General features: G+C 39.1%; 4 protein-coding genes and 1 non-coding gene across 6 annotated transcripts; 2 read left to right on the forward strand and 3 right to left on the reverse strand.

Moving 5' to 3' along the window:
- Positions 1 to 61,848: 61,848 nt before the first annotated feature.
- WRN (WRN RecQ like helicase) lies at positions 61,849 to 196,111 on the reverse strand. The gene is made up of 35 exons (XM_060136512.1): positions 195,974 to 196,111; positions 155,781 to 155,882; positions 155,012 to 155,124; positions 151,292 to 151,437; positions 150,678 to 150,826; positions 149,672 to 149,821; positions 148,388 to 148,457; positions 143,380 to 143,494; positions 141,026 to 141,449; positions 138,894 to 138,959; positions 136,819 to 136,960; positions 135,510 to 135,585; positions 134,011 to 134,078; positions 133,615 to 133,723; positions 132,972 to 133,040; positions 128,331 to 128,413; positions 123,847 to 123,953; positions 116,500 to 116,687; positions 107,582 to 107,756; positions 103,606 to 103,787; positions 99,683 to 99,784; positions 99,305 to 99,397; positions 94,310 to 94,451; positions 86,336 to 86,506; positions 86,162 to 86,259; positions 85,081 to 85,150; positions 84,175 to 84,251; positions 78,297 to 78,372; positions 77,956 to 78,068; positions 75,737 to 75,851; positions 74,668 to 74,799; positions 72,099 to 72,261; positions 68,628 to 68,842; positions 65,224 to 65,355; positions 61,849 to 62,618 (listed from the first exon to the last, which is right to left on the reverse strand). The coding sequence occupies exons 2-35, from the start codon at positions 155,868 to 155,870 to the stop codon at positions 62,499 to 62,501; spliced, it is 4,341 nt and encodes a 1,446-aa protein (XP_059992495.1). The 5' UTR covers positions 155,871 to 155,882; positions 195,974 to 196,111; the 3' UTR covers positions 61,849 to 62,498.
- LOC132512795 (syncytin-1-like) lies at positions 156,980 to 158,477 on the reverse strand. Its single transcript, XM_060136712.1, has one exon. The coding sequence runs from the start codon at positions 158,475 to 158,477 to the stop codon at positions 157,362 to 157,364; it is 1,116 nt and encodes a 371-aa protein (XP_059992695.1). The 3' UTR covers positions 156,980 to 157,361.
- Positions 158,779 to 191,405, reverse strand: LOC132512796 (uncharacterized). The gene is given in 4 exon segments (XM_060136713.1): positions 158,779 to 159,354; positions 163,193 to 163,237; positions 163,240 to 163,725; positions 191,357 to 191,405. Coding segments are annotated over 4 exon segments (1,014 nt in total). The 3' UTR covers positions 158,779 to 158,920.
- A 648-nt stretch (positions 196,112 to 196,759) lies between the features above and the next one.
- On the forward strand, positions 196,760 to 232,277 carry PURG (purine rich element binding protein G). 2 transcript variants are annotated; one of them, XM_060136350.1, is made up of 3 exons: positions 196,760 to 196,843; positions 197,185 to 198,063; positions 231,381 to 232,277. In XM_060136350.1, the coding sequence occupies exons 2-3, from the start codon at positions 197,191 to 197,193 to the stop codon at positions 231,483 to 231,485; spliced, it is 978 nt and encodes a 325-aa protein (XP_059992333.1). In that variant the 5' UTR covers positions 196,760 to 196,843; positions 197,185 to 197,190; the 3' UTR covers positions 231,486 to 232,277. The 2 variants fall into 2 exon arrangements, with proteins under 2 accessions (XP_059992333.1, XP_059992332.1); XM_060136349.1 differs by lacking the exon at positions 231,381 to 232,277 and having other exon boundaries at positions 197,185 to 198,243.
- A 42,796-nt stretch (positions 232,278 to 275,073) lies between these two features.
- TRNAG-UCC (transfer RNA glycine (anticodon UCC)) lies at positions 275,074 to 275,146 on the forward strand. The gene has a single exon. It is a non-coding gene; the product is annotated as a tRNA-Gly (tRNA).
- Positions 275,147 to 288,358: the final 13,212 nt, after the last annotated feature.

Raw genomic sequence — 288,358 nt, forward strand, 5'->3', positions numbered from 1 at the left:
TCTTAAAAGTGAAGAACAGAAAACATCACTACTGATCCTTTGGTCCAAGTAGAGATGGAAGACGGATTCAAAGAAATAGCACTTAACAAAAATGAGTCAAAGAAATAGCACTTAGCATAAGCAAACCAGGTCCTGTGAGAAATGATGGTTACAATTTTCTACTGAGGCTCTCGTCTTTCTTTGGACTCCTCCAAAGTAACTATCTGTTTTATTCCTGAATGATGTTGGGATTCCACTGAGAAAGTACCAACATAAATTAAGAGTGATAGACCACTAAGGAAAAACCTAATTGATATTTTAACTTTGAAACAGTAGACTCTTGAAATTCTAAAACTTAAAAGTTTCCTGAAGCACAAACTGGTATCGCACGCTTTGTAAAGCTGCTGAATGGAATAAGTCATTGAAGTAATGAGTGAGCACAACTGACAGCCCAGCTCCCACATCTCACAATAGCTTTATAGTTCTCCATTCACCTTCCAGATAAAGCAACACTGCTGAAGTGATTATAAAGATGGTGCCCCCAAGGAAAACTACCTGCTAGTGCTCATAAAAGAAGAGAAAAAAGTAAAGAAGGCTCAGGAAATGATGGTTCTAAAGCCACAAAAATAGAAGGCTTCTATGAATACGTGCTGTATAGTGATAGTCATGAATGTGAGCTTTCTAAAGCTCTACTGGGTCTACTCCATGCTCATGCCCAGAGACGGAGAAGGACAGGATGCGTATAAAGACAGAAGAAATCTAGTTATGGTCCTGTGCATTCTGGGACTTGAAGGGTATCATGTATACACTGGTTCAACATATCAAAGAACTGGGCAGCGGGCTACAGATGCCTCCGTGGTAGAGAAGAACATATATGTGAATATGTCAGATCCCAGAGGGAAATTAACTGTAAATCAAGTGCAGGGAGTAGGGGCAAATGCAATCTCTACAAACTGTATGTTGACATACAGTGAAATGGAAAGGACTCAGCACATATGACAGTCAACAAAAAGAAAAAGTAGCATGGAGGCTATGGGGAAAAACAGAGCAAGGCAGTGAAAGAAACTGTCATGAAGGTCAAATGAAGAATAAATATCCAGAAGTTATTCACTCCAGGATCCAGCAGGAGACTTCGGATAACTACTTGGCACTCTCAATAAAATATAAACCATGAGAGTACTGCTATATGGAGACAACAGGTTCAAATAAGAAATTTAAAAGAATGGATATATGTATAACTGGATCACTTTGCAGTACATCTGAAACTAACACAACATTGTAAATCAACTCTACTCCAATATAAAATAAAAATTAAATTAAGAAAAAACTAGAGAGGAAAAAATGTGATGAAAATGTAATGGGACGAGATGGGGAAGAGGGATCAGAGGGGGTGCAGGATCCCACTCTGAGCATTCGCTGGGATATTAATTACCTGCTCACCAGCTTTCTTAATTTTTATTGTTTATTTTTATTACTATTACTTTCCTGTCTTCTGATGAAAACATGTAGGCATTCTGGGAGTATACACCAACCACTGGGTCCTAGGATATGTGCATATTCAATGTTAGTAGATACTGTCAAATAATTTCCAAAGTGGTCATGCCAGTTTACACTCGCATCAGCAGTGTGTGAGAATTCCAACTGCTGCCCTGCCCGCGCCCACCCCGCCCCGTCCACTTGACCTTTACAGCCGTTTTCAATTTAGCTATTCTGTACGTGTATATGTATGTATCGCCTTGTGATTTAAATTTGGATTTCCCTAGAAAAATAAATAAGGAAACAAATTTGGATTTCCCTGATGGCTAGTGAATTTGACTACTATTTCATATGTTTCTTACCATTTGGATATGCTTTTTTAGGTTTGCATATTTCACCTGTTTTCTACTGGTCATTCTGCCTTTTTCTTATTAATCTGAAGGCATTATTATATTTTATGGATACAAGTCTCAAGTGAGGCTTGCCCTTTCACTATCAATCATTTTTGAACACATTTTTAATTTTAATATGGTCCAATTTATATACAATGTTTCATTTACGACTGGCCCTTTTGTGTAGTATTTTGTATACCATTAAGAAACCTGTCCTCGATGGATCTAGAGACTGTCATACAGAGAGAAGTAAGTCAGAAAGAGAAAAACAAATATCATATATTAACGCATATATGTGGAACCTAGAAAAATGGTACAGATGAACCGGTTTGCAAGGCAGAAATAGAGACACCGATGTAGAGAACAAATGTATGGACACCAAGGGGGGAAGCTGGCGGCGGGTGGGGATGGTGGTATGATGAATTGGGAGATTGGGATTGACATGTATACACTAATATGTATAAAATGGATGACTAATAAGAACCTGCTGTATAAAAAAATAAATTAAATAAAATTCAAAAAAACATAACACCAAAAGCACAATCCATGAAAGGAAAAAATTTTAAAAAAAGAAATCTGTCCTAGACTGCCTCTTCCCAGATTATAAAAATAGTCTGGGGAGTATATGATAAAGACAGATAAAAGAAATCACTACCATGACCCTTGAACTGGAGGGTTAGGGACACTGACGGGGCAGTCAGAAGTCCACATATAACTTACAGTCAGCCCTCCGTATCCAAGTACCCATATACAGGGATCCACAACCATGAATTCAACCAACCGTGGTCATGTAGTACTACAGTATTTACTATTGAAAAAAATATGCGTATAAGTGGACCCTCACAGTTCAAACCCGTGTTATTCCAGGGTCACACACAATGTATGTCCCTTAAAGCAGACCCTCTCCATTTTAAATTCTCTGGAGTTTATCAGGCCTGGCTCTTCCGGTTGGGGAAGGGATGTGGTCAAACTGTATACCACAGAAACCTTCAGGTAACCCTCCCTCCCTGTGTTTAGCCCCTTGACTCAATCTCATCCTCGTGGTACCTGTCTCCGGCAAATCCTGAGCAGGTCTAAATTCTCATCAGCAGCATTTGGTTTCCATCTTCCTCTGTTCTGCTTTCAATCTATCAAAAATGTGTTGACATCTCTCCTGTCCATTGCTGGCTCTTCTCCCATTCTCTAAAATCCTACGGTTTCACTTATTTTACTATCAATTTAGTGGGAATCGGGAGGGGCAGACAGACAATGTCTTCAATCCATCATTCAACAGCACTTTTATCCTTACCTTTTTTTTTGAATAATTTCTTTTTTTTATTGGGGTATAGTTGCTTTACAATGTTGTTAGTTTCTGCTGTACGATGAAGTGAATCAGCTGTCTGTATACATATATTCCCCTCCCTCTTGGATCTCCCTCCCTCCCTCCACCCCCGATCCAACCCATCTAGGTCATCACAGAGCACCAAGCTGAGCTCCCTGTGCTGTACAGCAGGTTCCCCCAAGCTATCTATTTTACATATGGTAGTGTATTTATGCCAGTCCCAATCTCCCAATTCATCCCACCCTCTTTCCCCCACTCCATGTCCACATATCCACATCTCCTTCTACAAAGGTACTTATTTTCCCAGCTGCCCATATTCCTACGTGTTCCCTTTTAGCCCATGTGGTCAACTCCCCATTCTTCCCTCATCCTGCCCATCTTGATCTCCTGTTAACCTCTTTCTGTGGAGAAAGTCCTGGACATCGGATTCAGATTAAGAATAGACTAGACAAAGAAACATTAAGCATACTTTGAATTTGGTGGGTTTTTTCTGAGAAGCCATCTGACTCCTTCCTTGAGGAGAGGCTGCCTAGGGAGCAAGTCTGCTCTGGGGGCCAGCCCATCCCTCATGCAGGTTTCCCAGGTCACAGTTAGGTCCAGTCAGTTTATCATTCCTGGAATGTTGAGGTCTCCATGGTAACTATTTCCATGGATTCTCAGTTTTTCCATTTTTAATAAGTGTATGGAAGCCTGCAAACTTTTCTGTAATTCTCTCTGAAATTTCTTTCTGCTTTAGGACATTATACTAATCCCATCATATATCAAACCTGAATTCCTGAAAGGTTCTTTGGACATGCACACTACCTAGTACCTACATATACACATACCTTCTCTAGCTACACTCTCGTCCCAGGTGCTCTCATCTAGTTTACGGCTTTAAATACCATCTCTGTGCTGCTGGCTCACACATTTAAAGTTCTGGCCTCAAGACATGTATACAACTGTCTACTACACATAGCTACTTGGTTGTCTAATCCAGCCAAAACCAAGCCCTCAATTCCAACACACTTCCTCCAACCTGTTCCTCTCGTAATCATCCCATCTAAGTAAATGGCAACTCCATCTTTCCAGTTGCCCAAGCCAACTAAATATCTTGGAGTCAAATGGATAAAGAAAATGTTTGTGTGTGTATATATATATATATATATATATATATATATACACACACACATATACACACACACACACATTGACAGATATACATAATGGAATACTATTCAGCCATAAAAAAAGAAGGAAATCCTGCCAGTTGTGACAACACAGATGGAAATTTAAGGGCATTATGCTACGTGAAATAAACCAGATTGAGAAAGACAAATACTGTATGATCTCACTTACATATGGAATTTTTAAAAACCAAACTCACAGAAACAGAGATCAGATTGGTGGTTGCAGAGGAGGGGGAATTGCACAAAGGTGGTCAAAAGGTACAAACCTCCAGTTATAAGATAAATAAGTTCTGGAGATGTAATGTACAGCATGATGACTGTGGTTAACTGCACTGCATTGTATATTTGAAAGTTGCTAAGAGAGTAGACCTTAAAAGTTCCCAGCGCAAAGGGAAAAAAAAAAGTGTAATTATGTGAGGTGATGGATGTTAACTGAACTTATCATGGTAATCATTTCACAATACATAAATATATCAAATCATATGTTTTACACCTTCAACTTATACATTATATGTCAATTGTATCTCAATAAAACTGGGAAAAAATAAATTTTTAAAAATATCTTGGAGTCAATCTGGATTCCTCTCTTTCTCCCACACACCATAATTAATATACTAGCAAATTCTGTTGGTTCTATCTCAAATATATCCACTTCTGCCCCCTTCCACCCTATCATTCTATCCCAAGTCACCATCATCTCTCCCCTGAAATAGGTTGAAAGCCTCCTAACTGATCCCCTTGCCTTCCATCCCTCCCTTCATGTAGTCTAGTCTCAACAGAGAAGCCAGAACAATCCTTCCAAGATTTAAGTCAGATCATGTCAGTCACCTGCTCAAAACCTTCCACTGGATCCCCATCTTACTCGGAGTAAAAGCCTACAAGCCACAGGTACCCTGGATCCCATATCCTACCACCCTCCTGGCTGCCTATTCCCCCCCAGCCGGGCCTTCTGCCATTTGTTAAGCACACCAAGTGCTTAACGAGCCTCAGGGTCTTTGCACTTGTTAAACCCTCTACCCGGAATGCTCTTCCTCCAGACAGTCACAAGGATAACTTTGTCCTTGAAATTTCTGTTCTAGTTTTTTCTTATTAGTATGCATTATTAGTAAGCCAATTTATATAATTTAGCAAACATTCCCCAATTCTCTGCCAGGGCACAGACACACACACACACACACACCCCTTGCCTAATTTTTCTCTGTAACATCTATCACCATCTAATATGCTACATGCTTACTGTGTATCTCCCCCCATCCGAATAGAAGACCCACATGATTATTTTGTCCACTGCTCTATTCCTAGCATCCATTCTAGAACAATGCTAGGCATAGAGAAGTCATTCAACAAATACCTATGGAGCGAATGCATGAATGCATGCTAGTATATGTATAGATTCTTTCTGAGAACATACAGAAGAAAAGCCTAAGTGATAACCTTAAGAGAAGGAGAAAGAGAGAGATGGAGGGTAAAGTGGGAAGGGACGTTTTGTTCCTCTTTCATGCGTTAATATATTCTTTGAATTATCTGCATTATGTCATACAGTAAACTGTACTATATTTTATAATTATATTACATTTTGTTTTGGTGTTGTAATTCTGTACACTAAAAATAATAAATGATTTTTAACAATAAGACAGATACTTGCAATGACGCTGTTTCCCCTACTTAAGTGGCCCAGCCTTTCCACCCGCCACCACCCCACTGCCCACCAGTCTTCTCCCTCCAGGAGCCCACTCTACGGCAGCCATGACCCACTCTAAAGGATCTGCAATAATTATAAGAACACAAAGTCAGAAGAGTGCCCTTATTACCAACAAGCATCACTGCCATGAACTCTGGGATGGCCCCAGCCTAAAAACATTTGAGTCCACCTCTATTTCCCAGCATAATATTCCACCCATGAGTTATAGTACCTTCTTACTGTATGGTTCCCATATATGACAGCTTCCCTTTTATGTCCACCTCCTTCCCCTGGGATCCTTCATCTCTAAGGTGCTGAGGGCCAGCACAGCACAGGTGGGCCGAAGACCTTACCCCTCCTCCTTCCAACCCCTCCACTTCTCCCCTAGGTGTACTTCTTACTGATCTATTTTGCCTCCTTTATTAGGTATTAAATCTTATTTATATTGTTACTTTTCTGAATTATCGATTTATTCACTTATCTGCCAGTACTGTGCAGATATAAATGTTATAGCTTTATAATAAGTGATAATGAACATTTTAAATAGAATCCAGCAGCCGCATAGCGCAGGGAGATCAGCTTGGTGCTTTGTGTCCACCTAGAGGGTGGGATGGGGAGGGTGGGAGGGAGACGCAAGAGAGGAGATATGGGGATATATGTATATGTATAGCTGATTCACTTTGTTATAAAGCAGAAACCAACTCACCATTGTAAAGTACTTATACTCCTATAAAGATGTTTAAAAAAAGAATAGGAAAACAGACAATCCAATTAAAAATGGGCAAAATATGTGAATAAACATCTTACCAAAGGAAAAGAAAAAAAAGAATCCAGTATGATGGGTTCTGCCACATTATATTTCTTTTTCAGCATTTTTTCAGTGCTGTTTTTAGTGCTTCATTCTCCAGTGGAGGACAGGGTTTATCTCCACTCTGGAACTCATGTGTCATCCATATATTTGCTATTTATTTCTCATTATGTTTAATTAACATGATCTCAGCATTTTTTAGTGTGTCATAGGCACCTGTTTATTCCTCTAAGTGATGTTAAAAAGTATTTTGGTCTGAAACACAAATCTCTCGATATCAACAACACTCAAAAAACAAACCATCAAGGTCTCTATATAAACCCTAAATGTTCAACAGAAGAGTTTTAATCACTGGGGGACATGTAGGTGTTTCCTAATAGCCATTCTTCTTTGGTCATAACGGGTTTGGCTGGAGCAAGCAGAACAAAGGGAAAGATGAGAGGGTGGCAGCCTGGGAAAAAGAGGCGAAGTGCTGAGGTAAGAATATGAGGTTCCTGACATTGTGTACTTTCCAATGTGATAAGATAAACCCATATCACCGGAGTCTGTGGGACTGAGGTAATCAAAATTATGCTATGGCTTATGCATAGAATGATGAATGGATGTCTTCCATCTCCTCTGAGGAGCCAGCAAGTAGGAAAGGAAACACACTGCAGCATGAAGTATGTAACAGTGTTTCTGCAACTTTAATGTGTATCAGCATCACCTACCGAATCAGGATCTCTCAAGGGGAGGGAAGAATTTGCATTCTTAGCCAGCACCACAGGTGACTCACATAGAGGAGGCCAATGGACCACATTTACATAAACCACGTGCATAAGTGAACCAGAAGGAAGAACTTCCTAGAAGTTGGAAATTAAATCTCTGGAGTAAGATGGTGGGAATTCCTAAAGAAGTAGAACAGGGATCCTGCTTTCCTAGTGACCTGTGCAATAGCTCTGGGATTTTGAGACAAAAATGTTCTTTTTTTTTTTTTTTTTTCAGAATAAAACCTCATTGGCTGCATCGGCAGGAGGTCAAGAAGTAAAAACCAGAGTGGAAAGAGGTCTAGACACGTCTGTATGACATAATCCTACTCCCTCACTTTACTGAAACTCTCAAGTTTAAAGACATAATGTGCACTACCTGGCCTGTAATATTCAAATTGGTGGTAAAGTCAAGCCTGAGTTTAATGCTTTTTGCAGTCAGCATGTGTAGTAAAATGTAGTTCTCTCCCTGAACCTTTCCTACCCACTCAGCATTATGTGACTATCCTGCAGTAGTTGAAGAACTGGATTAAGCCACTTCCAGGGTTGGGACCTGATTGTTTTAACCTAATCGGGGTGGTTAAGGTGAACCAGACCTTAGCCACGGTGTAAATAGCATTCCTCAGGTCAAAGCGATTGATTCAGAAACCAGCATCTGACCCAATTCAGGCCATTTAGCTTTGGGGGGAACATTACTACAAATGAAGTTCCCTCAGTCTTCTGAGAGCCCATCTTCACAAAGATTGATGCTAAGCTTTGAAACATCTCAGCATCTGATTGAACTGAGGTAATCAGTCCCTGACCTGACTGCCTTCCAGAAGCAAAAGTGTATCATCACTGGAGAAAAATAACAGTGTCCAGAGCCTCAACTTCTCATTATAATTTTTCATGCACTATGTAGAGCATACAATCTAAAAGTATCAGGACCAAAAAGATAAGAATTGTCTGAAAATTAAGAAAAAAACATAAGACAGAAACAGACCCATAGGAAATCCAGATATTGAATTTGTCAGACATGAAATTTAAAATAACCTTGAGTGACATATTTAACTTAAGCAAGATGGGAAACTTCAAAACTGTAAACTTTTGGGAATTCCCTGGCAGTCCAGTGGTTAGGACTTGGTGCTTTCTCTGCCAGGGCCCAGGTTCGATCCCAGATTGGGGAACTAAGATAAGATCCCAGAAGCTGCGTGGTGCAGCCAAAAAAAAAAAAAAAAATTGTCAATTCAAAGAAAACTCAAATAGAAATTCTGGACCTGAAAAACATAATTACTAACATTAATCACTGAAAACAGATTTAATGACAGGAGGATATAGTCGTCCCTTGGTATCCACAGAGGGACTGGTTCCAGGACCCCATGAAGATACCAAATTCCACAGATGTTCAAGTCCCTTATATAAAATGGCGTAGTATTTGCATACAACCTAGAAACATCCTCCTGTATACTTTAAATCATCTCTGGATTATTTATAATATCTAATACAATGTAAACTCTATGCAAATAGTTATAAATACAACATAAATGCTATGTAAATAGTTGCTGGTGTACAGTAAATTCAAGTTTTGCTTTCTGGAACTTTCTGAAATTTTTTTTCTGAATATTTTCAATCTGCCATTGGTTGAGTGCATACATGCAGAACCCACAGTATGGTGGACTGACTGTAATTCAGAAGAAAGTATCAAGTGGATAGGAAGACTCAATATTATTAGGATGTCTGTTCTTCCCAACTGGAACTAGAGATTCAATGTGATCCCAATCAATATCCCGGCAAGTTATTTTGTGGATACCAACAAACTCATTCTAAAGTTTACATGGAGAGGCAAAAGACCCAGAAAAGTCAACACAATATTGAAGGAGAAGAACAAAGCTGGAACACTGATATTACCAAATGTCAAGACTTACTTTTAGCTACAGTAATCAAGGAAGTGTGGCACTGGCAAAAAAAACAGACTAACAGATCAGTGGAAGAGTACAGAGCCCAGAAGTAGACCCACATAAATATAATCAACTGATCTTTGACAAAGTAGTAGAGGCAATGCAAAAGAGAAAAGATTGTCTTTTCGACAAATGGTAAAAGAACAACTAGACATCCACATGCAAATAAATAAACCTAGATACAAACTTTATACCCTTCACAAAAAAAAACTCAAAATGGATCAGAGACCTAAATGTAAAATTCAAAACTATAAAACTCCTAGAAGATAACATAGGATAAAGCCTAGATGACCTTAAGTATGAGGATGACTTTTTACATATAACATCAAAGGTATGATCTAAGAAGAAATAACAGATGAGCTGAGAGAAAATATGTGCAAAAGACACATCTGAGAAAGGACTGTATCCAAAATAAGCAAAGAATTCTTAAAAGTCAACAATAAAAAAACAAACAACTTGATTAAAAAGTGGACCAAAAGTCTTAAAAGGTACTTCACCAAACAAGATATACAGATGGCAAATAAGCATATGTAAAGATACTCCACAACATATGACATCAGGGAAATATAAATTAAAACAATGAAATATCACTACATACCTATTAAGAATGGCCAAAATCTGGAACACCGACAACTTCAAATGCTAGTGAGGATGTAGAGAAACCGGAACAGTCATTATTGATGGTGGGAATGCACAATGGTGCAGCCACTGTGGAAGACGGTTTGGCAGCTTCTTAAAGAACTAAACATACTCATACCGTACAATCCAGCAATTGCATTACTTGGTATTTACCCAAAGGAGCTGAAAACTTATGCCCAGATAAAAACCTACACATGGATGTTTATAGCAGCTCTCTTCATAATTGCCAAAATTTGGAAGCAACCAATGATCTCCACTATGTGAGAAAATAGGAAAACTGTGAAATATTGTTCAGTGCTAAAAAGAAATGAGTTATCAAGCCATGAAAAGACACGGAGAAAACTTAAATATATATTACTAAGTGAATAAAGCCAATATGAAAAGGCCTACATACTGTATGATTCCAACCATATGACATTCTAGAAAAGGCAAAAGCATGGAGACAGTAAAAAAGATCAGTGGTTGCCAGAGGATGGGGTGGGGGTGAGGGGAAAGGATGAATAAATGGAACACAGAGGATATGGGGGAGCAGTGAAAATACTCTGTGTGATGGTATAATGATGGATACATGTCATCATACATTTGTCCAAACCCACAGAATGTACAACACCAAGGGTGAACCCTACCGTAAACTATGGACTTTGGATGATTAAGCTGAGTCAATGTAGGCTCGTCAATTGTAACAAATGTACCACTGTGGCAGGGGATACTGATAATGATGGAGGCTAAGCATGCATAGAGGTAAGGAGCATATAGGAAATCTCTGTACCTTCCACTCAATTTTGCTATGAGCCTAAAATTGCTCCCCAAAAGTCTTTTTAAAAAAAGAAAATATCCAGAGTGAATCAGAGAGAGAAAAAATTTGAAAATATAAAAATTTGAGACCAAAGGAATATAATAAAAATATATAACACATGTAATCAGGCTCCCAGAAGAAGAGATAGAGAATGGGAATAAAGACATATCTGGAGTAATAATGCTACAAATAACGAAAGACATAAATCCACAGATTCAAAAAGCACTACAAACCCCAAGCAAGATAAATACAAAGAAAATCATACCTAAGTACATCAGAGTAAGATGTACCTAGTTTATTTACAGAGCTAAAACTGCTGAAAAACAAAGGTAAAGAGAAATTTTTTTAAAAAAAAGATTACCTTCAAAGGAGAAACAATAAGATATAGGACAACTTTTCAAAAGAAATAATGAAAGCCAGAAGATGATGAAATAATATCTTCAAAGTGTTTTAACCTAAAATTCTATACACAGTAAAAATACTTTTCAAAAGTGAAAATTCAATAAGCTCATTGTCAGACTAAAACTGGAAGCATTTATCACCAGGAGACCTAAAAAAGAGAATAAGAGAGAGACAGCAAGAGTGAAAGCGAGAGGCCTGAGCAGAAGAGAGCTACTGCAGCCTCCATCTACAGTTTCCTCCCCCAGGGCCAAATGAGGTGACCAAGCCTAATGAGTGGACAGGATCAGCTGCCGGTTATCGAGCTTCTATAAAGTAGCCCTCACTATACACAGAGCTTGAGGCATGTTATCTTATCCTCACAAAAGGAGGTAAATATGACCTTCAGCTTGCAGATGAGGAAATTTGTAAAGCAAATTGTTCTAACAGCCTAGCTAATAAGTGGCCAAGCTGGATTTAAGCCAAAAAGTCTGACCCCAAAGGCTATACTCTTAACTATGATGCTAACCCCTCACCAAACAATCCCAAGCACCAATGCTGTGCCACACAAGGCTAGAGGCTTTGTAGGCATCATCTCATTTTCGCCTCCAGACAACTCCACGAGTAGGCATTAGCTCTGTTTTACAGATCAGGAAAAGGCATCAGAAAGCACCTTGCCCAAAGGCATAAATGTCAGCACTGGACTTCAGATTCTGATCTAAAGTTAAAAGTCTGGATTATTTCAATGTTTAAGTGTATGCCTTTTGTAAGTGAGCAAAAAACAACAAAATCTCGAGGCTACTGAGCAGATCTGGGCCTTGCTAATTCTGAACGAGATAGCTTGTCTTCTTATCTCCCCTGGTTCTCTATACCTTTCCTCACCTTTCCCCTTCTTTTATTACCACTTCTCTACTCTACTTCCTCGAAGCAGCTACATGTAAAGGAATCCATGTTTTACACCTTGGGATGAATATAAGACAATACGTTAACCTTCTGGGGACATGCACTTTTTTTTTTTTTTTTTAAACATCTTTATTGGAGTATAATTGCTTTACAATGGTATGTTAGCTTCAGCTTCACAACAAAATGAATCAGTTATATACATACGTATATTCCCATATCTCTTCCCGCTTGCGTCTCCCTCCCTCCCCCCCTCCCTATCCCACCCCTCCAGGCGGTCACAAAGCACCGAGCTGATCTCCCTGTGCTATGCGGCTGCTTCCCACTAGCTATTTACCTTACGTTTGGACATGCACTTTTAAGTCTCATTACAAATTGCAGAATCAAGGGCCTTGTCCCCAGTTAAAGAATTTTTATTTTTAGCAAACGGGAAAATTGGCAGGAGAGATTCTAGAAGTTTTGCCACAGATTATCAGCTTTCTTCTGGCTCTGTGCAATTGGGTATCTGATAATTTCCTAAACAAAAAATTTATATATACTATATAAAATATACATATATGACAAGTTTTAGGGATTTTCGTTTTGTTTAAGACAGTTGGGGATAATGAGAAAAATATTCTACTGTTCTTCTGTCTTAGGGTTTCTTCAACTCCCCAGTACTTATCATTAAGATAATCCTGAAATGTTAAATCGTCTTAAGGCCACCAATCAAACAGGATTAGGAGCCCTACCCTTACGACCTCATGTAACCATAATTACCACCTAAAAGTCATATCTCCAAATACAGTCACATGGCGGGGGGGGGGGGGGGGGGGGGGGGGGGGGGCGGGGAACAATTCAGTCCACAGGAAGGACTAAGGGGTGCATTAGAGAGGTGAGGTCTGGGAATAAAAAGCAGCTTGTCTGGTTAAGGAACAGAATTTGATCACTATGCGATTGTGGCACCTGGCTGTCTGAACTAATCTTTATTGATTGCTTTCTCAAATTCAGCGTCCTGGAGGAACAGGGAATAAAAAAGCAATACGTTAGGGCTTCCCTGGTGGCGCAGTCGTTGAGAGTCTGCCTGCCAATGCAGGGGACACGGGTTCGTGCCCCGGTCCGGGAAGATCCCACATGCCGTGGAGTGGCTGGGCCCGTGAGCCATGGCCGCTGGGCCTGCGCGTCCAGAGCCTGTGCTCCGCAACGAGAGAGGCAACAACAGTGAGAGGCCCGCGTACCGCAAAAAAAAAAAAAAAAAAAAAAAAAAGCAATACGTTAAAAATGTTAAAAAAAAAAAAAGTTTAAAAAAAAAGTTTAAAAAAAGCAATACACTTTTTTTTTAATTTTTATTTATTTTATTTATTTTGGCTGCGTTGGGTCTTTGTTGCTGCGCGTGGGCTTTCTCTAGTTGTAGTGAGCAGGGGCTACTCTTGGTTGTGGTGCGCGGGCTTTCTCATTGAGGTGGCTTCTCTTGTTGTGGAGCACGGGCTCTAGGCACGTGGGCTTCACTGGTTGTGGCACACGGGCTTCAGTAGTTGTGGCACATGGGCTTAGTTGCTCCGCGGCATGTGGGATCATCCCAGACCAGGGCTCGAACCCTTAGTCCCCTGCCTTGGCAGGCAGATTCTTAACCACTGTGCCACCACGGAAGCCCCTAAAAGCAATACACTTTTGTAAGGCACATAATCAAGCAGTAAATGCTCAAATGGATTATTCAATAAAAGGGTAATTTTTTTTTTAAGTTTATATCCTCTCCTTTCTACAAAGCAGCCAATCTTGGCTTCTATTAACGGTCTTCCTTTTGTCGACAGTGTTAGCAAAAGAAACTTCTGCGGAGCTGATTGTTTTGTTTCTGTGAACTGAGCCCGCCACCCAGTGGCTAACATGGAAATTGCAGAGACATGCGCCGCATAGAGTACTTTGGGCAAAGGATGGTCTTTCATTGAACAGCGTAACATAGTCACTGCTAATTACAGCTTCCACCTCCAAGACAAGAAACCCCTTCTGTAAACAGTTTAATCCTAAAATGGGTTTGTCTTGGCCTTTCTAGATTGAGATGAGGATAGAAAACAGGTGGATAGTGGGGTTTGTGGGTAGAATTATAGGTGGAGAGAGGGTCGGCACTCAGCTTTAACTTCCCTCCCTGCTGTACCCCTCACCCCTCTCCTGATGTCCCACCACCAAGGGTTTCAGCAGACGCCTGCCCATCCAAAGCCTCCCATCTTTGCCAACCTCCACCCACCACTGCCGCTGCCAGGCCTGCCCAGTCTTTTTTACTCCCTCCAGGCATTTCCCATTCCTCTTAAGCAGACATAACTAAAATCTCTCAGTCTCCTTTTCTTTCCTCCAAAACTTGCTCCTTCACTGGTATTTGCGTTCTCAGTGCTACCACCACCATCTGGTCATCCCCATGGTCCAGGCACCTGGGCCCTCCCATCCCACACGCTCACATCCCACGGTCTCTGAGTCAGGCCCAGGCTACCACTTGACTGTGTTTGCAGCCTCTCTTTTCCTCTCTGTTGTGACTATCACTATAGCCCGAACTGATTTTTCTGTCCCATTCATATTCCATCTGCATCCCTGCAACCCATTCTCCATATTGCTGCAAAAAAACTCTATACAAAATTGTACTCCTTGGACTTCCCTGGTGGCACAGTGGTTAAGAATCCGCCTGCCAATGCAGGGGACACGGGTTCAAGTCCTGGTCCGGGAAGCCCATGTGCCACAACTACTGAGCCTGCGCTCTAGAGCCCGTGAGCCACAACTACCGAGCCCACATGCCACAACTACTGAAGCCCACACGCCTAGAGCCTGTGCTCCACAACAAAAGAAACAACCACAGTGAGAAGCCCGTGCACCGCAACGAAGAGTAGCCCCTGCTCCACAGCTAGAGAAAGCCCGCATGAGGCAAAAAAGACCCAATGCAGCCAAAAAATAAATAAATTTATTTAAAAAAAAAACAAACTGTACTCCTTGCATACTTTTTTGGAGCAGTATATTAGATAATGCAGCTAGGCATAATTTGAGAAGAATACTCCTTACAATAAATATAAGCTAAACCAAAGAACAAAATGAATTGAGATGATAAATGTGAGTATGAATGATACATATGTAGGTATATACATGTACAATGCATAAATACATACAGAGACACACATAGATATATCAAAGAGGAAAAAGCCTTTCTAAAAATAATACAAAATCCAGAAGCCATAAGGAAAAGATTTGACTACAGACAAGTTTAAAATTTTGATAAAGAAAAATAATGTAATAAATGTTTGGGGGCTTTCTTGACCAAAGGTCAGGGAACATGCCCTTTCCTTTGGCATATTTTAAATAAATACAAATATAAACGGTAATGAAAAAATTCAGAATTCAAAAAGACAGCTATCAGTCAGAATCTACTGCTCAAATGATTAATATCTACTCAAATTATTAAGTAATCATCAAGTATCACGAGAGCTGCCTTCTCAAACCACTGCTGGTAGGGGTTCTTTCTTTTTGTTCAAATGTCTAAATGGTGTAGACCTCCTTTCACCCATTTTAGGAACGACCAGCTGAGAGGTCTGTCCACGATCAAGCCCCAATTATGAGAATTGCTTCCTCTTACCCAGGAGTGAAGCTGCCTGACTCCCTTTCACATCCAAGTTGATGAGAGTGATGAGATGAAATTATAACTTTTCTTATTTGGGTCACTTTCTCAAAGAGCAAAAGACATAAGGAATTTAGAGTATGTTTCATTCTTCTGTTCCTTTCTCTTCTTGCAACTTGTATTAATTCACTTTTTGTAATGAAACTCCTCAGGCCTTGCTCTGAAAACAAAAGTGGCAGCCCATCAAGCCCCTGTCTCTCCAGGTGAAAGAAAGAGTGTCAGACTTAAAAGGTAGAGCAAGAGTCTTCACCTGGACATGCAGGATTTTTCCAGAAAAGTCTCCTGACACAGGTACCAAAATATCAGCTTTAATAATCTCCTCCCCACAATGCCTGATGGCCCCAGCACGGGTCTGCCCTGACGCAGCTACCTACTGACTTAACATGGAGAAGTCAGAAAACTGGGGAAGCCCAGAGCAAGGAAACCTACTAGATGAAGGCGAGGAGCACAATGCCTGATGGGAAAATCTTACAGGAAGCAGGACAAGGAACCAGGTGGTGCAGGAGCAGTGACCTCTGGCAGATTTAACCCAGTCCTGAGAGAAGCGCAGGATCCAACCGACAGATTCGCCCCTCCCTGGAAGCCGGAATCGTGGGGGAGAAAGTCCCCTCACAAGAGGCAAAAATAATAAGAGAAAAGCCTTTTCTTCATCACCACCACCACTAACACCTCCCCACTCACTCACTCACTCACACACACACACACACACACACACACACACACACACACACACACACACACACACACACACACACACACAGCCTTTACTCTCTTAGCTCAGTGCTGGAACAACCAGGTCCACAATGAACTGGGAACAGGGCTCACACTCCCTCTCTCAGGAAGAAAGTCTGCAGCGTATCAGAGCAGTTTTGCTTCCACTTTCACAACACCTCTCTGTCTACACCTATTGCCGCTCTTTATCTTCCTTGGGTTCTCATGGAGAGGATTTTTGTACCTAAAGGCTCTGAAATGGCCAAAAGGGAGCATTTATTGAATTAATTTCAAGGCCGAACTGTATCCCCAAGCCTAAATTCACTTCCTACCTATTTCCCATCTCAAATGATGCCCAGCTGCACTGTAACACAGCTGCCCAAGACATGTGCAAGAAGCAAAAAGGACATGCTTTTTCAGCAGCGATACAAACATGCACCAAATTTAGCCAGTATGAATCCCCTCGAACCGTAAGTGTCGAGAAAGAAACTGGACTCCAGAAATAAAATCCTTTCATATATTATAGCTGAGAAAAATCTGTCCCCAAATTTGTCCCCCTCCCAAATTCTATTCTGCGTTGCCTTAGAGAATCTCACCTCCATGCCTGGGTGGAGTCAGGCCCCAGCTTCAGTAGCTACAGCCTAACTTTTACAGAATCGATTCCTTCATAACCTCCAAATTGAATTAACCAAACTCAAATCTCTCCCTTAAATCTCTTGTCCAAAGAGTCAGAGTAAATAGGAAAAATGAGACACCAAGCATCAGCACCCCAGGCGCAAAATGTAGAAGACACAAAACCAGCTCCTACCATGCATGCTCCAAACAAAATAATCTTCTCAAAATGCAGTATTTTAAAAATCCAGACTCACGTTAGGAGAAATGTACCATCAAGAAGAAACTGGGATATTATGCATCCCCTTTCCTAGGAAAAAGAATTCCCCTAAACATACTGCACACTCCCCAGAATGGCACATAAGACACTTCTGTCTTCCAACATCCTGGGTCACAACCTCAGGAGCTTCCTGGGTGAAATCTGAAATTGGCCCCCGAACACGGAAGGCAGGAAAGATGGAAGAAAGAGGCAGACCACTCCAGATTGGTGGGTGGCAGGTTTAATAAGCAAGAGAACTTACGTACAAGGTTTGTCTTGGCAGCCCAAAGTCGACTAGATCTCTGCACCCACTGCCAGAATGTTAAGTTTATGTAGAGGCTCAAAGGGGGTTCAGTCACGTACACCATCCAGGTGGTCTCAACAACACATTGCTCTCTCAAGGCTGCATCCTTGAAAATGGGTCCCACTGTGGGCACAGTGGGCAGAGCATACCTTCCAAGGGCAGGGGAGGGGCAAGGAGCCTCCGATTGCCTGGGTTCAGCTTGTGGGTCATCCTCGGTCACCTCTTCTCCACAATCTCCCCTCACGTAGCGAAATGGAGAAATTTGCAAGGTGGTCCCTCCAAGTCTCCAGGATTTACCTGAGATTCCCTTCTCTAGCCCCAGCATGCATTCCACATATTTTCAAGCCTTTTAATGTCCAGTTTCTCTTTGAGCCTTGTGTTCCTGGCATCTTCAGACTTAACTGGTTCAGAATCCAGATAGGAAAGAATGATATTATAAACTGATGCTCCTCAAAACACTCAACAATCTATTAACAATCGTAAGATCCCTGCTTCTCAAGCCCAATTCCAAAAGGAACACAGATCTGACATATTTCATATTTGTCTGACCTGACCTCTAAGATCTCAGTCTTTCTCCTAAGGAAATTCTTTTCTTCCTTCATCTCAATTAACAACCTTTTCTTCACTCTCCTTTTACTTCCCAAGTATTCCTATTCTGAAGTCAGGCCTAAAATCTGATTTTACCAATTCTATTCTTCCTTGAGTTTTGGGACAAACCTGATTCGTAGGGGTATTTGTATTCCAGACACAGGCTCTTCAATTTTCTTCTAAGTTTCAGAGTTTAGAGTAATTCAAATGAATTAATTCTCAACCTCAGCAAAAAAAAAAGATGAGATAACAAGCATACTTTGATGACCCTTGAATTTATAAGATTCAACACTAAATAGTGGTAAAATGCAGAGGTAACAGAGATTAATACGGTTTGTATGTTTTTCGGAGGTAGTTCTTTGCTCCACACGTCAGAACAGGTATATCCCTCAGGACTGTGATTTATCTCTTAGGCACATTTGTACTGTCTCTCCCCTAAGTCAGTATATCTTCCTCCAGATTTGACCACAGCATCCTGCATGTGGAAAGGGCTTGGTGATTTAGGAAGCTCCTATATGCCTTTGAACAACAAACACAAAAATCCCACCATTGTACACTGTGACTCTGATTCTCACCACACATGACAGAGTCAAGAGGCCAGGGTCTAATTTCTGCCCCGACACCAGTAAGTTGTGTGACTCTGCAGGGTGGCTTCACTTCAGGGCAGCCTCTCCCGCCTCCGTTACAAAACGAGAGGACTGGACTTTAAGCCATCTCCAACATCCCTTCCAGCTCCACGTTGCCATCAAGATTACTCACAAGTAGACGTAGAGAACAGACTTGAGGACGCGGCAGGGAAGGGTAAGCTGGGACGAAGTGAGAGAGTGGCGTGGACATATATACACTACCAAATGTAAAATAGCTAGCTAGTGGGAAGCAGCCACATAGCACAGGGAGATCAGCTCGGTGCTCTGTGACCACCTAGAGGGGTGGCATAGGGAGGGTGGGAGGGAGGCTCAAGAGGGAAGAAATATGGGGATATATGAATGTGTATAGCTGATTCACTCTGTTATACAGCAGAAACTAACACAACATTGTAAAGCAATTATAATCCAATAAAGATATTTTAAAAAAAAGGTTACTCGCAAGTCTTTTTCGGATGAAGTGTGCATTTTGACTGTGTTAAGATATTGTACTTATGGAAAGAATGTAAATAACTAGGTAATTAAAATATAAGAAAAATTAACTTACTGATTGTCCCATCACAGAGCAGTTAGCAGAACTTCAAAATACATATGTTATTAGATGGGTGAATTTTGAGTCTGAAGTAGGAAATATGGGAGCATGAGTCTTGTCCCGACACTGGTCCACATCAATGGAACCCCGGGTATCCAGCAGGCAGACTGAGGCCTTGGTGCTTGAGAAGAGCTCTCCAAAGACACGGGAGGCTCTCAGAGGACAGGGACATGGGGACCTGGCCCATCATCCTCCCCATCACAAGTCTGCCACGGGACAACCTTGGTCCTGCAGGAAGTATAGAGCTGAACTGACAGTTATGTCCAGCATGACCCAGGGAACCACCGATTGCAGATTCTTTTCCTTTTTTGTCTAGGTAGGTCAATAATTCTTTTGAAACTGTGCTTTTCTCTCTTAGGTTCCTGCACATATTGGGTCCGACTGCTGGCTTTGGTCCCATCACTACTGTCAACACGTCAGCCCACAGTTGGTGCCCTGGTGCGGCTGGATTTCTTCCACGTGGACTATGCTAAGCGCAGAACCAGGCCAACCTGGCCCTTCCTGTTTCTAGCAAGATACTGTACTGGGTCATCTTTCAGAGACAAAAGAACAAAACGCAAGTCATGCAGCTGAAGCATGTGCAGAGGAGAAAACTCTGATCTCAAACAACAGCCGGAATCAAACCTCCCCAGCCCCGCACCTCACCTCTCACAGAATGAAAGGACACAGACATGACCAGAACCTGAATGCCAGAGCCCTTTGGGGCACGAAGGGTCCGTTGTCCGTGAAGATGCAGTACGAAGCCGCTTTACCGCGTCTTAGCATAAACACCAAGCTCCAAAGCCCTCCCATAGAAACCTACCCCCCCAGCACTTCCGCATCCAATCCTCCTCCCCTAACTCATCGAAGTTTGACAGAAGCCCAGCCTGGGGAGACACATCTGAGCTTTGCCTCCTGTCTCCTTTCTTGGCCATCCTGCAATAAAGGCTCTTCTCTCTGCAAAGGACCATTGCGTCCCGTGGTATCTGGTCCTCTCCTTGCGGGTAACACCATAAATGAACACACTAATTCTATGGGGCTCCTCAGACTGTACTCGGCTTCCTTTGACTTTCAAACACCCTGACCTTGGTGAGAATGCTCTGACACCCCTACCGGTCCCTGAGACCTCAAGGATCCTTGCCTTGATTTACCTCTGCGTTTGTTTCAAAAGTACCTGGTATTTGACAGAGATGTTTTGCATCTGTGCTTTGAGAGATATGCAATGGCCAACCACCCTGCACTGGCTCGGACTTGACCACAGAAACGCGCCTTTGCAGACGAGACCTGGAGGCATCCACAGTTACCTCTGCTTCCTTACCATGCTAAGTTCTCTGCCCCAGGTGAGGATTTGTACTCTGAGAGGCACAATTAGTGCCCTGTGCAAAGAAACCTGGAAGACTGCACATGTCCCAGCTGCCCACAGCCCCACCCCTGGAAATCTTCGCCCCTTTCCTAGAGCCTTGACGACATGCCTGCCTCCTAAACCTTAAAATTACCCTCCTCCCCTCCCTTCAGAGGGAAGGTGCGTTTAGAGCAGGAGCTCTCCCTTCTCCATTCATTGATCAATGAATAAAGTTTCTACTCAGCTTTATCGAACCTGGTTTCCTTTGATTGGCATTTGCAATTCCAGGGAAAGGACCCACTGAGGGGTCACTGACCCATTGGGGATAGATAACAACTCTCTGCTTCAATAACTGACCCGATATCACTACATTTCAGAATGTGAGTCCTGAACACACACAGCACACTGTGAGTTCAGGACATCAAAGGAGCAGTTAGGGAGAAAAGCTGTTAGGGGCTGCTGGTGGGCCTGACTCTATAAAACAGGAGGGTTAACAGCACATTTATCCAACAGCTAAGATCAGGAATTAAACCTTAATTCTCTATAAGAATAGCAAGTAGAAACTGGATCACGTTTAAAGAAAAGTGGGTATCACCACTGAAAAGTGAAAAATAAATCAATTCTTCAATCACATCGGCAAAGTTTCCTGGGGAGAAAATCCAGTGGCGTTTTATTTTTTTCTTAACCTATAGCCTCAAACTCTACCCACCCGACTCATCATGTACAATCACACACACAGACATGCATGCACACACGCACACACACTCACGTACGTGCACACTGCTGCAAAATATTTAAACCCCACCACCAGCTTCAGTTGTATCGTTACACTGTGCCTATCAACATTTTAGCTTCTGACAAATGCAAAACATTTTCGGATGTTATTTATTCTATTTCTTCTTCCAATACTGAGTGCAATGAATATTATTTTTTACCTCACTCAATACTCATTATAGTTCTCTCTTCTTCATCAATAAATCAGACTTTTTTTTTCCATGTAAGCAATGTCTCTTCAACTCATTGTCCTAGATAACTTATCATAACCAAAACTTCTCAAGAGAAGAGATCTGCATTAGCTTTAGACCCCTTTCAGAGTTTTTCTAGGACTCTAATGGAAACTCCAAGGCAAATATAAAAAGTCTCCCTTCATGTGGCAGATGAAGTCATTTCTAAGGGACATATATTAGAAGGGAGTCTTCTCGTGGGAGCCTGTCCTGTGAGACAGGAATAAAGATACTCTGACAGCCCCTCCGAACAACAAACCTTCTGTGCATCAAGTCACATGACCATGTGGACATAGCCTAAATAGACACAGGAATAATCCTCTACCAACTCTTATCAACTAGCAGGTACATCCACAAACTCAACACTTTCCTTATTTCCCATTTAGTTGCAAAGAAGTATCTGTCATAAGACGATCATGATCTTTGTTCTGCTGGGTGTCTTCACATAGCTGGGTTCTTCCCACCTGTTCCATGAATGGACACACAGACAGTTACTTACAGGCAACCCTCTCACCTACCGCAGATCAGTGCAAATACATTCAGTATTTGGCTTCAGCTCCTTCCTAGTAAGTCAGTCATACACTGGAAATAGGACCTTTAAGCCTGCCAATGAAGAAAACACCACAGTTTGAACTATGACTGTTGAAGGAACCTAGGAAAAGTAATTTTATTTACAACCTGTTAGCTAGTTAACATAAAACTTATGTTTTAGACATCAGAGGACTGGGCATAAAATAATGAAGTTACTGTTTCAATACTGATGCCCTCACAATCAGCGAATAGTTAGACAACGTTTTTGTTTTTTGGCTTAAAAGTATATACTTTATTCTTTTACAAGATGAGTATCAAAATCGAAATAACTCCTTGTCTGTATTCAAATAATTAAGCCATTTTAGGGGATCTCACAAGAGAAACTTTTTTTTTAAACAAAGACCTATAAATTGTGATATAGTCATGCCCCTAATTTACACCATTGGTAAATTTCCATGTTTACTTGTTAAGATATTTTACTAAAGTCAAGCCTTCTTGTATTACCTAAAAAGGTAGTGACTAATCATGAACCAGAGCTTCTGACAACAAAGGAAAATCCACCTCTATCATCCTCCAGTGCTTGCTGTCGCCTCAGAGAAAATGTTGATGGATTTGGGGTATAAGAAAATATAGGAAACTCTACTTCTTGTAACTAAAGATACAACAGGAGCTCCCCTGGAAAGCCCATCATAGTAACACTCCTAGCCTTTCTTAGCCACAGGGAAAGGCCTGAAGGATAGATCACCATCTCCTTGCTACAACAAGCTAAAATAAGGAAGGTTCTGGATTCCCCACTCCCTCATTTCTTTCTGTGGCCTCTTTGAAAGAAGCGCCTTAGAAGTGGATATATGTATATGTATGGCTGATTCACTTTGCTGTAGAGCAGAAACTAACAACATTGTAAACCAACTATACTCCAGTAAAACAACTAATTAAAAAAATAAAATTTGTAAAAAGGAAGCTCCTTAGGAAGTCTGTCCAACTGAAGCCTTTTTCATTGTCAATGTTATTGAAAGCTATTATCGATCACGGCCCTAAGGAACAAAGCTATTGTTTTCTCTGCTTGCTGCTCTCAAACAACAAGGTGACCTCAAGCCCTGTATTGTGAGAGATCACAAATTCCGGTTCTGTAAGGCGTAGAGCACATGAAACCTTAAAGCAGATGGCCTGAGCAGCATCACAGCCGGTAAAGGCTCTTCTCGGAAATCAGCTCACAGACCGAAGCATGCATCCCAGGAGAGATAAGTCCCAAAGCCCTTCTGGGGACCCTGAGTGGAAAGTGAAATGGATGTTTGTTCTGCAGATGGATTCTCTTCTCATTCTGTTCCCGACGAATTTAAGGTTCATTCTTCATCGCGAAAGAATGCACAGACGAAGTGACAGGTAAGAATCAGATTTATTTAGAGAGGAACACACTCCACAGACAGAGTGTGGGCCACCTCGGAAGGCAAGAGGCAAGATGCTTCAAAATACGGTGTGGTGAGTTTTTATGGGCTGGGTAATTTCATAGGCTAAGGAGTGGGAGTATTATTCCAACTATTTTGGGGAAGAGGCAGGGACTTCCAGGAATTGGGCCACCACCCACTTTCTGGCCTTTTATGGTTAGCCTCAGAACTGTCATGGTGCTGGTGGGTGTGTCACTTAGATGCTAATGTATTACAATGAGCATATAATGAGGCTCAAGGTCTACTGGAAGTCAAGTCTTCCGCCATCTTGGACCTAGTTGTTTCTCACGAGTCTTTGTCATGTACTATGGCTATGCCATTCTTTTAAAGGCTGTGCCCTGCCCCCTTCCCTCCTGTTTCAATTCCATTCCCTGTGGCCATTACCCTGGGAACGTTTGGAGGTTGGGTTGATATAAACAGGCTACTAAACAATTGGTGGGTTTGAAAGATGTGGATTCTGGCTACTTACCAAGATCTGAGAGAACCTTAGCTTATGCTGCCGTCAGAGCCCTAACAAATAGAAGAAATCCATACAGGGCCCCCAAAAAACAAGCATCAAATAGGCAAAGGGCTGTTTCTCCCCAGGAAATGGGAACTAGTTTGAAAGGAGTAATTCAGAAATAAAGATGAATTTCAGATGGAGCCTGAAGGGGTTCCCTTGGGAACCATTTAGGAAAGCTTGAGTTCTTTAAGAGCAGCCCGGGAAAGGGGAGTGAGTTGCCCTTTTCTCTCACAAATTAAGTACAAGCCTCCTAGATTCCAGGCACTGGCAGGCACCATTTAACATGACAAAAGGCAGAAAAGCCTCAGCTACTTACAGTCCCAGGAGGGAGGCAGGTGGCCAGCACTTTCTGGTCTCCACACCCTGTCACAGAAAATGAGTCACAGTGAACCTAGTTCGGAGCCCCGTGAAACTACATTTATTCGGGAACCACTGTGTGGGGCAGCCCAAGACAAAGCTGTGAACCAGGTGAGGGTGGCCAGGTATCCTCCCAACGTACACTTTTCCAGCCCCTGTTGGCTCCTGAGCACAAGTGGAATGTTATCTCCTCTCCCCTGAGATACATGATTTTTCTGGTTTGTCATATCGCTAGGATGTTTCAAAGAGAATTAGCATCAGGACCACCTCTATCCAAGTCACAGAAACACCTCCAAGCCCAGGACGCAAATCTGCATCCCCAGGTTGGAACTCTCTCCTTAATTCCCATAGCCTGTCTCCTTTGTATTTTTACCTGCATGTCTCAGAAGTACCTCCGAACTCAGCCTAGACACAGCTGAGTAGTTCCCCAATCCAATCCTACAACACCTCCAGGATTCCCTGCCTTGGTTAAAACACCACCAGCCAGAGAATTCCCTGCTGGTCCAGAGGTTAGGACTTGCTTCCACTGCAGGGGGCCTGGGTTCGATCCCTGGTCAGGGAACTAGGATCTCACAAGCAGCTCGGCCAAAAAAAACCACCACCATCCAACAATTCACCGAAGGGAGAGTTCCTCCTGTAGGGAAGCAAAATTTGCCACCCCAAAATCTGTCTCTTTGGCATGAGGATTATTGTAGGCTTGTTGTTTAAAAAAAAAAGAAAAGGTTCAGGAATAACTTTTACCTCTTCCCTCTTAACTGCCTAAAAGAATTTAGATAGGGGACCCATCCCAGGCAGAGAGCCATCTGTAGTATAATAGGAAATAGCTGTGGTAGACACAGAAGAACCTAGCAAACTGCGCGTGTTACAATTTTTCTCTGTGTCCCATTGTTTCTACATGGCCCAGCAAACGTGTGTTTACCAAACATTTGCTCTTTTTTCATCTTCCTGTGACTTGCCTTTCTTCCTTTTGAAGTCCCATACCCCTGTCCCCTTCTCCTTAGTCCAGAATGACATACACTAAGTCCCCTACATACGAACCTTCAAGTTGTGAACTTTCAAAGATGCAAATGTGCCCCTGAATGCCAGCTGTTGTACTGTACTACTGTACTTTTCAAGGTATTGTAAGATTAAAAATGTTTTATTTTTTGTGCTTGTTTTTTATGTATTATTTGTGTGAAAAGTATTATAAACCTGTTATAGTACAATACTATATAGCCAATTATATTAGTTGGGTACCTTTGTTGGACTTACAAACAAATGGGACTTATGAACATGCTCTCAGAACGGAACTCATTCGTATGTAGGGGACTTACTATATATACCTCATTTTGCCTGACTGTTTTTGGAATCTCCCATGTTTGCGCAGATTCTCCATACATACATAATTAAATCTGATTTTCTCCTGTTAACTTGTCTCAAGTCAATTTAATTCATACACCAGCCAGAAGAACCCAGAAAGGGTAGAGGGAAATTGTTTCCTTCCCCAACACTCCCCTCAATCCAGTCTCCAAAGCCTAACAATCTTCTTATCTTTAAAATGTGTCTCAGACTTCCCTGGTGGTGCAGTGGTTAAGAATCTGCCTTCCAATGCAGGGGACATGGGTTCAATCCCTGGTCCAGGACGATCCCATATGCCGTGGAGCAACTAAGCGCGTGCACCACAACTACTGAGCCTGTGCTCTAGAGCCCATGAGCCACAACTACTGAGCCTGCGTGCTGCAACTGCTGAAGCCCACACGCCCAGAGCCCGTGCTCTGCAACAAAGAGAAGCCACCACAATGAGAAGCCCGCACACCACAGTGAAGAGTAGCCCCGCTCGCCGCAATTAGAGAAAAGTCCACACGCAGCAACGAAGACCCAGTGCAGCCAAAAATAAATGAATAAATTTATATTTTTTAAAAAAAGCATCTCTTCTCTCTAACCCCATCACCTCATTACTGAGAACCTTCCAGGTTACAAAATTGAAGTAATTCCTTTTAGTTGTGATTATTACTATTATCATTTTTGGTTTTTGCTATTTGGAAGAATCAAAGATTAATTATTTTTATTTTGGAAGTTAATTATTTCTCTAATAAAAGTGGAATAAGTGAGGCTTTATCTGGAACTCCTGAGAAATAAGACCACTACTTTCTTACAGAACTTTCTTCAAGGGACATATATCAACTGAAACAGAAAATGACTCATAAGTTTATGTACATTCACTAAACCAGACAGCACAGAATGGCACATATATATCATAAACCCAGGAGAACGCTCACAATGATTTCTGCCAGGCAGGCCAGTATTTTAGACCATGTGATGCTGGCTATCTTCTATGTGTGCTCTTATATTGACTCTCAACCTTTCTCCACCCCAATGTGGGCCCCAGGTGTTCGGCTGGAAGAGACTGCATTAGTGATTGCCTTCTCGCTTCTGGTAGGATTTAGCCAACAGAAGCATCGGGCTGAAATCAGAGGAGAGAAGAAGTGAAGTCTCTCCCGTCCCCCTCAACTCCCTCCCTTCCCAGTTGCTCTGACGGGCTGCCTCATCCTCTCCCAAAGGGGGAGCTCTACCTGGCAGCCTTCTCCCCAGAGCCTCCCTCTCTGCATTCCAGTAACCACCTCTTCCCTGTGCCTCTTCAGGCCACGATGGCATCAGCTCCCCACAATTACTAACCCACAGTACTACATTATCCTCTCTCAGTTCCCTTAAACCTCATCTACACCTGGGCAAACAATCCATTATTAAACCCTCCTGAAAATGACTAGTTTGAGGTACCATTTGTCTTCTCACAGGATCCTGACTGATAAAGTAATTGTTGCCTGGAGCGGTCCTAGGAAAAAGACTGTAAAGTAGAATTCTGGGATTTGAAAAGTTCACAGATAGCTTGTTAAGAGAAAATGGGATTCAAGTCACGCATGGCAAGTGTTGGCATCACAGTTACTGAAATTATCACAGGGCATGGGATGCCCTACAGGTTGGCAAGTTGTTGAGAAGGAAACTGTCTGGGACTTATCACTGCTATGGTAACAATCATGCTCATAAAATTAATGGGATTGATGATAAAGATAAAGTGGGGTCAGCTGGCTTCTGATGGCCCTAGAGCGCGCACACAGAGAAAAGAAGAAACTGGAGTTTGTGATAATCCAACTCCAAACACAAGTGGAAAAACAGAGAGATTCTATGGCAGGATTTATAGAGTGTCTTATCCTACGCAGTCACAGAGAAGATACGGCTGGGTACCGCAAGCCTGATCTTAGGAGACGTCAGTTATAAAACCTAGAAGTCTCAGCCCCACCATGTCTCTGCACCAAGATACGGTTATCAGCTGGTGGAGAAGGAGTGGGAACCTGAGGTACGGGAGGGGGTCACCTGAGCAGTCAGAAATGAGGCTGAGAATGTTGAACCTTCCTTAAGAGTGGAGTCAACCCCTTCCGAGGGAGAAAATAAATTCAGTGACTGTTCCTGTACCTGCTTTAAAAATAAATGCTTCTGGGGCTTCCCTAGTGGCGCAGTGGTTGGGAGTCCGCCTGCCGATGCAGGGGACACGGGTTCGTGCCCCGATCCGGGAAGATCCCACATGCCACGGAGCTGCTGGGCCCGTGAGCCATGGCTGCTGAGCCTGCGCATCCGGAGCCTGTGCTCCGCAACGGGAGAGGCCACAGCAGTGAGAGGCCCGCGTACCGCAAAAATAAATAAATAAATAAATGCTTCTTCTCCTCAGGACCCAGCCCTACAAACGTTTCTTGCCTTCACATTCATAACGGGAGTTCACCACTAACAGAACCCAGACAAAGCACAGTGTCTGCTCCAGGATTCTGAATAGCACAAATGCAAGTGATCTGAAGAGTGTGACACCAGGAGAACTGAAATATAAAGCTTGACTGGACTGCATTTACTGACAAGGGTACACTTCCCCAGGAATTAGAATTTCATGAATTGGCTTCAGCGCCCGGGAATAGTGTTAACAATCTACTGGACTGGTTAATTGAAGCCTGGACTCAACAGTGACAAGTAGTCAATGAGGTTAAAATGCCAAAAATTCTCTGGTTTACTGCAGAAGGAATCCAAAGCCTCAATGAGATGGAAACGTGGGACCGGATCTATTAGGACCAACCTACTCAGCCACCCCTATCCTAATCTTAGCCTCTAAAAGGACCAGAGGACACACTCTTCACCAAGACATTAGGAAATTAAGACAGTCATTGATGAGATGGGAAGATATTTATTGGTGGGGAAGCGGGTACCCAGCGTATCTGAGAAGCTCTGTGGTAGCTATCCTCTATACGCCACTGGAAATCGGGGGAGATGCCACAATGGAACTGTGCTCGCTGGTTTCAGTGGAAATGATGGGATCCCTGAATAGTAGAAGACAGATGGCAGCCTTTGCCAGCACAGACAAGGTGAGCACAATTACCACAAGAAGCCACAAAGGCCAAGTTGTTATCAGAGGGGTTAGATTCACAGGACTCTGGAGGATCATCTAATTGATCATGAAATCCCCAGAATATAAAGGATGCTGCTTTGCATTTATAGGTAGAAAAATTCTAGGTCTGCTGGGAAGACACCTAACTCAAGTTGTTGTAATGAGGAGTTAACAGCCTCTTAAATAGTTCCCACACCTAAATAAGTTCAAAGACCCAGAATTCCTTGGCTAATAAGCAAGAACTTTGGGGAAGGATCCCGTAATGCTGTCACAGATATGCACCATAAATCATCCTTCCAGGATTCCCTAGAGGTGCCTACAGCCATTTAAGAGAATAACTGGACATTGGGAAAGGTAAAATACCAAATCTTCTGGAGTTACTAGATATGGGCTCTGAAGTGACCCTATTCTCCAGAGATCCAAGATTCCACTGTGGTCCACCAGGCAGAGTACAGGCTTAAAGAGATCCTGGGGTAAATGGAGTCTTGGCCCAAATGGACTGTCCAATGCGACCAGAGACCCATTCTATCTATGGTTATTTCCCTAATCCCAGAATGCAGAGTGGGAATAGATATATGTAGTAACCAGCAGAATCTCCACTTGGGTTCCCTGGCCTGTGAAGTACAGGTTATTTGGATAGGAAGGGCAGAATTGAAGCTTTTCCAAGATAGTAAACCAAACACCATATCACGTCCCTGGTGTAACTGCAGCAATTTGTTCCAAAATCAAGCATGTGAGAGATGGTAAGAGATGTAAGAGATGGTATTCTTTTTTTTTAATTGTTTAAAAACTTATGGTAAAAACCACATAACATACAATTAACCATCTTACCCACTTTTTTTTAAAGATATTTTTGTTTGTTTTTGCAGTACGCAGACCTCTCACTGCTGCGGCCTCCCCCATTGCGGAGCACAGGCTCCGGACGCGCAGGCCCAGCGGCCATGGCTCGCAGGCCCAGCCACTCCGTGGCACGCGGGATCCTCCCGGACCCGGGCACGAACCCGCGTCCCCTGCATCGGCAGGCGGACTCCCAACCACTGCGCCACCAGGGAAGCCCCCATCTCACCCACTTTTAAGTGTACAGTTCAGTAGTGTTAAGTATATTCACATTATTGTATAACAAATCTCCAGTACTTTTTCATCTTGCAAAACTGAAGTGACACCCACTAAACAACTCCCCATCCCCCCCAACCCTCACAACCACTACTCTACTTTGTTTTTATGAATTTGACTACTTTCGAAACCAGGGATGGTATTTGTAATACAACACAATTTAACACTTGCAGTTTTTGCCCAGTGGAAAAGCCAGAGAGGGCGCAAAGAGGACTCTAGACTATCACACACAGGAGCAGTTAGTGATGGCGATCACTGCTGCAATTCCGATGTGGCGTCATATCACTGGAGTAACTAGCACAGCCCCTGGTGATGAGTGAGCACACAGCAATTGTTTTTCATTCTTATTCCAAGTATAGTCAGAGGTAGTTGCCTTCATGTAGTAGGAAGAACAGTACAGCTATCATGCTTTGCCTCAGAGCTGTACCTACAAAAACCAAAATACAACAAGACAGATTGGGAAGACAAAGAAATGATATGGGAAATAAAGCTTAGTAAAAAAACTAACATCTCAGATCAGGATATTTATATCAGAAAAATAGGACCTCTTTAAAAAAGAAGAAAGAGAGAGGGAATTATCTAAGAGAAAAAATGTTAATATCCCTGAAGATATTAAACTGAAGAATATGAATTTCTCAAATGAAAATGTCCATAAAGTACCCAACAGAAGTGAATGAGAAAACACACTAAAGCACATCATCATGAAATTTCAGAAGCCTGGGGATGAGATCTTGAAAGCATCCAGAAAGACAAAACACTTCAATACAAAGGTTCAGTAATGGGGACGATTTCAGACATCTCAACAGCACTGAAAACTAGAAGATAATGGAGAACTGCCTTCAAAATTCCAAGGAAAAATATTTCTAACGTAGGAAAACACATGTACATATGTTATGAGCTGAATGTTTTTGTCCCCCCAAAATTCATATGCTGAAGCTCTATTCCCTAATGTGACTATATTTAGAGACAGAGCCTCTAAGGAAGTAAGTAAGGGTAAATGTGGTCATAAGGGTCGGACCTGATCCCATAGGATCAGTGTCCTTCTAAGAAGAGACCTAGAGAGCTCGCTGGCTCTCTTTCTGCACCAAGAAAAGTCCATATGAGGACACATCAAGGAGGCAGCTGTCTGCACCCAGGAAGACTTCTCACCAGAAGCAGAAGCAACTGGAACCTTGATCTCAGACTTCTAGCCTCCAGAACCAGAGGAAATACACATCTGTTGTTTGAGCCACCCAGTCTGCGGTGTTCTGTTACCGCCTCCTGAGCAGACTAATATATAGTTGAAACCATTCAAGTAAAACGGTAGAATGAAAACATGTTCAAACACACAAAATCTAAAAAAATTAACTGACATGTATCCTTTTTCTAGAAGTTTCTGGAGGATGCACTTGACCAAGTATGGGAGTAAACTGAGAAAGAAGAAGGCATGGAATCCAACACAGGAAAGAGGCAAAAAGAACTTCGAGGATGATAATAAAAGGAAAACGAGCATTCGGAAACCATTTTGGAGAGAATCTATCCAGATTGGGGCAGGAGAACTCAGGGCTACAGAAAGTAAGTCACCAAAGGGAAAGAGAAAGAGAGAGAGAACACAAGGGGGGGAGGAGGAAGGAAGGGAGGGAGGGAGGGAGGAGAAAGGAGAAAAAAGAAAAGAGGAAAGAAAAGAAAAGAAGACCCTATGTATTTGAATGTATTGTGATGAAATTTATATATCTGACAGATGCAGTTTGGGACTAAATTAAATATATCAATAGATCTGCAATATTCAGTTAAACCCAAAAATCTTCTCAATTGTCATTTTGGAGGGATCTAGGATAAGCTTGGATAGCCTTTAGTCTATGAGGAGAGAGTACTTTTCCCTCTTTAGAGAGGTTAATGCCCTAAATAATGAAATGTATTCTGACAAAATTGTAATTTATCTTTTGAAACTTTTTGTCCCTTTCTGCTAAGGCTGACAACAAGTAAATGGAATTCTTTTCATAGGCTTCCTTGTTCTCTGAACAAAGTAGAAAATCATCTACATATTATATCAAAACAGAATCACAAGAGAAATTAGATCTTTTACATTTTGATTGAGGGTCTGGGAAAAGTAGGAGTGAACCCTTGGGGCATGACTGTCCAGCTATATTGTCCTCTCCAGGTGAGGGCAAAAAGGAGTTGACTCTCCTGGGTAGAGGCACACTGAGAAAGGCCGAGCAAATATCCCCCACAGGGAAGCACGTGGCTTCAGGAGGAGTTGAGCACAGGATGATGTTTGGGTTAGGTACCACCAAGAAGTTACAGAAAACAATTTTGACAGAACCGAGACCTTGTACAAATCAATATGCTTTTGGTGTCTTACAGAGCATTATGGTCAGGAATGTTACAAGGGCTAGTGCAGAGCATGAGAAGACCTTTGGATATAAAGCATTCAACTGTACGTTTGCTCTGTCCTTTGCTTCTGGTTTCAAGGGATATTGAGGAGGTTTTAGGTAACAGTTTGGTAGCATCTATCTGAACTTTTAGAGGTCCTGATCCTATTATTTTGCCAATGTCAGTGTAATGTTTAGCCCATAGAGCGTCAGGTACAGCAGTGAGTTCCTTATCTGGGGCGTAGGTTAAATATAATGGAGGACGCAAAGGTATATCCAGAGCAGTCCCAACTGGATTGTGAATAGAAGAACCTCTGGAACTTCAAGAAATAGTCCCTTTGGTGTGCACTTAATATTATTTTATTTTCTGGGTAAATCTCCCCTTATTAAATTTTCAGAGGTGGTATCACAGAGCAGGAAAAGATGTTTTTCAATCAAAGGCCCAAGTGTTACAGTTGAGGGATGGGAGAGAGGGAAAATCTGTGAGGGATTTGAAATATCCACCACTGTATGCTATGTTCACTCTGAAGAAAAGGTTTAGCTAAAATGTAAAACCACAAAGAAATGGACAAACTCTTGGAAAGGTACAGTTTTGCAAGATTGAACCAGAAAGAATTAGAAAATATAAACAAACCTATCACAAGTAATGAAATTGAAACTGTAATTAAAAGTCTTCCAAAAAACAAAAGTCCAGGACCAAATGGCTTCACAGGCGAATTCTATCGAACATTTACAGAAGAACGGACACCCATCCTTCTCAAACTCTTCCAAAATATAGCAGAGGGAGGAACACTTCCAAACTCATTCTACTAAGCCACCATCACCCTGACACCAAAACCAGACAAAGATATCTGAAAAAAAGAAAATTACAGACCAATATCACTGATGAACACAGATGCAAAAATCCTCAACAAAATACCAGCTAACAGAATCCAACAACACATTAAAAGGATCATACACCATGATCAAGTGGGATTTATCCCAGGGATGCAAGGATTCTTCAATATATGCAAATCAATCAATGTGATACACCACATTAACAAATTAAGGAATAAAAACCATATGATCATCTCAATAGATGCAGAAAAAGCTTTTGACAAAACTCAACATCGATTTATGATTAAAAACTCTCCAGAAAATGGGCATAGAGGGAACCTATCTCAACACAATAAAGGCCATATATGACAAACCCACAGCAAACATCATACTCAATGGTAAAAAACTGAAAGCGTTTCCGCTAAGATTAGGAACAAGACAAGGTTGTCCACTCTCGCCACTCTTATTCAACACAGTTTTGGAAGTCCTAGCCACAACAATCAGAGAAGAAAAAGAAATAAAAGGAATACAAATTGGAAAATAAGAAGTAAAACTGTCACTGTTTGCAGATGACATGATACTATACATAGACAATCCTAAAGATGCCACCAGAAATCTACTAGAACTAAGTAATGAATTTGGTAAGGTTGCAGGATACAAAATTAAGGCACAGAAATCTCTGGCATTCCTATACACAAACAATGAAAAGTCAGAAAGAGAAATTAAGGAAACACCTCCATTTACCACTGCAACAAAAAGAATAAAATACCTAGGAATAAACCTACCTAAGGAAGCAAAAGACTTGTACTCAGAAAACTATAAAACCCTGATGAAAGAAATCAAAGATGACATAAACAGATGGAGAAATATACCATGTTCTTGGATTGGAAGAATCAATATTGTGAAAATGACTACACTACCTGAAGCAATCTACAGATTCAATGCAATCCCTATCAAACTACCAATGGCATTCTTCACAGAATTAGAACAAAAAATTTTACAATTTGTATGGAAACACAAAAGACCCCAAATAGCCAGAGCAATCTTGAGAAAGAAAAACGGAGCTGGAGGAATCAGGCTCCCAGACTTCAAACTATACTACAAAGCTACAGTAATCAAGACAGTATGGTACTGGCACAAAAACAGAAATATAGATCAATGGTACAGGATAGAAAGCCCAGAGATACACCCACGCACCTATGGTCACCTAATTTATGACAAAGGAGGCAAGAACATACAATGAAGAAAAGAAAGCCTCTTCAATAAGTGTTGCTGGGAAAACTGGACAGCTAGCTACATGTGAAAGAATGAAATTAGAACACTCCCTAACACCATACACAAAAATATACTCCAAATGGATTAAAGACCTAAATGTGGGCTTCCCTGGTGGCGCAGTGGTTGAGAGTCCACCTGCCGATGCAGGGGACACCAGTTTGTGCCCTGGTCCAGGAGGATCCCGCATGCCGCGGAGCGGTTGGGCCCGTGAGCCATGGCTGCTGAGCCTGCGCATCCGGAGCCTGTGCTCCGCAACGGGAGGGGCCACAGCAGTGAGAAGTCCGCGTACCACAAAAAAAAAAAAAAAAAAAGACCTAAATGTAAGACTGGACACTATAAAACTCTTAGAGGAAGATGTAGGAAAAACACTCTTTGACATAAACCACAGCAAGATCTTTTTTGACCCACCTCCTAAAGTAATGGAAATAAAAACAAAATAAACAAATGGGACCTAATGAAACTTAAAAGCTTTTGCACAGCAAAGGAAACCATAAACAAGATAAAAAGACAACCCTCAGAATGGGAGAAAATATTTGCAAATGAAGCAACGGACAAAGGATTAATCTCCAAAATACACAAACAGCTCATGGAGCTCAATATTAAAAAAACAAACAACCCAATTAACAAATGGGCAGAAGACCTAAACAGACATTTCACCAAAGAAGACACCAAGAGGCACATAAAAACATGCTCAACATCACTAATTATTAGAGACATGCAAATCAAAAAACTACAATGAGGTATCACCTCACACCGGTCAGAATGGCCATCATCAAAAAATCTACAAACAATAAATGCTGCAGACGGTGTGGAGAAAAGGGAACCCTTTTGCACTGTTGGTGGGAATGTAAATTGATACAGCCACTATGGAGAACAGTATGGAGGTTCCTTAAAAAACTAAAAATAGAACTACCATATGACCCAGCAATCCCACTACTGGGCATATACCCTGAGAAAACAATAATTCAAAGGGACACATGTACCCCAATGTTCACTGTAGCACTATTTACAATAGCTAGGACATGGAAACAACCTAAATGTCCAACAACAGATGAATGGATAAAGAAGATGTGATACATATATACAATGGAATATTAGCCATAAAAAGGAACAAAACTGGGTCATTTGTAGAGATGTGGATGGACCTAGAGACTGTCATACAGAGTGAAGTAAGCCAGGAAGAGAAAAACAAATATTGTATATTAATGCATATATGTGGAATCTAGAAAAATGGTACAGATGAACCTGTTTGTAGGGCAGGAATAAAGACGTAGGCATAGAGAATGGACATGTGAGCACGGAGGGGAAGGGGAGGGTGGAACAAATTGGGAGATTAGGTTTGACATAAATGCACTACCATGTGTAAAACAGATAGCTAGTGTGAACCTGCTGTATAGCACAGGGAGCTTGGTGCTCTGTGACAACCTAGATGGGTGGGATGGGGGGGTTGGGAGGGAGGTCCAAGAGGGAGGGGATATAGGTATACATATAGCTGATTCACTTCATTGTATAGCAGAAACTAACACAACATTGTAAAGCAATTTTACACCAGTAGAAATAAATTTAAAAAATAAAATTTTAAAAAAAGGGTTAGCAAAGGGTTACAGGTCTTAATACAGAAAGAGTAGCACCCATACTACCAGGAATAGATGAGAAATCAATCTACGTCCACCAGGAATCAATAAGGGTGCTTTTTCCATTCATAGAGCACCTTCATTGATGCGAATTGAGGGATTTTTCTTTGTCTTGGTTTTTCTTTCATAGGATGGAACAATTTTTTTCCCAGTGTCCTTTCTGTTCACACTATCTACAAATGTTTTTGTCAGTAGGTGATTGGCTGGGGAGTGGGACCACCAAGCTGTTTAATCTGCAGTGCCACAAGTTTGTGTCTCATTTTTGTTCTAAAGCCCTTTTGGAATATTCTGTCAGGTGGTGTTGTTCAGCTAAAGGAGATATTTCCCATTCTGTATTAGACAGGGTTCTCCAGAGAAACAGAACCAACAGATATAAAGATATTTATCAATATCTTTATCTATACATCTACATATCTGTATCATATATATGAGGAGAGAGAGAGAGAGAAAGATTGTAACGAATTGGCACATGTGATTATGGAGGCTGACAAGTCCCCAGACCTGCTGTCAGTACGCTGAAGACCCAGGAGAGCTGATGACATGGTTCCAATTCAAATGCCAGCAAGCTCAAAACCCCAAAAGAAACAGTGTTTCAGTTCAAGTCCAAAGACAGGAAAGAAACGGCTGTCCCACCTCGAAGGCAGTCAGGCAGGAGCCATTCCCTCCTACAGGAGGGAGTCTTTTTGTTCTATTCAGGCTCTTAACTGGATGAGGCCCACTCACACTAGGAGGACCGCCTGCTTTACTTAGTCTATCGATTCCAATGTTCGTCTCATCTGGAAACACCCTTACAGACACACCCAGAACAATGACCGACATCTGAGCACCCCATGGCCCAGTCACGCTGACACACAAAATCAACCATCACATTTTCTAATTTCTGCCTTTAAGTTAAGTCTCCAATTCTAGGTTCATCTCCTAACAAAATGAGATGCAAGGATGCTGTTCCATCAGCACCTTCTTTAACGTTCAAATGCTGTTGGAAGGTCTTTTCTAGTCTATCCCAAAACTCTTCTACAGTTTCATCTTTTTGTTTGCCTGACTGACTTGCGGTTCAATCAGTTTTTATTGGAAATGTCTCAGGTATGGGTTTAAGAGACTTTGACCTAATTTTCTAGCCCTTTTTGGACCTTGAGGTTTATTGTGAAAAGAGGGACCCCACAGATCCCAACAGGACCCGGGGTTCTGAGTTAGTCCAATCAGCTTTAGCCATTCAGAATTTAGCATCTGAGGCTCCACCTAACATGTGTACAAGCTGATGCAAGTCAGATAACCCTGGGTCCTATGCACCCAAAAGAATTCTAAATTCTTCTGTGAATATTTTCTAGTCATGTTTGGGTTTAGCGAAATCTTTCAGCATAGCTCTTAATGTAACTCAGATCCAAAGCTGACATTCTACAGTTGCTTTCATACCTGGCTCATGGGAAGGATGGATCTTCAGAAGCAACTGACATTTGGGGTTTTTAGGAGCACTGCTGGAAAAAGGTAGAATCTGGACATGGGCAAGAGGAGAGAGGTCAGAAGGTTAAGGGGCAAGAGGGCTGGAGGATACAGGGAGGAAAACAAGAGTGGGTGGGTTACCAGGGGAGTAAGTCTAGTTGTTTTGCTTACGTTTGTCCAATTGCTCTATAGCCTTGGCCAAAGAATCTTTTAATGAAGCAGTTTTTTACTCAGAATATTTCTGGGGAGGCCTCTGCATACCAATCCAAACAACGCAGCCCACTGGGCCTTTGAAACCTTTTCCCTTTTCTTTTCTAAAGCACCTCTTCAATGAACAATTTTGTTCAAATCAAACGTTCCCTGAGTGGCCACCAAAGGCCCAAATAAACCCCGGTAAAGTTATGCCATTTAGAAAGAGAAGCATAAGAATTATTATTTTGATAAGAGCACATAGAAGATGTAGGAGTTTTTCCTGGCAAAGCAGAGGATTTAGACTTAGACAACCCCATGGAATGTGGCGACGGTCGGCACGAACATACGATAGTCCCCCCTTATCTGCAGGTACAAGACTCCCGTGGATGCCTGAAACCATGGATAGTACTAAACCCTACACATACTACGTTTTTCCCTGAACGTACATACCTATGATAAAGTTTAATTTATAGATTAGGCACAATAAGACTAACAACAATAACTAATAATAAAATAGGACAATTATAACGATATACTGTAATAAAAAGTTATGTAAATACGGTCTCTCTCAAAATATCTTATTGTACAAATTTATGCCTTTTCCATCTTGAACTAAGATAATTTTAACTGGTCTTTAACTGCGACCATAACTTTTGTACTCTGAGGTGCAACAGTAAATCTAACATGAATTTCTTTTTCCTTTCACAATGTCACAGAGAGAAGATTCGTTCTTACCGTAGATCTCAGCAACCTCAGCATATGATTTTCTTTCCTTCTTTGGCAGAGAACGTTCATCTTTTCACTTCAAGGAAGCACTTTACAGCTTCTCTTTGGCATATCCGAATTGCCAGTGTCACTACTCTGGCGCTTTGAGGCCATTATTAAGTAAAATCAGGGTCACTTGAACATAAGCACTACAATACCGTGACGCGCTCAGGGACGAACGGCAGGACGCGCTGGGCAAAGGGATGACTTCCGTCTGGGCGGGACCAAGTGGGATCCCGCGAGATTTCATCACGCTTCTCAGAACCGCGCTCGATTTAAAACTGGGGGGGGGGGGGGTTCCCTGGTGGCGCAGTGGTTGGGAGTCCGCCTACCGACGCAGGAGACGCGGGTTCGTGCCCCGGTCCGGGAGGATCCCACATGCCGCGGAGAGGCTGGGCCCGTGAGCCATGGCCGCTGAGCCTGCGCGTCCGGAGCCTGTGCTCCGCAATGGGAGAGGCCGCAACAGTGAGAGGCCCGCGTACCGCAAAAAAAAAAAAAAAAGTGGAATTTTCCCTTTGATATGGATATTTTCAGACCACGGTTGACCCCAAGTAACTGAAACCACAGCAAAGTGAAAACGTAGACCTGACAATTTGTACCCCTAACCCCCGACCGCAGACGGATAAACCAGAGCATGCTCTCTCTGCATGAAAGCCAAGCTCTCTGGACCCAAAATGGACGTGGAAAGCAAAACCTCAGCTGATTTTATTGGTGATTCACAGCAAAGTTTGTCCAAAGAGATGCCAGTCCAGTGAGATCTGCAAAGTCTGTGTGGTAGGTTCAAACAGCAGGTTTATGTGTTCTGTGTGTTCTACGGTGATTCTCCTTAGGACAAACACTTTGAGACACCACAACACAAAACAGCAACACGAAAGACAGCTAGGTGTGATGAAAAGGAACGGCCTGACACCGCCAAGGATGCTAAACAAATGGGAACCGATAATGAAACCCGGTACCAACCTGAGAATAAATAGTCAAGAAACAACGCGTGGAGAGCGGAGTTCAGACCCAGTCCTGACTGACCATGTCCTCCCGGACTCGACAAGCCTCCAGCAGAAGGGACGGGGGTCTCTGTGGGTGCTACTGACCCTGGGTGAAGGCTGGGGTCTGCAGTGACAGTACAAATCAGGTTTCTGCGGGACCTCAGGATAACTGTGAAATAAACCAAGACCACCAAAATGAGAGCAAGCAGCGGCTATTTATCCGGAGCCTGCTGGAGCAAAGCAGGCAGCCACCATCACTTGCGTTTGGCAGAGACTCGAAGGCAGGCAGAGGAGGGGGAAAGCTTTACAGCGGACAAAGGAACGAATTCAAGTACGCCCTGACTGGAGGCTGCTGGCAGGCGGAATCTGCAGAAAGACTAAGTCGGAGGGGGGCATCCTAGGTGATTGGCGAGGGGGCGTGTTTGGTTTTCTCTAATTGGTCCTAAGTTGGAAGCAGGGACAAAAATTAGGTTAGCAATCAAGTCCTGGTTGTTTGGGGCCAACCGTTACAGGGTTTATTGTTTGGCTTCCTGGATTGTTGGCTAGAAAACAGCAGTCTGATACCCACAAGCCTGACTTGCAGATTGTACACTGGCTTCCGGTAGGTAATGGGTTGGTTTCCTGGACCAGCTGCTGTGGATTGTGGGTCAGAGTTCTGTTTTTACATATGGTCTGGCCACTGTTTGTGTGTTCAGTATCTCCCAACCTTATAGGGGAGGTACTATTATTCTCATTTTTGCAAATGAGGAGAGTGTGACACAGTGCCACAGTTCATGGTAGAGCAAGAATTCAAACTAAGGCACTCTGTCTACAGTCTGTGCCCTCAGCCCCGCAGGCAGCTGCCTCCAGTGTTCCCGTCTTGGTGGTGGGTCCATTCTAGAAATTTCTTTCCTGCAAAAAAGTTTAAATCTCTGTTCTTCTCCCCAGTTGTTTGGAGTCCTACCCACCTTTTTTTTTTTTTTTTTTCTGGCCGCACTGCACAGCTTGTGGGATCTTAGTTCCCAAGACCAGGGATTGAACCCGGGCCCTAGGCAGTGAGAAAGCAGAGTCCTAACCACTGGACTGCCAGGAAATTGCCTCTTTTTTTCTTTTCTCCCACGCATTTTTGCAGCTCAACCAAAGAAGACGAGAGCTTGACTTTGGCATGCTAAAGCACAAGGCCATGTAGTGTATTGTTACATTAGTAACTAATGAAATCATTTTTTTTTGTTTTTTAGTTTTGTTTGTGATTGTCTTCCCTGATAAGACTAAGAAAGGAGAATTTTTATGATCAGGTTCCCTGGAAGCAGACCCTGAAACAGAGATTAGTATGCAGTAAGTGTATTAGAGAAAGGTCTTGGACACAACCCCTGTGTGAGGCAGAGGGGGGAAAGCAGAATGAGGAGGGAATGGGAGAGAAGCTGAGCTACAATGTGGCCTTGACAAAGGCCTCGGGCCCCCCCACCGGCCCCCTGGGGCACAAGGAAGCTGCGATGGCCCTTCCGAGTTGGCCTGCACTACAGCAAGGGCGTCTGGCCTTCTATTCCTCCAGAAACTGGTCAATAGATCAGGCTGCCCCCGGAACAACAGCTGTGGGCAATTTCCAGAGGGAGCCAAAGGCTGCAGGCTTTTCTGGCCGCGCTCCCAGAAGCTGGGAGAATATAGGGGAATCAGTGTCATAGTATCAATGACAGAAAATATGTGTGAAGCAGAAAATATCTTTAAGAAAGCAGAAACTCTAAGAAATTATTCCTCAGAAACTTCTAACGATTTTCAAAAGGTCTTTAGAGTGCTAATTGCTGGTGGTGTCATAGTTGGCTGCACTTAAGATGCAAGCAGTGGAGCCCAAAAGGAACAACCCCTGAATGCAGATGTGACAGCCGTCTGGGTAAGTGAACTAAGAGAAATATGTACCCTGAAATGTCAGGGGTGGTGGTTTATTGCCCTAGTTTGTTCTGAAGATATCTTGGGTCCCAGCTTGATCCTCATTCACGCCGCAAACTTTACGGTTTCCTTAGGACACCAGTATAAGTGCATGAGATTTGGTTCCTGAACTGGAGTTAGACCAGAGCATGGGTAGGTCAGTGAGTCCTTTGGATTTAAGAGTGGCTTCTCTACCTACTCGAGGTGTAAGTTTTGTGATCCCTGAGCCAGGGACGTCTCCCTCGAACTCTGGGTAACTCAGCTGTGATCTGGAAAGAGACAGAAAGCTCCTTGAGGAGGGGGCGGGGCAACAGAATGGAAGAAGAAAAGGGAGTGGGGCAGGGTTACAGGGAAGAGAAAGGGAGAAGGGAGAAAAAAGAAGTAAAATAAGACTAAAAAGAGGGAGGCTGCTTACAGTGTCCTACCTGAACACCAGGGACAGATTAGAAAACATTCCACGATTCTTTCTTCCTCATGGCTCTAAGATTAAGTTGGCTTTGCAAGTAATTTCCTGGTAGAGATCATATGCCCCTCTCCCCACCTACCAAGGCTGGTTTTATTTGGGGAGAATAAAACATTATTCTACCGACCAGCATTTTCCTAGGGGAGAAAGCAGGAAACCTTTATAACATTTCCTACCCGTCACTTTTAGCAAATAATCTACAGAAAGACACAAATCATGCAACCAAACCCTCCCCACTTATAATAAAGAAAATGGGTGAGAGACAAAGCCAGGAAGAGTAACACCCCATAATAACTCAGTAGGGAAAGCTAAAAGCAATCTTTTCGATTCACACTAAAAGTAAGGCTATGAAAAGGAATCATCTATTTTTCAAGTGACTTGCTCTTTATAACAAAGTGTTCAATGCAGGGGAAAAAACGCTTAACAGTTCAGAAAATAACTTTGAAAGTTCATATACGAGAGCATTTTCTCAAAATGCTTCACCTACCAAAAAACCTATACCATCTGTGGGAGAAAATGGAGTTTTTCAAATGTTGAAGAGCCCAATAAATGCATCTTTTAGATTTTCTAAATATCTTAATAGAAAATCATTCTCTTTATGACACTGAAAGATCCCTTCAGAATATTAAGCATACATTTCTTCCAAAAGTGCAGTAGTTTGCGATTTGGATTTTTCTACTTTTTCACAGGTCTCTTAGAAAAATATTTAGCTTCTCCTGGCCTCCTGCTCAGACAGCTGAAGTCCTTATAGTTTCAGGCAGGTTTTGGAAACTTGCTTTTTTTTTTTTTTTTTTTTGCGGTACTCGGGCCTCTCACTGTTGTGGCCTCTCCCGTTGCGGAGCACAGGCTCCGGACGCGCAGGCTCAGCGGCCATGGCTCACGGGCCTAGCCGCTCCGCGGCATGTAGGATCTTCCCAGACTGGGGCACGAAGCCGTGTCCCCTGCATCGGCAGGCGGACTCTCAACCACTGCGCCACCAGGGAAGCCCGGAAACTTGCTTTTTTGACTTACAACTACTTCTCGTATCGTTTTCTACAAAGTCATTCTTACACAGACTTAGCTAAAACTCAGGTAATCTGAGGCACACTCATATTGGAAGGATGTTAGAAAGTATAACCCTTGTGCTATGTAACAGGATTATTTCTTCCTCTTAGTTTTATTGTTTGGAGTTCAACTTATAAAAGCTTAGAATATATGAGGGATCCTTATAATGATTAAAGGTTACTAAGACAGGTCATAGGTATTTGGGAGCCAGTTAAATATTGGTTATTTGCACAAAGTTGTTCTTTGTGGTCACTTCTGAAGAGGTTTTTGTTTCATTTTGTTTCTCTTTATTTTGATATTAGAAGAGCCTCCTTCCTTGGTGCAGGGAAACTTTCACTTTTGTATTAAGCCATCAAAGTTTTTTTTCTTTTTTTTTTTTTTTTACATACTTAAACTGGAAATTTTATTGAAGCAATTCATAAGGTTGAACCATTTAGCCAAGAATTTGCTGTAAATTTTCACGGTAGGGGGTAGGGGCAGGGAGACAGTTTCTAATTCCCTTTCCTTCTTACCAAACTCTGCTTCTAACACCATCACCAAGTCTGCCTCCCCTGGCGATGACGGTGTCATCTCTAAATGTGGCAGATCTTACTTCTTTATTTAGTGTTAGGTGGCAGTACTGTTACTATTTTCACAGATATAAAATAAATGGGTTCATGTAGGCAGACATTCCCCAGTGACCATAAAATATTATACAAAGTAAAACCCCAGTTTCATTGACATTCTGGGACTCTGGAATTTCACAGTCACGGTGTCTCTAATTTAGCGACTTCTCCACCTCAACAAGGTCCTGAAATTTTATATGACCTATTTCTATAACTCGTTCCATATTGTGCAGTATTATGTATCCCCTGGCAGACATCACTTGGAAGGAAGGGACTCTCGGCATAGAGCAAAGTACCATATCACAAAGAAGGCAAAATGCCCACAGAAAATGCAGGGATACATTGATGTAGGCAGTCTGTCCCAGGCAGGGAGGGTAAATAAAAACTGATCACTTCAGCTGTGCTCCTGTTTCCTAAACGCTAGTCTTGTAAAGTGCGGACCCTTGCTGGGCTGGTGAAGGTGATGGTTCACGATTTCATCGGCCTCAGGGCTAAGAATTTAATTTGCTTTTCCATCAAGTTTTGAAGTGATACTGCTCTCCTTTTCCCATGAGCACAGAGAGACCGACATCAATGCAAAAGAGAGAACTGGTTTGTTTCAGTGTTAGCAAATCGCCCCAGTTGTGCTTAGTATAGATTTTGGTGAAATTCTATGGTCTGTTTTGTACTAAGCCAAGAAAATAACTAAGGTGCTCAGAGAGTTTAGAGGAGTCAGAAGTTTTCATTTCAGTAGATCCCTCAAGGTTTCACAAGGGAGGTGACACTGGAACTGGGCTTTGAAGGGAGAGCAGGGTTTCAATTGACAGAGAGCATTCTAGAAAGACAGAGCAGCATAAAAGTGCCGGGCACCATGGCAAACGTGGTTGGGTACAGGTGCACAGACTTTTCTTTTTTTTTTTAAACATCTTTATTGGAGTATAATTGCTTTACAATGGTGTGTTAGTTTCTGTTCTATAACAAAGTGAATCAGCTATACATATACATATATCCCTATATCCCCTCCCTCTTGTGTCTCCCTCCCACCCTCCCTATCCCACCCCTCTAGGTGGTCACAGAGCACCGAGCTGATCTCCCTGTGCCATGCAGCTGCTTCCCACTAGCTATCTACTTTACATTTGGTAGTGTATATATGTCCATGCCACTCTCTCACTTCATCTCAACTTACCCTTCCCCCTCCCCGTGTCCTCAAGTCCATTCTCTACATCTGCATCTTTATTCCTGTCCTGCCCCTAGGTTCTTCAGAACCTTTTTTTTTTTTTAGATTCCATATATATGTGTTAGCATATGGTATTTGTTTTTCTCTTTCTAACTTACTTCACTCTGTATAAGAGTCTCTAGGTCCATCTACTTCACTACAAATAACTCAATTTCCTTTCTTTTTATGGTTGAGTAATATTCTATTGTATATATGTGCCACATCTTCTTTATCCATTCATCTGTTGATGGACACTTAGGTTGCTTCCATGTCCTGGCTATTGTAAATAGAGCTGCACTGAACACTGTGGTACATGACTCTTTTTGAATTACGGTTTTCTCAATGTATATGCCCAGTAGTGGGATTGCTGGGTCATATGGTAGTTCTATTTTTAGTTTTTTAAGGAACCTCCATACTGTTCTCCATAGTGGCTGTATCAATCTACATTCCCACCAACAGTGCAGGAGCGTTCCCCTTTCTCCACACCCTCTCCAGCACTTATTGTTTGTAGACTTTTGGACGATGGTCATTCTGACCAGTGTGAAGTGATACCTCATTGTAGTTTTGATTTGCATTTCTCTAATGATTAGTGATTTTGAGCATCCTTTCATGTGTTTGTTGGCAATCTGTATATCTTCTTGGGAGAAATGACTATTTAGATCTTCTACCCATATTTGCATTAGGTTGTTTGTTTTTTTTGATATTGAGCTGCTTGTATATTTTGGAGATTAATCCTTTGTCGTTTGCAAACATTTTCTCCCATTCTGAGGGGTGTCTTTTTGTCTTGTTTATGGTTTCCTTTGCTGTGCAAAAGCTTTTAAGTTTCATTAGGTCCCATTTGTTTATTTTTGTTTTTATTTCCATTTCTCTAGGAGGTGGGTCAAAAAGGATCTTGCTGTGATTTATGTCAAAGAGTGTTCTGCCTATGTTTTCCTCTAAGAGTTTTAGAGTGTCTGGCCTTACATTTAGGTCTTTATAATCTATTTTGAGTTTATTTTTGTGTATGGTGTTAAGGAGTGTTCTAATTTCATTCTTTTACATGTAGCTGTGCAGTTTTCCCAGCACCACTTATTGAAGAGGCTGTCTTTTCTCTATAGTATATTCTTGCCTCCTTTATCAAAGATAAGGTGACCATATGTGTATGGGTTTACCTCTGGGCTTTCTATCCTGTTCCATTGATCTATATTTCTGTTTTTGTGCCAGTCCCATACTGTCTTGATTACTGTAGCTTTGTAGTATAGTCTGAAGGCAGGGAGCCTGACTCCTCCAGCTCCGTTTTTCTTTCTCAAGATTGCTTTGGCTATTCGGGGTCTTTTGTGTTTCCATACAAATTGTGAAATTTTTTCTTCCAGTTCTGTGAAAAATGCCAGTGGTAGTTTGATAGGGATTGCATTGAATCTGTAGATTGCATTGGGTAGTAGAGTCATTTTCACAATGTTGATTCTTCCAATCCAAGAACATGGTATATCTCTCTGTCTGTATTATCTTTAACTTCTTTCATCAGTGTCTTATAGTTTTCTGCATACAAGTCTTTTGTCTCCTTATGCAGGTTTATTCCTAGGTATTTTATTCTTTTTGTTGCAATGGTAAACGGGAGTGTTTCCTTAATTTCTCTTTCAGATTTTTCATCATTAGTGTATAGGAATGCTAGAGATTTCTGTGCATTAATTTTATATCCTGCTACTTTACCAAATTCACTGATTAGCTCTAGTAGTTTTCTGGTAGCATCTTTGGGATTCTCTATATATAGTATCATGTCATCTGCAAACAGTGACAGTTTTACTTCTTCTTTTCTGATTTGGATTCCTTTTATTTCTTTTTCTTCTTTGACTGCTGTAGCTAAAACTTCCAAAACTATGTTGAATAATAGTGGTGAGAGTGGACAACCTTGTCTTGTTCCTGATCTTAGTGGAAATGGTTTCAGTTTTTCACCATTGAGAATCATGTTGGCTGTGGGTTTGTCATATATGGCCTTTATTATGTTGAGGTAAGTTCCCTCTATGCCTACTTTCTGGAGAGTTTTATCATAAATGGGTGTTGAATTTTGTTGAAAGCATTCTGCATCCGTTGAGATGATCATATGGTTTTTCTCCTTCAATTTGTTACTGTAGTTTATCACATTGATTGATTTGCGTATATTGAAGAATCCTTGCATTCCTGGGATAAACCCCACTTGATCATGGTGTATGATCCTTTCAGTGTGCTGTTGGATTCTGTTTGCTAGTATTTTGTTGAGGATTTTTGCATCTATGTTCATCAGTGATATTGGCCTGTAGTTTTCCTTCTTTGTGACATCTTTTTCTGGTTTTGGTATCAGGGTGATGGTGGCCTCACAGAATGAGTTGGGAAGTGTTCCTCCCTCTGGAAGATTTTGAGAAGGATAGGTGTTAGCTCTTCTCTAAGTGGTTGATAGAATTCGCCTGTGAAGCCATCTGGTCCTGGGCTTTTGTTTGTTGGAAGATTTTTGATCACAGTGTCAATTTCAGTGCTTGTGATTGGTCTTTTTATATTTTCTATTTCTTCCTGGTTCAGTCTCGGGAAGTTGTGCTTTTATAATAATTTGTCCATTTCTTCCAGACTGTCCATTTTATTGGCATATAGTTGCTTGTAGTAATCTCGCATGATCTTTTGTATCTCTGCAGTGTCAGTTGTTACTTCTCCTTTTTCATTTCTAATTCTATTGATTTGAGTCTTCTCCCTTTTTTTCTTGATGAGTCTGGCTAGTGGTTTATCAATTTTGTTTATCTTCTCAAAAAAACAGCTTTTAGTTTTATTGATCTTAACTATTGTTTCCTTCATTTCTTTTTCATTTATTTCTGATCTGATCTTTATGATTTCTTTCCTTCTGCTAACTTTGGGCTTTTTTTTTTTGTTCTTCTTTCTCTAATTGCTTTAGGTGTAAAGTTAGGTTGTTTATTTGAGATGTTTCTTGTTTCTTGAGGTAGGTTTGTATTGCTGTAAACTTCCCTCTTAGAACTGCTTTTGCTGCATCCCATAGGTTTTGGGTCATCGTGTTTTCCATGTCATTTGTTTCTAGGTATTTTTTGATCTCCTCTTTGATTTCTTCAGTGATCTCTTGGTTATTTAGTAGTGTATTCTTTAGCCTCCATGTGTTTGTATGTTTTACAGATTTTTTCCCGTAATTGATATCTAGTCTCATAGAATTATGGTCAGAAAAGATACTTGATACGATTTCAATTTTCTTAAATTTACCAAGGCTTGATTTGTGACCCAAGATATGATCTATCCTGGAGAATGTTCCATGAGCACTTGAGAAGAGAGTGTATTCTGTTGTTTTTGCATGGAATGTCCTACAAATATCAATTAAGTCCATATTGTTTAATGTATCATTTAAAGCTTGTGTTTCCTTATTTATTTTCATTTTGGATGATCTATCCATTGGTGAAAGTGGGGTGTTAAAGTCCCCTACTATGATTGTGTTACTGTCGATTTCCCCTTTTATGGCTGTTAGCATTTGCCTTATGTATTGAGTTGCTCCTATGTTGGGTGCATAAATATTTACAATTGTTATATCTTCTTCTTGGATTGATCCCTTGTTCATTATGTAGTGTCCTTCTTTGTCTTTTGTAATAGTCTTTATTTTAAAGTCTATTTTGTCTGATATGAGAATTGCTACTCCAGCTTTCTTTTGATTTCCATTTGCATGGAATATCTTTTTCCATCCCCTCACTTTCAGTCTGTATGTGTCCTCAGGTCTGAAGTGGGTCTCTCGTAGACAGCATATATACAGGTCTTGTTTTTGTATCCATTCAGCCAGCGTATGTCTTTTGGTTGGAGCATTTAATCCATTTACATTTAAGGTAGTTATCGATATGTGTGTTCCTATTACCATTTTCTTAATTGTTTTGGGTTTGTTATTGTAGGTCTTTTCCTTCTCTTGTGTTTCCTGCCTAGAGAAGTTTCTTTAGGATTTGTTGTAAAGCTGGTTTGGTGGTGCTGAATTCTTTTAGCTTTTGCTTGTCTGTAAAGGTTTTAATTTCTCCATCAAATCTGAATGAGATCCTTGCTGGGTAGAGTTAGCTTGGTTGTAGGTTTTTCTCTTTCATCACTTTAAATATGCCCTGCCACTCCCTTCTGGCTTGCAGAGTTTCTGCTGAGAGATCAGCTGTTAACCTTATGGGGATTCCCTCGTATGTTATTTGTTGCTTTTCCCTTGCTGTTTTTAATATTTTTTCTTTGTATTTAATTTTTGATAGTTTGAGTTACATGTGTCTGGGCATGTTTCTCCTTGGATTTATCCTGTATGGGACTCGCTGTGCTTCCTGGACTTGATTGACTATTTCCTTTCCCATATTAGGGAAGTTTTCAACTATAATCTCTTCAAATATTTTCTCAGTCCCTTTCTTTTTCTCTTCTTCTTCTGGGACCCCTATAATTCGAATGTTTGTGCGTTTAATATTGTCCCAGAGGTCTCTGAGACTGTCCTCAATTCTTTTCATTCTTTTTTCTTTATTCTGCTCTGCAGTAGTTATTTCCACTATTTTATCTTCCAGGTCACTTATGTGTTCTTCTGCCTCAGCTTTTTTGCTACTGATTCCTTCTAGAGAATTTTTAATTTCATTTATTGTGTTGTTCATCATTGTTTGTTTGCTCTTTAGTTCTTCGAGGTCCTTGTTAAACGTTTCTTGTATTTTCTCCATTCTATTTCCGGGATTTGGGGTCATCTTTACTATCATTACTCTGAATTCTTTTTTAGGTAGACTGCGTATTTCCTCTTCATTTGTTTGGTCTGGTGGGTTTTTACCTTGCTCCTTCATCTGCTGTGTATTTCTCTGTCTTCTCATTTTGCCTAACTTACTGTGTTTGGGGTCTCCTTTCAGCAGGCTGCAGGTTCGTACTTCCTGTTGCTTTTAATGTCTGCCCCAGGTGGCTAAGGTTGGTTCAGTGGGTTGTGTAGGCTTCCTGGTGGAGGGGACTGGTGCCTGTGTTCTGGTGGATGAGGCTGGATCTTGTCTTTCTGGTGGGCAGGACTGTGTCCGGTAGTGTGTTTTGGGGTATCTGTGAACTTATTATGATTTTAGGCAGCCTCTCTGCTAATGGGTGGGGTTGTGTTCCTGTCTTGCTAGTTGTTTGGCATGGGGCATCCAGCACTGGAGCTTGCTGGTCATTGAGTGGAGCTGGGTCTTAGAGTAGAGATGGAGATCTCTGAGAGAGCTTTCGCCATTTGATATTACCTGGGGCCGGGAGGTCTCTGGTGGACCAATGTCCTGAACTCGGCTCTCCCACCTCAGAAGCTCAGGGCTGACACCCGGCTGGAGCACCAAGACTCTGTCAGCCACCCAGCCAGGTATGTGGCGAGTTTCTTGCCTTTTGAGAAGTCTGAGGTCTTCTGCCAGCATTCAGTAGGTGTTGTGTAGGAGTTCCACATGTAGATGTATTTTTGATGTATTTGTGGGGAGGAAGGTGATCTCCACATCTTATTCCTCCGCCATCTTGAAGCTATCAACTTTTCTGAACTCCTGACAGATAATAAAATATCCTTCAGTTACTTTTAGTCATAAAAATAGCTTCAATTCAAAAGTTAAAATACCTAGTCGCATATTAACAGTGAAAGTCCCAGAACTTGACTTAGCCATACATTTTCTCCCTCCTTCACATTTTGCTGCCTTCAGATCAGAAGTGGGGAAGCGGGTGTGTGTTTCTTGTGCCCTTTACTGTCTCCTAACTACTTCCTCTCCTATGGGGAAGCTACAGTCTAACCCCTCCGGGGCCAAAAGTGGGTGGCAGTCAAGCGAGGTTCTTGCTTGACTCATATTTCCAGAGGGGTCTGGCTGTTAATTACACATGGATTGTGGTGGTACTTTCCATGGGCTCATCAGAAGGTCCCTGAATTTCCCATGACCCCAGAAAGCTCCCTGGCAACACCTTCAACCCTTGGGCATCCAGAGGTGCACTACCAGCCTCCTCGTGCTGCGTTTTCCTCACTCTGTCAGTCCACCCTACACCACAGGCCCCCAAAAGACCCCACACCAGGCATCTCTCCCGCTTGGTCCACAGGAAACAATCACACATCCTTTAGTCAAACTCTAGGGGAGAAGGCTGCTCCCAGTACAGCAAGCACCTCTCCCAGCTCTGACACCAGAGCAGCTTTGAGTCCTTCTCCCACCTTCTGGAATTCCCATGCAGCTGTCAGACCCCAGTCCTCTGTGTCTCCCAGGTGTGGGGAACACATTTCAAAGCTGTCCAGTTGGCTCCATGGAAACCCTTGCAAATAAAGAGTTAGAAAAGAAGACTGTCACCTCTTTCCCAAAGGGGACAATTGTCTGTGCATACGTATCCATCACTGGAAAGATAGAATAAATGACATTTATTTAAATGGGATCACACCACTTTTTAAAAATGTATTGAATTTAATTTCACTTGAATTCAACGGACAGAAAATTGTGAAATCAAGTCAGTGTTCTTTCTTCTCAAGAGATACTGTTTCTTAAAATATCCTTCTAAGGATAAGAAAAAAGATTGAGGAAAACTTAGTTTTCAGTCATTCTTTCTTCTTTCTTGTATTTTAAAATTTTAGACATAATTGACTAACTCTCTGCTATGGAAGAAGAAGTTTTCACATATCCCTTCTTCCAACTGCTTGATTTTTCTTAGTTATATTATTGTTTTACATTGTTCAGATTTATATCATTTACTTTGTATTCTGTAACCAGATTCTTACGGGTTTTAGTGTGAGATCTATATTTAAATGGATTCAAGATACTACCAGTGATTTTATCACAAGGTCTCTATTCTTATGTCCTTTATTTTGATTCAACTCTTATTTTTCTAGATTCATTGATAAAGAAATTTTCTTGAGTATTGCATGTCTTGCATGCTTTATGTTAGGCAATGCCTGCCAGAAGTCTTTATTTGAAGGACATCTTCATTGGCTATAATATTCTTTGGTCAAAATTTCTTCCCTTCAGAATTTTATGGATATTATTCTATTGTCTTCTGGCACTAAATATTGGGGAGGTGGGGGAGGTAAAAGGAGAAGAGAAAGAAAATGAAAAGGAAATACATTTAAAATCAAACTAGGACCTTTTTTGTTTGTTTGTTTAAAATTGGTTTGGCTTAGGGTTTAAGAAATTGTTACGAAGGTGCAATTCAATTCATTATTCTGGAAATTAACCTGACTGGTTCAAGTTTGGCATTCATGGTTGGTTCACTGTGTCTCAAGATTTTGATTTATAGGAAATTGTATAGTCATGTGCATGAAAACACACACAGACACACATACACACACACCCAGTAAGCACTGGATCCCAGCAAAAATGATAAAGATGACTTGACTTCTGTTTCTCATCGCAAATCATTTACCTGACTTAAAAAATGCCCATAAAGGAATTCCCTGGTGGCACAGTGGTTAAGAATCCACCTGCCAATGCAGGGGACATGGGTTCAGTTCCTGGTCCAGGAAGATCCCACGTGCCATGGAGCAACTAAACCCATGTGCCACAACTACTGAGCTTGCACTCTAGAGCCCACAAACCACAACTACTGAGCCTGCATGCCACAACTACTGAAACCTGCACACCTAGATCCCGTGCTCCGCAGCAAGAGAAGCCACCGCAATGAGAAGCCCAGGCACCACAACGAAGAGTAGCCCCCATTTGATGCAACTAGAGAAAGCCCACGCACAGCAACGAAGACCCCGATACAGCCAAAGATACATAAATAAATAAATTTATTTTTTTTTAATGCCCATAAAACTGGTGGCTTCTGGTGTGGTACATATATACAATGGAATATTACTCAGCCATAAAAAGGAATGAAATAGGGTCATTTGTAGAGATGTCGATGGACCTAGAGACTGTCATACAGAGTAAAGTAAGAAAGAGAAAAACAAATATCGTATATTAACGCATATATGTGGAATCTAGAAAAATGGTACAGATGAACCAGTTTGCAAGGCAGAAATAGAGCCACTGATGTAGAGAACAAACGTATGGACACCAAGAGGGGGAAACAGGAGGGGTGGGATGAATTGGGAGATTGGGATTGACATATATACACTAATATGTATAAAATAGATAACTAATGAGAACCTGCTGTATAGCACAGGGAACTCTTCTTCACTGTACAGGTGAAACTAACTCAACATTGTAAAACAACTATACCCCAATTAAAAAAAAAAAAACTAGTAGCTTCTGAATAGGGCATTTCATCACCAAAATCAGGGTTAGAGCTATCTGAATTAAATATGTTCTTCCCCATTAGGGAAATTGAAATTTTGGAAGCAGGCTAACTGGTAGGTTCTGAAATCACATATCTCTAAATGCAAGGCAATTTTCTTTATTATGTTATATTGAATTAGCACACTTGAAAAATTAGTTACCTTTTTCATATCGTTAAAGCCAGGCAACACATTATTTTATTTATAATTCAATACCTCAGTTCACTTGACAGAACTCTGAGCAGACTTACTGAATGATCAGCAGGCAGGGATCCTGGCATATGAATTATGGAGGAGACCTGCCAAGGTACATAGCAAGATTAGGTAGTAAGGATATAACAATCTGGTTGTAACATTTTTGAAGGGCAGAGTTCATCTGATTAATTACAAAGTTACAGTGGAAACCCAGAGCATTTTTGGGAATTGATGGTCATCTGGGAATTTCGGACTTTGTTCACCCCCATTATGCCCAGCCGCTCACTAATCCCTCTGGAATTCCATGTTGCTGATCTTACTGTACTGTTGGAATCACTTCCGCAGTCGTCCTCCAGCCCTTCCACCACCACGACCACCATCACCTTGCCATTTGAAATTAATCTAGAGTTCTTGAAAGAGAATGGCTCGGTGATGCAGTTCCTGGTGTTGGTAGGAGAGAGGAGACGGAAATGATACGTACCCTAGGCTTCAAAGATGCTCTCTACGAGAGTGCAATTCTACCTTCAAGACCTAGAATCTGTGTGGAGACTAGACATAATCATGAGATTCATGAAGTGATGACTAAGCATTGCTCTCATTCTGTATAGGAGGCTGTGGGTTGAGTTCTCTGTGGTGGGGAGGGCCGGGGTAGATGAGAAAAGAAAGTTTAAGAAGCTCCTTTCTAGACTGTGGGGAGCCACACACTTTTTTCAATACAGGTCAAAGGAAGATTTCCACTTGAGATCAGGTAAGTAAATCTCATGCCCTGCAGGTAGGAACTAATGAACAGACTTAGATTCAAATTCTGGCTGCTCTATAAGTGACTAAACAGATCCCAGTTTTTCTGTGGCTTATAAAAACTGGCTCAGAGTAAACAACTCTCCCTTTCCCTCCAAATCTTGACACATTAGCCGAGCACCACGTGAAGAGAAAACCGAAGCAAATTATATCTGATTTTCCTGTGTACCGTATCACCTGACATTTCCAAACGTGAGCACTAGATGGTGCTCTTGAACCACTGAGGTCAATGTTCCTTTAGTTACTCTCCGTGCGAAAATGATGAGACAAAGGTTCAAAAAGAAAGGAACGGATGGGGTTCTTGGTGCTTAAAACTGTATAAGTCAAAGGAGTCTATAAAAATAATGAACTGACCCTATTAGGGACTAAGATGAAGGGGGTTTAGGGGCCTTGCCAAGTCCCACATCTCCTCTAAGGCTTAGCCCCCTTTTTTCTTTGTTCCTCAGTCTTCTGGGTACACTGCACTCCCCAGCTTAAATATCCCTACCCTTAATCAGCTGCAATAAACCTCTGAGGAAATTTAAAAGTTTATATTCAGAAATGTTAAGACCGTGCCTTGGATAACCGATTCATGAACCAGGGTATTTCATCAACTTCCAAATATTTTATTATTCCAATTATTTTCTTAAAAGTTTCTGGAATACCCACCCTTTTGTATCTTTTGTTAAATGAAAATACTTACTCTGGTACAATCTATCCAGTGCCCTTAAATATTAAAATTACCTAACTCCCCTTTCTTTGACCAAACCACTAGGTAGCTTCTGATTATATGTAATGTGGCTTCCCCTGTAGCCTTCCTATAGGCAAAGAATGAGAACAGCTAATGTTTATTATTCCTACAGCATGCTTAGAACTATGATAAAGGTTGTACTTCATTTAATTCTCCAATCACTCTTCCTCTTCTGTAAAATAACGTTGATAAATGAGGCTTAGAGAGGATTGATCTGCTCAAGGTCGCAGTTACAAGTTGTCAAACCCAGGCTAATTCCAAAGCTCAGCAAGGCCTTCCCTGACCCCGTTTGAAACACCATCTACCCCTTCCAAGCTGCTTTGCTCTCCTATCACGTATCACCATCCAAGACACAACGTTTTACTTGTTTCCTTTGTCACTGTTATATCCCCAGCACCTAGAACTGTGCCAGGAACATAGGAGGTACTCGATAAATATTTGCGGAATATTTACTTCCATCTCTGTCAACTTGGATGAGAGGCTGAATCTGCCATTGAAAGAAGGAGCCACTTTGGGGCGTTGACACCCCAGATTTCTGAGCAAACACAGTAAGGGGGCACATGCTAGACAACAGTGATTTCTGCAAGTAGTGTCCACCAACTATATAGGAGGTAGACTGCCTTCCTCTGGACACCCAGCCACTAACTGAGTAATGAGGAATGTTTGTCTACAACTTCAGACTCCTACAAACATATATCGAATGGATATGTTGGGGTATAAACATCAACTTTTACTTCTTCTAACTTCTACCAAGTATCAAATCGCTTTTCCCCTTGGGTGGTGGCCCCCTTTATATCTCAGCCCAATCTCAGAATTTTCTAACATTTGGGGACATTAGAAAAGTGTCAGTTCAGTTTTTGAGTCTTCAATCGCTTGTCTGCTTCCAAGTTCTCGTCACATCCGCCTCCAACTAGACAGGTGGTTCCAGTTGTCTCCTTCACACCCCTTCCCTCTTCCATGCACTTACCTTTTGGAGTTAAAGTGGGGAGAAAGGGAAGAAAAACAAAAGCATGTCACTGACCAGCGGGATTGCTTATTCCCTTTCTTTTGGTTGCGGTTCCTTCTCTGGCTAATTGACTAGAGGTTGCTCAGTCTGTTGGCAGGTTATCCAAATGTCGGCTCTCTTTGGGGTTTATTCGTTGGTCCTCCCAAGGGTTCAAGGGGGTTCACCCCTCTCCAAACCCCTGCCAAGTGTGTTCTTGCTGCTGGGATGCACGCACTCCTCAGGTCGCCTTCTTCTGAGGGGACCATAAGGATGGCCTTTAAACCCAGCTCCTTCCAAGTTTCCCTCGGGAAACACACATTCTTGCTGTGTCATGTGGTGGAGGGCAGGCTGTCCCGCTGGCCCTTGTATTCTCAGCCCCACCGTATTTCGGGGCCCCAGGAGCATCAGGTACTCCACTGGACCAGCAGGTCAGAGCTTCCAGAAAGAGACCGTCACACTCCTTAATCTAGCGCCTGGTTCCAACACCTTCAGTCTTCTAGAAATAAGGATGGGAGGCCCAAGTGAAAAGCCTCCTTCCTCACAGTAAAGAAAGGATGAAAGGTTTGTTGCCCTCTGTTCCCTTGCAAAGCAAGTTCTCTCTCTCACCCAATACTGTTCTTTTGCAAAGTGCAAATGAGGGAGAAGTGATGGTGCTAGTTTTGCTAAAAAGACACTATAATTCGATTAGCTAGAAGGGCTCTGAATTTAGAATTTGGAGCATTTAGTATCTTTTGTTATCAATTCTAGGTTTAGTCAAAAGTCAGGAAAAAAAAAAATGAAAGTTCCACTTGAAAAAAGGCAAAGTCCCACTTGAGCTCTAACCCCACCTGGTTATATATCATGAACTGTGATCTCCTTCCTGACATGTATATTATGTGTACACAAACAGGCCAGTACATGACTCCAACTCTACATGTTATCCTGAAGGTCAACTGCACAGGTTGTGACACACAGCAAATGCTAAATAAATTATTAGTTATGATTGCTATCATTATGATCCCTTCCTATGATCTTTTTTTTTTCCTTTACAGAGAAAAATGTCTTTCACACATTTCTTCTTATATCTTACTGAGTATGTGAAATAAATATTTTCTTTAAAAATGTTGTGTTTCCAGGGAAGTTTCCCTGGCGGTCCAGTGGTTAAGTGGACTGCAGGGGCATGGGTTGGATCCCTGGTTGGGGAACTAAGATCCTGCATGCCATACTGCACAGCCAAAAATTAAAAAAAAAAAAACATGTTGGTTCCTGTAAGAAAATACTTTTGTGAGATGCTCTTCTATTAATTCTTCACAGAGTAAACCTTCTCTTCTCTGAAGCATGGGAACCATATTGCTGCTGCTTCTCCTATTTGTTCCATCTTTTATGAAGTCAGCATATTGTCTTGAAAACTATAAATGCAAATATTTATTGACTGAAACATAATGAGTACATACTTCTCAATAACCTTTTTAAATTGAGTTAGAAAATGAAGCTGGACATGAGGCTGAAGTTCTATTAATTTTTCTGAAAAACAATGAAAGCTCTGGGTTTAATGAATAGATATTAATATTAACCTTAGTATTACTAGTAAGTATAATATTAGATTTTTTTTCTTTCTCTTATAAGGGAAATTTGTTGACGATACTATTTCTATGCAATAACAAATTTTAAAACTCCTATTAAATATCCCAATAATGTTTCAAACGGTAGGATTTCAACTTAAAAATAACAAGCATATATTACTAATTTTTCAATGATACGTTTTAAATGGGTCACAAGAATAATCTGTTATTCTAATAAGCTAAAATATCTCAAGCATTACAAATGCTTACAATATCAAATATGTACTTATCATTCCTTAACCCTAAAATATTACAACCAAAGGTTTAATTTACTCTGTATTCTACTTATTTCTCATCTTTTCTGAGGTTTAAACATGCTTATTACCCAGTAAGGAAGTTAACTATGTTATCCCAATGATTTTTGGATTGCCTTCCCAAGCAAAATGATGGGGACATCTTCTCAGATAGCTGAGACGACTTCAGTTTGCAGCTCCCATCAAGACTGTAGCTAACTTTCTTACAGTGTTTTTGTTGGTTTTGCATTTGCTTGCTCCCCATAAGATAGATGAATGTCTAGTTAGCTCTAAAATGATTTTAAGGTCATTCCACTGGATCTTTCATGCTCTCAGTTAATTCTAAAGCAACCTCTTTGAATAGGAAGAATCCTCTATTCTTTTCTCCTTCTAACTATCTAGACCACAGTTTTCTGAATTCTAAATAAATGTCAGGGATTTGTCTGACTCTGTTATCATGGTCCTATGGTCCAATGACAAATAACACAGAAGAGAAAGTAATTAATATTTTTGGAGGAGACAGCATAAGAATAGTACTCTAAAAGAAATTCCTTGGGGATTTCCCTGGCGGTCCAGAGGTTGGGACTCAGGGCTTACACTGCCTTGGCCCGGGTTCAATCCCTGGTTAGGGAACTAAGACCCCGCAAGTCGCGACCCGGCCAATAAATAAATAAGTAAAATTCCTTGTTTTTAAGAATGAACCCGGCCAATAAATAAATAAATAAAATTCCTCGTTTTTAAGAAAGAACCCGGGAAAGAAGGAAGGAAGGAAGGGAGGAAGGAAGAAAATTCCTTGTTTTTAAGAATGAACCCGGCCAATCAATCAATCAATAAAAGAAATTCCTTGTTTTTAAGAATGAACCTGAGGCAAACTTGAGGCCTGAGGCTGCTGAAGAAAGATGCTTCATCCACGAAATTAAAGTTTAGTCCATATATTCTTATGGTAAATACTCTGTAATGTTCTGAGGTCATTCTGTACCAGTTATTTGCACCTGGTGATGAGGCAGATATATATGACACAGCTTCCAAAACACACTCTGGTGGGAGGGCGTCAGGCAAGGGGAGGAGGGAGGCAGGGAGGATAAAAAAAAAAAAAACCCAGAAGGAGCTCATGGAAAATGGAGAAGTTGGGGATCTAGGAAGCCTATGCCTCCGCCTAGGAGCAATAACCAATCATATTTTCTATCAGTCATTCTTGTCAGTAAAAACGATATTCCACAGGAAAAAAGCAACTAGTTCAATTCACAACTCAAACAATAAAACAAGTGCTTTTCTAGAAGACAACCATCATACTTTGGTATATAGCACAGATGCTTTATGTGTATTTGCCATTTTATCACAATGAATATTGAAAAAATGTGTTTAAGAAATGAGAATTAATAAAATCAATAATTTGCTGCCACTGCCTTGATTTGCACTAAATTGCTAGTGGTTTTACTCACCACATCTATGCACCCTCAATGCAAATCTCAACATAGTACAAAAGGCAAATGTTATATCATCTTGGTATTATAAAAATAGTTTTGCCTCTGCAGATCCCCTGAAGGGTCTCAGGGACTCCTAATGGACTGCAGACCACACTTGGAGAATCACTGCACTATAGAAAAGCCCCCCAAAAGATTCTGTGAAAGTCTATTTAATGACATGGAAAAACATGTTCATAATATATTCAAGTGAAATGTAAGTAACAAATAATATGTTTGTGCTTAATTCTTCTAACTGTACTTCTAGAAACAATCTGAAATACAGAAAAATGACAAAACCACCAATAGGAAGTGATTATATAAATTATAGTATATTCACCAAATAGCATAGTAAATAGCTATAAAAAACAACTAGAGGGCTTCCCTGGTGGTGCAGTCGTTGAGAGTCCACCTGCTGATGCAGGGGACACGGGTTCGTGCCCCGGTCCGGGAAGATCCCACATGCCGCGGAGTGGCTGGGCCCGTGAGCCATGGCCGCTGAGCCTACGCGTCCAGAGCCTGTGCTCTGCAACGGGAGAGGCCACGGCGGTGAGAGGCCTGCGTACCACAAAAAAAAACAAAAAAAACAAAAAAAAAAACAACTAGACCGATATATATACTGACATGCAAAGATCTTCATCACAGATTAAATAGAAAAAGGTTGTTGCAGAAAATTAAATACAGCATGATCTCATTTGTGCAAAAAAAAAAAAAAAAAAAGATTTATGTCAAAGAGTGTTCTGCCTGTGTTTTCTTCTAAGAGTTTCATGGATCCTGGTCTTACAATTAGGTCTTTACTCCATTTTGAGTTTATTTTTATGTATGCTGTGAGAAAATGTTTTAATTTCACTCTTTTATATGTAGCTGTCCAGTTTTCCCAGCACTACTTATTGAAGAGACTATATTTTCCTCATTGTATATTCTTGCCTCCTTTGTTGCAGAGTAATTGACCATAGAGCATGGGTTTATTCCTGGGCTCTCCATTCTGTTCCATTGATCTATGTGTCTGTTTTTGTGCTAGTACAGCACTGTTTTGATGACTGTAGCTTTGTAGTATAGTCTGAAGTCAGGGAGTATGATACCTCCAGCTTTGTTCTTTTTTCTCAGGATTGCTTTGGTTATTCAGAATCTTTTGTGGTTCCATGTAAATTTTAGGATTATTTGTCCTAGTTCTGAGAAAAATGTCATGGGTATTTTGATAGGGATTACATTAAATCTGTAGATTGCTTTGGGTAGTATGGACATTTTAACATTCTAATCCAGGAACATAAGATATCTTTCCATTTTTGGTAACATCTTCAATTTCCTTCATCAATGTTTTCTAGGTTTCAGAGTATAGGTCTTTCACCTCCTTGGTTAAGTTTATTCCTAGTTATTTTATTCTAGGCAACTTTAAAACTTTTGTTTTCTTACTTTCTTTTTCTGATAGCTCCTGATTAGTGTATAGAAAAGCAGCAGATTTCTATATATTAATCTTGTATCCGGCAAATTTACTGAATTCATTTATCAGTTTCAACAGTTTTTTGGTGGAGGCTTTGGCATTTTCTATATATAAATATCATGTCATCTGCAGAGAGTGACATTGGAATATTACTCAGCCATAAAAAAGAATGATATTCTGCCATTTGCAACAATATGGACAGACCTGGAGGGTAATATGTTCAGTGAAGTAAGACACGCAGAGGAAGACAAACATTGTATGTTATCACTTATATGTAGAAAAAACAACAATAAAAAAGAATGAATATAAAAAACAGAAAGAGACTCACACATATACAGAAGCTAGTGGTTACCAGAGAGAAGATAATGGGGAGGGGAGATATGGGGGTAGGGAATTAAAAGGTACAAACTACTGTATATAAAATAAATAAGCTACAAGAACATATTGTACAGTACAACAAATATAGCCAATATGTTATAATTTTAAATGGAGTATAATCTACAAAAATATTGAATCACTATGTTGTATACCTGAAATGATTATAGTATTTTAAATCAACTATACTTCAATATTAAAATTAAAAACACCAAGAATGTATGTGCAGCTACACATGCAGAGGCACGTAAATGCAGAAGAAATGACTAGAGGACGATACGTCACATATTCAATAGGAGTTACCTTCTGGAAAGGGGCTGGTAATGGGATGTGGGGAAACGGGAATATGGGGGACTTTAATGTTTTAAGTATAGCTTGAATGCTTTACAAAGAATATTCATTCACGTATTATTCATAACAAACTAAGAAAAGAAGTAAATATAAAAAGGCTTGGCAGGGGACTTCCCTGACGGTCCAGTGGTTAAGACTCCGCACTTCCACTGCAGGGGGCATGGGTTTGATCCCTGGTCAGGGAACTAAGATCCTCCATGCCGCACAGTGCGGCCAAAATCAATCAATCAATAAATAAAAGGCTTGGCAGGATACATGAAAGGGGTTAACTGATTACCTACCAGTGGAACTTTTGTGATTTTTTTTTTCACTTTTCTGGATTTTCTAATTCTTCTACGGCAAACATATATTTCTTCTTTATTCATGACAATTATTTTTATTTATAAAAAAGTCAATTAAATGCCATATGGTGAACTGCTTAAAGTTATATCAACTATGATTTACCCAATTCAGTGTCAGTATGTGTTTTGTATATTTCAGTTACATGTGCTACATAAAAAGGTATTAGAATCAAATTCTGACATCATCAAAAATTAAAGGTGCTCAAAGTAATTCAGTATATGAAAGTTTAAAATACATATCTTTATAATATTCAGTACTAAGGACTTTTTATTATTATTTGAAAAATAATAGAAATCGTATATAACATACAAAGTGCATAGTTGTCTAGCGTAATTGGTCTCCTTTGTTTTATTCTTTCCTCTACACAGAACCCGAAATGTTTCATTTTCACTGGTCTGGTCCACTAATATCATTTTAAAATGTGTATAAGAGTTTCTTCTAACAATAGAAAAAACAATTTGTAAAATAACTATGCGTTCTTCATTTATAAGACAGAATTTTGGTAATACAGGAATATTACATATCACACACATGATCACTTACAACTGATAATCTGTTATCTATATTAAATCACCGCACATTACATATTCCAAACATACTGCTGAAGTAAGTAAAGAGATTAGAAAACAGGGCAGTAACATGATTTCTTAAAGCAATCTCGTAGGAAACTAAGATTCTGTTCTATGAGGTACTCACTCAGGCTCTCAGAAGACTCAACTTTATGTGAATTGCAAAAGGCTGTTTTAAGACACCAGCTGTTCAATAAATAGATGAGTTTTACTTTGAGATTAGAATAATTTTTAAACAAAAATATTACTCCCCACTGTTTTCAGAAATGAAATACAGCTTCCCTGTTATAACACAGCAAGACACACATAATTCCTCTGGCAGTTGCCAGTTTAACTAAAAAGACCCTTCTTTTTAGTTTTGGCCGTTGATTTCTTGCTGGCATCAGGTAAGGTCTCATTTCTTTTGGCAAACCACTCAGGTAATTTTCTCTTTGAGGTTTCAGACGAAGTCTATAGGAAAGAAAGAGAGAGAAAAAAAATATATATATATATATATTTGTACTGCTGAAAATGTGTCTCAGTTGCAAAGTAACATAGGTTATTGAATATACACCCACAAGCCTTCCCTTTCCAAATAAAACAAAATAATGAGATCTACAGAATTTATTTCTGGATCCAAAAATAAACACATGAGAGACAAAATCAACTATATCATTTTTTTAGGCAATTACCTGCCATCCTGTTAACCTATTTTTAGACACTCAAGTGTAGACTCTCATTTGGAAAGGAAAGAACTGGATATTATTTCAGATCTATGTCCCATGGTGTATTTGCTTTAGCTTGGCCAAAATGGTGAATTTAATGTTCCAAGAAAGGCATCTGCCTAAGCATGTGTACACACACACACACACAGAGTTATATTAGGCATTTAAAAAAGCATACAACTTGTACATCTACAGTGGTAGACAGACTAGGAGAGTGGTTCAAGCATCATCAGGACCTTGCAGAGTTGCTGAGACATAACAGGTACTCAAAAAACATTTGCTGAATAAATGGAAAAAAAAAAAAAGGGTTCTGTTTCATAGACTCTTTTGAGAATCAGCTAAAAACTAGAGGTCCACTTATGAGAAAAAAAGACAAACGTACACATGCACGATATTTTGCCTAATTTTAGGGGACCTGTGCACCAAATGAAGCTTCAGAACCCTAGTTAAAGGTCCCTGAAAACAAAATTAAACCCAAAGGCAGTGGTTGTGTACTTATATTATCTGTACATTAAATTTTAATAGGTAACTTAATACCTATTAAAACTTTTAATAGGTAAGTTCTATAAGCTCAAAATGGTATTAATTTGTGTCATCTCAGCTTGAACTCTAGCTCCTTAAACCAACATGATGGAGAAATCATTCTAACATGACTATACTTTGGAATCTGGGAGAGTTAATTTATTTATTGGAACTATTTGAGGGCTTTAAGGTAAGGTGGTCTCATCTAAGTTACAATGTGTCTGTTAGCCTAAGGTATACCAGTATAATTTATTCCATTTCAAGAATGAAGACTACATCTATGAATTGTTCGTTAACTGCTTGCTATGTTTTATTATGTTTTCTGTGTTTAACAGTGGCTTCAAAATATTTAAAGGTGGGAAAAAAAATAAAAACTCCTTGACAAAAAACTGTGTGACCTTATATTTTTAAAAGGTAAAAGCTGTTAGCTATTCCAACTTAAATAAATCCAGTGCCAAAGAAAGGGCTATTCACACTTTAGCAAAAGCTAAAGAAAAAAACCAGCCAAGATAGCAACTTTTCTCCCAGGCACCTATTTCCTCACAGGGAAGAGAAGACCAAGAGAACAGATGAGATTTATACACACTGTATGATACTACAATGTTTGACTTAGAAATAATAAGTATTAGGGATATAAAGTGGCACGGATAAAAGGCATTTGGGTAGAGATGAAATTGGCCCAGAAATACTCTTCCCCCCAGAATTTTATTATCAAAATTCCTTGCAGCCACAGACAACTATCATTGCTTGCAATTAGAGTTTAAGGGCAACTGGAGGAAGGAAACCAGTTAAAATTATAACAAAGCCAAAAAGTAAAACAGAGTACAAGATCCGAACAATAACAGAGCCAAGGAAAAAACCTGAAGTCCTGTTGTAGCCGTAGCCGAATACTATGGAATAAGCAGGGACTTTAAAACCAGACAGGCTCTGTGATGACCTAGATGGGTGGAATGGGGGAGGAGGGGTGGGAGGGAGGTCCAAGAGGGAGGGGATATATGTACACATATAGCTGATTGACTTCGTTGTACAGCAGAAAGTAACACAACATTGTGAAGCAACTATACTCCAATTAAAAATAAATATAAATAAATAAAATAAGCCTAAGTAACTTAAAAAAAAACAGAACTAGGTTTGAGCTCTAACTGAGTCACTTGCTACATGTATGACCTTATGAATGTTATTAAAGCCTTGATTTCTTCACACAGAAAAAGAGAATAATAGTATATAATACTGGATCACTGGATTATTTGGAGAGTTACAAAATATCAAAACACATCCTGATTTATTCTTGGTATTCATTAATTGGTAGCTAATATCATTTCAGGTCTTTTATCTCCTATAACATTTTTATATTGATAGAATATGATATTCAGCATTTATCCTATCATTATAAAAATGAGCTTATTTCATTGAGAAAGGGGTAAAACACTTGCTTACACTGAATGTATCTTTTGAGTCTCAACAATAAGTATCTGGAGGACTTTAATTATGAGGTCTAATAACAGAAACAACGCTTTTCAGTGACTATTTCCTTCATTAGTAGAAGGCTAAAATTCCCAGCAATCATAATAAAAATTTAAGTAAGTATTTACTTAAATTTAAGTAAGTACTTACTTGGTACTCCAAGTTCTATTAATAAGCCACTATCATTAAGTTGAGAATATAAAACGTTAACTCATTTGCTGATTATATGTACCCATATATATGTAAGCAAATACGTACATTATATTTGCATTTAATTTCATCTAAAAACTAAGATAAATCTAGGTATATTAGTTATCAAGCATAATATATTTGTCATGAAAACTATTTTATTAAATCAATTTTACCTGTAAGTGAGAATCTACAAAGAAATCTTCAATTTTGGGATCGCTGAATGGCTGATTCCAGGAAGTTAGTTTTAGTGAATTTCTGTGACTCTCATCTTCCTGTGAAGAATCACAAGAATGTTTTCCATCAACCTTTAAAATTTGGGGGGAATACGAAATAGTTACTACATGCACTATTTCCTTAGGAGAAAAACAAACTATGCCTAAAAAAGCAAAGCTTAAGAAAATTCATATTATTCTGAGGTACTCAATTTTAACAATGATTATAATAATATTACCCCCCCAGCATTTTTCCTGAGTATCTTAAAGTAGTTTATAAAAATGCTGTTTGTTTTAATTTATAATGAAACTCAGTGGCAGGGCATGAGACCTCTCTCTCTCTCTCTCTCTCTCAGGCAGTCAAGAAAAATAAGATGGAAAAAAGTGACATATGAGGAGAGGGTTCTGGGAAGATGGTGGCAGCAGCAGCATAGTTTTTTAATCTCTCTGAATCCCAGCATTAAAACAGATAGAATTAGGGAGCAAAACCAAAAATTCATCATCTACATTTACAAAGAAACTAAGTTTATTAAAGGTATCCTCAGGAAACTGAAACTACAAGCATGTGAGGAAAAACCACCAACAGCCCTAAGACCTGCATGGTACAGCATCTGTGTGGGACAAAGCAGAGGCAGGCAGTGAGGTGCCTGAGAACAGGAGAACCGAACAGCCCACAGGTATACGCTGGAAAGGTTTCTTTGAGAACAGCATCTGAAAAGTGGGAGTGCCTTTGCCCAGCCCAACAGCAGGAGATGGAAAAGGGTCCACAGCAGTGTCTTAAGTGACTAGAGAGCTGGCACCTATGAACTCCCAGGTGAAGGCCTGACACTGAGAACTGCTGGGGTTAAATCAAAATCAAGCAGGACGGGTATAATAGAGGCAAAGGGAAGAGAAAGCCCAAGTAAAAGCAGAACGGGGTATGTCATAAACCAAGTTTCCCTATTTTGAATGCTACACAAAAACAACAGGAGAGCTCTGGGAACTTGGAAAAACTATCCTGAAGCATGCCATCTTTTGAAAGTGCAGGAAAACTAATGTCACACAAAAAGGAGCAACAGGAAGTTATGAGGTCAAATCTGACACCGACTTGCTAAGATATAGAAAACTGTAACCTCCTAAAATGAGCTGGAAAACATTAAGAAAATAATTCAAAACAAACATCATAAATTAAAATCAGAAAAATTGAAAAGTGAGGGGAAAAGCTCTGGAAAGAATTAGAAATAAAAGAAAAAATTATACAAGTGAATATTAAACTATAAAGAACATAGCAATAAATACAACAGATTGTGTCCAAACAGAAATAGAAGGTGAAAAAGAAGAAAAGTTTAATTTAAAGAGAAATGAAAAGCCAAAAAGAATTCATGAGAAGTGACAGATATTGTAGCTCAGTAAAGAAAGAAGATCCAACATATAGAGAGCAGAAATCCGTTAAGAAGAACTACAAAGCAATGGGACAAAAATACTGAAAAGTAAAATTTTAAAAAACTTCCTGAAATAAACAAAAATTTTAAATCTACAATTTAAGAAAACTTTCCAGAAATAAAAAAAAACTACACATTTAAAGAATCCACTGTGTACCTTCGTATATTGAATCAGAACTACCATTATCAAGACATAATCTTCCTCCAGTAAACATAGGCATGACTGAGCTTCTATCTTAACCTCAGTCACAATAGATGTAAACCTAACAATGCATCAACTAATAAGAAGAATTTGTTTTGACATTATTTTTTATCAGAAGCCTCATAATCATAAGATGAAATAGACTAAGGGATACAATCCAGGTCAGTAGAGAAGATGAAGGTTAACACATGAAGGATCCTGAAACCAGGCCTCCAACAGACTCTACAGTGTTCAGAGTAGCTTTCTATACTGCAAGGCAGACGAAAGAAAAACACTTTGGCTGGCTCACTCACCCCTTAATCTACTTCCTAGCCCCCATATTCTTGTTCCCCTAAATGGGGAAAAAGAAAAGGCTGAATCCGGTAGGCTTAATTTCCACCCACCCCCCACAAAATACCCCCACTCTTTTTTCAGAATATGATGTTATTTCAATAGGAGGAAAGCAATAATATTAATGTGTGGTTATAACAGTATTTCACTATAAATGTGCTTCAATATTCAGGAAAAATAACAAGTTACACCTTTTCCTATTGACATATACAGTTGGGAAAAAAATAAGGTCTTAGGCACCTGGTATAGATTTCAGAAATAAAAGGCTGGGAATAGCAGCCAAATTTCACTACCACCTGCCCAACGTGTACCTCCTTTAATGCCCTTTTTTTTTAACAACTTTATTGGAGTATAATTGCTTTACAGTGGTGTGTTAGTAATGCCCTTCTTAGAGCTAATTCAATTGCCAAAATAATGTAAAGAATTCCAGTTAATAAAATTTCATTAGGTTATCTAGTACATGACTATATACAAATCTAACTGAAGGACAGAATTTTAAAACATCAGTTCCTCTTACTTTTTAAGCTATTGAGAAAAGGAGGTTAACTGTTGGAAATCCTATAAAGATTACTTAGAACTGAAATAAAGTCCCTAATTCTCTAATATAAATAGTAGCAACCACCTGCCACCATGCTGAATTTATCATCTAGGAACTAAAGTAATTTTTGAGTTAATTATAATTTTCACAAACTTTTATCATGGAACTATAGACCTGGAAGATATTAAAGGTCAAATTTTCAAGTCTTTGCAATCATTTAGTAGAGTCACAATGTCAAAGAATAGTTATTCTCTGATGACTATTTATTTATCTCATATAACACACAGAGCAATAATATTCAAAGCATTTGATTTTAATAAAATATACCGTGTAAAAATAATACTAAACTCATGGTCTTTCTCTGATCATGCAAAAGTGCACTGGGATATGGCCAGGACCATGAGCAACAATTATCCTTGTACCTGAGAGATTCACTATAACAGGAACAGAGCCTGAGGAGTAACAGAATGACAGACAAATTCCAATATCTGGGGAGGTATATATCATAGAATTTGGTCTTATTTTCATTAACCACATAAACTACCATATGCTTACAGCCAATATTAAATAGGTATCTATAAAAGAAAGAGAATTTCCAGACTATATAGTCAATATAAGGTAGAGGTAAAATTTAAGCTGACATTCCCATACAATAAGCTAAATAGATGGACTATATTCCTCTTTTCCCGGTGTTTAAAAAATCTCTTTTCTCAGATCGGATTTATGAAAAGCAACGGAAATACAGCACCGAGATTTTCTAAAAAGTAACCTTCTATCAGAATTTATAACAGTTCAAAAAATACAGCATTCTGGTATTAAGATATGCAAATTGAACGATCTGACACTACATGAAAATTCTACATATAATTAACACCTTGGTATTAGTGCCCACTTCTTCCTTCTTTCTCTTAGAATTTGAACAGCTCTCTTCAGAGTTGGGGAAACATCTCTTTTTGCTGGAATCACATGAAGACTGGCATAGCATCCTGTTTTCGCAGCCTTTTTCCAGGATCTCAGTTGCCATGTAGATAAGGTAGGTGTCAATGTTTTCAGGAACATACATTCTAATTAGTTTAATTTTATTTGTATCTGTAAAGGATGAAAAAAAAAGATTTAAAAATAAATTACACAGAACACTGCAGAAAACCTATGAGCTGGAAATAGTGACATGTTTTGTAGAAAGGAAGGAGGAAGGTGGCCAAAGAAAATGTTCCTCTTTCAAACGCCTATCCCCTTACAGAACAGAAATGGAGTAAAACATGTCCCCTCACTCCTGCACCACCTGCACCCCTGCTTCCAAGACCCAGAGTCAGGTCAGGCTATCGACTCTGCTTAACTTTTGTTTCAAACCGTCTTTTGAGGGCTGCCCTGAGAATCAAAACCACCATCCACAGAAATTCCAAATATCAATTATAAGTTAATTTTTTGAAAATAATTTAGCCTTAAAATAGAAGCTAATCATACTTGTAAATAAGATGCTAATAAAAAGGATTCTTTCAATGGCTATCGAAGCATAACAAAACACATCAACTATTTAAAATGCCTATTATTTAAATAAGTTTTCTGGGAAAGATATTTTATTTTCAGATCTTATTTGCCCTAACTTTCCACACAAGTAAGTGCTGAAAATATCTATTGGAGAGTGAAATAATGAGCACCGCCTGCATTCTTTCAGTGCTTAGAAGAGATCATATTACCCCTGCTTTTGTGGCAGGTCCCTTGGAAGCCACCCTTAATTTTCTAGTTACATGCACATAAATAATGAAAGAACAAAATTATTAAAAATACTTTCCAGGTACCTCATTAAATACTTTGCTTCATTTATTATTAAGCATAGTTAGAATCTCAACTCCATAAAAAAAGCAGCTTAAAGTCATGTAAACATGGAAGAAGCTAAAAGAATAAAAAGGTACAGAATTCCTTAAAATATTGTTACAAGGACAAAACCTACTTAGCAAATAAGATAGCATGAAAATAATAGATATAATTTCTCAATTCACAAATACTCTATTTTTAAGATTAAGATTATGCCATAATAAAATATAGAAAATTCTCAATTCAAGATTGTGCAAAATTTAAATGCCAACAAACTTGTTCATTAAAACACCAAATTACGTGATATGGCTACAGTTAAGTAAAAGGTGAAATATCATATCTGAATCATTAGTATGGCATAGATATCTTCATTTCTTATTATAATTTATAACTCAACAATGTTTCCTCCAGTAAGAGAACAAATAGTTTTTTATTAAGGAAAAATACAAATTCAAAAATACAATTTCACATCAATAAATGATATATTACAGACTATAACCATACAATCAAAACAAATAAAGTTTAGAGCTCATGATACTTATCTTTCTCAATTTTGGCTTTGGAAGTAAATTACAATAATATATTTTTTCGTATTATTTGTACAACCTATATACAGTGTATTGACAGATAAAATAAGTGTTTAATAAGTATAATTTAAATTCCATTGTTCTCTGGAATTTCAATTTAATATTTAACTGAATGAAAATTTATTTGCTATACTCAGTGTATAATAGTAAAGACAATAGGGAAAAGGGAAAAAAAGTGCACAAACTCAGAGAATACTGCATACTATCAAACAGCTCATCAAAGATATATCTTTCTCTAAATCCTGAGAGACAATACATACATAAAGGAAAAAATAATTCTAGGGTATTAAAATCAAGAAGGCATCTGAGTCTTTGACTTTCTCTAAAATACTATTTCATTCTGCATTGGAGAAAGAGAGGTTTTATACAATCCCAATTCTAACCCTGCAATTAATTACTGTTGTCCTTCCTCTTCCTTAATTTCTAGCAAAATGGTTGCTGAAGTTAGAAAAACTGGAGAATGACCAGGAGAGCTTGCTGGCTTCCTCACAAGATGACTCACAGCTAAGTGACCCTGGATATTTTATCGCAGTACAGGATTTGGCCCTCACGTTTTCAGATTTACAAACCTACTTTAACCTTAATAGAGCCACATTAACCAAGCTCACAAAATGCCAATTCATTAATTTCCAATTATGAATTCACAACTATCATATAGACAAGTACCCAGAATAGCAAGACTAGAGCATATTTTCCCTATAGACAGACCTACACGGGAAATCAAATCATAACCAGAAAGCTGTGATACAGAAGCAGAATTAGTTGTTAAGGTATCTCCCTCAAATAAGATCTTGACATAAGCTATCAACAGGCCCTAAAAACACTTGGAAGTCTCATTGACCAGGATTAGAAATTGCATATTTCTTTCCTTTAAATAGTTGGCAGTACAACTTTAACATGGTACAGTAAAAAGAGAAACTTCGGTTTCCTGGAACTAACTTAGAGGACCACTGCCCAAACTTGCCTCTGTCTCTCTCCTTGCCTCCAAGGTTGAGCAATGGAAGGAGAGATGGAGGTATCCTTCAGTCGAGTCTTGCTCAAGCCTAGAACAAATGCCGCCTTCGAAGGTGACTTAAATACCTTTGTTCTGATCAGTTAAGTATAGTATTAATTGTGATCTGTTTTCCCTTACTTCTAAATCTGGGGGGAGAACTGTATACTCGTTTCTGAGTGGGAAAGAATTTGAGGTAATAAGTTTAACTATTTGCACTGCCGCTTTGGAGATAAGGCTTTTTGTACGTCCACTGCTCTGTCCCAACAGTCAAAAAAAACATCAGATTTACTGAATTATAACACACCTAGTTTACATTTGTACATTAGGGTGTGAAAGTCCTTCTAATCCACCTCATCTTTACTTTTGTAAAAAAGGGATCATAACTTTAAAATAGGCATATTTTTAAATTTTCTGCAAGGCAAACAAAGGGGCTTGATCTCCTTGAGCACAGTTGAGGTTCTGTAGCAAAGTGACAGGAGAAAACCCTTCTACAAGGGGCCCAAGAGAACTCAGTCCATCCCTTCAATGCCACAGTGCCTGACACTATTGACTGTATTGATGAGAAAGGCTACTTAGGTAAAACCAGTGACAGGGAATCAGAAAAAAACTAAGTCAGTGAGCTATGGGGAATGAATGTGTTTTTTTCAAGTGATGAAGTAGAAATTAGAAAAGGATGAAAGAGCACTGTTTGGGGGATGGGTGTGGAAGTTGTAACCTGAAGCTGAAAAAAAAAGCCAGAATTTCTCAGACTCAGACTTCTCTCTGAGTGATAATGGGAAGAAAGGTTGTTTTTCTAAAACAATAAAAAGCATTACAAAAGTAAAGTTTTCATAGTAGCATAAAGGGTTAATGCGATCAGAGTGAAAAATATTAGTGGATTGCTTGTTTACTTCATCTGGGTTCAATGACTCAAGTCATTAAGGCTGCAGACCAAGGTCATGGTTATCACCTGAGTTGATGGGAGGGTTTCGGATAACATCAGCAATAATCTTCTGAATCTCTGGAGTCAGACCTGCTCGCTCCATATCGAGTGGGTAGCCAGCTTGCACCGCTTGGGACAAGTGCATGCCAACTGCTGCGAGAGGCAGAATCCTGTTCTCAGCTACACTCTTCTAGAGAAATAGCAGCAAAACAACCAGTGAGTTTTTTTTAAGTTTCCACTGTACTGTATAGAAATACAAGGTTCAAAACCTTCAGGTAGTAAATGTTCACTGAGAAATAAACAGTGGACTAAACCTTCATTTAAATTTCTCATTTTAACTAATTCTTTAAAATGACTCACATGCTAGAACTCCACAGTTGCTACTTTTTATACTTATTATATTGAATAAAGCAAAATCACCCAGGTTTAGCTAAGAAATCAATCCTCATCCCTCTGTAATTATTCACCTTAAAAACCTATTAGTGACAGAGAGTAGTCATTCTACGTAAGTCTAATAGCTGCCACAACCTTTTAAAAATACAGTAAACTGAAACCCAATAATGTATATACTTGAAATAACACACGGTACTTCAGTTACATGAATTTCCAGGAAGACAAATCATAAAATGCTTAGCAATAACATAAGGCTCCAAATGTACTCTAGAAAAGGTTCTCAAGAAGAGTTTAAAAAGTGCTTTAAATTGGCTCTATTCATAAAATAATAATAACCACAATTTACAAGTGGCTGTCATCATTTGCCTAGCATTGAATTTAACATGAATTGTGCTAAATTAAGGACACTGTTACATATTTATGTAGCTTTTAAACAAATGTAGCTCCAAATCCATTTAAGATGTCTGTTAGATAAAACATTCTTTTAAACATTCAGAAAGTTTAGTCACTCAGCTCAAAATTATTTCATGACACTCTTTTTTAACACACCTTGAAAGTCTGAATTTGGACTGTATTTGTATGAATGCTGATATTTTCACAAAATAGAGCATTTAAAGCAATATTTTCATCCTTCAAAGGAAGGTTTTAAGTTACTTTCACTAAATGTCTACACTTTTTCTACTAGAAGATGTGTACCATGTGTGCATAATGTCAGGGTTATTTGATACCAGGCATCGTATTACCTAATTGTATTATTCCTCCTGATTAATTAGTCCTTAGGCATGTTTAATTTTGTGGGTAACTGGCAAGACCCCCTCAGACTCCTAGGATGTACAGATAATTACACCACAATATTTCACAATAATATACAACCAAATAATAGCAAAAGACACAAATGAAGATATACCACTCCTCACATTTTTAACCATGAATATGTAATATAATACATGAAACTTCATATCCTGGCTAAGTATGAGAATACAATTTATTTTAAAAATTTGGAGGCTATTCCATATTTTCTTAGTAATTATATACAGTTATACCATACATATTTGGTCAAATTGTGTTTATACAAGCATGTTTTACATGTACATGTAAGTTACTGTTTAAATAAGAGAATGAACTTAAAATTCCTATTTACCATGTAATATGTTTCAAAAATAGTTCAATGGAATTATTTGGTTCTTTGTGTAATGGCTTTTGTACTTTTAATTAAGGAGTTTGGCTATGTAAGTAGAACATATATTAAGTGACTACAATAAGCTATGGACTGTTTATTCTTATTTATATTGGATATTAACCAGAATAGAAAGTGTGTAACACAGCCTAGTGGATGGAGACACAGAACAGGAAAAGCAGGCCCTGGACCATACAGCCTAATCTAAACCAATTTAACATCAGAGAGGACAGGAATGCAAATTAGTGAAACTTAGCTGGAAGCCTCATTCTGTCCCTATTCCACTAAGATATCCTCTTCATTTTGTATATTTAAAAACTCTCAACAGCCTTAAGGACTTATGCCAAAACAATGAAGAAACATTAAGCATGGCCATTTTTCACAGTAATCAGATTTTTTTCAAAGAGCATCAAGCAGACATGGTTAAAAAAAAAACAGAACATTACACTAGAGGAGATAGAGTGAAAAGCAAGTTTGTTATTTTTTTTAACTTATTTCTAGCTTCTTCGACATCCTTCAGAGATATTCTATGCACTTTTGTATACATACCCAAGGATATGTGAATATATAAGCATGCAAATACATATACATACACATTTATGTATGTTTTTCACAGTGCTATGCATCTTCCTTTTTTTACTTAACAATGTATCTTGGAGATTATCTCTTATCAGTACATACAGTAATCGTTTTTTAACTATTAATCCCATTAAAAAAAATGGAGTCTTAAAATATGGCTGCTCCAATATCCCTAAGCTATAAATGCGTTTATCAGTACCTCTGATACAACCTCTATAAGATAATCATGGTCAAACTATACTTGCTGTTTTTACTTAATTAACAGAAAAGGGCTTAGCAGAAAAAGCAAATGACATTTTGTTCTAAAATTAATTATAAAATGAAACCACATAAAATATTCTAGGATTAGAAGAAATGTATCCCAAGTCTCAACTTTGATATTGAAAAGCTGATAAAACACGTTTAGATAAACTTAAAACTTCCCTCTAACTTGAAAGTAACACTTACCAAACACATTTTCTTTTCTTGGAATAAAGAATATGTGATGGCTGCAGACTGTGAAAGTGAGTTTGCTTTATTTTTCACCACCAGACTTTTCTTCTGTTCTTCTTGTGGTTTTGTACTTGAAAAGAGGTCTGTCTACAAAATTTTAAATGTAGCACAAATGATCAAAAATAATATCAATATAATGATTGATAGAATATCAACATGATCATTAGCTATTAGCGAAAAAAATAACATAAATAAAACCTCTAAGGAACAGCTCCAAATTCCCTTTTTATGAGGAGCTCAAAAAGTTTTTTTAATTTTTTACATATTGATTTTAAAAGGTAAAATAAGGCTAGAGGGAATAAGTTTTGAATAAAATATTTGTAATTACAAACATGGTTGTAAAACTAGAAATTCCTAGTCTTCCCTTTAAGCCAATAAGAGGGACTAAAAATGAACTATAATGTGGACCACTCTGCCTCTAAATTAGTCCCCTAATCCCCCAGAAGTGAATAGTGAATGAATGAATGAAGCTTTTATTTCTATCTACATTTGAAAGTAAAATAATTTCTTAGTCTAAAATACAGTACTTATTCAGATTTAAAAACGAAACCTCTCAACAAAATAAACCAACATAAGCAGGTTTGACAACTATTACTTCAGAATCATCTTAAAAATTAGGTAACTAGTGGTTATCAGTGGGGAGAGAGGTGGAGGAAGGGGCAAGATAGGGGAAGGGAGTTAAGAGGTACAAACTACTGGGTATAAAACAAATAAGTTACAAGGATGTAATGTACAGCACAGGGCATATAGCCAATATTTTATAATAACTTTAGAGTATAATATATAAAAATATTGAATCACTATGTTGTACATCTGAAACTAATATAATATTGTAAGTCAACTATACTTCAATTTAAAAAAATAGGTAATTAACATGTTTTTATAACGGATTTACTACAGAAACTATCTGATTCATTTTCTAAGTGTCCAGCATAGAAATGAAAAATGCTGCTTTTGAAGGGTGTTTTGTAATTGTCAAAAAAAGTTTATTCTCTCAGAGCTCCTGCAAACCATAGTATTTTACCTGAAGACTATTTATTTGACAGAAATGTTTGATGACTTCCAACAGAGGGGCCAACATTCTGGCTTTGCCTTCAGAAACACCATCGATCCTTTTCACATTTTGAACTGTAGTAGGTCTGTCGTTTAAAAAAATTAAAGTCAAGAAACCACTGAAACGTTACCACTCCAGCAACACAGCTAATAGATATTTAGCTTCAATACTAACACTCAATAAACATGGATTTTTTTCCAGCAACCAAAAACAGTGTATAAAACAAGTAATTGTGTTTTATGATTCTTAGAGGACAACTAAGAGGCTAAGAAACTCAGAAGAAAATCTTTCATTATTTACAAAGTTTTTACCTGTAACAATAAACTAGCTAACTAACTACTTCAGGCTTTTAATAGTTCTTATTGTATCCAATATGAAGAGAATGTCTGATGTCTTCTTTCTAAAAATCTGCCAATCTAATGATTACTCCTTTTCCTTTAAATATCTTCACTGAATATTAAAATGTGGTCTTTGGATATTTATTTATTTGTTTATTTATTTATTTATTTATTTATTTTTTTTTTTAATCAATTAGTTTATTTATTTTTGGCCGTGTTGGGTCTTCGTTGCTGCACGCCGGCTTTCTTTAATTGTGGTGAGTGGGGGCTACTCTTCATTGCTGTGCATGGGCTTCTCATTGCAGTGGCTTCTCTTGTTGCGGAGCACGGGCTCTAGGCACGCAGGCTTCAATAGTTGTGGCACGCGGGCTCAATAGTTGTGGCTCACGGGCTCTAGAGCGCAGGCTCAGTAGTTGTGGCACACAGGCTTAGTTGCCCCACAGCATGCGGGATCTTCCCGGACCAGGGCTCGAACTCATGTCCCCTGCATTGGCAGGCGGATTCTTAACCACTGCGCCACCAGGGAAGTCCCTGGATATTTATTTTTAATGAAATAATTATTATAAGGTATATGCACTATGTAACATTATTAGAAAATTCTTCTCTAAAGTAACATCTCTTGAATGAAATTTAGCAACAGAAACAATTTTTGAAAAGGAAGTATACAAGATGAGTACAATCACCAAGCAACAATTCTTTGGAAATAATTTCTTCGAAATATTTATTGACCACCTAGTGATTATTAGGCATTGTGCTAGGTACTTTGGAAAACACAAAAAGATGAGGAATATAACATCTTCATCACAGAGTTTAAAATCTAGAAGACACATATACATGAATACCAATAATAACAAAAAAATAAAGCATTATGTAATAAGTGCCATAGAATCATCTTTTAAATTTACATTTCAAAGTCCTTTATGAATTCCACAGAGGAATCACTTTGCTGATAAGAACATGGAAGGCTTCATGGAGCAAATAACAATAAAGCCAGATCTTAAAGGATTTCCTAATAGGAGTTTTGGGAAATCAAGGAAACTACAAGTCAGAAGCAACATTGTAAATAAGTATATTGAAGTTGAAAAGGAGACAAACAAATGGTAAACCATCTAGGTAAGATTAAGCATTAAAATTCTGTGACTCAGATGGAAAAGAAGGTTTAAGTCCATAAATGGAAGGCCTTGAATTGTGGGCTAAATAAGTTAAGACAGTGGGAAACTAGTTAAGCAGAAGTACAACATGATAAAGATTAATTTGGTATTCATATATCAGAGGTATTTGGTATTCATATATCATATTCATATATCAGAGAGAGAGAGAGGCTGAAGAAAGAAAGAGTAACTAGTTAGAGGCTTTTGCAACAGTAAAAGGATAATGGTCTGAACTACCATGGTGTCACTAAAAAAAGAAAAGCATAGACAGACACAGAAGAAACACTGAAATGAAAAAGTCTAAAAACTATATAATAAGAGAAAGATGGGAATATATGTTAGAAGAGTAACAGTAACATCAGAGGTATTAAACAGGCGTGACTAGGAACATGATAGTATGACTAACAAAAATAAGGAATTCAGAAGGAAGAGTTTTGGCATTTGCATGAAATGCATGTACGGAGGGTTGGTGGGTAGTGAGTTAGATTTTATATACACTGGATCTGATTGCTGAAAACAGTTGGTTTCATGTGGGACTAAAGCTCAGTGAAGAAACAGACCATTGGCAGCAACATGGGAGATTTAGGAACCACCTCCTGGATGTGACTGCTGGAGCCATAGTCATATTATCGCTAAATGATGTATTTTACAAATCTATTATGTTAGAAGAAAATAAGTTAGAAATATGTAAATAGTTTACCTCATTTGGGCCATATCCACCAGTATCTTATTTGTTGCCAGAATAGCTGGAGGAACATTCATTTTATTGGCATGTTTCTGCCTAGCTTCCACCAATTTGCCATATAATGTAGTCTGAACGAAAAGCAAAGAAACAACATTTGTTTAAATGTACTTAGAAAAATCCAGCCCTTTATTTTTAGAGCTTCAGATATTACATTTCCCCCTTAGGATGAAAAATGAACTGTATCTTAGACTCTTAGCTAAAGAACAATTTTTTAAATACTGGCAAGAGAATTTTAAGCATGCATAGACTCATAACTATCTTCTCAAAAACGAACTGCCGTTTTACAAAAGCCATACCTGAGTCTCCTGCTCTTTGGCTGAAATAACAGGTTCTGAGGACTTGTAATATTTTCCTGGTGATGGCACCATGATGCTAAAACATTTAAAAGAAAAGAAATAATAAAAGCTTTTCTTTCTCCAAGTTCACTTTTTATTTTGCCCCCAGAATGAGAATATCTTTCCAAATCAATATTAACATTTATTTGTCACAATACCAGTAAGGCAACTATTACTTAAATGACAGCCTAGATTTTAAACATTTTGTATCAAATACATTCATTATAGAGGTAAAGTTAAAACTATGATTTGAGTCAATCACAAAATTGGTGCAATTAAGAACAGCATTTGCCTCCTCCTCCTCAATCAAATACTTTGAAAGAAAATACTCCTTATCTATACCAAAGTAAAATTTTTTCTAACCAAGAATGATACAATCTATAATTCTTCTCGTGATAGCACTATTTTTTGGCTGTTGAAGAACATTAGCATGGAATTAATCAAATTATTCACATTTTTCTTCAGAATCAAACTAAAAAAAAATAAGCCAAAAGGAGTAATTTTGCCTTTGACGCCTCGAAAGAAGAATTTAAAACACCCAATTAGTAATTAACATGGTATGAAAGGCGCAAGACAGCAAACTAGATAGAAAACCAGGTTTTACAAGAGGCAACTTCACGGATAAATTAATTATAAAGAGGAAAAGTTACAAAAATGAAATTGTATAGAATAGCCTATGTAAAAGGTGTCAAATTTAAATAAATTTCTGCTTTTGGGGGGGAAAGAGAAGAACATGTTTGATATTTAAGAAATGTTTATAAATTTCCCTGTTTCAAGAATTAAAAATTTACAGTGTAAAGTAAGACTTCATTTTTACAATTATCAGATTTTATCACTAGAATAAAGAGATTTGAACATGAGGAAAGAAAACTCCAGTTCAAAGAATTAGTCATAGCAGGTGACTCAAGACAACTATAAATTTGTTTTAAATAATAAGATATTTACCTTTATCTTAGTATTTATGGAAATCTTTATACTAATGGACTATTTGCAAATTGGTATGTTAAATTATTTCACAAAAAATTTTATTATCATATATACTGGCAAAATTCTGTGTAACATATCCCTGAAGCAGAAAAATATGTGGAAAATGTTTGCTAGAAAATGTTTTGCCTATGAATGCTATTACAAGTGCACAGAAGAAAAGTACAAAATATATAATAAGGGACTTCCTGGTGGTGCAGTGGTTAAGAATCTGCCTGCCAATGCAGGGGACACGGGTTCGAGCCCTGGTTCGGGAAGATCCCACATGCTGCGAAGCAACTAAGCCCCTGCGCCACAACTACTGAGCCTGTGCTCTAGAGCCCGTGAGCCACAACTACTGAGCCCACGTGCCACAACTACTGAAGCCCACTCGCCTAGAGCCCGTGCTCTGCAACAAGAGAAGCCACCGCAATGAGAAGCCCATGCACCGCAATGAAGGGTAGCCCCCGCTCGCTGCAACTAGAGAAAGCCCATGTGCAGCAATGAAGACCCAATGCAGCCAAAAATAAATAAGAATAAATAAATTTATTTTAATAAAAAGGAATCTCAGTAAGTCTGGAATAAATTATGATAGAAAAATCATGAAAATCTTTAAACAAACCCCAAAATATATAATGAATATCATTGAAGAGATAAGTGGAAATCTTGTAACCATGAATCAAGAAAAGACTGCTATACATGATTAAAGAAAGAGAATAAGAACAAATAGTTCTTAGAAATTAAAAATTTGATATCTAAAATTAAAATGTCAACAGATGGGAGGGGATATAAAGTCAAGGAACTCTCCAAGAGAGTAAACAAATAAAAACAGATTGAAAATAGGAGAAACTAAAAATTAATAATAGCTTACTCAGCCATTAAAAACAACGAAATAATGCCATTTGCAGCAACATGGATGGACCTGGAAATTTTCACACTAAGTGAAGTAAGTCAGACAGAGAAAGACCAATAGCATTATGATATCGCTTATAAGTGGAATCTAAAAAAAAAAAAAGTGATACAAATGAACTTGTTTACAAAACAGAAACAGACTCACAGACTTAGAGAATGAATTTATGGTTACCAGGGAGGAAGGGTTGGGGAGAGGGGTAGATTCAGAATTTGGGACTGACATGTACACACTGCTATATTTTAAAAAGATAACCAACGAGGACCTACTATAAAAAAAAATTAGTAATTGGAACACTAAACAAGTAAAGAAAATAAAAAAGAGAATTATTAACATCAAGGAAAATTAAGAGTGGTGACCATAATAACACAGATTGCCTTAGTGTTATATAATATTTGAGTAGATACAATAATGTAAAAACAAATTATTAATTTGACCAAAAACTGAAATATAATTTTGTTCTAAGGCAGGCGGGGGTGACATTGATGGAGAAGAAATGAAGGGAAGGGGATACGGGAGACAAGCCCTAATTTACCATTATAGGATATCAACAGAAAATTTCTAAAACTGGTAAGTCAAAAAAATAGTAATTTAAGCATGTCACTTAGAAATACGGAGGCAACCTCATACCTGTCAGAATGGCTACCATCAAAGAGTCTACAAATAACAAATGCTGGAGAGGGTGTGGAGAAAAGGGAACCCTCCTACACTGTTGGTGGGAATGTAAATTGAGGCAACCACCATGGACAACAGTATGGAGGTTCCTCAAAACACTAAAAATAGAGCTACCATACGATCCAGCAATCCACTCCTAGGTACACAGCCAGAAAAAACAAAAACACTAATACAAAAAGATACATGCACCTCAATGTTCACTATTTACAACAGTCAAGATACGGAAGCAACCCAAATGCCCATCAACAGACAAATGGATAAAAAAGATATGGTGTAGATACATACAATGGAATATTACTCAGCCATAAAAAGAATGAAATTCTGCTATTTACAACAACATGGATGGACCTAGAGAATATTATGCGTAGTGAAATAAGTCAGGAAGAGAAAGGCAAATACTGTATGATATCACTTGTATGTGGAATCTAAAAAATAATACAAATGACTGTATATGCAAAACTCACAGGTTTTGCACCAAAGGGAAGAGGGAAGAGGGGAGGGGCTAATTAGGGGTATGGGATTGAAAGATACAAACTACTATATATAAAATATATAAGCAACAAGGGTGTATTTTATAGTACAAGGAATTGCAGCCATTATCTTGTAATAACTTTTAACGGAGTATAATCTGTAAGAATACTGAATCACCTGAAACTATATTGTAAATCAACTATACTTCAATTTTAAAAAAAAGCAAAGATGAGGTATTGTCAACAATAGCCCTCTTTCTTAGCCTTTTCTCCACTTTTTTTCAGCCTTTCAAGGAGAAATGTACAATAAATATTAATAAAATATATGCTGAAAAGGTGTTTGTTTTTTTGGCCGCACTGCACAGCAGGTGGGATCTTAACTCCCCCAGACCAGGGATCGAACCCACGCCTGCTGCATTGGAAGCGCAGAGTCTTAACCACTGGACTGCCAGGGAAGTCCCAAAAAGGTGTTTTTAAAAAAAGAAATGTGGAGGCCAATACCATAGAAACTGGTCAGAAGATCTGAGGGTGATTGCTTCTATAGAACACAACAAAATGGGTTTGAGAAGGGTGTGAACTGGTGTGCTTTGTTATATGCCTTTAAGTCTCAACTGACTTTTAAAAACATTCACACGTATTATTTTGATGAAAATTCAAATGAAATTTAAAATAATAGTTATGGATATGTAAGCATCCTTTTCACTTCTGTACACTAAGCCCATATATTAAAATTAACTTCTGGACCACTCGACAGTTGTCTCAAACTTAGTATGTCTATCACTAAACTAATTTAACCTCATCCCCTAAACATGCAGCCCTTCAAACCTGTCTTCCTCTTACATAGCCCAGTGAAGGAAATGGCAGCACTCACCCACCATCAAAGACAAAAACCCAAGCTTCACAGTCAAGTTCTCCATCTTCCTTAACCTGCCTATCTTTTCAATCACCGAGTCCTAGCAATTCCATCTCCTAAATATCTTACAAATCTCTCTCTCCCCACCCACTGCCACTTCCCTTGACTAATCTACCATAGCCTCTTGCAAACAACACAACAACAGCCTCCCTATTTGTGTCTCTACAACTATGATCCCCCTGCAGTCCATTCCCTCCACAGACAGAGTCATCTACCACGGGTCGGCATGCTAGGGATGCACAGGCCAAACCTGTCTGTTCTGGTAAGGCTTGTAGTTAAGAATGGCTTCTTCTACATTTTTTAATAGTTAAAAAAATCAAGAGGAAAACATTTTGTGGCATGTGAAAATTATATGAAAATTATATGAAAATCAAATTTCAGTGTCCCTAAATAAAGTTTTATTGGAACACAGCCATACTCATTCATTTACATATCATCCATGGCTGCTTTGAGGCCACAACGGCAAAGCTGTGTAGTTGAGACGGAGACCACATGGCCCTCAAAGCCTAAATTATTTCCTATCTGATCCTTCATGTTTGTCAATCCCTGTTCTCAACCATAAATTTGATCATGTCACTGTTCTGCCTAAAACCTTTCCTTAGTGCCCAACTGCTTTTATGATCAAATCGAGTGCTTGAAAGGAACTGGATATTTGAGACCCTGTTCAACTCTCCAGTCTTAAATTTTCCCACTCCCTTGCTTCCCTCTATCAAGGAATTGCTAGCAAACTGCTGAACCCCTCAATCATGTCATACCCTCTCTTGCTTTCAGGTTTTAGTACGTGGGCCATTCCTCTGCTTAGAAAACATCCTTTCACTTCACCCAACTGCTACTTAAGCCTCAAGTGTCACTTCCAAAGTGTTTCCAAAGTGTTACACCCTGGATTGTAATTTTCTGTTCCCTTACGTGTATATCCCACTAGAATATAAACTCTGGGAGGGCCAGTGACTATGTCTCTATTATTCCAGTGCCTAGAATAGTACATGGCACAAAGAAGATGCCACAGGGAATGTTTAAATGAAGAAATGCTTCAGCATATTGAACAGGTATATTGTTTTGCACACTTCTTAAACCTTTTGTTTACATTAAACACAGTATATATATCCAAACAAAAAGAAATTATTTGGGGTGGAAGACTGGTATTATGGTAAATGTTTCTATCAGATCCAAAGTAGTATTACCTATCTAAGTGAGCAAACTGTTAAAGAACAAACCATTTTCTTTCACCTGCTATGTATGTAAGTGTAGTCCACTTAATCTGTGCATATGTCCTAACAAGTTCTTTAAGTTCTCCATTTTCAGACCTTCTGTAATTCTGTACATTCTCTACACTTTTAAGTCAGAAAGTCATTAAGCTTGAAAGCACAATAGATGCATTACCTTTATTCTCTACCAACCCCAATATCTACCATTTTATGTTCCCATAAGATCTTTTTTTTTAAATGGAGTGGGAAGATATATATTTCATACAAATATTATATAATAATAGTGTTTAGATGCTAGAGATTGACAAATATTGTTCTGAAAGTCAGCTCTCTTGTTAGATGGATGCTCCTAACAAGTTAGTTAACTTCTTAACCTTTAGTCTCTTCAACTGTAAAATGGGGATAAATAATAGTAGCTAACTCACAGGTTACTGTAAGAATTAAATGAGATATTACTTATAAAATGCTTAGCATTTAGCACAGAGTCTGGCAAATAATAATGTCCAGAAGTGTCAGCTATTAAATTAATATTAAAACTATCATTTTATAAGTCTGCTTTAATAATTATAATACTAGAGGCTTATGTTTTAACTTCCTTCTGCCAATGAAATAGCCCAACATCTGACAGACCTTTCTCTCTAGGAAAGAATGAGAAAAAGTGCAAATAAAGTGAGCATAGAAAATAAAAATGTGAATTCTGTACCTTTTTTCAGGAATGTTACTCCCAGAAGAAATTTTATCACGTGCTTTGTAAGAATACATCTTATACAAGCTGGGCTGCTTTTAAACATATAAAGGTCCATTCAAAAAGAAAAAAGAGAGAAGTTTCAAAAAACTTTTTAAAATGAAGAAAATAAGATATAAAATATTACAATGATTTTTCCTTTTACTAACCAACTCATCAAATAAATCATCTGAAAATAAGCTCATGAATTATCAACTTCTAGGGCTCTAAAGGCAGTTAGAAATGCAATGTAATATCCCATTCCTCCCAAATCTATAGAGAATATATGATCAAAAGAATTCTTAGAGACATAGCAAGAGCCAAAGTCACAAAAATGATTCAATTACATTGTGTATACTTTAATAAAGCAGAGAAAGTTCACCAGAAAATTTAATTCAGCACATTTATCCATCACCCCATCACCCTAGTATCCTCATTAGTGGAAGTCAGCCTGTGGATAAGTATTTAATCTGTAATTACCTAAGATCCAAAACAAAGCAAGAAAAGGTGTGTATGTGTATGTGTCTATGTAATTGTAATGAGAACATTTAGGAATCAGGCTTATTTTTCCATCAACTAAAAGTATTATAATATCCAAAAAAAGATATTATAAGAAGTGTTATAATATCCAAGCCAAATTAGTTATAAAAGAGGCTTAAAAGAAAAAAAATAAACATTACTTTCTCAGATACTTCTGTTTTATTAACCCCAGAAATCATATATTGCATATTTTATTCTGTTCATATCATTTCTCTTTCCACATTTTATATCTTGTTATATATGGCATTTTCCTCTTTGAGTGGAAATAAAACAGAAAAATTTTAAACAGGAGTTGCATCAATAAAGAATGAAATAATATGAACCATCTCTTTAATAAAAACAAACCTCTGAAGTTAATTCAATTGGTACTTGATTAGAGGAATGTTGCTCAGTGCCGGAAGATACAGCTTTAGAACTGAAAAATAATAAAATTAAATTATCTCAAATGTTAAAATGTAATTTTCTAATACATGAATCATCACACCTCCACTCTTAGAAAGGCAGATAAGGTTATATTACTCTTTTAGAACTGATGCTTTTTTAAATTGATTTTTCCCCTCCAAAGAGCTTAAGCTCTTCAAAGTCTAGATTTAAAACTCTTTAAAGTTTTTTAAGTTTAAAAGTAAAACTGATAATCTAAAGTACAACATAATGGTTATAGTCAATAATACTGTATTATAAACTTCAAAGTTGCTCAGAGACTAGGTCTTATTTGTTCTCTACACAAAAAAGAAGTGCTATTCAAGTGATGTGATAAAAGTGTTATCTAACACTATTGCCATAATCACAATGCAATATATAAATGTATCAAACCAACACTTGTACACTTCAAACTTACACAATGTTAAATGTCAATTATATTTCAATTTAAAAAAAAATTGAAAAATGATCGATAACATGTAAAGGTACTAAAAAGTAGGCAACATGTGTATTCCCTCCCTGTCCTCTATACATAAGAAGGAAATATGGTATATAGATTCTTCAACATTTACCTCAATGTTGCTTCTTTATTTTATTTATTTATTTATTTTAATTGAAGCATAGTCGATTTACAATATTGTATTAGTTTCAGGTGTACAGCAAAGTTACTTGGTTATACATATACGTATCTATATTCTTTTTTTTCCTGATTCTTTTCCAGTATAGTTTATTACAAGATACTGAATATAGTTCCCTGTGCTATACACTTCTTTAATCAACAGGAGCAGCTTTCTAAGTACTATAGTCATCTACTTCCTATTCACCAAGACAGTGTTCTATGATTTATCATTATCCCTACTGACTCCCACACCAAATTGACTCAAAGAGGTATGCAAAAATGATTATCTTTACTCATTTTACTTTGTGTGGTACCTGTAAATTGGTACAAAATGAATCATTTAAATAACAGAAAACCCAGAAGTTAAAAAAAAACTGAAAAATGAACCTTGGTAGAAAAAGCTCCTTTGGACACAATTCTTCATTAGCTTGAAGGATAAGGCTCTGAGGAGATTCTGTTTTGGCTTTAGCAAGCCAATTTCTACCCTATTGAACACAAGAAGAATCGTTTAATGCACAGTGAGAAAATTCAATCAAACAGGCAGACTTCTACATTGTTTACCTTTTCTGTAAGGATGCAAATCTTTACAAATTTGCTTTGCCCAGGAACTTCTACCAAGAATCCCTCAGTTATGAGCTGATGGGAAAAAACCTTCCACCAATTCTCTGTGTGATCCTTGCCAGTGCCAAAGAAATTGTGACTGCGATATTTATCTTCAAGACGCTGGGAATTCTGAAATTAGGCATAAAATCAATTTCTTAAAATGTTTATTTAATTAAACAGGAGATGTAAAAACACGAAATCGTCTACTGATTCTTTGGCTTTAACACTAAATTTCAGCTTTAAAAACCTACGGAATTTTTATACCCCTCCTGCTTGCTCTGATTACTTAAGTCACAAATAAATACACTCAAAATAGTGTTCCTTTTCTGTTTTAAATAATGGCAGGAAATTTTATATATAAATCACATGCATTTCCCAATGCATAGGTTTGGATATATTTGGAATATTTAACCTTTGCTATTTAGACCTTTTATTAACATACTCACATTGTTTGAAAACGGTGATCATAAATCTACAGCTCAAGACTTGAAGCATGGGTGTTAAAGGCAGTGTGACCCATAGCTGGTAATCAGTGAGTGCAGTGCCAAGACTCAGGTTTCCACTGCGTTGTTGTCATTACTGTGCTTTTTGTCCGTGATGTTTCAGCAAAGTTTACTTAATCATTTCTGATTTAGCTGCTTCACTGAGATACATGAGAAAAAGCAGGTGCATGCTAGACAGTTGATGCTTTTGAGATATTCTTCCCTAAGTGACCAGAGGATTCCGATCGGAGACTCTTCATAGCCATCAAGGTCTAGAAATATTGGGGAAGCTAGCCCATCATATGCAATTCTCTTGTCCTCTAATGGAAATGACTCCCTCCACCTTCACTCTCCACAGAGAACTTTTTCTATTCACTTGGCCCTCTGATTACCCCTTTTATAAAATTTTATTTATTTATTTATTTTTGGATGCATTGGGTCTTCGTTGCTGCCCACAGGCTTTCACTAGTTGCGGCGAGCGGGGGCTGCTCTTCGTTGCGGTGCACGGGCTTCTCATTGCAGTGGCTTCTCTTGTTGTGGAGCACAGGCTCTAGGCACACGGGCTTCAGTAGCGGTGGCACGCGGGCTCAGTAGTTGTGGCTCGTGGTCTCTAGAGCGTAGGCTCGGTAGTTGTGGCGCACGGGCTTAGCTGCTCTGAGGCATGTGGGATCTTCCCAGATCAGGGCTCGAACCCATGTCCCCTGCATTGGCAGGCAGATTCTTAACCACTGTGTCACCAGGGAAGTCCCTGATTACCTCCTTCATCCATCCTACACATCTAAATACTACTTTTAAATGTGTATGGTACTATATAAACATAGGGCTCTCTGGAGAATTGCTTCTATCTAATGTATTTGCGGTGAATACAACAGATTGTAATTCGAGGGTCATTCTGCCCTTCCTCCACTGTGACTTCTACCACAGAATCTGGGAAGTTGCAAACACTATTTCTCAAACTTTCTTTCAACTAGGCTTCTGGATGTGATTTAAGTTCCACTAAACAAAGGTATTTTTGCATGACATCTACACGCAGGAAGTGAGGCAAAGGGGTCTACTTTGCTGTATTTGCAGGTATGCATGACTGTGGAGGGGTTTGCTTTTTATGAGAAAGTGTTAGCAAAGAACCTAGCATACAGCTTCTAGCTTCCTAAGTAACAGGAGACATTCATTTTGTTGATACAGATTATAGAAGGCAGCTCCCAGATCAAGCAGAAGTAGAACCTTCCTGATTGTTACAGCTCCCTATTCAGCATAGTTTGGGGTCAGGCACTGACAGATAACTTCTTAACCACAGAAGAGGCAACTGCTTCCATGGAAGATTATTTTGCAGTATAATCTTATCAACAATACTCTAAGCCACTTAACACCCAGTAATAAATACCTTTCTGTTTAAATTCGCTAGACTGATCATGTGCTTCATAACAAATACTGTATTTTAGGTTATATTCATGTTTCAAAAACATTCACTCCTTGAGTATGTCAAGAAGTTCCTGTATTCTAAAATTTTCAATATGAAATGCAATCTAAAATTTGAGAAATAGGTACATCCTGTCACTCAACATTTTTATATTTCATCTATACTCTAATGATGGTTTAACAATCAGTGCATATTCAAATCCAGGGATCAAAATGGAAAGAATATACAGAATGAGTTCCAGCAGACATAACTCAAGCACTAGAAGCCTCACTATATTAAAAATGTATTGGTTTTGTTCAACTGATGAAAACGTTACGGTTACAAGTTTATCATTTTGGAATGTTAAAAATGTGAATACAAGTGAAATAACCTAAAAAGACTGATCCCTCACATAAAGAAATCTAGGCTGAAATTAGATTAGATTAGGAAAGTTCCCATCAGAGACACATCAGTGCCCAGATACACTGAGCTTTTTTAAAACACAGGCTTCTTATAGGTTTAATTAACAGGGTCTGTAACGTGCATTCTAAAAATTGAAATTGAAATTGAATTTTGTATTAAAATAGCTAAGTAATAAAGCTTTAGTATCATGGTGATTATATTTACAAAAACTGTACTAGAACAAGATTCAGAGAAACAGAAACACCCACGTACAACGTAGCACCTTTTTCCACAACAACCTCTACTACCTATACTAACTGACTTTGGTTTGATTTGTGTAGAATGTTTAAAATCAAACATCACAGAATTTCAGATCTGGAAGGAACACTGGAGCTCATTGATCTATCAAGTCATTTTTACTCAGATACAATCAGAGGCTCAAAGATGTTAAGTGGTAGCCTAAGGTCACAGAGGTAAGACTAGGACACAGTCCTCCAGACCACTACACCAGGGATATATATACATACAGACACACAGACACCAATATACATACATATACATATATACTGATTGTAGTTAGTGCAACTAGACCACCTGGGTTCAAGTCACAGCTCCAGTACTTACTAGCTTTTGAATTTTGGGCAAGTCAGTTACTTAACTTACCTGTGTTTCTATTTCCTCAGCTGCTATACAAGTATAATAATACTTCTTATCCTTTAACTTAGCCTGCCTTCCTTAACATAAAAGCAAAAGCCCTGACTCAGTATTAAGTCAGTTTTCCCAGAACATTTGTAATGGCATTCTACACCTGCTGGGGGCTTACCTTTATAGTAGGAGAATCTATTGCTTGCAAACTAATAACACCAAAGATATTAAGTTGCCTAACTAGTACTTATTAGCAATCTGGACACTAGAAATTATTCCTCTAGCCTTCCCTTTCGTAAGCAGAAAACAACCTGAAGTGAATGAACACATTTGCTGATATGAAGAAATGAGATGTTCTTCTAATTGGTAGGGGTAACTGTCCCTTCCCCTCATGATCAATAATCATTGTGAATACTGTGTACTGTGTGAATAAATTTACACTGTCATGTTTCCATGGCAATCACCATACATAAAACGAAATATTTCTGCTCTTCGACACAGATCATTTTGTTTTAAGGAAATCATATTCCCTTTTCAACGAGAAATCCAAATTTACCCAAGTAACATTTCTGAAAAAACAGAATAAGGATTTTCAACAACAAATGTCTTAAAAAAAAAAAAAAAAAACCACAGATGTCTAACAATTTCTTACTCTGAGCGAGGCATCTTCCATTAATTACTTATATGTTCTAGTTAACTTAATTTTCCAGGTTAACCCACTGACGAAGTAAAACTGCTAAGGATGAGGAAGCTGCCATAGCGGATATAGGGATTTGGGCACTGATTTCAAGGAGTGCACAATTATACATGCACATATCCCTTACCAATCATAAATCTTCATTCTAGTATCTCTAGATCATTCAACCTAAAAATACAAATTTAAAACTGCATGTGAACAGCATAATAAAACAGACACAGCGACAGAACGTTAGTTAGGAAAGCTGCCGCTCACCCTGCTTCTGGCACAAAGTAATGACCTGACATGACACAGGCCATTTAACTTTCTGGGACTTAGTATTAACCACTGTATAATAAGGTGGTAGAGTTAAATAATCTTTTTGCTCTAAGAGTCTCTACTTCTATGGGACAAAGTCTCAAAAATGGAAGTTATCAACCCACTCTTCTCCTTTAAAAAGCAGGCTGGAAAAATTAGGGTACCAAACGGATGCATCAGGGAATTTGGAAACCTATGAACAGATCGATGTGTGTTAGAATAAAGGGGGCCGACTGGCCAGAGCACAAGTCCCAAAGGATCACTTTCTAATAAAAGCCAAATCTTCCGCACCATTATCTGATAGAGAAAACAAACAAACTTGCCACTTCTCTACATTAGCTTCTTTAAAAATGACGATTGCTTGTTGTGGTAGTTCTTTCAGCTGGGAATGCCACATTCCTCTCCACCTTCTTCCCTCGGGTTGGCTCTCAATGCCCAAATCTACTCTTATCATCCACAGAACAGAAAAGCGCCAGTGATACCATAACAAAGACTTCTCTAGTTTCACAGCCATTAACAAGCACTCTCTCTTCAGAACTTAAATAATACTTTATATCTATTCATATGTCCCCGATCTCTTTTTATGCTGCGATATACTTATTTATTCTCAAGTAACACACCTTCCATATTAGATGATGTCTCATCTAATTCCACTTTGAATTCCCCACAAAACAGAGTACAGTAGCTCACACAAAAATAGATGTTTTGGGAATTCCCTGGCAGTCCAGTGGTCAGGAGTCCATGCTTCCACTGCAAGGGGCACGGGTTAGATCCCTGGTTGGGGAACTAAGATCCCGCATGCCATGCAGCGCAGCGCAAAAAAAAAAAAAAAAAAAGTTTAATAACTAGCAGAAAAAAGTAGTTATAAACTCTTAAGAAGTTTTAGATTCCTGTGTTCTTAAAGTACAAAATAAGTCCATAGTTTCTGTCTACATTTTAACTAATTTTTTTTTCTTTTGCCTCTTTCCCACTTCCTACAGGCCAAGGAAGTTCACAGCTGCCGCTTCAGGGCTTAAAAAGGTCATTTCTGGGACTGTTATTCTATGTGAACAATAAAGCCAAAATATAAAGTTACAATAATTATCTCTAGGAATATATTTCAACCTGATGAAATAGCTTGTCCGAAAAATTAAACAGATAACCCTCTCCTGTTAGAAAGTTTGAAAATTATAAAGGGTAATTAAAACTAACAATAGTTTCCCAATGGCTGCCTATAGTCAAAGCATCTTTTATCAAAAGTGTTCTCTAATTCTGGAGCACTTTGATAACATGATCAGGAAAGAGGTTTCACTTAATCTCCTGATTATGCAAATTAATGACTGTGTCTGTTTTCTAATCTGTAAAATTAAGATAACTGCATATCTTAATACTTAATTCACAAAGGTGTTTAAAGATTTTTATGTGGGGCTTCCCTGGTGGCGCAGTGGTTGAGAGTTCGCCTGCCGATGCAGGGGACACGGGTTCATGCCCCAGTCCGGGAAGATCCCGGGAGAGGCCACAACAGTGAGAGGCCCGCGTACTGCAAAAAAATAAAAAAAGATTTCTATGTGGTGAGCTATTTAGACCCCTAAAACAAAGTTCCTTAGGCAATATTTCTACTATTTAATTTCCAGCAAAACTTATGCTTTAAAAACAAAATTTTAAACTCCATTCACAAACACCTGAATGGCCTGAATAATCATTTATACTATTTTTATACTATTTTTAAACATCCTATGTAAGAGAGGAGAATCATGTGCTGCTGAAATATTTGTTTCATATGTACAAATATTATCTCTTTAAATGAACTCCAAGAGTTTCAAGTTTAAGATACTTAATCATCTTACAAATGAAAATTATCTGTAAAGATATTAATTTTTCCTAAATTAGTTAAGGTAGACGATTCACTAAATTCTCAAAGGAAATACAATTATAATTTAAAAAATGATATCCCAGTAGATACCAAGATCACTGAAATTGGGGGAAAAAAACTTGCCTTATTTTCACTGTATTTAATGTCTACAAATTTTCGTTAAGTGGCTTTTTTTTTTTTTTTTTTTGCAGTACGCGGGCCGCTCACTGTTGTGGCCTCTCCCGCTGCGGAGCACAGGCTCCGAACGTGCAGGCTCAGCGGCCATGGCTCACAGGCTTCTCCGCAGCATGTGCGATCTTCCCCGACCGGGGCACAAACCTGTGTCCCCTGCACCGGCAGGCGGACTCTCAACCACTGCGCCACCAGGGAAGCCCGTTAAGTGGCTTTTTAAAAAAGTTTTACACCTTTATCTAGCAAGGGTAATATAAAATTTCACAAAGAATAAACTTCTTAATTTGCAGACTCCCAGAAGAGACTGTTGGTATAAGCAGTCTGACTTGGTTTTCAAATAATAGGTGAAATCTGATCCGTCTTGTGACCAGTTCAAGTTTGTCTAGGAGCCCACTTCCACTTATCTGTTGATACTGGATACTGCTGGATTACACCAAATTAAAACAAGGATAATTTTTATAAATTATACATTCAGCTGGGATACACAGGTTTTAAAGATGACAGAGACAAGAAATTTTCATAGATTTCAATTACATTAAATCTATCCCTTGCAACTTAAATTCTTTTTTAAAAAAGAATAGCACTCATATCAGCTAAACCAAGTTCCTTAGGCAACACTTCTACCGTTAAATTTCTAACCAAACTTGAGATTTAAGAACAAAATTTTAAACTCCATAATCTAAAAACATCAGTACCTGAAGTTAACATATTTTTAGCATTTCATTAGTATTTCACAACTGGCTAACTTAATAAGTCCCTTTCAAAACAAAACAAAAACTCAGAAAGTAAATATTTACACAAAGTATTTGAGAAGTTAAGAAATGAATGCTGACCTAAATTATTTTTAAAATTCTACATCCAGCGCTTCCTTGGTGGCGCAGTGGTTAAGAATCCGCCTGCCAATACAGGGGACACGGGTTCAAGTCCTGGTCCGGGAGGATCCCACATTAGTTGCTGTGGAGCAACTAAGCCTCTGAGCCACAACTGCTGAGCCTGCATCTAGAGCCCGCGAGCCACAGCTACTGAAGCCAGGGCACCTGGAGCCCGTGCTCCGCAACAAGAGAAACCACCGCAATGAGAAACCTGCACACCGCAACAAAGAGTAGCCCCCGCTCACCGCAACTAGAGAAAAGCCCACACACAGCAACAAAGACCCAACACAGCCAAAAATAAATAAGTAAAATAGATAAAGAAAGAAAGAAAACAAAACTTAAAAAAAAATTCTACAAAGTGAGAATTTTAATCTCCACTTTTAGTATATTTTTAATAAATATATGTAGTTGCAAAGGATTCTATCTCCCATTTTTGGTTTATTCAACTAACGTCAATATATACTACTTAACTTTACAGACTTCTAAATCAGGAATAAAATCATATAAACAAAAGGACTACAGAAAAAGCTCTTTGGCTGTAAGGGTCATGACCTTCTCATATTTGTGCCTGCAACTGTTAGCATAAGCTGGCACGCTAATCCCTCAAACAAAAAAAGCAACAGAATTAACTACTCATTCGTGAAGAAAAAGAACTTTCTTAGAATTTTAAATACTTCTGATTAGAAATAAAATAGAAGGAAAGAAAAAATATACTACCAAATATTATTATTGAACTTAGACATTTACAAATAATCACTGAAACTTAAATTTTGCTCAAAAAATTTACTACTTCACAGGGCACCGAGATACAAATTTGTTCTACCTGTCCCTTGACACAATGAAAGTAAACTTTTCTTAATTATCCTATAAAAGACCAGTCTAGGGACTCATCTAACTGCAATGTAATAAACTGAAACAGACAGCCTGGAAGCATTGCCTTAATGATACACACAGGTTTTGTCAAAGGTAATGAATGCAGTGCTTAAATGGAACTTAATATGACTCTCTGAGTTCTGATAACTAAAGTCAAAGCTATAATTGTAAAACAGCAAACCTCTGAAGAAAAGTGTAATAGGAGTAAAAGAAGAACTCTGAAGGTGACTCACAGACATACTTACAGATCCTCGGAGAAATAGAATTGGAACCCCAATTCCAAACTTTTCGCCTAAGATGGTCACGGCAGATAAGAGCTGGAATGCTTGTGGACCAAAGTCCTGTGACATATCATCTGAGTCATCAATGGAAAAGCAGCGATCCAATCTAAGTAAAAACAATATGTAAAGAAAGCTTAGCCAAGGCATGTACCTTTAGAAATAAAAAGATTTAGTGTAACAGTTAGCCCAGTAAAAAAATATCTCAAATGTGCCAACTGCTTCAGAAGCTAAAAATAAAGTTCAATACAGCTGAGAGCATGTAAAGTATGTAAAACATGAAATATAAACGATAATATAGCATCACAGGTATGTTATATTAATGGTTCTCGACACTAGTGCCCTAGGATCCAAGTTTCACAGGAGGTATCTTGGGCCATAGAAAGAAACAGGTTCAAGCAAGCAGAACGCAGGATTACAGCTCAAATAGCTCCACTTGATCTACTGCATAAATACTGGACTTTTGTGTTAGGTTTTGATGGAAGAAAAGGTTTATTGCCTACCCCCACCCCTGTCGCAAAACTTCTGAACTGAAAAAACACATCTCCTTTGCAAGAAGTTGTTAAAGTCATACTTTAAAATATGACCAAAGATTATAAGCTTTTCATGTAAGTCCATTTAGAAGTTAAATTCCTAAGCCATCCTTCAGGTAGAAATTATCATTAACACAAATTAATGAAATTCTCATTTGTATTAATTCTCATTAATACAAATGAGAATTCTTTACGGCATGTTGAGAACAAAAGGACTCAGAAAACATCAACTAATATAGTTCAACTACCTAATTCAGTTGCTTTCTTTATAATAAATATCTTTGAAATAGCAATAAGAATATAGTCAGGGAAACATATATATGTTTAGGGAAAAAAAGGCTATGTTTAGGTTTATTCTCTATTTTAACTTCTTTAATAGGATACTTAGTTCATTAATTTTCTTTTCTAATACGAGTATTTAAAGCTATCGAATTCCCACCAAGTATCACCTATGCTGCAGCATACAAGTTTTAATGTATATTACTGTAATTATCACTAAGTTCTAAAAATGTGTTAATTTCCAGTTTGAGTTTTTTCCTTGATTGACGAGTTACTTTAGAGCATTATTTTAAATTTCCAAATGAATGAGAATTTCCCTTTTTATTCTCTTGTTTACTTCTAATTCTGTTGCATTCTGGCCAGATAATGTGGTGTGTTTGAAACCAATACACTGAAAACTTGAGACAGGTTACAGTCTAGTACAGAGGTCAGAAAACTCTTCCTATAAAGGGCCAGACAGTAAACAGCTTAGGCTTTGTGGGCCAGACAAGCTCTGTGTCACAACTACTTAGCTCAACTCTGCAAAAACAGCCATAGATAATATATAAACAAAAGGGCATGGCTGTATTACAAAAAAACTTTATTTACAAAAATAGGCAGTGAGTGGATTTGGTCCATGGGCCATAGTTTGCCACCCACTGCTTTAATATATAGTACATTTTAAAATTTTTATTTATTTATTTTTGGCTGTGTTGGGTCTTCATTGCTGTGCACGGGCTTTCTCTAGTTGTGGCGAGCAGGGGCTACTCTTCGTTGCGGTGCGCAGGCTTCTCATTGCAGTGGCTTCTCTTGCTGTGGAGCACGGGCTCTAGGCGCACGGGCTTCAGTAGTCGTGGCTCACGGGCTCAGTAGTGGTAGCTCACGGGCTCTTGAGCGCAGGCTCAGTAGTTGTGGCGCACGGACTTAGTTGCTCTGTGGCATGTGGGATCTTCCCGGACCAGGGCTCGAACCCGTGTCCCCTGCATTGGCAGGAGGATTCTTAACCACTGCGCCACGAGGGAAGTCCCTATAGTTCATTTTTATAAATATGCCATCTATGTTTGAGAAGTATAGTCTCTAATTCCGCGCTTCCCAGCCCGTGTGCTACAAATGGATTATAGGTGTGCTGAAGGTTAATCCCTTGAGACCTTAGGGTTCTGAACAGAACCTAGACTCAATTAGCCATTAACTATGTGGGTCACGAAGTAAAAATGTTTGAGACACATTACTCTAATTGCTTGGTAAAGGCTTCTACATACTGCATGTCCAATAAATCAGACTTGTTACCATATTGACCAGATTTTCTACTGCTTCCTAATTTTTTGATTGCTTAACCTACCAATAACTAAAAATTATAATCAACCTCTCCTACTTTGATGGTGGAATTGTTGATTTCTTCCAGCTTTTCTGTCAGTCTGTGCTTTACATAGTTGTAGGGTTTTTAAGGTGCACAGAACAATTCTGTGCTCTTGGTGGAGGAACCATTTATCACTGCATAGAGACCATCTCCACCCCTAATAAAACTCCTTCTGTCTAACAGAATACAGCTGCCACATCTAGTATACGGTTCGCTCAACTACATACACCATTTGTATTTTATTTTTTCAATTAATATACAGTTAAATTGATTGTATGTCTGTGTGTGTGTGTTAAGGTCTACAAATTTAAACACATTCGTAGATTCTTCTAACCATCACCACAATCAGAACATGCAACAAATCCATCACTGCAAAATACTCCCTTATGCTATTCCTTTGTAATCACAACCTTGACCCCATCCCTCTAATCTCTGGCAACCACTAATCTTTTCTTCATCTCTACAGTGCAGTTTTATGTTTGAGAGAATATCACATAAATAGTAGAACTGGCATTATTTCTTCTTTTGGGGGGGGCAGAATTTGCCACTGAAATCACTTGGGCTAGGGAATTTTATTTTTGGAAGTTTTTAACAAGGATCCAATTTCTTCAACAGTGGTAGGATTATTCAGGTTATGTACTTCATTGTGAGTGAGGGGTTTTTTTTGTTTGTTTTTTTGTGTGTGTGTGTGAGTGAGTTTTATTAGTCTGAGGTTTTCAAGGAATTGGTCCATTTCACCTAAATTACTGAATGTATGTGCACTGAGTTATTCATAGTATTTCCTCATTATCCTTTTAATGTCTGTTGTGGCTAGAGTGAAATTCCCTCTCTCAGTTCTGATATTGGTAATCTGTGTCTCCTCGTCTTCTTTTTTTTTTTTCTTTTTAGAACTTTCTATCAGTTTTATTGACCTTTTCAAAGAATGAGCTTTTGAGTTCATTGGTTTTCTCCAATTGTTTTTGTTTTCTATTGATTTATGCTCTTATCTTTATTCTTTCCTTCCTTCTGCTTCCTTTTAGTTTTCTTTACCCCTATTTGCTAGTTTAAGGTGGAAGCTTAATTACTAATTTGAAACCCTTCTACTGTAAGTATTTAATGCTCTAATCTTCCCTGTCAGTATCACTTTAGCTGTACCCCATACATTTTGTATTTTCATTTCACTCAGTTCAAAATATTTTCTGATTTACCTTGAGACTTCCTCTTTGACTAATGGATTATTTAGTAGTGTGTTACTTAATTTCCAAGTGTTTGGAGACTTTCCTGTTATCTTTCTGCTGTTGATTTCTAGTTTCATTCCATTTTAGTTAGAAAATGTATTCTGTATAAATACAAATCTTTTAAATGTGTTAAGGTTTGTTTTATGATCCAGAATACAGTCTATTTTCATGAACATTCCATCTGCACCTGAAAAGAACGTGTATCTGCTGTTGTTAGGTGGAATGTTCTATAAAAGTCAATTAGACAGTCTGCTGACAGTCCTGTTCCATTTCTTCTATTTTCTTACTGATTTTCTGTCTACCAGCTCTATTAATTACTGAGAGATGCTGAAGTCACCAACTCTACTTACAGATTTCTCTATTTCTCCTTTCAATTCGGTCAGTTCTTTTCAAAGTATATACACATTTAGGATTAGGTGTTCTTGGATATAATGGTTATCTTTGTGTGTCAGCTTATGGTACCCAGTCATTTGGTCAAACACTAACCTAGATGTTGCTATAAAGGTATTTTGTAGATGGGATTAACATTTACAATCAGTTAACTTTAGGTAAAGGAGCTGACCCTTGATAATGTGAGTAGGTCTCATTCAATCAGATGAAGGCCTTAAAGAGCAAAGACTGAGGTTGGCTGGAGAACAAGGAATTGTGACTCAAAACTGTAATGTAGAAACCCTGCCCAACTTTCCAGCCTGCTAGGCTGCCTACAGATTTCAGACTTGCCAACCCCTACAACTGCATGAGCCAATACCTTAAAATTAACCTCTCTCCCTCTCTCATTATCTCTCTGTCTGTGTGTGTGCGTGTGCGTGTGTGTGTGTACACATATGTGCATGTATTGCTCTGGAGAACCCTGACTGATACATTGGTAAACTGACTCTTTTATCATCATGTAATGTCCTTCTTTATCCCTGCTAATATTCTTCCTCCAAAGTCTCCATTATCTGACATTAAAAGTAACAACTCCAGCTTTCTTTTGATTAATGTTTTCATGGTATACAGTTTTTATCTTTTTATTTTTAATCTACCTATATAATTATACCTATAGTGGATTTCTTGTGGACAGCATTTGGTTGGGTCATATTTTTAAACCAATTCTAACAACTTTTGCCTTTAAATGTTATTTTTTTTTTTTTTTTTTTTTTTTGCGGTACGCGGGCTTCTCACTGTTGTGGCCTCTCCCATTGCGGAGCACAGGCTCCGGACACACAGGCTCAGCGGCCATGGCTCACCGGCCCAGCCACTCCACGGCATGTGGGATCTTCCCAGACCAGGGCACGAACCCGTGTCCCCTGCATCAGCAGGGTCCTCAACCACTGCGCCACCAGGGAAGCCCTAAATGGTATTTTTAGATCATTTACATTTAATATAACTATTGATATGTTTAGATTTAGGTCTACCATTAATTGGTTTATCTATTTATAAAAGTAAAAGATTGTAATACTGTTTGCTTTGTCCTCTTTTTTAATAAATAAATTCATTATTTTGTTTTTAAAAAACTGCAATACATATCACTCAACAAAAATTCAATTAAAAATTATTTGCAAAGGAAGAGAAACAAAGACTTTTAGAATGTCCATCTAGAAGAAGGAAATGTTACCTGGACCTGCAATTATCACAGCAATTTTCAGTTCCCATAATTCCCACGGAGGCCTTTCGTAGCTGTTTGTCTTCAAAATGAGACAAGATGAGTCTACCCAAGAGAAAATTTTAAAATTAAATAAAAGAACAAAAACATACATGTTAAATTCATTGTTGAAAATAATGAGGTGAAATCAACATTAATTGATTCAGCTGAGACCTCATTATTTGGCTTCAGTTTACTGAGGCACAAAGCAGGTTGCCTTAAAAATTCAGCACATATGTTAACACCATCAAATATCTTTTAAATACTTCTAATTACTTTGCAAAACTTTTTCCTTAAGAATATTATCTATAAATCCTTGTTATTAACTGATATAAAGTAAATAATACTTACTGTCGCCTACACATTCTGGAATTAAGATATTTATCCATCTTTGCCATCATCTTTAATTTGTATAATCGAAACTTTTCATTGCATATTTCACTAAGGAGGCGCCTGTCAATTAAAAGTACCACAGTACTATTAAAATTGTATTAGTTTTATTTCATTTATTTATTCCTGTTTATTTTTCATAGTCTATAACATCCACAGTGCTAACAAGATAAAGAACATTTCTATCATCTCAGCAAGTTATTGTGTCCCTTCCCAGTCAATGCCCCCATAAGAGGCAAGCATTTTTCTGATTTTTATGAAAATTACTTTTGAAAGAATTCTACCCATGTCCAAGCATCAATTTTTTAGCTGCCTATGAAAAACTGTTAAAACCCTAAAGTTCTTCATTTTGACTTATATGCTACTTGCTTTTTTGGCAATATTTCTACTATACGTGAATTTTTACCTTTTCCCAGTAAAAGGTTATTCTTTAAGTTATTTTATATGAGAAACTAAAGGCATCTAATCTATATAAGGAATACTGAAAAAGACTCATGATCTAAATATGAACCTTCATCACTTTAGCTCTTCAGAGAACTTCTCAGCCCTCTAAAAACTACCTCTTTGTATTATGGGGCATTATAGGACACTAATAAAATATCAGAATTAAGTTCCTTCCTCAAACAATTCTAACCATTTTTTCCCCCATAATACTGAATTTATATAAACTTTTTAAATAACACTAAATACATGGTTTTTTTTTTTAAGTTAATGCTGCTATACCTCATCCTGACTGTTAATTCTACTCTCCTGTTAAGAAATTCCATGACTATCATACATCAGATGATGATAATGTTCCAAATAGTCTTTGTATATCTTTCTGAGAATAAAGAAAAATCTGAGTTGAATAGGTTTCAAATATTTCAAAAGAAAATAATTTATCCACAAGATCTAAGTGATAATACTGATCCTCATCACTCATGTTTTGACTGTACAGCTTTCTAACTGATAAAAATACCTCTGTACAATTCTCAAGGATGACACCCACAGGGAATCCAGTTAAGTGAGCTCTGGAAAGTCTGGACACACAAATGATCTCTTATTCAAAAACATTCTTATCATTTGACACCACCAACCACCATGCCTTTCCATGTAATTTCCCTAAAAAGTCTCTTCCAACGATTGACTCTAGTTCCTAGGTCAACCATCTAACCTCATAATTCCTAGCTCATGGGCTAAATATTAGTTCCTTTTTTTGCTCTGTTTTGTTTGTTTAGCTCACCTCTTTCTCCTCAGATAGAAAGAACAAAGGAAACAATGCCCACACTCTGAGAGCTAGAGCTTCCCTTATGTTTGGTTCCCACGATCTACATTTAACTAATCTCATCAGTTTCAGTAACAAATTGAAGAAAATAAAGTAACAAGTCTCTAACAACAAATCAAATGAATATTTATTCTTCTTTTAGGACCATCAAAATCATTACAGTATAATATTCCACAGAATAAAAACAAGTTGAAAAAGAAGAAATATTCTAAAAACAATACCATAAATAGAAATCAGGTGGAGCCAGTGGAAGATTTGTTAAACTGAGATTAATTTGCAAATTATTCCCTTTAAACAAAGATTACAGTAACTATTGGGTTTGACTGTTTTAAATAATGGCAGGTGCAGACATTGAGACTTTGCCAATAAAAAATATAAAATTGCATATTTACGCTGATGATTGGACAAGTTTCTTCTCTCAGTCACAGGATTCTAGCATAAGACAGACTAAAAATTTTGTGAATTACAGTGATCTTTTGTGAATTACAGTGATCTTTTCATTTGAAAACCAGCTATTCCATTTATTCTAAAACTTTGTTTTTTCTAATAGAAGAGGTTTGTCACAAGGATGGCAGAGATCTGGGCCTCGATCCTTGCTGAAATTTTTTTTAATGCTGATTAGCCCTATAGTTTTATTTCCTTTAATATGGATGCAAAGAACAACCTGTCTGTACTAAAGATTCAAGAGTGGATTTCCTGGCACCACTATTTGATTACTAATCACTGTTACTCCCTGTTAAATCTTAATGAGATAACCATTTAAAATATCTTTTGAGACTCAGATACACAGGAACTATATCTATTGATGAACCTGCCAAGCCACAATATAAAACTTGGGCTGTCAAGTCTTCAGCATCTTTAACACAATGCACAAATAAAATCAGAACTGGTAGGAATCAACTTATGTTTGATGCAATCCCAAATTTAATTGTAGCATGCAGAGCTGTGTTCTATCCCAATTATTTAAAATTAGTTTATAAAAAGCTTCACATAGACACCAGTGTCAAAAGGAAAATAATAATTGTTCTTCTTAAGAAGATGGTTTATTGACTGTATGTTAAGAAACAAAAGTTAGTGACTACTCTTAAAAGAAGCTTAAAATATATAGCAAACATTGTTACCTAATTAATCCCTATTCTTCTTTCATATCTCAAGTTAACCCATTACTTCCTCAAGGAAGCCTTATCTGACCTTTATAACTTGGTAAAACACACACCCATAATATACTCACTACTCAATGCAATTTCCTTCATAGCACTTAACACAGTTTTAATTTTATACAAATTTGCATGATCCTTTTCAAAAAATCGTTTGGTTATTCAAATTTTCAAACACAAAAGAGCAGTAAAATGAACACTATGTATCCACGGTTGTATGATTCTGTGACTAAGACCTGCTATTCCCATTATACAGTAAACTCTATAAAAACAGGTACTATATCTGCTTTTATTTACCATTGGATCCCCGGCACAAAGCATAATGCTTGGAACATAGTGAGTACTCCAAAAAAAATTGTTGAGTAATAAATAAAAACAAAAACTGTATTAGATAGCCACTTTCATCATTTTAATAAGATGGGCTAATAGGTCCATCCAAGAGCTCAACTTATGTAGCTATATGGAGGTGCATTCTGAAAACACCTCATCTCGGCAGGCCCATCAGTTACCACGTATAGGTTTTTTTTTCTTCAATTTTTTATTCTTATGGATGAAGAAAGAAGTTGGTAAACCTGCCCCTAAAACTTTGCAAGATGAAGTTTTCCTTTCAATATCAATCTCACAGAACGTAAGTGCCAACAAGATACCTGTTTAGTACTTAAGTGGAATGGTTTTCCTGTATCTAGACACTAAGTACAATATTTTTTTCCATGGCAGTCAGTCAGTACAGGGCAACATGATCATTCACACACTGCCAAGGAGAGCTGGCATGCTCTCCTAGAACTAACAAAGGAAATAAAAATGGTAATTAGAGACAAACTGGGATTGATAGAAGTCATTTAGAATAAGCACCATGGCAGCATGAGAAGAAAAAAATAAAAACAAAATAAATGGTATCTAAAGTAACTATGGCTGAAGACATATCAAAACTTGAGAGAACCTGAGGAGAAAAACAGCTCATCGATGAACAATATTAAAAAGTGTTCCACAGGGCTTCCCTGGTGGCGCAGTGGTTGAGAGTCCGCCTGCCGATGCAGGGGACACGGGTTCGTGCCCCGGTCCGGGAAGATCCCACATGCCGCGGAGCAGCTGGGCCCGTGAGCCATGGCCGCCGAGCCTGTGCGTCCGGAGCCTGTGCTCCGCAACGGGAGAGGCCACAGCAGTGAGAGGCCCACGTACCGCGAAAAAAAGAAGAAAAAAAGTGTTCCATAAGATCTACGTTACATTCCCAGTATAGTGCTGTTTTAGTTAACTCTTCACACTAAATGAGGTATAGAAGAAATTAGGTCATCTCCTCTGGGTAGCAACACACCACAAAGTTCTTCTTAGACGTCTTCTGTTTTCTTTTGGTTTTAAAGGCACTTATACATATTACTTTAAATTTTGAATGTTGTCTCAAATACTTTCGAAGCTTATGTGGAAAGAAAGAAATCTGCAAGGGTGAAAGCAATAAATGTTTTTACCTATTTGTGTTAAGGTCTCCTGGAGCCCAAAGTACATGACAAGAACTTTGAAGTCCATCACGGCCAGCTCTACCGATCTCCTGGTAATATGATTCCATTTCCTTAGGAGCACCGTAATGAATGACTTGGCGAATGTCAGCTTTATTAATGCCCATTCCAAAAGCTATGGTAGCTATTACACACTGAGAATAAAATAACAACATAGTTTGACAATCATTTAGCAGAACTAAAACCTTACATGTTTACCTTTTGGTAAGAATAATTAGTTCATTAACTAATTAACTAAAGTCATGGCACGAAACTGAATTTAATATAATTTCAACCAATTGCTTATAGATTAAAAGATTATCTGCCCAATTTACAGGTTAAGGAATGGTGACCATAAAATAGGATTTGTTCCCTCTCTATTAAAAGAAGCAAATAAAGTGGTTTCTCTGAATGCACATGAGTACAAGACAGAAAAGAGGCTCTTAAACTATTTATTATATTAAATGAGCCTTTGGGATAATATTATGAAGTTTCAAGACTGCATAGTATCTTAATATTTTCTAGCATTATTCTAAGGTAGAAGGAAGCTTCTCATTAAAGATGGCAGAATGAATCATGAATTTATCTCTGCATATTTAAAAGGATAAAATTGGTAGAATATCTAATATGAATGAGTATACCAAGATCGGATTTACATGACTAGGGGAAATCTTAGGGAAAAATTAGTGGTAAGCACCAAAAAAACTACACAAATTTTTTTTAAAGTATTAATAATAAGAATACAAAATATGTACAAGTAACTGTAAATATACTACATGTCTTACAGATAAAAAGCATTTATAGAGAATACATAAATATATAATATTTGAATATATATACTGATCTAACCAAAATTATGGTATTAATATTGGAAGTGAAGGGGGTAGAAACTTCTGGATGGGGTGAGAAGGGCAGGAAGGGATGTGAAAGAGCTACACCTTCATCTTTCATAGCAGGGAAACAGAGATAATGCCTAAATCTCATAAGCAAATAAATAAATAAACTAAGTAGCAGCAGTATAAGCAAATTATTGTAAGATACAGCGGCAAACACCAAAAGACTAAGCTAAAAGAGATGAGAGTAGGAAAAAGAAGCAGGGAAAGAATGAGGGGCTGACGCTTTTCATTGTAAGCACTGGAGAACGATTTGGTTTGTTAAACTATGTGTGTGTATAACTGATAAATATTAAAGTGCCATTTTTAAAAATGTGTTAAGATGCACCAAGAGTAGAAAAAAGAGGAAGGGAGGGAGGGAGGACAAATAAAGGGAAGTATGAGAAAGATGAAAGAAAAATAAATCTAGGGATGGAAATAATATTAAAAAAAAAGCTCTGAGTGAATAAAACTAGACAGTTTTGCTGTATTTAAGAGTAAATAAGCAATATAATAATGCCAACTTTTCTTTTTTAAAATGTTATTTCTTATTCAATTTTTTCCAGCTTTATTGAGATATAACTGAAATATAACACTATGTAAGTTTAAAATATATAACATGATGATTTGATGTACGTATATACTGCGACATGATTACCTCAGTAAAGTTACTTAACACCTCCATCACCTCACATGATTACTGTGTGTGTATGTATCTGTGTCTGTGTGTATATGTGTATTTGTATGATGAGAACTTTTAAGATCTAATTTTCATCATATGATACTTTTAGATGAGATCAACCTATTCTGCAGACATGATTTTCAAAATATCCTCATAGACGCTCAGGTGTAAATGAAGATATTTTATCCAATAATTTATTCATAACCTCATTCCAGACAGGAAAGGAATTCAGGCCATCTTGAAAAGGCAAATAAAATACAAAAGGACATAAAACTAAAAGTCAGGATTAAAAGAATGAATGGTCACAAACTCAAAATGCAAATCTACATCCAAATGTGGTTAGATTTGGTTATGAATAATAGGAAAGAAAAAAAATCTTGTCTCCCTCATATCTTTGGGAGATGTTTCTATCTAAATGAATAATTAGTAATACACCAAGATAGAAGAAACAACTGGTCAATTATTGGCTCTCGATTGTTAAGATTCAATAAGCAGCAGCTAATAAATTTTATCTGATACTTTTCAAGCTCCAGAGATAACAGAATAAACATGTAAGCATTTAAGAATTTGGATAAAATCTCTACTCCAGGCAGTTGTGATAGCTGTTCCTAACTTTGGAAAGAAGAGGAAGAAAGAGAACAGATGCCTTCAGGCAGGTATGCATTGCATCATGACAATGCACAGTGAACTGCATAGACAGAGATCTAGATACAGAGGAAACTGATGACCTATTTGACAGAAAATGCAAAGCAGAAGTTAAGTTCTTCTCAATTTGAGATGACTAGTCCAGGCTTATAGCGACAGGGTGTGGAAATGATGTTGATGGTGTTGATTTAAACCTGCTCACATGGCTTGAATTTAAATCTTCCCAAATAATCTGTATGACACCCACTGAAACAGGATTCCAGTCATTTTATGAATCTCAGCCGTAACACTTTACAATAATTTCATCAATACCCTTCCTTTCTTCAGTTTTTCTCCTTCAGATCAGTCCTACTTGGTGCTCCCAGTCTAATGTTTCTATAATACTATTACCTTGCTCAAAAATATAGAGTAGTCTGTCACAGTGGTTTCCAAATTCTGTTCTGCAGAACTTTGAGGATTCTAAAATACCCCCAGGGACTGACTTGGAGATAGGGAAGCTCTTGGACCCCTTCATCCGTCACATCAACTTCAACAAGAATGATTCCACTTTAATCTGTTTTACCTATTAGATAAAATTTCATTTAAATAAAGAATTCTACGGCTAAAGTAGTCTGGAAAAACTAGAGAAACTTCACACCAATCCCAGCTTGCCTCTTTGCAAGTTTTAAGACCCTCTACAACCTGGCCAAACAACCCATTCAACTCTTTTCCTACGAGTCTCCACCATTCCTCCCTGCCTTCTTACCTATACTTTGTGCCCTTCCTACTCCATACTCCCTTCTTCTCCAACCATTGCAAACTACTCACCATTTCCTGAACCCAGTACGCTCTCTCATATCACAGTGCCTTTGCACATGCCAGTCCTTCTTCCTGGAATTCTATAACCTATTCCTTTTCCCTCATCACCTCCTGGCCTTGCATACTTGACAAACTGTTATTCACTTGTTCAGATTCTATTCGGATTGCTTCTTCCTGGGTGAACCAACCCCATTACACGACCTAACTTAACAGCCAGCATTCCCTCCCCTGTGCACCTCAACACTATTCTATGTACAGGCTGCCATTTACACTAGCCTGCAATAGTTTTCTTACATATCTATCTCCCACATTATATACTGATTCTATCAGAGTGACTGCTTTATGCTCATCAGAAAGAAGGTATTCAAATGTATATGTATGAATAAATCACTTGGCTGTACACCTGAAATGTTTTTATATACCATTTTGTTTTTTGATTTTTTTAAACGAAAAATGAATATTTTTCACGATTAGACTTAAATTATGAAATTCAATTCCAACTTTAAAGAAATTTTTTCATTAATTTTTTTATTGGAGTATAGTTGACTTACAATTTTGTGTTAGTTTCTGCTGTACAGCAAAGTGAGTCAGTTATACATATATGTATATCCACTCTTTTTTAGATTCTATTCCCATATAGGTCATTACAGAGTATTGAATAGAGTTCCCTGTGCTACACAGTAGGTTCTTATTAGTTATCTATTTTATATATAGTATGAAATTAACAACACTGTAAATCAACTATACTCTAATATAAAATAAAATTTAAATTAAAAAAATTTAAAACATTTTTAACTAAAAAAAAAAATAAAAAAAAAAAAGTTGATTGTCCCTCCTGGAAAGAAAAGGAGAAGAAGAAGAAGGTATTCAATAAAGATCTTGTAAATAAATATTAGAGAAATATCTGTTTCCACTATGGGGAACAGACAGTAATGATGATCCATCTTCACACCTGAATTTCATCTCTCATGAACCTATGATGAACTTGTCTCCTTAAGTTAATACTCAGTCCTGCATGGTATGTTCCACAGGCTAACTTCAGTTTCTTAAGTTCAGCTGTAACTCGTTCTGTCATTCTTCTAGAAGGACAGTAGATGATAGCTGGACCTTCAAATTCCCAAGCAGAACTAAAGAAAAAGAAGAGCAAAAGGACAAACATATACATATAGGCTTCAGACCAGTTTGAGTTTTACCTAATTTAATTTTCCCTTTCTTTTTAAAATTTTAATATAATTTCATTTTAATTTAGTTTTTAAACTTTAATTTTCCTTTCAGTAAAAAACTAAAAGGAGAAAGCATATAAAAAACAATGACATATTTAACAGATACCTGAAACATTTTAGACACTCAAACGTGGAAATAAATTATATTAAACCCAAACACCTCTGACTTCACTTTTTTGTTCAAATTAAAACCAGAGACAAGTTTATTTATTGAAGCAGAAGTCTTGCTAAAAACCTGTAAACTAATGGAAACGCAATTACTGTCCTTTGGAATTGTAAAGCACTAGATTAACAATCAGTCTTCATTTATATAAGAAATGTAATGTTTACATAGGAGAAGGAATAAAATTTATATTATTCTTATGCCCTCTTATGATCGTAAAATTGAATTTCTAAATCTGTTTACTAAAAAAGCAAGAACTTTCATGCAATAGTAAAAGATCATTTTTATAGTTCAAGGAAGTATTTACTAGTAACTTGAGACTATATGACCATAACAGAAAATAACATCTGTTATAAAGCCTGTTTTAGAAATTTGCGCTTACTTATTAAAAGTATAAATAATGATTTCCATAGAACATTTATTTAATTCCTCAACATATTCATTTATGTAAATACATTCATTTATGCTGACCTAACCAATATAAAAAGAATATACTATTTAGATTTAGGAGAAGTTATTTTATTTAATTTTTAATGTGCATAACCTGTGATACAATTTTAGGAATCTATTTTACAAACACACACATCTGCTAAAAGATACATATACACAAATATTCACAACTATAATAGTGAAAAATAATCTAAATGTTCATGATCATATACATTCATACTACAAAATGTGAAGTAAATATTTAAAAATTAAATGTATATAAAACCTTTAAGAAGGACTATGGTAAAAGCCACTGAGAACTTAGAGGGGAAAAATGAGACAGTAATTTTACTCTACGAGTCTTACTGAATAATCTACTCAAAGCAATTTTTGAGAGTGACCAAATGGACTTCCATGTCAAAAATTCATAGTAGATAACTCCATAGAGTGAAAAAAAATGCAAATTATCTTTTTAATGTATAAGAATCTCATTTAAAAAACATTTTTCAAAGAAGGAAAAATTGTGCACCAAAATGTGAATACTGTATAACATCCTAAACATTAAACATAATATATAGAAAGATAGCAGCAATACTTTATATAACAGGAGAAAATTGCAGAAAAGACTGACATACTATAGCAAACTAACAACAATAACAACAACAACTGGGAACACATATTTGCTCAGTACAAAGAACAGACACCTAAAACGCTAAATGCAAAAATACCAACAGTAATAATAACTGAGGAATGGGACTGGAAAAAAAATCTACGTACTCTTCAATTTACATGCATCTGTATTGTTCAAATTGATACAAACAATATGGATCACTTTTTACATTAAAAAAAGCAGAAAATACAAAAATCTGAACTTATAGAGCAGAAAAATCAAAGCAGTAAAAATTCCTATTGATTACAGCAGTGAAATGGCTGGTAAAAGGACTTTGCTCCTTGTCTTCTTTGAAGAAAGAATTCAGCAAAGAGACCAAGATTGTGAAGCAGATACAGCATTTATGAGAAGCAAAGTATATGCAGAAGAGCACATGGGCGAACTCGCACAGTTAGCTGCACCCAATAGGGGTGGCTTAGATCGCGTATATGGGGCAGTCTTCCAGGTTTTCCCTAGCCAATCATCTTGCTTGTGCCCATATTTGGCCTGACTCAGGTTCCTTCCTGGTCAGCTCGAAGGTTTCTGGGAGGTTGGCAGGACATATTATGGGGCTGGTGTCTCTTCCCTCCTTTGGCCCCTCCCCTAGAGTTGTGTTATCTGGAATTCCTTAGGGGACAACTGAGGACCTTCTCTACACATGTGATGGGCTGAGAAATCCCCTTGACCACAAGAATGAGGAAACTGTGGTCTCAGGGCCCAATGCTCCTCCTGGCATCTTATCTCAAAGTGACAGCAGAAGACTGGCTGCAGCTGCTCAGCCTGGGGCCCATCTATCGCCTACCTCAAATCCCGTCTGAGAGGTGTGGACCCCAAGGAATCTTTACTGGGAAGATGAAGGGGGATGGTCCTTCTGTAGTTTCTTCAGGCTGCCATTGGGCTCATGGACCCTACCTAACTGGTGCCGTGGAACTCTCACTCTGCCTTGTCAAGGGACCCCAGAAAGGCTTCTGCTGTTATCCCAGCAGGATCTCTTTCAGGGAGTGGCTGGAATCCCTGCATCACCATCATCTTGACATGGAATTGCTGCAAGCTGGAAGAAACAAACTTAACAAGCAGATTAAAAAGGCAGGGGCCAAAGATCAGTAAAAGGACTATTGCAACTAGAGGCCCAAATAGGGGTAAGAACAAGGTTACACTTGGTAACACTCCTCTGACTGCATCCAGATAGAGTCAGTGCTTGGGTATCTCTGTCCGAAGGAATGAAGCCATCTGGCATGGTCATATATTTTCTTGATGTCCTCTTCTACTAGCTCAGTGGTGTTGATGTGGGTACATCATGTCTTACTAATAACTGCAAATACCCCTCTCTGTTCAGCCAGAACAAAGTCCAAAACCAGTCTGTTATCCATCAGTACATCAGCTGAGGAACTAACAGACAACGAAAGTTTGGAAAGTGCATTCCCTGTGGACCTACTCAGAGCTGACAAGGTTATCCAAAAGTCTGCGGAGCACTGCTTCATGGTAAGCAAAGCCTTCCCAAGGGGACGCCAACCCAATAGCAGCTCCAGTCCCTGCCAAAATGAGGCCAATTGCCCTTTTGCCCCAGGGGTGGGTGATATTATGGAAGATAATACCTAGGTTCCTTTGATTACTCAGTTGGCCTAACATACACTGTCCCGTAAACAGAGCACTGTCCATACAAGGAAAGGCTACAGCTAATCCCGGGAAAGGGAAAGAGGGATTGGGGTTGTTCTGATGAGGCAATGGGTTTATGTCTAGACCACAAAGGAACAGATATCCAGAAGGGGCACATGCCTGACGCACTGTTGTAGAATTAAACCAATTCTCTAGAGAGCCTGCCCAAGAGGGGATCCCGTTACAGCTTGGGGAGGGAGGCCCACCATTATATGAGGGGGCATGAGGGGTGGGGACCCTTCCGTAGGCCTTGGGTTGGGGGGGGGGGCCTACATTACGCTCCAGACACTTGGTGTTTTTCCTGCCCAGTAAGTACATATCCCATCTGGGCTTTGTCCTTGTTTTTTAGTCTTTGATTGTATTTGTGGTGAGGGCACCAATGGGTGAGATTTCCACCTGTATATTTTTCAGGGCAGGTGAGAACAATTAAATTGTGGAGTAACAGAAGCTTTGATCAGATTCTGAAGGTTCTCCACTGCAAGTTTTCATGCTGGTTGCATAGGGGCAGTGGCAGCAAGACAAGCTAGTCTTATTGCAATTTAAAATAAGTGTGTGGTTCTCATCAGATATATTGACGCGAGGGGTTAAGGTCTAAGCATGGAAGCTGCGCTAGGGACAGAATACGAACTTTAAGAGTAGGGTTAGAAGGACTCTCAGTAAGGTAAGGTCGTCACTGCTAGGTGTAAAGATTAGCTTGTTTTTAACCCATAGGCATCACTCTGAGGATGGAGATGACAGATCCAGCACTGGGGTAGATTTTATCCCTGAGCTATAATTCTTGAGAGATTTACTACTGCTTTGGATTCCCATTCCCCTGATGTGGATCCCCAAAAGAGGGAGAGAAAAGTTAGGGTGATTGATAACTTCATAATGGCATCAATCAGCGTTTTAATTTCGGAAGTAACCAGATAGCAAATAGCAAAGAAACATCAAAAGAAATCATATAGTAAACGAAAGCCCACTAGCAATTATGGAGTCCCAGCCTACCATCACTTATCTTGTTTCTGTCACCCGGAGAGTCCCAAAGGAATCAATGTCAAAGCGAGAGTTTACTTATCAATGCGGTTGTCATTGGCTCGGGGATCACCTCCTAGAAGGGGTATTTGAGGGTTTTGGGTAGGTTCACAGGGATAGCTGGGATATATGTCTTCGGGTTCCTGTAACATATCAGTGGAGGCAGGTTTAATCCTGGACAGACGGACCCAACTCGTGAGTCCCTGGAGCTTAACTGCTGTAGGGGTGCTCAGCAGGACTTGTTAAGGACCCTTCCACTTTGGGAGTAGCTGGGCGCCGGGGGACTCATTCTTTCAGGTCTTTAAAAGCACCCAGTCCCCAGATTTACAATGGAGTGACTGGGGCTGTTATCTGGGAGAGCTGGGTTCTGTTTCCATGTTCTTTTATGGCCATTTGGACCTGGCCCAGGTTTATAATGTATTTAAGATGGGCTTGGTTTCTGGGTCAGTTAGCATGTCCAGGGTGAGGAGTGGCCTTCCATGTGTCATTTCAAAGGGACTCAACTTAATAGCTGTTTTAGGGGTTGCCCTGACCCTTAGGAGAGCTATTGGCAGCAGGCAGTACCACGGTTCTGGTGTTTCCTGACAGAGTTTGCCCACGGTTTTCTTTAGGGTATGACTGGCCTGCTCTGCCTTCCCTGAGGATGGAGGTCTCCAGGATGAATGCAGGTGGGATCTGATTCCTAAGGCCTGTGAGAGCTGCTGGGTAACCCTGGCTTTGAATGAGGATCCACTGTCACTCTGGAGGTGGCGGGGTAACCTGAACCTAGGAGTGATTTCTTTTATTGATAGAAGTGTTCTAGCCACTTTGGTTGCCTTTTCCGTCCTACTGGGGAAGGCCTCTGCCCATCCGGTGAAAGTGTCTTTAAATACTAATAAGTATTTGAAGCCTTGGAAAGAGGGCACCCGACTGAAACCCATTTGCCAGTCCTCTCCTGGGTAAGTCCCACGTCACTGGGCTGGGCTAACAAGAGGGGGAGGGGGTGCGGCTTGAGGCTGCCTCCGGATTATGGGTGGTACAGAGGGCGCAGGCTCCAGTAACCCTTCTGATTGTCCCTGGGAGCCCTTTCCTGTAAAAAGCTGGAAAGCCACAGCAGACATGGCATCCCTCCCCAGATGGAGGAATCATGTGGCCCTTTAATAATTTTCCATTGGTCAGAAAGAGGTACGAGCAATTTTTGATCTATGTGCCACCAGCCATCTATTCCCTTAGTTCCCCCTTGGTCTCGTGGCCAGGTCTCTTCGGAAGTTGAGTATCTGGGTACAATGTTAGAAGGGGCAAGGGATGGGATCAATGCCATTTCTGTTGTGGGTATCAGGGCTGCTTTCTTGGCTTCCCGATCTGCCCTGTTGTTCCCTTGGGTAATTTGAGAAATTCCATTTTCGTGTCCGCGGCAGTAAATGACTGCTACTTGTCTGGGTTTTTGAACCGCTTCTATGAGATGTAGGCTCTCAATCCCATATTTTATAGGGGAATTTTTGGCCTTCAAAAGTCCTCTTTTGGGCTTCCCTGGTGGTGCAGTGGTTGGGAGTCCGTCTGACGATGCAGGGGACGCGGGTTCGTGCCCCAGTCTGGGAGGATCCCACGTGCCAAGAAGAGGCTAGGCCCGTGAGCCATGGCCGCTGAGCCTGCGCGTCTGGAGCCTGTGCTCCGCAAGGGGAGAGGCCACAGCAGTGAGAGGCCCGCGTACCAAAAAAAAAAAAAAAAGTCCTCTTTCCTTCCAGATAGCTATGTGGGCATGCAGAACAGGTAAGGCATATTTTGAGTCTGTGTATATATTTACAATTTTTCCTTCCCCTAGGGTTAAGGCTCGGGTTAGAGCTATCAGTTCAGCCTTCTGGGCTGAAGTGTTGGGTGGCAAAGGTTTCACTTCTGTGACACTGTGAGCGCTCATGATAGCATACCCTGCCCTCCTGACCCCGTCCTTAATAAAGCTACTGCTGTCAGTAAACCATTCTTCCTCAGGGTTTTCTATGGCTTGATCTGTTAGATTAAACCTACAGGCATAGACCTGGTCAAGGGTTTCGAGGCAGGAATATATTAGCTCTGGGCTGTCAGCAGGCATCCGTGTAGCTGGGTTGAGGGTGCAGCAAGTTTTGAGGGTTACCTCTGGGGAGTCGAGGAACAAAGGCTGGTACTTAGTAAAGCAGCCTCCAGTTAGCCAATGGTGGCCTTTGATCTCCAGGATCCCTTGTACTTGATGGGAGGTCTGGACTTCCAGTGGCTGTCCAAAGGTAAGCTTGTTAGCTTCTTCCTATAGAGCAGAGGCAGCTACTACCCGAAGGCAGCCAGGCCAACTTCTAGTTGTTGAAAAAATAGCTTATAAGCTGAGGAACTTCTCCAACTTCTGTTATTAGGACCCCCAGGGCTGAACCCTGCTTTTCAGCCACATTCAAGATGAATGGCTTTTTTCAACTGGGAAGACCCAGAGCAGGAGCTTTCGTGAGGGCCTGTTTGATACTATTAAAAGTTTTTTCCTGTTCCCCAGTCCAAAGTAATGGTTCTGTATCTGGGCCTTTAGTAGCTTCACACAGGGGCTTAGCCATTAGCCCAAATCCTGGGATCCAGATTCTGTAAAATCCTGCCATGCCTAAAAAGGTACAGAGATGTTTCTTTTGTCTTTGGAGCACTTAGGCCTAATATAGCTCGTTTTCTGTCTGGAGATAGTTGTCTACTTCCAAGGTTTATAATGTATCCCAGGTATTTAACTTCTTGCTTTGAGATTTGTGCCTTTTTCTGGGGACCTTGTAACCCCGGGTCCCAGGGAAATGAAGAATTTCAGTGGTGTTCTGATCTGAGGCCTCCACGGAGGGACTACATGTTAATATATCACCATCTACATACTGTAGAATAGCCCCTTCTTTTAGGTGTTATCTCCCTTAGTTCCTTTCCTAGGGCCTGGCGAACAAGTGTGGGCTGTCCCGAAGCCCCTGAGGCAGTACTGTCCAGGTGTGTTGCATCTGGCCCAAGTGGGAGTTAGTCCACTAGAAGGCAAACAGATATTGTGATGAGGGATGAACTAGGATGCAAAAGAAGGCATCCTTGAGGTTGAGCACAGTAAACCATTTGGCATCCTCAGGGACCTGGACTAATACGTTACAAGGATTGGCCATAAGGGGTTGTACACGAACCACAGCATCATTTACTGCTCTGAGGTCATGCACTATCCTATGTTCTCCATTTGGCTCAACAACTGGCATGATAGGGGTGTTACATAGAGACTGGCAGGGTACCAAGAGGCCATGTTTTAAGAAGTTATCTATGAGGACTTGTAACCCTTTTTTTGCTTCCAATCTTATGGGGTACTGTCTCTTGTTAGGGTAAGTGGCTTCTGGCTTAAAGCTAATTTTTACAGGTTGGGTGTTTCTGGCCCTCCCAGGGACTCCTTTGTCCCAAACTGGTTCACTGGTTGGAGAATATGGCTGGGAACAGGCCCTTGCTCTTCTTGTTGATCTGCCTTAGTCAGGGTCAAGATAAGGGGCTGCTTGGGGCCTCCTAACCGTAATATGGCCCCAAGGGAGCCCAGAAGGTCTCTCTCCAGTAGTGGCATAGGATACTTAGGGACAACCAAAAAGGCATGTGAGATCAAACACTGTTCAAATTGCCAAGTGAGAGCCCTAGTGAAGTAATGGGTGCGAGGCTTTCCGTCGACACCAGTCACTGTGCAGCTTTTAGAGGAAAGGGGTCCAGCGTGAGAATCAGGCCAGAGTATGTGGCTCTGATATCAATTTAAAAATTGATCTTCTTACCTGCCACATCAAGAACGACCCAGGGCTCCTTGATGGAGACAGATATCTCATGGGGGAGAGCTGCCAGAATCCCAGGGCCACCTCAGTTGCCCAGCACGGCCATCTCAGGAGTGGGGGCCCCTCTTCCCTGTCGGGACCAAAGGCAGTCCCATCTCCAATGACCAGTCTGCTTGCAGACTGGGCATGGCCTGGGGGGCTCCTCTGGCATTCACGGGCCCAGGGGCCGGTTGACTTGCATTTGAAGCATTCCCCCTTGTTGGTCTTACCTCCAGACTGATGGTTGAACCTTCTTGGCCCCTTTGGGTTGCCCTGAAGTTGCAAGGTAATTTCAACTTCAGCGGTGTGTCTGACAGCAAGGGCTATCAGTTTACCTTGCTTGAGCCTTGGCCTGCCTCAACTCACGCCAAGTTCTTTCCTCCTCCTCAGTTTGATCTCGATTATTAAATACCCCAAAGGCTACCTCTAGGAGTTTGGGCATAAGGGTTTGTGGGCCTAATTGTAACTTTTGGAGTTTTCACCTAATATCAGGGGCAGACTGTGTGATAAAATGTTGTCCTAGCAGGGACTGACCCTCGGGAATGGAGGGGTCTATGTTAGTAAATTTTCTAAAACCCTCCACAAGCCGTCCCTGAAAGAAGGTTGGGTTTTCTTCTTTCTCTTGGTTCACTTCCATGACCTTATCATAGTTGACTGGTTTTCTAATGCATTTTCTTATTCCTTCTAACAGGCATTGAACCACGTGGTTCCTGGCCCTCGTTCCCGCCAGGGACTTATAATCCCAAGGGGGATCCTGATTTGGGACTGCATCCCCACCCATATCATAAATGTTGGGTTGGTCCCTGGAGAGCTGGTCAGTGTGCCCCTGGGCTGCTGTCCAAATCCTTTGCTTCTTTCTCCTCATGGGTACAGCAGATAGATAGTACTATTTGGACATTTTTTAGAAAGAAGAAAATAGTTACTAAAATATATCAACCATGAAATTCTCACCTTGTCTTCTGGACAAGAAATTGCTTCAGATCCTGGAGGATGTTTCCTGTTTTTCGTCCAACTTCTAAATACAAGTTTGGTCGATCAAAACCAGTACAGGTAACGTGAGGATCCGTCAGTTTTAAGCAACGTACAATGTCTTCTCGGATTGAAGAACTTGCAGTAGCAGTCAGTGCAACAATTGGAACCTGAAATAAGTAAAAGTGATTTTTAACCAAGGGAAGAGCTCAATAATTCCCAACATCTACTGCCTCTTAGAAAGAGACTGGAAGACAATTACAGGAGGAACAGAGGAACAGGGTTAAAAATGCAACTCTAAAATTATTCTCTTTCAAAGAAGAGAAGAACACTTCTTTCATACTTGTTTCTCAGCCTTCTGAGAAATCATTCAAATAAAACACTAAATTCATAAGATTTCTAAATGCAATCTACCTTATTAAATTAAGTCCATTGATTAACTATCTACCTCTCCATTTATTATTTTTACATTTATATTAGTGCTGGTACAAATGAGGGGTATGTTATGTCTTATTTTTCATTAATCTATCATTCACAAGTTATAAACCCTTCATTCACTGAAAATCTACCTATACAAAGCCCAAGTCTTTTTTGTCTCCTATATTAAATATATTGGTCGATGGCTTTTCAGATCCATTGTAAAAGAAAAGGTCTCAGTGATCTGGATAACCTCTCACCAGTTTTAGTGGGTTAACCATGGCATAATATGTAAAAGAAAAAAGGAGAGAATGAAACATCTATTATTAACTGATTCCTTGAGCAACCGAGCCATGTTCTATTTTCAGTCTAGCGAAGACTTCTTGACTGCCTTAGCAGCCAAAGCAGGAGGCACAGCAGGTACCAGGAAAAACATGAGTGTGTGATCTTTCAGAAATTCTAAAGTGGGGTAACAACACACCTCCCATGAAACTAGATTTAATATTTCTGTCACTATTATCATAGGGAGTTCTAATCAACTATGCTATTATTTCATAATCAGAAAAATTGTTCCTATATCATTAGCTGCTCGATTTCCAAGATTACAACTTTCTTAATACTCTTTTTAGCTTATTACAAATGCAGTAAATAATATCCTCATAACATAGCTCTTCAGGTACATCTACCTCACAAATCAGTTTAAGCAATTATCGTACATACATGAAAATTTAAGTGCAATTTGTAAAAAAGCAATTACAGAATTTGAAAAACAAGATACAATTTATTAAAAACTATTTTTACAATCAATATAGCTTTGCTGAATTAAAAATTATCTCAAAGCTCATGTAAAAAAAATCAATTAAGTTTGGGAGTAATTTTTAAATGGGAAAAAATAATATCAAAATCAATGTGACCAGGTAATTGGCATTTTTGTATTCTCTATCTTTAAATTCTGTGAAATTATTTTAAAAATACCCCAAATTAACTTAATTGATTTTTGGCTTACAATCAGACTGTTCTCTGAATTTAGAGAGTGTCTGCCTAACAACTTATATATGAATATGCCAATTTATAAAGAAGTTAGTTTCTCTAATCGAGGCTTAATATATATGTATATAGCTGCTTTATGGCAAATAAAAATATCTATAGCAAATATATGGCTGAGAATAAGGAAAGTTTAAACACTGAAGTTCTTAGGACATGCATATTCTCACCCTCATAACAACAAAGACTTCCATCAATGTAAGTGCGTTACTCAAACAATTTACAAATGCACTAAAAAATGCTTGTTGTTTAACTGCATATACACATAAAGAAAGAAGTTTTCAGGATAGAGACTATAAGAAAAGAGGGCCTGGTTTGTTTCTAAGCAATATAATGTATGAGTGGATGAGCAATGCTTTTGTGAAAAGAAGGAAATAAGCACAAACCATAACACAGTTTGAACTAGTAGAAAAAAGCAGCACAGTGGTGTAAAAATCTCGTTTAGAATCAATTGTCTGAGTTCAAAGCCTGCCTTTGCCATTAACTAGATGTGAGATTTTGAGCTGTTTATTTTTTTTACACATATATATTTTTTTGGCCACACCGCACGGCTTGCAGGATCTTAGTTCCCTGACCAGGAATCGAACCCGTGCCCCCTTTGGTGGAAGCGCAGAGTCCTAACCAGTGGACTGCCAGGGAAGTCCCTTGAGCTGTTTATTTCACCCTCTGAACTTTGGTATCCTCATCTATAAGATGGCTGTAATAACAGCAGCAACCTCATAAAGTCACTGTGAAGACCAAATGGGATAAAAGGTCTAGTGTGCTGAACACAAAGGTCTAGTGTCTAGTAAGCACTCAAGATGTGTCAGCTATCACTGATATTACTGCAACAACTGAAAAGAATTCTACAAAAGAACTGCAGAGACATGGCCACTACTCCCAGACTTGCCACTGACTTTGGAAAGGGCTAACTTCTCTTGGCCTCAGTTTTTTCATCAAAATATGAGATGGAGAGGGCTACAGGATGTTAACCTCTCTTCTAACTTAAAAATTCTCACTTTGCCACTAGAAACTCCTTATTCTAGTGACCTACTAACAGGAAAAATCAATATAAATTCCCTCCTTTGCCAACGTTCTAGAAAGTCACAGTTAAGAATGTTGCTTCCACAACTTAGAAAAATAGAATAAAGTAATGGAATGTATTAAACTTAATGGAACAATATTTACTTTCACTTCAGAAATGAACAGAATATTCTCCCTTAGAATCTTTGGTGCTTAAAAGTTATAAACTACAGGGCTTCCCTGGTGGCACAGTGGTTGAGAGTCCATCTGCCGATGCGGGGGATGCGGGTTCGTGCCCCGGTCCGGGAGGATCCCACGTGCCACGGAGCGGCTGGGCCCATGAGCCATGGCCGCTGGGCCTGCGCGTCCAGAGCCTGTGCTCCGCAGCGGGAGAGGCCACAGCGATGAGAGGCCCGCGTACCGCAAAAAAAAAAAAGTTATAAACTACAGTGAAGTGTAAAAATAACACACAGGCTGGTTAGGAGAAAGGTGTCCATACAGCCTGGTTTGCTGGGATACTCTCAGTTTATTCTGTCATTACAGCATAGTTATTAATAGCTTGCACCTTTTCATTTTCAAAAGCAAACTGGTGTGGGTGATAAATTACCCTGTCACTCAGTTATATCAAGTTCTTAACTCATGAAACTTGATCTTTCAGTTGGCAAATCTTGGTTTCTTTGGTAATAAGTACCAAGTTTTGTTAAAACAAGCAACAAAATGTAAATTAATCTTGTGACTATAAATTTAGGAATGCCTTAGACATACACTTCAATGGTGTCACATCTACGAATTCCAAGAACTATATCTGCTTCTAATATAGTTAGAAGTTAATCTATGTACTCTAATCTATGTATAGTTAATCTATGTACTCTATAATATCATGCTTCATTCCTTCATTCACTAACTCCAGATAGTTCCTGAGTGTCTACTATGTGCTGATCTTTGTGAAAGGGCTGGGGAGAAACTAATGGGAAGATCCAACATGTCTCACGTTTCTCACAGTTCCTCTTATTTGAATTTCAGAATTTTGAGGCTGATGTAAAGCTTTCTACCTGGCTGCTCTTTCTTGGGACTCATTTTGTCAGATTCTCTCCAAATGGGAATCTTTATGCACAATGAGTTAATGATTTTTTGCTATTTTTGAACTTACTGAAATAATATGGTGTGAAGCACTGTGGGTTTATGCCAGTTGTCCCAGGGTGATTGTGATTAGAAGAAAAAAAGCACGGAGAACAGTGAGGAAAATGAGAGTCCTACAACCACCAGGTGGCATTTCTCATCACTTAGCTAATAAAGAGAATTCATGAAAACACTAGGGGAAAAAGGTTTTCTCAGCCGTTGCTTGACGAACAACCTGTGCTACAGTGAATCATCCCAAGAAATGAAAAGAATCGAATGGAGTCCACAGCCTGACATAATAAAAGACTTAATTCCACACTGAAAAGTGTTTCAGAACTGCATAAAACATTTAAAACTCCTCTAACACAATCCTTCTAGAATCAAACGCCCAGGAAAGGATTCAAGAAAGCAATCTTCCTAGTTTCTAAAAGCTTACTTTAAACCGTTCTAAATTAATAGAAAGCAGTCCTCAAGGAACCTGAGCCTAGTGACTTTCGCCATGCAAATATCTTCTTTCTCTATACAGGTACTATTAATCTTTCTATATTATTCATACTGCTCCATACACCATTTATTGTTTGGTACTATTGCTTCTACTTTTATAGGTAAATATGAATCTAAACTCCTTTACTGGACTATGTGCTACTTTAGGGCAGAAACTATTTTAAACTTCTTTTAAGTCATTTGCTTTAGAAACCAGCATAGTGTCCTACTGTGGAGCACTGCCCGGCCCTACCACTCACTGCCTGTGTGGGAAAGTTACTTCTCACATTCTCAGCTTTCTCATCGAAATTCATTTATTCATTTACCCCATTACTTATGGAACACTCACTATGTGCCAGGTACTGTTGTAGATTTTATAAACCAAATCAGCAAAGAATATTCTAGTGGGGACCCACAGGCAATAGACAAAGTGTATTCTTAATACGTTAAGTTAAACAGAGATAAGTGCTATTTTAAAAACAGGAAAGGAATATGAGGAAAGCTGAGAGCTGGGGGAGAGAAGTTAATTTGAAATTTTGAATATGGTGGCCCAGGAGGCCTAAAAAAAAAGCTAATATTTCAGCAGACTTGAGAAAAGTGAGGGATACACCATGTGAACTACCCAGGGGAAAATTATTCAGGGAGAGCGAAGAGTGGGAACAAAGCCCTAAAGTAGGAGCACGGTTGGCACCTTTGAAGAATATCAATGAAAACAAACAGTACGGCTAGAAGCCAGTGAATGAGGAGACAAGTAGCAGAGGATGAGGTCAAAGAGAAAATAAAGGCCAGATCATTTAAGATATGTAGTGTCTGTCTTTATTTAGAGTGAAATGGTCTGCAACCGGAGGGTTCTGAGCAGGAGACATGATCTGTCTGACTTAACATTTTTGAAATACCACTCTGGATGCTGTATTGAAATAGACTAAGGAGGGTAAGAGTGAAAACAGACCAACCAGGAGACTGCTGTAATAGCCAGGTGAAAGGAGACGGTGGCTTGTACCAGGGTGGTAGCAGAGATCAAGAGAGAAGTGATCAGATTCTGTACATATTCTGAAGACCTCATGAGATTTCTTTACTGTTTAAATGTGGGGTAGACTGTAAGAGAAAAAGAAGGGTGGAAGAAAATTCCAAAAATCTTGGCCTGAGCACCAGAAGGATGCAGCTGCTACTAAATGAGATGGGGGAGATTGAGGGAAGAGCTGTTCTGGGGTGGAGAGAATATCAGGAAGTTAAGAATAGGTTACGTTCCAGATGCCTGTCAGGCATCGAAGTAGAGAGATGTTGAATAGGCAGCTAACGTTTATGTAAGAGAGAGAGAGAGAGAGAGAGAGAGAGAGAGAGAGTGTGTGTGTGTGTGTGTGTGTGTGTGTGTGTACATATATTAATCCATAAAACGATTAAAATAAAAAATAGTAATAGTAACAGCAAATGCTAAAAAGGAGGGAGAGAAACTGAACCACTCATACATTGCTGGTATCAATTCAGGGTGAGGATATAAATTTGGGAGTTGTCAGCATATAGATTTTAGTTAAAACCATATGTTGGTTGAAATGACCAAGGAAGTAAGTACAGAGAGGAAAGAGAACAGGTCCAAAGACTAAGGTTTTAGGCATGCCAACGTTAAAAGGGCAGGGAGATGAAAAGAAATAAGCAGAGGAAACTGAGAAAGAAGAGATAATAAGGAAGGAAGAGAACCAGGGAGTGTGCTATCCTACTGGTATGAGAAGAACTGTTTCAAGAGGAAGGTAATGAAACTAGTGGGCAGTGGGGAGGGGCGACACAGGGGTAGGGGAGTGGGAGGTACAAACTACTGGGTGTTAAGACAGGCTCAAGGATGTATTGTACAACACAGGGAATAGAGCCAATATTTTGTAATAACTGTAAATAGAATGTAACCTTTAAAAATTATATTAAGAAAATTTTTTTAGAAGAAGAAAGTAATGAAGATATTTATGTTGCTGGATTGTTATGAGGGTTAACCAAGATAAAAACACTGACCCGGGCCTTCCCTGGTGGCGCAGTGGTTAAGAGTCCGCCTGCCGATGCAGGGGACACGGGTTCGTGCCCCGGTCCAGGAAGATCCCACATACCGTGGAGTGGCTGGGCCCGTGAGCCATGGCCGCTGAGCCGGTGCGTCCGGAGCCTGTGCTCCGCAACGGGAGAGGCCACAACAGTGAGAGGCCCACGTACCGCAGAAAAAAACAAAACAAAACACTGACCCAAGGCCAGTCCCATAGTTGGAGCTCAATTCACATTACTTTGATTCTCTTCCAATATATCCTTGCTAAGTGTTACATTCAAGTTTTTTGTTCTTTTGTTTTGTTTTATTGTAATGTCTGCTCCAATCAAATCTTTATGAGAAGAGCTAAGAAAAAAGAAACTATATTTAAGATAGCTCTCAATAAGCACGCTTAATAAGAAATGAGGTTGAACTAGATAATCTATCAAAAGAATAACAAATAATTTCTAACACTTTTTTTTTTTTTGGTTTACTCACATAAGCCAGTTCCAATAGGTGACGAACCATACAATTCAATTTATTTAACATTGTTGAAATAACAAAATTATACAAATGGAGACCAGATTAGTGGTCACCAGGGGTTAGGGTTAGGGGTGATGGGAATGGTGGGTATGCCTGTAAAAGGACAGCTCCAGGGAGCCTATGGTAATGGAGTAGTTCTGTATCTTTATTGCAATGGAAGTTATACAAACATACATATGAGATAAAACTGTATAGGAAAATATACATACATACCCATACACACTTATAAAACTAGTGAACTAAGAATAAACTGTAGCAATGTCATATACCTACTTGATACTATACTACAGTTATTCAAGATATTACCACTGGGGAAACAGTACATAGGACATCCCTGTACATTTTTTTTTACAATTGCCTGTGAATCCATAATTTTTAAAAATAAAATGGTTGCCAATATTTTAAGTTTTTAAGCTCTTCGTATAAAATATGCCATTCATATAGAACACTCATGTAAAACTTTCCTGTTCTTTATAATTAGGAAACAAAGTGTGAGAACCAGAAAAAGTTTGCCAAGTCCTGCTCTATAGTATTCCTCAATAAATTACATGCCAAGCTTAGAAGGAAGTCAAGGTTAGAATTTTTTAAAAAAATCTTTCCCCTGCTTACATCATCCATTTGCCCTTTCATAGAGGAATCTTCAGCTTTTTGGCCATTCCCCAATCCTGGACTCTCCCTTGGTAAGAAAGTCATTTCAAGACATTGCACTTGGCAAAGCTTACCGATGGGAGTACTTCCTTTATGGAGCCCAAAGTTCTGAATGAACTTCTAAAATCATGTCCCCACTCAGAAATACAGTGAGCCTCATCCACAGCAATAAGTGTGATCCCTATAAAAAAAGAAAACTATGTAAACGGAGAAAATAGAGTTCAAAAAAAGTAATAAACGCATCTAAATCGTTACCACCATCTTCATTAGAATATATAAATATTACAGAAAGTAGTATAAATAATTCAAATCAAAGTATTTGGGTCATATAAAAATATAAGCATAAATAACATCAGATAACACCAAAAATCATTATTGAAAATAGGCAAAGGGAGATATATGGATAAAAGGCATATGGATAAAAGAGAGATATATATTTTTCAAACAACGTATTTATTGAATTTTAACTTTCATCATTATTTCTCAGAGAAATTACTTACTATTACTTTGTCCTCAAAGCTATCACTCATTTGCAACGATAATGCCCTAAAAAAAAGAGCTGTTCCCTTTCTCTTTGGTAATACTTTCAATTTTATCTCATGGATTAGCTATCAAAAGAGATAGAGAGGCTTCCCTGGTGGCTCAGTAGTTAAGAAGCCTCCTGACAATAGAGGACACGGGTTCGAGCCCTGGTCTGGGAAGATCCCATATTCCGTGGAGCAACTAAGCCTGTACACCACAACTACTGAGCCTGCACTCTAGAGCCTGTGAGCCACAACTACAACTACTAAGCCCGTGTGCCACAACTACTGAAGCCCGCGCACCTAGAGCCCGTGCTCCGTAACAAGAAGCCACTGCAATGAGAAGCCCGCGAACCGCAACAAAGAGTAGCCCCCGCTCACCACAACTAGAGAAAGCCCGTGCGCAGCAACGAAGACCCAACGCAGCCAAAAATAAATAAATACAGTAAAAACAACCAAAAAAAGAGAGATAGAAAGACTCAGCGTATTTCATACTAAGATTAAATGCATCACTGTCCGTGACTGATCACATATTACACTGCAGAGTTCCTCTGTAATGCCAGTTCTGGAAAACGGATGACATCCACGTTTTCTAATATAAAATGGTAAGGGAAGAACTAAATCTCATTATGTACAAAGTAGGTAAGAAGGAATGTACTTTGTTCTCTTCCCGAGCAACGCCTCTACTCTGCCCTCACACCACACACCCACACTGAAACAGAATCAACAGTGTGTAGTAACGCATTTCAGAAAAGGGCTTTATTTTATAATCATTCACTAAAACGTCTTCAGATATTTCAAAGTAGTGACAGCAGTGCTTTTGCCCTCGATCACCAAATTAATACTTAAGACAAAAATAATATTTCCCTTCAATGGGGATGATCACTACTTGATGCTTATCTGAGAATTTATAATGTTTTGCCACTAGTGAGATGATTAAAAACATGTGCTCTAGAGTTAGACTACCTAGATGCATAACCTGGCTTACTATTTATATTATCTTAAGCATGTTACTTAAGCTTTCAAGTGTCAGTTTCCCACAAGCATAAGGTAGGTAATAAAAGTACCTAACATTTTTTAGTTATTCTGAAGATTAAATTAGATCATTCATGTAAAATGCTAAGATAGGGGCTGGCATAAAAGACAGCTCAATAAAAAAATAAGCTATTATTATTATAGTTATTAAATTCCCACTATGTTCCAAACACTCTTCTAGGTATAAAATGATTAGTAAAATGCAATCCATGATTTTGAGGAGCTCATAATTCTAAAAGAGGAGGCAGACAGACAAGCAAATAATTACAATTCATTGAGATTACCAAGTACAATGAGTTGGAGAAGAAAAAGAAATAAAGAAAGAAAAAAAAGAAACCTACTAAATATGAACAAATACAGGTTGATCACATCAAATTTCTATTTCCTGAGTGGCTGGGACAAATTCAATGTTACCACTATACTTATTTGGGTTTAGAAACTACATGACCCAGATTTTAAATTAAATAAATTAAAACTAAGATGACAGCTCCTCCTTTATTTTAAAACCTTCCTTATAATTATAGGTTTGACTAGCTAATTTAAGAAGAATTTTTATTTATTTATCTATTTTTATTATTTTATGTATTTATTTATTTTTGGCTGCATTGGGTCTTCGTTGCTGCATGTGGGCTTTCTCTAGTTGCAGCGAGCGGGGGCTACTCTTAGTTGTGGTGCGCCGGCTTCTCACTGCGGTGGCTTCTCCTGTTGTGGAGCACGGGCTGTAGGCATGCGGGCTTCAGTAGTTGTGGTACATGCACTCAGAGTTGTGGCTCGCGGGCTCTAGAGTGCAGGCTCAGTAGTTGTGGCACACGGGGTTAGTTGCTCTGTGGCATGTGGAATCTTCCCGGACCAGGACTCGAACTTGTGTCCCCTGCATTGGCAGGTGGATTCTTAACCACTGCGCAACCAGGGAAGTCCAACTAACTAGCTTTTAATCGAGTTAAACTTTGCCATTCACAAGCAGCTGAGGCAAGCTTCTGCCAACTTCCACATTAAACGTACAAGTCCAAGTCTCTGCCCAGGTCCAGGACATATTTCATTTTGGCACACCTGTCATTCAAGGCTACTTCCAAAGTTACAAGACAATTACTGGTGTGTTTGCTTTTAAGGTGTCTCTATGTAAAATTCTGTTTGCTGCTTCTGTTATAAACCCATATTACTTAAATAATAACACATCATAAAAATCATAAATCTGAATAGCTAAATGTCAAACTACTGTACAAATAAAATTCTGAGTATATTCCCTGCTGCAAGCGTTTTACAAATTCCTGCAAATAAAAGTTAAATAAAAGTATTTCAAAAAGAATTTATTCTATTTTGTTCAACATTGACAGTCAACCAAAAAGAGCATTTTCATCCATTTTATGCAGAGTACGCAGCTCTAATAACTGCAGTGTTCATAATTTAATCCTTTAGAAAAAAATTAAAATAGAGAAATAGAACTACCTGTCAAAAGGATCTAAGTAAATACTGGATTAACTCCACCACAGAAACAAAACAAATACTAAAATGGAGCAAAACATATTCAGACCACTATGGACATAGACCCTAACTTTTGCAGTAAAACCATGGAATTTATATACCTAGGGTTGTTGGGTTTAATCTAAAGTGAAATATTCATAAGAACTTCATACAACCTAATAGGACACACATCAAATTTGTTTTCCATTTAAGGCAAAAATATAACATGGCAACAGGGGAGTTTAACAGCTGATGGATGCAATTTTTGATAATATATTTAATCAAATGCTAATTTCTGTCCTCATTCTTTTGTTGATATTTAACACATATTAAAAGGTATTTGTTTTCACTATATTGTTAGAACAACTGTTAAATGCTTTCCTAGAGTTATATGCAAGTAACCATTAAATGAGACACTGCAGTGTTAAAAAACTACCTGTTAGGAATTATTTTAATAGATAATTATAAAATGAGATCATATTACATTAGAAAGCAAAGATTGTTTGGTTCAGCTGAATGTTTGAAATATGCGCAATTACAATAGAAGCCATGACTGCAACTCTTGGATAGCTGAGCCTAACCATCAAGAAGCAAAAAACCAGGCTTCCCTGGTGGCGCAGTGGCTGAGAGTCCGCCTGCCGATGCAGGGGATGCAGGTTCGTGCCCCGGTCCGGGAGGATCCCACATGCCGCGGAGCGGCTGGGCCCGTGAGCCATGGCCGCTGAGCCTGCACGTCCGGAGCCTGTGCTCCGCAACGGGAGAAGCCACAACAGTGAGAGGCCCGCGTAATGCAAAAAAAAAAAGCAAAAAACTGACAGAAATGTTTTAATCACAAAAGAAAAAAAAAATGATACCAGCTTTTAACTAATTCTATATTTACATTTTCTAGGACACAGGCTCTGACTATCTAATTTTTTAAATTAATCATACTCACTGATAGCAAATAATCAAAGGTACTGTGGTTTCTAACCTGACTACACATCAGAATAACCTGTGAAAAAAACTACAGATGCCACAGCCTCGAGCCAGGTGCATTAAATCACAATTTTCAAGATTTGAGGATCTGACATTTTTCTAAAGTTTGAAAGGTGATTCTCATGAACAACAAGGGTAGAGAACCACTACACTGACTTAATTTAGATTCAGAATATGAAAAAGAGGAAATGATAATTTCACAGAATCTAAGATTCAATATTTATTCAACAATACATTTAAATGCCTACTATGTGCCAGGCACTGCACTCGGGAAATATAAAGAAATAACAATGGCATTTTTCTCTGAAAAGCTTACAGTCTAGCAGAAGAAAACAGATATATAGACAGGTCATTACAATGCAGGACCCTAACTTCTATGGCAGAGCGAATTACAGGATACTTTGGGAAAGGACAGGAGAGACACCACGTTGAAGAGGCAGAAATTTCCTGGAGGAGATAAGGTTTGAAATAAACTTTAAGTAACATCCGGTATCCATTCATAAGCTTAACTTTAAAGAATATCTCAATTTAATAAATACTTATAAAGATTCTATCATACCACTTACCAATATTAGCCTGCAGTTGCTGGAGTAGGTCCAAGTTACTTGAACAGAATTCTGGAGTTATGTACACAATCCGGTATTTGCCTCTGTAAAAACAAACAAAGAAACAGGAAAGGAAATATAAAAACAATCACCCAATGAATACAACTGAAAACCGTAACACCTGATAATTTTTTAAATAGTATATTATGCCACTTATTAAAAACAAAATGAATGTTATATGTGTGTAGAGATGCACATCTTCTGGTTCTTTGATTTCACTTCAATGCATCAAAACAAACGTGGGCAATACCAGCCAGGAAGTACTCAGCATAAGGTGCCATTAGAAGCCAGATTCTGATTTCCAGCAGTCTAGCCCCAAAACTACAGTGGCTTGAGTTAAATGATCAAGCCTAGAGTAAACCTTTTTTATGTGTTAGCAATCCACCCATTATCCTACCCTTGACCCCCATATCCATGATTAAATCTATAGCACCCATGTTTCTCCTGTGTACTCTGCTGTCTTGCCTACATCTTCTCGGGCCAGGGACAGACAGCATATGAAAATCAAGTCAGTTAGGCTCTGTCCTAGAATTTGGGGGTCTAACCAAGAAACAACCACTCAGTCTCCAAGTGTCAAGACCTGTAACGTGTTAAAAGAAACAAAAAGAAGCTGCAGAGCAATCTATTTTGTAACTAGAAAAGCAGAGAATGCTCACCTCCTCAGAGAGAAGAATGAGGAATACACACAGAGGCTATGGATAAAAAGAAAGCCCTACTGTATTTTTAATACCCATTCCAGTCTCTTCCTGAGGGCTGGCTAATTTCTTTTCAGAGGGATCCACAAGACATTCCTGTATCCTTAATATAAAATTCAGTATTTGCTTAAACTAGTGTGACTGATTTCCATTCTGGGCAGATAGAATCCTAATTAAGACAATGTCTGCAATAAAGGTTAGGGCTAGGGCAAAATATGTATAGTCTCTTTTCCATTCTACCAAATGAAGACATAGACCAAATTAAATAAAATGAAACAATGTTCTATATGAAAAGTCTATGAAATATTTAATCTACTGTGTGCTAGGCATGGTGCTTTCACTAGGAATTGGAACAAAACAATTAAGAACAGAACAGATATGCTTTTAATCTCATGAAATTAACTCAGTCTAGTTAACACAGGAAACCGTATAAATAATTAGTTCTGACGCCAGACTATTCAGGTTTGAATCTCAGTTCTACCTCTTACAAGCTAAGTGATCTTAGACAAGTACTTAACTTCACTGTGCCTCAGTTTCTTCAGTGTGCCTCAGTTTCTTCAGTGTAAAACATTGATAAGAATTATAAAGACAGCTAATTCTTAGATATCTAGATTCAAGGTAAACCCAATCAAATCCCAGCTGGCATTTTAGTTGAAAAGGTGATATTGAAATACTTATGGAAATACAAAGAACCCAGAATAGACCAAAAACAAAAAAAAATTCTGAAAGAACAAACGTGGAAGACTTGTACTACCTATTTCAAGGCTTATTACAAAGCTATAGTACTCAAGACACCAATCCAGGCAAACAGATTGATAGAAAATAAAGAGTGTAGCAATAAACCGACATATATTTAGTCAATTTATTTTTCACAAAGGTGCAAAAGAAATACAGTGCAGAAAGGACAGTCTTTTCAACAAATGGAGCTGGAAGAAGTGGATATGCCTATGCAAAAAAAAAAAAGAATTGTAATCAATACCTGGTACAATATACAAAATGTACACAAAATGGGTCATAGATCTAAATGTAAAACATAAAACTGGGCTTCCCTGGTGGTGCAGTGGTTGAGAGTCCGCCTGCCGATGCAGGGGACACGGGCTCGTGCACCGGTCGGGGAAGATCCCACATGCCACGGAGCGGCTGGGCCCGTAAGCCATGGCCGCTGAGCCTGCGCGTCCGGAGCCTGTGCTCCGCAACGGGAGAGGCCACAGCAGTGAGAGGCCCACGTATCGCAAAAAATAAAAATAAAAAAAATAAAACTATAACATTTTTAGAAGGAAATAAAAAAGAAAATATTTGTGATCATGAGTGAGGCACCAAAAAGCAAAAGCAAAATCCATAAAACAACAAATTGACAAACTGGACGTTATAAAAATGAAAAAGTGATGCTCTTTAAAGGAACTGTTAAGAGAATGAAAAGAGAAATCATAAACTAAGAGATGTTTGACAACCATATACCAAATGAAGGATTTATATTCAGAAGATATAAATGACTATCAAAATTCATAAGAAAAAAACAAAAATAAGGAATAGGCAAAAAGATGTAAATAAACACTTCCTCAAAGAAATAAGTATATGAAAAGATGCTCAACATCATTAGTCATTAAGGAAATGCAAATTAAAAACACACTGACATCCTACTGGAATGGCTAAAATTAAAGAATGGCCATATCAAGTGATGGCAGAGATGAGGAGGAATTGGAACTCTAAGACACTGCTGGTGGGAATGTGAAACAGTACAACCACTCTCAAAAACATCTGGCAGTTTCTCAAAAAGTTAACACAGAAGTATCATATGACTCAGCAATCCTACTCCTAGGCATGTACACAGAAGAACTGAAAACACATGTTCCCATAAAAACTTACACATAAATATTCATAGTACCATTATTCATAACAGCCAAAAAGTAGAAACAACCTAAATGTCCAGCACTGATGAATGAATATATAAAATATGAAATGTCTATACAATGGAATATTATTCATCCACAAAAAGAAATGAAGTACTGATAACATTACACTAAGTGAAAGAAGCCAGACACATTAAGGCCACATCCTGTATGAGCCCATTTATATGAAATGTCCAAAACAGGCAAATCATTGAGACAGAAAGATTAGTGACGGAAAGGAAGTGAAGGAGGGGACAATAGGGAGTGACTCCTTCATGACATGGAGGTTTTGGGGGTGGGTTCTGAAAATGTTCTGGAATTAGATAGTGGTGATGGTTGTACAACACTGTGAATGTATTAAAAGCCACTGAACTGTACACTTTGAAAATAATTAAAATGGTGAATATTATATTATGTAAATTTACCTCAATTAGAATAAAAAGGTTAAACATATATCCACTACGTGACCCAGTCATTCCACTCCTTGGTTTATACCGATGACATGAGAATATATGTCCGTACAAAAATTTGTATACACTGGGACTTCCCTGGTGGCACAGTGGTTAAAAATCCGTCTGCCAATGCAGGGGGCACGGGTTTGAGCCCTGGTCCGAGAAGATCCCACATGCCACGGAGCAACTAAGTCCGTGCGCCACAACTGCTGAGCCTGAGCTCTAGAGCCCGCGAGCCACAACTACTGAAGCCCATGCACCTAGAGCCTGTGCTTCTCAACAAGAGAAGCCACCACAATGAGAAGCCCGCGCACCAAAACGAAGAGTAGCCCCCGCTCACCAAAACTAGAGAAAGCCCGTGCACAGCAACAAAGACCCAAAGCAGCCAAAAATAAAATTAAAAATAAAAAGAAAGAAATAAAATAAGGGCTTCCCTGGTGGCGCAGTGGTTGAGAGTCCGCCTGCCGACGCAGGGGACGCAGGTCTGGGAAGTCATGCCCCGGTCTGGGAAGATCCCACATGCCGTGGAGCGGCTGGGCCCGTGAGCCATGGCCACTGAGCCTGCTCGTCCGGAGCCTGTGCTCCGCAACGGGAGAGGCCAGAGCAGTGAGAGGCCCACGTACCGCAAAAAAAAAAGAAATAAAATAAAAAGATATATAGGAATGTTCATAGCAGATTTATTAGTAATTTTCCAAAATTAGAAGCAGCTTAAGTGTCCATCAATAAGGAAATGAAAACACAACTGTGGTAATTTCATATAATAAAATACCACTGATTTTTTTTTTAACTACTGATACATGCAAGAACATGGGGAACTGTCAAAACATGATGCTGAAGGAAAGAAATCTTAAAAGAGTTCCCATTGTATGATTTCATTTATATGAAGTTCTATAACAGACAAAACAAAAGCATTGTAGAAAAACTTAAAACACTGGTTCACTTTAGGATGGTGAATAGAAGGACAGACTGGGATGGAACATGAAGGAACTCTCTGGAGTAACAGTAATATTCTACATCTGGCTAAAAGTTTAGGTTACATATTTGTATGCATTTATTAAAACTCAGTAAATGTATGTGAATGTGTATTAATATATATGCATATACATGTTAATACATATATACACACACTTCTATGTGCCTGAGACATTATTCTTGTTAGGAATTATGTCATGACAGGATTGGTGGGGTAAGAGACCTAGAAACCAGTCCCCACTCAGCCATTAATTCATTAGGTGACTTTGGGCAAATTCTTTTCTCTGGGCCTCAGTTTCCTCATATGTGAAATGAGACAATACTAGATACTCTCCAAGTTCTCTTCCAAAACAAAATTTTACAATTCTATCATAATAATGCTAGCCTTCCAGTCCAAGAACTGAACATAACAGATTTCTCTGAGTTTGAAAGATTTTAAAATTAACAGTTCCATAAATATACTATAAAAAGGAAGTATATTTTTAAATTATAGATATTTTGCCCATGCATTAAATAAAAATTTTTTGTGTACAAAATTTTCCCACATACCACAGACACTTGACCACACGATCAGAAATCATATAAATTACTTACAATTTAATATCGTCTAGAACATTTTTTGACTGTGCTGATCCAAGAAAGCAAGCTGGAATGTTGGACATTCTGTAAGAAGAAAAACAAATATTCTGGGACCATGTGCACACTACAAATATCAACTTCATGTTTAAGTGAGAAAGAACAAAGAAATATAATGATGTACATCCTTCTTCTTTGCAATCTCTTTTTGTAACTCACTAATTCGATAAATAAATTCCTTCAAAGGCTGTATTAGAAGACAGGCTGTTAAGGTGGGTTTCCCAAAAAGATTGCAGGCTCAGATGAAAGAAATTTAAAATTTTTCACAACTAAAAACTACACTTCCATGTATATACTTCACACTAGGCTAAAGAAGGGTAACCAAAAGAGAAAAGAATTTTGTGATATGTAGTGTAAACTGGCATAAAATTTGCTTTTTAAAAATTTTTTTCGGGGCCATCTGGCAGCCTTGGATTACAGAGAACTCAAGAAAGTATACAAGCTCTTCCACTAAAGTGTCATTTATTACTAATAAAGACAAAGCAACACTTTTAGCAATGTGTTACTGCGAACTAGATTTTAACATACATGATAAATCAAATATTTCCTTCACAGGAAGAAAAAAAAAGGGTGGTAATGTGGCAATGAAAGCATTACTCACTCAAGCTGGAGCACCTGGTCTTCCATCAAAGAAATAAGGGGAGAGATGACAAGGCCAATCCCGCCTACATAAACAGGTGGATACTGGAAGCACAAACTCTTTCCATACCCTTAAAATAAAAATAATACATTCAGACAAATAAAACTAAATCCTTAGTACTTTGATTTCTTTTTACGATATACTTGTATGAGATGAACAGTCACTACTAATGTGCTACCTTCCTAAGAGTTAATTCATGCATAAATTTGAGCATCTACCCTCAGCTCACTCTCTTCTACATTTCACACCATTTGTATACATATTTGTATTCTGAGAGTTTGTGGAAAGACTAAGCATGTCAAAATCTTGAAGTTTTATTTTTTAAAGGATTAGATTATTTGCTTAAGTACAACTTACCAGTTGCCATGACAACAACATTATCTCTTCTTTCTTCCAATACAGAATGAATCACTTTCCACTGAACCCTGGAGGATGAAAAGCAAAAAGCTGCTCTGTTTTACTAACAAGAAACCCAAGGGACAAGTTGAAATCCATTTAATTTTTTCACTTCCTCCAGAATTTTGTTTACATTTTTGAGCTTCAATAAAAATATAAGAACCCTGGAACTGGAAAACAAAAGCCCCATTTGACCAACCTCCCATTCAAGCTGACTGAACAACTAGGACTTCTGTTCATATGTGTATTAAATTTTATTACATATAGCTAAAGTATAACATAAATTCCAGCTTCATCCTAGATATCCAACAGAGTCACTGATTTAAAATAAATAAGAGAAATGCTCTAGGTGAAAAGCTTGACTAAGAAGGGAAATGAGGGAACTTTCTGGAGTGATTGTAATGTTCCATATTTTTAAAAGGGTTTAGGTTACATGTACACTTAAGATTTGCAAATGTTAAACACCTAAGGTTTAACCATTTCTTTGTATGTAAATTTTAGCTCAGAAGTTTAAAAATTAAATAAATATTTAACCATAGTTAATGATTTACATGCTAAAGTAATTAGGGGGAAGTGTAAGGATGTCTACAGTTTACCTTGAGATGCATTTTAAAAATTGAATGGATTAAAAAGTGGAGAGAAAATCAATATATAATAAAGCAAGTATAATAAAATGTTAACAGTGAATTAATGGTGAATATACAGGCATTCATAGTAAAAAAAAAACCAACTCTAACCTATCTTTGAAATTTCTTTTAATAAAATGTTGAGGGAAAAATCAACTGGAAAGGTGATCTTAAATTCACTGATATGTACACTTATGTGCATTTTTCTATGTGTAGGACATAGTTTAATTTTTTTTTTATGTTTTAAGATCAAAAGGAAAAATGAAAGAAATGCTTCCATGGATTAAATTTTAAATTCCCAAAATAGAAAAAATACAGTCTAGAGTTTTACATTCTTATTAGTTTTATTCAACTTTACTTGTTCTTCATCTCATTTGTATTCCTCTCATTTTAATACTTATAAATGTGCCCCCTTGGATGTAAATACCTTTGAATATGTTAAAACTGATATGATTATCACTGTTTTTCAAACTATTGTCTAACGAATTTCTATTACAACAACATGCTTTGGACAATGAGATGCACAGACAGGCACACAGATACATATATAATAAAATACAAGTCAGCATTAAATTAATTTATTAATGTCTCTACCCAGAACTCTCTATAGTAAGGAAAACCATTTTCCCCACTTATAAAAACAATCTGCAGATATGAATTTTACATAAATATTACTTCAAAATAATTCTGTAGTCACTTAGAAAAAATACAGTATGGCATGTATAAACTATAATGAAGTTGTGCTTTTACTGTTAAATGGATGGATTATTTGCCTTTTTTCCTTTGTGAAGAAAACAGTAAATATGCAACTTAATTAACTGAGATTATACTCACGGCTTAAAACTAGAATGGCCAAAGTAGGTCTTGAGGCAATTAATTTGCTTTGCAGTAGGTCCTGGTAACCAACAGTCTTAAAATAAAACGGACATTTACATTAAAATAGAAGTACACAAAGTGAGAGGGAGTAAGTTTTATTTCGCTGACTTCTTTTAAAGAATATAGTGGTAGGTACCAAAGGTCACTGTTGTCTTTTAAATCCACCCAATTTTGTCCTCTGGGTACCAGTCATGACTCCAGGTAAACCCTTTGATTAGTTACCTAATACTAAGGATTAGAACTTTGTTGTGATTCAGTTTGCCAGCCCCGTAAAAAAACAATGTTTTGGAATTTGCTATACTTTCAAAAACTAACATTTAGAGCCAACAAGGGCAAGTAAAACGCCAATCCAAATTTTATAATATAACCAACTTCCAATCAATAGTAAGCAGAAATCACATTACTGTCACAAATAAAATCTATAGATAAAACAAGATCTTCATTTTAATTACCATTCCACCAAATCTTTGACCAAAATTCCAACTGCATAGCAGAATGGAATGACATTAATTTCACCCCACTGATTTTCATTTTTTCCTCAGGTTGAAGGGTTCATGGGGGCCGAGAAAGAGCAAAGCAAAGAGTCAAGATAATTCATTTCTAAACAAATGAATATTTGTCCATATTTAATACAAGAAAACATAGGAAAAAAACTTTTTTAACATTTTCATGTATTTCCATCTACAAAATTATTTTAAATTTTCCACATTTTAACATTGATGAAATCTAGCTCTAAGGAGTTCTACTCTATGAGAAGACACCCACACCTTGTCATAATGAGTATCATATCACTTAAATGACAGAAGATTCACTTAGTGGATTCTTTACTAGAGTTTGCATATACAAGATGAAAATTAGTCCATTTTGCTATTTGACACTGTGTCATTTATTTTAAGTAATAAGCTCCTGAAGGACAGACACTGTGTACCTATGCCATTTACAATAATGTTTAATATAATTAATTTACGATTTCTTATTAATGATTTTTTATGATTTTGACAAACAAAATATAAAATTTAGGATGAAAAGTTTCACATCACCATGTTCACCAAATGACACAACACTTCTATTACTTTACTCTTCTAAATAGTAACATTGTGCTTTATGAAGACCAAAGCACTAAGGGATTTAATGACAAGTTTCTAGGACCTAATTAACTACATGCCACAAAATCATTGACCTCCAAAATGTTTAAAACCTGGACCCTAAATTAAAATCAGTGGTAGGTATCAGAGATGAGTCGTTTCAAACATATTACAGTGCTTACCTTCATCAACAACTTCTTCCTCTTCAATGGCTTCATTCTCATCTTCATCATCTTCTTCAGAAGGAAGACCCAGATTTCTTTCCATTTCTATGCATTTTGAATGATTTGGATCTACTGTGCTACTATTTAGGTTTTCTAAAGACTGAACGTTTAAAAGAATTTTTAAAAGCAAAATCATTGACAGTGTTGTATCTTTTTCAGCGAACACAAAAGGAGTATTATTAACAGAGCCTACAATTTAGTTCAAAGCTGGCAGATGTGCAAGCAATACCACAAAAGAACATGTGTGCTCCAGTTTAAATATGTGCTCAAGAATGGTTTCTAAGGCACAAGGCCAAAGAGGAATACTGCCAGCATAAACAGGGTTCATTAATACCATATAATGAACTGCCCCCAGGGAAAGTTACCATAAATTTTGAATTTAGATTATTTAAAACATTTTTTTCTTTATCATATTTCAATGCTTTCAATTCTGAAGTGGTAAATGTGGGTTTTAATGTTATTTTTGTAATGAGTTTCTCTATATCATGTGTCAGTCACATTCTTTTTGAGTAAGCGTAAGGTTTAAACTATAAGCAAACAATAAATGTGTTTTTGGAGTTGTCAAAACAACAACAAAAGACAGATAATTTTAGGAAAGGAATATTACAAATGTGAAATGAAGTTTATTTGTTTTCATTTTGGCTTGATATTTGATTTCCTCCCCTAAATCAAGGTTATCTATTTAACGAACCTAAGGATATTTCAAAATTGTTTCATCTGTAAAATTTCTAACTGAGAAATGACAGGAAGAATTATTAAACCACAGTTCTCATTTTCTCTTTATATTAAACCTTCCATTTAGTAAGTTTGACTTTAAAGGTTTTTTTAAAATTGTATTCATTTCAGGCCTACAAAAGGAAAAACAAATGATTTTCTTCCTGATTTTTTATTCAAGTCAACAAACAGACTTAGAAAAGCATTTTGGAAATAAAGTTCTCTCATATGGGCACCCAGGGTGCCTTCTAAGAGGTTCAATATATAATATAAAGTTGTGAAAGTCCACAACTATCCTATAAATGCACTACTTTAACAGCACTCCTCGGAGAAATGGCTCATCACTAAAGGAACATGGTTTAGTATGTACACTCTTTTATTATTGTTAGCTAATGTTTATTATAAACACTTAGGAAATGCCAGGCTCTTTAGTAAACTCTTCAAAAAGTAACACCTTAATAATAAATACGACTGTTAACTGAGTATCAAAAAGCTAAGAAACTCGCCCAAAGTCACACAGCTGATAAAGGGAGAAGCTAGAATTTGAACCCACATTTACATTCAGAATCCACATTCCTATCACTACCCACTACACTGTCTCAAAATTAAAGAATCAGGAACTTAATCTCATTTCATAAAAAGAAAAATCACATCAACCTAAAGATGAGGACTAACAAGTATGCATAATGGTGAACTTCTGTGTTTTTCTTCATTTTTCACTTTATTTAGCAAAATTTAGGCTTTTCTTTCTAATTTTCCATCCTTGATTCATAAGACCTGACAAAGAAACCCGAGGTCAGGTGAAGTAGAAAATACATAAATTATTAAATGATATTTTCAACTTTGATAACAAAATAGGGGAAAACTGAACCATTTAAAACATTAGAAAATTATATATAATAGAAAACAGCAAATAAAATCAAAGGAAGTAAAGAAGAATATGGAATGTATAAAAACAGAACCTCCAAATAAAAGTGGATATACATGGATGGGAAGAAAGAGAAACCTATTTCAATACTGGAGAGCTGAATCACTACCCATGTTCCAGGAAAAGATTAAAAGTAAGTGACCTAAGAGGGAAGAGAAAACATACTACTGTTTTCTACTATGTAAAAATTAGTATACTACTCCTACTACTACTACATTATTCATAGACCATACCAAGATATAAAGAAATATGAAATGGAAAACAAAATCTAATGTTACATAAGTGATAGCAATCTCATTGTGGTGGGACCAGTTTAGAATTAGGCAATATTTTACTTACTTAATGTCCCTTGGAAAGAACTGGAAGTAATTTTCCATAATGTTGAACATACCTTAAGCATCTCCATTTCTAAATCTTCATCACTCTCAATTACATAAGATATATCCTCTTCGTTATCCTTGGAAGACAAAAAAAAAAAAATTTCAAACATTAATTTCCAGCATAATTGACTCCATACTCTCTTTTCCACAAAATAAAGTTCCTGTATGCTAAATAACTTTAGACTACTTCCTATTCTTCTCTAATAAATAAATTTATAATATATATTTATATGTTTATATGACAGGTAGATAAAAAGGAAGAGAGAGACAATGGTAGGGAGGAATAAACATAGAAACAAAGAAAGAAACAAAGAACCAAGTTAAAAGAGAAAAAAGAAATATAATTGGAAAGATAAACAAGATAGACAAACAGACATGAAATAAAGCCCACACTCTCTAAATGAGAGTACAGAGTGACAAGCTCACCTATGGTTAAAAAAATCTCAAACTGTGTTTCCCAAACTTTTTGATTACAAGAACCTGTTTGCAATCTTGAAAAATTCTGTACAAAGCCAGGAACTACAGTTGTTCTCTTACAGCCACTGATTTTTAAAAGATAAAAAAAAGCTACTATGATTGTAATAATACCTTTAAATATTGTTATTTTGCAAATAGCCATCTACAGATGTTTGAAAAACAGGGTCAGATAAGTTATTTATTCAGCTATTGCCAATACCTGGTTATGACGAAACTACAATAACATGGCAATCCCCGCGAAGCAGGTGTCCAAGGATAGAAACCTGTACAAAAGAAACCCACAAAAGAAATACAGAAGGACCCTCAAAGAAGGCTAATCTTTAAACTGGAAGTAGGAAAAGGAAGTACAGCCTTAATTAACCTGCAAAAATTAAGCTTTAAAGAAGATTTTAAAGTAAGTTTTATACAAGGAAAGAAAAAATCTTTTATTTTTTAAATCATTATTTATTTGCTGTGTGGGTCTTTAATGAATTTTTTAAATGCTAATAATTATTACACAATAAAAAATGGCAATAATTGGAGTAAAAGATGTGAGTCAGATCATGAAATCCTGATCACAATTCTATGCCACTGTATGAAACGTATCACTTTAAAGTGAATAACTAATACAAAATTTCTAGAAAATCAAAAGGTAATGCAGATGTTAGCAAAAGATATTCCCCAAAAGAAGAATCTGCTTTACAAATGGTTGGTATGAAAACAATGTTAAAATAAAGTGCATTCATATACTGACAGAAGTGATTACTAATATAGTTACCAAACACAGAGAAGTACTGAGACTCTGTCATTAGAAAACTGAGGAAATAATCCTATTAAATGACTTTCAAATCTAATTTTAAAAACTTAAAACTTAGTTATTATAAAAGAAAATGTATAAAATTCTACCAAACATAAGCAACAAAGGTAATTTTTTAATTAATGAAAAACAAATGAAGTAAAAATTATACAGCTATATGTCTCTTTTGTCTTTACAATAAAAGAAACACAACGATTCCTCCAATACAACTTCACTATTTCAAAAAATATGCTTGTTAGCCAACAGAAAAACATAATCTCACAAATTAAACTAATCAAATCAGAACATAATAATTAGAAACCTAAACATGAACTTGAGAGAAAATATAGAATGCTTAACAATAATCTATCAAGAAAAAAATGTAGGTTTCTGACTCTAGATGACAGTAAAGGTTAGTGTCAAGCAAAAACATCAGTTTATTAGAAACCCTCTCAGACTATCAAGTGAAGAAAACCCATATGAAGAAATAAAACTACTCTCAAAAATCAAGTTTGGAAGAGAATCCCTAGTAGATATGTAGGGAATCCACAAAAAGAAGAGGTATATATTAGGTAGGAGAAATGCTTAGCAAATTATAACAAATGTGTATTGACACTAAAAATCTTTCCACTATAAAATGCTGCTTATTATAGTAAGTCAGGAGTAGCAAACCCAGTCCACTTTTTGCTTTTGTAAATAAAGTTTTACTGAAATGCAGACAGGCTATTTGTCTATAGCTGCTTTCACACTGAATTGGCAGAACTGGGCAGTTAACAACAGAAACTGTGTGGTCTGCAAAGCCTAAAATATTTACTATCTGCCCCTCTACAGAAAAAATCAGCCAACCACTACCATGAATGAAAATTGTTTTCTCTTTACTGTATTTAGTACCTCAGGAGATTTGCAAGTCACATCACCAAGATGTTTTTCCTGATCCTGTTGTTCCAAACGTTGGAGTTCATCTTCTGTAATATCTAATGACATGATACAAACTCTTTCTGGAGTCTCTTCCAACTTATTATCTTCTAGTTCATCTTCAAATCCATCTTCTTCTTGTTTTACTTCGTTTGCAAGTACATTTTCTCCATCATGTTTAATTAAATTATCAGGTGTTGTGTCCCATGCTTCATCTGTAACTTCAGTAAAAATTTTATGTTCTCTAATTCGTTTCTGTTGTACTTCACCAGCAGTGGGCTCTTCCAACGGTAATAAGTGAAAATTACTGCTGGGCCTCAGTTCATTCTCAGTAGAACCAAGTATCATCTTCCTCAATGAATACAGATTTTCTGAAATATCCTTCAATAGTACAGAAACCCTAAAAAAAAATTTAAGAAAGGTGAGTTCAACTTTAATTGGGTTAACTCTAAGGACAAGTTTTAATGCTTTTTAAAAGAAGAAGATCTTCACTTAAAGGACACACTGGATTAAAGATGCTCTTCATACCCTAATACCCACTATATGCTTATAGCTTCTGGGCTACTCTTTAGTACAGCAAGGTACTTCTACATTCAACGGCTGACTTGCGTGCTTACTAAAGTGTCAGTAGTGTTTTGTCCCAAACTAATTGTTTATGGTGTCATTCCTTATCCATACCTGATTTTCATGTTAAGCAGATATCCAAGCCTGTCAAACTGTATTTATAAATGAAAAGCAAATATGCTCTGAATGTGGCCTCACGCAGTCCACTGGAAGTGCAGTTAAGTGAACTTGAATTCATGTTTATGGCATGTATTTTGGCTGTTCAGAGGCCTTTTTTGTTCTCCCCTGGTTTAGAAGTGTAATCTACATAAGTGAAGTAATACCGGAGACTTTTACAAAAAACCTGAAATAAGAGATTTAACTAGTTTTTGTTTTGACACTAAAACTTTACAAGATATACCTTTATTAAAAATGAATCCAGGGACTTCCCTGGTGGTCCAGTGGTAAGGAATACACCTTCCAAAAGCGGGTGATGCAGGTTCGATTCCTGGTCAGGGAACTAAGATCTCACATGCTGTGGGGCAGCTGGGCCCGTGCATTACCACTACTGAGCTCCTGCGCCTCAACTAGAGAGAAGCTCGTGCACCACAGCAAAGAGCCCACAGGCCGCAACTAAGACCCGACACAGCCAAATATAAATAAATAAATAATAAATCTTTTTTTAAAAAAATGAATCCAGTATTCCCCATTCTCAAATTTTAAGAAAACTACTTAGCGTTGATATTACAAAGCAAAGCATTAAGCACATGTAATTTACATTCAATAGATATTCTAATTCCTAGAAAAAATCTGAAATGCATGTGAACAGTAATTTTTCATGTAAATGGTGATTTTTCTTCTTCCATGGAGGGAAAAATGTAAAAATGAATATGAAATAGCGTTATTAGTACCTTTCCCCAGTTGACAGTTATTTCTTTCAGAAATTCTCAAAGTTACATAAAAACTACTGAAACAAATTGCTAGGGGGAAAATCACTTTGAAAAAGATCTGAATTTCTACCTAATACTTTGAAATCCATCAAAATCTACCACAAATCTCATCCAAAAAAGAATACATTAACATTGCATTTTGTCAGTCAGAATTCTATTTCAACTAACTACTTCACATTCATACAAAGGATTTTGGCCTCAAAATTTTATTACCACATTATAATCAATCACTGTTCAAGAGCACTCCTGCTTTTAGAGGTTTAACAAGGGAGTCATTCAGCAATTAAGGACAGAGCCAGGCCTGATTCCAAGAAGAATCAGCTGCTGGGCACCAGTAGTCCAATGTCTGTTAATCCAAATATCTCAAGTTATCTAATGCTTCAGCTATAAAATAGTCTTTAAAATCTAAATGCCTCTTGTTTTAACTGTCTGCTGATGAGGTAGACTTCTTTATATAATAATCACTTAATAGCCAGAAAAATGAAGCTACTAAAAGTTGCTTTTATTTATAGATTTCAAGTAACCAAACTATAAATATAATTAAATGAAAAATGAGCATAAACAGAAAGAGACAACTTCGAATCTTCAATATTTTCTTTCATGTGAACTTAGGAGTTTTATTTTGCTTTGCTTCATAAAACATCCTACAAAGCAGACAGAAAAGCCTCAAACTTTTTGTGCACAATTTAACAATTGGAAAGATATTTCTCAGATTTATACATCAGTCTGCGTGCATGTATGCAAGCATGAGCCTACCCTAATGAACAGTAATTCTTCACTATATATAGGAAAATGCAATAAGAACAAACAGAATTGATAAAAACAGAAATATTTAACCTCTGTGGATCTTCCAGTTTTTCGAAAGTATCAGGAAGATGCTTAGCCAGATCTATCATCTCCTCAGAGACTGAAGTCAATTGTTTCTTCACGTCACTAGGTAGTACTTCTTCCTCTGGAAAAAAAGAATCAGTACTAATTTTCAAACTACAAAGCAGAGATATTTATTTAAACAGTATTATGGCTTAAATTTTCATTTTGTTTCTTTAAATGAATTCCAACAAAAAGACTTCCTTAACCTATCTCCAAATCACCTCAGTCACTTTATTTCCCTTCCAAATTTTTGCTCTTTAAAATTTTAGACTAAATTCTAAGTGATCTTCATTCATACATATTACAACCCAGTGGTTATCAACCTAGGCAGAAGGTGAAGGCAGAAATGAGAATCGGAACCCATCTGCACTATTTCAAAATCAGAAATCAATAAAACACCACATGGGAGGCTACGTACTAAATACAGTTTGGTAAACATAACCTTACCCAGCAGCCATTTCTCACTGCCCTCATTACCAGTCATCACAAAATAAAATGCAAGCCTTTCTAATCAGTGATCATCTTCCAAACTCGCAGCTTCATTCTCTCTGATGGGTCTCCATCAACACCACAAAACCTGCCCACCTTTCCCAAACCCTTCCCCTGCTTAGAATTTCTTACTCTTCATCACCACTTCTTGTGTCCTTTACAAGTCCACCCGGCTCCTCTGAAGCACTGGACATAGGATACACCATTAGCTATTCCTGCTTGCTGCAGTTATCCTGTGATCTCAAAATTACATAATTCATTGAAGATTTCGGCACCTGGTTCACTGTCTCTTCCTTCCCTACTACTCCTGTGATAATTCCTGGTAACTTCAACATTCACAGGTAACTTGATAATTCCTGGCCACCTAAGAGTATGGTGTTTTCAGTTCCTCATTCCCTCCATTTCCAACCATCTTTTCCTCAACTGACCTCAGCCACTCCTTCCCATAACCATACCCTTGATTTTACAATTGCCAGTAAAGTCACCATTTCCAAACTTCAATTACAAGCATTCCATCCTCTGAACACCTGCATGCTATCTTTCTTTGCAACACGCTTTCCCCAATACAACAATTCTTTCACACTTTCAGAACCAAGTCCATTGATCTACCGCCTTTTCCTTACCCATTACCCTTGTCACTCCCCCCATCACCCATGTCTTACGGTCCTTCCTTACCCATATTAATCATTCCTTCCTGTGGACTGAACTCTTTTGCTCCTTCCTTCTTCTATGGCAAAACACTACTCTAATTAAACCCACTTTTTTAACCTAGTTGATGCCTATACCGAAACAGCTGAATATAGTTGAAAATAAAACACAGTTATGATTATGATACTTTGCTTTAAATTCATGCACAGATCTCGACGAACCCTCAGTAATGACTGTTAATTATTCTACATTTCCCACTCTCCCACTCTCAAGATGACTATTTCATACCTCATTCTCTCTCTTCAAGCCCCCAACACCTGCCTGTCCCTCCTTTTACTCAGAGAACAATTTCACTTCTTACTTCATTAAGAAAACAGAAACAACGAGAATTATCTCGTCTTCCCCCACCAATCTGCTGATTAGTCTGTATTCATATCACTACTCCCATTTACAGCAAAATTCCTTGAAAGAAAGAATTGTCCATACTCACTGTCTTCAAATTTTCTAATTCAATTTTCTCCTAAACTGACTCCCACTAAGCTTCTTCCAAAAGCTGCTTTTAGGAAGGTTACTGACGGCCTCCACACAGTCAAATATAACGGTTAATCTTAGCTGCTCATCTCACTCAAATTCTCAGAGGCACTGAAAACAGATGACTTACTCGGACTCACAAGATTTTCTTCACTGGCTTCTGAACACCACCCTCCTGTGCTTCCTCCTCCATCACTGCCCCTTCACAGGCCTCTTTGCTGCACGCGCCTCATCTTCCTGAGCGCTAGAGGTTGGTGTGCCCTTGACGTCAATACTTGGGGGCCTCTTCTGTTCTTTATTCCACTCGCTCCCTATTTTATCTTCTCTGGTTTAACTACCATCTGTATGCTGACGACCGCCAAGTTATATCTCCAACCAACTGAATGCACTCCAGAATCATGTTTCCAACTAAGATATCTCCTTGGATATGAATAAGCCTCTAAAACTTAGCATGGCCAAAACTGAAATCTAGATTTTTCTCACTCAAATCTGCTCTCCTCATAATCTTTCCACTGTGACTGACCCTCCCATTCACTCAGTGGATCCAACCAAAATACCCAGATTGTTCTCTCACTCTCTACATCTCACCGCCCACAGAGAATTCATCAGCAAATACATACACCCTCTACGGCTTCTCACCCCTCTGCTGCTACCAGCCTAATTCACACAATCATCATCTCCTGTCTGGACTATTACAATAGCCTCCAAACCAACTTCCCTGCCTAAACACTTGCCCTCCTACAGCATCCAGAAAAATACTTTCAAGATAAAAATTTAATCATATCATTCTGCTGCTCCAAACCCTATAAGGATTTCGCATCACTCATCATGGTATTTATTTTAATTAATAAATTATGAAGTCAGATTCACAGCCTATATGGCCCTAAATGCTCTGGCCCAAGCTACTTTTCTGGCATCATTTCCTATTCCTCTCACTCTTACTCATTTCACATCAGTCACACTCACTGTCCCTCAGACACTCTGCTCTCTCTTCCCCTCACGCCTTCCATGTTCTCCCCTTGGGCATCATTCCCTCACTCAGACAAATGAAGTAAAGAGGTTTGGTCTGCTTTGGTTCAGTGCAATTTCGTCAGCAAGTGGTACACTGCCTGACCCACAATAAACACCCAACAAATATGGTATATGAATAAATGAATAAATATTCCCTTTCCAAACCAAGCTTCTTAAAAAAAAAAAAAGTTACTTACACAAGCTTTCTCACGTTCCTTACATCTTAGTCCTCTATTCACGCAAACGTGATTTCTCCCACATCATTCCACTCTTGCTTCGGTTACAGGACCTTCATGGTACCCAAGCCTGTGACCCTTTCTTGTGCCCCCATGACCACTCTCTCCTCGATATACCCTTTTGTCACCCAGTACACCAAAGCTGCTGCAGTAAAAGATTACAAATGATTGCCACATTGCCAAATCCAAGGACTAATTCTGAGTCCTCAGCTTCTCAGACTCTCAGGAAAATTTGAAACAGTTGATAACACCCTCCTACAGAAAACATGCTCTTTACTTGGCCTGCTGCACACCCCGCCTCCTCATTTCCTTCTATGCCCATGGCAGCTCCTCTGGTGTCCCCCTCCTCCACGCAAACATTAAATACTAAGAGTTCCTCACGACTCTCAGCCCCACTTCTTTATCTCAAACTCCTCATTCTTTACCTTGAATTCAAACTGTCCCCTGAGTTTCAGGCTGGGTATCTAAGTGCCTGCAGGCCACCACCTCCATTTCGCTAGCTCGCAGGCTTCCTTCCTTTAACATGCCTAAAATCAACTGTATGACTCCTCGACCCCAAACCCTGCTCCTCCTCTTCAACGTTTCTCACCACTGTTGCTCATGCCAGCAGCACAGGACTGATCCTTGGCACGTGGCTCACACCATCACATTAAATTCTTTTCATTCTACTGCCCTATTAAGTGTCTTTTGCATCTATCCACTTCTCTCCATCCTCAATACAACCAACCAAGCCAGGTCACCATCACCTCTCACTTGGATTATGGGCACAGCCTCCTAACAGGTCTTTCCACTGTGACCCTTGCCCTCCAGAACCCATTTTCTGCTCTACAGTCCAAGTTTGTATTTTTTAATGTAATTCACGTCACTCCTGTGCTTAAAACCCTCAAGAGCTCTTAGGAGGAAATGTAAACCCCTAACATGGCCTATCTGCTTTCCTTTTTCTGCTTCTCCTACACCCCCCACCCTGTCATATTCAATAGCTTACCGTGCTTTACTGCTTTCAGTTGCCTATAGATACCACTTACCTCTGAAACTTGGCCCCTGCTATTTCCTGTGCCTTTGACACTTCTCCTCTGCTCTTCAGCTAGCTGACTCCTGCTCATATTTCAGGTCTTGCCGTAAACATCACTTTCTCCATAAAATATTCTCTAATACCTCCAGATATGCATGGATACCTCTCCTATATGCTAACCGTAACACCTTTTTTTCCCACATCATAAGCCTCATCTTCCTACACTGCCTTTTTTTGGTTCATCTATATCCCCCATAAAGTTGTAGGTTTCCCTCTCAGGAAACAGATCGTGCCTGTCTTGTTCCCTGCTGGATCTCCATTCATAAAGGGCTGAATAATATTTAATAAATGAATAAAAATATATTTAACTACTGTATCAGTTAGTGTTTATTAGCTACCATCTTGGGAATAAGCTAGTATTTTAAGTGAGAAACAATGTGCAAATATCTTTTTATTTTCTGATGTTCTAATCTTCCTGTATCCTTTAATAAAAGAAAAAACACAAACTTATAATACAAACCAAAAGTGGTCATTTGAAAATACCGTCTGTATGTACACGGGGAAAATTTGAGAAAGGTGAGGTTGACACTGCTGGAAGGAAAGGAGGGAGGGAGGGAGGGAGGGAGGAAGTGGCCATTCTGTTTGGAGAAAAACAGCAGAGTTATCGTATCCTGGAGAAAATTTAGAAATTTAAACCAGGGCACTATAAAGCATCTTATATACTTTAAATATTTATAGCAAAGATGTATAATCTCCAGACTGAGAGGTGGGTGGTTGTATCACTGATGTTATTAAGACCCAACTCTAGAAGCCTAGTGAACAGCAATGCTACAAAGGAAAACTAGTTAAGTCCTGCTTTGCTACAACCAACATGCCTGAAGCCCTAAGCTTCGGCCAAGTAGACCTCATCGTAATGTCAACACTGCTCAGACAATCAAGGAGTTGTAATAATACTAAATATTTTGCACATGTGTGAATACTTTTTGGAGATAAACCTCACAAATGAGCAAATTCAAATCTTACCTTTTATTTTCAGACCATAACATACCTTCATGTATAGCAAATATCTGTACAGCGTCTCCCGAATTTTCTAATTTTTGATAAATGATGAAACCAGCCTACAGGAAAACCAAAAAATGAAAACAGTATACTAAAGATCACCAAATAAAATTTCATGTCCCATCTTTACAAAAATCTAAAACAATGATTCCCAAGGCACCCAAAAAGCTGAATTCAACCTATTAAGTTATGCAAAGGTCTAAATGTCTTTATTTATTCACCACACCAATTGTGAGAATGCAGAAAGTAGCTGTCTACACCTTAAAATAAAAATTTTAACATTTTAACGTCCAATATTATAAGCAGGTAACGAAATCAAATAACTTATAAATGGAATCTAACAAAATACAATCAAGTAAGAGAAAACTGTTTGACTACAGATATCCATTCCCCATTATCTCATTATTAGCTGTTAGTCAGTGTATATACAGTCCTCCTTCTAGCTACTGTTAATAGGAACAATCAAGTCACACGAATTTCTCATGAATAAAAATGCTACAGAACTTGTACTAGTTCTCAACAAGTTTTCTGATTTTTTTAAACAGAACATAAAGGAAAATTATCTATTTCCCCACAAAATTGAATTTTTTCTGTTTATAAATAAAAGGAGCTTCCATTCATAAAAACAGATGCAAAAAAGTAAACAATAAGATATTCATCTACAAATAAAAGTATAAGGGGAAAAAAAGTCCATTGGAACATAAAATACATTTCTTGGAAACAAACAAACAATAGTGCTATATATATAGATAAGGCCAGATTTCATTATGTACGAATATGTAAATATGAAAATACATCTGACTAACAGCAGTAGAAAGCTAATTGTGGAGGCAATTTTTCTAAATTTTTACCACATTTTAAATATAAACATAAGAAATAAGGGCAGTTTCAATATAGAAACTGTATTGTAGTTCTTTTTATTCTGTAGTGGCCTATAATAAAATACATCATCAATACCATTTGTTCTTGCTCAGTCTAAGCTTATTCGCCTTGCATGTTTTCAGAGAACTCACATTTTTTACATATAAATTGGACATTATTTTGGCTTCATGACAATAAAAATAATTAGTATTAAACAATCTATTGATTGGTACTTGCTAATTAATACTCAGAATTACAAGTTTCACTAAATTTCTTCCTAAGCATTTTTAATGCCAAACTGATTTAAAAGATTTTAGTTAAGTTTGTGCCACTACCACAATAAAACTTTTATAAAGTAATTTATTATAAAGTTTAACAAACAGATCATAGTCTAAAGATGTCTGGTACATACATAAGCATCAGTGGCTGCATATAGTTTCTGGTCCTCAGTGAGGGGAAACTTACTCCAGTTGCTGCAGCGGATAGACTTGTCTTTCAGAAGCTGTTTACCAAAGAGGTGTTTAACCAAACCACTGAGGCTCCAGGTCTCTGTACATTTCAACTAAAAGCAATGAAAAATCAACTCAGCAAAAATTATTTCCTTCTATTTTCAGATATTCCTAATTATCTGATACCAAATGAACATGTCACACATAAAGCTGGAAATGTTACACCAAAATATAAGGCAGAGATAGTCCTTAATAGATTTTCTGTCACTCAAAACCTCATTTGCAGTTTACATTATAAGAATTTAATTCTGGAATTTCCCCAATGTAGGTATTAAAATTCTTGGACTGTCGAAGCATCATTCATAGACAAAAGTTGAATAGGTTGGTAGGTTTTCTACTTCTCAGCCAAATGAATAGTTGGCTAATATGAGAATTTAACTTAATGACTACATGAATAAAATAGGGGAAATATGGGTGATGGAAGGGATGGTCAAACTTCCACTAAGAGCATCATACCACAAAAGCTGCATTATGCTCTTTAAAAAAAAAAGATATTCAAGAGGGAAGAGATATGGGAACATATGTATATGTGTAACTGATTCACTTTGTTATAAAGCAGAAACTAACACACCATTGTAAAGCAATTATACCCCAATAAAGATGTTAAAAGAAAGATATTGATATAGATGGATTAAAGAGATAAAATACAATATTTAAATTTACATATATATGAAACAAAGTGAAATAATACTAAATATGGGAGAGGGTGCTTGCTTAAAGAAACTGTTTGCTAAGGCAATGGATTAGAACTGAAGGTTTTCATTATGGAACACTCACTGGGGACTTCTTTTTTACAAAAACATTATATAGCCTACATTATTTCTTCAAAAAAATCTAAAACAGATAGAAGGGACATTCTGTGAAACATAAATTTCTTGTTTGTGACAATAATATACATATTATATCTACCTTTTCATTGGCAACATCTGTCAGCTCCACAAAACTCTTCAATTTGATGTCAAAGTCACGTAGAAGTTTCCACTGATCTCCTTCAATTCCTACACCTGCCTTTCTAATTGCTTCATTTTCAAGCAACATTTTTAATCCCTGAGGGAAAACTGTAACATTTTTTTATTATTTCCATAGGTTCTATCAAATTTGATAGATTTATTTTCTACTCCTTACACATTCTATGTTTATACTTAAACTTCTGTTTAAGTTTAAATTCAGAAACACACTTAACTTGAGTGTTGCTTTTCTTGCCTAAAGCAAAAAGTCCTGATTGATAAATGACAGAAAAACAACTAACATAAACGCTACCTCTGTTATCACTAAAATTTAGCCCCTCTATACTTCAGTTCTCTACTCTCTAAAACAGGAATAATATTAACGTTTGACAGAGACGATGTAAAAATTAAATAAAACAGGGATATGAGTGAATCAGGTAGAACATAAATACTTAAATAAACATAAGGTGATGAGAGAAGCACCAGTTAATTCAAGAGTTTAATTTTATATGGATAAAGTTGACATAATACAATTATCAACCATATAAAAATGAAACAAATAAAAGAGATACCAACCTGACATAGAAGAAATATGAAACAAGTAACATTTGCTCTCTGACACACACAGCTGAATTAGTGCAACTCTGCTCAGTTTCCCTTTACTGTATATTGGTGGCCATTCCATGTCAAATCCTACCACATCTCCATCAGACACACTCATGCTAAATGGGGAAAAACAGTGTAAATTAATTACATTAAAATTTTAATTTCTACATAACTAAAGACATCATTCAAAATGTTAAAAGACAAGCCATAGACAGGAGACGATATCTGTAATACATATAACTGATAATGAATAGTCAGAAAATATTAAAAATTCCTTGAAAAGTCAGTATGAAAAAGAGAAATAATCCAGTGGGGGCAAAAAAAAAAAGGGAGGGAAATAGGAACAGGCAATTCCCCAAAGGATACCCAAATGGCCAATAAATTCAAATGCATATATGAAGATACAAAATCTCAATAGAACTCAGAGGAATGTAAATTGAACCTATACAATTTCACATCTACCTGACTGACAAAGCTTCACAATATTAAATGCTGAGAAGGGTATCTACCAGTGGGACCACTCACATACTGGTGAATGTTTAAACTGATAAAATCCTCTTGGAAAAAACATACAACATCTAGCTAAAGATGTGTAAACAGCATGAATTGACAAGTCTTTCTCATAAATATATGAAACTCTCATATGTGCCCAGATAGAAATGTTTAAGAATGTTCATTGCAATACTGTTCCATCTGGCAAAAACGGACACACTACATTTCCATCAACAAAAGACTGAACAAATTGTAACATACTGAAACAATGTAACACTATATAAAAGTTTAAATAGAACTTCATATACCAAACCAAAAAGAAAAATTCTCAAGAATATAAAACGTTGGGGCTTCCCTGGTGGCACAGTGGTTGAGAGTCTGCCTGCCGATGCAGGGGACACAGGTTCGTGCCCCGGTCCGGGAGGATCCCACATGCCGCGGAGCGGCTGGGCCCATGAGCCATGTCCGCTGAGCCTGCGCGTCCGGAGCCTGTGCTCCGCAACGGGAGAGGCCACAACAGTGAGAGGCCCGCATACCGCCAAAAAAAAAAAAAAAAAGAATATAAAATGTTGAGTGAAAAAGACAAGTGGCAGAATATAAACAGTGTTTGATAGCATTAATTTTAAAGATTCTAAATGGGCAAAGTAACAGTATATGATATTTGGGGATATAAAATTATGAAAATTATAGAAAATATGAGGGAATGCTAAACACTGAACTCGTGACAGAGTTCTCTCAGAGGACTGCAGAGGAGAGAATCAGAAAGGGCATACACGGGCTTCAGTTGTATTTTATTGTTTCATGTCTTAATAAAGATTTGAAGAAAATTAAGATTTGATAAAGCTAGTGGAAGGAATATGGGTGCTTGTTATATTATTGTTTATATATGCCTATTTCACAATTTTTAAAAGTGAAAAATGTACTTTAAAAATTTTTTTAAACTCAACCTCTGCTTTGGGCTAAGATGAAATAACACTGATCAGTCATAACTTTCCTTCATGAACAAATAGAAAACTGGACAAAATATATAAACAACAGTTTTCAGACACTAGACAATGGGCAGTACAGGACTATGCTCTCTGAGGGAAGGAAATAAATGGTAAGGCCTACTGCTGCCCCAGCTTTCTGCCTGGAACATTCCAGATAACAGAACAGGGAGGAGAGTCCAAAGCAGAGCACTGAATTGGGAGACAGAGCTCGGAGCCAGAGAAGAGGAGGCAGCTAGAGGTTGTGGGTAGAGTCCTGGGGAGGAGGGAGCTAGGCAGGAAAAGACGTGCAAGCGTGCAGTGACACTGCGAGGCTAGACAAAGAAAAACCAGGGAACTGTAAGCTGGACAGCTCCTAGGGCTTACATAGAGGTAAGAGGCATTAAAGTTCTGAAAAGTTGGAGTAGATTCTTTTTGATCACCTGGGGCAGTCAACAAAGACTCCAGCCAGAAAGGTCACACCCATTACAGGGCTAAATCATGTCCAGAATAAAGGCTACCGTAGATATGCCCTAAAAAAGCTTAAAAATAAGCCTCAAAATGTTAAGTCTGATCTTCAGGTAACTTAACTGCCTGACAGAGCAAAGCTCCTTTCCTTCAAGGAAGACAATAAAATCTAACATTCAACAAGGTAAAATCATAGCATCCAATCAAAAACTGTCAGCTATGAAAAAAAAACTGGAAAACATGACTCATAAGCAGGATAAAAATCATTTAACAGAAAAAATAACTAGTATAGTGGAATTAACAGAAGAGGATATTAAAACAGCTATTATAAACATGTTGAACATGTTCAAAGATTTAAAAGAAAACATGAATATGATAAGAGCCAAAATAGAAGATATTTTTTAAAAGAAACAAATGGAACTTCTAGAGATGAAAAATACAACAAAATTTAAAATTCACAGGATGGGATAACAGCAGAACAGACACTACAGAATAAAAAAATAAATAAGTGAACTTGCATACAGAGCCAAAGAAACTATTCAAACTGAAGCACAGAGAGAAAAAAGAATGAAAGAAGAAAGTTTAAACACTGAAAGAGCCTCGTGACCAACAACACAGTATCAAGCAATCTAACCTATCTGCATTGAGAGTGGCAAAAGAGAATAACAGGATGTGAGAAAAAACACATTTGAAGAAATTATTCAAATATGATGAAACTATAAACCCACAGATCCAAAAAGCTCACTGAACCCCCAAGCAAGATAAACACAAACCACACTACACAAAGGCACATCATAATCTAATTGCTGAAAACCTGGAATAGCAAAAATCTTTAAAGTAACCAAAGGAGGTGAAAATAAAAAAACTTGCCTGCCTTCCATAAAACATACAATTCATCAGAACTACACTCTTCAAAACACGCTTATTGCCTTCAGACAGGACATACTATAGCATTGTCAAAGGTAAGATGGTAGAGTTAATACATAATCATAAATAACAGATTTTACCTTCTCTGTGAGACAATTTAGTTCTATTTAATGAGTCCCAAATGTAGCCAGATAACTATAGTGGGAGTGAGGACACCTGAATGCTATTTCTAGAATACATTTACCAGGAGACCATTAATAAATAGCTTAATTTACCTCTGCTTCTTCTATGGCAATGTATAACAGTTTAAAAAAAAAAAAAAGGACAGGTATAATAACTTCAAAGATCTGAATGAATTCCCTATTTCTCCTTGTAAAATGCTTCAAGAGCCTTAGACTGCATTATTGCAGAGTACTAATTTAATTAGACAATTTAAAAAATACTAAGTCATTTTTAATGTTCTTTTTAAGGATCATTTGCTATAATTGTTGCTAACTAAATGCAACAGAGACAATCACAATCACTATTCAGTATTACTATGTTGGTATTTTCAATGAAATAGAAAGGGGCGTTTTAGAGGTTGAATAATTTTTGCATGTTTTTCCTAAACTGGTGTGTTCTATATATAACATCTTAAGTACTGAAAAGTTAAAAAATTAGCTAGACTAATAGAAAGGCTTATGAATGAACAAACAGGTACATTACAAATTTAATTCAGTGATTTTAAGTTTTTATTTAAAAAGCAGAATTAGAACTTATCAGTGATATTTTACATGTATAAGTAATTATGTACTGAACACACCTCAACTATAAAACTCAATATACATACAAATATTACCATAATAGTTATATTCTAAGGGTCCAAATTAAACTGAAAGTAGGAAATTTAAATCTTTACCTAATATCTTCTGATAGGAAAGAACAATCATTAGCTTCATAACTGTACACAATGGATCCACTGAATTCTAAGAAGGGGAGATCATCTTCCAAAACACTCTTCTGAATAGATGCCTTGAGTTAAACAAAATTCCGAAAAGGCACAAATAAAATTCACATTAAATAATAAATGTTCACTGAAATAATAAAGTTCACTGAAGCATTCAAATTATAGTCCTAAGTTTTATCAACTAATGCTTTATAGATTAATGAAGTCATACGGACAATTTAACAAAGATAAAGCTACCCACTGTAAAATTATTTTTCTAACAAATTTATTTGCAAACTTCTAATCCTATTTTCATAAAAGCATTTATTTTATTAGATTTTTTCTTCAATTATATTAGTATTCTACATGCAATAATGTTGCCATAAAATGCTGAAGACTGGTTGATGGAGCTTAAATCGATGAAGACTTAAAACTCACTTAACCATAAAAATTCACCAAAATAAATGCTGTCTAAATTATTATATGAATTGGAACAAACTGGCAAGGTCAACAATGTAAACTAGATAAAAAGGGAAAGTATAGAGTAAGAATTCTCATTTTTGTAAACCCAGTTAAAATTTAATCCCATTCATCCATTCAATGACTAGATTCTGGTTCATTCACACAACAGCAACTCTAAATGTAAACAATGGCTTGAAGTTTACAAGTTAGGATTGACTCATTTTACAGTCAAATGCACATTAAATTTTCCATCTGAAAGAATAATCAATGAACGGCATACCTTTCTTTCTTCTACAGAATATGTCTTCTGCGTAGACATCCATTCAGGAAGTTTCCGCTGCTGTGTTGTTTCCAATGTTTGTTCATTCATCTTTAAAAGGTTCTAGTTGCAAAATCCAAAAAACAAGTACTTTGTGAATAAATACAGTCTTCGTAAGAAAACTCAGAGACAGACCTACCAATATGATTGAAGATCCAAATATACATGTTTAAATTAAGTTATGGCATCTAGGCCCAAATATAGGTTATAAGAGCTGGAATCGCAAAAGAAAAAGAAACATACAACATGCTAGCTCTAATGACCATACATTTAGTATTTCCTCTTTTCAAAATAAGTGAGCCAGTTTAATTGAGTTCTAAGGTTCTAGCAGTTTCAAAATTTTATTATTCTCTGACTTTGATCCTTTTAAAAAATAATCTTTATCTTATTTACAATGAGAATATCTGGGTGTATAAACTGCTATAAATTTTTGACAACTTTAATTTTCTTATCATCTTTCCTAAGATTTAAGTAAACTCATCAAACTGTTAAACTGTTCACAAGTCTACCTGAAGAGAATTTTGAGACAGATAAGCTTTTCTATATTAAGGGTTTTTAATTATACTCTTGGCCTAACAAGTGAATTTTTTAAAAATCTGTTACAAGCTTTGAGGGCTCTACTCAATATAAACCACACTTCAAGAATGGTTGTAGAAAATACAATTAATAGGAAAACCATGACATACTCTTTCTTTTAAAGAAAACAGATCCATAACCTCATGTGACTTAATACACTAAACTGAAGTGGCCTTAGGTTCTTAATAAAATTCTTCAAACCCCAACCTTAGTTCCTGTTATCTCAAATTTCTAGTAAAGGCATGAAATGCCCAAGGTCGCGAGGCCCCTCCACAAGACCACCAGAGTCGAGAGTCAAAGCCAAACGGCAAGGTTCGAACCTGGACCTCCGCGCACTCGGGGGCTTTCCAGGGGTGGGGAGTACTGATTGGTTGATTTTTGAACAAAGACACTAGTCGCCGTCTGATTGGTTGGACGGTTGCAGGTTGACTTTTGAACAAAGACACTAGTCGCCGTCTGATTGGTTGGACGATTGCGGGGGGGGGGGGGGGTCAGCAAGCGTAATTACAGAAGTGAGAGCCGCTAGTTAAGTTTCGGTTTCCTGAGGTTTCGTTTCTCAATTGGAAATACTTAAGACGGGGCCATGGTCACAAAAAGAAATAGTGCAAACAGGAAGACTGATGCAACCCTAGCAGTGCTGCGGCCTCCACCAGCCCAACGGCAGGGCGGCGGGAGGCTGTGCGCCCAACTTCAGGCGGCGCTCCCAAATGTGGCAAGCCCAGCGCCGCGCCCTGGAATGGCCCTTTTTCGGCCCTTCTCCTCCGGGAGGAACAGAAAAGAAACTCCAGGAAAGGCACAAATTGAATGCAGGGCGTCAACTCAGTCCTATTCCCACCAAAGTAGAACATAGCCCCCTCATTCCCCCCTTTCTCATGAACCAGAGGAGCCAATCTTGGGTCCTCAAGGCTCAGTTTCTTCAATTTCTGAGGCCTCGCAAGGCTGATATTGTGTTCTTAATATCATTAGCTAGACTGTATTTATTCTTTCGCGAACAAAATCGATGACTTTACTGAGTATACAGGGGCCTATAGTGAGGAGGAGAAGGAGGCATAGTAGAGGGCCCAGGATGGGGAGGAGGAAGGGGAGCATCCCATGAAATCCTGACCAAAGGGGATTATCCGCTAATTCTTGCCGGCGGCGAGCTAGGTCTTCCTGGAGCTGGTGGATCTTGATTCTTACAATGCCTGATTTATTTGCATAGAAACAACATTTTTCTTTTAGGGCGAGGCATATCCCACCCTGTTCAGCTGTCAGCAAGTCTAAGCCCCTCCTATTCTGTAGGACCACCTCGGCCAGCGAATCTAATTGGTCCTGTAAGTCCTGAATGGTCCCAGAGAGAGTTTCTACATCATCTTCTATTAATTGCCTAGACAGCTGACTATAGGAGTGAAGGGAGACCCCAAGACCTGTACTCCCTGTGGCCACAGCTCCTGTAATTCCTAATCCTACCAGGAGGGGTAGGACTGTAATGGCTCGTTTGGTTCTCCCTGCCCAGAGGTCAAAGCTGGGAATGGGCAATGGGGTGTCTCCCGAGATCAGGTCTACATTGGGGAGGAGGGTGGCTAGGGTGCAGACCTCTGTCCAGTTCGGGGGTAAATAGGTGTATGCTAGGTTATTTCCACAGACAAAGACAGTGGTATTAGGACTACAGAGGGAGGAGTTCACGGGGATATATTGACTACATCCAGTGGATGAAAGGATTCCCCAGTCAATACTGGCGTTAGAGAGGGAATCGTTCTTGACAAAGCATGAGGTATTAAAGGTGGTTGAAAATTTTGAAAATTGTATGGGGAACGGCTCGGGGAGTGAAGTAGGGTTACATCGTTCGTTGATGTCTAAATTGGCGAAGGTGGGGATGGCTATAGGGCGGGGCGGTCCTTGAGGAAGGCAGAGCCAGCAATCCTGTGCTAAGTTGGGGTTGGTGGTATTCAAAAGCGCAAAAGTAGCTTCTAGTATGGACATGGTCTGGGGGTCCAGTTCAGAGGGATTGACCTTAGGGAGAATTAGGGGGTGGTAGCTGAGCTGTGGGTATAGATGCCGATAGGCCTCTTCTATTTGTCTTTGGGTCTTTACCTGGCGCATCATATCTTGTGGCCCCCCTCCATCTGACGTGTATAGGGGCCCTGGTATTCCAGCATCCCGGCGTCCCGGGGGTGCCAGTGCATCCAGCCTGAAGGTGTTTATTACCCTCACTAATGGTGGGGCTTTTATTATTCTGTAGTATGGCTGTGAAATAAGTCTTGTTATTGGCCCCTATACATTGCTGGTAAGAGGAATAGCACATGCTATGCATTGATTCCTGGAAGGTAGAACAGGGGCAAGTAGCTCGAGGGGGGAGTGGCTTAGGCTTATGGTAGCATTGCCAGCTTTGAGAGGCCCCGGTAACCCTATATGCCTGAACAAGATATGCAGTTATGCCCCCGCAGTCCTGCATATGAGTATACCCTCGGGGAACAACAGGAGCCTCCATAGTACCTCCCCTGCACTCGCACGGTGCACCATATAGTTGTTGTATTAAAGTATTCTTATCGGGGGGAGGGCTGAGTCCTCCCCTCGTGGCCCGAGGATTGAGGGTTAGGACTATCATTAGGGCTATCAGCAGTACCTTGGTCATCCTGGGGGAGGGTACGGCGCAAGGTCAGTTTGAGGGGATTGTCCTTACTCCGGTCAACCATCCAGGTGACGTCAGCTTTAGTGGACTTGATGAGGTCAGAAAATGGGTCCACCGGCTTGACGTGGGTGTAATGGATCCAGGCAGCTATGCTGTCCACCTTGATGGCCGTCGGCGTTGTCAGGATGATCTGGTAAGGTCCTTTCCACCTGGGTTCTAGGGTCTCTTGTCGATGGCGTTTGACAAGGACCCAGTCACCTGGCCGGAGCTGGTGTGGAGTAGGCGGGGGTCCTGTTGCATATAGCTCTTTTAGTTTGGGCCAGATTGTCTCGTGTGTCCGCTGTAAGGCTTGGAGGGAAGACAGGAGATTATTTTCTGGGTCCAATTGGATAAGGTTAGTCTTTAGGTTAGGGATGATAGGAGGAGGCCTACCATGCATTATTTCGTAGGGAGTAAATCCTAGCTTATAGGGGGAATTTCGCACCCTAAACAGAGCGTAGGGGAGTAGGACTACCCAGTTAGCGCCAGTCTCCATGGTCAATTTAGTCAAGGTCTCTTTTAGAGTTCTATTCATCCTTTCTACCTGTCCTGAACTCTGGGGGCGGTATGCACAATGTAATTTCCAATTAGCCCCAAGTATGGAAGCCAGATCCTGACTTACCTTAGAAACGAAGGCTGGCCCGTTGTCGGACCCTATCATAACTGGAAAGCCATACCTGGGCAGGATCTCTTCTAGTAGCTTCTTAGCTACTATTTGTGCAGTCTCATTCTTGGTTGGGAATGCCTCAGTCCAACCTGAAAAGGTATCTATAAACACCAGTAAATATTTAGACCCATATTTGCCAGGCTTTACCTCCATGAAGTCCACTTCCCAGTAGGCTCCGGGCTGGTTTCCTCTCTCCCGGATGCCAGTGGTTGATGGGTGGGTGCTGGCATTATGGAGTTGGCAGACTGCACAGTCAGCAACCAGTCGTTCAGCCTTCTCGGAGACATTTTTAATTTTAAGTCCAGTCTGCCTGATGAGATCCTGTAGCTGTCGGGCGCCCAAGTGGGTGCTACGGTGGATCCGTTCAAGGACCAGGGTTCCTAGTTTCTCAGGAAGGAGGATATTGTTCTTAGCGTCCCGCCACCATCCGTCTCTAACCTGGGTTAGAGGGAGCTTGCTCATCCATCTGATGTCATCCTCCGAGTAGTCGGGTTGGGGCGGTAGTTCCCGGGGCCCTGGATCCGGCAGTTGCAGGGGAAGTAATGGTATTGGAATGTGTGCCGCCTTTCGAGCCGTCTGGTCTGCCAAATTGTTGCCTCGGGCGACTGGATTCGTGGGTTTTTGATGCCCCGGGCAGTGTACAATGGCTAGCTTTTTGGGTTCCCATATGGCCGCTAGCAAGGCCAGGATTTCCTCTTTGTTCTTGATGTCTTTGCCCTCTGCTGTGAGTAGTCCCCGCTCTTGGTATATTGCCCCATGTATATGTGCGGTAGCGAAAGCATACCGGCTGTCTGTGTATATGGTGGCTTTTTGGCCTTTGCTCATCTTGAGAGCTTGGGTCAGGGCAATTAATTCAGCTTTTTGGGCTGAGGTCCCTGGGGGGAGAGTCTCTGCCCATATCACTTCAGTTTCTGATGTTACCGCTGCCCCTGCATACCTCTGACCTTGCTGGACAAAGCTGCTGCCGTCAGTGAACCATGTGACTTGTGCATCCGGTAGGGGTTGGTCACGTAGGTCTTCCCGTACCCCATGGATCTGGGCCAGTACCTCTGCACAGTCATGGAGTGGGGAGTCCAAATCTGGGTCAGGTAATAGGGAGGCAGGGTTTAATGCCCGCGGCGGAGTGTAGCTGATTCTGAGGGGATTTAACAGTAGACCCTGGTAGTGGACCAGTCTCGAGCATTGCTCATCCATCGGTCAGGAGGCTGTTTGAGAACCCCGTTGATGGCGTGGGGGGTAGTGACATGCAACTCCTGTCCCATAGTTAGTTTGCCAGCATCCTTTACCATTAGGGCCATGGCAGCGATCATCCAGAGGCAAGGAGGCCAGCCGGCAGCCACCGGGTCCAATTTTTTTGATAGGTAAGCAACAGGCCTGGGCCAAGGACTGAGGGGCTGGGTCAACACGGCCTTAGCTATGCCTTTGCTTTCATCCACAAAGAGGTGGAAGGGTTTGGAGACATCAGGGAGACCCAGGGCGGGTGCGGATAGCAAGGCAGTTTTGATCTGCTGAAATGACTGCTCAGCCTCCTCTGTCCATTCAAAGGGCGTCTGCTCTTTGGTGGCTAAGTATAGCAGTTTGGCCATTTCAGCAAATTTGGGTATCCATAAACGGCAGAACCCCGCTGACCCCAAAAATTTCCTCACCTGTCGAGGCGTGGTGGGTCTGGGGATGCGGAGGACGGTTTCCTTCCGTGCATCTGTGAGCCATCGTTGCCCCCCTTTCAATAGGTACCCCAGGTAAGTTACCTCAGGCCTGCAGATCTTGCTTTCTTGGCAGAGGCCCGGTATCCCAGGATGCCGAGAGTCCGTAGGAGGTTTCTGGTTCCCTGCAGGCAGGCTTCAGCGGTCTCAGCAGCTATTAAGAGATCATCAACATACTGCAGGAGGGTTACATCGGGGTTTTGTCTCCGGTACTCACTGAGATCCTCGTGTAGGGCCTCATCAAACAAGGTAGGCGAGTTTTTGAATCCTTGGGGAAGTCTGGTCCAGGTGAGTTGTCCGTTTATACCTCTCTCGGGATCTGACCATTTGAAGGCAAAGAGTTCTTGACTTTTGGGCGCCAAGAGTAAACTAAAAAAGGCATCTTTGAGGTCCAGCACAGTATACCATTGTTTTTCTGGACAAAGGGCGCTCAAAAGACTATATGGATTGGGCACAGTAGGATGGATGTCTATGACCCGTCTGTTAACTTCCCTCAGGTCCTGCACTGGGCGGTAGTCTTTACTGTTAGGTTTGCGGACTGGCAGCAGGGGTGTATTCCAGGCCGACTGGCAGGGACGCAGTATCCCCAGGTCAAGAAGCCGGCGAATATGAGGAGTGATACCAGTCTTGGCCTCTATGGGCATGGGATACTGTCGGACACGTGCAGGATCTGCCCCTGGTTTGATCTCTATGAATAGGGCTGGGTGATGTTTGGCTAGTCCCATCCCCCCTGTTTCTGCCCATGCTTCGGGGAACTGCTGAAGCCATGACTCTATATCTTGATTTTGGGAGGGTGGTTCCTGGTGAAGTCGGTACTCATCTTCCAAGTTCAGGGTGAGCACAGATATGGGTTGGTCGTGAGGGTCTGTTACGATTGGCCCCTCTGGCCGAAAATGAATTTGTGCTCCCATTTTAGTGAGTAAGTCTCTCCCCAGTAAGGGGCAAGGGCTATCGGGAATGACGAGAAAGGTATGGGTTACCCTTCCCGTGCCCAAGTCCACAGTTCTCTGAGTGGTCCAAAGGTAACGTTTGACTCCCGTAGCTCCCTGGACCCAGGAGGATTTGTTAGAAACTTTCCCGTGGGGCTTAACCAAGACCGAATGCTGTGCCCCTGTATCCACCAGGAATTGGACTGGTTTCCCCTACACTTGTAGGGTTACCCTGGGTTCGGGGAGGGGGTCCGAACCCCGTCCCCCCTACTCTGCATCATGTGTAAATAGGACTGGGGTGGCCTTCGGTTGCCATTGCCTCTGGTTGGGGCGCGGCTGCCTTTTCTTGGGGCATTCCCGAGCCCAGTGGCCCTTTTCCTTGCAATAGGCACATTGATCTCTGTCCAATGGTCGCCTGGGAGGTTGAGTGGCTGAGGGGCCCTCTTGGTCTTTCTGAACAATGGCGGCCAGGACCTTAGTCATTTTCTCAGTGGCTTTAAGTTGTTTATCCTCTGGGGCGTCTCGGTTATTAAAGACGCGCTGGGCGATACGGAGTAGGTCCTGTATCTGTTTGCCCTCCAGATCTTCTAACTTCTGGAGTTTCTTTTTAATATCAGGGGCTGCCTGGTTAACGAAGGACATTACAACGGCAGCCTGATTTTCGGGGGCCTCTGGATCCATAGGGGTATACTGCCTAAAGGCTTCCATTAATCTTTCTAAGTAAGAGGAGGGACTTTCTGTTTTACCTTGTATAATTGAATATACCTTGGCCAAATTAGTGGGCTTGCGTGCGGCAGCCCGGAGACCTGCCATTAGAGTCTGGCGATAAATGAGCAGTCGTCCCCTACCTTCTCCGGTGTTATAGTCCCATTCATCCTGCGGGGGGCGAGTTAAGGGAAGGCTGCATTGATGAGGTCAGGGTTAGCGGTGGGTTGACCATCATCTCCAGGAACCAGTTTTCTCGCCTCCAGCTGGATTCGCTCTCGTTCTTCGGTAGTGAATAGGATCCGGAGGAGCTGTTGGCAGTCACCCCAGGTGGGCTGATGAGTGAACATAACGCTATCTAGAAGAGCTATCAAGTCTTTAGGATTATCAGAAAAGCGGGCATTCTGGGTTTTCCAATTATATAAGTCACTGGTAGAGAATGGCCAATACTGGAGTCGGGGGTTCCCTATCTCATCGGGAGGGCCTATTTCTCGCAGGGGTAGGGCTATGGTGGAATCAGGATGGCGGAGCCCTGGGTCGCACTGAGTGCATCCACGAGTGCGCCCAGCCGGCCCATGGGAATTATTTTCATTGGGCAGGAGGACCGGTAGTGCCTCTGCCTCTCGGTCCTCCGGTTCTAGCCTGGGTGGCCCTTCGGGAGGGGCCGCAGGAGGTTCTACCAAGGGGAGAGGAGCAGGGCCAGGAGCAGGAAGGGGGACCGGTTGTGGGGCCAAAGGAGGAGGTTGATATGGGGGGGGGGTCTAGGAGAAGGAGGTCTTGGCTATCAGAGAGTATGGGTGCAGTTGCGGTCTGAGGCTTGGGGGGGTTTAGTTGGTCGGGCCGCAAGGATCTTACATGACCCTGATGACAAAAAGGGGGTCATCCAGGGAGGAGGGTTTTCTACCAGGTCCTGCCATACCAGGATGTAGGGGATCTGGTCCGGATGGCCTTCTTTTCCTGGCAAGAAAACTCTAGATTTAACTTTTAGGATTATAGGAAGACAAAAGGTACCCTCGGTGGGCCAGCCAACCCCGAAAGTTGGCCATTCAGAGCGGCAGAAGGTAATTAGTTTTCTTCTCCAGATGTCCAGACTGAAGTTGTGTCCTCGGGACTTTACATCCCCGAAATTAGCGAGAAGGAGGGAGAGGGGGGTACTCTGTGCTTGGCCCATGTCTAGGTCCTGGAAGAGATTGGTTAGAAAAGGTTACTCTGAAAACAAAAGTGATTAAGAGCAGTCCCAATAGCGGAGCCTGTAAAAGGAGGAAGGGGAGGTTATCGCGTGCGCGCTTCAGATGGGCTATCAGCCCCAGATGGGTCGTGGTGGACGTCTCCAACCACACCCGACTAGGTGTCCTATAGCGCGTCCGCCAGGACCGTCCTAGTCCCCAAAACAGAAGGTACCCTGAGCCGGCTTACTTACCGATCAGTTGTCAGCGATGACCCGTTGACCTGATGTCTGGTGGGCTTGGGAGCATCCCGGACGAGCCCCCAAATGAAATGCCCAAGGTCGCGAGGCCCCTCCACAAGACCACCAGAGTCGAGAGTCAAAGCCAAACAGCAAGGGTCATTTATTGCAGGTTCGAACCTGGACCTCCGCGCACTCGTTGCCAGTGACGCTAAGAGGTCCTGGCGGAGTTTAGTACAGCTCTTTTATAGACAGGTACAAACAAGTTCGGGACGTTCTGCGGGGCTTTCCAGGGGTGGGGAGTACTGATTGGTTGATTTTTGAACAAAGACACTAGTCGCCGTCTGATTGGTTGGACGGTTGCAGGTTGACTTTTGAACAAAGACACTAGTCGCCGTCTGATTGGTTGGACGGTTGCAGGGGGGGTGGTCAGCAAGCGTAATTACAGAGGTGAGAGCGGCTAGTTAAGTTTCGGTTTCCTGAGGTTTCGTTTCTCAATTGGAAATACTTAAGACGGGGCCATGGTCACAAAAAGAAATAGTGCAAACAGGAAGACTGATGCAACCCTAGCAGTGCTGCGGCCTCCACCAGCCCAACGGCAGGGCGGCGGGAGGCTGTGCGCCCAACTTCAGGCGGCGCTCCCAAATGTGGCAAGCCCAGCGCCGCGCCCTGGAATGGCCCTTTTTCGGCCCTTCTCCTCCGGGAGGAACAGAAAAGAAACTCCAGGAAAGGCACAAATTGAATGCAGGGCGTCAACTCAGTCCTATTCCCACCAAAGTAGAACATAGCCCCCTCAGGCACAGCAGTTTTTAGTATACACCTGAAGATTCTTATGATGAAACAATGTCAATATGAAATAATCAAAGCAACTATTTATGATTATGGGATAGCCTGTTATCCCTACTGATATTTAGCAATACAAATTCTGAAAAAATTAAACAATATCCAGCAAGTATCCATTTAAGTGCTCATTTTCCCAAGCATAAACCCCCAAAACTGAGAACACTAATAATGTATGAAAGAAAATTTTTAAAGATTACTTTGGCAAACAAATTTTCCATACAGAACAAACTCCATCATTCTTATGCACTGGGAAGGAAAGGATTAACAGCAGGAAAGGGGAACTCACTGGCCCCACTGGGGAAGAAGGAATGAAAGACCTCAACCACCAAATGTGCTAATGACCTCAAACTGGATGGTAGCCTTGTAAATCTATCAGTGGTATACACTAGCAGAAAAATACCAGAGTATCTATCCAGAAAATGTTAGCCAGATATAACTAACCTATCTAGGCTGCTCATCATAAATAAGCCTGGAATTCTGGCTTTATTAATTATGTCTGGAAAATGGGGGGTAGTCAGTATAGACTTAAAAAAAATGCAAAACATGTGACAGAAATCTCAAGGTATTTGGGGGACCCTGAAAAGGGAGGAATTCACCTAGATCTGTTAAGCGAAATCTGTGGTAAGCCATTGTCATGACTTCCCTAGCCCTGAGAGGTCTTTTAAAAGTTCAGTTTGAGACTCCTTATAAAAGTTTCATCAAAGCAAAACAGCCTATATGATCAATTATAGTTATATTAATCATCAAGCCAAGTTTATTGAGGCCAGACTTATTTTGCAAACAAATTGGTCTTAATTTGGTTATATTTGAAAGAAATGAGGATAAATTTAGAGAGAAAAAAGATTATGTTTCAATGAATATTAAATCCCAGAAATCCCAGTTTTGTTAATGGAGGTCTCTATTTACTAAGACTCACTTCCTAGATAGTTCCTTGCTATTAGGTTATATTAATGCAAAGTTTAATTAAATTATTAAAAGGACACTCTGAGTTTGTTTTTGAAGCTTATCTCAGTAATCTTTTAGATGAAGATCAGATGCCCCACGACCTGCAACCAGGGGATTACGCATACTGGAAAAGACATAATGTAAAGGACTATCTCCAACCTAGACAGAAGGACTCTTATCAGGGACTCTTAACTAGCTCATGCATACTGAAACTGAAGAGAACTGATTCGGATTAATTTGCACTTACAAAGGGTCCCTACACTGGACTGGCCTATAGAGATTATGGCTGAACTCAAAATCACCTTAAAACAATGCTCAGAGGAGAAACTACACTCACACTAGGATGAGAGGAAGAAGACATCAGAAGTAGACAGCTAGCCCAAGATCCTGGACCCGGCTTGTATGATCCTTTATAACATTTTCTTGACTTCTTGGACCTTTGCATATGAATCAAATGTTTTCCTATCATGGGCATGATCCTATCCTAATTTTAAAAATCAATCCAGGGGCTTCCCTGGTGGCGCAGTGGTTAAGAAACCACCTGCCAACGCAGGGACACGGGTTCAAGCCCCGGTCCGGGAAGATCCCACGTGCCGCAGAGCAACTAAGCCCGTGGGCCACAACTACTGAGCCTGTGCACTAGAGCCTGCAAGCCGCAGCTACTGAGCCTGCGCTCTAGAGCCCGTGTGGCACAACTACTGAAGCCCGTGCGCCTAGAGCTAGTGCTCCGCATCGAGAGAAGCCACCGCAATGAGAAGCCACCCCCCACCCCCGCGCACCGCAACTAGAGAAAGCCCGCGCGCTGCAATGAAGACCCAACGCAACCAAAAATAAACTAATTAATTAATTTAAAAAAAATTCTTACGGGGCTTCCCTGGTGGCACAGTGGTTGAGAATCTGACTGCTAATACAGGGGACACGGGTTCGAGCCCTGGTCTGGGAGGATCCCACGGGCCGCGGAGCAACTAGGCCTGTGAGCCACAACTACTGAGCCTGCGCATCTGGAGCCTGTGCTCCGCGACAAAAGAGGCCGCCATAGTGAGAGGCCCGCGCACCACGATGAAGAGTGGCCCCCGCTTGCCGCAACTAGAGAAAGCCCTCGCACAGAAACGAAGACCGAACACAGCAAAAATTAATTAATTAATTAATAAAAAAAAATTCTTACTTATGACTTTAATAATACTGCTAGCTATGTTATTTGTATTTTGCCTGTTTTACAAGATTGTTGTTTCTTGCATTACCAAATGTGTGACTGAGCCTCCAACAAAAATACATAGTTTTATATGAATCAATAATTGTAATAGTGCAACTCTAGATATGTGAAGATGGATGCAACAAGGCGGAACTTTTTCTGGACCGTAACAGACTAGTAGGACAGGTGGTCCTTTGACTATTGTTAATAAGACCTAGTCCAGTAATAGCACACTGAGTGGACTATCAGCGAAATTTTCGCCAGAACTAGGAATCAGCCTTCCTAGCACCACAGGACGAAATGGTCATGAAATGCCTCCCAAATCATGGTCCAATTTATGACCATGAGGGGGCCCTGTCAATTACAATTGGCCCTTGCCATTGGCACTTGCCAACTACCTCTACAAGGATTAAACCATGTGCTGCTGCAACTGCTGACTTTCAACGCCCCCTGAAAGGACTTCAGCGTGGAGAGCAGGAATGAGGCCCTCTGCGCTCTGGGAAAAACTGGCAGAACAGGTCTTCAGAGAGTTCAATATTTTCAGGAGACAATTTTATGAGCCCAACTCCTGTATCTCCTCATATCTGGAAAAGCACTAAAATCCTTCATGGTGACAACTGCTCCTCGTGGCTACCAAAAACCTTGTGCAAAAAATATGTGCTTGATTGCCTGTACTTCCCCTTCACCAAAATCACATATATACTGACCTTCCCCCTTAGCTCTTTGGAGCAGTTTCTCAGTTATCTGAAATGCTGTCTCCCAGGCTATAGTCCTCATTTTGCCCCAAATAAAACTTAACTCACAACTCTCACGTTGTACATATTTTTTAAGTCAACATCAGTAAGCTGTGTAATTTAGAAAACATAAAACGGAGGAGTTTCAAAATGAAAACTTCCTTTGCGCAGTTTTTTTTTGCACACATTGCTCAAAACTATTCTGTTAATCCAAAACCATAACATGTACTAATGCAGGAGAAAAGGACATTTTTGGAATCTGTGTGTGAGTTTGGGGTTCCTCCAAAAAAAAAAAAGAAAGAATATTCCATCTGCACTTGGTGCTCTTTGCGTCATTAGCAAAGTTTGGCATTGGGGAAGATCTATGATTCAGTGAACCAGAACTGACAACACAAATGTTAGTGCTACCACCTGCATTATATGTAATAAGATAAAATATATAAACTATATATGCTTTATTCATTGTAAGGCATTTTACAAATGTTAGTGGTTATTAATAAGCTTATATTTTGCCACAAATCCAAAACCCTTGACAGGACAGTCAAAAGTTGATCCCAAGGTATGTGTATGTGTATGTGTATATAGACACACACACACAGGAAAGGAGAGTCTATTCTTAACCTTAAAATACATTTTTATTAAACTGGAAAACAAGCTTTTGCTAAATGCAGAGTAGATCATTTGCAAAACTGCCAGAAAATTGAGTTTTCTGAAAATAATAAACAATTCTATAATAACAACTCTAAAATCTTGGAATTCTGTAAGTAATTCATTCATACTGCCAAAACAGAAATAAACTTCAATAACTCTTCCCTGCAGCCACCTATAACGCTAAAATTATTTTAATTTAAAATGTCTTAATTTTTAGATGTAAATACCTTTTTGCATACAAAATTCTGTCTAGATGCCTCCAGGCAAAGAATTTGAAAGTAAAATTGCTTACAAACTTAACATTTGTGTCAAATTTACTTCGATCTTGGGACAGATAAAAAGCATACAGAAAAGTATAGTTGTAGAATAATTTGCAGTAGGGAAATTCTTCAGCATACATGAGGATTTTTTTTAAGCTTTTTCTTTTTTTTACGATTTTTTTTTTGATGTGGACCATTTTAAAGTCTTATTGAATTTCTTACAATATTGCTTCTGTTTTATGTTTTGGTTTTTTTGGCCCCGAGGCATGTGGGATCTTAGCTCCCCAACCAGGGATCAAACCTGCACCCCCTGCATTGGAAGGTGAAGTCTTAACCACTGGACCACCAGGGAAGTCCCTACATGAGGATTTTAATCATTGATCAGATAAAGGTTATTCTTGGGAGGGATCCAAGTCACTGAATAATAGAATTTTTAAATTATGTATTTAGTTGTTACGTTGTTGAGTATGAACAACGTTGAAACATCTTTTTCTAAAATCAAGTCTTATCATTTCATAATGCTTCACTTTGAGTCATTAAAGGATAATAAGCTCCTCTTTGAAATAAATAATATATTTTTATTTGTATTGGTTTGGACTTCCCTGGAATAATCTCATGTATCTATCCACCACTACCTGCTACTTTTCAACTTCTATCACTTTTTTAAAGGCTGGCTTTAAATAACATACACCTGGGATTTTTGTTGTGGTTTATTTTTCTGGTTTTGGTTTTGAACAGCCCAATTTGAACACATCTGTCTTTCAATAAGGAGATTCATCTCATTCACAGTTAGTGTAAGAACTTGAGTTTTCAGGACTTCCCTGGTGGCGCAGTGGTTGGGAATCCGCCTGCCAATTCAGGGGACACGGGTTCGAGCCCTGGTCCGGGAGGATCCCACGTACCATGGAGGAACTGGGCCCGTGCGCCACAACTGCTGAGCCTGTGCTCTGGAGCCCGCGAGCCACAACTACTGAGCCTGTACGCCACAACTACTGAAGCACGCGTGCCTGGAGCCCGTGCTCCGCAACAAGAGAAGCCACTGCAGTGGGAGGCCCGCGCACCGCAACGAAGAGTAGCCCCCACTCGCCGCAACTAGAGAAAAGCCCGCGTGCAGCAACGAAGACCCAATGCAGCCAAAAATAAATAAAATAAAAAATAATAATAATAAAAAAAAAGAACTTGAGTTTTCCCTTTCATTTACTTTAATATTTACCTTCCTTTCTTCAGTTTCCTCTTATTCTTTGTCCACTTTTTCCAACTGTGTGAAATTACCATTGATACTCTTTTTATCATTGCCAGTGTTAAAATTTCACTTTTTTTCCATCCTATTACTCTACTATCTCAGCAAAATAGTAAAACTATATCCCTTCCCCACCAAGACCTGACGTTTGCACTGTCCCTCTACCCACCAAGGCAAACTCTTAGAATGTATTGACTTCCCCACCCTTCTAACTACTGTTTTTTTGCTGATACGGTTTTGGCTACAGACTGTTAGTTTTCTAGTATTGCTCTTCTTTTTCAAGAATCCTTACTATTTTCTAAACATTTATGTTACCAATTTCATCATCCATTTTAATATGTTTATATAAATTTAAATATACATGTAAATGTATATATTGCTTACTATAGTTTCCTCCTCCCTTAATCTTATCAATCTTTTTTTTGTTTTTTCTGTTTTTTTTTTTTTTGCAATACGCGGGCCTCTCCCTGTTGTGGCCTCTCCCGTTGTGGAGCACAGGCTCCAGACGCGCAGGCTCAGCGGCCATGGCTCACGGACCCAGCCGCTCCGCGGCATGTGGGATCTTCCCACCAGGGCACGAACCCGTGTCCCCTGCATCAGCAGGTGGACTCTCAACCACTGCGCCACCAGGGAAGCCCCAATCTTGTCAATCTTGAATCTCCGTTCTGATTCAATTGTTTGTTCAGAGGTTTTTGTCAAGTATTTTCCTCAAGTAGAATATGTAGGTGATTAAGCACTGATCCCCTGCATATGTGAACATCTATTTTTCAAACAGGTAAGAGAATGACGTGTTGGCTGAACATAACAGTCTCTCAGCAGTTTGTAGATGTTCTCTTACAGTGTTCTGCCTTTTAATGTCACAAGTAAGAAGTCCATTGTTTTTCTGATGCTTTCTTCAATTGTGAGTAATATTTTTCCCATCTGGGAGCATTAAAGATGTTTAAGGATTTTCATATTTTTAAGAGCCTAAGTGTACACTCTTTACTCTCCTTGGAATCAGTGAGTCCTTGGAAAAGACTGCTTTCCAAGTCTTTACTTAAGATAAGAAAATTTTCCCCTTGTTATAGGCTGAATTGTATCTCTCCCCAGTACAAGATAGGTTGGAGTCCTAATCTTTGGAGATAGAGTCATTACAGAGGTAACAAAATCTCAATGAAGTCATTAGGGTCGTCCCTAATCCAAAATGAGCGGTGTCTTTATAAAAAGGAGAAATTTGAACACAAGAGACAAGACATGCGTAGGTGGAGAATGATGTGAAGAAACACGTGGAAAAGAGTCATCTACAAGCCACGAAGGCAGGCCAGAAACAGGCCCTTCCCTCACAGCCCTCAGAAAAAAAACTACTGCCAACAATCTGATTTCGGACTTCTAGCCTCCACAACTGTAGAACAATAAATTTCTGTTGAGTCTTCTAGTTTGTGGTACTTAATTATGGCAGCTGTAGCAAACTAATATACCCCTGTTACTAGTTTAGTTATTAATTGCCATAATCTATTCCTTTTTTCCTTCTACAGCATTTATTCACATTCCAGTGAATTTCTTGCCCGAATTCCTTCTGCTGGTGTCTATTTTTTCCTACCTGATGACGTCCTCCTTAATTTTGTTCTGTATTTCAAAGAGACTTCTTCCACTTGATTTCCAAGATGCTAATTTCATTCTCAACATTCTCAACTTCATTTTCATAGTCCTTTTTCAATTTGCCTCCTGAATTTTTATAATGTTGAGATCTCAATTGTTAGTTTCAGAAAGTCTCTTTGTACTCTAGTTGAGTCTCCCTAAATGTGCTTATAATTTCTTTCTTTCGTAAAAGTTATAGTCTAACTATTTCAAAGATCTGTGTCAATGGGAGCTTCCTATTTTGGATGTTCTGTTGGTCTTCTTTCCCCTGATGCTGGATTCCTTGGGTGGATTGCTATTTTACTTTACACGTATAACTCTATTTACCATCAGCAGCCTCAGCTCTTAGGGTCCCTCAGGAAGCTGCAAACTGAGGGCAAAGAGACTGTAAGTCTTCCACTGAAGCACTAGGAGGCAATATCTCTATTCACAGGCCCCCCAAGTTGTAATCTCAAGGTCTAGCCCACCAACACACTGAGCCCATCAGTATAACTCCTCTGGAAGTCCTCTAAGACAGGAAAGATCAAGTAGGCTTCCTAAGACCAATGAGTTGTTCAGTGCATTCAACAAATACCGATTTAATTTTCAACCATATTTGTTCTACCACAGTAATTCTATTGAGTATTTTATTTAGGAAATAACGTTTTAGTTCCTTTCTTACCCTCCAATTTTCCTTTTCCACCGTTTTCAGTTCTTTGATTAATATATTTCCTATTGAATCCATTGATAATACTTACAGGGACTTTAAGTTCTTTTTTGTGTAGAAATTCTTTTTTATCAAGGTTGTCAACTATTCAGCTTAGTAAGCTTGATATCTGTTGATTTTACTCAAATACATGATGACTCTCAATTGCCTGCTTCATTTAAAAATGAAGTTTTACATGGAAGTTGACAACATTTTCAAGTTCATGGCACATTCAGAAAACGAAAGTATTTTTATGGCATGCTGGGAAGGGGTTTTGGGAGTGTGAATATGAAATTTTGGGAAAATTTTATCTTCTTTATAAAATTAAATTTTTCAAACTTTTTAAAAACAAACTTGAGGGCTTCCCTGGTGGCGCAGTGGTTGAGAGTCCGCCTGCCGATGCAGGGGACACGGGTTCGTGCCCCAGTCCGGAAAGATCCCACATGCCGCGGAGCGGCTAGGCCCGTGAGCCATGGCCGCTGAGCCTGCGCGTCCGGAGCCTGTGCTCCGCAACGGGAGAGGCCACAACAGTGAGAGGCCCGCGTGCTGGGGGAAAAAAAAAAAAAAAAAAAAAAAAAAAAACCTTGAAATCATTTAGATGGAATAACTTTTTTTTTTTTTTTTTTGGCTGCATTTGGTCTTCGTTGCTGCTCATGGGCTTTCTCTAGTTGCAGCGCGCGGGGGCTACTCTTCGTTGCGGTGCTCGGGCTTCTCATTGCAGCGGCTTCTCTTGTTGCGGAGCACAGGCTCTAGGCGCACAGGCTTCAGTAGTTGTGGCTTGTGGCTCTAGAGCGCAGCCTCAGTAGTTGCAGCACACGGGCTTAGTTGCTCTGCAGCATGTGGGATCTTTCCGGACCAGGGCTCGAACCCATATCCCCTGCATTAGCAGGCGGATTGTTAACCACTGCACCACCGGGGAAGTCCTAGATGAAATAACTTTTGTATGTTATGCTTTATGCTTAAAATGGTTGCGCACAATTCCTGATTAAGACCTTTTAACAACACATTCTTAATATTCTTGTAGAGCAACCATCACAAAGAAGCTTTGTTAGCACAAGTGGTAGCAAATGGTAAAAGAGGAGGCTTTGCTCCAATATACTAAAGACTCCTTTTTCACTGTTAACCAGCATTCCAACAATTCGATCCTTTAAACTGCACTTCAAGGATGCTGAAAGTCTTTAAATCTAATGCTTCTCCTTTTCTTCTACTGAGAAATACATTAATTTCTTCTGATGATGTAAATAAGCTTCAAAAATCAATGTTTTTATATCAAGTATTTCAATATAATGCTAAAAAGCTCTGTCTCAGGTACACACTGGCTTTGCTCTAAAAATATTATTAATCCTTCTTTAGGATTCAAATAACACCAATTAAACAATCACTTCTAAAATTATTTTAACTTCACTCTGGCAAAGCTGAATTTTTACTCTGGATCCATAAATTTTGTCAGTATATGTGAATATATTAATATTTTCCACATGATCACTGCACTTTTTTTTTTGCAGTATGCGGGCCTCTCACTGTTGTGGCCTCTCCCGTTGCGGAGCACCCGCTCCGGAGGCGCAGGCTCCATGGCCATGGCTCACCAGCCCAGCCGCTCCGCGGCATGTGTGATCCTCCCGGACCAGGGCACGAACCCGTGTCCCCTGCATCGGCAGGCGGACTCTCAACCACTGCGCCGCCAGGGAAACCCGATCACTGACTGCACTTTTGATTAAGTTAATTCAAGTGCTCAAAATGTCAGTTAAGGATACCATTTTTTGAAGCCAATTATTATACTTCAACAAATCTGCAAAGTAAGAGTCATTCACATAGAATAATTTGAAATTTTCCCTTTAGCTTATAAATCTTCCTTTGGACTGTCAACACACTTCAGTAATGAAATAGCTAATCAGATTTCTTCACCTAAAGCTGAAAAGAAGGTACTGTAGCAGCTTGGATTTCATTAGATTCACCATTTTTATGACATCATTTAATGTAGAATTCAGAACTACAGGCAAATTTTAATATACAAGAGCTTCTCTGTGAGTAAGGCAACATATTACTTAGAATATCAGGTTTTTTACCTTGAAACTTAACATAAAGCCTTCATACCTTCCTGTTATTACCAGTCCCAAATTTCCACTGTTTCCATAATATTTCATATGTTTCAAAATATTCATTTTTCACTTCATTTTTCATCCCCGGTTGGTTTTGGAACTTCTTTACCAAGCAAATAATGTCCTTCCAGGCATTTTTCAAGGATTCTATACAGCCTTCTAACTGAGGTCCATTGCCAATATTTATGAATTCATAACTGTGATGAACACTTTTTTCATTAATCTTCTGGATTAATGTTGTCTTTGTGTCCTTGACAAATCTCCAACATACCTTCTAATAGAATAATTGAAAAATGGCAACTCTTCCACTTCCTTTCCCCACTGGTCCAAACATAGTGTTCTGCACAGGCAGGGGGAACAAAAGCAGATTTAGCAAACTAGTGAGGTAATCTGAGCTTTATTCATTGTGCAATCCTGTAACTAGCTTCTTGAGCTCAATCTGATTATTTCCTTTATCAATCTCTTAAATTCGTTCTTATTTTTTGCTCAAAGACGCTTTCAAAAGTTCAGATCTTTTGTTTAGTAAAAAAGATGTTTTATGAAAAGGTACCAGAGTATTTTGTTTGACATCCCTACCTCATTTGATTTAGGCTGAAAGTGAAGAATTATGGGAACACCAGCTTCCCTAGTGGCACAGTGGTTGGGAGTCCACCTGCCAATGCAGGGGACGTGGGTTCGTGCCCTGGTCTGGGAGGATCCCGCATGCCGTGGAGCGGCTGGGCCCGTGAGCCATGGCCACTGGGCCTGCGCATCCGGAGCCTGTGCTCCACAACGGGAGAGGCCGCGGCAGTGAGAGGCCCGCATACCACAAAAAAAAGAATTATGGGAACACCAAATCCAATTCTGAAATAATCCTTTACTGCCTAATTATTGATTAAATACTTAACTGTTATGTTCAACTCATGAATCGGATGATTTTCCAGCTTTAATCACAATCTTAGACATCACAGTGGGAAAGCAGGTATCTACAGAAATTAAATCTATTTGAATATAAAGTACTTAAAATACTACAGGTCTTTAATGCCTTGGGAAAAGTTTTTTGTCAATTGTTTAGCCTGTCTGTATCAGGAATATTTCTAAACAAATCCTATCCAAAACAAATTTTTTTAATTAAGGAGACTAAACAAAAACCAAGTGTACTGAAATAACTTATTTTCATTTAATTTAATAATCAAAAATTTTAAAGTACACAAAATATACTTCAGGGTAATCAAATATATTTTTAAATGAGTTTCTGAAGTTACAAAGCCTTATATTTCCTTATTGAATCAAATGAGTTGCATGTGTTCAATTAATCATTTTTAGACATAAACACTAGTTCTTTAAATTCTAAAAACAAACATTATGAAATTCTACCAAAATCAGGGTTTGCCATATTGTCACATCAAAAGCCCATAATAAATAATTAAAAATTAAATAATAAGAAAATTAATAAAATTAATTGTAATCTATTAGAGAACACTAAATATCATACAATATTAGCTAACAATCCTGCTCTTTTCTATGCTAGTAGTAAAATAATGAAAATTAAGACAAATAAAATTTAAAGAACGCCCATAACTTTCCCAATGATTAAGTAACACACACGTAGCCAATTAAAGTGATTAATAGATAGGAAATTATTTAACAGGAAAGTCAGAAGGAAGTACTACATGATACATCCACGACACAACTCTTTTTGACCATGTTTACTATGCATAACCGTACATGTTATTGAACTCAAGTAGCTAACAAAAGGATCTACATAAAGAATGTTCAGGACTTCCCTGGTTGCACAGTGTTTAAGAATCCACCTGCCAATGCAGGGGACACAGGTTTGATCCCTGGTCCAGGAAGATCCCACATGCCGCGGAGCAACTAAGCCCGTGCGCCTAGAGCCAGTGCTCCGCAACAAGGGAAGCCATGGCAATGAGAAGTCCACACACCACAACAAAGAGTAGCCCCCGCTCGCCACAACTAGAGAAAGCCCAAGCGCCACAACAAAGACCCAATGCAGCCAAAAATAAATAAATGTATTTTTTTTTAAAAAAAGTGTTCAAATATAATTTCACCTAGTATAAATCTTTGAATGTTTGCCTTATAAAGTGATTTGATGCTTGAAAATTATAAAAAATATGCAACCATCAAAATCTTGCATTACCTATAACCCATTATCACTATGCTGCAGCACAAATTGGAAGGCACTAACTTTGCTCCAGTTAACTCTTGCCAACAGTCAGTGTGGACCCAGTGTTGCCAGACCTTCCAATTTTTCAAAAGAACTGGATGTTACTATGCAATCTTCCATCTGATATCAATTTCCAAGACCCAGTTTCCTGCAGGGCTCTTAATTCTAACCTCTGCTGTAGACAGATCAATACTAGCAGCTGATGTGAGTATCCCTAGAAATTTTAAGAGTCAATACCCCTTCATGAATCATCCTTTGAGTGAAATACTTGGGTACATTTTTGTAGGTGCACTACTGAATGAGTGGTTGAGAAAGAGTAGGAATATGCCAACAAATGGATTTTCCTTCAAGAGGCCCACAGGAAACAGGGTGGTAGTCTGGAGCATCTACTTAATTAGTGGAGTAGGAAGTGAATTATCCTAAGACTGGAGCACATCTCCTTTTTCTCCCCACTTCTGAGTCTACTGTGTCAACTCATACTGGCCTGGAGCATTACTCCACTCTATGGCCTTCGCAATGATGCTAGGAATGCTCACACAGCAAATCATTTACCTTCCCATCTGTAGAATTTTGAGTAAAAACTATGAACCCAGGGCTTCCCTGGTGGCGCAGTGGTTGAGAATCTGCCTGCCAATGCAAGGAACACGGGTTCGAGCCCTGGTCTGGGAAGATCCCACATGCCACGGAGCAACTAGGCCTGTGAGCCACAACTACTGAGCCTGCGCTCCGCAACAAGAGAGGCCACGATAGTGAGAGGCCCACGCACCGCGATGAAGAGTGGCCCCTGCTTGCCGCAACTAGAGAAAGTCCTCTCACAGAAATGAAGACCCAACACAGCCAAAAATAATAAATTAATTAATTAAAAAAAAAAAAACTATGAACCCAAAGTGGGGCACTGGCCCGGTTCTTCCAGTCCATCAACTATCAGCATCAATCAAATGCTTTAACAGTCAAATTATTAAAAGGACTAGTTTGATGGTCTAGTGTGAAAATTAGTATGTCTAAACAGAACCTAGGGTAAATGGAAGATAAGCCATCTTCATGAAGGCAGGCCAAGGGAGTTTCTTCACACAATACCAAAATATCCCTTCAAAATACTTCTCTAGTTTTCACACCATTTTACCTATAGTTACATTTTTAAGAATTAAGCTTACAAAAATAACCGGCATTCCCCAGAAAGATTTATATACAAGGATAGTCATCCTTGTTATACACAATATTTAGAATACATATATTATATATATAATATAGTGCAATATATAATATTTATAATAATAAAAGTTGAAATCAGACTATACATCCAACAATGGAAAAATGGTTAAATAATAAATAATGGTACATCCATAAAACAGAGCATTACGCAGTCATTAAAAAGATGTTCTTATAATTTATCAAGTGAAAAAAGCAAGTTAGACTCTAATTTCAGAAAATAAAGATGTATGTGTATTTGTCTATATGTATATATTAACATATTATATATATACACACACAAAAAAACACATTTTTCTTTTAAGATTTTTTTGATGTGGACTATTTTTAAAATCTTTATTGAATTTGTTACAATATTGCTTCTTTTTATGTTTTGGTTTTTTGGCCGCAAGGCATGTGGGATCTTAGCTCCCCGACCAGGGATCAAACCCGCACAACACTGCATTGGAAGGTGAAGTCTCAACCACAGGACCACCAGGGAAGTCCCCACAAACACATTTTTAAAGGTCTTTGGCAATGTATACCAAAATATAAGTGGTTATCCCACAAATGCAGATAGCTTTTAATTCTCTTCTTTATGCTTTTCTATATGTTCGAAATTTTCTATAAGAACATGTGTTACCTTTTTGCAATCGGGGGAAACGTATGCCAATAAAAGTGGGAAAGATTTTTTTTGTTTGTTTAATGAACAATCAAGGTTACATTTTTTTATACTATAGAACAAGAGTCAGCAAACTTTTCCTCTAAAAGATCAGATAGTAAATATTCCAGGCAGACTGTTGCTGTCACCAACTATTCGAGTTTGCCACTATAGAACAAAAGCTATAAACAATACTTAAGAAATAGGCATGGTTATGTTCTAATAAAACTTTATTTATACACAGTAAAACCTGGATTTACACAAATTTCATGAAATACTGTTCTTTTTATTTTTTTTTCAGCCACTTAAAAACGTAGAAACCATTAGGCTCATATTCAGTACAAGCAGCAAGTAAGATGTGACCTACTAGCCAGTTTGCCAACTGCTGCTATAGAACACAGACAAAATGCTCTAAGACTAGAAAATATCCAATGCTGCTGTGATTAACAACCCACTATAGCTATTTTTTTTAAATCACAATACATTCATAAAATACCTAATAAGAATGCAACTTCTTGGGGCTTCCCTGGTGGCGCAGTGGTTGAGAGTCCGCCTGCCGATGCAGGGGACACGGGTTCGTGCCCCGGTCCGGGAGGATCACACATGCCGCAGAGCGGCTGGGCCGGTGAGCCATGGCCATGGAGCCTGTGCGTCCAGAGCCTGTGCTCTGCAACGGGAGAGGCCACAACAGTGAGAGGCCCGCGTACCGCAAAAAAAAAAAAAATAATGCAACTTCTTGGAAAAGAAAAGCTTTTTGATAAATCAGTTGCAAAATGAACCTCATTATAGTTGAATGAGTGAGCTTACTATAGGGTTAGTAATATTAGCCAATTAAATGTTAAGAGATTATCTGCCAAAATTACAAATTATGTTTTTGGTTTTTTTTTTTGTGGTACGTGGGCCTCTCACTGTTGTGGCCTCTCCCGTTGAGGAACACAGGCTCTGGACACGCAGGCTCAGCAGCCATGGCTCACGGGCCCAGCCGCTCCGCGGCACGTGGGATCTTCCCAGACCGGGGCACGAACCCATGTCCCCTGCATCAGCAGGAGGACTTTCAACCACTGCACCACCAGGGAAGCCCACAAATTATGTTTTGAAAGAAGTCATCTTAGGTGATTTTATTTGACAGCAATTAGATAGTAGGATAAGCTATCCACTCAAGCCACTTCTAGTTCATGTCAACAGAAATCACACCAATAAGATTTAAGATTTAAATTAGTAACAGATTTAGAAAATTTAAGACCAATCACAGTTCCAAATTAGCTAAGAAGGGATAACTTTTTCACCACCTAGCTTTTAAACCATACTATACACTTCTCTCTGGCAGAGTAGAAATTCATCTCAAAAGCACATTTTTCCCTTAGAATGGTGTCATCTTCTAGAGAACGGACAGACTTCACACCAGTCTCAAGAGAAAGTTGGGTTTCAGTGGATTAGCTCAGAGATTTCTTTGTTCCTAAAACCTCTAAAAGTAAGGAAATTAATGCCTACTGTTACCACAGTAACTGACTTGCCTAATTGCTTGAGGGCTAATAAAGAATCCCAACCTTTTTGAAATGCATCCCCCAAAAGACAAAAAAACACTACACTGTTAAGTTAAATGGCACATACAGATAACCATTTCAAGTCCAGGAAAAAATTATCAGTAAGTATTTCAATGCCTCACTCTGAGAGACAATTATATTGTTTAATGTGGACAAATTTTCAGTTACTACCTAAAATGGTTCAATTCTGTTTTGTTCAAAATATATGAAGGCTAACCTGATGAAATACACTGTTTTATAAACCTGATTATTTAATCAAAAATGCAAGAATTTTAGAATTATTCTAAAATTTTCTAACGAAATGTCACAAAAGAGAAGTCACGGTAAACAAGCTAAAATTTCAATTTCTCACTTTGGGCATTGATGCAAATTTTACAAATATCCATTGAGTTTCACAAAGCTTCTCTAAGGAACAAAGCTGTATCACCATCACTACGCACAAAGGAAAACTAATAACAAAGGCTAGCTGATTTTGCAAAGGTCAGCAGAGTGCTCTAGCATTAAAAATTATACTATGAAGAAGCAGGGAAGTACAATGGAAAGAAATCTACACTTGGAGTCAGAAAACCTAGGCTCCAATGTTGCGCTGTATCAAGAAAAATTATCCAAAAGTTATAAGTAAGACAAAAAGAAGGCAATACGTCCTTTCAGTGTCACAGGAGCACAAGCCCACCCAATGATTATTTCATATGGAATATACATTTATTTAACTCATTATTTACTATTGATTAAAAACTCAGACTCTATGAAGTTACATGTTAACTTGTAAAATTTTATCTAGTAAAAATGCAACTGAATTCTGTCCAGCAGAAAAGATAATCTCAAAGCCTATGGTTTTTACTGCCCTGTAGGACAGCCCTGTACCTAAGCTAGCAATTGTTTCAAAGTTCTTTCTCCAATGTCTTTATGTGATGGTAAATTTACTGTATCAACTTGACTGCGCTAAGGGTTACCAGCCCAGAGCTGGTAAAACAGTTATTTCTGGGTGTGTCTGGGAGGGTATTTCCAGAGATTAGCATTTGAATAGGTAAACAGAGTAAAGAAGACTGCCCTCACCAATGGTGGGCATCATCCAATCTGGTGTGAACCTCAATAGAACAAAAAGGCAGAGGAAGGGGAAATTTGCTCTTTGCTTGGGCTGAGATGTCCATTTTCTCCTGCCCTTGCACATCAGCACTCCTGGTTCTCAGGCCTCTGGACTCTAAGCAGGTCTGACACCATTGGCTCCTCTGGTTCTCAGGCCCTCAAATTTGGTCTAGAATGACACCACTGGCTTTCCTGGGCCTCCAGCTCGCTGATAGCAGATTGTGGAAATTCTAAGCCTCCACAATCGCATGAGGCAGTCCCTCACAGTAAATATCTTTCTCTATATCTATATATATATCCTATTGGTTCTATTTTTCTGGAGAACCCTATTACCTATATAATCTTTGCTCCACTTTGAACCAATTTGATCTCCTGTTGGTTCCCTCATTATTGAATTAAACAAATGTGATGTGCTCATTGTATATTTGTATGAGAATTGGTCTTTAGTTTTTTTAGAAAAATATGCTGTGACACTTGGCCACTTAGTATCCACGTGATCTTGCACAAGGCACTACTTTTCTAAATTTTCATTTCTTCATCTGTAAAATGGGATTAAATTGCCATTATATTACTTGCCTTATTATAGTACATTATTATTATATATTACTTGCCCTACTGACCACGGGGTTGATGTCAAGATAAACAGTGATAAACCTGATGTGACATCTCTTAAACTGCAGCTATACATGAGTTGGCATACTGATAGGAGTAGTGACAGATCTTTTACTGCTATTATACCTCACTCTCTTTAGTATACTGAGAAGGATCAAGAACCTATGGGTACAGAAAGAGATATCAAATCCATACAAATTAGACTAAGTATATAAATTTATCAAAAGTTAATTAAACACTGAAGTGCTTCATAGGCAGAATGTTCTTTTAAATGATAAATCCAAATAGAGAAAAGAAAATGGATTCATTTATCCAAAAAGATTTCATTCTTACGCATCAGATCTGATCCAAGGAGTACTAAATTTCAACATGCATCTATTTTATTTCTCTGTATATTACACAAATTATATTTAGGAGGTTTCCAACTACAATCCAAGTTACAACAGTAATATACATACACTCATCTAACTTTTTATGTGTGTAGATGAGAATATAGAAAAAAATAAATTTTAAAAACTGATAAGTTATAAGATTGGATTAGTTAGTGTTTTCAAATAACCTAACAAAAAGCTTATAAGACTAAAGCAGCTTAAATGATTCAGCAATTCACTTTGGTTATCAATGTCCTAAATTTGGTTAGACACTTTGGGTTTCACCTATACAATTATGTTATTTTTACTAAAAGAGGCAGTTTCCAGTCAAAAAGTCTTTCAAATGTTAACAATGCAACAAACTTTAAAAATTCTGGGTTTGAGTTCTTTTATTATATTACATAGTTTCTGAAAATGTAACCTTGCCCTATTATTTTATCTATACTTAACCAATATACTAGCAACTACTTTATATATATATATACATATTCTATATGGACACATATACATGCACATATACACATGCATGTATAATCTGTAATTTATTGTAGAAGATATAATTTATAAGGTATTCTCTTGTATTGTTTTTGAGAATTCCTTTCTACTTTTCAATGCACTAATAGGAATAGGAGGGGGCAGAGTAAAAAAATTAGGACCAAAGAATCTACGACAAAACCCTCATTAAATTCCCTAATTAAAGAGGATTTAATTAATCTATTGCTCAATTTTGGCTAATCTTAATTTCGCTCCAAATAACCCAAGCAAGCAAACAAGAAAAGCTAAATAAAACCACCATTAGCATTTGGTCCAGCTACAGTAAATCACAGCAATTTTAAAAGTAGTGGGATATTTTTTTTTTGAGAGACTTATTTCTTTATAGGCATCTACCAAATTTTCATAACTGTCAAGTATCATGTAATATATAATTTATAATAACAAAATATAAATTAAAATTTTTATTAATAGTCAACTGAAATAAAATACAAATAGAAACAAATAAATACAATAAAATGCTATTAAAATGCTAGCAACAGGGAAAAATATAAAAGCCTCTCTCTATGCTGTGTCATTGTGAGAAGCCGCACTGCCCATAAACCAGGAACATGACTTTACCTGAACTGAATCTATGGCACAGTGAAGTGCTTTATAACTGAATTTCACTATCCAACTGAATAATTCATTATTTTTAATGAATTTTCTCTGTTCTGTAAGTAGCAATAGCCAGTCAGCTAAAATCAACCACTATAAACTGGGAAACTGCAGAGGAAGTTTTCAAGTAAGTCAATTTAAAACTTGCTTAGGCTGTCTATTTTTCCTTTTTATTTTTTACTCTTACTTCATATGGCCTGAGATGAAATTTTATAGGACTCATTATCAAGAGGACATTGACGGTTGCCTACCCAGCATCCATTCCACCCTGTACCCTTTGTACAGTACCATAAATTTAATTGAGATAATGACCAGTTACTCACAAAGCCAATGTGCTTCAAGACAGCGGCCCTTAGTACCAGCTCCCATGGAAAATCCAACTGATCTGAAAGTAATCCCATTCCCCTCGCCACAATGATGATTCAGAAACTCAGGCCTAAATTCAAGGCATTCCCTTGAATTGGGGGTAAGAATAAAACCTATGATCTAATTCAGGCCAATGAGATACAAGAGAAGGTGTTTAGGGGGTTTCTGAGAATAACACGTCTTGCACTTGTAAGAAAGTACCAGAAGAGATGCCCTATATTTGAGAATGGGAAGCCTGGGCCTTCTACAGCCAGTTTGCCATTATGATGGAAGCCAGCTTGAGGACGAAGCCAACACACAGAAGACAGCAAAGATGAGAAACGGAGCTATAATAGATGGACTAAACCAGTCTTAAAGTCAGCCCTACCTCAGCCTTCAAGTTTCATTTTAATAATAAATTTCCTTATTTGTTAAGCCTGTTTGAATCAAGTTTTCTGTGCTTGCGTTCTAATACACAAATATAATTGAAAATAAAAGTATGTGGCCAATTCTTTTCTTTCTTTAACCCCTTATCTTAAAAAAAATAAATTATAACAATAAAAAACTAGCCACACAAAGGATACAATATCAAAAGTTTCATAACTTCATAGAGTTTCAAATCTTTTTAAATCAAAATAAGAATAAAATAACCTTAAATAGCAATGTAACAGAAAATTATAACTGTTGGGGAAGCTAGTAAAGTAGTCTTGTTCAGGCTTCAGAGGCGGCACTAGGCTTCTCTGACCAGGCAACAACCCTAAAAACTGGCTAAGTGCCAAACTGCTGAGCTACATACAGGCCAGCAGGGGTGACACCAGCATACCTTGTAAATCATTAGATAAGACAGGGAGTAAATCTGGGGGCTTGAACCTTGAGGGCCTGGCCAGCCCCCGGGGATTAGAGAACATTCCAAGACTTTCAAGTTAAGACCAAGACATTTATGACAATACCAGGGCTGCAAATTTGCACGCAGGCTGATTATTATCAGTGCTTATAGTGGGACTCCTTCGTGTAGCAAACTGAAGTCTCACCCGTGGGGTGGACGCACTGCCTGGAGCCTTTTCACAATTGGGACTCCAGATTGCTGTACCAGGGACTTCCCAGCGCTGCTTGAATATGGATGTAGGTGCTTCCCCAATTCGGTGACATATAAACCTCTGTCTTTACTATTCTTTCTTAATTAGTTATACTATTCTTTTCTTAATTAATATACTGTATTCTCGTGTTAATTCAATAAACTCTTTAAATTTTTGCTTAACTTAGTGCAGAGTGGTTATTTTGCCAGCGAATCCTACGAACCTTGAAACCAAAAGTAAGGTTTTCGGCAAAACAATAACTTAAATAAATGGGAGTGATATTTAACTTTAGGATGCAAAGCTCTGTATTGAGCAGAAATTCAGCATTGTCAGGTAGAAAGAAAAATGCAGTATTTTACAATAAGACCAATTTAAGTGTGGGAGGAACAGCAAAAGATAAAAATAGACACAGAGTGAAAAAGAAACTGGAAAATTAATATACAATTCTGAAAGCAACCATAAGTTTACCCAACGCAAATCTTTCATAAGAACTTCAAATTAGCCTCTTCAGACAGGGCAAGTTTACGTGAAATGAGTAAAAGGAAAAATCAGCAATCTTGTGATTGTACACCTCCCAGAAGGCAAAAGTTATCTTCCAGTCCAATTATCTTACCACCACATTCCAGTGCCTTCATTTCATGAATGAACAGCAAAAGCAGATCAGGTTCCTACTGCCAGGCATGGAAACATTCATTATTCAACAGCAGACTTCCCTGACACTGATGATCTATCACATGGATAGGGTCCACTGTGAAATACGGTGACATATGTTCAAACATTGCTCATCTGTCCTAGTCACTTTTACTAACCCGGTGTTCTAGCCCAATAATGATTGATGGGTATTCCTTTTGACTTTGCCATATAGTTCTAATGGTTCTATAAAGAAATACCATGGGCCTGTGCATTATCATTTTCAAAAAAAAAAAAAAAGATCAGGTGCCAATAGGTGATGTCTCATGCTACACATCAAAATTTCCAGAAGCAACAAACCTTTGATATTTTTTCCAACGGCTCCTCTTATTCCTACCATACACTAGGAAGATCCCACATCTCTACCTTCTCAGCCTCAGAGAGACCTAGAGAGAGGGTGAATCTCTGCCCTGCCCTGAAGAGCTAGCCTATCAGACTACAGGTGGAAGATCATAAAATGCAGGGACAAGAACACTGGACTCAGAAAGAAGCAAAGCCTTAAAGAAGGGAAGGGAGGGAAGGTCACTGGTTCCAATTATTTTAGGGAGAATGTGAAACTATTCTAATTGCTTATTTCCCAATGAAGAAATTATTCAAAAACCATCCTCTTGGGCTTCCCTGGTGGCGCAGTGGTTGAGAGTCCGCCTGCCGGTGCAGGGGACACGGGTTCGTGCCCCGGTCTGGGAAGATCCCACATGCGGCAGAGCGGCTCGGCCCGTGAGCCCTGGCCACTGAGCCTGCGCTCCGCAACGGGAGAGGTCACAACAGTGAGAAGCCCGCATACCGCAAAAAAAAAAAAAAAAAAAAAAAACCATCCTCTTTCTTAATCCTCCCACATATAAGGCATTTATCAAAAAAGAAAATCACCTTTAAAAGAGGCTGACTGCTCTGCCGTGAGGGAGGACACAAACTGATAAACCTCTATGATCCCCAAGGACAGTACTGCAGAATAATGATGGTGTTGATGATAACAATAAAAATGGTGATAATGATAAATTAAAAGAATAAAAGAGGCTGACTGCTATGACTAACCAGCTTTAACATGAGGTAAGCTTAACTCTTATCAAAGAGCTAAAGCCTCCAAAATACTTTTCCCCCAGTATCACTTTGAGGTGATTTGATTTTATCAAATTTTATCAATTGGACTACAAGGTTCAAATACTCCTGAGATGACCAGATTCAAGATAAGCATATACAAATTAAGGTACTTTTCTATATGTGAGCAAGAATCAGGTAAAAAATGTAATTTATATCTAAATTCAAGAACAGCAAAAATGACAATCTACTGAGGAATAAACCTAATATAAAATGCATGAGACCCATTTTAAAGACAACTAAAGAAGTTTACTAAGACATCAAAAAAGGGCTAGAGAAGACACACTGAGTTTCTGGATAGTCAGTCTCAAAACTTTAAATGTATTAATTAAATCAATACACTCAAGAATCAATACCAAGAAAAGACGTCGGCAGGATTTTTCATCGAACCACAAGTTTAAAGTTCACTAAGAAAAGAAATAGGTCAAGAGCAGTAAATATTTTTTTGGAAAATAAGAACAATAAGGAAAAGCTCACTCTATTAAACATAAGCAGTACACAAAAGCAGTAATTAAAATAGTGTGGAGTTGGTATAAAAATAGATACAAATCAATGGAATAAAACATACCACGTTCAGAAACAGAGCCATGTAAATATAGAAATTTGACATATGCTAAAGGAGGCACTTCTAATCTTTAAGAAAGAACAAAGTACTCAATAAACGAGGTCAACAAAACTGTCTAAAATTCTGGTATACCATTATCAGCAAAAATTCAAAAGATTAATCACATACAACATTTGCAAGAGAACAGAAACTGGCCTCATCATTTTCAAAGACATTTTGTAGAACTTATCAACACTTTATATTTCCATACTCTTCACCACATGCACATATAAACACAAAGATGTATGCAAAGGATGTTCATTTTATCAGTCTGTAATAGCAAACATACTAAAAGCAATCAGTAGGGTAAATTAATAGTTAGATAATCAATGACATATCCATATATGGCATAATAAGCATTCAGTAAAAGAATAAAACAGAACTATATGTATTAAGATGACAAGTTCTGTAACATCGGTGCCAAGTGAAACAGGAAAAACTAAGTGTCAGTAGTAGTTACCATTTAAATTTGAAAATACAAAATGATAATACGTGTATTATGTAAATGCAAAGAACAATCCAGGAGGATAAGTATCAGTTAATAGGGGCCTCTACAGGGAACAGAATGGAACTGAGGTCAAGTATGTGAAAGGAGAGTTTTAATATGCTATAGTTTGTTTTTCAACAAGCATATCTCTCTCTCTCCCATCCTCACTCCCTCAGTCCCTCTCTCCTATCCACCTCTTTCTTGAAATCTGAGAGTAACATGAAGGGCCCCTGCAAATAATGAAGTCAACAGTGATTTATATTTTTCTAACATGAGATCCTGAGGATAAACACAGTTTCATGATTTTAGTAAAATCAAGAATGAGAGGAGCGAAATGTTGATTACCTTAATACAAGTAGGAAAGATGAGGGTAACAAACACATTCAGCCTTCCCCATCCCACCCCCATGTATAACAGCAAAGTTTCTGGAATGGGACTGACCTCATTACCAGTACCAGGAATGAAATCCAATTGTTTTAAAGCCAATATGGAAATCCCACTCCCCTTGCCACGCAACTGATTCAGGGACAGGAACTATAACCCAGGTCTCAATTCTCTGGTCTCCATTCCTGTCCATAATTACTAGGTCCAAGGTGGTCCAATTGTAACAAAGATCAGGATTCTCCTTCCATGCTATGGGAAGGGATGATTTTCCACCTTCTAGATGTGAAGAAAGAAATACATAGCCATAGTTGATGCACACAGTCATCCTACAACCATATAAGACATCACCCTGAAGGTAAAGCATCTTCATGCCTTCTTCATGGAAGAGGAACAAATACAGGGCCAGAAAAAATAGGCAGTGCTCTGACTGAACATGCCTGAAGGCCACTCTATCTCAGGATGTGTCCACTAAATAGGTTAATAAATAACCTTTTAAAGCTGAAGTCACTTTGATTTGGATTTTCCATTAGTTGCAACTAAAAGCATCCCTGTTGATGGGATGGGATAAGTAAAACCTAACACCACCTCTTGATCCTATTTTTTAAAGACTATATAGAATTCCATTTTCTTTATCTATCATAATTTATTTAACTATTCCCTATAGATGACAGTTAGGTTGCTTGCAAATTTCATCACAAACAATGTTCAAAGAATACCCTTGTGTGTATGTATGTATCTTTAGGCATTCATATTACTATTTCCATAGGACAGATTCTTAGACATGAAATTACTAGGTCACAGAGCACTCCTATTTCTCTGCCTGTCTTCTTAACAATAAATTTTTCACAACCCTGGGAGACAAGCCAAAGAAGCTATACAGAAAGCTAAGAAAAACTTCTACAGAAGTTTGGTGAAGGATTTCACCAAATCGTGTGGTGAAGGATTTCGAACTGAAAACTAAAAAAAGATGTCTTACATCACCTGCCACTCCTACAAGAACACTTTGGTCAAAGAACAGACGTCCATGAAGGCTTATGGTTGACTATGAGTTGCAATACAACCATATATAACTCAATACCTAATTTTCCAGTGTTAGATATAGATCAGGTTGATGGTATTTGAGATGGATATTAACGGATCATTATCACCATCAGCACTGTAGCTGTTTATATCTATAGCCTACCTCTTTCCCCCATACTTGCCCAGTGGCTTACACTCTTCAATGTATAATATCTGGGGAATATAGTGTGTCTCAGTTTTCTGACTAGCTCTCCCCCAATAATTTTGCCCACACCCTGCTCTACCCATTTGTTCACATGAGAATACCATGTTATTACCAATAACTGAATCCTTCCATAATCTCAATTCCAAGCATCTCACTCTCAAATTAACATCTCCTATTTTTGAAGCTCATTCCCTCTGGAAACTCAATCTTTTGATCCACCTGGGGCCTATAATCCAATGGTCCTACTACCTTTGCACTCTCCTCACCCCCAGGCAGTCCTTACTTCCTCCTTGGCCAGTTTAATTGCAAAATTATAACCACTTCCTTGCCTACTTCCCCAATTTCATTGCCCATCTCTGGTTTCATTATTCTCTCCTGGCAAAACTCTAACCCTGAACACAACAAATTCTCTGCCTACTCTGTGCCTATACCTATGTAGCTGAATGAATGTAGCAGGTGAAAAACACAATCTTGTTGACTGATGTGTTTAAATTTGTGACCACCAACTTCAAGTGAACTCTTAGTCTTCCTAGCATTCTACAACTTTTCCCTAATCTATTTACTATCCTCTCTTTCTAAGCTAACTATTTATACCTTCTCTTGTCTACCTAAACCTATCATATTTCCTCCCATTATCCCTCCCAGCTGACAACCATGCTTCAGACTTCACTTAAGCAATCAAAAAAGAATGTCCACAAGCTCCTACCCTGAAATTTATTCACATAATTGTATCTATGCCCATATACTCTATTGTGATGGTTAATTTTACTGTGTCAATTTGAATGGGCCACAGGGTGCCCAAATATTTAAACATTATTCTGGGCATTTCTGTGAGGGTGTTTCTGGATGAGACTAACATTTGAATCAGCAGACTGAGTAAAGCAGACTGCCCTCCCCAATGTGGGTGGGCTTCATCCAATCTGTTGACGGCCTGACTATAACAAAAAGGCTGAGTAAGGGGGAATTCACTCTTTCTGTCTGCCTTTAAGCTAGGACTTTAGTCTCCTGCCTTCAGACTCACACTTGGACTGAAACAAATAGTGTCTGCTCTCCTGGTTCTCAGGCCAGACTTAGAGTGGAACTATACCACTGGCTCTCCCAGGTCTCCAGCTTGCCATCTCTATACTAGATAGACAGATAGATAGATAGATATTACATATATAGACAGATATAGGTTTAGATATAAAAATTGGGAATTGGCCCATGCTATTATGGAGGTATGAAGGTAGGTAGATAGGTAGATAGATAGATATCCCCCATGACTTATCTGTGCTCCTAAATCCAGCTCCTCCTTGTGTGAACTAGATTCCATATCCTCTCATCTAGTCAAGGGCATTTTTCACCTCTCTTCTGCATCATCAATTTCTCCCTCTCTACTAGTCTACCAGAAAAGTCCCAAAGTCCCATCAGTATATAAGCATATGCAATTTCTCCCATCATTAAAAAAAAATCAAACAAATTTGACTTCGCTAACTGCTCCATTCTTCTCCCCTAAAAACTACTCAAAAGACTCATCTATACTAGCATCTCCATTTCCATTCCTTCCATTATCTCTTCCCAGTGTTTAAAAGACACTCCACCCTTGGGCTTCCCTGGTGGCGCAGTGGTTGAGAGTCCGCCTGCTAATGCAGGGGACACAGGTTCGTGCCCCGATCCGGAAAGATCCCACATGCCGCGGAGCGGCTGGGCCCGTGAGCCATGGCCGCTGAGCCTGCGCGTCTGGAGCCTGTGCTCGGCAAGGGGAGAGGCCACAACAGTGAGACGCCCGTGTACGGGGCGGGGGGGGTACGGGGGGGGGTACGGGGGGGGGTGGAGAAGAAAAGACACTCCACCCCACCAAAAGGGCTCACTCCTTTCAAGGTTACCAATGACCTTCATGCTGCCAAATCTTACAGTCAGTCCTCATCTGGCTCAACACACCAGCAGCATATGACCCAATTAATCACACTCACCTTCTTGAAACACCTTATTAGGCTTCTGTGACAACTTTTGATTCTCCATCTACATCAGTCAGCATTCCTTCTCAGTACCCTTTGCCCATCCCTCCTTACCTCCCCAATCTCCAAACATAACAGAAGATTCAGGTCACAGACCTGGTTGTTCTCTTCTCCATCTACATTCACTCCCTTGGAGATCACATCCAGCCTGATGACTTTAAAATTAACTACAGCACACTGGTGACTTCCAAATTTATATAAACAGCCTAGAGCACTCCTCTGAACTTCAAACTTGTATACCCAATTATTTACTAGATACTTGAATGTCTAATGCACATATTGTACTCAATAGGTATAAAATTTCCCCAAACTGCTCCTTCCATAAATTACAATTTTCAGTAGGTACACCTCCATCCTTCTGATTGCTCATGCCAAAAACCTTAGAATCATCCTTGACTCCTCTCCTCCTTTCACACCTCACATCCAATCTATCAGCAAATACTGTTAGTTTTACCTTCAAAATAAAGCTGAAATCCTACCTCCTATCACCACCGCCACAGCTAAAACCTTGGTTCAAGCCACATTATCTCTTATCTGCTTGCCTCCATAGTCTAGTCTCAAAACAGTAGTCAGAGTGATTCTGTTAAAAGAAATGTCAATTTAAAGGATTATATACCATAACCAAGTGAGATTTATCCCAGGAATGCAAAGGTGGCTCAATATAAGAAAATCAATGTAATATGTCACTTTAATAGAATGAAGGAAAAACACCACATGATCATTTCAACTGACACAGGCATCTGATAAAAATCAAATATTCTTTCATGATATAAAAACTCAAAAAACTAGGGACAGAAGAGAATTTCCTCAACACAATAAAGGGGTTTATGAGAAACCCACAGTTAACATCATACTCAGTGGTGAAAGACTGAAAACTTTCCCCCTAAGATCAAGAGCAAGACAGATACTCACTTCCACCAATGCTATTCAACATAGTATTGAAAGTTCTAGCCAGAGAAATTAGATATAAACAAGAAATAAAAGGCATTCAAATTGGAAAGGAAGAGTAAGACTACCTCTACTCACAGATGACATGATCCTGTATATTAAAAAAAAAACCCAAAGAATCCACAAGAAACTACTAGATTTTTTTTTGGGGGGGGGTGCTGTGTTGGGTATTTGTTGCTGTGTGCAGGCTTTCTCTAGTTGTAGCGAGCGGGGGCTACCCTCCGTTGTGGTGCACGGGCTTCTCATTGCAGTGACTTCTCTTGCTGCGGATCACAGGCTCTAGGCGTGTGGGCTTCAGTAGTTGTGGCACATGGGCTCAGTAGTTGTGGCGTGCAAGCTCTAGAGCACAGGCTCAGTAGTTGTGGTGCACAGGCTTAGTTGCTACGCGGCATGTGGGATCTTCCCGGACCAGGGCTCGAACCCGTGTCCCCTGCATTGGCAGGTGGATTCTTAACCACTGCGCCACCAGGGAAGTCCTACCAATTCCAAGAAACCTACTAGATTTAATAAGCAAATCCAGCAAAGTTGCAAGGTACATGATCAACACACAAAAATAAGCTGTGTTTCTAGACAACAGCAACAAACAATCTGAAAGGAAATTAAGAAAGCAATCCCATTTACAATGGCATCTAAAAGAATAAAATAAAATATCTAGGAGGTGAAAAACTTGTACACCAAAACCTACAAAACACTGCTGCCAATTAAAGAAGATATTTCATTCATAAAGAAGACAAGTTCGTCACTTGTCTCCATAACATGAGCCTGTACTCCACAATGAGAAGCCACCACAATGAGAAGCCCACACACTGCAACAAAGAGTAGCCCCCACTCGCCGCAACTAGAGAAAGCCTGCGCACAGCAGTGAAGACCCAACACAGCCAAAAATAAATTAATTAATTAATTTTTAAAAAAGAAGACAAGTTTCATTGCAACAAATGGAACACCTATGTTCATGGATAGAAATACTTAATATTGTTAAGATGTCACACTACCCAAAGCTACCTACAGATTCAACACAATCTCTACCAAAATTCCAAAAGCTTTTTTTCAGAAATGGAAAAGCCAATCCTCAGATTCATATGGAATTGGGAGTTCCCTGGCGGTCCAGTGGTTAGGACTTGGCACTTTCACTGCCGTGGCCTGGGTTCAATCCTTGGCCAGGGATCTAAGATCCCGCAAGCCACCTGGTGCTGCAAAAAAAAAAAAAAAAAAAAAAAATCATATGGAATTGCAAGGGGCCCTGGATAGCCAAAACAGTCTTCAAAAAGAACAAAGTTGGAGACTCAGACTTCCCAGTTTCAAAATGTACTACAAAGCTATGATAAGGGTTTAGTAAGAATACACAAAAATCTCCTACAACTCAACAACAAAAAGACAAACAACTCAATTTAACAACACACAAAGGACTAGAATAGACATTTCTCCAAAGAAGATATACCGATGGCCAATAAGCATGTGAAAAGATGTTCAACGTCTTTAGTCATTAAGGAAATGCAAATCAAAACCACAACAAGATACCACATCACATCACCACCTAAGATGGCTATAATAGAAAGAAAAAGGAAAGCAGAAAGATGAGAAGAAAGGAAAACAAAAGAGAAAAGGAAAAGAAAAAAAGAAAAGACAAAAGAAAAGAAAAAGGAACAGAAAATAACAAGTTTTTGAGAGGATTTGGAGAAATTGGAACCCTTATAACATTACTAGTTGAATGTAAAATGGTTCCACCACCGTGAAAAACAGTTCTGCAGTTCCTCAAAAAGCTAAACATAGGGACTTCCCTGGTGACGCAGTGGTTAAGAATCCGCCTGCCAATGCAGGGGACATGGGTTTGAGCCCTGGTCCAGTGCGGAGCAACTGAGCCCGTGCGCCACAACTACTGAGCCCGTGCGCCACAACTACTGAGCCTGCGTGCCTAGAGCCCGTGCTCTGCAACAAGAGAAGCCACCACAGTGAGCAGCCTGCGCACCACAACGAAGAGTAGCCCCCGCTCCCCGCCACTAGAGAAAGCCTGTGCGCAGCAATGAAGACCCAACGCAGCCAAAAATAAATAAAATAAATTTTAAAAATTAAAAAAAAAAAGAACTAAACACAGAATTATCATATGATCCAGCAAGTCCACTCTAGGTACAGACCAAAAAAGAATTGGAAAAAGGGACTCAAGCAGATCCTTGTAAGCCAATGTTCAGTGCACCATTATTCACAATAACCAAAAGGGGGAAAAAACCCAACTGTCTGTCAAAAGATGAATGGATACACAAAATATAGTATATACACACAACGGAACAGTATTCAGCTATAAAAGGAAATTAAGTGCTAATACATGGTACAACATGGATGAACCTTGAGAGCATTATGCTGAGTGAAATAAGTCCGATGCAAAAGGACCAATATTATGATTCCACTTGTATATACTACCTAGAATAAGCAAATTCATAGAGAGTATACCAGAGGTTACCAGGGGCTGGGCAGAGGGAGCAATGGGGAGTTATTGCTTAATTAACCAGTTACAGAGTTTGCCTGGGGTGATACAGAAGTTTTAGAAATAATGGTGATGGTTGTGTAACAGTGAGTGTAATTAATGTCACTGAATCGTACACTTAAAAAATAGATAAATTAGCAAACTTTGTTATATACATTTTACAATTTTTTTTTAAAGATCATTCAGATCATGGTGTTTCCCTGACAAACCTCTCCAGTAGCTTCCCACCTCCCTCAGAATGAAAACCCAAATTTTCAAAATTGCCTACAAGGTCCTACACAATCTGTCTGACTTTATCTTCTACAATTCTCTATCTCACCCTGCTCTAACTTACTGGCCTCCTAGGCTGCTCTGCGGACACACCATGCAGGCTCCCTCAGAGCCTTTGCACTTTCCTTTCCCTCAGATAGCCACAGGACTAGCTCTCTCACTTCCTTCAGGTCTTTACTCAAAAATTACCTTCTCAGCCAGGCCTTCCCTGACCACCCTGACCACCTACTGTAAAACTGCAGCTCCCTACCCCCACTGACACTCTTCACCTTCTGATATACCAGGCTTTTGACTCATTGCCTATCTCTCTCCAAAATGCAAACTCCAAAAACGAGCGATTTGTGTTTTTGTTCATTGATGGTATCCCCAGTACCTAGAGCAGCGCTCAATAAATATCTGTTGAATTAACAAAGGGAGACCACTGTTCAATGGCATGAAAATCTAAATGCCCTACCCACACCGACCTTCAGCTCCCTAAAAGTTAACGCACCGAACTATACAAAATCCTTAGTACTCTGACTTAAAGACCACTAAATTAACATCCTAAGGATTCTAATATCCTCTTCCATAGGGAGAATTTTTACATACTCAAACATATCCAGAAAACAACTCAAATTAAACCAGGGAAAACAAAACAAACCTTAAGGATTCAATGCTTTGAACTCAAAAAATCCAACATAACTTGTTACACTACACAAAATGGGCTGGGTGCCTGGGAGGTGGAAAGGGAGAAGGAAGATGTCCGTCTCTAAGGAATATCCCACACACAGCCCAGAGGCCTGCTCTGCCGGACTGAGCACCGCCAGTGTCGGAGAAGGCTAGAATGATACCTCAAGGGTCTGGAGGTGGAAGCAGGGTTGGGGAGGACACGTTACCGTGAGAAGAGTCAGTTCAATGGGACTTCTCCTTCAGCTGGACGACTTGTGCAGCGTCCCAACGGCATTGCCTGGAACCCAGTCACTCATGCTGGACACCAATTCAATCGACCTTATTCCCGCGGGTCAGAGTCCACGCCGGAGCGTCACGGCGCACACAGCATACGTCACTTCTAGGACACGGACCTTCCCACCCCTCCCTCCGGGGTCCGTCGGCCCCCAGTCCACCACTCCCAGAGCGCCGCGCTGCAGCCCCTCCCACCCTAGCCCGGCGGGCTACGCGAAACGCATGCGCGGAGGACTCCCGCCGCCGCTGAGCACTCAGGGAAGTGTAGTCTCCTTGTGGGTGCCCGTGGGCCGCCAGAGCCCTACGTCCCGGCGGAACCTGGAGAAGTCAGAACACTCTCGCCACCCGGGTTCTTATCCCCACCTTCACACCTGTCCGGTCACCTCACGCTCACGGTCCGATCCCACGCGCTGGGCTTCCGTCAGGGCGGACCCCAGGGGAGAGCGGATACCCGGTCTTCCCTTCAGCGGGCTGTGCTGGAGGAGGCGGGGCCCACTGCCCGCCTCCCACCGCCCCCCTCCCCGCCCCCCTCCCCGCCCCCCTGTCTCCCGCGGGCCGCGGGCCGGTGCCCGAACAGAGGCGGCGGCCCCCGCAGCAGCCGCAGGAGGGGCGGCGGCGGTGGGCGCCGCAGGCGATGCCCCTGCCCGGCTGCTCCGGCGTGGGGCAGTGCGAGCGGCGGCGGGGGAGCAGGCAGGGGGCGGCGGCTGCGGCGGCTGCAACAGAGGGGCCGAGAGCTGGAGGCGGCGGCGGCGGCGGCGGCCTCGAAGGGCATCGGCGGAGGCGGTGATGGCACCAGTGGTGATGTGAGTGTGTGCTGGCTGGGGCCCCGGGGGCTGTCCAGCCCGAGGCGGGCGGCCCGGCGGCGAGCGGGAGCGGGAGGCCAGGGGCGGCGGAGGGATGCTGTGTGCCCGGTGCGGAGCCGGGAGACGCCGCCCGCCGCCCGCCGCCCGCCGCCGCCGCCGCCGCCGCCGCCGCCGCCGCCGCCGCGGACCGTCCTGGCGCTGCGGCGGCCGGCGCCGCGCAAAGAGCGGCCAGGTGTGGGGTTCCCGGGCAGAGGCTGGGGCAGCGCAGGCCGAGGGGCGTCTGCGATTGTTCTCAACACTCCTCCCCCACCCCACCCCGTGTGTCTGTTTGTCACTTGCAGCTGAAGATGGAAAGAGCCAGGCGAAGGGGAGGCGGCGGCGGCGGCGGCGGCCGTGGCCGCGGCGGCAAGAATGTAGGGGGCTCTGGCCTCAGCAAGAGTAGATTCTATCCCCAGGCCCAGCACTCCCACTACCCCCACTACGCGGCTTCAGCCACCCCTAACCAGGCTGGGGGCGCAGCCGAAATCCAGGAGCTGGCCTCCAAAAGGGTGGACATCCAGAAAAAGAGGTTTTACCTAGATGTGAAGCAAAGCTCCCGGGGCCGGTTCCTAAAGATAGCCGAAGTCTGGATAGGGAGAGGCCGGCAAGACAATATCAGAAAGAGTAAACTGACCCTCTCCCTGTCTGTGGCCGCGGAGCTGAAGGACTGTCTAGGGGACTTCATCGAGCACTATGCCCACCTGGGCCTGAAAGGCCACCGACAAGAGCATGGTCACGGCAAAGAGCAAAGCTCCAGGAGGAGACAGAAGCACGCAGCACCCTCCCCACCAGTCTCTGTGGGGTCCGAAGAGCACCCTCACAGTGTCCTCAAAACAGACTACATAGAGAGGGACAATAGGAAATACTATCTAGACCTAAAGGAAAATCAACGGGGTCGCTTCCTAAGGATAAGACAAACCATGATCCGGGGAACTGGCATGATAGGTTATTTTGGCCACACTTTGGGCCAAGAGCAGACTATCGTCCTCCCAGCACAAGGGATGATTGAGTTTCGGGACGCCTTGGTTCAGCTCATTGAAGACTATGGCGAAGGGGACATAGAAGAACGCAGAGGTGGAGACGATGACCCAGTCGAACTCCCAGAGGGGACTTCTTTCAGAGTGGACAATAAAAGGTTCTACTTTGATGTGGGCTCTAATAAATATGGAATTTTCCTGAAGGTAAGTGAGGTGAGGCCACCTTACCGTAATACTATTACTGTTCCATTCAAAGCTTGGACAAGGTTTGGGGAGAATTTTATCAAGTACGAAGAAGAGATGAGGAAAATTTTCAACAGCCATAAAGAAAAGAGGATGGATGGCAGAAGGGCCAGTGGTGAAGAGCAAGAATGCCTCGACTAGAATGAAATTGAACTCCATCAGGCAAAAGTTAAAATCATAAATTGGCTAAAAGTACTGATCCATAATCATTTGAAGAAATTTTTCCTCTTTTTTTGGCCCTTTGTTATGAGTAGTACCTCTAGTAGTTATACTTCAAGGAGTCTGATTCTCATGTTATGTTATCCATAAAACACTATAATTCTTATGGGAATTTCAGCCTTCCCAGAGCTAAATAGTTTAGCTGCTTCAGCTGCTCCAGACTATTGAAGTATGCAAATCAGCACAGTGTGACATTCTGACCTTCTAGATACCATAACTAAGATTAACATTGCACTATGACATAAGCTTAAAAAAAGATACATATACCTAATATGTAAGTGTGAATTTCTATTTAACAAGTTCCCCAAAAAAAGTATTCCATTCCTACTTCATTAAAAGCTGCTAGGATTACCTGTAGGACAGTTACCACAGAAACAGAAACTGACTTCTATTATAAATATATTTATTTACAAAAGTACGAGTAGAAATATATTAAATGTCCATTGGATAACTGAATATTAAACAGTACCATTAAAGAATCGAATCTTAGAGTTACTATAGTATTCTATAATTTCAAATTTTGTGGTGACCCTACAGTTTATACTTGCCATATCAATGCCATGAGAGAGTTTTAATTGGTTATTCTAAGCTAGTTATAATCCCATCTTCACCTCTGATTATTGTACCATATATTATTATTGACTTTCCAAAGTTTCAGGAATTACTTTTATGTCACTGTTGCGTGGGAGGCTTTGCTATGGAAATCTTGATATTTTAGCTTTTCATGCTAATTTGAAGGTTGTGAGAGGTTCTTTCCCAAAATACATCATGGACTCAAGGTGTTATATTTTATGCTGCTGCTTTAGCACTGTTTCAGAAGGGTTGGTGCACCAGTTACCTGATATAAAAATAATCTGTAGTAATATATTTTAGTAGCACTTTTGCAGTTGCTGCCCTGAAGTCCATTTCAACACTTACAGTATAAACCTGACTTTTAAAGGTGTTTTAATTCCAGGAAAAAAAAAAGTTTTTTTCTAAAAAGCATTTAGAATAAATATACAATTTCAGCCTGGAAAAATATAATTTGAAGATTGGTTGTAAACATATTTGAAAGAATAATTCAGGCATTTTTCCAAGGTGCTCTTTATGATACTTTACACAAGGTTTACTTTACACAAGACTCACCCACTTACTGGTATTAAAAATTACTTTCCAGGAAGTGCCACAGCAATTTTTCAACACCCAAGCAATTTTTTAAACAAGTGGATATAATGTATATGTGTACCAACCCACCCTGTATTAACTGACTGAAATTTTATCTGTTGAGCTGCATTTTATCTGAATGAAATTACTGTCTTTTATCTTGGCTTTATTCACCTCCCACACAATGAGTCCATATAATCATGTTTAGAAGCCAGACACTGATTTCAGCCCCCAAATATAGCTCTCATTGATGAGAGCTGGCTGCATGGATTGAGTTCAGAATGTAGCTCTTCTTTTATATGCTATAAGTAATTCACAATTATTTTAACAGTTGATTTCCCTCCAGAGGTTTGTCCCCAAATACACTTAAGTAAGGTCACTAAGAAAACTTTATGATATGAATTAAGAAAATTAATTTCACAGATTTACATTACTTAAGAACAAGCAATCAGTAACCTAGACATACATACTGGTGTTGGCTTACTGATTGTATTTCCAGTTTCCTCAAAGTATAAAGGAATCTCCCCAGTTCATTATAATTGTGGGCCATCTGGATCACTATGGACCAGCTGAAGGTTAGAAGATGGTGTTAGGACTAGAGTTAATAGCTCATGGCGGGTGTTGAGACTCTAAAAGTAGCAAGGATCTTTAAACAGTCCTCACTGTAAAATAACTATTCTAGGCTTGATAAAAAGTAGTTTTGGGGTATGTGAAGGAGTGGTGTACACTTGAATTACTGTACTACTGATTGCTTTGCTGCCCATCATAGTGCCTATTAATAATAATCAACCTGTCAGATTTTGGCAAACTGGAGCTGTGAATATTCCAGTATTTGAGTGTTCCTATCACTATTGCTGTGACTGTATACTCTCTCTTAAAACCTTCCCTTCCAAAATATTTATATCTGTTAAATCTAAATAATTTCCTTCTTGGTTTTTAGTCTGGTAAGGTTTGAGTGTGTGTGTGTGTGTGTGTGTGTGTATATATATATATGTATATATATATACACACACACACACACATCTATGTGTGTGTATATATGTGTTATATATATACATACACATGATACAATGCCAGACTTAAATATCTTTAACTCATTGTATATAAATATTATTAGTTTAATTTTGCATTAATAATTTAAGTGAAAAATTGGTTAGGCAGCCAAATTTTCTACATTGTATGTATACTTCAGAGTTTTTACCATCTCAAAGCTACAAACTGGATAGATGCATATGTACCGGCAGTTGAATATACTTTAGAATCATTAAGCCTTCTGCCAGTCCTTTTGTTTCTTTTTCTTCAAAGTTAATGTTCACTGAAAAATGAAATGATGCTATGATTTTTTTTGATACTTAAAATTTCCAGTCATTCATTAGCCATAATCAAATAAGATCCAATCCAAAACTCTGGTATTAGGACACGTACTGAGATGTATCTTATAAAATACGCTACTATTCTTATCTGTGCAATATACATTTTATTTATTGTCATTTGTAACATAAATGGAGCTGCAAGTGTACATGGTACTCTTCAAAATAATAGGATCCCTGCCTTGAAGACATAAAACTCTTAAGGCAACTGGATGTTAGAATTCAAAAAGTGAGCATTAAAAGTTAGTAACCAAAATTACTAGTTCACTATATAATTCTAAAACACTGATGATGTTTGCACATAATAATTCAAGCATAATGTGGTACAGACTCAAAACTGTAATAATATAAGCTGATAGTATGAAATTTGGAAACGGGTCCCTCATAATCGTTGGCAGTGTGCTCCTACCAATTGAAAGCAGCACTAATCTGTTGCTTATATGCAAAAGGTGCAATGTATTATAAAAGTATTAAACTTCTGCCACATTTTATAATTTTCCTTGTTAAAGCCCCAAACTGCCATGTCCCTTAAACTTGAGTCAAACACAAGCTTATTTGCACTAAAGAGCATGGCCAAAAAATAAATGACAGGGTGGAAAAGCTAATTGGAACCTCTTGAAATAATTGGTTCTAATGGGAGAATTTCACATTTGTCTATTTGAAAGCTATATGGTCCAGGCAGACAATCTGTCAGTTCACTAATTTAATAATGCACTTTACCTTTTGTATATAAAAGATGTACATTTATGCCACTTGACCGGTGGGATGTGTTTCAATAACTATGTAGTTAGAATCTGTAGGGTGAGCTCTTGCATGCATATGTTTGTGTTGGAACTGCCGTAGTAACAAGTTTCCATTAAATCAGTGTAATGGAGAAGGGTAGAAAATGTTTCTGCAGCAAATCCCAATACATTTAACAAAGAATTTTAAAGTAGAGTTCATATTTGTATTCTTCAGGACTAGAATCAATAAAAAACTATTTCTAGCCCAGGTTAGTATTACAGTTGAGATTATATCTAATTGAGATTCCCCATAATACCCTGAAAATGAATTTTGGGAATTTGTGCAGACAAAAAAATTTTTAACAATTCTGTTTCATTGTTGATGTGTGTTTAAATTAGTAATGAAAAGACAGTACATGATACTATATTAGAATTAAAAGTATGATTGGCTGTTATGGCATCGTTAAGAAAACACCCAGACTAAAGAAAGTTCAAATTAAGGAAATGCAAAGAGCCTAAGAACAATTGCTAAAATAAATATGATATTATTTCAAAACTTGCAGAAGAACTAACTTTCACCAACCAAAAAGGGTATTAGGGGCCTTAGTGTATCCTTCCATCCTGAAAACTTCCTAAGATATACATTTGAAAACTAGATAATTGTTGCTTAATAATAGTTTGTATGTACTTTACTAACAACACTGTGTACTAACAATTCATCAAGAGTATACTATATTTACTGCATTCATTTTATATTTGTGGATAAGAATACATTATATATAGTGAACCTATCTTAATATAATCTTGTATTTATATTGTAATTTTGCAAATATTTTCAGTAAAATAAACATTTATCTGAGCTGCACAATTTGAAGAGGATGAAATTGGAATACACCCTCAGACGCTCAGTTTTAATAAGCAGCTACCATTGAAAGTTGATGTATGTACTATCATTCCTTTAGAATTTGTTTTATGGTTTATTTTAATACTTAAGTAAATAGGACTTAACTGCAAATTTGAAATAGTGTCCTGGAAATAATTTTTTCATAAGTGTGAGATTTTCTTTTTTCCTGCTTATTTCCAAATGTCTTTCACTGGAACTATTTGTAAAATCTTATTCCAAGCTTTATGTAAGAGCTTTGCTTAGTCATCACATAGTTTGAAGTTTCTCTTTTACCAAAACACCAAACATCTTTGGCAGGATAAAATCTAAAGTAAACCACAAAGAATTTAAAGTTGATTCTATGCCAACAGAATAATACAGGTACAATATTTATCACTGCCAAATAAGATTCTTAAAATCTTTCTGGAGTTTCCTTAAAGATTTCTTGAATTTCATAGAGAAATATTGGCTTGTGGCTAGCCCATTAGAGGAAGAGAGTAGGGATGTTGGTATGCTGTTGAGACAATCTGTAGTCCACAATACTGTAGCAGTGAGGTACAGGGAAAATGTGTTTTTCCCAATTTCACGTCTTGTGAAAATTGAGTTTTGGGGGTTTTTTTGGGTTTTTTTTTTTGCGATACGCGGGCCTCTCACTGTTGTGGCCTCTCCCGTTGCGGAGCACAGGCTCCGGACGCGCAGGCTCAGCGGCAATGGCTCACGGGCCCAGCCACTCCGCGGCATGTGGGATCTTCCCGGACCGGGGTACGAACCCGTGTCCCCTGCATCGGCAGGCGGACTCTCAACCACTGCGCCACCAGGGAAGCCCACAAATTGAGTTTTTAGATCACAGTTACTCTGTCATACCCAAATTTATGTAGAAAAACAGTTTATGTGCTAGTATATTTTCTTGTATAATGTTAAAAAATTAATCTTTTTTTTCCTTAATTTGACATGATTTTTTAAGTAATTTAAATTTATTTAGTCAATATTTTTGAATAAGGAAAACATGCATATAGTACAAAATTTAAATGGGCCAGATGGGTAGACACTGAAATGTAGCAACCAGTGTTACCAATTTCTTGGGTCTCCTTCTAGAGTTACTCTGCATATACAAACATATGTATTATATATACAGATATTCTTCTTAAACATACAGTTGGAAACATATCGTATACACTCTCCTGTACCCAGTAGTATCAATTTTAGATCTGTCATTATAAGTGAATTTTTTCCCCTTTTACCTAGATACCATACTTGGTCTAGTTACCATAGATCAATTAAATGCATAGATAGTTAAATTTAATTTGAACTATTTATGACACCAAGGGAACCTCAAGGAAATTTCAAATGATTCCCATTGGAATTTACTCAAAATGCAAATATATGTATATATCAATTTTTAAATGTATAAATATTCAGTTTCCCGTCCCTATTTGAAACCACTTTGCCCTCCTAGCTCCCCCCTTCCTTCCCTCAAAAAAGTATTGGTCTTTTTCCTGAGGCAATACAGTTCAGGATGTTAAATGATTTACCCAAAGTTTATTTTAGATTAACTGTGTCCTCTAATGAAAAACACCCATGTTTAAAAGCTTTAATAAATTATCACAGTTAGTCAGTTTTTACTATTTCTGTTACTATTATTTTTATCCAAAGACCTTGCCATTGTAAGAGTAAATCAGCACTAGAACCATAGCAAAAGGTTATGATCCTGCTGAAATCTTTTGATTTATTAACATGAGTGTTTATAATGAGAAAAAGTATAGTTATTAATGAATAATTCATTTAGCATTTAGTCAAATCCAAGACTAAACAAAGGGATAATGCTACTTCTGATTATTTAAAGCATTGATTCCCCATTGAGGGACCCAGAGTCCGTGAGATTTCCTTGGGACCAAAAGGTACCAAGATGATTTGGGAAAAGATTAAAAACGTAAGGGCTATGAGGTTACAAGTACAACTAAACCATCTCTATTTTCCGCTGTAAGAATATAAAATAGCAAATATAATTGTTTGAAAATGAAATTAGCATAATTACTATTACTGAAAATATGAACAAAGTTGCTTCAATAGTTCCCCAACCCCTCCCCCTCAAAAGTCACAGTTCTCTTTTTATTCACATCAAGGAGGCACTTTAAGGTCACTTTTCTAATAACCACCAAGAAAAAATTATCTGAAAAATTAAAGGTCCCATACTTGAACCCTGAAGGATCCTATATAGTTATGAATTAAAGCAACCAATTAAGAGTATGTGGGTTGAGAAAGAATTTCTCAAAGAGTATGTGGGTTGGTGTGTGTAAACTCTATGAAAATGTTAAAAGGTTTAAAAATTAAAGCATTGGTTTCAACTTTAGAATAATATCTTCATAAGTGATGGAATGATTTTCTGTTTGTAACATGGAAAAAGTGTTGTTAGAAACCAAGATTCTCTTAAACATTTATTTTTAAAGCATAAAAGAGTTTGCTTCTTTTATTTTAGTGATGAATAACTCATTATCCTTTGCAGAATCTGTAACATTGGTAAAGTTCACCAGGTATTTACTTGTTGAAGCTTAAAATGGTTTATAGGTATTGTTCCTTATTTAAAGAGAGGGATCAAAAGGAAGGTAATTCACCTTCGGGAAGAGTTTTGCTTAAGTTTAGGCTAAAAAATATTAATAATTTTCCATCCTTAATCAAGGAGTTTCCCATCTTGGCGCTTTCTGGTAAATTGTTTTCCAAACTTTACCTTCTTTGGAATATCCCTTGTGAGAAATTGCATAGTCTTACTGAGGCCAGTGGCATCTACCAATAAATAAAAGCTTATTGGTAATGAATTAGTGCTGCTACGGTGAGGTTAGTTTGTAATGTGAATATGAAGAAAATACTCATTTAAGTAGAATATACAGTGCCTCCTTTAGTGTTGACTTTTTTCTAAGATTGAATAGGCATTGTCCTTTCATTTTACCCCTTTATACTTAGTTTCTGTGTTATTCTATTCCAAGTATTCATTGTTCCCAGGAAATATTAGGAGTAAAGAAAAGAGAAAGTAATCCCTAAGAAAAGTGTTCATAGTATTTAAAAACTAGAGTCGCTCAAAGTGTAAAATTGGAGGGAAAGTGCTTTTGTTGGTTTTAGTCTTTATCAGAATAACGGTATAAATCTGATTACTTTATTTGATCTGATTAGAGGCCAAATGTCTTTATCTGAGACTCCTGTATTTGGAAATATTCAGTATTTTATTTTTCTTAGAACAAATGATTCTGTAGGATAATACTCTTCTTCAGGATTTTATTTATGATTTGTTGTGGATTTGATGAAGTTGTTGCCTAGAGGCAGCAAATATAAAAGAAGAAATAGAGAAGAGAAAGGTGGTGGCTGATTATTTTGCTTGCTTATAACAAAAGAAATCAATCTAATAGAAATGAGATAAATAAGTCATTCTCAAAACTAAATCCCTGTTTATTTAACCTTTAAAAGAGCCTCTGAGAAAGAATAATAAGACCTAATTCTGCCAGTGTATGGCCTGACCCTGAGCAAATCATTTCACTTTTGTTGGGTGGTTTCCTTATATGAAACAAGAACAAGATTGTACTAGAAGCTAGGGTTTCCTCCTACTCTAAACTTCTTAAATTCTGTATTAACAGAATGTGAAAGAAAAAGTAGAAGAATAATACCCGGATTAGAAAGTATGAGTAAGAGATTCTCTCTTTATATTAAAAACAACTATAATAATGCACCAACCTGTGATGACGCCCAAAAGAACATGCAGAAGTGCCAGTTTTATAACACATATGTATCTCTCTAGCCACACAATAAAATTTTGTTCCTAGTCCTAAGACCAAATTGTTATATACTTACTATATAATTATCCTATGCTTTAATTTTTTTTTTACTTTTATTTATTTATTTATTTTTTTTTTGCGGTACGCGGGCCTCTCACTGTTGTGGCCTCTCCCGCGTCCCCTGCATCGGCAGGCGGACTCTCAACCACTGCGCCACCAGGGAAGCCCTATGCTTTAATTTTTTTGAGAAATATTTTTATTATCTATATGAAGTGTCATTTTTTCGAAGTAGCATCACTTGTTTTATACATACTGTAATCATTTTCTATATTGCACGTGACAAAAGAATTTTTAAAGTTAACATCACTTTCTGAAATGCCATTGTTCCTGAAATAACCATAAATTACATTGCTAAACAATACACTGCAACTGTCATTGCATTGGTCCCCGAGAATCAGGTCCTTCCTTTGACCCCAATTTCCTTGGTCCTATTGAAGATCCTATGTTACAAATCACGACATTTAACAAATGTTAAATGTCAAGAACGCTGAACTTCGAACAATATAGTTTTGCTATAGAGGACCCTACTAGGGTATGCAAAGATAAAACATAATGAGTTTGTTTATTTGTTTGTTTTTAGCCTTGAGAAACTATAGAGGTTGATGATTAGAGGGGAGGAAAAGCATCACACGGGTTTTTGTCTCAGAGGCATTTATTTAGGCATCCCAGTCCTCCAGTCATTGGTGCCACCACCACTGTCAACAGGGGACTTTAAAAGAGTGACACCTTTCTCCCTAAACCTGTCTTTTGGATGCCTATTTCTTTATCAAAGACAGTGTTTACGGGCAAGGAAAGCATATTTTGAAGTGCATGTATACGTGTGTGTTTTGTCAATTTCAAAAATAATAATAATATCTGTGCACATAAAATTTGATTGCAGAAACGTTTAATAAAACAGTCTTTAGCCTGGTGGTGGTTCACACTAGCCATCTGATCAACAAATTCTATAGAGTGAATTGGCTGTTGTAGAAGTTTTTTCCCTCTCTTCTCTTTCTCCTCAAATAGCAGATCGATTTTAGGTTCTTCATTGCTTCTTCTTCAGTGTAGTTTGAAATCTAAGTGGGATGGGAGGGAATAATTTAGTTTGGCAGTTCTTTACCCTGGCCATTTTGTAGAAATTTTCCTCAGTTTCCCATTTCAAACACTCCAAGCAACCTTACCAAAAGAACACACCTAAGTGACAAAATTACCCAGCAAATAAAACAACAGAATCATGAGATAATGACTTAGGAATACAAGACACCTAGTGTGTACACACCTAGTGTGTATCACATCTAGTGTGATAACTTTATCATTTGCTAATTTACTTCAGAAACTGTATTTTATTTCTAGGTCCTTCAGACTAGCAGTGTGATTTATACCAATGATTGTCAGTCTAGAAATTTCAATAGGGTAAAAGAGTCTGAAGGTTCAGTTGAGTTATTATGGGATTTTATCTATCACTGTTGAGTAAATTCCCCCAAAAAGGTAAACCGTGATATCATCAGGGGTAAAAATAGAATTCTAAAACTCCATCACTCATAAATAACCTCCATCCCTGTTTTTTCCTCCCTTCTGTACACTGTACCCTGTTGAAAGTGGTTGAGAACACTAATTTCGCCCACTACTACTGTAGCCCCACTCCATCCTATTTATTTGTTCAGATGACTATTGAAACACTATAAAGAAAGATTAAAGCTGATCTTTGAAAATTTATAAATTGCTCTATGAACTACACTTTGGACTCTTAAGAAAGGGCTCCTGCTTCACTTTACTTAACTAATTTCAACACTCTTAACTGTACTTCTGTATAACAGTTTAAGATGAGTAGAAAACATTTCGCTTAGGATGATAGGGCCTAAAAGGGCAGTTACTCCTACTTTTCAGTACATAGTAGGTCTTCAGAAAATATTTTGACTAGCATGATTGACAGGTCATTTCAGAAATGAATTTAGCCTCTAGGAAAATTGCACCATGACCATTTTTAAATAGAAGGTGGTAACAAAAGTAAGAGTCAATCAAGATTTATCAGTACTAATAACTATTACTTATTGAATACCTACCATGTTCTAGGCTTTGTTGGACCCCTTATATCTACTATTTCTAATCTTTGTATTATCCCCATTTTAATATACTTTTCCAGGGGTTCAGAAATTGGTTCAGTGTTTCAGAATATAATATATTTGAATCCTTACTGACACCAAGCCAAAGATTGTGCTCAGTTAGACCAGACTGCCTCTAAGACTTACTCTGAAATTTAACTCCCAACTAATAAAGCACAGGCTACCCCAGCCACCACTGTAAATAAATCTGCCTCTGATTACTGGGATGTATGGTGCTAATAAACCCAACTTATTTGATTTTTAGTATAGCTTACAGATTGAACCTCTAATCCCAACCATTTCAAGTAAGTGTGAATAATTTTCTTTTTCTTTTTTTTTTTGCGGTACGTGGGCCTCTCACTGTTGTGGCCTCTCCTGTTGCGGAGCACAGGCTCTGGACGCACAGGCTCAGTGGCCATGGCTCACGGGCCCAGCCGCTCCGGGGCATGTGGGATCTTCCCGGACCTGGGCACGAACCCGTGTCCCCTGCATCGGCAGGCGGACTCTCAACCACTGCGCCACCAGGGAAGCCCCAAGTGTGAATAATTTTTTAAAGGGATCAGATGATGAGAATATAGATGATTATCCCAATTCTTCCCTAAGGGCATAGAAGAGACAAATTACTGTTCACAGTGGGTCTACAAGTTAATTTTTCATGAAGTGAAGTCAACTGGTTATGTTAAAAAAAATCTTACCAATATTGGTGAGAGTTTTACTGGGTGATTTTTTTTTTTTTTGCAACTTTTTCTGCCATCCTACTCCTTCCGCGTTATTCCATTCATTTTCATATTTTAATTACCACGTTTCCTCTTTTTTTTTTCCTTACCTCCAGAGGGATAAATTGTGATGACTGCCCTGTTTACAGATCCACATTTTTCTCCATTACTCTAGGGCTGTGGATTTCAAACTTTAGGGGAATTAAGAATCAGTTAGAGGGTTTGTTAAACCAGATTGCTGGCCCCTACCCCCAGAGTTTCTGTTCCTTAGTTATGGGGAGTGAAGCGAGGATCAAGAATTTTTGTTTCTGATACATTCCCAGGTGACCCCATGCTGCTGATCTGGGGACCACACTTTAAGAACCAATACTCTTGGCTGAGGTGATTTTTTACCTTAGCTACAAAAGATAGTAAAGCAGAAACTTGGGTCAAAACAACTGTAGCATCTTGGTAAGAAAAAGATTCAGTGCTACTCATCCTGCTTTGAGAAATTTACAAATCTTAAAACAAGCAACTTTTTTTTATAAATTGACTAGAGGTTAGGTAAAGAATTATTATCCTCTCTTTTTTACCCTTTCATTACATTTAATAACTCTTATTAGTTCCCTCTGATTTTTTTACAGCTATCTTGAGATAATTCTGATAGGGATTAACAATTATGAATCCTTATATGAAAAGTTAAGCTTTCAAATTTATGGAGACTGAAGCATATTTTTAATTTATTAAATAACTGTGTACAAGCCTTACTAAAGGAAAGTGAATAATTTCTATACTCAAGAATTGTTAATACAAGTTTTAGTGAATATTAAGTATTAGGACTTGAAGGGACCTTGTAATTAGTTTAGCCCCTTAAATTTACGTTTTGTGACATACTCCATGTAGCTCAAATGATTCATAATTACTAAAATAGGCTAAGTAAACAGAAAATAAAGGTTAAAGCTTAAAATGCTGCTTGGCTCTTAAGATATATGTGGATAGAAATACATAAATTTCTTTTAAAAGCATGTAATATTTTCACCGTCTTCCTGTGTCCTATCTATATGCATAGGATAGAGGAATTATATATATACTATGGTATATTTATGGTACTTTTTCAAATTGGACCCATTGATTTAAATTTAGAGATACTTCACCTACTCATTGAGAATATTATTTGAAAACATAACTAACATATTTAAGAATAATTTATGTTTGCTAACCTGAAGAGATTCTATAATTAATGTGTTGATCATAATTAACAAAATGATATTTTATATATAAATCTGTATAATTAATATATATGACTATACATAGCCACTTAACAACTATCATTTTAGTGGATCACATCCTATCATAAACACAAAATTAATTCACATATAGACACTTGGCAGTTCTGCAAGTTCATTAACTTCTATTTCCAGCTTCAGTGATTAGTGCTCCAAAAACAATAAATGAATTCCTAATTTTGAAAAAGATTCACTGCTGACGTAACAGAGATACTCACCAACTCAAAAGGATCATTACAGGTGGTGTAACTTTTTTTTAATATTCTCTATCCTGTTTGTATTATAATAACAATTAAAATTTTAGGTTTAATATATTTGCCTTAGAATTATAATCTGAACAGGCTTCAGACAGAATAGAGATTTACAGAAGATTTCACCTCAATATGAGGACAAACTTCAAGAAGTAGTATTACTCCCACCCTTGTTATTGGAATTATTTAAGGCAGAAACTAGACATACACTTAATGTAGGATGCATAAAGGGACTTAATAAATGAGAAAAAAAATTGGATTGTTATTACTTTGAAAATTCTTTTCAACTCAGAGAGAATTTCTTAGGAATAATACTTAGAACTTTTGCATTCAGGTCTTCTGTTAATTTACCAGGTTTGATAAGTGTGATTTCAATTTTTCTAGTATTATTCTGAAAAGAGAAAAAGTTTATCACTTCCTCACACCCCTTGTTATTGCAAAACAACATAAGAACCAGTTTTCAAATTTTCATGAGCTTTACTACTTAAATGAATTAGTTAAGACAAGTTCCATGAAATTTGCCCTACAAAATGAAGTATAACATAATTTTTATAAGAAATGTTTCACTTTTAATCATTCTTTTCAGAAAGGATTATATGAAGGAATAAGTTTAGTATTTATGTTGCTGTTTCAAAAGTACCTTCTACAGGTTTATTTGGAAAGACGTAAGTGATAGTATGGTAAATTGGAAAACCAAATTGTTGGATATTATCCAATGAAGGTTTTCTTCATAAAAATCCGGAATAAATTATGTTTAAAGGTTGAAGCGGAAAAACAATATTTTCACTCTTCATTTTTTTCTTGCACTACTAATTTAAGATGGAAAGAAACCATAAAGTTTACTAATTTCATCTCAGATAATCTGTATTAGAGGTCAGGTTTCCAAGTAAATAGATTACTGTTGCAAATAATACGTGATTCTCTCCTGGAGAGTTTCAAGGCTTTGTAAAAGACAGAAGGGTAGCTGCGGCAATAATATCTAAATTCAGGGATCTAGCGTGAATCAGTATGAAACTAAGTTCTCACTTGGAGAGTCCACTTTTTTCTTGTCATTTCTTCAGTTATTTCTGCTTTCTATGATTCTGTAACATTTCCAAATTTCAAAAGGACAACTAATAATACCTTCAAGAAAGAGACCTCAGTACGTTGAAATATATTACACCAAAGCCTATAAACTATATCTGTATTATACATTTCTAAATATTTAGCTAAGTAAATTTTACTCCTCTACAGAAATATTGTGTGTGTGTGTGTGTGTGTGTCTGTGTGTGTCTGTGTGTGTGTGTGTGTGTCTATAAAATTATGAAGAGAGACCAGTTCTTTCTGCATCCCCTTACATACCCTGGAGAAGTAACAACAAATTTGTTTCATCTTGTTTGTTACTACAGTTGATTGCCTGCCCTAAAGTGCGGCGTTGAGAATTTGAAATCTGCATCTAGGGGGAAAGAGAGAAGAACAGCATTCATGCCAAATATTTGCTATTTGTCATCTCTGCTTTAGAGCTATAATGTTCTCATTGTAGTTCTGAAAATTTCAAGCTTAGCCAGACAGCTGGCTCTTGGAGCACAAACTGTCTTGTGACTCACCTAGGAATATGTCTCTTCTAATACTTCAAAGAGATGGGTTTTTTCCTTCTTGGCCGTGTCGCGCGGCATGTGGGATCTTAGTTCCCTGACCAGGGATTGGACCCATGCCCCCTGCAGTGGAAGCGCTGAGTTTTAACCACTGGACCGCCAGGGAAATCCCCAAAGAGATTTTTTTAATCCAATGGTCCCTCCTTTAAAACAGTAGAGAATCTCTTCTGTGCCTCTGAAGAACTCAAAGAACCATGACCATGATGATGTCATCAAAAATACCCTTCAGCATTAAACTCTATATGTACCTTTAATGAGTTCTAACTTCCATTAAAATGACAACAGTTTCTCCCTTTCAAATTCAGCCCAGTCATCCTCAAACATTAGTGTACATAGCAATTAAAAATGCAGGCTTGGTCCTCATCCCCAGAGATTCTGATTGTGTTGGTCCAGAGTGTGGTTTGAAACTGGCTCTTTCTCATTCTGATACAGATGGTCTGGAGACCATTTCTTGTCATGGTCTTAGACTTGCATCCTTTCTCCCATATCATTTTTCTAGCTGGAATTACTTGAATTATAATCCTGTCAGCCATAACACCATGGGAAGATGATTTTTTGATTATGCTATTAACAAGTTATAGCTACGGCTCACTAAACTCAGAGAGGCTGAATACACAAATCCAAATATTTAAGATTGTGTGCTATCATATTGGCTAGCTTTCTGGGCAGTGATCACTGGGAATGCCAGTTTTCCACCACCTCCTAAATTCAAATTCAAACTACTTGACATATAACCACTGGTTGCATACTCCCCACATTTCACAACCAAAACATTCTGAGTCTTCCCAGCCCGAATCAAGTCCATAGGTAATTCGTTTTTTGCCTTCTCACAAATTGACCCTCAGAGTCTTGAATGACTTTTCTCAACCTTATTTTTTCAGATAAAAGTTAAAATTTATTAGGAGTAGAAAATATATCCTTAATCAATCTGAATGCCTCACTTCTGATCTTGTTCAACTTTTTTGTGTGTGTTTAAAAGAGCACATAACAAGAAATTTGCTATCTTAACCACTTCTAAGTATACAGTTCATCGGTGTTAAGTATATTCACCTTGTTATACAACCAATCCCCGGAACTTTTTCATCTTGCAAAACTGAAACTCTATACCCATTAAACACTCCTCATTCCCCCATCCCCATCCCCTGGCAACACCATTCTACTTTCTTCTCAACCTTTCTTTTCAATAAGCAAGATATTTTCTGAACACTTCTTCCACCAATAATGGGTTTATAATTATTGCTACTTAGCTCTCCAAGTAGAATCCTGATAGCTTGTATTGTTATAATTCTCATGCAAAAAGATTTACAATTACAGGGCAATTGTGCTTATATTAAGAGCCCTTTATAATCTTTGGGTGACTGAATGAAGGGCATTTTATCATGGAAGCTTTCCACTGATTTACAGAGAAAGGTAGCACTTTATTCCTCCTGAGACCTAGGGGACTCCAAATGGAATCTTCGTGCTTGTTTGTTGAAGGTTTGAGGTTAGAGTTACCAGGTCAATTAGGCTTAAGTCCTGGAATTTCCTAGACTTTTCCTATGTACATTCTAGGATTGTTTTCTCATTACTTATATAGTAGTATAATAGATTGGAAATTTTTCTGGTGTTTGACAGTGTTGATGTTCACTAAATGATTTCAGAATCTTCCCTTAGTACAGTATGAAACTGTTTAGCTTTAAGTAGCTTCATTAGAAACATAATTTGGGAGGACTAGCCATAAATAAAAATGCAGTTTCTGCAAATGAAGTGTTTCAAATGCTGTTTTCAAAATCATTGGCAGTTGAGAAAAAACCCAACACAAGAAACATTTTTAAAACTCTTCTTTTTCAGATTTTTCCTCAAAAAGTTTCTCTTACTCTGTTATTAAGATTTTTTAAGAACTCAGTAAAGTTTGCAATCCTGTAAGCAATATCCATCTAAATAGCCAGAAATACTGTAATTAGGGTTTTATGCTTATGATCTTGACATAAGGAAAAAGCCTACCGTTTCTTGGCTTCAATTATTTTGGAACTAACACAAAAACTAGTTGACCATGATTCTTGGATAATGATAACTGAACTTTTCTTCATTTTATGCATTTAACAATTCATAATATCAATGTATTCTTATGATTTTTTCAGAAAAAAATGCAGTTTACTTAGAACATTTAAAATAACTCCATAATTTTTGTAGCACCCAGATATTTTTCTTCAATGATCTGTTGCAACAGATTGATAATGTTTACTTCAAAGAAAATTCTTTAAAATGGAATTTCATTGTTCCTTTGATTTCCATTATAAAATCAAAAATGTTTTTCTCAGCAAAGGGAAAAAACATTTTTTGAGTTGAAAAGATTTCGTTAAAGAGTTGAAGTGCATCTGGTTCAGTAACATACTAAGCAATTATTTTTTTCTTTACAGTGCTCCCATCATTTTAAGATCTTTCTCCACTGCCCACTGTTGTCACCCCTAAATCACAGAACTTCATTTAGTGTCATGCAGTCCTCAGGCCACATGCTGCCAACAACCCAGAACTTAACTTCTCCTCTCTTGTAGTCTCTGACATAAGCTAGGCATTAATATTTTGCCAGTAGGAATCTTTGTGGGGATTTTTTTTTTGGCTGCACTGCACGCACCATGCAGGATCTTAGTTCCCTGGCCAGGTTTCGAACCTGTGCCCCCTGCAAGTGCAAGCGCGGAGTCTTAACCGTTGGACCGCCAGGGAAGTCCCAATAGGAATCTTTAATGTAGTAAACCACCGTGTGAAAATTCCCCAAGTTCTGAGCCTTTTTCTGACAACTGTTTACCTACTTTATCAATTATAATGTTAAATTTACTTAGAATTAGGGATGCCTGTGTGATTTGTAATAACTAAAACTGGTTTGTATTATTGTTCTTCAAACATCGCTGAACTATACTCCTATTTAAGGATACTTTGGGTCATTATGTAACTATGTGCAATTTGGTTTGTTAATCACTTATTGTTTAACTCATTTTTTGAAAAAGACCCCCAATATTCCATTTAATGACTTGCCAAGCTGGGATTCAAGCAGTACCTTCCATTAGGTGATTTGCTTCTGACATGAGACATATTACAGAAAATCTACACTTTGATGGAAATTTTTTTATGTTCTATGTGGGAAAAAACTAATCTAGGTAAACACGAAACTTGATTCTTAAATTAGAGTTTTAATAATTCAATGCTAAATGACAAGTTTGTTTTAATAATTTTGTTACAAAAATAACTATAAAATGAATGTGGATGCCAAATTACTCACTACTGTATAATTGTGCTATAATTTATAAAGCTAAAATATTTTAGGTATTTTTTATTTGGACTATTATTTCAAGCATTCATGGAATTTAAAGAATCCTAAGGTCTCTCCTTTGCCCTCCTGGTGTGCAGAGGTGTGGTATAGAGGCTAGGGGTACTGTGTTGTATGTTATCATTCAGAAGCCCGGGCTCTGTGCATTCTAGATAGGATTGGGACAGGTCATTTCACTGCCGGAGACTCCAGCTTGCTTATCAGTGTGGGCATTGGATCAGAAGAACCTTTCAATTTCTATATCCATGGAGTCAGTGAAACTTCTCCTAAAGTTACCTTCAACTTCTTTCTCTGGGCTTTTCTCATTTTCTCTATATCTTCTTTATTTTATCTGACATTAATTGACCATCGTTTCATTCTTGGCATCGTTCATATTTAGTTACAGTGGCTTTGGTAAAGTGTGGACTTAGCTTTTGGCCCTATACACCAAAAGCTTTAAATAGGCCATTCTTCCAGTTCCAAAAGATTTTTTTAGACACAGCCTAAAACTTGATTAAATATATTTTAAAAATTTAAGCTTACTTTCCCATAGAAGAATCCCATCTTTTTAACTTGAAGTTTAAAACCAGAGACTGTTTTTCTTCCTCTTTTCTATACCCCTCTACACCTAGCTCCGGGCTGATGACTTAAATCATCCCTCCTCACTTAATCACAAGTGTTCCAATTCCTGTTTTGCCTTTGAAATCTTGTTGCTTCAAGATCACGGTACTTAACAGACAAATCAAAATGGCGGCAAGTGGAAATGAAAGTGATAATTTAAAAACCTGATAAGAAGTACTATGTCATTTTATTTCAAAGATTGACTCACAAATTAAGGTTCAGTAGAATATGGGATCTTTAGTTTCCTACCCATCCTAAATTTTACTTTAGAAATATTTTTTCCCTTGCTTAATAGATAGAAGAACCTGTTCTTGTATTCATGCAGCGACTATTAAGCGGCTACTCTGTGCCAACCCTTTTGCTAGGGACTAGAGATACAGTGAACTACAAAAGAAAAATATTCCACTGCCATTAGCTTTAAGTGTGCCATGTCCAAAGTTATTTGATTCAAAGCAGCTGTTGGAACCTAATCAAACTGTCATTTTTTCCATTCAACAGATATTCATCTGATTATCTGCCACAGGCCAGGCAGTGTGTTGGTATATATGAGAAGTGTGTTTGGAGCTATTATAAAATGCTATGTGTTATTTTCCCTTGAACAATTTATTCTTTATATATGATGAATGATCTACATTCTCTTATAGTGTTCAAAGTATATTTCACTGATGCAAATTTAGAGAACTACAATGATACTATTTTAAACAATATTTCTGCCTTCTCTATTCCAAGTCTCTTTTGATGTCCTAGGATGAAAATAATAATTCTCTTTCATCTCATGTGCCTGTGTTCAAATGGTAATGACTTCTTGAGCCCTAGGTTGGAAATTGTGAAACCCCGTTCAGGTTCGTCATAAGACTGCTGTGATTTCTGTATGTCCATGGGGATTGAGTTGGGGAGAAGGATGAGGAAGGCAAGGAATAGTAACATTCATGTCACGTATTTGCCCTCCCTGCTCCAGGCCTTTGTATTCATCCTCGCTTTAATTTTATTGCATTCTCTTCGCATATACGATATCTTCATAAACTTTTCTCTCCATATGTCTGGATTGACAATATCCATCGGTGTTCTCAACTATGAATTACTCACCAATGTCTTAGCTGAATGGAATAAGCCTGATTCTCCTGTGTCTTTGTAAATCACAAGTTGTAATAATTTTCACTGTAGATGCATTGCAGTGAAAATCCATTAATGGATACATTCAACTAGTTATTGGTACGAAAGATTCATTTATCCTGAAAGTTTTTCTACAACTGAACATTAGTTCTAAAATATTTTCTAATTAAATTCAATGTTAGAAGAATTATAGAATTTTAAATTATAATACTTTTCATATAATTTGACGTATTTTTCAGAGTTCTTTCATATATTAGGTCTCCTTTCATCCTGTTGAAAATATTAGATTAGTTTAGGTCAATATCACTAACCTCACTTAACAAATGAAGAAAACAGGCCAAGGCAGGTTAAATGATTTGCTGTAGATCATCTAGTGATCTAATAAAATACCAGGGTTTATAAGGAGCCCACTGCTCATTGAAGCCTCATAATAACACTATAGAAAATTTAAATGGTAAACTTGAAATCAAAATCTGTTAGAATTAAACACGTTTTTATAGCGAAATTAGGTTGTTGTTTTTTTAACACATTCTAGGTATTTTCCTGTTTTTTTGTATCTTTTTAGGGTCAATTCTGCACTGAATCTACGATCCATTTTGGCCCTGGCAGTAGGCATATCAAGTCATTATATTGGTGTTCATGTCTCTATAGAAACCACTTGCCTGGATTCAGCCTCTTTGCCTCTAGTTATTGAGACTTTGATCCTCTCTTTCCTGAGCTTCCCACCTTAGTGAACCTTCCAGAACTGGATCCTAATAACTAGAATACAGATCCCTTCCTGTCCTGTTAACACAAGTCTTGTCATGGCACTGCATGGCAGTGTAGCCTTCAAAAAATGTTATTTAGAGAATTTAAGAGATAAAACTACTTCATTGTACAATAAATTCAGTTAATAATTAAAATAAACTAGTGATTTTTTTTCCCCTACACTCTTATGAACAAGAGATAAATGACCACATAATAAGTTAGAAGCAGGCTTTTTCAAAAACCCGTTTGAAAGGGATGTTCCAAGTTTTTATCAAATTAACTCAAGAACCCACATCTTCATTTATAACGTTATAGCAGTTAACAGTGCAGTAATCTCCTTCACACACACGAAATTTAATCATGTGCACTATGTTGTATTTATTGAAGAAGAAAATCAAAATAATACATACTAGGAATATTTGAATTTCAATAGGATCAAAAGCTTTGTGGTTAAAGCTCTACTGACTAGGAAATTCCATTGAATAAATGATCTCGCTCCTGGCATTCCCAGTTAACCATGGCTTTGTAGCCTCACTGAAGAATTAGCGGGCTGAATTCTAAATTCTTACATGGAGATTGAATTTCTCTCTATATATATTCCTGTGGCCATAAAAGTTTCATGTTGGCTCAATCTGCATAAATAATCACATAACAATAAATATAAGAAGGTCAATATGTCTAGGCTTATCATGAAGGAGCTTAATAGAAATTCCACATTTGCTTTTTGCTTTGTAAGGAATAAAACAACAATTTTAATTTAAAACAATTTAATTTTACTTAATTTCCTCCTCCCCCTTAAATAATAGCAATAATTTCAGCTGTATTTCTAGGTACTTGTTCCGCACAGAGTTATCAGGCCGTGTCAGTGACCTGCTACAGAATGGTAAAGAGTACAGAACAGACTTTCATGTCAGCCAGTCCTGGGTTCAGGTTCAAATTCTGTCACATATTGTGTAATTTGGGGCAAATTTTATAACTTTATAGAGTTATTGTGAGAATTTATTCACTCAGCCTTTAGTTTATACTTACTAATGACTCTATTTTTGGGGCCAGGGGATGTATCAACAACAACAAAGATAAGGTTTCTTGCTTCACAGAACCTAGAGTCAGCCAAAATTTTCTTGAAGAAAATTAAATGTCCTGAAGCTGTTAGCAAAGTTTCTGTCACATAATAAGCATTTAATAAATATTAATAACATCATTATTAATTCTTCCCAACCCATAAAATGGATGGTTCCCCAGAAACTATAACAAACGTATGCAAAATTGGAAGGAAACCTCTTTTACCGGAGGAGCTCTCTGGTAGAGCAGTGGCAAGGGAGTTGGGCTAGTTATAATCCCTTGAAGCTGTTTTCAGTAAAATATAAAAGCAAACAACTGTGTAGGCAGAAATTTCTTGGACAGGAAACAAAAAGCCCTAACTTTTATAAAAGAAAAAAAACTAGACTTCACCGCAATTAAAATTTTCTGCTCATCAAAAGACACCATTAAGAAAATGAATAAGCTATCCACAGACAAGGAAATAGCAAAGCATGGTTTTATTGCTGGAGGGAAACAGAACTGCTTTGTTTTGTTTTTTAAAAAGATGATCATTCGGCAGTTTGCATAATTTGGGGACCGATTGCCCCACTGCTAAAAGGAGTCTAATCACCCGTTTTCTAGTATTGGTGTAAGTATCCGTAGTAACTTAACAACCTATGATTTTCCTGTCTTAATCTGCCATCAACTTTTTTATTTTTGGCCTGAAGGAATCTTTGGAGTAACCTAACACCCTCATTTTATAACAGATAGGAAAAATATTAAAGATGTCATGTGACTTGTCCAAAATCATTTAACTAATCATTTCAGAACTTGAGCTAGACCTTATTAAATGGTCTTTCCACTACCTAATATCTACTTCTCTATTAGTTTGCTTCAGAATCAGTCAGAGATGGTATGTGTGATTCATTTAGAATGTGTTTGTTTTCTTCTCTCAGCTGGAAGAATTTTCTCACCTATTTTAAAGGCGAAAACTATGATACACACTTTAACCCTTAGTTTCAGGATGGTAAAGGAGCCATTATAATTGAGGCCCCAGTTACCATCAAGAAGAGGCCCCTACAGAACATCATCTCAATACTGGGCTTTATTTATTTATTTATTTTGGCTGGGTTGGGTCTTCGTTGCTGCGCGCTTCTCTAGTTGCGGCTAGTGGGGGCTACTCTTTGTTGCGGTGCACGGGCTTCTCATTGCAGTGGCTTCTCTTGTTGTGGAGCATGGGCTCTAGGCACGCGGGCTTCAGTAGTTGTGGCACGCAGGCTCAGTAGTTGTGGCTCGCGGGCTCTAGAGCTCAGGCTCAGTAGTTGTGGCGCACGGGCTTAGTTGCTCCACCGCATGTGGTATCTTCCTGGACCAGGGCTCGAACCCATGTCCCTGCATTGGCAGGCAGATTCGTAACCACTGCGCCACCAGGGAGGTCCCTCGTATAACCTTAAACTATACTTTTTCTATCTTCTAGCATTGTCATTCTGTTTTTCTTTGGTACTTATGAACGTTTAAACCTCTCACTATCTCAGAAACTATTTACATGAAACATCACACAACTACCCATTCTATTAATTATGTAAGTTTTTATTGTTGCCTCTAGAGAAGCAAACAGTGTCCTTTAGTGTCACTTGAGCTTTTAAAAGGACATTTTTTATAGTTAAAAATTAGATTATCATGTATCAATTTATTGTTGTTTTCCAACTGTGTCAATTTATACTTATGCGATCTTTTTGTCAACAATAGCAGTAGCAGCAATAATGACATGGGACTTAGGGGTTTCAGAGCATTACTTTTTTTTACTAAGTATGTGCCTGTACTTTTCCTTTTCAGTCATACTGATTTTTTTTTTTTTTTTTTTTTGCGGTACGCGGGCCTCTCACTGTTGTGGCCTCTCCTGTTGCGGAGCACAGGCTCCGGACGCGCAGGCTCAGCGGCCATGGCTCACGGGCCCAGCCACTCCGCGGCATGTGGGATCCTCCCGGACCAGGGCACGAACCCATGTTCCCTGCATTAGCAGGCGGACTCTCAACGACTGCGCCGCCAGGGAAGCCCCATACTGAATTTTTAACGTATAGTAGGAAGCAAGTATGTGAGGTAAGAAACGACAATTCCAGGGAAAAGAAAACATTCATTCATTGATTCAACAAATAGTTATTGAGTTCCTCCCACAGGCCAGGCATTGTGCTAAGGAAATTTCTTACTTTTTCCATGTGTTTCTTCTACTCTCTAGTGGAAATGATGAATAGTAGGTAAATTATATATTTTAGATACCTTTGTATGATACATGGGTTTAGGACAGCATAAGCCTTTGGTGGGTTAGAATTGGAATTACAAAAAGAAATAATTTGGTGAAATAATTATCTGGCTTTTGATTACAGTTTTAATTTTGCCCTTAAATACTTGGCATCACTTGCCCCTGAATTCTCTTCAGGATATTACTATTTTCTTCTCAGAACAAATAGTACTCTTTCACTTCATTTTTGGAATCGTCTGATAGTGTAATAAGGTTATTTCTGTAGAAAGTTGGGAATTCATTGACTATTTTAACTCTGATTGTAATCTCTTTAAAGTCGAGGAACGTGGCCCCTTAGATTTGAAGTGGTGAGGTAATCATTAAAAATTAGGCCCCAAACACTGGCATTCAAAATGGTTTTAAAATGTGATTTACTATATATACACTCGATTATGCACCAGGTCCCATAAAGTGAAATCTTGTTTCCTTCCCGCCTGAATGCTTTAAGTTCATCTGTCTGCTTTAGGTAGTAGTGGTACACTGTTGCCACACCAGTATTCACACATCCTTGGGGAACCAAAACAAGAGTGAAGGCCACACTGCCATGATTACTTTTAAGTAGCATTTGAGCCAAAATTTTATCAATTTTTTTCCTGCATTTATAAATTAGTATTTTCACAGTAATAAATCTGACTTGGAAAATCATTTACATTCTAGGATTTTTTTTTTTTTAATAAATTTACTTATTTATTTATTTTTGGCTGCGTTGGGTCTTCGTTGCTGTGCGCGGGCTTTCTCTAGTTGCGGCGAGTGGGGGCTACTCTTTGTTGCAGTGCGCGACTTCTCATTGCGGTGGCTTCTCTTGTTGCAGAGCATGGGCTCTAGGCGTGCAGGCTTCAGTAGTTGTGTCACGTGGGCTCAGTAGTTGTGGCGCACGGGCTTAGTTGCTCCGTGGCATGTGGGATCTTCCTGGGCCAGGGCTCAAACCCGTGTCCCATGCATTGGCAGGCGGATTCTTAACCACGTTTTGTTTTTTTGTTTGTTTGGGGGTTTTTTTGCGGTACGCGGGCCTCTCACTGTTGTGGCCTCTCCCGTTTCAGAGCACAGGCTCCGGACGCGCAGGCTCAGCGGCCATGGCTCACGGGCCCAGCCGCTCCGCGGCATGTGGGATCTTCCCGGACTGGGGCACGACCCCGTGTCCCCTGCATCGGCAGGCGGACTCTCAACCACTGCGCCACTAGGGAAGCCCCCTCTAGGGTATTTTTTGAACATGAAATGTTTTATATCTTTTCTTAGAGCTGACACATTTACTATGGTCCATAAAAGAATGTGTCTTAATTTTTCTCCAGTTATAAAGAGCCTGTTTTGGTTTGGTGCCCTGATATAAAATCCTTGTCCTATGCAGAGTATTAGTCATGGACCCCATTCTAGGATACGTTGCTCTCTATGGGACATGGTGAGGGTAGAAGTTTCGAAATGAAAAAAGAAGAATGACACCAGCCTTCATGATGCTTCTTCAGCAGGAGTATTTTGCTTAGTTGTAATGTTGTTGAACATTTTGTATTAAAGTATAGCTTACGGGCTTCCCTGGTGGCGCAGTGGTTGAGAGTCCGCCTGCCGATGCAGGGGACACGGGTTTGTGCCCCGGTCCGGGAAGACCCCACATGCCGCGGAGCGGCTAGGCCCGTGAGCCATGGCCGCTGAGCCTGCGCGTCCGGAGCCTGTGCTCCGCAACGGGAGAGGCCACAACAGTGAGAGGCCCGCGTACAGCAAAAAAAAAAAAAAAAAAAAAGTATAATTTACATACAGCTCTTATTATACCATTCAGTCATTTTTGGCAAATATCAAGACATAGAACATTTTTCTCACCACAGAAAATTCCCATGTACCCCTTCGCAGTCACCACCCACTCACTCTCTCCCCCTCCTCCTGACTTTCAGAAGCAGTCACTGATCTGATTTCTATTAGCATAGGCTACTTTTGTCTATTCTGGAATTTCATACAAATTAACATGTATTTTTTGTATTTGACTTCCTTCACTCAGCCTAGTTGTTTTGAGATCAGCTGTTGAGTTCATCAGTAGATAGTGACTTTTTATTGCTAATGATGCTTTTTTTAAACAGGCAAAAAATAAGCAGATCTTCACTGAGTATCTTAGTTGAATCATGGCAGCAAACCTGTAGTAAGAATGGAGGGGACAAAATACCCTTAAATATTAATATTAAATAATTGCTCCTAACGTTCAAACAACTCTCCCACCTTAGTTATGTGCATACTCTTTTGAGAGACTCTAAATTATTCTATTAAAAACAGAGATAATGGGCTAGTACAGTTCAGCAATTGCAATGGCCAAAGAATGGTTATTATTTATTTTACTTCACAGTTCTGCTTCGACCTCAGAAAGTAATGTGAAAAATAACTCCAAGGGAGGAGATACTTCTTGTGATATCTCTATTATCAAAGCATGCCGGAAGGAATGCTTTCATTGTTTATTGATATGGTGATGCCTCAGTAGCTTTTATGCACTCTTAAAATTATATAACGTAGACCTTATGAATCAGTTATTATTGGAAACTCACGTTGGTCCATAGTTTTATACATGGAAAGAGAGTGGATACAATGAAAGCAACATCCAGATTGCATTTTTGTTTTTCTGAAAGTTCTAACTGAATTTACCTAAATTTTGCCTTTTTAAGCAAAGAGTCATTGAGATTCTGAGGAGTGGCAATGTATTTAAGGGAAGATAATACTGTTGTTCTAGTGAGCCTTAGTAAATTGTGTACCAATAGATCTAAAGGAGGAATTTCTACTATCTGCTGTTGTCTTTTTCAAGAGAATCCTATTCTTACCAAAGAGGGGTCTGAGTTTTGACGTAACTAAATAAAGGAGAGGCTTGAGCTGGCCTTTGGCTAGTCTATCCCAATCCATGCCATGTCCACCTTTAAGATTCTAAAAGGAGGAGCTGCAGAACCACAGAGAGATCCCAGAACACTAAGTCACATACCAAGAGCATACCCAACAGGGCTTTTCTTAACTTTATGGGAAGGTAGTAAGTCATTTTCAATGTTTATGCAACTATGCAGCAAGAGAAAGAGTAATCATATGGTACTACAATGCTGTATCAGTTCTATGGAAAAAGGCACTCAAAGGAAATGTTTTGCCAGATTATTGAGAGAAGGTTAATAACATTTCAGATTATTGCCATTCTCTGAAGCCCTCTCATCTACTTATTTTCTCATTTCTTTTACCTTTCTGCCTGCCACTAAATATACATACTTTCCTTCTCCTCTCTGATAGCTATTTTTCTCCTTATGGTTCCTAAGTTATTGTACCACATTCATATTTCATTCTGATTATTCCAAAAATACTGAAATGAAACTCCCCTTTAATATGACCTACTTTAATGTAGAATTTGGCCTAAGTCTTACTTCTCATGAAAAGGCAGTTACATTTAAATTACCAAGAGAATCTCGTCAGTGTAATTTAACCCATAAGGAGGATTTGAAGTGCTTTCGTACTCAGCTTCAAGGATATATGTTCTAAACTATGAAGACGATTAACTACTTTCAAGCAGTATGCATGAATTCTCTAAGCAGTTCATCATCCTTTTGGTTGTAGTAATTAATTAACTGCCAATAATGTTTGTTGCCATGTGGAAAAGTGAGGATATGGCCCTGGTTCGCATTTGAGTATGCATAATGACGTGAGTTTAATGTTCAAAAGGTCTTAGGTTGTGAAATAAAGAATTATAAGCCTGAGTTCCCAGTGAGTACATGCAGCCTGAAGAGTTTTGAAAAGTCCTAACTTAGCAGAAATTAAAGCTGATGGTAAATCATCTTTCCTCCACCTGTGTATTTATGCTTCTGGCTAATAAAAATTAGATTTTTGCTTCCTGATTTTGGAATGAATAATGTTTTTGCTTCTCAGTCAAAATGTTCTAATTAATAGTGCTGTTTTTATTAACATGTACATCAGTTTAGAGATTCAAACTTAATATCGTTACCATTGAGTATTTTTACTGATGTGATTTAAAACCATAACTCTAATTTTTACAAGAAATCATTTCTTTCACCTTTCTCTCTTTGAAACTGGGAATGAGGGCATGCGTTATACTTAACTGGTAAGACCTATTCTTTAGAGGACAAGTTCAGGTAAAGTAGGGGGAGTAGGATCAAGCTCTTAGCTGCTAATTGTGCGATGACATAACATATTGTAATATCCACACTATATTGACATAAGTTAAGTAGATGTATTTAGGATTTAAAAGGCTTTACATGGTGTTGCTGCAAAAGGAGGCCTAATGATCGTTTAAAGAAAACTTTTAATACTCACAGTTGTTCAAGAGTTCCAGAATATTAAACTTTACAAGGTTATTCTTTTTTCTTAAAAATAAAATATATTTTGATTACCATACAGATTCCCATCATATCAGAGGAGGAACCAGTTAGCACAACGTAGAATTTTAGAGCTGGAAAAGACTTTGATATCGTCTAGTTTAATCTCACCATTCACCTATTTCACTAAAATCTCTATCTTCTCAAGGATCTTAACTTTCCTGCACTTATTTCCAAAACATTGAACAATACTTGTCCCCAGTTCCTTTCGCCCTATCTGTGTAACTGTCTTTCCACTCCCTTCTGATATTCTCCATAGTCATGATAATGACTGCAGCTGGGAGGATTATTTCCTTGGTTTTTTGTGCCTGAATTAGCTTAAGAATAGTCTGTTGTACATAAAAGTACAACTTCTCATTTAAATATTTGACAAAAGGCAAGGTGAATCATTCAAAGTGTTAGGAGTAGTTGTAGTAACAGTCTCGTCATTGATACTCTGGAGGGCATGTACAATATGGGCTTTGCCATCGTGCGTAATACTACCCTGTCATTTAAGACGAGTAATACTACCTACTCTCCTGTAATAGAGAAGATGCAAGAGTGGACAAGCACAGCTTTTCAATTGGGCGGTGGAGTTGAAGTTCTTTGTTCTGTTTTCTCAATCTCATTTCTCGTTCACTAAGTCAACAAATATTTATTTTGCATACAGCATGAGCTAGATAGTCAGCTAGGTCTAGATGTACAGCAGACAAGATCCAGTCTTTGGCCTCAGAGAGTGTATGGTATAGATACATAGAATAGGACAACTGCCTTTGGATTGGAGGATATACATCTGTGTAGTTCTACCACTGCTCAAGCAATTTATTAACTTTGCCTTCCTCATAGGGATACAATGAGAAGTGACTGTTATAACCGATTGTGAGGCATTTGGAAATGAAAAGTGCTATGAAAGAGCTGAATAATAGAAAGCAAGATGAATTATATGATAGGAATGGTCCTCATCGATATATTCAATACTTATGTCATCACTATAGCAGTGCTACCAGGGAAAAGCTAAATGAGGTAAATACAACTGCCTAGCTTTTGCAAAATCAAGAAAAAAATCTGTGTGTTTTAGCAAGAAAGATTGTGGAATCATATTATTTTGGGTATTACATGAGCTAATATATAGTTGGAATATCATATATAGTGTGGAGTTTCCACACGTCTGTAGTTTATATTAAGAATATTATACATTTCAGTGTTATTTGAAGTATTTCTCTAGTTATTGTTAAATGCTACCACTGTCCAAGACTATTGCTTACCAAGAAGAGATTATATTCTCATATTCGAAAACTACAAGAAGGCTCTTTAAATTATATAGGAGGGATAACTGTCCTTTCTGTGACTAACCTATTATATGTTGGGTTTGGGGGAGTTGTCATCAGTGATTTATCATGCCTGATCCTTTCTGATTTTACTTGTTTTTAAAGTTTGTTACTTCTCTCAGAGGACTAGGATACCAATTTTTATATCCCATTCTATATCCTCAGAAGGTGAAGAATTTATAGAATTGGGCATTTCTTTCATATGCTTTTATGTGGTCATTTTTACACCCAAGGGAGAGTCTCAAACTGTAGAAAAAAGAAGGGGTCCTTTTTTGCTATTCATTTAATATTCCATGAGTATGAACTAATCGTAATGTTAACATAAGCTATTGTATGTTTTTACCAGCATTTTTCACCCTAATTAAATGAGACACTACACCACACTGTTTAGCCTGTGGCATAGCAAAAAAGACAGGTGAGCTGTCATTGAGAATCATGATCTTACGTTCTCTCTCTCCTCTGAATAATAAAATTTTTTTCGGTCTCAGTTTATAATGCGACACCTCCCTAGTTTAACTTCATCACATTCAAGCAACAAAACTATTAAAATTCTAACCTAACGTGGGTACCATCTATTTTAAAATATATATTAATATAATTAGTACATGGTAAAGGGATCTTCTGTTTGTTGTTTGTCTTTCCCTGATTCACCAAATTTTTTTTTTTTTTTTTTTTTTTTTTTTTTTTTTGCGGTACGCGGGCCTCTCACTGCTGTGGCCTCTCCCGTTGCGGAGCACAGGCTCCGGACGCGCAGGCTCAGCGGCCACGGCCCACGGGCCCAGCCGCTCCGCAGCATGCGGGATCCCCCCGGACCAGGGCACGAACCCGCATCCCCTGCATCGGCAGGCGGACTCTCAACCACTGCGCCACCAGGGAAGCCCGATTCACCAAATTTAATAATATGGAGAGCTTCCACCACAGCTGCTTATTATTTGTTCCATATGTTGATGCTTTTGTCTCTAAAGTCCTTTTGTCCTTATTATATTACGTCTATACTTTTCCATTTCACATTTCAATTTAGAATAAAGAGATAGAAGCATGAAAATTAATTACCCATGCATCAGACATTTTTGCTGTGCTTAATAGGAACGAACACTTAAGACTAGAAACCTTAATGTTTAATACTGTCTTCAAAACTCAGCTATTGCATATATTGTCACTTCAGCAATGGAAGCAACTGAGTATAATATGTAATCAGATAAAAACAGGACAACTATGTTTAAAAAAAAGCATATGATGTCTGTGCATTGCATGGCAGGGTGTTACTGAAATTTGCCTAGATAATCTCTCATGATATTTTCAGATTTTATGGGAATGCTTTGACTATACTTGGATTTGAATCTTCGTAATGACAAAGGTTCTTAATAGTTATTTTTTTAAAACACACTATACTGTTTTTAGAAAGTTATAATTCATCTTCCTGCTTATATTTGTGCTAAGTTTGTACTATACTATTAAAAAGAAAGGTAAATTTATATATACTTAGATTTTGAAAAGTAGACTCATGTACATTTTTTTAAATTTTTGGTAACTTGTGGCACTTTGGTAAAGGAATGTGCAATTATAAAAGTATATGCCATTTTAATTTTTTTTAATTCCCAGGAATTACTCTTACTAGGCTTTAGATTCAAAACCAAACCCAATTTTAAGATCAGCACTTTTTTCTTACTGGTAGTTCCTGTTTTTCCAATTATATGGAACATAAACTATCTTTTGCAATGAGTTTTACCTTTCCTCCATTCTAATCTCAAAAATCGTTAAATTTAAGGAACATTTTAAATTAATCCAGTGGTAATTAGAAAAGCATTTTAGATGTCATGGCCATTTAATCTGTTGCCTGACTTTAGTAATTTTCTGATAAAATTAACTAAATTCCTGAAAAAGAATATTCAAACATTTTAATTGGTTTTCACTAGTTGTAACCAATTGCGTAGTTGATGTCCATACAGTCATAATTTATCTTAAAATCTGGAGCTGCCAAGAGAACTAAGGACACAGCTGTGCTTAAAATACCCCCGTGTCCTCCAAAGAGAAATCACAAGAAGAAATAGAATTCTGTATGATATGGCTATTATATATACTTCGATTAGGTTACCAGTATTTTACTGTGATACATCCATGGGTACTAGAAGCAAAATGAAAATAAATATAAATGCTTTAATATTAGATATTGGCATCAATGTAGATTATGCATAAGGTATTGCAATAAAAATATTAATTGTGCCTGTATTTGAAGAATTTATGTTAGATTTTCTGTGGCCTTTTTCATTCAAGGCTGCACAATCATTTTAAATGTAAACACAACAGAATATATGTTTGAATGAAATGATGGCCCTGTTTGCCATGGGATTAAATATTCTGTTGAATTTTGGGGGCATTGGCTGTTGTATATTATGACATAAACTTAGATTGTTCACAAGCAATATGTGTGTCTTATGTACAAATCACAGCATTTAGAAATTATACATCTTCCTTTTCCTCACAAAATGAATTCAGAATTTGTAATTCAAATTTTATCGGTTTAAGCTGCTAGTTATTAAAAATTACCTAATGTGGATCAAAAGAGTAAATGAAATAAGGACTATGAAAGAATGCTAATTAATAGCATAACCCCATATCAAACTTCTGATAACTTTAAGTTTCTTATAAAGCCTTAAAATATTTTAGTGAAAAGTTAATTACTTAGAAATGAAGGCACTTTATTACCTTGAACTAAGCTATTTGTCTGTATAGAACTTGTCTAAAATCCCATAAAATATTCTTTATCCTTTTATAAATTTATCCAACTTATGTGTTTTTCTAAAGGTTCTTATAATTAAATGTAATAATTCAAACTATTTTAACTTAACAGAAAATTGTATTACATAATACAACCAATGAACAATACAGGAAAAAAAACTCAAGCGTAACAAAAGTGTTTGTGATAATGGCAAAACTGTTAGTCTAAGTTAGTCTACAATCATTTGAGGTTAAAATGTTGTAAAATTGAAGGCTTTTTCATTGAACAATTTTTAGATAGCTTTTATTTTTTAAATCTTATCTTTAATTGGTACTACCTTGTTTTGAAATGTTAATCAAAGATAAGGGCAATCAAAACTATTAAGCCAGCCTGTCGTTACTCAATTTTGTTTTAGTTGAGGTTTTTTTTTAATGTAACCCTAAAACATTAAGAAATTAGTGTTGCTTCCTCTATGCTCAAGTCAGCCATGCCTGGAGAATTATCGAATTTAAATCAGTAATGTGGATGTGCTGCTGTGTATACCTGTTTCCTCTTCAGAAAATTAGTACTTGATTTAAACAATAGATTTGGTTCAACAGAAAAAAAAATAGGATTTCTTTTCAAAAGTTAAATTTTTTCTCAAATTACACCTTACATCTCTCTGACATTTATAAGGATAGGCTAACTTGTATCCAAAAATGTTTTTCTACAGAAGAATATTTCAAAGCAAACAAACTTTGTGCTTTTTTTGTTTGTTTGTTTGGGGGCAGTTCACTTAAGAAAAAAACACTTTTCTATAATTTTACTTATTTTTAATTCTTTCTCTCTAGTGGCCATTTTCCTATCATTACTCGTAAATGTTTTGCTAAATGTAAACGCTGCTTCATAGATGTAGTCATCATTACATGGTACAGAAAGGAGTCAAGTTTATTAGAAGTCTACTCTTACCAAGGAGAGACTAAAGATAAATTCCATGTCAGTTCTTTGGTTTGTTTCTTTGTTTTCTTTTTTAAATAAGATATATTAACCCAAAGGTGTGTTAATGTCATGGCATGAACAATCTTAAATGTAGATCTATTGAGTATTTTGTGATGCTGAGTAACAGACTTTTCTCAAATCTCTGTGATGCTAGCTATTTTCCTTAGAAGGTTTTTGTTTAATGTTAGATTGTTGTTCTGAAAGATGTTGGTCCTAGTGGGATTTTTAAAAACTGGGAAAACAAATAAATGCATGTGTTACAAGTATAGAAATAGTGAATTGTAAACTTACCATATAGTACTGATTCTATTTTCAAAAATGTTTTTGCTGTTAAATATATACAACATAAAATTGCTGCCATACTGTAATTAAGTACTTTTTCCTAAATGACCCTGTTATCACTATTCCAGAATTAGAAGTTGGGCAGATATATGATTGATTCATGTGTCTGCATAGATGCTTCAAGGTATATTCTTCTCTTGGGGAGTAAAAATATATTTTCCTTGGCATCAATGCACTGAGATCTGAATATACCTATATCTATTCTTATTGCACATTTCTTATACAGTATCTTCAAATACGCCAAAATTGGCCTAGACGTGACTTAAAATTGAGGGTTTGTTACATGTTTTCTAACAGAAAGGTTTTCAATGAAACAGAAAGGTATTCATTATAGGTTTGTACTGTGAAGATAGTGAAACTCCCTTTAAAATTTCATATATGCTAAATTTAAATTAATATTTTTTCTTTAGCTCACAAATTACCCTAAATCCAGAGGGAATATCCACCCTTTTCACTGTTGTCAAATCCAGCATAAGGAACAGCCCTATGACACTACAAAAACAGTTGAGGAATAAGGAATAAGTCTCTTATGTCACACTTCAGAATAAAGGCATTCGGTGAAAGAAATGAACCGAAGTTCATCGTGAATGCAAGGCTTCTGTTCTTGACATTCCTCCGCGGAAGGGAAGACAAGTGTCAACACCACTGGCATCATTTTCAAACCGATCTTATGTGGAATGTCTTCCACCACACTGGAGTACTTCTTGACTCTATCAGGTTTTTTTTGTTTTGTTTTGTCCTGTTTTAACTCATCAAGCCTTTCCGTTTTCAAAAAACCATTTGTCAGCATTGAGGTAGAAGGACATAGATTTGAAAATACTTTCTTAAGAGATCATGTAACTATATTACTCTGAATTTAAAAACTGAGGAGGAGGGATCATTTCAACCCACCGCCTCTTACAAGAAACATGTTTTTAAATCTGTAACTGCTTTAGTGTTAACAGGGTACAAAGTGTTTTTTGTCCTGTATTGTACTTAAAAGGTTCTCATTGATTGGTGATTGTATTGTACTGTATGAAAACAACTCATAAATTGCCTTGTATTGTTTATAATAGACCATACCACGTACCACTTCAGTTTTCATGTTCCAAATTTTTCAGTGATGCATGTTAACAGTTAGGTCCTAAAATTCTGTGGTGCTAATTCTTCCATATCCAATGGTGCTTTCGTGGATGCTAACTGCACACATGCTGAACAAAGCTTGACGTTTAAAACTTTCCTCCCTTCCTCTGTTTATATAAAGTACACAGTAAAATAACTTGAATTTGTCTCAAAGTATCACTGACAATCTAATAAACTGGTTTATACGTGTGATTAGTTTGTATTCTCAATTATTTTTCAGAAAGTAGGTTAGTTCTGCTGGGCCCTCATATCAACAAAAAGTAGATCTTTTGTAGTGTTTATTTTGTAATTTGTGCCCAAAATTTATGGTATCTTTAGGAATTTAAATCCAGTTGGCCTGGCTTCTAAAATCAAGTTCAGATCAGATCTATAAAAACTAGACCTAGCAAACCTGGAAATAAGTAACTTGAGAAGAGCACAAATGTTCTGAGTGTCTATTTTAATACTTTATTAATAAAGTTTTATCATCAGGTTGATATCATCTGGTCCATGAAATAACGTTTACATGGAAGCAAGTAGGCCTTCAAAACCTTTACTGCAACACAAAGACATTGAAAAAGCCACTCCTAAATGCTTATATTTAAAGTTCCTCTCCAGGTGTATGAAAATAAGGACAAAAAAATCAAATTGGAACTTTGCAGGACAAGCTGATATCACATGCCAGAATGGCATAATAGATAAGCCCATGCAGGGGGTTCACTGATTTTTAATTTTAGCATTTGTACTAAGAATCACAGCATTAGAACAAATGAAGTTGCTCCTGTATCTTCATGAGGACAGAGGACTATTTCTCCTAAACCAGAGATAAACTCAATATTAAGGCAGTGTGTGAATTTGCATGCTGACCTTGGTATTTTTCCTAACCCATGGGTAACCTTAAATTTTAAAAGAAAAGATCAAGATAAATCTATAAAGCTTCTCAAGCAACAATCATGGGTCTCAAGTAGAAAATGATCAAACCTATCCACCTAATCGAGTGGGTCCATGAGTGAAGTGATATTCCAATACTACTATGGTTCTTTATTACATAAAAAATGTAAGCTACAGTAATTTTGCCTCAAATAGTTATTAAATCATGTCTAACTTCTAATATCAGAAAATGAAGTTTAGAGAACAGAGCCCATGTGAACACTGGGTTTGCATCTCCATGACTATCTTGAACAAATGCAGTATTTACTAAATCACAACCTCTCCCCAAGGACATTTCTTTCTTCTTTTTTTTTTAATATTAATTTATTTGGCTGCCTTGGGTCTGAGTTGAGGCATGCGGGATCTTTCGTTGTGTCGCGCGAGCTCTAGAGCATGCAGGCTTAGTTGCCCCGCAGCATGTGGTATCTTAGTTCCCCAGCCAGGGATCAAACCTGCGTCCACTGCATTGGAAGGCGGATTCTTTCTTTTTTTTTTTTTTAATATTTATTTTATTTATTTACTTTTAATTCTTTTGGCTGTGTCGGGTCTTAGTTGCACACGCAGGATCTCCGTTGAGGCATGCGGGATTTTTTGTTGTGACACGCGGGCTTCTCTCTAGTTGTGTCGTGCGGGTTTTCTCTCTCTAGTTGTGACACGCAGGCTCCAGGGCGCATGGGCTCTGTAGTTTGCAGCACTGCGGGCTCTCTTGTTGAGGCGTGCGAGCTCAGTACTTGTGGTGTGTGGGCTTAGTTGCCGCACGTGTGTGGGATCTTAGTTCCCCGACCAGGGATCAACCTGTGTCCCCTGCATTGGAAGGTGGATTCTTTACCACTGGACCACCAGGGAAGTCCCCCCAAAGACATTTCTACTGTATATTTTTGTAACTCCCTTTACAGGATTCCATCTCATGAAAACTGGCAATTGGTAAATGTGCTACAAAATAATTCCAGGTTTTCTTCAATCAAAAAGAGAGAGAAAGGTCAAAGAAAGTCTTAGGGTATCTTTATTTCTGTGGTAATATTTTGCCTGGTAATCAAAAGAAAATTAATTCTAATTTTATGAAAGGATAAGAGAATAAATAAATTTCTTTTGGAAAAATGTCTACTTTTTAATCTACATGGAAAGATCTCTAATTGTTATCCCCATGGTCAACCATAGTAATAAATCACACAGTTCATCACAGTTTGTTCCACCTAAAAAATTGTTCTCACAAATTTTTTATCAGCCTTTTTAGTACGAAATTATTTTCAAAAACTCATTTGCCCTTTATAACTGAAAAGTAATACAATGACTACACTTTGTAAGTTTGGTTGTTTGTGAGAATAATGTAGGCCCTCCCTCATTGAGTGAAACCATCATTGAGGTTTTTTTAAAGGTACAAAATTATATTTGCCTTTACAGTTTTATCAACCTTATTTTGGTAAGTTGCTTTTTCTGTTCCTTAAACAATAATTTCCCTTGGAGATCTTAAGCTCACAGCTTAAGATCATTTATAACTTCTTGAATGAAAACACTTTAATAAAGATCCAGATGTTTTCCGTTGAAGAACATCTTTTGAGCTACATTTCATGTACGCCAACAGCCTAACCTTACTCATCTTTGGGAACTAGTTTTTCTCATCAGGAATTGCTTTGAGTTTGAAAATGGCCAATGATAGTAATATTAACCTTCTTTTTTCTTTTCTTTTTATTTCTTTTTGGCCACACCATGAGGTTTGTGGGATTTTTAGCTCCCCAACCAGGGATCGAACTCCGGCCCTCGGCAGTGAGAGTGCGAGTCCTAACCACTGGACCACCAGGGAATTCCCTTGACCTTTTTTTTTTTTTTTTTTTTTTTTTTTTTTTTGCTGTACGCGGGCCTCTCACTGTTGTGGCCTCTCCCGTTGCAGAGCAACAGGCTCTGGACGCACAGGCTCAGCGGCCGTGGCTCACGGGCCTAGCCACTCCGCGGCATGTGGGAACCTCCCAGACCGGGGCACGAACCTGTATCCCCTGCATCGGCAGGTGGACTCTCAACCACTGCGCCACCAGGGAAGCCCGACCTTCTTTTTTTTAAAAAGCCAATCTATAACCTAAATTATTTCAGACCTGTCTTCACACATTCTTTTTAAAACCATTGAAGTAGGTGCATGCTGAGTTCACACTGAAAAAGAAAATCACTTTTCTTACCCCCCCACTTTATCCTTGGGGAAGTGAAAAGACTTCTAGAAAATAAGCAAAAAGTAATTTAACACAAAAACAAATGAGTCATAGTTCCTAAGACTGAATAAACTTTGAAATGCAGTAAGCACAGCACTATACGTATTCTCCCCAAATGATCTCTCATTCTATGAGTGGTAACTGAAGCTTACCCTTTTTGCAAAGCATAATGTTTGCCATCCTAAAAGACTTAACTAAAAGATTGGCTTGTGAAGATTAAAAAGGACTCTGAATGAAAGAGTTGACCCTCAGTTTTGTGTGTATAAAAACTCAGTTTTGTTAGTTCATTCTGGGTAAATACACAAGAGATTCCTTTTAAACAAGGTCATTAAAATAACACCTTGAGCGTCAGATATCCAATGGAGAAAACAATTAATTTACAACAAAAAATAGTTTTGCTCCTATGGAGTAGGATTAAAAGGAAACTGCATAAGAAGTGGACTTCAGGGGCTCCTCTGGTGGCACAGTGATTAAGAACCCGCCTGCCAATGCAGGGGACATGGGTTCGAGCCCTGGTCTGGGAAGATCCCACATGCTGCGAAGCAACTAAGCCCATGTGCCACAACTACTGAGCCTGCGCTCTAGAGCCTGTGACCACATCTACTGAGCCAGCGTGCCACAACTACTGGAGCCCACGTGCCTAGAGCCTGTGCTCCACCACAAGAGAAGCCACCTCAATGAGAAACCCGCGCACCACAGCAAAGAGTAGCCCCCGCTTGCCGCAACTAGAGAAAGCCCACGCACAGCAACGAAGACCCAATGCAACCAAAAATAAATAAATAAATAGATTTAAAAAAACAAACAGACTGGACTTCAATTTTTGCTTCTATACTTTTTAAATTATTTCATGATAATCATATTATTTTTATAATTTTAAAAATGATTTTTTTAAAGGAAGGAAAAAAATGCTAGATAGATTAGAATACCTGTGTCGATCAGTTGGCAATTCTCTTTCTAGTAGGAAAATCTACTTATAAAACCTAGTATGTTCCTTGACAAGTATAAAATAAGATAGGAAGGAAATGAGTAATATTAATGAATAGCATCATGTTATGATGGGCTCCATGATACAAACCTGCCAGGGAAATGGAAATAATCACACCAGGTCATCAGAGCAGTCACCCCAGAAAGGTATGGCTATCAAGAGATCAGACCCCTTGGGAATGAAGGTCTTGGGACCTTGGGAATGAGTCTTACTACCAGGTAAGCCACAGATTCCTGCCAAGGTGAGGGCTGGGGTGAGCGGTAATTTAGAATGGATGATGGAAGACGAAGGGGATGAGCTCCAGCTGTGAGCCTGAGAGCAAACGCAGCAGCATACCTTTCTCAGGCCATGGCTGCTGCCCAGGTTCGTGAGCAGAAACGGGGGGGCCTGAGTGGATCGTGTGGGTTCCATACACATTCCCCCCGCCGTGGCCCCTTGTTTAAAGCAGCACTATCTCCTTCTTCTGATCAGCATCAATTATCCCTGCCCACAGGGTGACTCCTCTTCTAACCTGCTGGCTCCTTGGCATAAGGAATCCACAGTGCCAGGACAGCAGCTGTAACTTGTTAGTTACATTGTAATTCAATGGATCCTGGCTATGTTCCTTGGCAAGAACGTGCCCCATTTGGAGACCAGAGTTGTGGGAACAGGGAGACAAACTCCCCCAGTGGGTCACTGGTAGTGATGATGAAGGAGACCTGAATATGTCACCCCAAAATGCACCACTTTGGCATATTGATCATTTTGAATTAAAGTTACTTAAGAAACAGCCAGCACAAGAAGGACATTCTGATCCTCTTTTTTTCCCTGAAAGCAGGAAATAAATCTCCCACGTGAAGATACCCTCCCTGTAGCAGGAGCGTAGAAGGCATCCTTATCAACAGAGTAGGGAATTCAAGGCTCAGAGGGCTATGTAAACAAATCTTGATACTTCTTCAGTAATGTGCTACCCCAAGTCCAGATCCCTTTGTTCTGTCAATTCATCGCAAATTGATTGTTCCCTTGTCTAAAAAGGTATAAAAGCTGCCTGTTTGGGTCACTTCTCGGCATCTCATATTTTTATGGACTCCCAAACGTATGAAATTAAATTTGTTTTTCTCCTGTTAATCTATCTTGTGTCACTTTAATTATTAGACCAGCCAAAGAACCTGGAAGGGAAGAAGGGAAAAGCTTTCCTCCCCTACAGCTTTGGCGCCCGGCGTGGGACTCTCCACAGGCTGGTCGTTGTTTGCTCTGGGGCTGCAGCAGCTGAGAGATCCCACGGCCTCTGACAAGCGCCGGCAGAAGGTAAGAATTCTTACCATGTCAGTCTCCCTGATCTCTGCCTGCAGGGTCTGTTGGAAGTGAGCGTGTGAGAGTCCTTTTCTTTTTCTTAAATTTAGATTAGCAGGAGAAAATATTTGTGTGAACTGGTTACTTTGGTATAGCAACTCTGGTAGAGATTTGGTACGAGTACGCTTGTTTTCAATCGATCCCTTTCCTCCCAGAGATGGTCATTGTTTTCTTTGGTCTCTGTCTTTTGTGTCATTTGTCATAAGGAAGAAAACCATAGGGCAGAACATAGGTGTAGGTCCTATAAGTCTGTTGTTCAAGGCGATGAGTTCACAGTTCTCACCAGACCAGCATCTATTGGGGCAAACTTTGCTCTGGTTCTCCTACGTACATAAAAACCAGAGGAGAGTTTCCTTTCATCTTGTTCTTTGTCCCGAGAGCTTGGCTTTTTGACCAGTGAGAATATTCTCTCTGGTCTCTGCCAGCTGGAAGATGCAAGTACTGGCTTGCATTTGATGGCCAGTCAAATCGACAGGGATTCTGAGACACAAAGTCTCAGCATTCTCTTTGTCTGACTGTGCCAGGTCTCAGGGGAATTTGTCATAAGGTGTCCCAGTCCATAAAGGACCTTTGTCATTTCAACCTTCATTGTCTCGTTGCTGGAAATATCCCATTCCAGTAGCACCAGCCCAGTGTCACAGATTAGCAGCTTTGTGACTGGAGGCATCTCACATACTCATGGGAGACCCAAGACACTGTTTGCACTACAGGTGTCTTACTGCCTGTGACAACGAAGGCCTTTGCTTTCTTAGGCTAACTCTGGGAATGAACTTTCTGGATCTTGTGAGGGCTGCATATTTTGCACTGTCCTTTGAGATACCTCTTGTGTTCATGGTTAAGCCATAAAAAGGCTTATTGATTTGAGTCACTGTTGAGATTACTGTAAGATCCTATTTATCAATGGCCAGGTGATGGATCCTGTGAATTGGCCACATCTGAAAGAAAAAATTTTTTAGCGAGCTCTCATCCCAAACAATTATCTTATTGATATCTGTGGAAAGACCAAATGAAAAAGATATCAAAAAAAGACTATAAAGGCTAGCTTGAGGGAATCCTTTAACAAGCTGAAAGAACAGAAAATAGACTTAGAACAAAAATTAAAGTTGTCATCCAAAGTAAATTCCCCTCCTTAAAATCCAGTACCGGCTCCTTAGCAAATTCCCAAAACTCCCCCACCTTTCACAGAAAATCCCTTAAACACCCAGTTACAGACAGCCTGGTCTCTACGCCCAGGGTATACAGGTTACTCATGTAAATGCTCAAAGCCAGAAAGTGAGTTTAGCAAAAGCACCTGGGAAGGTCAGTAAGGCTCACCTGACTGTCTTTTACAACTCCTCCTATTTTCCTAGGCTCTAAATGAGGCTATGCAAGCATCAGGCCTTCCTATGCAATATCCTTCACAGATGTATCTTTGACCAAGAATTTATGTACCCTGGACAGTGACAGACCTTTTAAATTATAAAGCCCCTTTACCTCCACTTCCAGAAGATCCTACCAAATTTAGAGAGAGGAAGTGGAAAGATGAGTGGCCATTCAAAAGCCCTTTCACAGAGGAAACAGATGACCAGAATTTCTCCCAAGGTCTTCCTTCCTACAAATTATCAGGAAATGGATCCGCTGGAGGCCGAGGTTCAGGGGCTAATGGAAGCCATAATGAAGCTTTCTCCCCTAGGGTGAGTTGGTCGAAGTTTGAATTGTGCACTCAGAAAGAATATCCAAAGGCCTTTGTTGAATGCTTTGTACAGACTTTTCAAAGCCATACTGCACTAAACCGTGAAGTTCCAGAGCATAGAAATCTTTTAATTTCTGCTTTAGTAGGAAATTTTCTCCCTGATATAAAAAAGCAAATTCAAAATACTGTGGTTGGGTGGCCTAGTCAAACTGCTATCATTATCACAGAAGCAGCTACCCAATTCTTTGAAGATAGCTTGCAGAAATGCAAGAGAAAAAAGACAATCAAAAATCCTTGGTTTGCAATTTGAACCTTTAGAGAAACAAAAGCCCAACTCTGAGAACAAGTCAAAGTCCACTCACCCCCTTTTTTGCCTTCAGACATCAGCAGATATTGTAAAAAAATCAGGACATTGGAAGTACAGTTGTCCTGCACATAAGAAAAAGATGGACATTTTAAAATAGTAATTACCCTAGACTTAACTAAACAAACTGTTTCTCTGCGTGCTCTCCCACTTGTTGCTGTGCTATGTCTCTAACAATAAACGGTGTACCTGTTTTTACAGTTTTTGCCTCTGTGAGAAATGCACTGCCCCCAGTAAAAATCAGGATTCCTGATTTTCATCCAGGCTACCCAGGTTCAGTTCCTGGGCAGGGAATTAAGACTCCCTTCAGGTCACCACTCACTGATGCCTCCCAGAGATCTCAGTAAGTGGGGCCACCTGCTTCCACCTCTTGATTCCCAGATTGGAGGCCTCTGATTTCATGCACGTACTGCATCTTGAAGGATTGTACGCTATGCTTCCAGAGTATTGCCTCAAGTTAGCACTTCACCCGTGCCCTTAGAAGACTTTCTGCATTCTGTGAAGCTGGCTTCTTCTAGAAAGTGTGATACTCATGTCATAGGCCTACTCCATCCACCTCCTTCAGGGTGAAGTGGGTCCTCCGATTGGATGCCTCTGTCTCTGCTACCATGGCCACCCCATTCCCTCATGTCAGTTCTGAGGCAGCCAATGGCAGTTGACTCATCTTTTTCCACTGCATCTTTTCCCAACGCTGACACCTTCCAAAGCCATAGGGTTTGCCCAATCATATGGACCAAGCAGCAGCACTGCTGTACCTACTGTAGAGTGTTTCCTGCTCTGATCTCTACTCAAAGCTGGCATTTATCTTTGTAGTAGATATGGGCTGGAGCAATATTTTCATCTGTGGAATGTGTTGTCTCCTGAGCCCAAAAAAGCCACGTGAGCGTGCTGGCCTTCCTTATGTAGTAGGAATGCAAAATGCGACAAGATGTCTTTTACTTTGAGAAGATGTCCTCGCATACTCCTGACCATTGGACCCCCTAAAAACTTCACTGAAGTGGCAGGAGTCTGAATGTTCACAGGGTGCGTTCTGGAGTTCCCACTTCCCTCAGCCTCTTTATCCCTGCCTCTGATCCCCTGGACCAATGAGCAGTATTGCTGGCACTGCAGCCTAGACCTCTTGCAGAATCCTTTCCTGCTGAGGGCAACTCAGAAATTCCCACTTCACTGAGTGTTGTCATTGCTTTACCCAAACTTCTAAGAACCACCCTAGCAGTGAATTTGCCCCATTCCCTGGGGTCCTTACCAAGGTGTTGCATCTCAGGTCCTAAGAAAGTTACATTTCAGGCCCCTTTCCAATCACTCTCAAAATAGAGTCCCAGGTGTACACCTCTTCTCCTGCTGGTACACACTAGCTAATTCTTGTGGCTCTCCTGGTGTATAGTGTCCTTCCTTCTTAATCATTTCCAATATGTACCCACCCAGGTTATGCTGAGACTGAACCTTAGTTATCAGACAGGGAAGAGGTGAGGGTGGCTACTGAGGGAATCTCATGTTCCTCCCTAAGGGTGAGGATCCTGGAGCATCTTCTGGCGTGATAGAAGTGCTAGCTCTTACCAGGGAAGGATGGGACACCTGTGCAAGCCTAAAGGATGGGGGTAGGGGTAGTCCTGCAGAGAAAATATAATCAGGGACATCCATCTACATGTCCTCATCCCAGTTTTCAGGGTCCCAGGTTTTCCCTGACCAGCACCCTGACCTTGGTATAACAGATCTCTGTCAGCTGAGTATTTGAATATCTAGGAATCTCTACAATTCTATTTGATCTTTGACCTGTTCAACTGTGTCTGCTCTCCCACTTTACAGGAGGTAAGGGCCTCTTTGGAAGCTACCAAAGAGACCCTCTGGCTCTCACACTTAGCCATTACTTGCTTGTTAATGGCTCTGAGTCCCGCATTATCCCTCTGCTGGCATCAATACAGCTTAGCATTAATCAGCCAACTCTGCTGTCTTTGAGGATACTGTTCTCTCCTGAGTTTTCCAATACTTGAATCATCACATCTGCAACAGCATTTTCCTCCTCCAGGACGTTTCCCCAGGTCACCATCAATGAAATCTTTAGCCTTTGAGCCACCGTCTTACACCAGGGGCTATCCGTGCCCCACCTATCAACCGGGTCATCATCCTCTTTGCCCGCTGCATGGTTAGTGGGCCAGTCTCAGATGTCAGTCTTGTATTGGATCATTCTTGGTACTTGCTTGTGTTAGTCCAGGTCATCTGAGAAGCAAAAGCTAAGACAGGATTAAAGACGTAAGAGATTTATCGGGGCAAATGCTGGAGAAGGAAAATGGGGATCTGAAGGAGGCGGGCAGAACCCTCAGACCGATGCTGATACAGCCCCTGTGAATGAGAGGGGGAACATCTTAGAACTCAACACTGTTCCAAGGAAGTTTGGCAAGACCAACAGGGAGACCTCAAGCCAAAGGTGCCCTTCAGAGGAATCCTGTGTATTTCAGAAATGGGCCTGCCTTCGTGTCCCTGCCGTAAGCAGTCACCGGGAACAGCCCAAGGGAACGGGGTCCTGGCGTGAACACAGTGATGCAAGTCAGGGCACAGCAGCTGGCGCCTTTGGTTCGTTATCCTCCCTGCTGTAGGAGATCTGGGAGGCACACCCTCCTGGCTGCCACCCCACTGCAGAGAGGATTTGGATCACAAAGGGCTCATCTCAGCCATTGATGAAATGTTGATGCTTATTTGGCTCATTTTGAGAGAGGGGTAATTTTGATCCTTATACTCAAATTCGGGGGAGAAGGATTAGCCTAATTGGAGTCTGAACTGACCATAAGTAATAAAAATAATGTTAAAATATTCATGAGTACCCTTAAGCTCAATAGTCAAATTTCTACTGCAAAAAAGCAACTACTTTAAGACTTTAAAAAAGATATACTTTTTAATTTATTTATTTGTTTATTTTTGGCTGCGTTGGGTCTACATTGCTCCGCGCGAGCTTTCTCTAGTTGCGGCGAGCGGGGGCTACTCTTCGTTGCGGTGCACAGGCTTCTCATTGCAGTGGCTTCTCTTGTCGCACAGCACGGGCTCTAGGTGCGCAGGCTCAGCAGTTGTGGCTCGCGGGCTCTAGAATGCAGGCTCAGTAGTTGTGGCGCACGGGCTTAGTTGCTCCGCGGCATGTGGGATCTTCCCGGACCAGGGCTGTTAGCCACTAATCTACTTATCATCTCTACGGATTTGCCTATTGTAGACATTTCAGAAAAATGGAATCATACAATATGTGGCCTTTTGTGTCTGGCTTCTTTCACTTAGCAAAATATTTTCAAGGTTAGTCCATGTTATAGCGTGCACCAGTACTTTATTCGTTTCTACGTCTGAATAATATTCCATCGTATTTTGTTTATCCGTTTATCAGTTGATGGACATTTGGGTTGTTTCCACTTTTTGGCTATTATGAATAATGCTGCTATGAACATATGTGTACAAATTTTTACATAGACATATGTTGTCAGTTCTCTTGCATATACGTCTAGGAGTGGAATTTCTGGGTCATATGGTAATTTTGTATTTAATTTTTTGAGGAACTGTTGTCCACAGTGGCACCATTTTACATCAACACCAGCAAGCAAATTACTTTTTATATTTAAAATATCCTAGGCATGTTTCTGTGTCTAAAGATTAACAAAATTATTTTTAAAAACTGTTTAATATTCCATTGTATGAAGGCATCAAAATTTATTTAACTAATCCATTAATAATGGACATTGCATTGTTCTCAGTTTCTTACAATTTCAACTAATGAAGCATTAAACATATTTTATGAATAAATATGTAAAAGAAGTAAAGTTACTTGTTTGAAAGAGATGAGTGTTTTAATTATTCTATCGAAGCATAAATGACCAACAACACACTGTATATATTGCAAGTGTACAATTCAATAAGTTTTGATTTTGTATACAACCATGGAACCATCGCTACCATCAAAATAATAAGCATATCTGCAAAAATTTCCTTTCCTCTCTCCCACCCATCCTCATCCATTCCTCTGTCCCCCAGCAACTACAACCTATTTTCCATCAATATAGGTGTTTGCATTTTCTAGAATTTTATATAAATTGACTCATACAATATATACTTTTTTTGTCTGGCTTCTTTTACACAGCATAATTGTTTTGAGATTCACCAAATTGTTGTGTCTATCAATAGTTCATTCCTTTCATTACTAAATAGTATTTTAATGTGTGGATACACTAAACTTTTAAATTTATTAATCTATTGATGGACATTTGAGTTGTTTGCAGCCTTTAGCTATTAAAAAATAAAGCTGCTGTGAAAAGTTGTGTTCAAGTATTTTATGTACACTTGCTTCCATTTCTCTTTACTAAATATCCAGGAACGGAATGACTGGATCATATGGTAAGTGTATGTTTAACTTTTGAAGCAACTGTCAAACTGTTCTCCAAAGTGGTTGTTCCATTTTATATTCCCACCAGCAATGCCTCCACATCCGCACCAATACTTACTATGATCAGTGTTTCTAATTTTTGTCATTTGAATAGGTATGCAGGGGTATCTCACATGGTTTTAATCTGCATTTCCCCAATGACTAGTGACTCTGTGTATCTTTTCATATACTTATTTACTATCTATAGAATCTTCAGTAAAGTGTCAAATCTTTTCCCATTTTTGATTTGCAAATTTTTTGATTGCCTTATTTGAATTTTAAGAGTTCTTTATACAAGTCCCGTATCAGCTGTATGAGTGCAGACATTTTCCCTTTCTGGGGCTAGCCTTTTCATTTTCTTAGCAATGTCTTTGAAAGAACAGAAGCTTTTAATTTTGATGAAGTCCAATATATCAATTTTTTCTTGTGAATCATACTTTTGGTGCCATATTATAGAACCCAAGATCTCAGAGATTTTCTCCAATATTTTATTTCACAAGTTTTATAGTATTATGTATTACATTTAGGTCTATGATCCATTTTGAGTTAATTTTTGTACATGGTATAAGATATGAATCAAATTTCCTTTTGTTGCAATAGAATATTCAATTGTTCCAGCATCATTTGTTGCAAAAGCTATTCTTTTCCACTGACTTACCCTTGCATCTTTGTTGAAAAATCAGTTGTCCATATGCATGTGGCTCTATTGTTGGACTCTATTCTGTTCTATTGATATATTTGTCTATCTAGGTGCCACTACCATAATGTCTTGATTAATAAGTCTTGAAATCAGGAAGTGTTAGTATACCAACTCTCTTATTCTTTATAAAGTGGTTTTGGCTATTCTAGGTTCTTTGCATTTCTAAATGAATTTGAGAATCAGTTTCTCAATTTCTTCAATAAAGCCTGCTGGGATTTTGATGGGATTGAATTCAATCTATACATCAGTTTGAGGAGAAATGACATTTTAGCAATATTGAGTGTCCCCACCCATGAATACTTTGTATCTCTCCATTTATCTAGTTCTTCTTTAATTTCTTTCATGAACTACAGTTTCAAATGTACAGGTCTTGCACATCTTTTTTTCAAATTTATTAAGTATTTCATAATTTTGATATTATAAATCATGTTTCTGTAATTTGTTTATTGTCCATTCCTAGTTTATAATACAACTGTTATTTGTATATATTGTATATGATTGAAATTTTATAATTTGTATCCTGCCAATGTCTATATCTATCTATCTATATGCATATGTATTATTGGACTAGATAAGTAGCTAGCAGAATATCCTACACTGGCTCCTTGGTTTGTGGGGTAAAAAATTTTTGAATGGAAAAAGGCAAGTGGAAGTCTCTGAAACTACTCCCCTCCCCCAGCAAAGATACTATAATAAATCAGAAACAATACCGTATCCCAGGGAGGAATGGCAGAGACTGATTCTACCCCTAAAGACTTAAAGGTTGTAGGCGTTAGTGATCCGTATTGTACATCTTTTTTCTTTTTCTTTTTTTTTTGCCTGCACCATGTGGCATGTGGGATCTTAGTTCCCTGACCAGGAATTGAACCCACGCACCCTGCAGTGGAAGCGCTGAGCCTCAACCACTGGACCTCCAGGGAAGTCCCTATACATCTTTAAATATTAAATAATTCTCCAATCTGACTCCTAGTGAAATTGGACCAAACTCAAGGGCAAGGTATGGCGACAAGGTGTGTAGAGAGTCCATGCCCTCTCTGGACCCACCACTCTCCCAGACCTCCATGTGTCCACCGACCTGGAAGCTCGCTGAACCCTGTCGTTTTGGATTTTTAGGGACACTTCCTTGCACAGGCATGACGGATTAAATCATTGGCCATTGGTGATTGAGCTCAATCTGCAGCCCCTTTCAGCCGGGTTGGTTCCCCTGGCAACCAACCCCCTCCCACTTGGGCTTTCCAGAAGTCAGGTCATTAACATAAACCCAGGTGTGGTTAAAACAGGCTTGTAATGAATAACAAAAGACACCTTTATCACTTCTCTTAGCACTTAGGAAATTTTGAGGGTTTTGGGAGCTCTGTGCCAGGAATGGGACAGACAAAGACGGACAACACAGGGATATTTTATGATGTTGCAGAGACAGCTTGCTGTGCTTCCTGTTTTCTCTGAATTCTCTAATCTCTCTGTCACCCATTACTGTTACAGTTCAAAGCAATTTGGCCTGATGACTGTGCCCTCAACACCTCTCTCAAATCAGGTTGAAGGCTGGTCTGCCACTTTGGAAGATGTCCTCGTGTCTCAGAACAGGACTTCTATAACTTCCTGATCTGTAGGTCTCAAAGCAGAGTGTGAGAATTTTAAAACTTCCTGACAGTTCTCCAAGGAGACCAGAGAGTGAAAGGTTAAACACATCCACACCTACCAAACAGATTAAATGTTCTTTCCTCCATGCTTGCAAAGTGTAGATACTAACCAAATCATCTCCTTTCTACATTCTGTACTCTCGCTCTTGCCCAATAAGCAAAAGTCTAAATACTGAAAAATCACTAATTAAATTCTGAATCCCTCATATAGCAAGATAGCAATTACGTATTAGTGAAGAGCTTCAAGCTGAAGCTTGTTTTCTATTTAGCAGAAAACACCCCCTCCTACTTATTAAGAAACTACCATATCATTTATCACATATGCACCATATGCTAGACACAATGTTATTTTCTTTCACATAAGTGATTTCCTTTACTGTATCTCTTTTTTGTGTGTGTGTTTATTCATTCATTGCACAACTGGTAGCAGGAGAAAAAAATTCTAACAGGGATTTATCCCTTCTGACTTGCCTTTATCCTCAACTATGAGGACTGAGCAAATGAAGGGTAAGTGTAATTGGCTTTGACTTCCTACAGATGGAGCATTGTTATTTAAATATGATTTCTTTCTTTATGTTGTAGCTCCTGGTTCTAAAAGATGGTTTGTAAATGAGCTAAAACTAGATACATAGCATCCTTCATTGAAACTCTCCCTTGTTAATTACACAGGAAAACTGTTGCACCCTGTGTATGGATTTGAAATCACTGGCCATATTCCAACTTTGTGAAAGATGAGGTATAAACTGTGTCTCACCACTGAGTAACTCTAAATGTAACTATGTGATTTTGCTATGTCAGTACTTAACCGTGATATATGCTCCTACGTGCAAATTTGTTGCTGTTTAAAGGAAAATAAAAGATGGCTTACAAAATCACTATAATCTAATTTCAGGTCATTTTCATCCCTTATAAAAGAAACCCCATACCATTAGCTGTTAATCCCTATCCCCAACAACCCACTCCCCTCCCTTCTGCCCCACTTCCCAGCAACTACTAATTTCCTTTCTGTCTCTATAGATTTGCCAGTTCTGAACATTTCATATAAATGGAAACAAGGCTCATCCATGTTGTAGCATGAATCAGTACTTCATTTACAAAGAAGGCCTTTTTAATACCAAAATTAAAAACATTCTTTGTGAGGTAATGAATAAGGTATATTGAAGATAAACATGTAATTTAGTTAGGTACCAAAATATCTTGTTTTGATTGTGTCAAAGTGTGGATTTTTTTATTTGCACATTTTTATAGACAGCTGTATAATTTAAGTTCAGAAAGTGATAATTAAAAAGAAAGACTAGGGCTTCCCTAGTGGCGCAGCCGTTGGGAGTCCGCCTGCCGATGCAGGGGACACGGGTTCGTGCCCCGGTCCGGGAAGATCCCACGTGCCGCGGAGCGGCTGGGCCCCTGAGCCATGGCCGCTGAGCCTGCGCGTCCGGAGCCTGTGCTCCGCAACGGGAGAGGCCACAACAGTGAGAGGCCCGCGTACCGCAAAATAAAAAGAAATAAAAAAAAAAAAAAAAAAAAAAAAAGAAGACTAGGACTTCCCTAGTGGCGCAGTGGTTGGGAGTCCGCCTGCCAATGCGGGGGACACGGGTTCGAGCCCTGGTCTGGGAGGATCCCACATGCCGCGGAGCAGCTAAGCCCGTGCGCCACGGCTGTTGAACTTGCGCTCTGGAGCCCGCGAGCCACAACTGCTGAGCCTGTGTGCTGCAACTGCTGGGGCCCATGTGCCTAGGGCCCGTGCTCCGCGGTGGGAGGCCCGCGAGCTGCGGTGAGGAGTGGCCCCAGCTCGCTGTAACCAGACAAAGCCCGTGCCCAGCAATGAAAACCCAACGCAGCCAAAATAAATAAATTTTTTAAAAAATAGACTAAAGTAAGCAAGACATGTTTTATACCCTAAATTTGGTGATCTGATATTTCTCCATTTCTCAAAATTCATAGATATTATGGAAAGTTAATAGTTTTAATCCATTCACACACACACGCAAAAGCTGAAGGGCCAGAGAAAATAGGTGCTTGAAAACAGATGAAGAGTTTGCTTTCCTTTAATCAAATACCAGAGGTCTGAAATCTCATTTCAGAGTAAGAATATTCAGTTGCCTCATAAATAAAGCAAGATCATGGGTTTTCTGTTGTGTAAAAGAAACAGGAAAAAATATCATGCTAATTGTCAGCTGCCCTTGAGGCACCAGACAGCAATGATATCGTTCAGCAATTCACCCTAATTCTTCTCAGGGTTTCATAGGTCCCTTCATGGTTCTTTGCTCTAACCTTCCTTTGACTTTCAGTTGCCTTCTCTCCCTGGCCTTGATTTGCTCCGGTGTCAACAGGTGCACCTTGCTCAGAGAAAGGTAACGCAAGTGACCGGGCACAAACTGCCCAAGTGACTTTTTCTTCTCCTGAAGCTCAAAGTGGCAGCCTCATCACTGCAGATTTTGCTGGGCTGTACACTTGGCAAACAGTCTTGATTAAGGCTTCAGCACACCAGGGATGCCAGACAAGAAGAAATACAAATAATCATATGCTTAATGTTTTCAAAAATCATCTCATAGTTATCCTAGTATAAATTTTAAAATAATTGGACTGACTTACACTTATTTTATGTTAGGATTGCTTTATTTTATACCATACGGTGGTGAGGTGTTGCAAACTGATCCAAGCCACTTTGGAACACTGGGGTTCTTTTGGAAAGATGACAGTAGCTGCCCAAAATTTTGCCTTGAATGAAGATTAGCGATCTACCACAACGTTGGTGCCTGGGTATGAAGAAAGGAGCCCTCAGACCACATTCTGCCAACACACGCATATTTACTATTGAACCATTCACTAAACAGGCAAGCATGAAGCTGTTCACACAACCCATTCTGAGCTCAAAAGAAATTCCTTCCTTCCTTCCTTCCTTCCTTCCTTCCTTCCTTCCTTCCCTCTTTCCTTCCTTCCTTCTTCCCTCTCTCCCTTCCTTCCTTCCTTCCTTTTTCTTTTTTTCCAGATTCTCTTACCACTCTAGACAGACACGGCAGAACAATAGACAAGAATCCTCTTAGCCTACAGTTACATTCCTAAGGATACATGCTACAGGATTCTGTTGATTCTTGTATCCTATATATGCAAGTGTGGGGAATGTCTCTAAAATATTTCACCAATCAATATATCTTGAAATTACCCATTTCTACTTTTCTTCATGCTAGTTAACACCTCAGTAAAATGACCTTTTTGACATTCACTCTGCTAAGTAGTAGAGTAACCATGAGTGGATCAAGATACACATAATCACAGAAACACCAGCCGTGTAGGACAGCCATCCCTGGTAATCTCTGATCAGAATGCTAGCTGCAAGTAGGTTGTAGCTTAATGTAAGTAACAAACACATAATAACACTCAGTCTATGCTGAATTATCTTCAAGCAAAGTACAGACCTCCTAACATAAAAATCACGTCATAAACTTTTCTGTCCCTGGAGTCTCAAGTCCTTATCTGAGTCTTGTTTGTAAGCTTTTTCACACCATGCATAGCATGCAGGTCTTCCACAGGGCCTCAAGTTGGAGGAGTTCAGGGCCATTTTCTATATAGCTATTTGAAGGGTGGAATGAACAGCAACAAGGTCAAGAAAAGTCAATCCTCCTTCCTCTTGCCCCTCACATTCAATCAGTTGTCGAATCCGGGCCATGCTCCTGCCATAATGAAGTTAAATTCTGCCCCTTCCACGTACCCTCATGGCCAGTAGCCTAGTTTAGGCCCATTGCCCCTCATGGGGCTCTGCCAAAAGCCCGATAACTGCATCAAACCATACTTTGCACATAGAGGGTGCTCAACAAATACTTTAGTAGATGTACCTACTAAAACTCACTGTTTGGAAAGCAGCCTAGGGTCATTAGCAAAAGAAAAGAGTTAGGTTGCTATTTGCTTGCATAAAGGGAACATATAAAATGTGTTCAATAAACACTTATTGAGCACCTACTATGTTAGGCACTGTTCAAAGTTCTAGGAAAGCTGTGATGAATACAACAGGAAAAATCTCTGCTTTCATAGAGCTTACATAGATGTGCCTCAAACTTTTAATGCATCTCTCTCCTATTATTTTATCACTGGTTATCACCAACTCAAAATGGAAACTGTTGGAAACTTAGAACCACTTTTCCTAAATCATGTAAAAGTTTATGTAATGTGCAAACATAACTTGTATTACAGAAATCTGCTTTCAAGACAATTTTTTAAAGGGGAAGATCCTTTCCATCTTATTTTCAATCCTGAAATACCATGAGGACGAACTCACTCATTCATTTTTTTTAACAATTATTTACTGAGTGTTTATTATGTTCTGGGGGATACAGCAGTGAACTGAACAAAAGTTCTTACCTCAGAAGCTTACATTCGAGAGCAGAGACACAATCAGCAAACAAGAATTTGTCAGATGATGAAAAGTGCTAGGAATTAATGGAGGAAAAAAATCAAGCAGAATGTGAAGAATAAGGAGTGCAGGGGAGGGAGAGTTCCCTGGTGGTCCAGTGGTTAGGACTCCGTGCTCTCACTGCCAAGGTTACAATCCCTGGTCGGGGAACTAAAATCCAAAAAAGCTGTGCGGTGAAGCCAAGAAAAAGGTCGTGGCCCTTAGGGAAGAGCCTGATGTGCTGAATTTACACAAATACCTGAAGGAAGTGAGGAAATGAGCAGTATGGATACTGAGGGAACAGCATTTCGGGCAGAGGAAACAGCAAGTGCAAAGGCCATGAGGCAGGATTGTTCCTGGCATGTTCAGGGAACAGCAGGGAAGTAAGCATGGCTGGAACAGAGTTAACAAGAGAGAATAAGAGATGAGACGGGAGAGTTGATGGGGAAAGGGGATGGACCCTGTAGTGATGTGTAGACCATCATAAGGACTTGTACTCTGAGTGAAGTGAGAAGCTACCGGAGGGTTTTAAGCATGTCAGTGTCACAATATGACATGCATTTTAATAGGATCCAAAAGACCACAAGAGGACAAGGGGGAAGCAGAGAAACCCGTTAGGAGGTTTTGCAGTAACCCAGGCAAGAGGTGTCAGTGGCTTGAACCAGGGGAGCAGTGGAGATAGTGAGAAATGGAAGGGCAATAGGCATGTTCTGAAGATAGAGCCTACAGGGTTTGGGTAATATGTAAGATATGAAAGAAGAAGAGTACCAATTGTCAGAAAGGTGAAGCCCGACATATAAAAAAAAGAGGATATATATTTAAAAATAGAATGCAGTTTTATATGTCATACATGCGAAATACAGCACCATGGTCATTTTATACTCGGCATTCTAAATGCTTCTTGTACATTATTTCTTTTGTTTTAATGTATCTTTGTCAGATAAACCAGGAATCTATGCTACTATATTACTCCAAGTATACATACGTTGAACCCCTCAGCAATGGGTTGACTTGCCTAGATTTATACAAGACATATTATTTCTTACTCTCATTCCAAACTTATTTATTTTCTTCTCATACCCCATCCCCGGACCTTCCCCACCATTATCATCCAAAAGTATGTTACACACGCTGTGAAAGATTACATAAATGGATGAATACCACTTTCAATTTTTAGGAACTTTCAGACATAAAAATCATCTTCTGCAATCTCTTCAAAATGAGATGACTAAGTGGTATAAAATAGTGTTGATAAATCTGTTTTCTAAAAATGACTATTCAAGAAAAAAGGGTTATTTAAATCCAAGGCATTTGGGGTCTATTATTATTAGGTTTTAATATCAAGTTACATTATTTTTGTAGGCATTTGCAAAGTAAATTTTCACAAAGATGAGCCCTTCTGTGGTATATTTTACACATGTATTTTCAAACTCATTAACGTGAGCTCGTATTCCAGCTAGGTTTCATATTAGCTGTGTGATCTTAGACATTTCCTCATCGTACAACAAAGACATTAGGTTATTGGGGATTAGATCGTGGGCAGAATAATGCCGGGCATGTTGTAAACATTCAATAAATAATATCTTCTATCACCACCACCACCACCATCATTACTGGGCTAGCAGAGTCTGCTAGTTGGTAAATCTTAAAAGCTTAAGTTGTTTCCACCCAATGCAAAAACAACCATTCTTTGCAATCAGTTCATTAAAAAAAAATCATTTGACCTAGTACAGACAAAGCACAAGTTGTCTGTAAGATTTTTTTTCCCTACCGCCTTTCAGCAGATTATTTTTGGCGTTATAGAGGAATAGACAATGGAAAAGAACTTTCCTTTTCTTCCAGCCATTGTGTTCTTTTTATGAAAATTACTGCCAACAGGAGTAGTCACTTAAACAGCAAGGGATGGCTCTTGTCTTTCGGGGCAATTCCTGCTTGTTCTGGACAAAGTCTGCTGATTAGGTAGCTGTAGAAAAAGGTCAGTGCCAATGCTTAGCATTTATATTTGAGGCTTTCTCACTCATCACAAAATAGTAGAAAGGTGTTAGAGCTAACAAAATTCATTCACTGAAGAAAACAATACCCAAAATACTTCTTCAAGCTTGAATTTCTGTCCATTTTTACCTTGAAAGGATGATTTCCAATACAATTCACTTTTTCTATGAAGATAAAGCAATTAAAAAAAAATTTTTTTTTTTTTATTTTTTTTGCGGTACGCGGGCCTCTCACTGTTGTGGCCTCTCCCGTTGCGGAGCACAGGCTCCGGACGCGCAGGCTCAGCGGCCATGGCTCACGGGCCCAGCCGCTCCGCAGCATGTGGGATCCTCCCGGACCGGGGCACGAACCCGTGTCCCCTGCATCGGCAGGCGGACTCTCAACCACTGCGCCACCAGGGAAGCCCCTGTGACCCTTTTTAAAACTTCTGATGCAGAAAAGATGGGCAATGATGACATCTAATTGTAGTTCCCTTATCTCAGTTAAGAAGGATTCAGTACGTGGGTCCCTCTCCGTAATTTAGTACTAACGTTAGTATCATCTATATTAGTTCAAATATTAGTATAATATTAATATGGTATACTTTATATTAATATCAGTACAAATATTAGTCATTTCCTGTAGGAACTTTGTAAATTTTACATGTTCTATTTGTGATGAAAATACAAATTATTTTCCCAAGAAACGTGCACACGGATCTTGGTGAGACTTGCTTGAGAAAACTAGTTAGTCACAGTTTTGTATTTCTATTTTTTCCTCAAAGAGGAGGGAAAACCATTCAATGTATAACAAGTATCAATAAGCTTTAGGACTAGAACAAGGAATTTTACCAAGGGTCTTCTGGAATTTAATATGTAAATTTAAATCTTTACATTAAAAAATGTAAATTGATTTTCGGTAAATAGATCTGCATTTTAAGTGCTGCTAGGGTCATTTCTAGTTAAAGGATCTCTGGGGAAAATCCTTCTGAAAGGGAAGAATCCCTTTGCGCTATGAATCTTTCTACCTGAACAACCTGGTAAATCTACTGGGTGTATAATGAGTTTTCTTACTAGAGAATTCATTAATGGATAAGTGAGGTGTGCTTTACTATGGGATGGCATAGTACATTGAATGGAATACTGTTCAGCAATGAAAAGAACTAAACTACAGCCAGCGTTACTTCCCCTAAGTAATCAGGGATGCTGCATGATCTCTAGTCTCTTTTTGGCTACATTGCTCTGCTAGTCTCCTGCTTCCTTTTGAAGACAAACTCTCAGCTCCCTATAATTTTGGTTTGAACATGGAGCTTCCCTAAATTCAGCTTCAGCCCTGACTGTCCATGACCTTTCAGTTCAAATACCCATGAGCATCTAAGTGACTCAAACTCTCATTGTCACAATTCCGACTTCTCAAAAGCAAAAGTCTAATTGATGTTATCTAGTATTGGATATCCACAACCTGTCCTACAAGCTGTGCTGGGGGATGGTGTTTTCCAGGGGTTGTGGGTGGAACAATATCTTGAAAACAGCACTGTGGATGGGAAAGAGATGATTGTCAAATTTACTACAGATGCCATCTTTGCATCTCTTACTCAGGATCCCACACCCAGACACTCACCTCCCTGAAAGCCCCCTTTAAAATCTATCTCCGAAAAGAACAAGACCTCAGATGGGACACATGTTCCCTGCTACACATTCTAAGTTCTAATTTAAGTCCAACTGGATAAATGACACCAGAAATAATTGATCCCTTCAGAGAAAACCTTCACTCTATTTACAAGGCTGTCTGATTCCCCAACATCTGCAACATATTAACCAAATCTCGATTTAATTCAGTAACCTTAACATCACAAAAGAATCATATGTATAGTAACAAGCAGGGTAGGTGTTTTAATCATTGTGAATTACTCCTAATTGCCTTTGATCACTAGTTCCTTCCACTGTCCTTAGTTAGGACTTGAAAAAAATTATACTTACATTATACTCAGCTTTAATAGGAATTCGTGGCTGGGACTATTATCATTTCTCCTGAATCTTTCAGTGAAGGATGCATGAGGGCTTGAAATATCAGAAATCACAATAATCCACTATCTACAAGGAAATTTCATGTGCATGTAACAGAATACTTCTGAACTCCCATGCAGCCAGCCATGAGAACAGGGCAAATCTTGAGTTCCTTTGGGAAATTAAGGAGGTTCTTGACCTGAATGGATTCATTCTGGATTTCTAAGAGGCTTTGGGGACTTGTTTAAATGTTATCTGTTACTGCTTGTGATATTGAGCGCAGGATGGAGGCAAAGGAAAGGAAGAAAGAGAAAAGAGCACATGTGGGAGGGAAAGTCGTTCAACAAAGAGAAGAGGGGCAATGGGGAGAGAAAAGGAAATAGGCATAATTGAGGGGTGGGCAGTGAAAGATGGGCTCCAATGGTCCCTTAGGATGCTAAGTGAAGGCCACCGCTGGTCTACCCAGATGAACTTGAGATGTTGTCTTTCTCAGCTTTCTCTAAATTCTCCCTCCCCACCCTACTACCAGACACACACACACACACACACACACACACACACACACACACACACACGAGGTCACCTGAATACATTCTAATGTGTATTTCCCATCAACAATTCACTTCAGTGCCTTGTACTCTCTTTGCTCCAAGTTGTTTTTCTTTTTATCCAAGTTTTAAAATGCTTTCAAAATTATTTTTAAAGGCTCAGAAGAGTGAGGACACTGCAAATCATAGTATCAAGGACCTGGAGTGGTTTGATTTGCCAGTGCGAATGCAGTAGTGTTTATACATCCACTAGTGTCTCTGATTTTGAGTTCTAGTCTAGTATCGTTACTTAATAAAGTTTTTCTTGTATTGGAAATACAGGTACTTTTCTACAATACTAACATTAGTGCTACGGACTGAACGCGCCCCCCCCCCCAAAATCACATGTTGAATGTCTAATCTCCATTGCAATGGTATTTAGAAGTGAGGCCTTTAGGAGGTAATTAGGTCATGAATGGCATTCATGCCATGATAAGAGACATGAGAGAGGTGATCTCTCTCTGCCATATGAGGATTCAGCAAGAAGGTGGCCATCTGCAAACCAGGAAGAGGGATCTCACCGGGGACCGGAACCGAATCAGCTGGGACCTTAATCTTGGACATCTCAGCCTCCAGAACTGTGAGAAATAAATGTCTGTTGTTTAACCCACCAAGCCTGCAGTATTTTGTTACAGCAGCCCAAACCAAGACAAACCAAGCAGCGGGAGCATTAACTCCCAGCTTTTGGAGCTCCTCAATGTGGTGCTGATAGTTCACCACGGCTAACACTCAAGGCTCGTTTGACCTTGTTCTTGGATTATTACTGAGCACTTGTGCGCGTGTGTGTACACACATGCATTTTTAATATCTGACAATGACCAGGACGCACACAAATGGCCAAGGAAAGAGTTGCATGACAGTAAGCATAGATGCTAACCACGTAGTTAACAGAAATATAACTTGAATTCTCCCCACCACACCGAACTACTTTATCTCACTTCTTCACGAGACTATCTGGAAATACACTCAATGAGATTTAAGTCCTAAGCAGAAATAACATTGTGTCTAGAAAACATATTACCTTTACCTTTACATTAAACTGAGGGTCTTGTCGTCATTATTCCATTGGGCCAGACAATGGTCAGGAAGGGGAAGGTTTATTCCTGAGAGCTGCCACCTACAAATTGGCACTTGCCAACTACCTCTACAAGGATTAAACCATGTGCTGCTGCAACTGCTGACTTTCAACACCCCCTGAAAGGAGTTCAGCGTGGAGAGCAGGAATGAGGCCCTCTACGCTCTGGGAAAAACTGGCAGAACAGGTCTTCAGATAGTTATATATTTTCAGGAGATGATTTTAATGAGCCCAATTCTTGCATCTCCTCGTATCTAGAAAAGCACTAAAATCCCTCATGGTGTCCCTTCTCGTGTCTAGCAGTAATCTTCAGGAGACTAGCAGAAACCTTCTGCAAAAAATATGTGCTTGATTACGTGTAATCCCCCTTCACCAAAATCACATATATACTGGCCTTCCCACCTACCTCCTTGGAGCAGTTTCTCAGAACTATCCGAAATGCTTTCTCCCGGGCTATAGTCCTAATTTTGCCTCAAATAAAACTTAACTCATGGAGCTTCCCTGGTGGCGCAGTGGTTGAGAGTCTGCCTGCCGATGCAGGGGACACGGGTTCGTGCCCCGGTCCGGGAAGATCCCACGTGCCGCGGAGCGGCTGAGCCTGTGAACCATGGCCGCTGAACCTGCGCTCCGCAACGGGAGAGGCCACAGCAGTGAGAGGCCCGTGTACCAAAAAAACAAAAAAACCAACTTAACTCATAACTCTCACGTTGTGCATTTTTTTTCAGTTGGCAGAGCCATGCTTAAAATCCATAAATACTATTAGGATATGTTTGTGAGGCAGAGAGACAGAGCTTGTCTTTTCTCATTCACAATCTATTAACCCAGGGAAAAGTTCACCTAGCTTTATCTTGGAAATCAGAAAAGAGCATGCAATTTCAGTATTATATAATAATATCATTCAATTTAAATGGAGACCAGAAATTTTCAGGGAGGAGCAGGCATTATGAGGGCACTGGGTTAGGGAAGGAAAGCTCAAAATGAGCTCACTGTCATCAGAAAGATTTTTTAAAAGGGAGGATCAGAGCGAAAAGAGAAAAAAACAGGCAAAGAAATTAAAAAGGGTCAAATCGGTATGGTTGTGATTCAGTCTAGGAGAGATGCAAAAACTGAAGCCAAATAGATATTGTCCCCATTAAGGAAGAAGTAATTGAAATGTGGTGAAAGTGGGTTCATAAAGCGAGAGGATTCTGCCATGTTCCCGCATGAAACCAAAGACTTATAGCTTAACTATTGGGATAAGATTGGAGAAGCAGCCTGGGGAATCACTCCCTCAGTCAACCCAAATTGAATAGAATATATTAAGGCTATTCAATGTTTTCCCATCTCAAGCTTACAACTTTCTCTGCATCTCTCATAATATAGTAGCAGTTCGAAGTAGATCTGAACTACTACAGAGCATCTAAGGAGTGTCATGATCAGAATTTGTTTCAGAGAAATGCCACGTTTTAGTTATGTTGTATTCCTACAGCTAGCAAAGTGGCACATAGTAGGTCAGTAAATGTTGAATCGTTGAGTAGTGCAGCAGATGCGGTCAGAGCTTTAATCTTTTCCTCTTACCTGCCCTGAGGTCACCAGCAGTTTCAGGTGTGACATCCCTTACTTGCTGAAGGCTTGTGTAGTGTTGTCATCTGGGCCCCTACTATTATACTGGTGGCAGCCCCCAGACGTTTCCCCGGAGCCAACGTTGTGCCTGGGCCGCCCCCTTTTGGTTCTTATTATAATTGCAGGAAGAGAGAGGGAGCAAGCACAGAACTGGGTCCAGGGTGGGGTTCCTAAGGGCTTCCTGGTTTCACTTTTCTTTTTTTCTTTTCAGCTGCACTGTGCAGTATGTGGGATCTTAGTTCCTCCACCAGGGATTAAACCAGTGCCCCCTGCCTTGGAAGCGCAGAGTCTTAACCGCTGGACCACCGGGGAAGTCCCTGGTTTCACTCTCGAGTGGCTAATTTCAAACATATAAGATTGGGAATTAGGGCTTTGGAAAAGAAAAGCCGGGACACTCCAGTAGTTAGTTATCTAAGTTACCCAGGGCTTTCTAAAAGGGACTTTCGAGGGTAGGGGCAGCCTGATTTCTTACCTAGTCGTTTTGCTAGTAGCTGTGTCATCCAGCTGGCAATGTGTTTATTCAGGGTGGGTGTCTTTGCAATGGATACGTCAGCAATGAAACCGGTAATGTCAGGCACTTCACCTTCAGCTCCCTAGCATTTCTCTGCCTCAGTGCTTTCTGGCTCCAGGAGCTATTCAGCCTGGGCACAAAGTGCTGCAGGAAAAATGCTCAACTAAAGAGGTGCAGGAGTTAGTGGATAAAAACCCCAACTTCCTTGCTCCTGGATGAGACAGTTCTGAGGTGTGTTGTACACAGTCTCACCGCAGGTCCCCATGGAATAGAGAGAGCCATTCCCACAGCGGTAAGCTGCTCAGTCAGGAACGTTTATTAACTTTCCCCTCTTCCCTGTCTTATTTTACCTTTCCTTCAACAAGCTTCTCGGGATGTCCTCTGGATAAACTACTTGCACCCAAATCTTTATCTTGGGTTTATTTTGGGGGGGTGGGGGGCTTGTCATTCAAAAACTAAAACTAAGTGCTAATAACCTATGAAGCCAAGTGACTTTCTCTTATTACTTCCCTGACCTTGCAATTCCGTTCACAGAGTCTATGACTTCTGGGTTCTAAAGTTATTAGTCAGGGATAAATGTGGCTTTGAATCCCAAGAGACAAATTCTGTTATTCATCAGAGCGAATAAAGACTGAATAATAATCAGATTCTGCTGGTTATAAAGCCAAAGCAAGATATCCATTTATTAAAAACTTTTGAGAAACCTGAACACTAAGCTGTGTTGAACCAACGACTCATTTATAACTCATTTTCAAGAGACTTGTATTAATACAAGTATTAATTCCCTATATAGACCCAACCTTTTCTCACCCAAATCACTTACCCTCTCTGCAGCTCAGTTTTTCTTATTTGTGAAATGGAGATAATCACCGGCTCCTTCACAAGGATGTTGTGAGGATTAATAAGTTAATGCTGGGAAGCACGTTTCTGCCTTAGACTAATGTTTCTATATAAATGCAAATGATCGCATTACAGCTAGGCTTCCATGTACAGATGCAAGGACTTTTAGATCCTCTATTCTCTCGTAATAGAAGTCATTCTAATCTGAACACAGCTTACTCAATTTTTTTTGTCCAAGAGAAAAAGCAGTCGTTGTGAAGGGTAGCTAGGAATGTTAGAGTCACTCCTAATACTTTTTCCCAGAACTGCTTGCTGTCTCCTAATTGCTCACTGGTTATGCGTATGCTGTCTCCTTAGCTACTTATCAGGTTATTCCTATATGGCCTCCTGTGCTCCCACGTGTTCCCATCACTCCTGCAGCCCTTTGAGGCTTATTTAAATAAGCTGTCTGCTTCTATTAAGAGAGGATCCTTCTATGTCTTACTTTTTCAATTCTTACAGAATTCCTCTTTCTCTTAATTCACTCCTCTGAAGCCTGACTAGGTGGATTCTGGGCAGTGGTCAGAGAGGAAAGCAGTAAAGTCCCTAATATTCCTCTGGTCAGATTATCCTCTGCATAAAACTTGGGCAACTCTCCATGATCTGCAGGATGATGTCCACACTCCTTAGCTTGGCACTCTGCCTAGCCCACTCCTAATCCTACGATAAGCCTCTTTCCATCTTTCTCTGTCACTATCAACCTGCACAAAGAGAAACCCCTTCTCTTTTCCACCTTACAGTTCCACCTTAGTCCCTTTTTATCCATTACTACCTGTGTGACTTTGTACAAATTCTTTTCTAGCTTGAATTCTTTTTCATCTGCGTAGCATGGACATGGCACAAAATTCAAAAGATACAAGGGCTTCCCTGGTGGCGCAGTGGTTGAGAGTCCGCCTGCTGATGCAGGGGACACGGGTTCGTGCCCCGGTCCGGGAAGATCCCACATACCGCAAAGTGGCTGGCCCCGTGAGCCATGGCCGCTGAGCCTGCGTGTCCAGAGCCTGTGCTCCGAAACGGGAGAGGCCACAACAGTGAGAGGCCCGCGAATCGCAAAAAAAAAAAGAGATACAAAAAATGTAAAAGCAAACCTCCCCCCACGTTCCCTGCTCCTCAACCGCAGAGGCAAACATTGTCAGCAGTTTCTAATGAATCTTTCTGAATATATTCTATGCATACACAAAAGTATATACATAAATCCACAAAATAACTTGCTGGGGTTTTGATTAATATTGCATCAAAGCCATAGATCAAGTTAGGAAGAACAAACATCTTGACAATATTGCAACACTTTTCTTATCCTTGTACATGGAATATTTTCTCCACTTATTGAGAGCTTTTTTGATTTCTTTCATCAGAGCTTTGTAGTTTTCCTCATATATCTCTTATACATATTTTGTTAGATTTATTCCTAAGTGTTTAATTTTGGGGGGGCTCATGTAAATGATTCTGTTTTAAATTTCAATTTTTAATTGTTCATTATTGACATATAAGAAAGCAATTGACTTTTGTACATTAACCTTGTATTCTGCAACCTTGCTATAATTGCTTATTAGTTCCCAGAGTTTTTTGGTTGATTCTTTGGGATTTTCTACATAGACAAGCATGCCACCTATGAACAAAGACAGTTGTACTTCTTCCTTCCCATTCCATATACATATTTCCTTTTCGTGTCTTATTTATTGCATTGCTAGGAGTTCCATTGCGATGTTTGTTGTTGTTTTTTCAGTACAATGTTGAATAGCAGTGATGGTAGGGGACACCTTGCCTTATTCCTGATCTTATTAGGAAGGTATCTAGTTTCTCACTGTATTAGTTTGCTAGGGTTGCTGTAATAGAATACCACAGACTGGGTGGCTTAAACAGAAATTTATTGTCTCACAATTCTGGAGGCTAGAAGTCTGAGATCAAAAATGTCAGAGGGTTGGTTTCTTCTGAGGTCTCTCTCCGTGGCTTGTGGATGCCTGTTTTCTCCCTATGTCTTCACGTGGTCTTCCCTCTGTACCTCTCTGTGTCCTAATTTCCATTTCTTATGACGATACAAATCATATTAGATTAGGGCCCACCTTAATGAAATCATTTTAATTTAATTACCCTTTAAAGACCCAGTCCCAAAATATAGTCACATTCTGAGGTACTAGGGGTTAGGACTTCAACATATGAATGGAGGGAGGGGAACACAAGTCAGCCCGTGACACTCACTATTAAGTATGACGTTAGCTGCTGGGTTTTTTTAAAATTAATTAATTAATTTGGTTGCACCGGGTCTTGGTTGTGGCAGGCGGGGCTCCTTAGTCACAGCACACGGGCTCCTTATTTGCAGCACATGGGCTCAGTTGCTCCGCGGCGTGTGGGATCTTCCCGGACCAGGGATCAAACCCGTGTCCCCTGCATTGGCAGGTGGATTCTTTATCTACTGTGCCACCAGGAAAGTCCAGCTGCTGTTTTTTGTAGATGTTCTTTACAAAGTTGAGGAAGTTGCCCTCTATTCCTAGTGTGTTAAGAGCATATATGTATATACTGTTTAAAATAACAGGCATGGGGCTTCCCTGGTGGCGCAGTGGTTGAGAGTCTACCTGCCGATGCAGGGGACACGGGTTCGTGCCCCGGTCCGGGAAGATCCCACATGCTGCGGAGTGGCTGGGCCCGTGAGCCATGGCCGCTGAGCCTGCGCGTCTGGAGCCTGTGCTCCGCAATGGAGAGGCCACAGCAGTGAGAGGCCTGCGTACCGCAAAAAAAAAAAAAAAAAAAGTCCTCCTTTCTATTGCTTGAATAAAAGTATTGTGTTACTTTCTATAGCAGGGTCTTTGACATGCTGTTTTCTGTCTATGGAAGGCTCTTCCTCCTTCCTTTCCTCCAGGATATCCATTCATCTAATGTAGTGCATAGATTGAATTGTGTCCCCCAAAAGATGTGTCCAAACCAGTACCTGTGAATGTGAGCACGTTTGGAAATATCTTTGCAGATGTAATTAAGGATCTCGAGATAAAATCATCCTGGACCTAGGGAGGGCCCTAAATCCAGTGACTGATGTTCTTATAAGGGAAAGGAGAGAAAAACTTGAGATACACAGATAGAGGACACCCAGAGGGGAGAAGGCCATGTGAAGATGGAGACAAAGATTTGAATGATGCAGCCAAAAGCCGAGGAACTCCAGGAGCCACCAGAAGCTGGAAGAGGCAAATAAGTATTCTCCCTTTGAGCCTTCAGAAGGAGCATGGCCCAGCCAACACCTTGATTTTGGACTTCTGGCCTCCAGCAATGTAAGAGCATAAAGTTCTGTTGTTTTAAGCCACCAGGTTTGTGGTTATTTGGCAAGGTGGCTCTAGGAAACTAATACACCCAGATAATTTCAACTCACTCTGCAGGTCTCTGCGTAAATGTCACCCTAATATAGGTCCCCCAAATTAGGTCCCCCTAATACACAGCCTCATTGCATTCTTTTGTGGTGTTACAACAATTTTCATTGTATAGTTATTTGTGTATTTCTTTGTTTTGTATCTACTTCTCATGTGGGGCAGGGCTGTATCAGTCTCACTCACTCTTGTATCTTCAGGCCCTGACACAATGCCTTGCATTAGTAGATGCTCACTTCATTCATTCACTTATTAATTATTCCGGAATGTCTACCGTCATTTTTTTTCAATTCTACCCATCCTTGATGGTATAGCTGCAAAGCATTTCCTTATTATTCTATACTACTGATGATCTAGACCTATAATATTATAATTACTTTTTCATGTGTATGTAATTTATCTCCCCATCTTCACTGCGAGGTCTTCGCATTGCATTCACTCATTCATTCATTTATCCACCAACATTTAGTAAAAGCCACTCACATATAAGCTATAGCACTAGGCACTATTAAAGAGCCAAGGATAAGTGAGACGTAGGCTCTACATCCAAAAATCAGAGCCTTAGTTAGAGAGACAGAGCTAATGGTAATATATAAGGTGATAAGTGCCAAAGAAGAGGTAAAATGTTCAGGTAAATATTTAGCCAGAGAGAGCAGGAAAGTCTTTGTAAAGGTGGCCTTTAACCTGTCTATCCTTCACCCCACCGCCAGCATCTCTTGTGTTAGGAGCAAACAAGTATTTGTTGGGGGTGATGATGATAGCTCCTTCAAGAGTTAACAATCATTTTTCAGGCACTATAGTTAAGTCATCTTCTTTGCATCATACTCAAGGCTTGGGAAGGAGGCAGAAGCAGATGCAACATAATACTCCCACCGCATCTCCAGTTGTGGAAAACTCAGTGACTCTGTAGGCTTCTTTGTCTGCAATTTTTCATCACAGTTTTATCAAGTATTCCTGAGGCTGAAGCAAGATATCCTCTAGCAACTTTATTCTACTCCTCTTTTTAACCTGTATCTACGTCTATTTTTGCATCCAGCACAACTATAGATCGTACGTATATGTGTTCGTATTATGTAACTATATATCGGTGTGCTTCCTCCACTCATTTGCAAGCTCAAGGAGAAGGACTGTGCCTTATTCATCACTGTGTGCCTCTCCCCTGACAAAACGCTTGGCAAGTAACAGGTGTGCAGGATGTTTGAGTAGATAAATATCATTTAGTTAACCTTGCTCTGTTCCTGAAAGTTCTCATTCTGGATGATTCTTAAGCGTTGAACAGTTTTTTTAAGCTATGGTTATATGTGCAGCCATCTAAGGTGCCTGTAAATCAGGCCTTAAACTGATGGCTGCTCATTAATCCTCAGGTCTATATCCACTGTTCTATTTGCTTTGTGTTTCTGTAAGTAGGCAAGGTAGACGTTCATCCACTGTGAAGCAAAGGACAGAAATAGCTACACCCTTCCTTTATGATGCTAATATTAGAATGTGGACACATTAATCCTGATGGCAATTAAGTAATGGGGAATACAAGCATGTGCCCAGAAGAAGCCTGCCAGTACTGAGGAGTCAAAAAGCGCACACGCACACACACACACACACACACACACACACAAACACACGAAATAGAATTCTCATCGCCCCAATTCAATAGACACAGCGCAGAAAACCTACTGGTTTGGCCCTGTTGTTCATGTGCCTGTGGTTTGCTCTCCTCCCTCACCCAGAGGTCCAACTACCCAGGTAATCAGGGAAGTCTCTTGGAATAGCTGACAGATGTACCATGATGCTTCTTTGATCAGTGTAGTTGACCTTGTGGGGCCAGTTGACCCACACTTGCAGGGAAGTAGATGGGCCCGGGAGTTCATCTCTCCCTGGAGAGGCCTTAGCCTGTGACTGCCCCACGTGGTGTATGAAAGCCCACCTCCCTTGTCTTGAGGGACTCTGACTTTAAGGGTAGTTTATACTCCAGATCCCAAAGGGACAGGCTGAAGCTGAGACTTTGCCCCAAAGTGCACACTTGCTTCACTTCTTCCCCTTTCATCCTGCTTCCACATTTCCTTACAGAATTCTCCTGGAAGCACCTCTTTACTAAATGACTTGATTACAAATCCTTGTCTCAGTGTCTGCTTTGGGGGAATTGAGCCTAAGACAGTTGGTTCTGAAGGGGGTCCTAGGAAGCTGACTCTAAGTATGGGTTCTAAGTTGGGTCACTTGCCAGCCAGATGGCAACCAGAACTTCCTCACTGGGGTAAGTGCAGTGTCGATAGTCCCTGTCACGCTGTAGAACTGCAATCACTAAGACTCATCTGCGGTGAAACTGATACGACACAGTGGGAGGAGAGCCAGTGGCTTGTGTGACTTCTCTGGTGTCTGAGAAGTTAAGAAGGAAATGGTGATTGTAAGGACTGTGAAATTGGTTGACTGTTTCCAGACATTGAAGATAAAATAGGCTCAGATGTGACAGTCAGAAGGCCTGCTTAGCACAGAAAGCACTAAAAAAGAGACTTTCACATTCCAAAACCAGAGGACATAGCATGCTAAAGACCAGGCCAGGACCTAATTTGAAGAGTAGCAGAACTTCAGAGAAGGCTGTATTTTCAGCCTCATCAAGTCTCCTAGATCAGAGTCAGGGCCTTATTCAGGAAAGAGTATAAACCTGAGACTTGGAATGGTGACACTGGGGTAGATGCACTTGAGAAACTCGAACCCTCTGAGTCTGCAGAAGTGGTCTCTGGGCTCCTGGCTAGAGACTAGCAGCCCATCCCTTGCCTGAAGACCACTTAAAGCCTCACGTGTGGCAGATGCCCTGTGCTCCTCAAGACAATATTTGCCATCCTCCTCAAGTTCAGCAACCTCCTTCCCTCCTGGCCACTAGGCCAATAATGAGAGACAAATCTCACTGTGGCCTGATTAAGAAAGAGCTGGTCCTGACACAGAGAGAGAGAGAGAGAGTATTCACTGAAGAAGCTTCAAGTCCTGGCTAACATGTCTGGGAGTGGATCAGGACGGTGCTGGACCTGCGTGGGGGACAGCACACTAATCTGGATAAGGGAGAGTTTGTTAATCTGAGGTCCATATCCTGTGACTCAGGAATTCATTTCCTGGCAGTGAAGCCAGTCCTAATGTGCTGTTGGGATGGCTTTTAGAATCTGTGGGGGAAATGGCCCACATTAAAAGAAGTGGAGATGTTAGAAATGCTTTGGCAGAGTGTTAAGGACAGTAGTTAAAGGCTCAGAGATGAATGAATCAATTATTTAAGACTCAAGGACCCACTTTGTTCCTTGTGAAGGCACGGAGGATGTTCCTTTCACTTACACAATGCGGGATGTAGTAATGAGGAGGACAGAGCACTCTTGAGACACACAGTTGCGGGGTCCTCCATTGCCCAGGGTTGACTGTTCCAGAGGCTGTTATGGAACTGTTCTCTTTAATAACAGTGGGGTGGTAGGAGTCCAGAACAGTAGAGGCCAGGTGGCAGACCTTAACCACCAGCAACAAGGTGAACTTAATTACTGTAATGTTTGGCCAGGTTGGATGGGTCAACTCATCAGAGGGAACCACAAATAGAATGAGATGCACTACAACCCCATGTGGTAGTATTCTTGAAAGACACTGGTGAGGGGAAGCCCTCCTGATGGGCTGAGTTTCAAGCAGTGTACCTGGTCATCCACGTGTGTGAAGAGAGAAATGACTGGAGTCATGGTATTGTGGACTGTTGGGCAGATACTATTAGGTTATACCAAGCTGAGGTGGGGGGGTAGTGGGAATAGAACACCTGGTGTGGAGAAATAGTTTAATACCGACATTGTTAGAATTGCCACCGCCCAGTGATAATACAAAGTGAAGTGTCTTTTAAGCATTTCTTTGTAAATTCTCCACAGACCCTTCTTGCTTGCGCAGGAGTGGGCCTCTTCCATCATTCACCCCGTAGTTCACCATTCCTCATAGGCTCTGGTGAATAATTCAGTTGGTTGGTCAGAGGTCTGGAAGGATTAAGACTGGGGACATGACAGCCTGGAGGCTTACAGGAGTGGGCTAAAGTGAGAGGATCTTTGTATCCCCATGAACGCCCACCCGAGTAGAGTCACTGCAGAAGAGGCGTTAAACAACTAAGGACTTGCCCAAAATTTCAGACTTGTATCACCAGCCACCTAGTACCTGAACAAAGATGACCAAGATGAAGGCACTGTAGGGCCCAACAGCATTGGCTTTCTCACACCAAGGCTGATTTAGCTTGGTGTAATTTACACTGCAGAGCTCCCCGTGGGGTTATGCTGAGGCTGGTAATACACCTGTGGTAGGCAGAACTCTAAGATGGCTGCCAATGACCCCACCCTTGTACGACCCCCTCCCTTGAGTGTGTGCAGGACCTGAGATTATGATGGGCTTCACTCCATCATTCCATAATCAAGTGGCATTCTATGGCAAAGGTGAAGAAATTTTGCAGCTGTAATTAAGCTCCCTAATCAGTTGACTTTGAATTAATATAAAAGATGATTATCTGAGGTGAGCCTGATCTAATCAGGTGAGCCTGTCAAAGACTGCTTAGGCCTTTCCTGAGAAAGGGAGCCCAGTGAGGAAGCGTCTGCAGTGGTCAAGGCAGGAGATGATGGTGGCTGGACTGGGGAAAGGGTGGGGGAAAGTGGTCAGACTGCAGATAGACTTTGGAGGCAGAGCTGACTGGCCTGCTAAGGGCTTAGGTAAGAATTCCCTCCATAGTATCCCTTACAGATCTTCAGACAACTCTAATTCAACTAACACTTTTTTCTTTTTTTTTTTTCGGTACGTCCTCTCACTGTTGTGGCCTCTCCCGTTGCGGAGCACAGGCTCCAGACACGCAGGCTCAGCGGCCATGGCTCACGGGCCCAGCCGCTCCGCGGCATGTGGGATCTTCCCAGACCGGGGCACGAACCCGTGTCCGCTGCATCGGCAGGTGGACTCTCAACCACTGCGCCACCAGGGAAGCCCAACTAACACTTTTAAGTGATAGAGAATTCAGTTTTGGACAACTCTAACTGACAACGTTCTTTTCTGTGGTGGGCTAAGTCTGCCTCACATGGCTCTGCCACGTGGTCCTAGCTCAGTGTAGTGTAAGCACTTGACAGTTGGCCTTTTTGATTGTCATACCAGTGCCTGACATGAAGCTTTTGATTGCTGAGGCATCCACTTCAAAGGCTGTCTTCTCGAATAAACACATTGCCAGCTACATGACTAAAGAGCCGGGCCACCCCACCCCTGAAGTTCCTTTGTTTCCGAGCTCTCTGGTTGACTCAGATCACTGACCCCATTTGGCTGCTTGTTCTTCCCTTGCCATCTTTAATTCCTGCTTTAAATTCAACAATAAAGAGTGAACGCGTGAAATCCTAGGTACCCCAGCCTCAACCCCCAAAGAAAGCAGAATTCCAGGCCCATGCTCACACTCTCTCTCTTTACCAGAGACCTTGCTGTGTGGCTCCAGGTGTGCCATGTGCCCTCCAGGACTTGTGAGTAATAAACCTTGGGTTTTGGGGGAGTGTTTTTGTTTGTTTTGTTTTGTTTTTTAATTTTTTGGCCACGCCGCGTGGCATGCAGGATCTTAGTTCCCCAACCAAGGATGGAACCCATGCCCACTGCAGTGGAATCTCACAGTCTTAACAGCTGGACCACGAGGGAAGTCCCAATAAACCTTGTTTTTTTCTAAAATTCCCTGATGGTTATTGCTGACCGTAGTAAAGAATACAAAACATAGAATCTACCATTTTAAGTGTATAATTCCGTGGCATTAAGAATATTCAGTGTTGTACAACCATCACCACTATCCATTTTCAGAATTTTTTCATCTTCCTGAACAGAAACTCTATACCCATTCAACCCTGACTCCCATTCCCTCTCCCCTAACCTCTCCCTGGTAACCTCTGAGTGTCTTGCAATCAGCATAAGAACCACAAGGGTTGGTCCAGCCACAATATTAACTCTGAAAGGGGAAATGTCTGCGGGCGCTCCCCTCGGGCCCACGTGAGTGCCCCCAGGCATGTCTAGCCCATAGCATCACTATGGATAGGTTGAGACCAACAGGAAACCTCCAGCCTCTGACGGCCCCAGAGAAGTCGGCTCCCTCCTCCACTTGCCAAATGTCAGTCCCTGCTTGCTCACGTCCTGCTCTTTGCTGGCTCCCCCTACCCAGTTTTCAAACACGTGAAAACCCAGTCTGGCACGAAGTGAGAAGCTTTCCCCGATAGTGAGAGGGGGTGTGGAAATAATTGATACACCAAAGGTGCAGAGATTTCTGGATGACCATGTGAGCACTGGGCAGCAGCCTGCCTCTAATCCTCACCCCCAGCAAACAGATACACTCACACACACTCACCACTTCCTGATATAGCCAGCCTGTCTGGTTTGTCCGCTAGGGTTCTGTGGCCCCATGCAACTTCCCCACTGGGAACAAAGCTTGGCCCTGAATCCCAGCTTGGTAGACCATAACCCAGGTTCCCTTCACCAAGTTTATTCCTCCCACTTCCCTCCAGGACTCGTGCTATTCCTTCTGCAATAACTGGACTCTGAGTCCTCCCTGACTTACGATCCTGGAAGCCCACCTGATGCTGAGAATCATTGCTGTCCAAAAATCCTGCACACACTGCTGTGCCCATTTTTCTGAGTCAAGTTTCCCCTCTTAGAGAGTGCTGTTGACCTAGAGTCACCTGGAGTTTGCTGCATCTCCATGGACTTGCTGATTTTTTTTTTTTTTTTTTTTTGCGGTACCCGGGCCTCTCACTGCTGTGGCCTCTCCTACTGCAGGGCACAGGCTCCGGACGCGCAGGCTTGGCAGCCATGGCTCACGGGCGCAGCCGCTCCGCGGCATGTGGGATCTTCCCGGACCAGGGCACGAACCCGCATCGCCTGCGTCGGCAGGCGGACTCTCAACCACTGCGCCACCAGGGAAGTCCCTGGACTTGCTGATTTGATGGCACAACTTTTCCCCAGGGGGAGCTCCTGCTCCTGGGGTTTCTCACAACACTGTCACTTTCTGGCCCAGATTCCCTGATCCCGCTTGTTGGAATGTCCCAGCATGCCATGCAGCTCGGACTGTGAATTATGACATGTGACTGAAAGAATATTAGAACTGGAAGGAATCTTGAAGATCATCTTGGGCCTTCCCTGGTGGCGCAGTGGTTAAGAATCTGCCTGCCAGTGCAGGGGGCACGGGTTCGGGTCCTGGTCCGGGAAGATCCCACATGTCGTGGAGCAAAAAAGCCCGTGCGCCACAACTTCTGAGCCTGCACTATAGAGCCTGTGAGCCACAACTACTGAGTCTGCGCACCTAGAGCCCGTGCTCCGCAACAAGAGAAGCCACCACAGTGAGAAGCCCGTGCACCACGACGAAGAGTAGCCCCCATTCACCGCAACTAGAGAAAGCCTGCACTCAGCAGCAAAGACCCAACAAAGCCAAAAATACAATAAAAAAATAATATAAATAAATAAACTTAATATCTTATAAAAAAGATCATCTTTTCCAGTGTTCCTCAACCTTTTCTCTGAAAAGGGAAAAACACAAATAGTAGTGGATGCCTGCTCTTTACAGACAAGGAAACAAACTCAGTGGCTAAGTGCCTTACCAAAGGTCTTGCAGCAAGTTATGATTGAGAACTAATTGCCTAACATTTAGTATATTTTATGTATCACTAACAGTTGCATTCCCTTGGATCTTTTTTCTAACTTGGATTTATTACCAACTTATGAGAATTTTGAGGATTAATATGTACACAATTAAAATCAACTTTAGGGCTTCCCTGGTGGCTCAGTGGTTGAGAGTCCGCCTGCCGATGCAGGGGACACGGGTTCGTGCCCCGGTCCGGGAAGATCTCACGGGCTAGGCCCGTGAGCCATGGCTGCTGAGCCTGTGTGTCTGGAGCCTGTGCTTCGCAAGAGGAGAGGCCACAACAGTGAGAGGCCCGCGTACCGCAAAAAAAAAAAAAAAAAAAAAATCAACTTTCAAAATATCTGCTGATCTCTATCAGGGATCATGCTAGGAATGGAAACAATGATATTTAAGGCAGAATTCTTTACTCCTAGTGTTTACAAAAAAATAAAAAGAGCTGTTAAGTATATTTAACAACTCTTGAATAGAAATGGTAATCTTGATAGGCTGATAGCGAGGGTCACCGTTTTCTAAATAGATTCAGCTGAATAAAGTTAATATAGAGAGTATAAAGAAGATAATAAAAATGTGCATGGAAACTAAGGTATTTGGCAATTTGGTTCTAAACAGTAGTTTTAAGCTATATTTGTCTTAAATAGTTTTTTTCAAAGAATGAAATTACATTGTACTACATTTTTCTCAGTTTCTTATCTAAAGAGCAGAAGACTATACTTTAATAAAAGCTTAGCAATACAAAAATGATAAGAAGCAATTGAAAGAGAACAAGATTGAGAACAAAAGATAGAGATGAGACTGGAAGGTTGAATAGAATTCCTTGAAAAAAGGCAACAGGGGATCTCACTTTAATAAAAAGAGAGTCTTAAAGAAAGTTGCTAGAACATTGTATTTGTCTCCTAGGGCTGCCAAAACAGAACACCACACACTGGGTGGCGTAAAAAATAGAAATTTATTTTTTCACAGTTCTGGGGACTAGAAGTCCAAGATCAAGGTGCTGGCAAGATCAGTTTCTGCTGAGGTCTCTCTTCCTGACTTGTAGACAGCTGCCTTCTCACTGTGTCCCCATGGCCTTTCCTCTGTGAGTGCAAAGAGAGAGAGAGATCTGCAGTGTCTCTTCCTCTTCTTACAAGGACACCAGTCCTACCAGATTAAGGCCCCACCCTTATTACTTCATTTAACCTTTATTACCTCCTTAAAGGCCTGATCTCCAAAAATAGTCACATTGGACTTTAGGGCTTCATATGAATTGTGGGGAGGGGAGCACAATTCAGTCCGTAACAGGCACTTCCTCAGCATTTTTTCAATATTATGCACTAAACTCCCTCTTTTTCTTGAACGTTGTCTCATGTATTCACAGAGAAGAGACAACAAAGAATTAGTGTTTGTCACCGTAACAGCTCTGCCATCATGACACAATGTGTACTGTGAGTAATGGGCTTGTCAGCCTCCAGGGACCACACAATACCTGAATTCACCTCCTATTCTATATGAATGCGATCCAGAGGGTTTCCTGCTCGTCATCTCTGTGACAAGCCACTCTGCACTGATCAGATCAGTTATTAACAACTCCCAGCTGTACACACCATTTTGTTCAGGGCTTTGCTGTCGCTGGATAGCTTAGGTTTGTTTTGTTTTGTTTTGGCTGCGTCGGATCTTTTTTTTTTTTTTGCGGTACGCGGGCCTCTCACTGTTGGGGCCCCTCCCGTTGCGGAGCACAGGCTCCGGACGCGCAGGCTCAGCGGCCATGGCTCACGGGCCCAGCTGCTCCGAGGCATGTGGGATCTTCCCGGACCCGGGCACGAGCCCGTGTCCCCTGCATCGGCAGGCGGACTCTCAACCACTGCGCCACCAGGGAAGCCCTGCGTCGGATCTTTGTTGTGGCATACGGGGACCTTTGTTGCGGCGCGTGGGCTTCTCTCTAGTTGTGACGTGCTGGCTCGGTAGTTATGGCGACCCAGCTTGGTTGCCACGTGGCATGTGGGACCTTAGTTCCCTGACCAGGAGTCGAACCCGCATCCCCTGCATTGGAAGGCGGATTCTTTACCACTGGACCACCAGGGAAGTCCCTGGATAGCTTAGTTTTCTTTTCCAGCAATAGTATGAGCTGTCTACATGTGGTCACACTGACAGCATATATACTAAAACTGGTGTAATGGATTGTTTGTGTCTGATGTGGTAGAAAACGGAAAATATTACAAAGGCCATACCTAAATGCTAAATTAAATTTCTTCTTTGAGCACTGAAGTTAATAAAAACAATAATGTTGGTTATTTTGTTAAGCTCTTTATATAAAATGCTTTCCTTTTTTTCATTAAATATTTTATCAATAGTTGCAAAAGTAATACATGATGTTGTTAGAACAACCAACCAAGAACACAGGAGTATAAAGTAAAAAATCAAAATCTTATCTTCCTATCTTACTCTTAACTACCTCATTCCCACACACTAGGGATAGTCACTTAACAGTCTGATATGTTTTTTCCCAGATCCCTTACTGCATGCACCCACACACCTTCTCTCTCTCTCTCTCTCAGTGTGTTATTTTTTAAACAAAAATTGGATGATACTATGTGTATTTGTGTGTTTCACTTATCAAATATATCATGAACAAAAGAGGAAGATAGATGAAATGAGAACTGCGGAATGTTGATAATTGTTGAATCTGGATAATGGATACATGGAGAGCCATATTCTCTTTATTTCTGGGTTAAAAAAAATCATAAACATGCTTCATTGTGAGTACAAAAAGTTCTATCTGATTATTTTTTCATGATCATACAATATTACAAAATATGAATGTATTATGCTTTTCTATGACCTTACTAATGGGTCTTTGGTTTTTCTCCCTTTTTTCCCTCTTACATATTGTACGAAGTCATTTATTCATTCATTAATTCAAAAATATTTATTGAGGGCTTACAGTGTGTTAGGATCTGGGGTTTTCATTTACATTTTTTTTAACGTGTCCATAGAAACATTCAAGTCTTTACTCAGTCAAGTGAGAACTATATTAATATTTAGTCTACACTTCAGTACAATAGTAAGATAAAGTTATCATTAGAACTAACATATGATCCAGCAATCTCATTTCTGGGTATATACCCAAAAGAAGGGAGATCAGTATTTCAAAGAGATATCTGCACACCCGTGTTCACTGTAACACTAATCATGATAGCCAAGATATGGAAACAACCCAAATGTCCACCAACAGAAGAATGGATAAAGAAAATATGGTATATACATACGATGGGGTATTATTCAGCCTTGAAAAAAGAAGAAAATCCCACCATTTGCAAAAACATGGATGGACCTGGAAGACATCACACTAAGTGAAATAAGTCAGTAATAGAAGGACAATACTTTTATGATTCCTGTTACATGAGGTACATAAAATAGTCAAGCTTAGAGAAGCTGAAAATTGAATGGTGGTTTTCAGCCACTGGGTAGAAGGGGAAATGGGGAGGTGTTATTCAATGGGTAGAAAGTCACAGTTATATAAGATGAATAAGCTCTAGAGATGCTCTGTACAACATAGTGCCTAAGATCAACAGTACGATATTGTGCACTTAAGAATTTGTTAAATGGGAACTTCCCTGGTGGTGCAATGGTTAAGAATCCGCCTGCCAATGCAGGGGACACAGGTTCCATCCCTGGTCAGGGAACTAGATCCCACATGCATGCTGCAACTAAGAGTTCTAATGCCACAACTCAGAGTTCGAATGCCACAACTAAGGAGTCTGTGAGCCACAACTAAGGAGCACATATACCACAACTAAGGAGCCTGCAAGCCGCAACTAAGGAGCCCACCAGCCACAACCAAGGAGGACACATGCTGCAACTAAAGGAGCTGGTGAATCCCAACTAAGGAGCCTACCTGCCACAACTAGGACCCAGCACAACCAAAATAAATAAATTTTAAAAATTAAATTAAATTTTTTAAAAAAGAAGATAGATCTCATGCTAAGTGTTCTTTCCACAAAAAACAAATAAACAAAGGGATGCAAAGAAACTTTTGGAGTGATGGATATAAGTTTACTACCTTCATTGTGGCAGTGTTATCACAGGTGTATGCATATGTCCAAACCCATCTAATTGTATACATTAAATATACACAGTTTTTAATACAGGAATTAGACCTCAATAAAGCTGAAAAATTGTTATCAGTTCTACTATCAATTTATTTCAATGTGCGAATTGAACATTTAATTATTTTTAATAAAGATAACGTTCCAGATATTATTCAGCCATAAAAAAGAAGGAAACCCTGCCATTTGCAACATGAATAGACCTTGAGGGCATTATGCTCAGTGAAATGGCAGGCAGAGAAAGACACATACTGTATGATCTCACTTATATGTGGAATCTTTAAAAAAAGGAAAAAAACTCATAGAAAAAGAGATGAGATTGGTGGTTGCCAGAGGTGGGGTGGGAGTTTGGGTGGGGGAATTGGATGAAGGTGGTCAAAAGGTACAAGCTGCTATTTACAAGATAAATAAGTACTGGGAATGTGATGTACAATATGATGACTACAGTTAACACTGCTGTATATTTGAAAGTGGTTAAGGGAGTAAATCCCGAGAGTTCTCACCACAAGGAAAAATACACTTTTTTTCTTTCTTTTTTTTTTTTGTATCTATATGAGATGATGGATGTTAATTAAACTTATTGAGGTAATCATTTCACAACATATGTACAGTCATTATGCTGTACATCTTAAACTTATATAGTGCTGTATGTCAAGTATATCTCAATAAAACTGGAAAAAAAAGATAATATTCAGGAATTCCCTGGTGGTCCAGTGGTTAGGACTCTGCACTTCCACTGCAGGGGTTCTGGGTTCGATCCCTGGTCAGGGAACTGAGATCCTGCAAGCCACACAGTGTGGCCAAAAAAAAAAAAAATTCCATTGTTTAGCTCCATTTTACAGAGGGATATTTTCAGTGGGATAACTAAGTTTTACATATGCTATGTCAAATTATGCCTGATATCACTCCCTCCTGACACCAACTCGCTACCCTAAACCAAGAGATACCTCATCACTAGGGCCAATTCTAATCTTTGGAAGAAGGCATTAACCCCAAAACACCGGACTTGATGTCATCACATTTACTGTTTCACACCTCTGATACTTTACCTGAATTGCAGTGCCCAGCATTCTTCTACCATGTTCTGTGCTCTAATTCTTTGTCACCTTTCCAGGTCAGCAATCTTTTGGGGATTGGAGACCAGAATTCTTCTCAATTGTTGATTCCATGGTTGATGTCTCTGGCTGCCTATCTCTGATTTCCATTACCTGCAGAATTCACCTTTATTTGTTCTACAAGCCTCTTAAAACTTTTGCTACCCTGCTTTTGGACTAATCTGAGATCAATTTTGTTGGATTTTCTAGATCTCTTAAACATTTTGTGCTGCCCATTTGAACTGGACTTCTTCCCAATCTCCCAGCAGACGTTGCTGCATCTGTTGTTGGAGGGTCTATATTACCTTGCAGGTCTAGTTCAAGGTCTGCATAAGCTTCCGCCTGGCTGTGGTCTGGATCCATACTAAGACTCTTCCAATGCTCCAAAAGACCATTATCTACATACCTCAGATAATTTCACACATGATTATAGAAATGGAAAGAAAGTATAAAGGAAGAGTCATTCTGAAGAGAGAGAAGCCAGTGAGAATCAAATTACATCAGATTGCGTGAGACTGGGAAAGACCTGCTCCGTGAATAGAGGTGATGATTAGTGTGAGTGATCTCATGAGGATGGTTAGAGATGAGTTTTTCAGAATAAATAAAATTGCATAGAGATTAAGGGATCATATTATCAATAAATAATAAATTCTACAAAGTAGAAATCTCTGAACAAAATAAAAAATAGAAGCTATCAATAAAAAGATAACTTTTATTATATATATATATTTATTGGAGAATAATTGCTTTACAATGTTGTGTTAGTTTCTGTTGTACACCAAAGGGAATCAGCTGTCAGTATACATATATCCCCATAACCCCTCCCTCTTGAGTGTCCCTCCACCCTCCCTATCCCACCCCTCTAGGTCATCACAAAGCATCGAGCTGATCTCCCTGTGTGATGCAGCAGCTTCCCACTAGCCATCCATTTTACATGTGGTAGTGTGTATATGTCAGTGCTGCTCTCTCACTTCGTTCCAGCTTCTCCTTCCCGCTCTGTGCCCTCAAGTCCATTCTCTACATCTGTGTCTTTATTCCTGCCCTGCCACTAGGTTTATCTGTACCATATTTTTAGATTCCATATATCTGCGTTAGCATACGGTATTTGTTTTTCTCTTTCTGACTTACTTCACTCTGTATGACAGACACTAGGTCCATCCACCTCATTACAAATAACTCAATGTCATTCCTTTTTATGGCTGAGTAATACTCCACTGTATACATGTACCACATCTTCTTTATCCATTCATCTGTCAGTGTACATTTAGGTTGCTTCCATGTCCTGGCTATTGTAAATAGTGCTACAATGAACATTGTGGTACATGATTCTTTTTGAATTATGATTTTCTCAGGGTATATGGCCAGTAGTAGGATTATTGCTGGGTCATATGGTAGTTCTATTTTTAGTTTTTTAAGTAACCTCCATACCATTCTCCACAGAGACTGTATCAATTTACATTCCTACCAACAGTGCAAGAGGGTTCCCTTTTCTCCACACCCTCTCCAGCATTTATTGTTTGTAGATTTTTTGATGATGGCCATTCTGACCGGTGTGAGGTGATACCTCATTGTGGTTTTGATTTGCATTTCTCTAATGATTAGTGATGTTGAGCAGCTTTTCATGTGTTTGTTGGCAATCTGTATGTCTTCTTTGGAGAAACATCTATTTAGGTCTTCCACCCATTTTTGGATTGGGTTGTTTGATTTTTTTGATGTTGAGCTGCATGAGCTACTTGTATATTTTGGAGATTAATCCTTTGTTAGTTGCTTCATTTGCAAATATTTTCTCCCATTCTGAGGGTTGTCTTTTCGTCTTGTTTATGGTTTGCTGTGCAAAAACTCTTAAGTTTCATTAGGTCCCATTTGTTTATTTTTGTTTTTATTTCCATTACTCTAGGAGGTGGGTCAAAAAAGGTCTTGCTGTGATTTATGTCAAAGAGTGTTCTGCCTATGTTTTCCTCTAAGAGTTTTAGAGTGTCTGGCCTTACAGTTAGGTCTTTAATCCATTTTGAGTTTATTTTTGTGTATGGTGTTAGGGTGTGTTCTAATTTCATTCTTTTGCATGTAGCTGTCCAGGTTTCCTAGCACCACTTATTGAAGAGGCTGTCTTTTCTCCATTGTATATTCTTGCCTCCTTTATCAAAGATAAGGTGACCAGATGCACGTGGTTTTATCTCTGGGCTTTCTATCCTGTTCCATCGATCTATATTTCTGTTTTTGTGCCAGTACCATACTAAAAGATAACTTTTAAAAAAGAAATTGCCTGAAAATATTAAATGACACCTCTAAATAACTCTTAGGTAAAGGAGAAATTAAAACTGAAGTTACACAATAAAAGCGAAAAAAAGGAACCCCTGAAATTACAGATTATTTAAAATATAGCAACAATGTCACATTACTTATCAAAACTTTTGGGACATAGCTAAAACCTTTTTCAGAGAAAAATTCAATGCTATAAATATTTATATGAATAAATAAGAAATATTGATCAATTATGAATTTATGTCAAGAAACAGAAAACAAAAGAAAGTAGAATAAAGGAATGTTCTAAGTATTACACTAAAATTAGAAACCATAAAGGAAAATATTGACAGGTTTGATTATCAAACTTATTTTTTAAATTATTTTTAAACTTCTAGAGAAAAATAGACCATCCATAAAAACAAAATACAAGTGACAAACTGGGAAAAATACATGTAACATGGCAGAGATATAATTAATACACTCAGTATGTACAAATATTTTTCAAATCAATAATACATGGGCTTCCCTGGTGGCGCCGTGGTTGAGAGTCCGCCTGCCGATTCAGGGGACACGGCTTCCTGCCCCGGTCTGCGAAGATCCCACATGCCGCGGAGCGGCTGGGCCCGTGAGCCATGGCCGCTGAGCCTGCGCGTCCGGAGCCTGTGCTCCGCAACGGGAGAGGCCACAACAGTGAGAGGCCCGCGTACCGCAAAAAAAAAAATCAACAAACACTTCAATAGAACAATAAATGGGGATCAAACTGAAAATTCACAGAAACAGAAACTAAGAAGTTATTACAAAGATGAAAAGATATTAAATTCGCTGACAAAGAAATACAAATCAAAAGAAAAAGAAAATATTTTGAATCTATGAAGATAAGAATTTAAAGTCGAGATTTAGCCTGGTGGTTGCATGGGAATGGGGAAGTTGACACTCTTGTTTACTGTTGATAGAAGTGTAAACTGGTGCAGATTTTATTTTGGAAAGTTGATTTTGAATATATGTTTTGAAATTTAAAACTTGTATATTAACTTGTTCAAGACGGTGTCCTAAGCGAAAGTGTTTATCTCTCATACCTGCCAAAATCTCACTGAGGGGATAAAAAATACATAAAAGGAAGTTCTTTGCCCAACGACGAAACTGTAAATAAGAAACCTGCTGTCCAAAATCAAGGTCTGATACACAGCTGAGCACCACTCTCCCCAGTGGTTTCTAGCAGGAACTCCAAGTTCATACTGAGTTGGAGTTGGGGAGTGCGTCATGGAATAGGATAATTAATTGTACTGTTTGTAGATAGAATACCTAGTGGAGACATTTGCATCCAAGTTAGATATGATGAGAAAAAAAAAATCTAAATAAAAGGGGAAGACTGCCAGCGAGATCACTGGAGTCCAAGAGAGAAGTTGAGTAGAACCCAGGGCAGCTTTGCAACCCCACAGCAGACACAAAGAGCAAAGGAAGCAGAGCAAGGGCAGGGGGTGAAACACACGCTAGCACTCTGATACCACATTAGGTCTTTCTTACTGCAGCAAGTAAGGGGCTTGAGCTTAGCTGGGCTTTTCCCACCTGTGCAATCTGCACTCACTCCAAAAGGAATGCTGTCTGTCAGCACATTCCTGCCCGCTATCCTATTCGGGGGAAGAGCTATGGTGGAACAGACCTTTAGGACTGTGGAGGTACCCTGGGGTACCTGGGCCAGCTTGAATGCTGCACAACCAAGTCTGTCATTGAAAAATATGCATGAACAAGTTAGAGTCCCCAGATAGTCAAAGCAAAACAAGAGCCTGAGAAAAGCTTTAAGATAAACAAAGCAGAGCAACCCATTCTAGAAGAAAGAGATATTTCGTGAATAGAAGAGACCATCTAAAAACTTCTAATTATTGTCCTCAGAGAGATTTAAAGACACAAAGAATCTGCAAAAGATACAAAATGCCATAAAAATTTTTTTAAAGGCAGTTGAGAAAGGAAAGAGTTCTTGGAGATTAAAATGTTTTATCACAAAGGCTTACTTGAGAATTATAGGAATTACTTGACATTAGAGAACGAATTCATAGTATACACTATTAATATATTAAAGGAAAAGAACTTATGTTTCTCTCAATAGATGGGAACATTTGGATAAAATTCAAAATTCCTTTCTCATTTAAAAATTTATTATTGAATTAGGAATACAAAGAGATATGGTAAAACTCTAGGTTTTGACATGAGAAAGTGTCCATGATACATTATTAAGTATGACTATAAAACTGAACATAAAGTGTGATCATGTAAATCAGAGTTTCCCAACATCAGCCATGTTGACATTTGGGGCTGGATAATTCTTTGCTGTAGAGGGCTGTCGTGTGCATTATAGGATGTTTAACACCACCTATGGCCCCAACACATCAAATGCCATTATCAATGTCACTTCTCTCCCAACCCAGCAGTGACAACCAAAAATGTCTGCAGACATTGCCAGATGTCCCCTGGAGATCACAATCGCCTTGGATTGAGAACCACTAATATAGATGTAGGGATGAGTATGGCCCTATCTAGATCAAAGTCTTAACAATGATCTTCTCTGTGGTATGGGATTACAGATTTTGATCTCCTATATAGTATTTCATAGCAGTCATTATTACTGTCAGCAAAAGAAATTCCAAGGAGACAAAAGGATGAGGCAAACCAATTTGTACCCGTTTCATAAGAAGTGGTTGGAAATAAAATCTGAATGTGTTATTCTGGGTTTAAGGCTAGAATCCAAACTGAGAGAAACTGGACCTGGGCAGACGGAACTGCTGTTCAGAAGAAGAACAGAAATAACTCCTGGGAAAACACACTCATGGCATTTTGCTAGGGACTTGTTCTCTGAAGAGTTTTGGTGTGAGATCTACCTCCAAGTTCTACCTTTCACTTGGAGAATTTGTCTGAGAGCACAGCTAGAGGATGCCTGCTGGGGAGCCAAACAAAGAAGGATCCATCTTGGAGTTCATGTGTCACCTTCTCCTTAGACTTAGATTTATGTCTTGTCTCTTCCTTCTTAGGTATATGGTCTGATACATTTTTCAATAACTTATGGGTTAGACTAGGGATTGGAGAATCAATCAATAAAATAAAATATTTATTGATGCCAAGTAAATGCCGAGAACCCTGGGTATCAAAAGTTATTCAACTGGGCTTCCCTGGTGGCACAGTGGTTGAGAGTCCGCCTGCCGATGCAGGGGACACAGGTTCATGCCCCGGTCCGGGAAGATCCCACATGCCGCGGAGCGGCTGGGCCCGTGAGCCATGGTCGCTGAGCCTGCGCGTCCGGAGCCTGTGCTCCGCAACGGGAGAGGCCACAACAGTGAGAGGCCCGCGTACCGCAAAAAAAAAAAAAAAAAAAAGTTATTCAACTAAGAGCGCCAATACAAGTAGGTCTCTTTCCAAAAAGTGAAAAACAACCCTATGGAAAAAGAAATACACATTTCTAAATAAATATAAAAAGAAGCTTGTGCTAAAACTTTAATCTTTTGTATCACTTTGTCATGATTTTGTAGGTGAAAAGATGTCTCAGAATAAGAAATTTAACTTTTTTGGCCTATTTTTCAAACTGACACAGTTCACATGTCATAAAACTCACCGTTTTAACTGTACAGTTTGGTGGCTTTTAGTATAATCACTATGTTGTACACCAATACCTAATTCCAGAATATTTTTCATCACCCCCAGAAGAAACCCATATCCATTAACACTCACTCACCATCTCCCCTCTCCCTTCAGCCCCTGGCAACCACTAATCTGCTTTTGGTCTCTATGGATTTGCCTGGTCTGGACCTTTCATATACACGGCTTCTTTCACTTAGTATGATGTTTTGCAGGTTCATCCATGTTGTAGCAGGTATCAGAACTTCCCTTTTTTTAATGCCTGAATAATATTCCATTGTATGGATATACCTCATTCTGTTTATGCATTTATCAGTTAATGGATATTTGGATTTTTACTTTTTAGCTATTTTGCATAATGCTGCTGTGAACATTCATGCACAAGGTTTTTTAAATAAATAAATTTATTTATTTATGGCTGCTTTGGGTCTTCGTTGCTGCACGCGGTCTTCCTCTAGTTGCGGGGAGCGGGGACTACTTTTCATTGCGGTGCGTGGGCTTCTTATTGCGGTGGCTTCTCTTGTTGCAGAACACAGGCTCCAGGCGCGCGGGCTTCAGTAGTTGTGGCATGCGGGCTCAGTAGTTGTGGCTCGCGGGCTCTAGAGCTCAGTAGTTGTGGCGCACGGGCTTAGTTGCTCCGTGGCATGTGGGATCTTCCCTGACCAGGGATTGAACCTGTGTCCCTTGCATTGGCAGGCGGATTCTTAACCACTGCGCCACCAGGGTAGTCCCTGGATTTTATTATTATTATTTTTTTCCAAATGGAGAGTTCTGCATTTCTAAAGAGGAGATTTTTTTTTTTTCAGTACGTGCGGCCTCTCACTGCTGTAGCCTCTCCCATTGCGGAGCACAGGCTCTGGACGCGCAGGCTCAGCGGCCATGGCTCACGGGCCTAGCCACTCCGCGGCATGTGAGATTTTCCCGGACCGGGGCACGAACCCGTGTCCCCTGAGTCGGCAGGCGGACTCTCAACCACTGCGCTACCAGGGAAGCCCAAGAGAGGAGATTTTGATTGAGCTTTTCAATGGAACATTAAGAATTGTGTAGGATGTGTGAGCCTTTCCCACAGACTGATTGGATCCTGCGTGTATTGACCCAGGCATGGGTTAGGGTGGGAGTGGGGGATTGGCCAGCACTGCTGTAATTACAGAGCCAGGGGTATACAATTTTTCAAGTTATGAATGCTGGTTTGCCCTTATGGACAGATTGCTCTGTACAGTACTGTGTGCATAGCTGCCCTCTACTGGAGAGAATGACAATTTGCCCAAGTTCATTGAAACGAATTAATTTCTCAAGTATTCATTTAGCATTTAACAAATATGGCTATCTTGGGTTTTATGTTGAGCTTCAGGGACGCAGACATGGGGAAAACACAGTGCCTTCCCTCAAATAGCTCACAGAAAATTGGGGGAGACTCGTAAGAAAATCAGTGATTGCAGTACAGGGTTAAGTGCTATAATAGCGGTAGGCACAGACGTTATTAGATTACAGACAAAATATTGTTTATAGTCTACTTTGGCTTATTAACTGGTATGACCCCTGTTTAAAGCCTAATCTGACATAATTGTCCAAAAATTCTGTAACTTTTACCTTGGAAGTGGGGTTGACAGACAAAAAATACAAGACACCCAGTTAAATTTGAATTTCAGGTAAATATCATATACTTATACTGAAAAACTACTTGTTGTTTATCTGAAATTCAAATTTAACTGGGCATCCTGTATTTTTATTTGTTTATTGTTGGCTAAATCTGACCACCTCCCCACCATGATTTGTCCGAGGACTCCAGGGATTTAGTAAGTACAGAGGGGCCACTTTTGCTTTGGGAAGGCTATGTAGAGAAAAACCTGAGTGATCAGCCTACTAGTGGACTGTCCTTTTCTGCAGCCGATGCGTCTGTCACTGCCAATGCCACTCCTGTCACTCCACTGTACCACTGAAACAGCACTTCCTGCATTACCTCTGCACCCTTGCTTATGTTTGTGATAGAGCCACTGATCATCTAGCTTCGTGGAGAAGTCTTTTTCTCCAGTTTTCTGTTCCAAGCTTGTGCTCCTAAGGTTACACAGCCCCATTGTAACTCTGAGGTAATCCCATACTGTCTGGAAGAGCTTCCACACTCAGGCCAGGCTGAGAATAGATGCTGGCCACTGTCACCACACTCTCTCTTCCTTTATACGGTGCTCATCCTTGGGGGTCCTTCAGGGAGCTATCCTTCCAGCATATCCTGGTGGGGACTATCTCAGTTCATCAGAGAAGTTTTATATTGACTCTAAAGTTAGTCAAGGCCTCCCACTCCTTGCTCTCAGGAAGCTCACTGGTTCTAGATTAAATGTGCACGTTTTCTCCCCAAAGTCAAGATTTTCACACAAGAGGGTATTGGGAGATGCAGCCATTTTTAAGTCATGGAAAATTTACCACTACACTCTTCCCCTAGGGAACGGGGTGCATATTTGTCTTGCAAATACAGAACTACTCAAATGATTCTTTCTAGGTCATTTACTATATGGAGAAGATGCTGGAAACTTTTACATGGTAGCTTTCTTGCTGGGAAATTAATAATTCAAGAGAAAATATCATTTCTTTGGATTAAAGTTCACAGCATTTGTTGAGTAGCTCTTTCAAGTGCCCAGTACTGCCCTGAAACTACAGTAATTAGCTTACAAAATGTCAAAGACCTGAACTTATGAAGGTTCATTGTTAGGTACTTAAAACTTTGACAAATAAACTGCCTCTACTTTTGGAATTTGGTAAGAAAATTACTTGCTCTTTTCAAATTTCCACTCAGTGTGGTACAGTGGAAAGGAGGTGGGTTTTAAGAGCCAAAGATCTTAGATTTGAATTCTTGCTCTATCGCTTATTAGCTGTATGTGCTTAGGAAATTCTTTCATCTGAGCCTCAGATTCTCCAACTGTAAAATGAAATTAACAGCATTTTTCAGGATTGTTGTGAAGATTACCTGAGAATATACGTAAAGGGCACAGTGTCTGGTAACATATACAAAGCATAGTGTCTGTCCAAAATATTTACTGAAATCCTTAAGGACTAGAAAATATTCAACAGAAAATCAACTTGATCCAACCATTTGAAAGCATCATAAGTTAGTTTTATCTTGTCTCAGTGTTGGGGAAAGAAAGAGTGAGAGGAAAGAACAAACCAATATGTCTTGATGCAAAGATGTTTTGGGTTAAAACCCAGTTGCACAAACAAACTAACCATGAAATCTATTCGGAAAGTGGCACTGTCTTTCTCTCTAGAAAGACACTGATTCTTTCAATAACCCATTCCTCTTCAATCTCATTTCACATGGAGTACAACGTGTGGGGAATAAGTGATTTCTTAATAGGAAGAAAACAATATTATTTACTTACAAATATTTAATAAAGTAATAGCTGTGTGACTTTGGGCAACTTACTTAACATCTGTGACCTCAGTTTCCAGAATCTCTGAAGTCCTTGCCAACTCTAAAACATGCTATTTTGCATGCCTGGGGTGTAGATTGCACTTAAAGTTCACCATTACCTTGATAAAATCCTGCTCTTATTGCTAACCCTACAGCTTTTTTTTTTTGCGGTACGCGGGCCTCTCACTGTTGTGGCCCCTCCCGTTGCGGAGCACAGGCTCCAGACGCGCAGGCTCAGCGGCCATGGCTCACGGGCCTAGCCGCTCCGCGCGGCATGTGGGATCTTCCCGGACCGGGGCACGAACCCGTGTCCCCTGCATCGGTAGGCGGACTCTCAACCACTGCGCCACCACGGAAGCCCTTAAGCTTAACTCTTAAGCTTAGTGTTGGAACACTTAAAAAATCTTAAGAATAGCCTTACAAATCTTATTATTTGATTTATAAATGTAGTAAATTATAAAAATTACTCTAAAGGGCGTTTGTTAAACATTTAGTCCTATTTATAAACTTAGATAATCGAACTTATTCTTTGACTTGCACTTATAAATTTAAGGTACTCAACATTTTTCCTATGTATTAGTTGTGTGACAAACTTTCCCAAGTATTAAATAATTTTTATAATGCTAAAAATTTAAACATAGGATGAGATTATAAACCAATAGACTGTGGTAAAAAGGAAGCAGGTAGAAATAGAAATTGAATTAGTTGCCAAGTGGAAGAAATGGCAGAGTTTTCATTTGTGACAATTAGAACGAACAAGTTCTATTATTATTTAGTTAACAAAAGTATCTGTACCTGCCAAAACACTAGAGGAGAACAAAAGAAAATGTAATCCATGTATCAAAAGATATAAAACAAACAAAAAACCCAACAAAAATGCATGAAAAATAGCATTAAAAAAAGATGACTAATGTCAGTTATACCTACAAAGGTTTTGCATCCCTTTTTAAAAAGAAATTAACAAGGAATAAAATTTAATTACACACTGTTTATTAAAAATAGGTAAACCAAATAACACAGAAAAGTAAAAGAAATAAGATGCAAATGTTAACAGTAAAAAGGAATAGCAATAATAATACCAATTAAAGCAGAATTTAAGGAAGAAAGAAACATTTAATGTGATAAAGAGATTCATCTTATTTTGAGAAAAGATCCAATATACATGAAAATATAATCTTCATAAAGCTTTATGTACTAAATAATATGAAGTGGCCATAAATTCAAGGAGAAATTGATAGAAGCACATTTCTCTGAGTGCACATTTCTCTGATTTCTTGGAAAAATCAAAAGGCAAAAACAATAAGTTGGAAAAAAAGAATTGAATGTTCTAAATAATGATTTGTAAGGTATGTGTATGCTAAACTTTGTACACTACAGAACATAGCAATAGGAACTTTATGAATATTAACACATTTTAGGCTACATAAAAAACCCCAATAAATTCCCCAAAGTTGCACAGATCATATTTTCTGACTGTGTTGTTATTAAACTGGGAAATAAGAACAGAAAAAACAACTTCTAAATCACTTGGAAATTTAAAAGGCTTCCAAAATAACTCTTGACATAAAATTAAAAATGTAAACGCAAATTATTTAGAAAATAACAATAATGAAAATACTATACATAAAAATTCATAGGATGAAGCCAATGTATGACCTCAGAGGCTGACTCAGTCTTTTTTTTTTTTCTTAAATATATTTATTTATTTTTGGCTGCGTTGGGTCTTCATTGCTGCGCGCAGGCTTTCTCTAGTTGCGGCGATCTGGGCTACTCTTTGTTGCGGTGCGCGGGCGCCTCATTGTGGTGGCTTCTCTTATTGTGGGGCACGGGCTATAGGTGCGTGGGCTTCAGTAGTTGTGGCACATGGGCTCAGTAGTTGTGGCTCACGGGCTCTAGAGCACAGGCTCAGTACTTATGGTGCAAGGGCTTAGTTGTTCCGTGGCATGTGGGATCTTCCTAGATCAGGGCTCGAACCCATGTTCCTTGCATTAGCAGGTGGATTCTTAACCACTGCACCACCCGGGAAGTCCCCAGACTCACAGTCTTAAAAACATTTTCTTAATATGAAAAATAAGATGAAAATAAACTAACCAAACCAAGAAGACAACAGAAAATAAATAAATCTAAGAAAATGATAGGGAATAAAACAAAAATTAATTTTTAGGTAATAAAAAATAAATGGTAGATTATTTTTTCTTCAGAACTTGAAATTCTTTAGATTTCAAAAAGGAAACAAAGATGGGAATTGAGGGACTAGAAACTAAAGTCATAGGTTTGATATAGTTATATAGTGTTCACAAGATAATTCTTTTTTCAGTTTCATTGTAGCACTCTATCTTTGTCCTTTCTATTCACTATTAAAAATAGTATCTATTTTTCCCCTACTGATTACATATGTTCATTGTATGAAATTTTGAGGTTAGAGAAATGCGTAATGAAGAAAATAGTCACCTATAGCTCTGCAACACACTGACTTCAATGGAAATCACTTTTTTGCTTTTCTGATATTTTAAGTATGTAAGTATGCATCCCTAAATGTGAGTTTAGTTTGCATCCCTAAATGTGAGTTTAGTTTTACCCATTTTGAACAGTATATAAATGGAAATTCACAGTATATATTCTTTTCTAACTTCTTTCCCTCAACGTGAAATTCATCTATGTTGCTGCATATAAGTGTAGTTGATTCTGTTTTCATTGCTTTTAAATATACCAGTAGATGAATATACCACAATTTTTGTTGATGGATATTTGGGTTGTTTCCAGTACTATTATGAATATATGGCTATTATGGCTAATATGGCTAATTATGAATAGTGTTGGTATGAAATTCTTATACATGTCCCTTGGGTGTAAAGTCCTAGGAGTACAGTTGCTGAATACCCTAATTCTTAAGTTTAAGAGGAGGGATAGGGTCAATGAACGAGAAAATGGGAAACAGATTAATTTTGAACTTTTGTTTATTGACAAAATAGATTAAGAGGAATAATAAAATTTTATTTCACATGGAATAAAACCAGAGCTTAAAATAATTTTTAGAAATAGCATTTTCCAGGCACATAAACATAAAGCTGTTCTTACCATTTTAGGGGAAGTCACGTATCTGGGAATCTGATGAAGTTACAGAATCTTTTCCCACTAAATTGGACTTAATCATTTCCATTTTCATATAGCTTTTGTGTGTTCACATATTCCTGAAGCTCCTCTTTCAAGTTAAAACAAACATACAAACAAAAACCCTGCTGTAGACTGAATTTTAAAAAATTATCTATGATACGCTACATTCAAGTTGTAAAACACACTTAAAATGTGCCTTATGATAAGTGATTACTGGGAAATGGGATGGTGCATCATTTGGGTTCCCTGTTCCAAAGTCTTCACCCATGAATAGCGAAGGATGCTTCAGGCCTGCGACTGTGAAATTAAATATAAGTGACTGGACTGGAGTAGCTGGATTCTATGATCTACACAGCCCTTGAATCTGGCTGTAATAGGCCATGCTATAATTAATGCAAGGAGTCTTTAAAATCTTGTCATTTTAGCTCCCCCAAACTTGGTGTGAAGTGTTTGCTACCTCCAAGCTCAAGCCTTCCAGCTAAGGCAGTTGGCTTTTAGCTGTAGA

Source organism: Lagenorhynchus albirostris, chromosome 21 (assembly GCF_949774975.1).
Source record: "Lagenorhynchus albirostris chromosome 21, mLagAlb1.1, whole genome shotgun sequence".
Classification (NCBI taxonomy): Eukaryota; Metazoa; Chordata; class Mammalia; order Artiodactyla; family Delphinidae; genus Lagenorhynchus; species Lagenorhynchus albirostris.

Bases quoted from the DNA above. Each gene is read 5' to 3' on its own strand.
- WRN (XM_060136512.1), bottom strand. From the start codon at position 155,870: ATGAATGAACAAACATTGGAAACAACACAGCAGCGGAAACTTCCTGAA. The intron at 78,373-84,174 runs GTACAGAATTCA...TAAATGTTTTAG, and splicing joins AGTAACATTCCTGAAAAAAG to CATCATGGTGCCATCACCAG. The intron at 65,356-68,627 runs GTGTTAATTATA...CAAATTTTAAAG, and splicing joins AAGTGGGCACTAATACCAAG to GTTGATGGAAAACATTCTTG.
- LOC132512795 (XM_060136712.1), bottom strand. From the start codon at position 158,477: ATGCGCCAGGTAAAGACCCAAAGACAAATAGAAGAGGCCTATCGGCAT.
- PURG (XM_060136349.1), top strand. From the start codon at position 197,191: ATGGAAAGAGCCAGGCGAAGGGGAGGCGGCGGCGGCGGCGGCGGCCGT.